Genomic DNA, 288,358 nt, shown 5'->3' with positions numbered 1-288,358 from the left:
TCACTGTCATGCGATTGTAGTTATAGTTCCAGTTATCTTTTAAAGAGATGTAAACTAAGAAAGCTTCTTGTAGGTTTACCCATGTAGTTGCCATTTCCAGTGCTTTTCATTCCTTTGTATAAATCTGTATTTCCATCTGGTGTCATTGTCCTTCTACCTGAAAGATTTCCTGTAATGTTTCTTATAGTGTGGATTGGCTGGTGGTGAATTCTTTTAGCATCTGTATTTCTAACAACGTCCTTTGTATTTGAAAGATGCTCTTGCTGGATGTAGAATTCTAGGCTGACAGTTTAATTCTTTGAGAATTTTAAAGATTTGCTCTATTGCCTTCCAGTTTGCATTTTTTCAGATGAGAAATATGTTTTCCCTCCTTTGTTCCTGTCTACATAATGTTTTACCCTTCTCTCTTTGCTTTGAAAGTTTTCTTTTTATCACTGTTTTTGAGCCATTTGATTATGTGCCTTGGTATAGTTTTTTTCCATGTTGTTTCTTGTGCTGGGGTTTTCTGAGCTTCTTAGATCTGTGGGTTTATAGTTTTCATCAAATAATTGTTCTGTCCACCCCTCCTCTCCTTCAGGGACTCCATTGTTAATAGACTTATTAGCCTGCTTGAAATTGTTTCACAGCTCACTAATGCTCTCTTTTTTTTTTTTTTTAAATTTATGGCTGTGTTGGGTCTTCGTTTCTATGCGAGGGCTTTCTCTAGTTGCGGCAAGTGGGGGCCACTCTTCATCACGGTGTGCGGGCCTCTCACTATCGCGGCCTCTCTTGTTGCGGAGCACAGGCTCCAGACACGCAGGCTCAGTAATTGTGGCTCACGGGCCTAGTTGCTCTGCGGCATGTGGGATCTTCCCAGACCAGGGCTTGAACCCGTGTCCCCTGCATTGGCAGGCAGATTCTCAACCACTGCGCCACCAGGGAAGCCCACTAATGCTCTCTTTATGTCTTTTTCAGTGTTTTTTTTTTTCCTCTGTATGTTTCATTTTGGACAGTTTTTTTTTATTGCTGTGTCCTCAAGTTCACTAATGTTTTATTTTTATTTATTTTTTTCTGAGTTGGAACTTTTTAATTTTTTTAACATCTTTATTGGAGTATAATTGCTTTACAATGGTGTGTTAGTTTCTGTTTTATAACAAAGTGAATCAGCTATACATATACATATATATATCCCCATATCCCCTCCCTTTTGCATTTCCCTCCCACCCTCCCCATCCCACCCCTCTAGGTGGTCACAAAGCACTGAGCTGATCTCCCTGTGCTATGTGGCTGCTTCCCGCTAGCTATCTGTTTTACATTTGGTAGTGTATATATGTCCATGCCACTCTCACTTCATCCCAGTTTACCCTTCCCCCTCCCTGTGTCCTCAAGTCCATTCTCTATGTCTGCATCTTTATTCCTGTCCTGCCCCTAGGTTCTTCAGAACCTTTTTTTTTTTTTTTAGATTCCGTATATATGTGTTAGCATACAGTATTTGTTTTTCTCTTTCTGACTTACTTCACTCTGTATGACACACTCTAGGTCCATCTGCCTCACTACAAATAACTCAATTTCGTTTCTTTTTATGGCTGAGTAATATTCCATTGTATATATGTGCCACATCTTCTTTATCCATCCTTCTGTCGATGGACACTTAGGTTGCTTCCATGTCCTGGCTATTGTAAATGGAGCTGCAGTGAACATTGTGGTACATGACTGTTTTTGAATTATGGTTTTCTCAGGGTATATGCCCAGTAGTGGGATTGCTGGGTCATATGGTAGTTCTATTTTTAATTTTTTTAAGGAACCTCCATACTGTTCTCCATAGTGGCTGTATCAATTTACATTCCCACCAGCAGTGCAAGAGGGTTCCCTTTTCTCCACACCCTCTCCAACGTTTATTGTTTGTAGATTGTTTGATGATGGCCATTCTGACTGGTGTGAGGTGATACCTCCTTGTAGTAATCTTTTATTTTGCAGTACTTAAACTGCCATTGATTCCATCCTTTTTCTTTTTTCCTGTAATTTCAGCCATTGTAATTTTCATTTCTAGAAGTTTGACTTGGGTCTTTTTCTATATCTTCTGTGCCTGTACTTAACTTTTTAAACATATGGAATATAATTATAATAAGTATTATGATGTCCTTGTTTGGAAATTCTAACATGTGTTTCATTTCTGACTCAGTTGCCATTGATTGATTCCCCCCCACCCCCAGCATTTTGAGTTGTATTTTCCTGCTTCTTTGCATCCTTGGTATTTAAAAAAATTTTTATTGGATGACAGATATTGTGATTTTACCTTGCTGGATGCCAGGTATTTTTACGTTCCTATAAAAATTCTTGCGTTTGGTTACAAATAACACAGTTAATTTATCTAAAAAATAGGTTGATCCTTTTGAGTCTTGCTTTTAAGATTTGTAAGGTGGAACCAAAGTCTTGTTTAGTATAGGGCTGATTATTCCCCACTACTAAGGCAAAACCCTTCTGAGTACAGCTGACCCTTGAACATCGCTGGTTTGAACCGTGAGGGTCCACTTACACATGGATTTTTTTTCGACAGTAAATACTACCTTACTACTTGAGCCATTCTTGGTTAAATCCTCCAGTGCAGAACCACGGATATGGAGGGCCGACTATAATTTGTACATGGATTTTTTTTTTTTTTTTTTTTTTTTTTTTTTTTTTGCGCGGTATGTGGGCTTCTCACTGTTGTGGCCTCTCCCGTTGCGGAGCACAGGCTCCGGACGCGCAGGCTCAGCGGCCATGGCTCACGGGCCCAGCTGCTCCGCGACATGTGGGATCTTCCCGGACTGGGGCACGAACCCGTGTCCCCTGCATCGGCAGGCAGACTCTCAACCACTGCGCCACCAGGGAAGCCCTGTACATGGATTTTTGACTGCACAGAGGGCGTCAGTGCCCCTAACCCCCACATTGTTCAGAGCTCAGCTATATTTGTAATGACTTTTGGTGTTATCTGGAATTAAGCCAAACTTCACAGATTAAAAGCACAGTCCTTCACAAGACTGCCATTACTTCAGATGCTAGCTGCAAGTTCAGGGGTCCCCAGACCTCCCACGGTTCTGACTAACTAGATACAAGTGTGGGAGATCCCACTAACCCGTCAGGGTTGATAATTTACTAGAATGATTCATAGAACTCAGCAAAGTACTATGCAGTTAACCCTTAAACAACAAGGCTTGAACTGCTCAGATCCACTTATACGTGGATTTTTTTCAATAAATGTGTACTACACAGTCCATGCTTAGTTGAATCCACAGATATAGAACTGCACTTCAGAGAGCTGAATGTAATATTATACATGGATTTCCAACTTTGCAGGGGTTGACGCCCCAACCCCCATGTTATTCGGGGTCAACTGTACTTATGATACAGTTTTATTATAACAAGGGAGATATAAATCAGGAGCAGCCGATAGAAGAGACACGTAGTGCAAGGTCTGGGAGGGTCCCAAACAAGAAGCTTCTTTGTCTTCAGGAACATGTCACTTTCCACATACATTGATGTGTAACAATACATATGGAATGAGCTCCTAGGCATCTGTGTCCTGAGTTTTTATTGGAGTTTCCCTACAAGGCCTGATTGATTGAATCACCAGCTGTGTGGTTGAACTCAGTCTCCAGCCCCGCTTCGGCACTCGGCAGAAGTCAGGCTGATATCACGTGCCTCAGAGCCCCAGCCTCTCATCACATGGTTGATGTTTCTGAAATGGCCAGCCGCCACCCCGAGTTATCCTTTTAGCATCAGTGTCATCAAACTGACATAGACTCTCAGAGTGTGCCAGGAATAACAAAGGCACTCATATCACTCAGGAAATTCCATGGGTTTAGAGGTTACCTCCCAGGAACCAGGGGCAGAGGTCAGCCAAATTCTTTATTATACAGTAATACTTTACCCAGTGCCCATGAATTATGAGCTTTTTCTATCTGGGTTTTGGGAATAGGCACTATTCTCAGACCTGTGTAACAGATATGCTCCCAATAATCATTTCAGGCTTTCTTTCACTAGCCTCAAGAAGTTTCCTCACACACATTTGCTAATTAGAACACTGCTATTCTGATGGGACCCTGTGTGAACCTTTGGAGTTCTCTCTCTGCAGTTTTCTCCTCTCTGTCCTGTGAACTCTAGCTACCTTGATTTTTTTCTCGATTTTCAGTTTTGTCTCCTCAACTCAGGAAGTCTGCCAGCCTCTTCCTGGGTTCCCGCTTCCTGCATCTGAGCTTGGAAACTCTCCTAAAGCATAAGCTGGGCAGTCATAGAGCTCATCTTGTTTGTTTCCTGTCTCTCAAGGACCACTGTCCTTCGTTGTCTGAAATTTGGTGTCTTGGCGATCATTGTTCCATGTGTTTTGTGTGAATTTTGGTCGTTTAAGGCAGAAGGCTAAATCCAGTCCCCTTTTCTCCATCTTGGCCAGAAGTGAAATTTTTTAAATTATATTTTAATCTATAAGATCTCTCTCTCTATTCTTCTATTCCAACCCCCATCCCTTTGTCCCTCCTTGGTAACTTTAGTTTTTAGTCACATTTTTGACAAGATAGTTTTTCTTTCAGATTGTAATCTATTTTGGAATGAAAAGGAGATATTTATCCTGTAATCAAGCAACAGCAGCCTAAGGTTTTTATGGCCTATCTCAATTCATTTTTACAAATATTTATTGGATTATCTACTGAAGCATCTCACTCTACATCATCACTTCCTCCCTATTTTACTGGGATTTACAACCTATTGATTTCAACACCTTTTCACTGTTTCTCACTCCTCCGGCTTTTCTGTTTATCTACGTTAAGATTCCATGGTTTAATCATTAAAATCACTTTTTTACATAATTCTAGTTCTTTTATCGCTTTTACCCTGTGTTGTGGTAGCCTGGCAAAATGTAAACCCTGATTAAATCTACCTCTTTGTTTAAAATTATTTTTTTCAATTTATGTATGGTAAAATCCACCTTTTTTGGAGTACATTCCAAGAGTTTTGACAGTGTATACAGTTATGTTACTACCACTGTCACAATCAAGATACAGAACAGTTCCATCACCAGAAAATTTGCTGGTGCACCTGTAATGTCTGGCAACCATTGAACCTTTGTCCCTATAGTTTTAGTTTTTTCAGACTGTCCTATAATGGAAATTATACAGCATGTAGCCTTCTTAATCTGGCTTCTTTTACTTATCATAATGCATTTGAGATTAATCTGTGTTGTTATATGTATTGTTGGGAAGGAAATAAAATCTTTTTCTTCTACTCATCTCAGGTTCTTCAGCTGGGGCCCTCTAAATTAGACTGGCCAAAGACTGATTAACAAGAGGCATATTTAGGGGTACTATATTCTGGTACCCTTCAGTATCAATAGGTCATTCATTTTTATTGCTGAGTAGTGTTGTATTGTATGTATGAACTACAGTTTATTCATTCACCTGTTGATGCATATCTGGGTTTCTAGTTTCTGGCGACTGGGAATAAAGCTGCTATAAATATCCATGTATTAAGTTTTGTGTGAATATTTAGTTTTCATTTCTGTGGGAGTGGGATAGTTGAGCCATATTGTATGTTTAACATTATAAGGAACTGAAATTGTTTTATAAAATGCCTGCAGTATTTTGCATTCATCAGGTATAAGGATCCTTTTTTTTTGGCCAGTACTCATTATTTCTCCTTTTTGGTTTTTAATTTTTGTCATTCTAATAGGAGTCTAGTGATTTTAATTTTTTTGATTTTAATTTGTATATTTCCTGTGATGAATGATTTAGAGCATCTTTCATTTGCTTATTTTGTCTTCTTTATATCTTTAGTGAATGTTCAGATTTTTTCAACTGTTCATATTTTAAAAATATGGTTGTTGTTTTCTTATTGTTGAGTTTTGAGAGTATTTCATCTATTCTGAATGTAAGTCCTTTGGTAGATTTGTATCATTTAAAAATATTTTCTCCCAGTCTGTAATTTATCTTTTCATTCTCTTAACAGTGTCTTTCACAGAACAAAAGTTTTTAATTTTGTTGAAGTCCAGTTTATTAATTTTTTTATGGAGTGTTCTTTTTATATCATATCTAAGAACTTATTGACTGAAACTTATATCACAAACATTTTCCTCCATGTTTTCTTCTAAAAAGTTTGTAGTTCGGGATTCCCTGGTGGCGCAGTGGTTGAGAGTCCACCTGCCGATGCAGGGGACATGGGTTCATGCCCCGGTCCGGGAAGATCCCACATGCCGTGGAGCGGCTAGGCCCATAAGCCATGGCCACTGACCCTGCACGTCCATTGCCTGTGCTCCGCAACGGGAGAGGCCTGCGTACCGCAAAAAAAAAAAAAAAAAAAGTTTGTAGTTTTAAGTTTTATATTTAGGTCAGTGATCCATTTTTAGTTAATCTTTATGATTGTTAGGCATTGTTTGAAGTTCTTTTTTTTTCCCACTTGTATGTCCAGTCATTTCAGTATCATTTGTCATTTACTTGCCTTTGCACCTTTATCAAAAGTCAGTTGATTATACCTGGTTGGATCTAATTCTTCCTTCATTCTTAACTTACATCCAAGCTTAAATATGAGTGAAGACAAAAAGAGTAGCATACTCACCGGTCTCATTTTAGATTCATGACCAATACCATTAAGGAAGCTCTTGGACCTACCTGGCAATCCTTCCTGGTCCATAATACATTCCTACTTCCCTAGATGACTATTTGCATGTGATCTCTTCTCAAATTTCCAGTGCCTCCTCTCCTTTCCTCAGTTTCAGCTGATGGCTTAGCCCAATTTCCCTGAGTGAATAGAAGCAATCAGAAGATAATTTTCACACAGTTCCATCCAGCAACTTACTAATATCTACACGTTTTCTTTTCTTAGCCTCCAGGACACCGTTCTTTCTTGGTTCTTCTCCTGCAGTCTTCTGACTTCCCCTTCCTATCATATTCTACATCTCAGTAAATGGCAGTTCCTGTCTTCAACTTGCCCAGGCCATGAAATTCAGAGTCATCTCTTTTTTTTTTTCACATTCCAGATCCAACCTAAGGGCAAATATTGTCCTTTTTCCCTTCAAGATATATTTAGAGTTTGATAACTTCTCACCATCTTTTGAACTGTTCACATCTTGGTTCAAGTTATCACTGTCTTTTGCCTGGATTATTTTTATTATGCTTATCTGATATCCTTTCTTCTATTCTTGTTCCCTTCCATCTATTCTTTACAGAGAAAGTCAGAGAGATCCGTCAAAATAGGTCAAAAGCCTTCTCAAAGTTAAGGCAAAGGTCCTTGTGGTGACCTGCCAGACCCTATGAAATCTAGCTGCGTGCTATCACTTTGATCTCAACTCCTACCATTCTTGCTCATTTTGCTTCAGCCACATTAGATGTGGAGTATATATGCGTGCATGTTTTACTCTACAGGTATTCATTTAGTCCCCAGGATGTTCCAGGCATTTGGGATGTAACAAGAACAAAACAAGTGAGCATCCTCACCCTATTGGAGCTTACCTTAGAGGGAGGAGATAGTTAAATAAATACAGAAAATGTTAGGTGGTGACAAAGCAGGGATAAACATTCAAATATTTGTTTAATATTGTATATAAAGGGTATGTGAAACTTTTTAGTCTGCTTCTTTGTAAGAGTTTACAGACTAATCAGAGAGTAGAATATACACAATGGGGCTTTCATTATACATTTTCTTATTATTTAAATGAATGAGATCTTTTAATTTTGACATTCTTTTTATTTATGCTCATTTTATAACTATAAATTAAATCCTGCCATTGATGAATTCTTTCTTCCACTTCAATCTGGTTTTGCCCAGGACTTTAGAAATTACCAGTATACATTGCCAGTAGTTCAAGGTTTGGTGGTTGATATGGAAGTTCGGAAAACCAGCATCAAAATTCCCAGCAACAGATACAATGAGGTAAGATTTCCCATGAATTTTTCATAATTGAATATCATAAATGAAGATGAGAAATACATGATTACATGTAAAGTTTTAGTTAATCGACAGTGAAATCAGTTCATAATATTATATGACTTAGATCAGTGATAGGGAATTCCATAACAGAAAGACAAAATGTTAAATTCGTGATTTATGTAGTCTTTGCTTGTGTCATGTGTTGTGTTTTGACCTTTTGATGCTGACAGTCAGTGACAGATTTGCTTTTTGAGGTATAAAATTAACTTTATAATATTTATTAGTGGTGGGATCTTTTATTTTTCCCTCTTTCTATAAGTATATGTTACTTTTAACTATACTTAATGTTTAATCATAGCTCACCTATAAGTCCCAAAATTATTTTTAAATAAGTTTTTGAAAGCAAATGTTTGCATTTTGAATTAAGCTGTATTTTGTAACTAAAATGAAATTGTGCATACTACACATAACAGAATTATGTAATAACTGTTCTTGCCTATTTGCCATGTGAAGTAGTACTTGAATTTAAAAATTTCTTAAAATGGGTTCTAAAGTGTTGGATAGTAATCATTGTGATTTAAAACAGAAAATCTAAAAATTAGTTTGATATAATGTTAAAATTTGTTGTTTTATTAGACAGGGTGATAACTCCACAGTTACTTCTTCCACCATATCTTGGTATAAAATAACTTCTTCCCTCCTTCTCTTTTTTCCTTTTCTTCCTTTCTTTTTTCCTTTCTCATTCAGCCATTTATTCACTTACTCATTTGTACATTCAATAAACATTTTATACTTGATATACACTTAAAATCACAGAAATGTCTTACTGGACTTTTAAGCTCAGGGCTCAGTATTATTATGTAGGAATGACCTATTTGAAGAAAACATTTACCCTGTGGCTTTCTGTCTGATGGCTTTTTTCAGGACACTAGAAAATAGTAGTTAGAATGTGTGCTTAATTTTTCCTGGGATACAGTTAGCTATTAGATAGTCCTACCTTGGAACCATGCTAAACTAGAGTCAAATCTTTAAAGAGAACTATTTTTATGTAATTTATGCCCTAAATAGTTTTTAAAGGAGGCTATGCTTTGAAAACTTGTTTTATTTCCCATATTTGAAATGTTACTATCTATTTCACAAACGTCTATTAAATATATTCCGTGATATGATACAAAGATGAATCAGACATTTTGCCTGCCTTCTGGGAGCTTATTGCCAGAAGTGAGATGATCAGGTGTCAGCTCCAAGTGGATAACATACATTGCTATCCTTGATGTTTACAAGATGGTACTTTGTGTTTGGTAATTAGATCTGTTTATACAAGTATATTTGTAAAAGCTTTGAGGCCCCCATAATTATTTCAGTACTTGACTGAGGACATTCATGACAACTGCCATTCATATTATCTGTCTTTATCTGAATTCTGCCTCCTAGGTTTATGGTTGTGCAGGTTCAGAAATCTTTATTCAAAAACAGTAACTATATTTCTTGTCATTTATTACATTTAATTTTCAATAAAGTTTACCAATTATATATCACTTATTTTTCTTACTTGATTTAGCAGACTGACTTCCCTTCTAATTCAATTTTTGTTTTAACTCAGTGTAATTTTATTTCTCATGATGTTGGACAGTTGAATTGTCTTGTGTCTAATAGTTGAAAAAGTAATTTCTTATACATTATTTCATTTAATCACCACAATAGTCCACTTTTCCTCTCATTCATTTTTCTTTATTTGTACCTTTAGTTTTTCTTATCACTCCCTGAACTATGTTTTCTTTTGTTTATAGCCTTTGCACAAGCTATTTTCTAATTGTTGCACTTCCCCTACTCTTCATTTGCATAACCCATACTCAATTTTCAGGTTTCAGTTTAAATGGCATTTTCTCAGATAGGCTTTCATTTTTCCACATATTTATTTCAGATAGGCTTTCATTTAATAACACACATTCTATATGTAATACTCACTATATTTGTAATTCCTTATTCAGTGTCTGTTTTCTCTACTAGACTTTTAGTTCCATGAGGGACTGTGTCTGTCTTGTTTACCACTGTATCATTAACAGTCTATCTAGTATAGAGTAATTGCACAAGAAATATATATTGAATGAAACAGAAATAAAATATAAACAACATAAAATGTAAAAACAAAATACAGATATATAAATAATATAAAAATAACTAAAAGATAAAGTAATATGGAAATAAGTGCTGAAACTTATCGGAAGTTTATTAAAGATTCAAAGAAGGGAGAGCTCTGATAAATGAAGCAGTCAGGAATTTGCTTTATGTCTAAATGAGCCTGAATCCCTAACAGCCAGAGCAGCACATTCCATGTAGATGTTTATAAACATTCATGTAAATGTAAATGAAGGAAAGATTTGAAATGGACAGTGAAGGATGTATAGGCACTATAAAGTGAAGGGTGGAAAATAAGTGAAAAGAGGGATAGATACCAGCCTAAACAAAAGGCAGGAAAGCACCAGGAATGGGCATGTCTGGTAGGGAGGATGGGAGATATCAACGTGCCTAGTGAAGAAGAGGCTAAAGGCGACTGGGAAATGAAGTTGTACAAAGAGACTGCTGGATATTCAGAGGTTTTCAGAAACCACACAAAGGAGTCTAGACTCTAATATGATAATTTGTAGAGATTTTACAGGTTCTAAAGCAGAAAAGTGAATTAACCAAAGTAGAATTTTAGAAAACTGAGTTTTGGCAGCTATATGTAAAATGTGGAGAGAGGAGGCCTCTAAGTGTCAACTGAAAAAAAAAAAGAAAAGCACAGCGTAAAAGTTGAGAATTATGTTTTATACAGTGGCCTTATTGAGGACTATAGCCCAGGATACAGCCTCTCAGATAGCTCTGAGGAGCTGTTCCAAAGAGGTAAGGGAGGAGCCAGGATATATAGGAGTTTTTGCTGGGAAAAAACAAAACAAAACATGTAGTTGAACATCAGAAGAGTACTGCTAATCATAAAAAAAACCAGACATCTCAAGTTAATGATTTTAGTGCTTTTCTATTTATGGGAAAATGCAAGAGTCAGGGCTCACTGAAATTATTCCTCAGACGGGCATCTTAACTCTCTAGGGCCAGTATCCTGTTTTTCTCCATCCTGATTTACCCTAAGGGTGCACTGTTGGTGGCAGGTGCAGTGGCTGATGACTTGATGATAGGCAACATTTGTTGTTTACCAGAATGGCAGGCAACATTCTTTGTTTACTGAAATGGCAGGCAACATTTTTTTCCATATAAGGAAAGACTTTAAGCTTAGAAAGCTAGAAGATAATATTTCTGAAGTAGTAATTTTAATAAATGAAGTAGTCATTGTATATAAATTTTTTTATCTCCTTCATCAAGGCCATGCAAGATCTCTGTTGGTCTAGGTAACGCTACTCATGTTCTTATGATGAGATTATTTTGATCATTGTGTTAACTAACATCTATTTAGGGTATATTATATATCAGGTACTATTCTAAGCATCTATGTATCTTCACACTATTTCTGTGAAATGAGTAGGGTAATTACCTTTTTACAGATGAGGAAATTAAGGCACAGAGCGAGCAAGTGTTGGAGCTAGAATCAAACCCAGACACTCTAATTCCAAACCCAGACACTCTAATTCTACTCTTAAACACTATACTAAACCGATTTTCATAGACATCAGTTTAATGATTACATCTGATTGTAGGGCTGACTATAGGGTCTTTACAGAGGTAAAGCCCTAATCCAGTATGACTTACAAGAAGGGGAAATTTGGACATAGATATGCATAAAGAGAAGGTGATATGAAGAGACATAGGGAGAAGATGGAAGTCAGGTCAAGTCCTTGACTCTGCAAGTCAAGGAGAGAGGTCTGGAACAAATCTTTCCTTTTACAGCCCTCAAATGGAACCAGCTCTGCTGACATCTTAATTTTGGACTTCTAGCCTCCAGAATTGTGAGACAATAAATTTCTATTGTTTAAGCCACCAGTTTGCAGTACTTTCTTATAGCAGCACTAGCACACTAACATAGCAGTCCACTGTAAATAGCTAAACATCAAGACAAAATATGTGGGGGGAAAATACAAAGGACAATGGGGCAGAGAAGGTGAGCCCTGTGATTACCCTACTTTACTGTCTGGAGTTTCCAGGCCATAGAGCAGTTAGGGGGGGATCCTAAACTGAGCCTAGAGGTCTCCCTGCATTGAAGACAGTGTAGGGAGGGCATGATGGCTAGAATTTACAAGACAGATTATGGAAATAAAAGAACTCTGGAGATCTGCAGGAGGTTCCTATTGTGTCTTCAGCTGATTACTAATCAGTGCATGTATGTGAGAAAAACACTGGAAAGGAGCAGGGAGAACAGTTCTCAGAGGTCCAGGAATAATTTGTATTCTTATGAGCTAGAGTAAGAAAGGGACAAATAATTCCTAAGGATCGAAGTTATCCATAAATTTGGGCTGCTCTGATCCTACCTAACAAGCTTAAAATAAAGCTTCAACAAGATCAAGGCACATACCTGTTAAGGAGAGACACAGAAAATATAAAAAAGACCCAAATCAAGCTTCAAGAAGCAAAAATGACAATGAGATGAAAAATACATTGGATGAGATTAATGGCAGATCAGACACTGCTGAAAAAATTTAATAAACTTTAAACAGCAATAGAACTACCCAAAACGAAACACAAAGAGAAAAGGCTGAAAAATTAAATGAACAGCACATGATTGAGATGCGGGAAGTGTTGGATGGCCTAACTCTGTAATTGAAGTCTCCAAAGGAGAGAAGTGGGTTGACAGAAAAGATATTTGAAGAATCAGTGATCAAAAATTTTATAAATTTAGGGGCTTCCCTGGTGGTGCAGTGATTGAGAGTCCACCTGCCAATGCAGGGGACACGGGTTCGTGCCCCAGTCCAGGAAGATCCCACATGCGGCGGAGCAGCTAGACCCGTGAGCTATGGCCACTGAGCCTGCGCGTCCAGAGCCTGCACTCCACAATGGGTGGGGCTGTGGCAGTGAGAGGCCTGTGTACTGCAAAAAAAAAAAAAAAAAAAAATTTATAAATTTAATGAGAAGTATAATCACATAGATTCAAAAAGCTCAATGAACTCCAGCTGCAGGAAACAGGATGAAAACTACATTAAGGAACATTATAATCATCATAATCAAATTGCTTAACCCCAGAGGTAAAGAGAAGAATCTTAAAAGCAGCGAGAGAAAAAAATCCACATTGTATACTGAGGAATGAGTATAAGAATGACAGCAGACTTCTCATCAAAACAGTTCAATCCGCAAGACAGTGTACAAAATCTTTAAAGTATACTGAAATAGATAACTGTTAACCTATATTTTATACCCAGTAAAAATATGTTTCAAAAATGCAAAGCAAAATGCTTTTTCAGAAATATAAGAGCTAAAAGAATGTATTACCAGCCACCTATTCCACAAGAAATGTTAAAGGAAGTCCTTCATGGAGAATACCAAATAATGGAAATCTGGAACCACACAAAGTAATGAAGAGCAGCGGAAATGATTAAATATATAGGTAAACATAAAAACTCTTTAAAAGATAATTGTTTAAAGCAAAACTAACAACAGTGTTTTGTGGAGTTTATAACGTACGTAGAAACAAAGGGTATTTCCAGGAAAGGGGAAATAGAAGTATACAGATGTAAAGTTTCTATATGACATGGGATGTGGCATAATATTACTTGAAAGTAGATTGATAAGTAAAGATGTAGAATAAAAATCTAAAAGCAACCACTAGAAAAATTTAAATGGAGAGGTATAGCTAATAAGCCAACAAAAAGAAACTGGAATTATATAAAGAAGGCTGAAGAAGAAGAAAAGGAGAACAAAGAGGAGATATAACAAATAGGATATAAGTGGCAAGATGCTAGATTTAAATCCAGCCATATCAATAATCACATTAACTATAAATGACCTAAGCACCCTCAATTAAAAAGGGGAAATTGTTAGACTGATAAACAAGAAAGATTCAGCTATATGCTGTGAATAAGAAAACCACTTGGAATATGAGGATACAGATAGTTTAAAAGTAAATGGATGGGAAAAGATATACTACAGTAATACTAATCAAAAGAAAGCTTGAGTGGATAGAGTAATATCAAAATGTATTTCAGAATAAACAATATTACCAGGGATAAGGAGACACATTTCATAACTATAAAGGGATCAATTCATCAAAAGGGTACAACAATCCTAAACATTTGTGCATCTAATAACAGTGCTTCAAAATGCATGAAGCAAGAACTATTAGAACTATAAGGACAAATATAGATAAATAGAACTACAAGGATGAAGTCACAAGTATATTATGAGATTTCAGTAACCCCCTGTATCAATAATTGATAGAAGAAGTAGACAGAAAATCATCAAGGATATAGAAAACTTGAATAAAATACACACTTCTCAATAACCAATGGGTCAAAGAAGAAACCTAAAGAAAAATTAGAAAATATTTTGAGCTGACTGAAAATGAAAACGTGGCATATCAGAATTTGTGGGATGCAGCTAAAGCGGTGATTAAAAAGAAATTGATAGCATTAAACTTCTATATTAGAGAAAAAAGACATCTCAAATCATTGACCTACTCTTCTACCTTAGGAAATTAGAAAAAGAAGAGCAAATGAAACACAAAGCAAACAGAAGAAAGGAAATAACAAAGACCAGCAGTTCACAAAATAGAAGGCAGAGGGCTTCCCTGGTGGCGCAGTGGTTGAGGGTCCGCCTGCCGATTCAGGGGACGCAGGTTCGTGCCCTGGTCTGGGAGGATCCCACATGCTGTGGAGCGGCTGGGCCCGTGGGCCACGGCCGCTGAGCCTGCGTGTCCGGAGCCTGTGCTCCTCAACGGGAGAGGCCGCAGTGGTGAGAGGCCCGCGTACCGCAAAAAAAAAAAAAAAAAAAAGAAAGAAAAAAAAGAAGGCAGAGAAACAATTTAAAAAATGAAACTAAAAGTTCTTGAGATCAATAAAATCAAATTTCTAATCAGATTGATTAGATAAATAGTGAAAACACACAGGGTACAAGAAAGGTGGTAGAGTAGGAGGACATGGAGCTCACTGCCCATCCCCCCCAACAAACACATCACCAATGCATCAACATGTGGAGCAGTTCTCACTGAAAACTAACTGGAAACCGGCCTAAAGATTCTTGTACAACCAAGGCTCTAAGACAGATGCACAAAATCGGGTAGGAAGGGAAGAGAAGTGATCAGGTCAACCTGTGTCCCTAGAAGGAGACACAGAAAAGGAGGGGGATTACATAGGCTCAGAGATCCTCCCTGGGGAGAGAGCTGTTCAGGCCACATATTGGGCACCCTAGCCTTGAGGTCTGACACTGAGAAGATGAGCACCTTAACTGGTTTGAAAACCAGTGGGACTAACAGGAGGGCTGTAAGACTCTGATTATGAAGTGCATGCAAACACTTGCTACTCCTGAAAAAAGGTGGAGGAAGGAGATTAAAGCTGCATAGAACTCTGGCTGGTTTCCCATAACCACTGCAGCATGCACCCCAGCCTGAGCTGAGTGCCCTTTCCATCCCCAGTTGCTCCATGACACAGTTCCACACTAGGGCAAGGGCTGCTGCAGCCAAGGGGAGTGCATGGTTGTGAAGGACAGAGCCAACGTGGACCCAGAAGGGCATCTGAGTGGGGTAGGGGCAGCCATTGCTGGTGTTTATGGAGGCAGTGCATCTGAAGCACTCTAGGACTCTGACTGGGACCAGGACTACCATAGCCCGCATTGCAACCCATGCTGAGCACCCACTTCAGCCCTTCTTGCTCTAGTACTGCTCCCCTCCGGAGCAAGGGAACTGGTGCTGGGAGTGGGAGATCACACACTTAGAGGGAACTGAGACAGCTTGGACCTGACCCTCAGGGATTCTGCTCCAGCAACCTGGGGCCTCACTGTACCCCAAATAGGGTGTTGATGGCCACCGAGCAGAGGAGAAGCCCCAGCCCACACCTGGCTCTCTTCCTAGCCACTCCACCTCCAACCCCACTTTGTACCAGGGTGATAGCTTCCAGCACAGCCTGGGGGAAGAGACGGTTTGTGCTTGTGTCAGATGCAGCACTCCTACCAAAGCCAGTCGGCACGTGCACTGTATAAGGACACTCATACAAGGACAGCCCTTCAAGACCAGAATAGATAACTGTGCCACCTAATTTCATAGACACAGAGAAAGTTAAGCAAAATGAGAAGACAGAGGAATTTGTTTCATTTGAAAGAACGAGAGAAAACTCCTGAAAAAATAACTAATGAAACAAATAATTTACCAGATCAAGAGTTCAAAGCATTAGTAATAAGAATGCTAACTGAATTAGGGAAAATAATAGATGAACACAGTAAGAATTTTAACAAGGAACTAGAAAATATTTAAAAGAACCAGTCAGAACTGAAGAGTACTATAACTGAAATGAAAATTGTTGACATAAAGTGTAGGAAGATTTTCTTAGATCTGTCTCCTAAGGCAAAAGAAATAAAAGCAAAAATAAATAAATGGGACCTAATTAAATGTAAAATTTTTTTTTACACCAAAGGAAACCATCAACAACATGAAAACACAACCTCTTGAATAGGAGAAAATATTTGCAAATGATATGACCGATAAGGGGTTAATGTCCAAACTATATACATAGTTCACACAACTCAATATCAAAAAAACAACCAACCTGATTTAAAAATGGTCAGAAGGGAATTCCCTGGCAGTCCAGTGGTTAGGAGTCAGTGCTCTCACTGCCGGGGCCCAGGTTTGATCCTTGATCGGGGAACTAAGATTCTGCAAGCTGCACGGCATGGCCAAAAAAAAAAGGTAAGAAGACATAAATAGACATTGTGTCAAAGAAAATATGCACATGGCCAAAGGCACATGAAAAGTTTCTCAACATTTCTAATCATCAGAGAAATGCAAATCAAAACCCCAGTGAGATAGCAACTCACACTTGTCAGAATGGCTATCATCAAAATGTCTATAAGCAGCTATACTCCAATAAATATTAATTTTTAAAAAAGCCTATAAATAACAAACGTTGGCAAAGCTGTGGAGAAAGGGGGATCCTAGTACACTGTTAGTGGGAATGTAAATTGGTACAGCTACTATGGAGAATATTATGGAGATTCCTCAAAAAAGTAAAGATAGAACTGCCATATGATTCAGCAGTTCCACTCCTGGATGTATATTCGAAGAAAACAAAAACAGTAATTTGAAAATATACATGTACCCCAATGTTCATAGCAGCATAATTTACAGTAGCCAAGATATAGAAGAAACCTAAGTGTCCATGAACAGATGGATGGATAAATAAGATGTGATACATAGATATATCTCTTTATCTATCTATCTGTCTATCTATGTAATGGAGTATTACTCGGCCATGAGAAAGAATGAAATTCTGCCATTTACAACAATATGGACGGACCGAGAGGGTATTATGCTTAGTGAAATACGTCAGACAGAGAAAGACAAATACTGTAATGCTATCACTTGTATGTGGAATCTAAAAAATAAAACAAACCAATGAATATAACCAAACAGAAACAGACTCACAGATATAGAGAATAAACTAGGAAGAGGGGAGTGGGGAGTGGCAAGATATGGGTAGGGGAGTAAGGAGGTACAAACTACTGTCTATAAAATAAATAAGACTAGAAGGATATATTGTACAGCACAGGGAAATATAGTCACTATTTTATAAACTTTAAATGCAGTATAATCTATACAAATATTGAATCACTGTTGCACACCTGAAACTAATATTGTAAATCACCTATACTTCAATTAAAAAATAGTAAAAACACAAATTAACATTATGAGATGTGAGAGAGAGGGATATCATTACAAGTCCTGTAAATAGTAAGAAGACAATAGGGCATATTATGAACACATTTATGCTAATACATGTCCAACTTGGACAAAATGGACAAATTCTTTGAACATCAACTTTCATACCTCTGTCAAGAAAAAATAGGTAGCTGGAATAGCCCTGCGTCCATTGAAAGAGTTGAATTTATTATTATAAACCTTTTCACAAAGAAAAGCCCAGGTCTAGATATGTTCACTGGTGACTTTTACAAAATGAAGGAAGAAATAACACCAGTTCTATACACTCTTAGAAAATAGATGAGGAGGGAATCTCTTTCGATGGGGCCTTCATTACACTAGTATCAAAACTAGAAAAAAAATTGGAAGAAATGAAAACTGCAGACCTATATCCCTCATAGGTGGTTGCATAAATACATAAGTTTTTAGTATATCCAATTCAGTAATACACAAAATAATAAGGTACTTCATGACTAAATGGGGCTTATTCCAAATATGCTAAATTGCTTTAACATTCAAAAATCAATCTGTAACTCAGCATATTAACAGGACAGAAAGGAAAAACACGTTAAAAGAAAAAGCTGCTGCAGAAAAAGCATTTGATGAACTCATACTTCCATTCAATCTCTCTCTCTCTCCCCCACACCCTCTCTCTCTCTCTCTATATATATATAGAGAGATATCTATCTATCTATGTGTGTGTATATATATATATATATATATATATATATATGTATCAGCAGTTTAAAAATAGAAGAGAACTTTTACAATCTAATAAAGAGAATTTATGAAAAACTTAAAATTAATATATCTAACAGTGACTTGATTGACTGGTTCTTCTTTAAGATTGGGAACAAGGAGATGATGTCTACTCTTATTTCTATTTAGCATTTCAGTGGATCTTCTAGCCAATGTAATAAGGCAATAAAACAAAATTAGAGGAATACAGATGAAAAAAAGAAGTAAGATTGTCTGTATTCACAGATAACATGATTGTGTAGGAAATTCTAAAGAATTTACAGAATAGTACTAGATGTGGTCCAATGAATTTATCAGAGTTGCAAAATCATTGTGTAAAAGTCAACTGTATTTCTGTATACTAACAATCAGAAATTGGAATTTAAAAACAATACAGTAGGGCTTCCCTGGTGGCACAGTGGTTAAGAATATGCCTGCTAATGCAGGGGACATGGGTTCGAGCCCTGGTCCGCGAAGATCCCACATGCCGTGGAGCAGCTAAGCCCGTGCGCCACAACTACTGAGCCTGTGCTCTAGAGCCTGCAAGCCACAACTACTGAACCCCGCAGGCCTAGAGCCCGTGCTCCGCAACAAGAGAAGCCACCGCAGTGAGAAGCCCACACACCGCAACAAAGAGTAGCCCCCGCTTGCCGCAACTAGAGAAAGCCCATGTGCAGCAAGACCCAACGCAGCCAAAGATAAATAAATAAATTGTTTTAAAAAACAATACTATTTTCATACACTGAAAACTACAGAATATTGCTAAGAGAAATTGAAGACCCAAATAAGTGAAGAGATATACTATATTTATGAATCAGAAGACTCAATATTGTTAAGATGTCATTTCTCCCGGAATTGATTCATAGCTTCAATACAGACCCAATCAAAATACCAGCAGGCTGTTTCAAAATAGAAACTGAGACACTGATTCTAAAATATATATGGAGATGCAAAAAATCTAGAATAGCTGAGACAACTTTGAAAAAGAACATAATTCAAAGACGTACACTACCTGATGTTAAGGCTTATTTTAAAGGTAGGTTAATCAAGACAGTATGGTTTTGGTATAATATGTATTTCTAGATTGGTGGAACAGAGTAGAATGATTTCAAGTGCTGTTTATATGGGTATATACACATACCAAAATTCATCAGATTGTACACTTTAAATATGTACTGAATATGTACATTTTGCCAATTATTTTAAATATAACTAAAAAATAACAAAAATTTTCAAGAAATGTAGTGGACATTCAAACTTTCATCATGTCACAGGGGGAATAGAGCCAAAGAGTTAACCTCATGTCAAAGTTTCAAGCAAAAAGGAACAAAATTGTATTAATTCTTTACTCAAAACCAGAGAGAAATAGAGAAATTTATATTGGTTGTGATATAATGCAAGAATCTGTGAAGTTGTATATCTATGTAATCCCCGTCTTGTATAATTTAGGCTGAATGGCCTCTTGAGATTCTTTTCCCTGTGTAATTCTAAAATCAGAGTTTTGGTTTATTTTAGTTCAAAGCTACACATATTCTTCAGAGAAATGTGAAGTTACAAAAGCATAATTTTAAAGGTTCATTGTAGCACAAATAAAAACAGATGGCCCTAAAATCTGCTTAAGGAATGTTTTATTTTCTGGCCCTCAAGGAATACATTTCTTTTCTCTTGGGATGGAGGAACTGATAGTCTTCTTTTCAAAAGAATGAAAGGAGTTGGTGAAAACTGCTCTGGAAAATAGTGCAGAGGAAGGAGGTGCTGTTCCATTGATTATTAGCATAGCTGTTCCCAGTGTTATACATGGAAGACAGTATTTAACCACAGGTTAAATGAAAATATAAGGATCCCCAAGAAGGAGCCCTGGCTGCTCTCCCTCCAGTGACTGCGCCAGGAGGTCACTGCTGAACACTGCATGTTCAGAGTAAGATTGTCTTCCCCTCCCTCCAGTGTCACTGCATGCCCATTGATAGGGGTGAACAGTGGCTTCAGAATGCTGTTTCTAGCCAAACCCCTGGCCTTCCCTATCTCCCAGCACTTACAAGCTTGCTGCCACTTTTGGCTTTCAGACTACCAGCTCTAATCTCATTGTGTTCAAGCACCACAAGAAACCCTGGACTCCTTCGGCATCCCTCATCTCCCACAATTTAACTTCTATCTCCGTACATCCCTCTTTCTGACTCCATATTTCACTCATTTTGAAAAACTCAAGGGCTCAGTCCCTGTAAGTTTTATTTGTCTCTATCCATTTCCTTGGTGAGCTATCCAGTCTCCTGGCCTTAAATACTGTCTCTATACTGATGTTGTCTTCCAAATATCTTTCTTCAGCCTGACTGTCTTCCCTGTTTTGTTAGACTTGAGGGTCTTTTAAAAAAATTAATTAATTAATTAACTTTGTCGGCTGTGCCACGTGGCTTGCAGGATCTTAGTTCCCTGACCAGGGATTAAACCCCAGCCACGGCAGTGGAAGCCTGGAATCCTAACCACTAGGCCACCAGGGAACTCCTCGACTTGAGTGTCTTCTTGCGCACTTGACATCTCTACTTACATAGGCATCTCAAGCTTAGCAAGTTCAATTCTGACCTCCTGATCTTCCCTCAAAACCTCCTCTTCTTGTAGTCTTCCCTAAGTTAATGGCAGTGCCATCCTTCCAGTTACCAGGCTTAAAACTTTGGAGTCATCTTTAAGGCTTCTTTCATATTCTGTGTCCAGTCTGTTAGGAAATTCTTCTGGCTCTACCTTCCAAATTTATCTGGAACCCAACCACCCCTCAATCCTTGGGCCAGTCTTGGTCTAAGTTAATCTTGGATTTGTGTAGTGGTCTCCTAACTGGTCTTTTTTTCCATTTTTTTTAACATCTTTATTAGAGTATAATTGCTTTACAATGGCGTGTTAGTTTCTGCTTTATAACAAAGTGAATCAGCTATACATATACATATATCCCCATATCTCCTCCCTCTTGGCGTCTCCCTCCCACCCTCCTTATCCCACGCCTCTAGGTGGTCACAAAGTACCAAGCTGATCTCCCTGTGCTATGTGGCTGGTTCCCACTAGCTATCTGTTTTACATTTGGTAGGGTATATATGTCAATGCCACTCTCTCACTTTGTCCCAGCTTGCCCTTCCCCCTCCCCATGTCCTCAAATACATTCTCTATGTCTGTGTCTTTATTCCTGTCCTGCCCCTAGGTTCTTCAGAAAGATTTTCTTTTTGATTCCATATATATGTGTTAGCATACAGTAGTTGTTTTTCTCTTTCTGACTTACTTCACTCTGTATGACAGTCTCTAGGTCCATCTACCTCACTATAAATAATTCAATTTTGTTTCTTTTTCCATTGTATATATGTGCCACGTCTTCTTTATCCATTCATCTGTCGATGGACACTTAGGTTGCTTCTGTGTCCTGGCTATTGCAAATAGTGCTGCAGTGAACATTGTGGTACATGACTCTTTTTGAATTATGGTTTTCTCAGGGTATATGCCCAGTAGGGGGACTGCTGGGTCATATGGTAGTTCTATTTTTAGTTTTTTAAGGAACCTCCATACGGTTCCACATAGTGGCTATATCAATTTACATTCCCACCAACAGTGCAAGAGGGTTCCCTTTTTTCCACACCCTCTCCAGCATTTATTGTTTGTAGATTTTTTGATGATGGCCATTTTGACTGGTGTGAGGTGATACCTCATTGTAGTTTTGTTTTTCTTTAATGATTAGTGATGTTGAACATCCTTTCATGTCTAACTGGTCTTCTTATTGGTAGCCTTTCCCCCATCAGTTTATTTTCAACACAGCAGCCCAAGTGATCCTGTTAAAATTAAGTCAAATCATGTCACTCCTCTGCTCAAAATTCTTCAAAGACCTTTCATACCAGTCAGAACTATCACTGAAGTCTTCTATAGCATTTGTACTTCTTAAACCATTACCTGTCTAACCTAACTTCTTACACCTCTCCTTTTTCAGTCACACTGTCCTTAATTAATGTTCCTTGAAACTGCCTGGCTTGCTAACATGCTACAACCACACAGCCATTGCACCAGCTATTCTAAATGCCTGTAAGGCTCTTCCTTACATATTCCCATGGCTTTTCCCTCACTTTTCAGTAAGACCTCTCCTAAGTATCCAATATTAAATCGCACTAGCCAGTACTCCTAGTCCTCCTTCATGCTTTATTTTTCTGTATAGCACTTATCAGTGTCTAACATTTAAAGTATTTTACTTATTTATTTAATTTTTTTCCTCCCCCTCTACACACAACAATCTAAGTTCTATGAGGGAAGATTTGTTTGTTCACACTGAATAAACCAAGTACTAACACAGTTCCTGGTACCCATTAGATGCTCATTGAGTATTTGGTACATGAATGAGTGAAGGTTCATGGTTCATGATATGTAGACCCATAGACCTGGAAGGTAGATGCCAGGTTCTAGACATAAGTGAACCTGAGCTAACTGGAAGGACAAATATTTATATCTTCCCTAAATATCTCCAGGGAAGGATATTCCTCCACTTGTCCCATTGTTATTCATTTCGGTGTTCCTTTCTCAGTTCTGTTTCTCTTCCTTTACTCATGCTTTTCTCTTTATCCAAAGTGTTCTTCCTCTGTACCTGATTTCAAAACCAATTCAAATGTTAAACCTTTTAGGAAACCTTCCTAGAATTCTTCCTAGACAGTATCACTCCTTCTTTCCTCTGTTCCCATCTTTTTTTTGGGGGGGCCGCCTTTTCAGATTATTCTAAGCTGTAATGATTTCTGTTTCCTCTAAGTTTGTATAATATATTAATATTTGTACATCTTTTACATTCTTTTTTAAAGTTTCTTTCTTTTTTTTTTTTTTTCCACCGTGAGGCTTGCAGGATCTTAGTTCTCCGACCAGGGATCGAACCTGGGCCCCGGCAGTGAAAGCATCAAGTCCTAACCACTAAACCACCAGGGAATTCCCCTAGAACTATATTTTTTTAATTGGTTTTTGTGATTGTGTGAATGGTTAGACTCTGGGGGTGGGAAACACAGGAAAATAAAGCTTATGTACTGCTTCACTTGGTATGTTAAAATGGTCCTTTTGATATAAGACCAAAATAGAATTTAGGTCAGTGCCTGGCTCATGGTTGGCACTTCATAGATGTTATCGATTTTGCACATACTGTTGTTACAGAAGTTGCTTCCTGCCTTTTATCAGTATGTCATTGCTACTAATTTGTGAGCTCTTAGGAAGGTCTGAATCCCATTATCTCATAAGATGTACTCAGTTGAATTATTTGCTGCTGACTTGAAGGTTGCTTTACAATTTTATAAGCAGTGTGGAGGAGATGAGCATACAAATTTTATTTAACAAACACTCGAGCTTATTATGCTCTTAGTGCTGTTCTAAGCACTTTATTAATATTTGTTTAGTCCTCATCACATGAAATAGTTACTTTTTAAAATTTATTTTTATGTATTTATTTTTGGCTGCATTTGGGTCTTCGTGGCTGCGTGCAGGCTTTTTCTAGTTGTGGCGGGCAGGGGCTACTCTTCGTTGCAGTGCATGAGCTTCTCATTGTGGTGGTTTCTCGCATTGCAGAGCACGGGCTCTAGGCGCTCAGGCTCAGTAGTTGTGGCTCACAGGCTCTAGAACACAGGCTCAGTAGTTGTGGTGCACGGGCCTAGTTGCTTCGTGGCATGTGGGATCTTCCCAGACCAGGGCTTGAAACCATGTCCCCTGTATTGGCAGGCAGATTCTTTTTTTCTTTTTTAATTAATTTATTTATTTTTGGCTGCTTTGGGTCTTTGTTGCTGCATGTGGGCTTTCTCTAGTTGCAGCGAGTGGGGGCTACTCTTCATTGTGGTGTGCAGGCTTCTCATTGCAGTGGCTTCTCTTGTTGCGGAGCACGGGCTCTAGGTGCACGGGCTTCAGTAGTTGTGGCATGTGGGCTCAGTAGTTGTGGCTCGCAGGCTCTAGAGCGCAGGCTCAGTAGTTGTGGTGCACGGGCTTAGTTGCTCCGCGGCATGTGGGAAGATCCCAGACCAGGGCTCGAACCCGTGTCCCCTGCATTGGCAGGCGGATTCTTAACCACTGCACCACCAGGGAAGCCCCCAGGCGGATTCTTAACCACTGCACTACCAGGGAATTCCCATGAAATAGTTACTTTTATTATCCCATTTTACAGAGGAAGAAATTGGGACACAGAGAAATCAAGTGACTTGCCCAGTGACATACAGCTAGTTAGTAGCAAAGCTGGGATTGAAATATAGGCAGTTTGGCTTGAATCTTTGCTATTAATCAGATCCAGGACTGAATGTGGATGATGCCATATAAGAAATGCAAAGAATGTGCTATGGCAGTTCAAAGAAGGGAGTGGTCACATTAGTGTCTGATAGGGAATTAAAGAAGGCTATATGCAGGAGTTGGTGTTTTTCCTAAGCCTTGATTTGGGGTCAGCTTTTTCAGGTGCTTGGATATGGGAGAAGAAAAGGGAGACTAAAAAATAGCATATGCTAAAGCTCAGAGATGGAAAATGGAAGTAATCCTGCTTGTAAGGATACAGTAGGAAGAGAGATAAGAAAGTTGGTTTGGGGTTAGAGCATAGGACGCTTGCGATTTGAATGGAGGACAAGGTGGGGAAGATGTGATATGATCAGAGCTGTGCTTTGTAAATGTGGGAACATTCTGTGTGGACTAAAAATTAATCAGTCAGTCTAAGAAAGAAAAGAAAAATTTTATTTGAGCCAAATTGAGGATTATAACCCAGAACGGCATCTCAGAAAGCTCTGAGAAATGATATGCCCATTAGAATTCAAAGCACAATTATAAGTTTTTTGAGACAGAGTGCTGTACACTAAGTGACATATTACTGACAGTTTACACAATCCAGATCTGCAAAAAATGGCCCCCTTACAAGATCCAGAAGCAATGTTATCTTTTAAGTGGTCTTGTTGGAGCTAGGAGAATGTTGCATTCATGGTTAAGCAGGTATTTCTGCCAGTGGGGAGGTTTGATGGATGCATAATGCCGATTCACAGTGCACAGTAGTAGAGGGGAGACAGGAAGCCAAAAGGCAGAGAGAATTTTTTATGTTTAAATTTTTCTTGTGTTGCCATAAACTATGAATTTTATTTCACATGTGGAATGAGTCAGTGCTGCTAGAGACTGACTATAGATAAAACAGTTATAAAGTTGTTATTATATCCAGAAAAGAGGTAATTGGTCTTGAACTGCAGTGACAATAGTGATAGGTCAAGAGATATTACAGAATTTGAATTGACAGAGCAGAGAAATGGCACAAATAAAATGGAAAATCCAGTATTTATATCATCATATAACAAGTGTAAGTTTATTTTATGTTCAGTAAGATCCTTTGAATATCTGGGAAATTCTCCTTTTGGTATAAATGAACATAGTTTTAAGAGAAAAAAATCTGTTCATTCATTTCTAAAAAAATACGAAGTTTTTAAAATCTCATTGGGCTTGAAATTGGCATCCAGGGAAATGATTTTCTTAGAGGCTAGCTAATTTATTCAGAATGTCTGAATCAAAAATATTTATTTATTAAAAAAAATTTTTTGGCCATGCCGTGCAGCTTGAGGGATCTTAGTTCCCCGACCAGGGATTGAACCAAGGCTTGCAAGTGAGAGCGCTGAGTCCTAACCACTGGACTGCCAGGGAATTCCTGAAAATATTTTTAATCTGTTCAATGTAGACAAAATTAGAAACTTTAGCCTAATGATTTGGAAGAAACGATGGATATGTTTTTTTAGAATTGCTGTATATGATTGTAGCCATTTCCCTCATGTGATAAAAGTGTAAATTGCAAATGAGAACCTAAATTAGTCTATCTATTGACTTCCCTAAGTAGGAATCTTCTAGCTGACTTACCTTATTTGCAAAAACTTATTTAAAAGTAATCTTTGGAAAACCCTGATAGAACTGGTTTGTTTTAATGGGTTGATAAAAGTTAGTGTGAGAGGAATATTTAATTATTGTTTGGATGCCTCTGGCGATACAGCTATATATCAAAATATTAACTTTGTAAGAGTTATAAACATAACAAAGTCAAACCAGGAGATGATGATATCTCAGAATTGTATCGATACAGTACCGAGAAATAAATTTACCAAGGAGGTAAAAGACTTGAAACCTGAAAACGATAAAACTTGTTGAAAGAACTTGAAGAAGACCTAAATAAATGGGAAGACATCTCATATTCATGTATTGGAAGACTTAATATTGTTAATATGTCAATACTACCAAAGTGATCTACAGATCCAGTGCAAGCCCTATCAGAATTCCAGTGGCCTTTTTTTTTTGTAGAAATGGAAAGCCAATATTCAAATTCATTTGGAATTGCAAGGGACTCTGAAGCCAAAATAATCTTGTGAAAGAACAAAATTGGAGCCTACACATTTCCCAATTTCGAAACTATTGCAAGGCTACAGTAATCAAAATAGTGCGGTATTGGCATGGAATAGAATTAAGGTCCCAGAAATAAATTCACACATTTATGTCCAGTTGATTTTGACAAGCATGCCAAGACTATTTAATGGTGAAAGAATAGTCTTCAACAAATGGTACTAGGACAACTGAATATCCATATATAAAAAGAATTAAGTTGTACCCTTACTTCAAACCATGAACGAAGTTTAACTCAAAATGGATCAATGACCTAAATATAAGAGCTAAATCCATAAAGCTCTTAGAAAAAAACATGAGGATAAGTTTTCATGACCTTTGATTTGGCAGTGGATTTTTAGATATGACACCAAAAGCACAAGCAAAAAAAGAAAAAAATACATAAATTGGACTTAATAAAAATTAAAACCTTTTGTGCATCCAAGGACATTAACAAGAAAGTGAAAAGACAACCAATACAGTGGGAGAAAATATTTGCAATCTATATATCTGATAAGGATCTGGTCTCTAGATCTAGAATATGTAAAGAACTTTTATAACTCAACACAAAAGACAAACAATCCAATTTAAAAACGAGCAAAGGACTTGAAGAGACATTTCTCCAAAGAAGATATACAAATGGCCAACAAGCACTTGAAAGATGGTTAATGTCATCAGTCACTAGGGAAATGCAAATCAAAACCACAATGAGGTACTCCTTCATACCTACTAGGATGGCTATAAAAAACAACAACAACAGTGGAAAATAACAAGTGTTGACAAGGCTGCAGAGAAATTAGAAACCTAGTACACTGTTGGTGGAAATTTTAAATGGTTCATGCACTATGAAAAACATTTTGGCAGCTCCTCAAAAAGTTAAACATAGAATTACCATATGACCCTGTAATTCTACCCCTAGTATATATTCCGAAGTATTGAAAACAGGTCCTCATAACAAGTACATGTACACACATTTTCATAGTAGCACTATTCACAATAGCCAAAAGGCCGACATAGCCCAAACATTCATGGATGGATGGTTAAACAAATTGTGGTGTATATGCACAATGAAATATTATTCAGCCATAAAAGGGAATGAAGTATTGATATATGCTATACCATGGATGAGCTCCCAAAACATTATGCTAAGTGAAAGAAGCCAGACACAGTAGTCACATATTATGTGGTTCCATTTATATGAAATATCCAGAATACAGACAGAATGCAGATTGGTGGTTGGAGGGGGGAGTGGGAAGAAACTGGTTAATGAGTGAGGGATTTTACTTTGGAATGAATGATGGAAGTGTTTTGGAACTAGATAAGGGTGGTGGTTGAAGAACGTTGTGAATGTACTAAATGCCACTGAGTTGTTCACTTTAAAATGGTTAATTTTATGTCGTGAATTTTATTTCAATACATTTTTTTGAGTATAGTGATACAAGAATATAAAAGGTATCAGAACACTCATCTGCTGTTTTTCACACTGCAGTTTATAATGTAAGAAGAAGAGGGGAGTAAAAGAAAATAAAAGTTTTAAACTAGAGTTTTCAAAAGATCAAAGCCATTTAAAAAGATTGAATTAGAAAGTTGAACAAATGATGACATGAAGGAAAAAATGGGAATAAAAACAAACAAATAAATTATCATTAGCCTGTTTCAACGAGAAGCCAGATTTTAGCATCAAGATGGTATAAGCTCAGATTTATTTACTAGATACAAAGTGGTGGCCGATGAGTTTTTCCAGGTTAGGTTCAGAATTATCACCTTAACTCTCTTTATAAGAACAAAGCAAAATATTAGTAAGTGATTTCATTGAAGATATCAAACATAAGTTAATAAAACTAAGAAATAATGGAGTTCATATATTTGTAGAGGAAAGCACTCCTTTGTATGGATGTAGAAAAAGAAGGCAAGATAGACTTAAATATGGGACATTCTTTTGACTTAAAATTTCAGTGTAGATATATTCTCAGAGAATCCAGTGGATAGGAGAAACTATTGTAATTAGCTAATCTAATTTTAGTTACTTGCGTTTAGTGCAGCAATAAAAAGACAGAAAATGAATGCAAAATGTCATGTGTTTGGGTTGTAATATAAATCACCTATAAACTACAGAGAGAATTCAACAAGTATGTGAATTTTTACTAATAGTGACTGATTTTTCACTTTGTTTTCATTATTTGGTAGCTCCTTTGTCACTTTAATTAAATAATAATATTCTCTTTTGTCTTTGAGAAGTTGTGGAGTGGTGCTATGTCAGACACACCAAAAAATGCCCATTCTTGGCAGAATAAGAAAGTTAGCCTTTCTTTGATTGCAGATGATGAAAGCCATGAACAAGTCCAATGAGCATGTCCTGGCAGGAGGTGCCTGCTTCAATGAGAAGGCAGACTCTCATCTCGTGTGTGTCCAGAATGATGATGGCAACTATCAGACCCAGGCTATCAGTATTCACAATCAACCCAGAAAGGGTGAGTGTTTGAGCTGATTGAGGTTATAAGAATGGAAGATTGTACTGGAACTGGAGAGTTGGATATGTCAGCCCCATAACACTCACTGTCAGAATAGGTGACCACAGTTTGATTAAATTAACCTTTCCAAGCTTATTCTTTAGGAGTATGTTGACTACCCAGACTTAGAGTTGCAAATGGGATCTCTGTTATTGAGGGGAGCATCTTGAAAATACTGCCTCAGGATACTGACAGAGCCAGCATTGATATTTGAAGGTAGAAGACTAGGCCCCATGGTGAGAATATGCTTAGGTGGATTTAGAGCTTTTTGAATGACCATACCCAAAGAACGTTAATTAAATTAATAGGTTGACAGGATTCTGAAGGAAGCCTTCCAGATTCGGTGGTACTCAGAATGTGGTCTCATCACTTAGAAGATTGTTAGAGATGAAGACTCCATACCCCATTTCTGCTAAGTCAGAATTTGTGTTTTAACACAATTGCTGTGTTATTCAAATACACATGAGAATTTAAGAAGCATTGCTCAATGTGCCATTTCCTAAAGTGTCTTATCAGCTTCTATGGTTTTTTAAAATATTCACATAAATAAATAAAAGTTTAGCTTATTATATTAGACTGAGAAATCCTATGTTAAACAAGTTTAAGCAGATTTCTTTACTGCAGGACTTTTCAGAGCCTTTAACAAACTGATGTGTATTGTGATTTTACAAAAGCAGGATAGTGCCTAGACCTTCCCAAATTTATTTGACCATGAATCTTTTTTCCCCTCAGAATATCTCCTAAAACTAGCTTTCTTTAGTATGCTTTATGAAATACTTCTCTAGTAGACATACTGTAGGTCATTGTCTTCAGTGTATTTTTTAAATCAGTTGTTTAGTAAAGGCGTAAAAGGTACTGAGCACATGTATATTCAAATATACTATCTAAAATAGGTTGGTGATAAATCCACTATGCTCCCTATTAGTCAAATCATGTCTATAATATTTGAATAAGTTCTGGATATCATTAACATAATTGGTGATAAAACTAGAAGGTCTTTAGAGGATGATTCAAGGCCTGTGAGATGTTTAGAAACTAGGTCAAAGGAAGACCTCTTGAATAAAGTATAAATGTTTAACCTGGAAAAGTACAGATTGAAAGAGGGTGAAAAATAGCTATCTCTATTTTTAAGGTTTTCTATTATGTGGAAACAATATTCAACTTACTCTCTATAGCTACAAAAGACCAAAACCAGCACCAGTGGGTGAAAGCTACAAGGATCTAGATTTGGGCTCAATTTGAGAGCACACTCTGTAACACTGAGAGCTATCCAGAAATAGAAATGGTTGCCTTGTGCTTTGTGGGCTCCCTGTCACTAGGAGTCTCTGACAAAGGCTGGATCACCTACCCATTAGAGATACTGTAGGGCCAATGGGTAGGAAGGTGGAATAGCTCAGTCCAGTTTAAGATGTGGAGAAATAAAAAGTGTAGTGCAGTTTTCATAAAGCTAAATGTAATTAAATATCCTTTCTTTCATGAAGAGGTGTTTGTCTTTTAAATAGGTGTTTGTTTTTTTAATAGCTCCACTTGGTAAATAAAATAGTTGGCAACCATATCTCCATATTCAAAATATATTTGATCTAAAAAAAGCAATGAATTAGATCAGGGGTCAGCAAACTTTTCCTGTGAATATGATAAATATTTTAGGCTTTGCAGGCCTGTGGTCTTTGTCGCCAACACTCTGGCATCATACTTCAAGAACAGCCATAGACAATATGTAAATGAATGGATATGGCTGTGTTCAAATAAAATTTTGTTTACAAAAACAAGCTGCAGACCAAGCCCTAGTCATGACCACTAAGATTTCTTTGCTTCTTGATTGAAGGAAGCACAAAACAGAATGGGAGAGTATATCTTAAAACCTCATTCTCTAAGCTATCATTAGTATTTGAATTATTGGTTACTTGTGTATTGTGGTGTATAGAGTCGGTGTTTTTTGTTTTCTGTATGATGATGGTTGGAGTCCCCAACCACCAAATATTTCATTATTATTTTCAACCCCTCCAACTCAGAGTCTTTCTTCATTAAACTATTTCTATTGCTATTTTAGTGACTGGTGCCAGTTTCTTTGTGTTCAGTGGCGCTCTGAAATCCTCTTCAGGATATCTTGCCAAGTCCAGTATTGTGGAAGGTAAAGAATGAGTTATTTACTGCATGTACATTAGTTCAGTCCTAACTGTACAACTGAAAAACAAGGGACATTAAAGGAAGCCTTGGGCTTCCCTTGTGGCACAGTGGTTGGGAGTCTGCCTGCTGATGCAGGGGACGTGGGTTCGTGCCCCGGTCCGGGAGGATCCCACACGCCGCGGAGCGGCTGGGCCCATGGGCCATGGCCTCTGGACCTGCGCGTCCGGGGCCTGTGCTCCGCAGCGGAAGGGGCCGCAGTGGTGAGGGGCCTGCGTACCGCAAAAAACAAAACAAAACAAAACAAACAAACAAAAAAGGAAGCCGTGTCACTTTTGCTGCAGACATTGTTTTTCTTTTTTGGATTGACGTCTAATTCCAGCTAGTCTCATTTTGACAGTGCTACCTGTCAACTCTAAACAAATGAATTAATCTGAGTACTTTCTTTTTTTTAAATAAATTTATGAATGTGTGTATTTATTTATTTATTTATTTATGGCTGCATTGGGTCTTCATTGCTGCATGTGGGCTTTCTCTCTAGTTGTGGCGAGCAGGGGCTACTCTTCCTTGCGGTGCGCGGGCTTCTCATTGCAGTGGCTTCTGTTGTTGCAGAGCACAGGCTCTAGGCACATGGGCTTCAGTAGTTTGTGGCACACGGCCTAAGTAGTTGTGGCTCGCGGGCTCTAGAGCACAGGCTCAGTAGTTGTGGCACAGGGCTTAGTTGCTCCGTGGCATGTGGTATCTTCCCGAACCAGGGCTCGAACCCGTGTCCCCTGCATCGGCAGGCAGACTCCCAACCACTGCACCACCAGGGAAGTCCTGCCATAGACTTCTGACTCCTATTATTTATTCAATAGCATCTCACTCTACAGCTAATTAAAACTGTCATAAGGTTGCCTAGCTCTCCAAAGAAGGGAGTAAGTGGTAGAGGTATCATGGGACACTGACATAAAAGTTAAGAGATGGCTTTTCAGAGCTCTGGAATAAGGTGCCCAAAGGGTCATAGTCTGAATTCAGATATATCACTGGTGTGAATCTGTAAATATGTAGATGAAGTTCAGCCCCAATTACCCACAAGAATGCTGCAATCACCATTTGGTGTACAGAATGGGAATCATTTGCTGCTGGTTTGCTATAATTGACGTGAAAAGTTAATTAAGTGAAATTTAATGAAAGGCTAATGAGCATATTGGTTATTTTCTTTAATTGATTTTTGTAATTTATTTTATTGAAGTTTAGTTGATTTATAATGTATTAATTTCTGCTGTACAGCAAAGTGATTCAGATATAATACACACACACACACACACACACACACACACACACATACATTCTTTTTCATATTCTTTTCCATTATGGTTTATCACAGGATATTTATTTTCTTTGTCAACTATTCTTCACTTTTTTTTGATCTAGTTTACTCTGGTTGTATAACAAATTAAACCAGAATTTAATGGCTCAAAACAACTATTTTATCATGCTCACTGATTCCTCTGGGTCTGCCCTTGACAGGGCAATGCAGGGTTGGCTTGACCCTGCTCAGTGATGTCTGGGGCCTCAGTTGGGATAGCTTGAAGGTTGGTAGTTACTTGATGGCCGGGAGCTAGAATTATCTGAAAGTTTTTTGACTCACAAGTCTGGGGCCTGTGCTGGGATGATTTAAAGACTAGGAGTAATGACCAGAGTCCTTATCATCGGACTCCTTAGCATGCTGCCTTGGGATAGTTGGACTTATTACATGGTGGCTCAGAACTCCCAAGCACAAGTGCTCCAGCACAAGGCAGCAGCCGCACTGGTTTTTATGACCCAGCCTTGAAAGTCACACAGTGTCATTTCCACCATCCTCTAGTGTTGGAAGTGGTCATAAGCCTGCTCGAAGGGAGAGAAGTTAGACTCCATTTCTTGATGGGGAAATGGAAAGGTAGCATTGTAGAAAAGCATGTGAGACGGGACATATAGTGGTCATCTTTGGAAAATATAGTCTGCACACACAATGACAGGTTTTCATTTCCACAGTAGCTCACTCCAGTACCCTAAGGGCAGTGTTTCCTGAGGGTAGATTCCATTGTGTTAACTGAAATACATAGATAATCTTATGTGTGTTAAAAGAGATTGACTTTGATCTCCTCTATTGGTAAACTTAATAAAACAGCAAGTGAAGAGCCAAGTATGCTATTATACTACATAGCAGAAACACTCTATTAAGAAATTAAGATATCTAGGAGCTAAGCAGTTCTTTGGTCTTAAATGACTGATTAATGCCTATGTGATCAAATATTGACTACCTTTGAAATTGTGTCTTTATAAGGTGATTAAAAAGCACACCTTCAATGTTGTCAAAATGATAAATTGAACTGACACAGATTCTTACAAATGCAAAGCAATGTATTTAAAAGTTATATTTATGTCTTTGGGTTGGGAATTTCTTAGGCCTTACACTTCAATGTGTGTGTGTGTGTGTGTGTGTGTGTCAATAGAGTAATTAGCTGCCTATTTATGAAATTTTTATTGAAGCTCTTTAGAAATTATCTTAGCTGAGAAAATTTTGTGTCAGCGAAGCAGGGTAATTGCTCAGCATGTGACAACTTTCTCCCTCAATTTCAGTATTTGCCTTTGACTCAGCTAGGTAGCAGCCCCAAAATAGTTATCATCTGTTGGCTACATGGTAGCCCATATAAGACACATGTGGTAGGTTTGCCTTATTGCTAGTCAATAAATGGATTTATTCCCCATCCCACTGCTGTTGTTTATTCAGTGATTTATTTTCAAACACTTACTGGCTTTCACTGTATGCAGTCTTAGTAAGGCGAGAGATGCAAACGAATAAATATGATCAGAGCATGATAGATGCATCAGTGGAAATACGAACAAAATCCTCTGTGTGTCCAAACGAGGGACTTGACCATGTGTAAGTTTTCCCTTTGAGCAGTCTCAGGACAAACTTTGTTGTGCCTGAAGTGAAATCAACAGGCAAGTGTTTGAAGCAGAATCCATCCATCTTGGCATTTGCTCCTCATAACACTTTCAATGAGTAAGAGGTTCAGCTCAAAGAACAAAACCTCTTTGTATCTGTCAGCTTCAGAAAACAGAACAGAGTTTTACATTTAATCCTAGAGGGATTTGCTAGATGCCAGGTACAGGGTTTCACCTGCCCTTCTACCTGGCTTTGCATTGTTTCCATCTGTATTGTCTTGGTGCTGATTCTCAGATGGCGTTATGGTCCAGATCACTGCAGAGAACATGGATGCCTTGAGGCAGGCGCTGCGGGAGATGAAGGACTTCACCGTCACCTGTGGCAAGGCAGATGCCGAGGATCCCCAGGAGCACATCCACATCCAGTGGGTGGATGACGACAAGAATGTCAACAAGGGGTAAATGCGGCAACCTTCCCCCCTTGTGGCATTTCGTTATGGGCTAGGCTCTGGGTTTGGTCTATACTGGTGTTTTATAACTTTACTGAAAGCCCTGCCTAAGAAGAAAGGACTGCTTTGTATCATAACATGGAATTTTAAATTTCTGGTTTCTTGGCTTAATTTCTGAAGGAGTTTCTGTGCATATTTTTGAAGGGAGGAGGAGGGAAGGAGTTGATGAAACAAAACAATCCCTTTAAAGTTTTTGAGATAATAGTAAAACCTAAGCCTTTTTTGGTTTACAAAACACTTTTGCGAGTTTTGTTTCATTTAACAACTAGTATTGTTATTTCTGTATTACAGATGAGTAAATAAACACCAAAAGGATAAATGACTCCATAAAGCTAGGAAGTGGCAGGGCTAGGACTGAAAACCACCTCCTTGGGCTTCAAATCCTATACTCTTCTCTAGTACATGGCAACTCTATTCTGATGGTTTAAGCCCAAACCTTGGAGTCATCTTTGACGCTTTTGTCTCACACCCTACCACCTAGTCCAACAGTAAATCCTGTTAGCTTTACTTTAAAATATTTCCAGAATCGTACTACTTCTCACTACCCCTGCTGCCATCATTTGGTCTGCATTATTGCAGTCCCCTCCTAATTGGTTTCATTGTTTCTAGTCTTGGCCTCCTCCTTCCCCCAGCCTAATCAATTTCCAGTACAGCAGCCAGAGCATTGTCACTTCTTTGCTCAAAACCCACCACTGGCTTCCAGTGTCATTCAGGGTAAAAGCCAAAGTCTTTTACGACATACAAGGCCTTACACAATCCCTCCGCCCACTTCTCAGAAGCAACACCTGGCTTCTTGCACGAATACATCAGCTGTGCTTCTGCCCTCAGACCTTTGTACCTTCTGTTTTCTCAACTTATACCCTGTTCCTATATAGCCACCCTCCGCCCACTTCTCAGAAGCAACACCTAGCTTCTTGCTCAAATACATCAGCTGTGCTTCTGCCCTCAGACCTTTGTACCTTCTGTTTTCTCAACTTATACCCTGTTCCTATATAGCCACGAGTTGCTTCCTCCCTGCTTCAAGTTTTTTCTAAAATGTCACTTTCTCAATAAGGCCTTCCCTGGCCAGCCTACTACATTATAAGCCTCTCATACACATTTCTTCCCTCCCCTGAATTATATTTAAGAGCAACTATAACTCTCTAACATATATTGTTATTTATTTATTTTATTATATTGCCCCTGGGATGTAAGCTCCATGAGGGCAGAAATTTTTGCTGGTTTATTTACTTCTGTGTCACCAGCACCTAAAACACTGTCCAGCACCAAGCAGTTCTTTTTTTAAAAAATTATTTATTTATTTTTGGCTGCGTTTGGGTCTTCGTTGCTGCGTGCAGGCTTTCTTTAGTTGTGGAGAGCAGGGGCCACTCTTCGCTGCCATGTGCGGGCTTTTCATTGCAGTGGCTTCTCTTGTTGCGGAGCATGGGCTCTAGGCACAGGCTTCAGTAGTTGTGGCACTCGGGCTCAACAGTTGTGGCTTGCAGGCTCTAGAGTGCAGGCTTAGTAGCTCCGCGGCATGTGGGATCTTCCCAGACCAGGGCTCGAACCCGTGTTCCCTGTATTGGCAGGCGGATTCCCAACCACTGCATCACCAGGGAAGTCCCCCAAGTAGGTTCTTTAAAAAACTGATTAATTGAATAAATATGTCATACTTCATTGTATTAAGCTTTCTCCCATTCATCCTTCAGGCAATAACTCTATGTGTGGGCTTCTGAAAATACAAAAATGAAGTCCACGTGGTCCTTGCTGACAGGTGACTTACTCTGGTTTTGAAGATAGTTATAAATAAGTCCACCAAAGTTCGGAAGATGCTCATAGAAAACTCTATAGGAGACAGTGAAGATAAAAAAGAAATGAGGAACTTGGTAGAGGTGGTCGGGCAGTATTCGGGAATGACTTCCTAGAGGAATGGCTGCTGCTTGAGCTGAGTCTGGTAAGATGAGTAGACATTTGCTGCATAGCTGTGGCAGAGTGGGCATTCCATTCTGAGGGACTAGCAGAAGCAAAGGCAGGTAGAGGGCATTTACAACAAGATTTTTTAAAAAATGGTTTTAAAACCTTTGTTATTGAACAAAAGGAAGCAATTTCTAAATCAATGAGTGTGTTTGCCTACTTTACAAATAACCCTTTATCTTCCCATACTTCCTGGAAAATTTCAAAATCAATTTGTGTTTAATTCTCTATTATATTTGGTTATTAGGTTGATGGTGTGAACTGATGAACAAGTGTCTATATTATCTGTCACAACAAATTCCATGGTTATTAGGACAAAAAAGTTGATAAACTGAAAATCTGATGCCTTAAGGTATTGGTAGCTAACAACAAGTAGGTTGCCCTTTCCTACAACACGTGCCAGTGGCAGTATCTTAGAACAAAGGACAAGAACTAGTCAGGGAAGACTCTTGAACCCAGGAGTTTAGTTTGCAGTGTGTAGACTGAATGTTTTCCAGCTTGTTCCACAGTGTCAGGGTAGCCTTTCTCAAAAGAGTGTTAATCAACTGAGGCTGCTCTATTTTTGACATTGTCTGATGAGTTAGAAGTTAAACTTAACAGTGGTTAAATAATTTTAATTCAGTCAAATGAAGCAAATCCCAATTTAGGTTAAATTTGACCTTTTGTACATAGAGATTCAAAAACATAAACAGGTTTGAAAATTGTTAGGAAAAGTTTGGAATCTTTGCGACAATTCTTTGGAATCCTCATTGGAAGGAGTATGTATCTCCACGTATTTATACTTGCTATATTTTGGAGAGGGCACGACCATAAAATGTGGCCTTTGAATTCAGGAATCTAGAAGTGATAAGGTAGCAATGAAAGGAGTTTGTTGTGATAGATAATATAGATACATGTTCATCAGTTCACACCAGCACTGTCATAATTAACATACTTGGTCAAATAATTCCTTTAATCAATAAATACTTATTAACCGCCTACATTCCAAGCAGTGTGTCAGACCTGGAAATGTAGCACACAGAGGTGAGTATATCGTATACCCTCCCTTTCGGAAGTTCATTTGTGAGGTAAATACGCAGACGTCTGGAGAGTATGATGTGATGAGTGTCGTCACAGTCAGGAGCGGAGTGCTGTGGCAGAGCCAGGGGAGAGCAGCATCGGTGGGGCTGTGCAGTCACTGAAGGGAGGAACACTGGAGGAAGAGAGCAGGCTTGAGTAAACAGTTTCTTTACATTAAATAACCAGCTCCTGGAATCAGGACTCCTCTGTCATATGTGTGTTCCCTGAATTATTTCAGTGCATAGGCCCTTCCCTGAGAGCTCGGTTCATGTACATTTTTGTGCAGTGGCTTCTTCTTTTATGATGTTTTACACATGTGTTCAGCAAGGCACCCAGTGTAATTAGTAAAAAGACTTGACAAGAGAAGTGGTTCTTCTAACTTTGAGCTGCTTACATCTCTTTCCTTTTGTCTCTGTTTTAGTGTCATAAGTCCCATAGATGGGAAGTCCATGGAGTCTATAACAAGTGTGAAGATATTCCATGGATCAGAGTATAAAGCAAATGGAAAAGTCATCAGATGGACAGAGGTAAGGAAATGAAACTTGGCATCCTTGACCTCCTTTGAAGACAACTTTTGCTCGGCCCAGAGACACATTCTGGGCTGATTCTGGAGGATAAGAAAAATAAATAAATAAAATCTCTCTGTTTACCTTCTATACTCCAATTCTCTCTGGTCTATCTTAGCTCACTAGGAAGAAATGCACAAAGTGCGGCCTGCAGCAGTCAGACATCTCCTCCCGATGAACTAGTTTTTAGAGATTTGTTCACATTGGAACTCAAGAAGGGTGTATCTCTGAAGGGTGCATACCATCTTTGCTGGATTCTTCAGAAAGCTGGGCTGGTTATGCTGCAGTTATAACTGTCTTGGATAACGCAGTCTTTAAAAAATAGACTTATCTCACCAATAAGAAAACTAAAGCTCAGAAACTAACTTGTCCAAGATTACATGGCGACTAAGTAATGGCTGAGTCCTGATTCAAACCCAGATCTGGCCAACTCCTAAGCTCTTTTCCACTTTATTGTTCCTTAACGTGAAAGCTGTGTTAGAGGCTAACTTGGGAATGAGAGGACAGGGCAGAAACCCTGTATATGTGTACATGTTAGACAAATCAGAAAGTTTATTTTCTGAGAGTAAACAGGTAGGTCCTGTGTCTCAACTTCTTTTGAACCTCATTTATACTTGTCTATAAAATAAAGTATTAAATTATAAGATCTCTAGGATTTCTGGCAGCTTTAAAAATCTTATTTTTTTTTTTAAATCTAAGAAGTTCTTTGACTTCTACCTTTTCCATTTTACACACAGGGTAACTGAGGCCAAGGGAGGAGGTTAAATGCCTTACCCAAGTTTACTAGCTGATTCCTGACAACACATAGACTAGAGGTTCTTCAGTTCTTGAGCTGTTGTTCCAAGTGGCTTATCTTTCATACCATGCTTGGTGTTTTCATATGCGGCTGAGTGGTTTTCTCTGCTTGCTTTGTAATGATCATCCCTTTGATATATTTTGAGTAGTGCAGGGTCTGGAACATGTAAATGTCTTTATTGCTTACAAAGTAGTTTGACCTGTTTCCTCCTTTTTGCTCCCTAGTAACCCACTGAGGTAGGGAGATGAGAAATGAGAAATTACATAATGAGTAAACAGTCTCAGAGAGGCCGGGTGACTTGTGACTTGCCTAATGCTGGTTGCTGGCAGAGCCAGGGCCAGAAGTCTCCTGAGTCCCACTCCAGAGCTTCCATCATTTCATGCTGCCATTCTCACTAGTGCATCGGGCGTAGGGCTTCAGAGTGGCCCCTTTGCAGTATTCTTAGTATAAGCCACTGCTTGAGCAGTAAGCTAGGGCGTGGTATATAGAAGCATTGTGTATTTACGTATCTGTATCTTTTACGTTTTGCTTTTATATCATTTAATTTTTATAATAACCAGAGAGAATAGGTGCTTCCCATTTTACAGAGGCAAGCCGGGCATTAAGAAGCTAAAGGACTTGCTCATGACCCTCCTCTATGTGACTAGGACTCAAGTCTCAGTTCCAAATCTGCTATGCTTCTGCTTGCGCCCAGTGCAGTGCTCAGTTCAAGGACACTGACACAGCTCTGGCCTCAGCAGTGGCAGAGCCATGTGGTGGGAAAAACTGTCTGTGATAAGAGGCAGATTCTGGTTTAGGCCCTGAGTGAGTCACCTCCCTTCTGTGAGTAATCAGTAATATGAAGGTGTTGGGTGACATGATCTATAAGGTCCGTTCTCTTAGAAAGTTGTCCACATATTAGGGATTCCTTTTACAAGTTTACAGTGCAAAATGTAAGCCATTCCTGGTTCTGCGTAGAACATACCATTATGAGCATGGCCATGGCTTTCAGGTAGATAGGCAGATAGCAGCTACCATTTTGTGGATGCAGAGACTGTGAGAGACAGAGGCTGTCTCTTAGATGTAAGATGTCAGTGCCCTACTTTTCTTGGCCCAAGGACCTCGTGGTGTCCGAGGTCTTCCTGCACATCTTAGGGAATCAGGTTGCTCATACACGTGAGTTGGTGTACTCATTTCTTCCTACATCTCCTAGGCACAAGTTTAAAAGTCTCTTTTTGTTTGGGGACCAGGTGTTCTTCCTAGAAAATGATGACCAGCACAGTTGCCTGAGTGATCCCGCAGATCACAGCCGACTGACCGAGCATGTTGCCAAGGCTTTTTGTCTTGCTCTGTGTCCCCACCTGAAGCTTCTGAAGGAAGATGGAATGACTAAACTGGGACTACGTGTGACACTTGACTCAGATCAGGTAAAGAGTCTCAGCCTTTGAAGCGGGCCTTGGGCAGTGTCTGTTTTCTGACATGTGAGTTTTCCTGCTGCAACCCAGAGAGTATAAGTCTCTGGACCTTGGGCCTGACCAGATATAGTATTTAGCCTTCCCTCTGTTGGTAATACAGCTGGATGTGCTGCTTGGTCAGACTCTCTGGACCATTGGAACTCTCTGGCTTCCTCCCCTGAATTCTTGCAAGGACTTTTCTTTTTAGTGTGGGCTAAGAAGTGTGTGTGAGGACCGGCCACCTCCGGTGTGAATGACATCAGGGCCAGCCTTTGAGACTCCCCAGCCCCGCCCTTTGGGAATCATTCTGCCTCCTTTAGAGAGCAGGTCCTAAGCTGTCCTATATCCTGTCGTTTTCTTAAACTACAGAAGACTTCTGCCGACTGGCCTCTGCAGCTCCCACCCCTTACTGGCAACATTTCCAAGCTAGTTAGTGGCTAGGACTTGAACTATTTCCCCATTGGGTTTCCTGTCAGTTCAGGTCTCCTGTGGCCGGGCTTCCCTCCCTGTCTTACTTATTAACCTTTTTGTATGCTGTTTGTAGCCACAATCCAGTCTTCGTGCACCCTGCCCCCACTTCCTTTCCCCAGTGTCTCTCTCCTGTGGCCTAGCACTCTAATCTCCCTACATTTCTTTTGGATTTTAGATCCATGTGACATGTCCCAGTGTTCCTGCTTTGATGCAGAGTTATGTCATTATCAGGGAAAATGTGAAAGGTTATATGTTTGGCTGCATTTCCTGACTAGTCATCAGTCAACAGATAGTTATTTTCTACTAAAGGTCTTGCCCAGTGCTGTACTAAGCATGTCAAGGTAATACAAATGAGGTATTACGGTTCTTTCTCAAATGGTACTGAAAATGTGGCTGGAGAATTACCGCACATAAAACAATTTAAGAACAAGCATTTTTCTGCTAAATGTGTAGGGCTGTCGAGGGCAGGGGCCTGTTTACATTCATCCTTGAATTCCTGTGTTTGTAGGTGTTCAGAAGATGGTGTGTGGAAGAATGGATGGAAGAACAAGTGTTCAGTTCCTGTTGTGTTAGGGAGTTTACCCAGTATATTTCTCGTTTTAATTTTCACAACCAAAGGTTTACGTATTACTGCTGACATTCCATACCTCTCTGTGTCCCATCCCCCCTTCCTGGGAAACTAAGACCTAACAGATTAAGTGTCTGGCCCAAGGTCTCACAGCTATCATGTGGTAGAGGCAGGATGAATGACAGGATGGTAAGTGACAATTCAGGGAAGAGAAGGAGAAGTTTGTGTCTACTGCCAGTTCTAGCCCTTGGCCAAGAAGGACATCTCCTTTCCTGCTCAGCCTCCTTGGCCCTCAGCCCTCTGGAGAGATCTTCTCTGTCCAGTAACCTCTCATCCCCTTCTTTCTGTGGTGTAGGTTGGCTACCAAGCAGGGAGCAATGGCCAGCCCCTTCCCTCGCAGTACATGAACGATCTGGACAGCGCTTTGGTGCCGGTGATCCATGGAGGGGCCTGCCAGCTCAGTGAGGGCCCCATCGTCATGGAACTCATCTTTTATATTCTGGAAAACATCGCATAGACAGAGAGGACTTCATTTTTTTCTGTTCAGACCTGTTGCAACAGCAGTCATACCCAAATCATTTGCACTTTAGAACTGGAAAATTAAGATTTTGTTAACACTATTAATGGGGGAGGGGGGGGGGGGGGTTTGGGGGACGGGGTGGGAAAGGGTGGGTGGGGGGACAGATGTTCCATAATTCTAAGTCTTCTATGCATTGTCCACCGAGAAGATCTGGGCAGCTTCTGTTACTGCACCACAGTTACGCTATCCTTGCAGCTAATCCCCTTCTGTTACTGTTTAGACAAGAGTTCTGCTCCTCTGTTTTAAGACTTACTTTTGGTCTTGTGCTCAGAAATGTTCAGATGGGTACAGCCATCACCAAGGGTGGGGTGGGAGGGCAGAGGGGAAATAAAAAATGAAGCATCAGTCTTGAACTCTTTGTATAGGATGGATATAAAAAGGACAGTTTCACGCTGATCTTGTCCCAGTTACATCACAGCAACTTCAAGTAGGAGTCACACTTAGATTTTTTGTTTTTACTAGATTATTTATTGAAGTGAATCAAAGACCCAAAGGATTATCTCTCTTCTATTCAAGGAAGGGCGACTCAGTGTAAATGAGGTCACCTGGATAGTAGAGCCAATTACAGGATCTCTCAAGATCTGCCAGAGTGGATGAGACACTGAATCGGGCCTTTCTGTGAAAGCTGACAGAATATACCCAAGACATTTTTAGTTATAATATACACTAGAGATATTTCATTTTATGCCATGCCATGCCCTGCCGCTTGCAGGATCTTAGTTCCCTGACCAGGGAATCGAACCTGGGCCCTGGCAGTGAAAGTGCAGAGTCCTAACCACTGGACCACCAGGGAATTCCCTACACCATAGGTATTTAAAAAAATATTTTATTGAGAAATAATTTAAACTTCCAGGAAAGTGGCAAGTTAAAAAGTCCACCACCACCACCACCTACGTATGCTTTACCCAGATTCAGCTATTGTTCACAGATTAACTCATTTGCTTTATCAGTGTTCCTTTCCTTTTCTCTCTCCATAAAAAATTGAGGCACTTGAGAGTAAGTTGCATACATCATAGCCCTTTATCCCTAAATACTTGAATGTTTGTTTCCTAAAAATTAGCACATTTTCTTACATAACCATAGGACAGTTCTCAACTTCAGTGTGATACTTTAACCTAGCATCTGTCCAATAATGTCCTTCACAGCATCTTTCCCCTCCAGTGAAGCTTCCAGCATGATAAGACAGACATGGTAAGTTGCTGTCATGACTCACCTTTATCTTTTATGTCATTGGTATTTTTGGTGAATAAGGTTCCCCCAACTCATTTCTTAATAGAAAATGCCTCATTTTGCATTCAGTTGGTATTTCCTCATAATTAGGTGAATTACACATTGTTGGCCAGAATCCTACCTAAGTGATGTTGTGTCCTTCTTAGGACACAACAGGGGTCACTTAAGTGACCCACATTAGGGGTTACTTAATGTCCTTCTGCCCCTCACTGATGGTAAATTTTCATCACCTGGTCAAGGTGTGGTCCAGTTTGTCCACTGTATATTTTCCCCCTTGGAACAAATAACCAATACGTGTAGAGATATTTGCAGATCATGCAGATATCTTGCTCACTGAAATTTCCCCTTACAAGTTAGCATTCTCTGATGTTTCCTGTCTGAATTGATCTTTTACTATAATGGCTACAAATGATTTCTCAATTCCAGCACTTCCTCTACCTTTATCAGTTGCACTTGATTATCTATAAGCAAAAGCCCTTCTTTCGTATTTATTCATGTAATTAGTTTTCATTATGGACTTGGGATTACTTTTTGAATGGTTCTGATTCATTATTTTGGTGCTCAAATGGTCTCAGCTTTGGCCAGAGAGAACCCCTTCAGGTGAGCTCCCACATCCTTGTGACATGCTCCTAACATTTTTCTGAACACTTCCTTTTCTGGCCTAACAAGATGCCCCAGGGCCATCTTGGGCTAACCCTGTCCCAGCCTTGGAATCAGCCTGTTTTTTTTTTTGTTTTTTTTTTTTAAGAGGAAGTGGTATTAGAAGCCAAGATTTGATTTAACAAATTATTTACCAAATAATATTTGGTTTACCAAATAATATATGTGATGCACTCTGATCATTTTCTCCTTCATTAAGAATTTATTTTGGTCACAGACCAAATAGATTTCACAACCCACAGTTTGAAAAACACTGCTCTAGGGCAACTCACTTCCTTGGCACTGGCATCTTCTAAACACCCAGGCCAAGCGAGAGGTTGGTCCCTCTTCAGTGAAAGCACAACTCCAAGAAGCCCCTGGAAGCTAGCGCGGGCCTCTGAGACAGTGAGAGGCTGCTCCTCAGTGGCTGGAGCTGGGCTTAGCACTTGGCAATTACAGGCTGTGGAACTACGTTTAGGGCAACAGCTGTTTTCTGAGGCCCAAGTGTGTCTAGCTAGGTATAGTTCTCTTCCGTGGTGGGGGAAATCAACCTTCTACATCTGCCTCTCCACAGCCTTCGCTGATGGTGGCTGCAGAGAGCTGGGATTGTGACCTTTCCCGTAGACTTGGAGCTTCTAAGGCAAGAAAAGAATGGGAGCCCACCGAACACCAGCTTGTAAGGACCGAGCCCTTGGACTGTCACCCCCCAAACCTGACAGGCACAGGATGCACTTGTTAATAACAGGGGTATTAATAACAGGGTTAATAATACTGGTAGTAGGTATTTGGGTGTAACATCTAGCTTGGTCTAAATATAAATCGGAGCTTCTGTAGGAGCTGGCTCCCTTGGTCCTGTCCTCCTAGAGAAGTTACCTTTCTTCCTGCCACCTAAATAGATCTTGCAGTTATCCATACCTTTTGGGATCAGTGCAAACTTTTAAATTCCCCTACTCTGGCCCTGCACAGTCAGGTCCATTCTCAATTGCATAAAATGTCCTTTATGTTTAGTAAAATCATCTTGTGGAATTGGGCATAAAATAGCCAAAGCTAGTTCACTGTTTTCCCTCGTTTCATTTTTGTTTTTATACACTGTATGTTGTATAGAACTGAAACATCACATTTCTAAATAAGGCAGATTCTTCTATAATGTAAACTTAGATTGAGATACAGAGATCCTTATAAAGAGGAACAGAAATTGCCATTCTGGTAACATTAAATTTTTAAAAACTAAATTCTTACCAAATGCTCGGCAGTGTAGTTTCTCCATTTCTTTTTATCACCTCTTATCTGAGCACCTACCAGACTCTAGGGCTACAGAAATATGCAACTTTGCCCTGTATAAGTTCCCATCTAGTGTCTTCCCTCATGCACAGTGTTTCCTGAATGCTGGTGAGCTCAGAATTTCCAGCTGAATTTACTTCTATCATAAATAGTCATCTGGGGAATAATTTATGCATTTAATGCACTTCAGACAACAAGCAAGCAATCTGCTTAACACTGTTTCTAGAGCAAGTTTGTGACGGTGGTTTCTATTTTAATAATAATGCTAAAATAATTTTAATAATGACAGTAATGGGATTTGGAGGATTGTAATGTAGCCAGAAGGGATAAGGAGCAGAATAGGAATGATAACGCCCATTTTAGAGTTTGGGAAGCTGAGGCCCAGAGAAGCGAAGAATCTGTGATGGAACTGGACCAGGTGCAAGCTACCTGCCTCTACCTTCTACCAGTCTCAGCTCCACAGTTTCATCTTAAAAGCAGTTGCCTTTACTTTTTTTTTTTTTTTTTTTGCGGTACGTGGGCCTCTCACCGTTGTGGCCTCTCCCGTTGCAGAGCACAGGCTCCGGACGCGCAGGCTCGGCGGCCATGGCTCACGGGCCCAGCCGCTCTGCAGCATGTGGGATCTTCCAGGACCGGGGCACGAACCCATGTCCCCTGCATCGGCAGGCGGACTCTCAACCACTGCGCCACCAGGGAAGCCCTGTAGCCTTTACTTAAGGGGCAAGATCTTTTAAGAGCTGCCCACATATATTTGGAAAACAAGCGCTCAAAAATTGGGAAGCAACAATGCAGGTTTCAGAATAGTGCTATAAGAAAGGAAAATAATAAACTAGTCTGCCCTTTAATTGTGAGCAAGACTTCCTGATTCTGAGATAAATTTCTTCCATATTTTGTTCAGTTCACTATTTCAAAAGAAAATGTGCCTTGCACTAAATTGAAAAGAAATTTTAAAATTTAAAAATGATTTGGGTTGTGGCTGGTTCTCGACTGCTCATAAGTCACTAATCTGCGATGCTGAGTTGCTGCATTTGGATAAATCTTAGGAGAAGATGAAGCTGGGCAGGCTCCTCCCATGCCAGTGACCCCTGCATGCTGTGGCTAAAACAAAGGCCTTTTAAGAACCTTAGTCTCTAAGTCCAGTGGGCGGCTTTGTCTTGCCTCTCTCAGCCTGGAAGTTCTGTTTTCCAAAAAGCAAAGGGCAGTTAAGCAGAATGAAATTGAACAGGTTATGATGGGAAATCTCTGAGCCACAGAAAACTTCCTATCAAATTTCTAGCAGAGGAGAGTTTAGAAATTCCTAGGGCTGGCAGAAGCTTCAAGCCCTCTTAGCACTGGTGAGTTGGGTGCAAACCCTGCGGGGAAGACTAGGTTGAGTCAGGAACCCTCTTTGCCACCCCTCTTTGCTCTAGGCCACCTTAGGAGGGCTAACAACCCTCCTTTTCATTCTAGATGGCTGCTTGTACGACATATAGATATGACTGCATTTAAGGGTTAAGGCTCACATCAGTGGAATTTTTGGTAGTTCACTCTGATAGGTAAGACTGGCCAGCAAGCTCTCAGAAAAGTTATTTGTTGTCCCTGCTCTGTTACCCACTGTAAGCTCTGCTCTTAAGGGCAGGGAAGCATGGTCCAGCTCCATCCCAGAAAAAGACACACACACAAAAGCTCAATCCCCGAGCTGTGCATTTGCAGTGCTATAGTGATCAGTAAGTTGAATGTATCTGCTTTACATAAAGCCTTAAAAAATTATCTTCAGGAATGCTTTGTTGAACTTAATGCTTCAAAAAAAGGGGGAAAAAAGATGCGGTATTAAAGTTTATTTCTAAGAGATGTAGAATATTGCAGTTTTGAACATTAAATCTGTTGCAACTATAAATCCCTCCATTATTTCCATCCATTCAGAAAAACAAAGCCAAAGGAGAATTTCTTGGGAAGAAACAAAGGGATTTCCCTAGGTGATGAGCTGAAGAGGCAAGGCTTCCCCTGCCCTGTCTCTAGAGGAAGCCATAGCAGCAGTTTCTGTCAATTAACAAATGTTACTGCCACTCTGGCTTTAAAAAGTGACAGGGAGCAGCAGGGCTTTTGTTTAGGACTTTCATGGTTACTTTGTGAGGAGAGTGTAAATCCCCTACAATGAGTTAATTAATTAGACCTAGTTTCTTAAATAAAATCAGCTACATAATATATATACACACATATATATAGTTTTTCTTTCCTAGTTAACATTCTTTCAGTCTTAGGTACATGGACCAAACCCAACACAGCCCTACCCTTACTTCCCACCACACAGTCCTGAACAAACTTCCACTGAGAGCTCTGAGAAGCAGGGAGGCTAGTGCAGCAGCTGTCAGGAACCAAGGCACAGGCACAGGCAGGGCAAACTGAGGGGGTAAACTGAGTTGTGTGGGATAGGCTGCCACTGGCCACCTGGAGTCACAGAACCCTGCCCCCACCCAAAGCAGGGGGTGTGGCGGGGTGTCCAGATCACACTCGAGTTTTCCCATCCCTTACAGTTCTATCTTTTAAAGGCACATCTAGAAATGGTGCAACTGGGGGCTGGGGCAAGCTGCAAGCAGTTGCTACCCAGGGGTTAAGGGGTGACAAGACTCCATGGCAGAGCAGTGAGGCTGTCCTTGCCCTCCCCCAGATGGAGGGGTAGGGGGAATCTTGGAATCCAGCCTGTTTGGGTGGAGGCCTGGGGAGGGGCCAGCAACAGGAAAGACTAGGGCCGTGGTCAATATGCAAGTACTTAACAGGTCTTTGGTGCTTGTGCAGCAGCATCTCCTTTATGTACAATGACCGCTATCGCCAGCAAAGCCGGGGGCGGGGGCGGGGGAAGCTGGAGAGGAATTGCTGGCCTGACTCCACTCCCTACGTTGACCCTCTGTTGCACAAGGGCACAAAGCTCAGGAAGTCTAAACTGCAGCGAATGTACAAGTAGATTTTAGAAAGGGTTTCCTGAAGACAGACCTGGGAAAGTTAACTTCCTTCCCCAGTTCTGCTGAAGATCACGAGACACTGAGCCTGAGCACTACCCAACCAACAGTTTTGCCTCTTGGTCTTCCTCACAGATGAGAAATTCCTAGGCTTTCTCCTTAGATATGAGTTGAGTACTGGAAGGGTCCCTGGAGGGCCCAGGCAGTGAGCAGGGGACAGAGGTTCTAAGGGCCCAGAGAGCTGCCCACCTCACAGGCCCCTGGGCTCCAGGACCAGCCAGTTCTCGGTGACCATCTGCACATCCTGGCCACTCAGAGGCTCCCGCAGCCTCACCTTCACCTCCAGCTTGCCCCCAGTGGGCTTCCTTCCGTCCAGGACCTGTGAGGACCACGGAGAGGGAGATGGTAACTGAGGGGAAAGGGGTGGGGAGCAGGGAGCTCCCTGTGCTCACAGGTGAGGAGAGAGAGGAGCTAAAAGCATCCTGCATCTCAACACCAGAGTCTCCATCTCAGGACAACCCCACCCTCCTGCTGTTTGATGGTGGTGGTTTTAGGTAAGTCTTATTAAAAAAGTCATATGTAAATCCAAATAAGCACCAATGCTCTGAAGTGGAAGTGAGAAACCTAGAGCTCTGCTTACTCAATTTTCCCCACAATCCCCTTGGCAACTCCTGGAAGAAATGCTCTGGCTTCAAGGTGCAGCCTGAAAAATCACTGAGCCCAAAACTTCAGTTCACAGATGGCCCAGAGAAGTGAATGATACCATCACACAGCCACTGTGCAGCAAGGTCAGGACGTGCTTGTCTTTCCAGCCGCCACGCTACTTCCCTCCTATGCAGGAGACGGGGCGGCTGGAGTTCAAAGCAGTGCTACAGAATTGTGAAGTCTAACCAACCTCACTGGGGCTGATACAGGCCCCACTTAAGAACTCCCCCTAACAGGCAGAGGCAATGTAGTGGGAAAAGCCCCAGCCTACGAAGGCATCAGCCAGGGTCTGGGCCTAGTTGTGCCAGAGAGGCTCTGTCCGAGCTTGTGGAACACCCTTCTCCTCTGGGAACCTTAGTTGCCTCATCATCAGGGGCAAGTTCTGGGAGTCCCTGTGAAATTCAGTGAGTTCAGGGAAGCTTAAGGAGCTGTCTGGGGCTGATTCCTAAACACGGACTAGCTGTGTTCTGGTGGGTCCCTCCTCAGGAAATATATTATCAACTTTATGTCCAGAGCTTGTTCTACTTCATCACGTTGCCAGACAACTGCCTCAACCATAACCTGCCCCCAGACACCTAGGAATCTGTGTGTGCCAAGTTGACAGCTGTGATCAGGCCCCTCAAAAGCCCCCTAGTCCACCATCCGTGGGAGCCTGAGTAGTGCAGAGCGTCTTGGAAGGACTGTAGCTACTTCCTCTCTGGGTGACGCTGTGAAGTTTTCTCAGACCCTCTGAATCTCTTCATTTGTGAAATGGGCATAGCACATACTCTATAGCACACTTATGGATATTTTTAAATTAATGGGCACAGAAAACCCACAACAGGGACTGATGTTCAGTGAACGTTGGCTCTTTTCTTGCCAAGTCCTCCGATTTGCCCACCCTACCTCCACAATCTCTCTGATCTCACACTCATTCTCCAGACGCTCCAGTTTCAGGTGGGCTGTGCCGACCAGCTTGTCACTTCTGAAGAAGGATCTGGAAAGCCAAGAGTCAGCAGAGGATTGGACTGGGCAGGGAAGGCAGAAATGAGCTGGCTAAACCCAGCACAAGAAAACTGAATAGTAGCAGGGGCAGCAGCAGCAACAGAAACCAATCCTTCCCCCCAGCCCACCTTGGCAGTGTGACTGACCAGAGCCCTCACCCTTTGTGGAAGATTTCAAACTTGATTCCTTTGCTTTGAATCACCCTCCTGAAGCCCCGGTGGTTTCGGTTGATGTTTAGTTTGAAGAGCTGATTAAATTCTGCAAGAGTGGGGAGAACACAGAGGAACTTGGCTCTCAGGGATTTCCTGACGAAGTGGAAACTGGCTCAGGGCTGGCCTCTCCTCGCAATCTTTCTGCCTGCAATTCGGAGTCACTGCCACCAGAGGGAGGTAGAGAGAGCATCGAGGTCCTGGCCTTGAAGTCCACTTGGACAGTTCTTGTTAGACACAGATCAAACCAAAATGGGAAAGGCTTGGAATTTGGAGTCAGGATTCCTGGATTCAAGTCCTGTTTCCACCATCTCCTTGCTGTGAGGCCCTAGGCAAGTCCCTCTACCTCTCTGAGCTTCAGTTTCCCCAATTACCTTAGAGAAGTAGTAGTAATACCTGCCTTTATCTCCTAAGCTGAGAAGACCAAGTAAGATAATAGATCTGAAAGCACTCTGGAAACACAAGTGCTGCACAGATATATCAGAGGGTGAGAGGGAGGAGAAAGCAGCCCTCACGTGGGTCCTCACCTGGAGAGTTTGTGTTTTTCACCACAGCTGTTTTGTTTTTTTGAGCCTGGTCCTAAAGCAGTGAGAAGAGAGGAGTCAGGACAGCTTGAAAAAACAGAGCTACAGGGCCAGGAACTCTGGGCTACATCAATGCTGAGGGAAGGGACCCACAGAGGGAATGGGCCCAAGGGTCTTCAAACCCCTCCCTATAGCCAGACTCCAGGGATGGGGAGAAATAGAGCACAGGGCCCTGGAAGGGAAGATGGGGTTCACAGGATCCTATTGCTACCTGAATCTCACCAAATTAGGATAGTGGAACTCAAACCGCACAAAGGCATCCAAGTCATCAGGGGTCACCCCTATGAAGGAGAAGCAGGAGTCAGGGTCAGAGGGAGTAGCCAGGAGTCCAGCACTTGATGCAGAGGGAGAGCCAGTGCCTCCTTAAGCAGCTAGGAGTGGAGAGTCTAGACAAGTGCCTCTTAGAGTAGGGGTGGCCCTAGGGCTACCTGGAGGGGCTGGGAGGTTCATTCCCCGGACAACAATCAGATGCATTTCTGTGCTGTTCAGTTCTGCGAAGATCCTAGAGCCACGAAGCAAGGAGAAAGAGCCCAAAGTGAAGGAGAGCAGTAGGAAAAGGTCCCCTCTTCCAGTGGCTGCCTACCCAGCAGGGTGGTGGCCAAGAGGAGAATGGGCCCAGGGAAGCAAAGCTTGTCTGAGTAGAAGCAGCAGAGCTGGCGTGCAGACCTCGGTCTGTGACCCCTAGTCCAGGGCTCTTTCCCCAGCCACCACACAGCTCTGAGTCCCTCCTCACAGACAGGCACCATGTCCTACTGCTCCCCAGCCCCAGGGCCTACTTCAGGGTCAAGCCTGGGAAGCTTCACTCAAGGGGCCTAAGTCTCCACCCCTGGCTCCCAGCTTCTTGCCCAGTCCCTGCCTGGAGCCACGGTCTCCCTTAGGCTTTGGCACCTCACAGTTTGGAATGTCTTCAGCTCAAAGTGGTGGCTGGGAGGGTCAAGGCCCTGGGCCTGGGCCAGCTGCAGGATCTCAAGCTGCTTCTTGCGGTCTTGAGCAAGATTCTCAAACCTGACAGGGACAGGTGTGCACATCAGCATGGCAGGGCTCATTTTCTGCTCCCCACCCCACAAGCTCCAGCCCCAGCCCCGCACTTACCGGGTAGTCTCGGCCACATTGCCCTGGTGCATAAACTGCTTGGAGAACAGCACACACTTCTGAAAATGGGGGCTCAGAGTGAATCCAGAGTCCAGAGCAGGACCCGTCTAGGTTGGCCTTCGAGGCCTGACTTCTGAAAGGTCCAACCTTCTATAGACTCACCCCTCTCCTCCAACACGTACCTCAAGTTCACTGCTCCCAAGTCCCATTGCACTTCTCTGAGTTTTTGCTGTTTCCTCTCCTGAGGATAGCCATTCCCCTAAATTCCCTTAGCAAACTCCTATTCTTCATTAAAACCTAACAGAAAGGGACTTCCCTGGTGGCGCAGTGGTTAAGAATCCGCCTGCCAATTCAGGGGACACGAGTTCGAGCCCTGGTCTGGGCAGATCCCACATGCCGCGGAGCAACTAAGCCTGTGCGCCACAACTACTGAGCCTGAGCTCTAGAGCCCACGAGCCACAACTATTGAGCCGGCGAGCCACAACTACTGAAGCCTGTGCTCCTAGAGCCCGTGTTCCACAACAAGAGAAGCCACGGCAATAAGAAGCCCGCACACAGCAATGAAGAGTAGCCCCAGCTTGCCGCAACTAGAGAAAGCCCACGCGCAGCAAAAAAGACCAAGGCAGCCAAAAATAAACTAATTAATAAATTAAAAAAAAAACCTAATAGAAATATCACTTTAGAAAGCAGACTTGCAGGCAGCCGTTCAGATAGATACACATACACCCAGTTATACATCTATGTATATCTTACATACATACATACACACACACACACACACACACACACACACACACACACACACACGCATATCTGTCTCCCCAAACACTTCTTCCTCCCATCTTCAAAGTAATTCCCCCTGCACTCTGTTTGAACTTCATAACCACCCTGGCAAGAGGGGCATTAATCATTCATTTTATAGATGAGGAAAATGTGGTTCAGAGAAGGGAAGTGCCTTACCCAAGATCACACAGCCAAGTAAGTAGAAGAGCTAGAATTTGAATCCTATCTTGCCTTTCACCAAGGGGAGGCTGTGGGCACTGAAAGGGGAGGACAGACAAGCAGTTTACTGACCTCATGTTGCTCCAGAAGCATTTTTTGTAGCTGGGCATACACCTCCTCAGCCTTCTGAGAGAGTCGCAGGTCCTCATGGTGGATCAGGATGAAGTCGCCCTCCTCATCCGTTAAGGGTGAAGGCACCTGCCCAGGTCACAAGGCCCCTCAGGGGCCTCAAGAGTTAGATTATTCCTCTACTGAGCCTAACAGACACAGGAATCCAAACGAAATGCTTCTCCAGCCTCTAGTAACCTCCAGTGATGGGAACTCATTGCCTGCCATCCTATCCCAGGCTGCTACAATGCTCTGCTTTCCTCTGGCCTTGCCCGTCCTGGTCAGCTCTCACCACAGGCAGCCCCCCTGGCCTCCCCTGGCCTCTCTTGGGGTCCTGGGACAGAGAGATGCATAAGCACAAGGCTTTCTCAGCTGTCACCACATCCTACTCAGGTCCCACCTCCTCCAAGCAGCCACCTTGTTCAGTCTGCATGTCCAGCCGGCCACCCACCTCTCTGCCTGAGAAGTCCTGCTGCTCATTAACCAGGCGACACTCACCTTGGAGAGGTCCACAGGTCGGCCAGCCCGCACCTGGATGATCTGAGCCTCAAGGGATTTGGCCACCCGCAGATGGGCTTTGGCCTGCTCCAGGTCCTGGCCACGCTTGGCCTGCAGGGCTGCCCGCTGGTATTGCAGTTTCCGTGCCTGCAGCAGGGCCACCTGTTCTTGCACTGGAGGGAGGGGACGCTGGTCAGAGCCATGCCTGCCTCTCACTAGAGCCTTCACTCCTCCATCCCTCTTCTCCCCAACTCACCAGCCGGACTCAGTGACTCCTTAGAACTCGAGGCTTTGGGCTCAGGCAGGGGCCGGAATGAAGGGACCAGAGGCTGTGCTGGCTTCTTGGCCACTGGGGCCTGGGCTGGGGGCTCATCCTGCAGGTGCCCAGGAGGCTGTCACAGGAGGCTGTTCCCCACCCCGGCCATGGCAGTTTCCAGACTCGGGCTCTCTTCCTAACACTGTACTACTTACTCACTGTGTGACCTGAAAGGAATGGCTTTCCCTCGTGGGCCCTAGAGAGTCTCAGAGCTAGAAGAAGCCTCAAAAGCTCTCTGAGCTAACCTCCCAACATGAGACAGCAGGGTAATGGGGATCAAACCTGGGCTCTGGAGTCAGAAACACCTTGGTCTGAATCCAGCTCTGCTAATTCCTAGCTGGGTGCCCTTGCCCAAGTTTTTTCTCTGTAAAGTAGAAGAAAGAATATCTACCTCGCTGGACACCAGTGTTTGGGTTCACCCCTCATCTGCTGTTTCCCCCCACCAACCCCTGGAGCCTCGGGCACTCAGCCAAACCTTGTCCTCGTCCTCGTCTTCCTCTGCGGGGGCTGCATCCTCCGAGGAGGCCAGTTTCTGGGCAGCTGCTAAAGTAGCTGCCACCACGTCCTCCTCGGTACCCACAGTGGGCTCCCAGCCAGGTATAGGGGGGAATCCTGTAGAAGAGAGACAACGGGGAGAGGGTTCGGGTAGCCCTGGGGAGGCACCCGATTGCTGCCGGTCCTGTGTGGGTCCTCCTGGGCACGGCTGGGATGGGTGCCTCCCCCAGAGCGGAGGCAGATCTGTGAGAAATCGTTTCCCCTTCCCCCCATCCTGCTCAGGGACCTCATAAGCCCCCAGGCCAAGCCCCACTCACCTGGAGGAACAGGCAGCTCAGCAAAGTCAACTTTCCGTCCTGCTCGGTGGGCTCGAATGGCATCTTGATATTGCTGCAGGGAAGGAAGGGAGGGGTTGATGGTGGGCAGCAGTCTGCAGGCTCCACTCAGGGAGAGACAGGAAGAGGACAAAGACAGCAGCCCCAGGAGGAAAAAGCACCCCTGAGGCAGCAAGAGCTCCAGAGAGAGACAGACAGATGAAGACTCAAAGACCAGGGAGCAGACAGACAGCAGCCAGCCAAGGAGGGAGGCTGCAGGCCCACCTTGGCAATACGCTCGTGCATCCGGGCCTTGCGCTCATCCCCACTGCCCCGAGCCTGGGTGCCTGCCTCACGGTACTTGTTCAGCCTCTGCTGCAGGGCGTCTAGCACTGTCTGTGGCTCAGCAGGGGCCACTTGAAAGGAGAAAGGAGACGGCCTCAGCTCTGCCTGCCTCCCCCCAGGCCCCTACTCCATAGTCTCATCATCCGGTCCTACCTGGGGTGGCCGGGATGTCAGGGGCCATCACTGGCTGCACTCGCTCTACTGCTGGGTGTACCTCTGCGGGTGCTGTGGAGGCCTTGGAAGCCTGTGGGAGGGGCTTCAGGTCTGGGGGACCCAGAGCAGAGGTGTAGATGTAGGTGTGGGTGGGGTGCCTGGTCAGCCCCAGCCCCAGCCTGAGCAGGCTCCCCCCGCCCATTCCCACACTGACCCTCAGGTGCTGGGGGCATGGCACTCAGGTCGACAGGCTGCCCCTTCTCCAGGGCCTCCAGGACGGCCCCAAATCTCTGCAGCAGGAAGAAAAGCAGGTGTGGGCATAAGCCAGGGAACCCCAAGGATCTGGGCTGAAAAACTCCCCCCCAGGCCAGTCTCACTGAAGCCCAGTCGAGCTGTGTGACCTTGAGCAGGTCACCGCCCCATCTGTGAAATGAGAGATTGGACACAGGACCTCTGAACCAGATGCCATACCTTCCCAATCCTCATGAGCTCTCGGGCACGATCTAGGTCTCCAGCCCGCTTGGCGTTCAGGGCAGCCACTTTGTACTCTCTCTGTCGGGCCAACAGCAAGGCCCGTGGGTCTGGGTCTGAATCAGGGGGCCCAGAAATACTAGGGCTGCCCAAGAGGCTTGTCTCAGGCTTGGAGGGGTTGTCTATGGAGAAACAAAAAGTCCACAGAGAGGACATGAAGGTCAAAGAAGAAGGTCACCAGTGCCTCCAGGTCTGGTTGGCCTGAGGACCTCTTAGGGAAGGTGTGACTGACAGCAAGGGAACAATGGCAGGATGGGGAGGCAGGCCTTGGGCTCTGACCTTGGGAACCAGGATGGGATCTGACTCTCTCCAGATACCTGGCTCCACGGAGGGGGGAGCTGGGGGTTCTGCTTCAGGGTTCCTGCTGGTTGTTTCCTGAGGGGCCAGGGGCCTCTTGCCCAAGGCCACTGGAGGTGGGATCTCATCCTCACTGATCTTCCTGCCTTTCCTCACAGCAGCCAGCTGGGACTCCAGAGTCTGAGGGAGAGAAGAACCAGAAACCTAGCCAGCCATCACGGCCTGGACCCTGCTCAAAGACAGGCCCAGGATCCTTCCCCTCTGCGAGGCTGGCGGGGAGGCTTCCCCTCCGCTGGCCCAAGCTCCTCCGGTGCCTCACCCTCTGCCCTCACCGCCCTCAGCCCCACGACTAGCCCTGCTCCCCAGTCGAGCCCAACCCACCTTCAGGCCGCGCTCACAGCGCCTGGCTTTGGCCGCTTCACCTGTCTCCTTGGCACTGGCCACCGCCTCCCGGTAGTTGTGGATCCGATCCTCCAGCAGAGCCTGCAGCCCCTGAGGCCCTGCAGCCTGTAGATACTTGAGTTCAGGGCCCCACCACTCCAGGGCCAGCCAGGCCCTTGCTGCTCCCTCCCTGCAAGGAAGCTGCCCCGGAAAACGAAGCTCTTGGATTCAAGGAGAAGGAAGAACCTAAAAGCCTCAAGGTGGGAGGCAAAGACTCACTGGAGAGGCCAGAGGCCGTGTCAGAGGCAAACACAGAGGCCCAGACAATCTGTGGAGGCCAGGAAATGGCTGCAGGGGGCGGTCTGGGAGAACAGAGAGGCCTTTGAGGCCGGCAACCACCAAGGAGTTTCTTGGGCTCAGCCTCTGCTTGGGGCAGCTGCTGAAGGAGGGCCCTGGAAAGAGTTCACAGTATTCCCAGGCAAGCCGTGCTCCGTGTGTGTTATACATGGACATGCAGGCACAAAGGACATGGACAAAGGCACGATGGACCCTCCAGAACCCACCTGAGCCTCTGGGACTGAAGCTGTTAGGAGAGCTGTCTGCACTGGAGGTTCAATGTTCTCCTGTTCCTTCTCAGAGCCACCTGGGCTGGCTGTCTCCTCGCCATCCAAGGGCCCAGCCTCCTCATCTGCACCCAGGACCTCCTGCAGCTCAGTCTGGGGAGACACAAGTCCCAGGAGCTGGGGAGCCTCATGACCAGACCCACGACAGGACCCGAGAATCAAGGACACTCTCCCCCAGCAGTATTTCCCAGTATCACTCACTGTGCCTGAAAGTCCCCTTTACCAAAACACTCCTTTAATCTGACCAGGGATAGGCTTGAAATCAGTGAAGCCTCCAAATCTGAAAATCCCCAAGTACAGAGCTCAGACCACACATCAAAGGGGACAGATCTCACACCACACAGTCAGGAAAAGGGCCCAGGAAGGGCAAGGCACTCAGTCAACATCAGCGCACACAGAGGGAAGCACCCCAGGCCTCCTCCGCAGGCTTGACCACAGAGCCCTCCAACACCAGCCCGGCAGACGCACCAGCAAGTCTGCATCGTCCTCCAGCCCTTCCTCCTCCTCCTCCTCCACATCCCGCAGGCAGTCTGCCGCCAACTTCTCGATGTGGGCCATAGGCAGTGGGGCTGGGGGAAGAGGGTCACAGCAACTCAGAGAAGATTCCCAAGGAGTAAAGGAGGGACTTCAATCCACTGAGCTGGCAGGCACACCCAGGTAGAAATCCTCCTTCCCCTCGACAGCCAAAGTCCCACCTCTGCTCTTCCTTTATGACCCAGTGCAGAAGACCCTCAGCAGGGAAACCTGTCCAGGCCCTCCAACAGGCAACAAGCTGCTCCCTTCTTGGCACTTTTGCTGTGGTAGTTATTCACAGACATATCCATCCATTCCCCCTAACCACACCTTTCACATATATAAAGATTTTTAACATTCATTTGAGCTTCACAGTAATTCTGCAAGACACGTAATACTGGGAACTCCTGGCGGTCCAGAGGTTAGGACTCTGCGCTTTCACTGCCGAGGGCCTGGGTTCAATCCCTGGTTGGGGAACTAAGATCCCACAAGCTGTGCAGTGTAGCCAAAAAAAAAAAAAAAAAAAAAAAAAGACAGGTAATACTATCCACATTTTATGTATAAGTAAACTGAGAACTTTATTAATTTTCCTAACATTGCAATCCTGGTAAATGGCAGAGCCAAGATTCAAACCCAGGCTCATCAAACCCAAAGCAGGTTTGGACTGAGAGAGAAGTGATGGCCATCGTTCTCCCCAACCAGTGAGCCCCTTCTTGGGTCCTCTCCTTGTCCTCAGCTCAGGAGCACACGGGATGGGAGATGGTTCTTTCTAAGGGTTCCTGGTTTAGACCCTCTGACCCTCCCAGGCTTCAGGTCTCTGTCCTCTTCCAAGCTGGGGAGGGAGATACCACTTATTCATTCATTTGACACAATTTCTGTGCACTCATTATGTGCCCAGTTCAGCCTGTGCTGAGCCCCTAGTCTATACCAGGCCCTGGCTAGGGCTAAGGATAGGGACCTGAGTCAGCCTGCGACTCAGACTGCTGACTGTCCACAAGGGAGAGGGCGCAGTCCAGAAAGGAGTGAGCTCCCCATCACACAGCCAAGTGAGCAGGGCAAGATGGCCTCTTGGTGGGAATGCTGCAGAAGGGACATGGATATCAGAAGGACCGGATGATCTGGCCGGCTCCCCACCCCCTGCAGAGCCCACCTGGCCCCAGCATCAAGTGCTCCAAACTCACCCTGCCCCTTGGGTGCTGGCTTCTTGCCTGTGGTCCCTGCTTCCCCAGTGAGGGCCAGCAGCTCAGCCTCCAGGTCCCCATCATCTTCAGTCTCCTCCATCCCCAGCAGCATGTCCTCAGGGCTGAACTCCATAAACAGCCCAAGCTGAGAGGAGACACACAACGAGGCAGAGGGTGGAGCCCAGCCCCAGAGCCAGCCTCCAGGAGCTCAGCGGCTCCTTCGCTGTCTGTGGGGCCTAATGTGCAGAAAGGGAAACTGAGGCCTGCAACATTACCCCGTGGGATGCTTATCTCCCTGGTGACTCTACAAAGAACCCAGTAAGACCACACTACCATTATGATTACTAGCAACACTAACAGCACTAGTTGCCGGGCAGGGTACGTAGCAGCACTCCATGTGACCATCTCAGTTACTTCTCATAATCCTGAGATACGTCCTATTTTCTTTTAAATTGTGGTAAAACACATGTAGTGTGAAAACCACCATCTTAACAGCTTTTAAGTGTAGAGTTCAGCGGCGTTAAGTACATCCACATTGTTATGCAGCAATCACCACCATCCGTCCACAGAACACTTATCTTGCAAAACTGAAACTCTGTAAACTCTGTACCCATTAAACAACTCCCCATTGCCCCCCCCCACCCCGTAACCACTATTCTACTCTTTGTCTCTATGACTTTGACTACTCTAAGGTAGGTCCTATTTTTATCTCCATTTTCAGATGAAACTGAGACAGCCTTGTAAGTGGCAGAGCTAGAATTTAAAATAAGGTCTTGTGTCTTGAGTCTATGCCCCTTATCCTACCACCTCCCTTACCTGCCTCTTTTAAGACAATAAAAATGGGCTAAGAAGTCTCAGAACTTGCACCCAGAAGAAATAAAGGGAGAAAATTAGAGACCCCATCAGTCCCCGACTTGGGCCACAGCCCAAGTCGTGGGCAGGCAAAGCTGTGGCCCTAAATGAGGAATCCATGAGCGCACTGAGACTCCATCAGAACACCCTAAACTCTGGCGGTTCTTGAACCCTCCAGGTCATTCACACGGAGGTGGCCACGGCAGGAGGAAGCCTGGGATGAAACACACGAGAGTTCAGGCCTCATCTCCCACAGGTGTGTGGCAGGGGCGGGTCAGAGGGTCTCTAAGGGTTCTGCCAACTCCAGGAGGCATGGCTCAAAGTCTCTAGACGAACAGGGAAACCACACACGTGACCCAGTTTGCCCGAGTTGTCAGAGACCCTCACGCTCAGACTGACCCAGAGGTGAAGGTGAAGGTAAAGGAGGCTGTATATCCGTACCTGCTTGGCAGCTGCCACACCCTGGTCACTGGCCTGAGGGCCCTTCCGAGGTCTTGGCCCTGGCATCTTGGCAGCCTGGACGCTCCTCTAATGGGGAGTCGCAGAGGCTCAGACTGGAGCAGCCTAGAAGCCCCGCCCCCAATGGGTGTGGTTAGTAAACTCCCAACTCAGAGAAAGAAGGCAATGCTTAACACCCAAGGCTGAAACTCCAGCCCTGGAAGTATAGCACTGAAGCAAGCACCATGGAAGATGAAAGGGACGTGGCCACCTGTTAATAGGCTTAAGGGGGGGAGTGTGGACACAATAAAAAGTTACCGAACTGACTGACAAATTCGTATTAAACCCAAGTGGCTGAGTGGTGAGTGGCTTAAGAAGGCAGGTTCAGGGAAGTAACTCTAGGTACAGGGTGGGTATAAGGCTGGGTAGGATTCAGAAAGGCTCTAAAACTGTGCTGTTAAACACAGTAGCCATATGTGGCTGTGTATGTTCAAATTTAATCAAGTTAAAAATCCTGTTCCTCAGCTAGTGGCTACCATCAGCCAGCACAAATAATGAACATTTTCATCACTGCAGAAAGTTCTATTGGACAGTTCTGCTCTAGAGAAATCTGACTCAGCATTCTGATTCACTCAGAGACCTCACAACCATTCATAGGACCTACTGTGCATCAGAGTGTCCTGGGCATTGGGAGCGCAAGAATGAATCTGACATGGTGTCAGTCCTCAAAGAACATTTACATGGTGGAGCGTCCCTTATCACTGGACAAAACCCACACAGGGCTGCGCCAGGGGCCATGGGTGCCCAGGGGCGGCCCCTTACCCAGCAGAGAGAAAAGGCTTCTTGGAGACGGTGGTGCCCATGCTGAGTTATGAAGGTTTTGGGGGGAAGGAAGGGGAATAGGATTCCAAACATAGGGAACAACCTGATAATGGTTCTGAGGTGACAACAGCTTGACCTGCACAGGAAAACTATCCTGGGATTAGTGGGGCATAAAGTGTGAGGCAAGAAATGGTACAAGCGAAGCTGAAAATGTGAGCAAGAGGCAAAAGAGAAAAACCTTTAAGCCTAAAGGAGTTTGGGCATGATTCTGAAGGCAATGGACGTGATGCGATCAGGTCGGCGATTCAGAAACATCCCTCTGGCTGCAGAAAGGAAGGAAGTAGGAGGGCGAACCCAGGCTGGAAGCCGTCTCGGCACCGAGCATCTTGCAACAGTCTCGGCGAAAGGGGAGAAGCTGAGACAGCGTGGGGGCGGCATTGGGGATGGAGAGAAGTGGACCGACTCCAGTTAGGGGGTAAAATCAACAGGGCTCGGAGGTTAACTAGATGTGCACTCACGGGAGGGGGCGCTCAGGATGACTCCAGGCGTCAGATTTCAGTGACTTGGGTGAACAGCTGGCGGTCAACTAAGCGGGTGACACGGAGTCAGCGGGTCAGTGAGACGCACCAAGTCTGCGGCTCCGGGGGCACCGGGCTGGGGGCAGCGGTGCTGTACCAGGCCCGGGCTCAGGCGAGAGAAGGGCAGGGAGTGCGCAGGGGAGGGGAAGCCGGGGACCCCACTCCCGAGCTGCAGGACGCGCCGCCCTGCCCTGCCCAGCCGCCTCCATCTCCCCCGCCGTCCCCTCCTCTTCCCTCGCCAGTGGGCGGGATCGCGGCATACCTCGAGGCGGATCCGAAACCGACCTGGGCCTTCTCCCGCCGGGGACCGCCCAGGCCTCCCGCGGCCCCTGGGCCGCCGAGGAAGCCGCGACAGGAAGCGCCCCGGCGGGAGGCGCCTCGCGCTCTAACACGTGACTCCACGACCGGTGCGGCGCGTATTACGCATGCGCAAGGCAAAGCGGGCGTGGCGCTCCAACAGGTGACTCCAAGGGTGAGGTTCTCAGCGCGCAGGCGCCTTCGGGCAGGTAACGCAAAGTTTTCACGGAGGGTTGTTGTACAGTTCAGGGTTGTCCGGCTGCTTGTGCAAACGCAGCAGGTTTGAACCCTGTCCTTGCCCATTTATTAATACAATTTACCCGCCAAGCTTCTCCCTCACTCCCACTCTGAGGCTGTTTGGGCGTAAGCTCACTTATCTAGCCTCAAGTCCTCGTCCCGCCCCTCGGCGTGGAGGTGAGGATGGTGCAGCCTCCGCCCTAGAGGAGCGGTTTCTCTGCTCACCATCTTCCGCAGTGCCCTGTGTAACTGAGTCTCTAAGAAAGAGAAATGGGGCTCACCATCTTCTTCTTATTCAGCACTTAAATGTACCTTTTCCAATCAGAAGGCGGGTTGAATACTTAAGATATGAAAGGCAGTGTTCATTGCACCTCTTTATAAAGTTACTTCAGACAGTTCTTACTGTCTTTTAACACCAAGTTCTTACTCCGCTATCCGGTAGGGCAATGCAATGCAATTGGAGGGTAGGGGGAAGGAATCTTCCATCTAAAACCTTGCAAATCACTTCCTCCTGCCTATTTCCTAAACTTTTATCTTCCAGTTTCCTTGGACAAAGAGCTTTTCCACCTCCTTATTGCTTTTTGGTGATTTCCTGAAGAAGAGACTGTCTTTACTATTTTAAAATGGAATGTTCAGGGAACTCCCTGGTGGTCCAGAGGTTAGGACTCTGTGCTCTCACTGCTGAGGCCCCGACTGCAGTTCTTGGTCTGGGAACTAAGAGGCTGCAAGCCATAAGGTAGAGCAGCCAAAAAAAAAAAAAAAAAAAAAGAATGTTGAAAAGAAATAAAATGGAAGTTTCACTCCCATATTTCTTCTCATTAAACTTTAAAATGTTTTATAATGAAACATTTAAGACATACAAAAATGTACAATATTTCACATTTGCTAGAATGCAAACTCCATAAAGGCAGGAGCTTTTGTTTGTTCTTTAACTTCAGTGTCTAGAGCAGTGCATGGTACACAGTAGGCACTAAATAAATAGTTACTATTTATTGTGTGAATTAACAAATACATGGGCACTTACGCAAGTTTAAGAAAAACCAGTACAATACTCTTGAAGCCCCCTCGCCACCTCTCATGTTACAACCCTTTCCCAAAGAGATATTCAATCTCCTGAATTTGGTGTTTATTATTCCTGAGCATTTCTACTATGTATGTGTACATCCTTAAGCAAACCATAGTATTTTTTTTTGCAAGCTTTGACATTATATCATTGTTATCACTGCAGATATTCTTCAACTCCTTTTTTTACTCGACCTTGTTTTTAGCTTCATCCATTGATACTTATTATTTTTCATTTCTGTATGTTATCTCACAGTATGAAAATAATTCACTTTTCCAATGGCTTGCCATTACAGTGCTATGAATATTCTTGTATATAATTCCTGGTGTTTACATGTGTTTCTCTAGGGTATATTCCTAGGAGTGAAATTGGGGGCTCATAGGATTTTATAGACTAAATATTTCCAAATTATCTCCAATGCAGTTGTTCTAGTTTACACTTACATCAATGGGGCATTTGGTTTCCAATTGTTCCATATCACCATGGAAAGATTTTTTTTTAATAGATGTGAAAGTGTTTTGACTTGCAGGCCTCTTTTACTATGTTTCCATTTTGGTGGTTATATTTCTTATTCTGTGGATGCCTTATTTACCCATTTTCCTTTTTCTTATTGTATAATGCTTTAAAATATTCTGATACTGATCCTTAGTCCATTACGAGCAGTTATAAATATATGTATCTATGTATTTTTTGAGCTATTTAATTTGTTGCAGATGTTATATTTCACTCATAAATGTCTTATGATTCTCTTTAGAACAAGGACATTCTCCTACACAACCACAATAATTTATCACACCCACAAAATTTAACATTTACATAATCCTATTACCTAATATGAATATAGTCCATAATAATGCTTATAACTGTTTTTACCTCTTAAATCCATGACCCAATCGAGGTTCTTACAGTCTACTTAGCTATTTAGCTCTCATTTCTCTAGTCTCCTTTAGTTTAGAATAGTTTCTCCATTTTTTTCTTCTTTTGTGATATGAATATTTTTGAAGAGGAATCATTGCTTTGTGAATATTTTTCCCTCAATTTTGATGTACCTGATAATTTTTCTCATCAGTAGATTGAGGTCAAACCTTTCTGGCAGGACTATGACATGGATGATATATTTTCTCAGTAGCTGACATGAGGTTTTTAGATGTCAGTTTGTTCTATTGTTGGTTTATCAGAATTAACTTGCAAAGTTATACCAAAAAACCCTACCAAGATTTTAATTGGAATTGATTTCTATTTAGAGATTAATTACATTTATTAGATTTATTCCTAGGTACCTTATATATTCTGTGCCATCTAAGTATTTTTTATTTAAAGATTTGTTTTTATGATAAATGGTATCTTTTTAAAAATTCCATTTTCTAGCTATTTGTTACTAGGGATTATTTATTACTGATATTATTTCCAGCAGTTCCTTTTTATGTGCTAAGTATATTACACTCACATTGTTCAAAAGTTAAGAGATACATAATGACATACACTGAATGTCTTCCTCTAACCCTGAAGGTAGCCATCCAGTTCTTTCCCAGAGGCAACCAATATAAGTAATTTCTTACTTACTCTCCTGGAACTATTTTATATAGATACCGTAATTGTGTGCTTGTATTTATATACATGGTATGTTACCATTAAATAAATGTCAGGGCTACTAACAGAAATAAAACCCAGAGAGAGGGCCTAGTGTAGGAAGGTTGGTTTCATTTTATAATTTGATGTTTGTAATGACTATAAAACTTGCCAAACACTCCAGAAAAAGCAAATGATTTAATGGAAAATTGCAAAATACATGACAGCCATTGCTGTTCAGTATACTTTGCTACAATGATTCCATGTGCTTAGGAAATGGAAACAGGGCTCTTTAAAAACAGCAGATCACAGTTCTTCCTTGTGAAGCCCTTCACTCTTTCAGTGCATATAAAACGTCATCCTGGCTGACGTTGAGCCGCACACGAAGGAGCAGGTCATTCCTGCTGGGCTCCACAAGGAGGAGGCGGCAGGAGCCTAGATGAGAGCACACCGCCATGGTCTCTGACATGGTGGGGTACGGGAGACCCTCCATCCTGCACAGTGCCACGTGTTGAGTGTATACCTAGAAACAAAAAACAAACCTGAGGTCAGCTGCCAGAAGGTAGTCCTGGGTCTGTATCCAATCATTATTTCTTCTTTTGGGACAATGAGACACTTCTTTTCCAGGACACTCAGTACCCCAGAAGGCATCAAGGGTGCCCCACTGGGGCACAAACACAGGGGCAGAATGTAGTACTGGCCTCGGAATCAGACAACAGCAGGTCTGAACCCTGGTTCTGCCAATTACCTAAATAAGAAACCCGAGCCAGTTATTTCACTTTTTGAGCTTCAGTTTTATCTATTAAATATACTACAATATCCCTCATGAGTTAATAGATATAATATGCTTAGTAACTGTCACAGTTATACAAACAGTCCTCATCTCCAGGGGCTGAGTGTTCCTACTGAGACTGTCATAATTCAAGTCAAATTTTGCTGTAAGGGCATTTTCCTTGGCAGAAACAGTGAGCAGGTGCCAAGGCATGTCCCTTGGAAAAGCTCAAAGGCCTAGAGAGAATACAGGTCACTCTCTGCAGAAGAGCGGTCTCAGGCTTTACAAAAACAAAAACGGGCAAAACATGACTAGCGACTAAATGTTTAAAAAAAGAATTTAGGGGCTTCCCTGGTGGTGCAGTGGTTGAGAGTCCGCCTGCCGATGCAGGGGGCACGGGTTCGTGCCCCGGTCCGGAAAGATCCCACATGCCGCGGAGCAGCTAGGCCCGTGAGCCATGGCCGCTGAGCCTGCGCGTCCGGAGCCTGTGCTCCTCAACGGGAGAGGCCACAACAGTGAGAGGCCCGCGTACCGCAAAAAAAAAAAAAAAAGAATTTAAAGAAGAAAAGCTTAAAGGAAATAAACAGCTGGAAGGAAAATGTTTTCCTGACATCTCTATTTGTCTAAAACATACTCATACACACAGATATACAAACTCCCAGGTATATACTTAAACACCTTTAATAAACCACTAAGGCCCAAGCCCTAATGATTCCTTTTACTTGATATAGTTGAACTTATTCTCAGAGTGTTTGGATTTATCTTTGTGATTTTTTTTAAACATCTTTATTGGAGTATAACTGCTTTACAATGGTGTGTTAGTTTCTGCTTTATAACAAAGTGAATCAGCTATACATATACATATATCCCCATATCTCCTCCTTCTTGCGTCTCCCTCCCACCCTCCCTATCCCACCCCTCTAGGTGGTCACAAAGCACCAAGCTGCTCTCCCTGTGCTATGCAGCTGCTTCCCACTAGCTATCTGTTTTACATTTGGTAGTGTATATATGTCAATGCTACTCTCTCACTTCGTCCCAGCTTACCCTTCCCCTCCCCGTGTCCTCAGGTCCATTCTCTACTTCTGCGTATTTATTCCTGTCCATTTGTTTTTTTTTAGATTCCATGTATATGTGTTAGCATACGGTATTTATTTTTGTCTTTCTGACTTACTTCACTCTGTATGACAGACTCTAGGTCCATCCACCTCACTACAAATAACTCAATTTCATTTCTTTATATGGCTGAGTAATATTCCATTATATGTATATGCCACATCTTCTTTATCCATTTGTCTGTCGATGGACACTTAGGTTGCTTCCATGTCCTGGATATTGTAAATGCAGCTGCAATGAACATTGTGGTACATGACTGTTTTTGAATTATGGTTTTCTCAGGGTATATGCCCAGTAGTGGGATTGCTGGGTCGTATGGTAATTCTATTTTTAGCTTTTTTTTTTTTTTTTTTTTTTGCGGTACGCGGGCCTCTCACTGTTGTGGCCTCTCCCGTTGCAGAGCACAGGCGCCACCAGGGAAGCCTCTTATTTATAGCTTTTTAAGGAACCCCCATACTGTTCTCCATAGTGGCTGTATCAATTTACATTCCCACCAAGAGTGCAAGAGGGCTCCCTTTTCTCCACACCCTCTCCAGCATTTATTGTTTATAGATTTTTTGATGATGGCCATTCTGACTGGTGTGAGGTGATACCTCATTGTAGTTTTGATTTGCATTTCTCTAATGATTAGTGATGTTAAGCGTTCTTTCATGTGTTTGTTGGCAATCTGTATATCTTCTTTGGAGAAATGTCTGTTTAGGTCTTCTGCCCATGTTTGGATTGGGTTGTTTGTTTTTGTGATATTGAGCTGCATGAGCTGCTTGTAAATTTCGGAGATTAATCCTTTGTCAGGTGCTTCACATGCAAATATTTTCTCCCATTCTGAGGGTTGTCTTTTCGTCTTGTATATGGTTTCCTTTGCTGTGCAAAAGCTTTTAAGTTTCATTAGGTCCTATTTGTTTATTTTTGTTTTTATTTCCATTTCTCTAGGAGGTGGGTCAAAAAGGATCTTGCTGTGATTTATGTCAGAGTGTTCTGCCTATGTTTTCCTCTAAGAGTTTTACAGTGTCTGGCCTTATATTTAGGTCTCTAATCCATTTTGAGTTTATTTTTGTATATGGTGTTAGGGAGTATTCTAATTTCATTCTTTTACACGTAGCTGTCCAGTTTTGCCAGCACCACTTATTAAAGAGGCTGTCTTTTCTCCGTCATATATTCTTGCCTCCTTTATCAAAAATAAGGTGACCATAGGTGCGTGGGTTTATCTCTGGGCTTTCTATCCTTTCCACTGATCTATATTTCTGTTTTTATGCCAGTACTGTACTGTCTTGATTACTGTAGCTTTGTAGTATAGTCTGAAGTCTGGGAGCCTGATTCCTCCAGCTCCGTTTTTATTTTTCAAGATTGCTTAGGCTATTCGGGGTCTTTTGTGTTTCCATACAGATTGTGAAATTTTTTGTCCTAGTTCTGTGAAAAATGCCAGTGGTAGTTTGATAGGGATTGCACTGAATCTGTAGATTGCTTTGGGTAGTACAGTCATTTTCACAATGTTGATTCTTCCAATTCAAGAACATGGTATATCTCTCCTTCTGTTTGTATCATCTTTAATTTCTTTCATCAGTGTCTTATAGTTTTCTGCATACATGTCTTTTGTCTCCTAAGGTAGGTTTATTCCTAGGTATTTTATTCTTTTTGTTGCAATGGTAAATGGGAGTGTTTCCTTAATTTCTCTTTCAGATTTTTCATCATTAGTGTATAGGAATGCAAGATATTTCTGTGCATTAATTTTGTATCCTGCTACTTTACCAAATTCATTGATTAGCTCTAGCAGTTTTCTGGTAGCATCTTTAGGATTCTCTATGTATAGTATGATGTCATCTGCAAACAGTGACAGCTTTACTTCTTTTCTGATTTAGATTCCTTTTATTTCTTTTTCGTCTTGGATTGCTGTGGCTAAAACTTCCAAAACTATGTTGAATAACAGTGGTGAGAGTGGGCAACCTTGTCTTTTTCCTGATCTTAGTGGAAATGGTTTCAGTTTTTCACCATTAAGAACAATGTTGGCTGTGGGTTTGTCATATATAGCCTTTATTAAGTTCAGGTTAAGTTCCCTCTTGCCTACTTTCTAGAGGGTTTCTATCATAAACAGGTGTTGAATTTTGTCAAAAGCTTTTTCTGCATCTATTGAGATGATCATATGGTTTTTCTCCTTCAATTTGTTAATATGGTTTATTACATTGATTGAGTTGCATATATTGAAGAATCCTTGCATTCCTGGGATAAGCCCCACTTGATCAGGGTACATGATACTTTTAATGTGCTGTTGTATTCTGTTTGCTAGTATTTTGTTGAGGATTTTTACATCTATGTTCATCAGTGATATTGGTCTGTAGTTTTCTTTCTTTGTGACATCTTTGTCTGGATTTGGTATCAGGGTGATGGTTGTGATTTGTTTTTAAACAAGGCTTGTTCTGAAAGCTTTGCCCCATACTACACCATAAGCTGTATCAGGGCAGCAACTTTTGTCTTGCTCATCTTTGAATCTCCCACTCCCAGAAAAGTATCTGGCACATAGTAAAGCCTCAATCTAATATGCAGAAACCATTTGCTAATGGTCTCTCCTCATGCAACTCAATTAAATATCACATAAAAATAGGTGCTGGTCTGATATTCTTTAGCATAATCAGGTTGGCACAAAATAGAGACAGACTATTACACAGTGGTTAAAATTCCCACATATTATATTTTAAAGGCACCAGACCAAAACAGGATTTTTTAAAAAGTAGATCAATCACCTGTTGAAATGTTGCTTCCTCCAGTCCTGATCGACGGAACTCTGCAAGGATGGCTCTCAGGAAGCTCTGTTCCAGAACGGAGGAATTCCTTAAAGAAAATGAGGAGATGTGAATTCTCCTAAGTGGCTGTACCACCAACCCAAGGAAAGTCAAATAAAACTTCTCTGTGTCTTTAGAGAAGAGAGAGAAAAAAACTTGGGACTATTTCCTCCTATATTCCTATATGATTTGGCAAGGATTTCCCTTCCCCTCAAAGTCTCAAAATGATATGAAAAATAACACTTTGGAAGTAAGGGAACACAGCAACTATATTGGACATGTACCAGCACCCCCATTTCATGGTTGAGTGTATCATTCAATGTGAGAGAAGTAGCTACTTCCTTCTTCTTGTTTCCACAGCACTTTACTTCATAAACACCTATAGTGTAACTCAATACATGGTAATTATTCTCCTATTATACTAGGATTACATTTCTGTCTCTTTGACTAGACTATGCCTCTTAAGAAAAGGGACAGCACTGTCAGTAAATGCAGGTTGTATGAGTAAAAGCTTTGAAAGGGAAGCATGCTTCCATGGCCCTCTCCAGTGGTCTTCCAAGGGAGGTTCAGGGTCAGGAAGCAGAAGCGTCTTACTTGATGGCAGTGATGTATGACGATGAAAACATCTCCTCTACTGCTTCCAGCAAGTGGGCTGTAGTGACCAGGCCAGGGGAGTCGGGCTTCTGGCAGGAGAACTCACAAATCTCTGTGGCACGCCTACAAATGTCCAGGCAGCGTCGTGCATCTCCAGAGAGGGCTGCTACCTACAAGAGGGAACATTTTATTCCTCGAGATCCCCTTGCCGTCTCAACCCAGAAGAAAAACCAACTGATTCTGTGTTCAGATAAAAAGGAAGGGCAGGGCTGGGAATGGACTTAAGCATGAAATTAAGTACTTGGCCCTGGCTGGGAAACTGGTGGGAGCTCAGATATAAATTATTATACCGTCTGGGACTTTTCCCCCAAGTCCACACCACACCTCTGTCTTGGCCTTACAGATAATTCCAGAATGGAAGAGACAGAAATTCTCAACTTTATTTAATATTAGAAAAATGAAGAAATCTAAAAGAAGAGACCTTTGGCCCAAGATCATTACTGAACCATCTGGAGACACAAGGGTCTTGTTCCTTGCATGAAGAGAAAAAGCCAAGAGGCTGAGGTGGAGCCTATTTTGGAGATAAAGCCACGGTCTGGGGCTTCCCTGGTGGCGCAGTGGTTGAGAGTCCGCCTGCCGATGCAGGAGACACGGGTTCGTGCCCCGGTCCGGGAAGATCCCACATGCTGCGGAGCGGCTAGGCCCGTGAGCCATGGCCGCTGAGCCTGCGCGTCCGGAGCCTGTGCTCCACAATGGGAGAGGCCACAACAGTGAGAGGCCTGCGTACCGGGGAAAAAAAAAAAAAAAGCCACAGCCTGAGCCTCCCTCACAGCATGTAATGAATTTTGGAAACTACCTGGTCAATGGCTAAATGAACCAGAATCAAGAGGGAAGGAAGCCATGAAGCTGGAGGACCCAGAGCAATCTGTGGTTAGATGAATTAGACCAACCCCCCAGGCCAATGGCTCTGCTTTTGTGCCTGCCTTCCTTTCCATGTGCACAGAGGCTGGGCTCCCTTTACGGGGAATCCTATACTCTCTCTCCAAGATGACATAGGAGGGCTCTTGCATTTTAAATTTAACTGCGGGAACTCCTGGAGTCACCATTGCCTGCAAGGATTTCTGTTTGTATATTCCCAGTGCTTGCCAGCAACCCCATCATTCGCCTGACAACCATCGCAGGCGATGACATCCTGCCTGATAGCGTCCCAAAGTAACTATTTTCTTCCAATTATAAAACATTAAGTTTAAAAAAGCAAAGCGTATAGGCATACACATACATGCATGCGCAGGCATACACACACCAAAAACTAAGACATTAAAAGGAGTCATTTCTGGGAAGTGGGATTATAGGAGATTTTATTTTTTTATTTTTTGACTCTTTTTTCAATTGGGGTATAGTTGCTTTACAATGTTGTGTTAGTTTCTGCTGTACAACGAAGTGAATACATGTATACATATATTCCCTCCCTCTTGGACCTCCCTCCCCCGCCATCCCACCCATCTAGGTCATCACAGAGCACCAAGCTGAGCTTCCTGCGCTATACAGCAGGTTCCCACTAGCTATCTGTTTTACACATGGTAGTGTATTTATGTCAATCCCAGTCTCCCAGTTCATCCCATCCTCCCCACCCCACCCCTCCCCCGTGTCCACATGTCCGCTCTGTACATCTGCATCTCTATTCCTGCCCTGCAAATAGGTTCATCTGTACCATTTTTCTAGGTTCCACATATATGCGTTAATATACAATATTTGTTTTTCTCTTTCTGACTTCACTCAGTATGACAGACAGGATTATAGGAGTTTTTAAATGTTTTGTGTCTATTTCTGTTTTCAGAATTCAAATATAAGACATTCAAAACAAAAATCACTTTTCCAATAACCCAAGACGGAAACATGAGCACCAGCGTACATTATTCCCTCCTTCTAATCTCCCATATTCAGCTGGTGAGGATGTCCTGGGGATGTTTCCGCCCTATCACTCCTTTCCTCTGTGTGAAGCAGCACCATACAGTGGTTAATAGCAGGGACTCAAGGGCTGCTCAGAGGCCTAGAATCAAAGTGGACAGGTGACCCTGGAAGACTAGAAAACACCCAAAGCACTTCCCACTCTGAGGGTACCTGTGAACCTTGGCGACCGTAAGCACTCTTTCTGACTGCTTCTGGGGTGAGGGAGACAAAAGAAAAAGCTGGGGCCACCCAACATGGAATCTAAGAAAAGACCTTGCATAAACTTGGGACCCAACCTCCAGTATGAGGGTGAGTGAAAGACTTATCATGCAGAAGGGATGGCAAGAAAAATGGCCTGTTGTGACCTTGGCGTTAGGTGGGTGTAGGGTGACAAAAACTCACCGAGTCTTTGCAACCACAAGCCCTCACATGGATTTGTACCCCAAATTTATGTTCTCCTAAAAACCTCAAGTAGAGAATTTTGTTTAAAAATGGTCCCAGTTGGTAGTGCCCCTCAGTAACTGACAGAAGCACAAACCAACTAAATGAATTCAACTTCAGCCCAGGCCTCAATCAACTCTCAGATAAAGCTCTTAAGAAACATGAGTATACAGTTAAAAAAAAAAAAAAAAATCAAGACACAAAACACAAGGAAACAAGGCCATACAGACATGTGAATCAGCAATCAACAGAAGTAAACCTACAAAGACTTCAGATATCGTAAGATAAACAATATAGGTATGTTTCTATGTTAAGAAATAAAAGAGAGGTTTGAAATTACAGGCAAGAGTTTTGGGTAAAAGCAGCAGCCAAGTTTGAAGTCTTCTGAAACCTTATTTAAAGACCAAAAGAACCCTAAATAAGAAAAGGAAGCAACTCGAGAGCAGTAAACAATATAATTCTGAAAGTTGGAAAGAAGTGGCAGGGTACTGGTTAACCTAGCAGACTGAGAAAGCCCATTCCTCAGCCCGCAGTGAGGAATCCAAGAACAAACCTAAGTTACACTAAAAATCTTCAAAATGCTCAGGAGTTAGTGATACTGGAACTGGAGGTAAAGGGGGAAGTTTGGCTAAAATAAAGAGGACTGGTTGAAAGTTAAGAAATGGATGCCCTAGATCAGGAGTCGGCAAACTATGGCCTACCACATGTTTTTGTAAATAAAGTTTTATTGTAACACAGCTATGTGCATTTGTTTACATATTATATAATACATGGCTGCTTTCACTACGCAAAGGCAGAGTTGAATAGTGGTGACAGACCATTATGGCCCAGAAAGCCTAAAACATTTACTACTGGCCCTTCACAGAAAGTTTGCTGACCCTTGCCCTAGACCTCTCCCCCATTTCATGCTGTTGGTGAACATCAGGGCCACTGAGGGAGGGTTTAGGGCTCTGTGAGAAAATTTTGTGCCTTGGTAATTTGTGCTGTTTCCATAAAACTCTTTGCCCCAGAGATTATCCCTCTTATGTACCATGGCAGGAGACCAGAAATTTACTCTCAAGCAAGGATAAACAAAAAAGTCTCTGGACAAGTAACACTAGGTATTGTTGCAGAGGAGGGGATGTCCCTTACTAAATATAGATGGTTACTATTTGCATGCTGAATTTGAAGACTTCCACCCTCCCTGACTCCAGCCCACCTCCCCTGATCCTAGAACACTGCCCTGCAGGCAGGACAGGGGAAGCCTACTCTTTGAAATCTGACTATCCCAGAAAATATGGGAATAAACTAAAGATATTGAAATTGGCCCAATCAGATTACCCCTCAGCGAAGCTCTCGATGAACAAGCCCCACTTATATACTCAGAGCTCCCAATCAGCTCTGTAATCTCCACCCTTAGACATCAGCGGACCACAATGGCAGCTGGGGAAAGTCTAACGATGCAGGATAGAGACCAAAACCAACAGACAAAGCATCTTAGAGGAAAAGGGAGAAAACAACCTCAAATAAGTAGGACGGTATATAAAAGGACCATTCAGAGGAAAAAAAAGAACTTTTAGAAATTGCATGATTGCAGAGGTGGAAAACTCTACCAACAGAAGGGTTAGATAGTAACTTTGAGGATCTCTCTCCTAGAAAGCAAAGCTTGGAGATAAACACCATATCTCGCTCACCTCTGACCCTAATACTTAATATAGTACCCAGCTTTGAACAGGTGTTACAGACGTGTGTTGCTGCTATAGGCATTCAGAGTTCACATCGTTTCCAGTAAGAAACTAGAAATACGTTTATAACTTTTTAAGTGCTGAAATACTGTGGATGTGTGGTGTCTTTCATTCAGCTCAAGGTGGACATTTAACCTGAGTTGTTCCTCAGCAGCCTCGGAGAAGTCTTAATGGAATCTCAATTGGCATTCTCCCAGTAAGCCTGGAGGGGGTAGGCATCCCACACTTCATATCTACCATGGAACATGCACCCTGCTAGGTACATTACAGACATGGTCTCATTTAATTCTCACAATGACCCTATGAGATAACTATTATTATTCCCATTTTTCAGAGAAGAAAACTGAAGCCCAGGAAGTTTTGAAGTAACTTTTCTGTAACCTTCCACATGCTTATTAAAGTATTAGAGCCAGAATTCAAACCAGGTTTGTCTACCTCACTCACTACGTTGCCCTTTTGATTATACAAAGCTCCCTGAATCAATTAATCTTCACTTGTATATAAGCCCACCATACTCAGAGCCTTCTAATTAGTTATACAATAAGAAGGTTAAGGAATTTTTCAGAATTTTGTTTCTATGTTTTGGTATTTGTTTTTACAGGACTTCCTAATTTTTTCTTCATCTCCAGAGCACCCAGCATAGGGCCTCACATGGGCAGGTACTCAGCAAAAACTGTCGGTGTGACTAGGAGCTCCCCAAAGGCGACTTACCTTCCTGGCTACCAACTGGATGGCATCATCCTCAAAGGCCTTTAAATGTTTGAGTCGGGACACCAGGATCTGTTGCAGTTGGCTGTGAGTATAGGGCTGGAAGGACATCCTGGTTAGACCCTGGGGAGTCAAGATGACAGAGGAACAAGTTCATGGATTTCCCACTCCAATAGTCCTGGTGGAAAGCCACCTGCAAGTCCCCAAACCTGATTTCCAAGTCCCATGTAACAATTTACACATTTCATCCCAGGACTACCACTGCTTCCAGCTCCTTTTGTTACTGACAATGGCCTGTGGGATCCTGTAGGGCAGTAGCTCTCGACTGTTTTTTCATTTAGCTTAAAAGAATCTTCTATTCTACTGGAATCATTTACAAGTAGATCTGAGCAGAGGTGCTCTCGTCAGAGTGGGTGGGACGATCTTCACCTCTACAACATGCACCAGCTTGGCTCCCGGTGTCACTCCTGCTGAACCACAAGGTCCACAAGGGCAGAGACTGTGTCTGCCCCATTCACAGCCATACTCTGTGCATCTAACACTGCCTGACAAGGGTAAGCACTTAAGTATTTTTTTAAATAATTAAACCTTTAGGGTTCTGTGCAGTTTAAGAGTGCAGAGGTAGCAGAACACCAAGAAGATAGGTTTGCAGAAAGCCATGCAATGGTGACATATTTAATTCCAACTTAGTAATTATAAGAATTTCAGAAATCACATTTCTTACTTTTCCTATTTATTTTAGATTCCTATGTTTTCATTTTTGGAGAAACCCTTGGCCCAGCTTATGGGTCTGTAAGAACAGCTTGAGAAGGGCCCTACCAGTCGGCTGGACACCCGGTTCATCATGATGCGCTCTGGCAGATCCATGGTGTTGGCAATGGTCAGGACCACAAGCCGGGCCTCCTTGTGAGTGGGCCAGTCAAAGAGATTGTACATTACGTCTTGTTTCTGAGTCCACAGAAGGTCGAGCTGCCAGGAGATGGAGAGAGACGCAGGGTCAACCACAGAGATGGAGCCGGGGCCCCAGAGGGAAGCCTGTTACCACTGCTTTAGCTTCAGGTGCTCTCAGGTCACACCACCAGCAAGGACATCAATGGACACATGCCTCTCACCACCAGAGAATGGGCCAAAGTGAAGGAAGAAGGGAGCCAGGACTTGCCGCCCGCCCAGTATTTGCTCCCGGAACATTGCAATCAAGTGCCACGCCACTTCCTCTCCAGTCCTTCCGTGGGCACCTCCTTACCTCATCCACAAGCAGCACAGTGGTTTCCTGAGAGGACCCTCGAGTGCGGAATCGCTTAGCCAGCAGTTCTGCGGCATGGTGAGCTGTTGCCCTGTGACCCGTCAGCTTCTGCATTGCGGTGGGGCGGGGTGGGTGGGGGAATGTGTGGTGAACTGTAAGGACTTTACTCCCCTGGGCTTAAAGTTAAATCTGCATATAGAGGAAGCTATTCAGCCTGAGGACTTCAGTATCCTACCCTCTGCCCTCCACTGGAAGGAGAAGAGAAGGCAGCAAGAGACAATAGTGTTTGAAATGCAAATGAGCCGCAGGCTGGCCCCAGAAGCCCCTTCAAAATCATTAGGGTATGACTCTGTAACTGGACGTTGCTTGTTCCAAGATAACGGCTAATGAATGAAAAAGTGAGATGCAAACTTTGGCCCACCTCTGACCCCTTTTCCGGTTTGCCACAATGCCCGCTGTGTACAAATGGTTTTCACCATGTTGGTAAGTACTAGCTTCCAGAAATTCCTATCCAGCTCCTAGACTTCAAGGTCCTTGAGGGTAGGAATTCTGCCTTCCTTGTCCTTGCTACCTCTACACAAAGGACAATGCTTGGCAAGTTGTGAACATGTAATATGCACAAAATTAAGTAAACCTTTCCCTTTTCATGTGCCACCCAGAAACTGTATTTTCCAAAAAGCCCAAACAGGGGAATCCCTGGCAGTCCAGTGGCTGAGACTCCGTGCTTTCACTGCCGAGGGCCTGGGTTTAATCCCTGGTCGGGGAACTAGGATTCTGCAAGCCGTGGGGCCAAAAAAACCCAAAGACCAAAAGACAAACCAAAGAAACCAAAACAAAAAGCCCAAACACCGTTGCTCACCTGCAAGATTTGCACATAGACTTGGTGGGGCTCTGTCAGCTTCATGCCATTGACCTCAATGTATTGAAAGGGAGGAACATCATTTGCTTGGGATGCCTGCTGCAGGCAGCGTATCACCTCGTGTACAGTGGCAGTCTTCCCTGTCCCAGGGACCCCGGAGATGTACATGCACCTGGGGCAAGAAGAGAAGACCCCGGGCTAGGTCTGTGGAGCTGCCTGACACTATCATCAGTTATGAATGAGTATGAGAATGTGTGCTGAAGGAAGGACAGAGGCCCCTGAAATGTGGAGGTGGGAGCAGTAAGGACCATCCGTGGAAGCTGATCAGAGCAGGACCTGTTTATATAGAACGATTCATTCTATAAGCAATGCTGTATGCCAAGTGCCCACCCAAAAAAGGCCAGTGTCATTTTCTCTGTAAGACAGAATTCTATAGAATTACTTTGACAACAAAAACTGCTTCAGAAGCTTAGGCTTCAGCAATGGCCTTGCCTGTTCTGACACCAGGGAAAGACCGCTTGGGTGAACTACAGCACCTGAGGTGGTACGCTAGCAGGGCCTTCTGCCCTGAGCATCCTGCTTCCTCAACATGACTCACCCTCCAGTATGGTCAAGGAGTTTGCTTTCCACAAAGTTGTATATGTCCTGGAATTCCTGTTCCCGACAGGGAAGAGATGCAGGTACAGCAGAAACATGCAGCCTAAAGTTGGTGGTAAATGAGAGAAAAGGAGGACTTTAGAAGCATTTTACTATCTACTCAATAATAAATGGAAAAGATTTATCTATAGTTTCTATTTGAAACCTTAATCTCACATCCAAGGGAATGCCTTCATTCTTAAACTTCTTCATTTGGCCTTTCTCTACCCAGACAAATCACCCAACTCAGTGCTTCTAACTAAGAGTACATATCACCTGGGGAGGTTCCTCAAATCACATGGGTGGACCTCATCCCACATGAGATTCTGATTCAGCTGATTTCTGGCAGGATCTAGGCTTATGTATTTTGAAAAAGTCCCCACGCAGTTCTAAAGGGTACCGCAACTGAGAAGCAGTGTCCTGACTCATCACCTTCCAACCCTGAGAAAGTGGTGGCAGTGGACTGCAGACTCCTCCCAGAGCCTGTCCACAGTAGCTCACCCAGACACTGCTTGAGGTTTCTTCTTTCTAGACACACACGTTCATCTTACTCTCTACCTTTATTATGTACACCAATGACTACAAAGCACTCCCAGCTCATCTGAATGAAAGCAGGGGCCCCCGAGCGGCGTCACCTCAGCCGGGCCTCCTCCAGCACATTGGCGGGCTCCTGGGCAGCCAGGTTTCGGCTGCGGATCCGGGGAGTGGCGTGACGTGGTGTTCTGGGCTCGGGCTGTATTCAAAAGACAGAACATTTAGATAATCAACAAGGACCTACTGCAGAGTAAAGGGAACTCTACTCAATATTCTGTAATAACCTATATGGTAGGGCTTCCCTGGTGGCGCAGTGGTTGAGAGTCCGCCTGTCAACGCAGGGGACACGGGTTCGTGCCCCAGTCTGGGAAGATCCCACATGCTGTGGAGTGGCTAGGCCCTGTGCTCCGCAATGGGAGAGGCCACAACAGTGAGAGGCCCGGGTACCGCAAAAAAAATAATAAAATAAAAAATAACCTATATGGTAAAAGAATCTGAAAAAGAATGGATATATGTATATGTATAACTGAATCACTTTGCTGTACACCTGAAACTAACACAACACTGTAAATCACCTATACTCCAAAATAAAAAAAGAGAGAGACAGAACATATTTCAGAAGGAAAAAACAAAGCAAAACTCCATCCAGGATGCATCAGCAAATCTGATTCGTGATGAGCTGATAAAAAGAAAAGAGGTAGTGAATTCCTCTTAGTTCCTTCCTGTATAAATTACCAAGATTCTCCCTTTCTCTCCTACATTACATATACATTTTGTTCATCGTCCAAACACAATTTCTTATTTCTAATTTACTATAGTATTAGGATTTGAAAACAATGTCAGTCTGAGGAAAGAATGAATAAAAGTATGGATTAAATACTTTTCAAAGTAAAATACTATCTTCAAAGAAAGGCAAATTATTAAAAAATCCTAAATACTCTGCCCAAATAGGGTACAGTAGCAGCATAAACTGGGTTTGATTCCTAAGATCCTCCTCTATTCTGCCCCCACGAGTTGCATTCACTGATTAAAATAAAAAAGCATCTTTAAAAAATATAAATAAAAAACATCTTCCTCTAGCCTTCTTTGAAAATATGGTCAATCTTTAGCTCAGAACTTCCACGATCCACTACACGGTACTGGAAGAAACCTCCCTAGATTTTTCCACTTTGAACCATAGGGTCATTCAGTTTAGGCCCACAGACCGATTTCACCATTCTCTTTTTTTCCTTGCTGCTGGCTCATTAGAGCAGGCCTGCTACCCAGTAGTATTCATGGTGTTTCCACAAAGCACTCCCTTTTGTGGGGGCATTTCACCTACCCACCCTCTGCTTGTAGCCAAGCTATAAAGTGATAGTCTCTACACCTCTTCCCAAACGCAGAACAGCATTTAGACCCTGTTAACAGCTTAACATCTATTAACTCTGGAGAAAACAGGAAAATAATAACAAACCTTGCTGAGAAGGTTTTTTTTTTTAAGAAAAAAAAGTGGACTTCTGACTCTTTTATTATGCTAAAGAGGCCCCTGCCCCGCCCCTAAATCCCTTCTTCTGGGTGGGACCCAGGAGATGCAATCAAACCAGATCATCCGGGTGAGCTATTCTACAAGACTGCCTCGTCCAAAGCCGATCTATTGGATTTCCTTCCCTAAAGGTCTTTTCTTTGACTTCAACCCAAGCCCAATCACATTTTTCTTGATATGGGAAAATGGAGATCAGCTTTAGAAAGGTCCCTAATTAGGCATTTCTAAATTGTTCTAAAGAACAAGATGCTCTACGAAAAATGTTTCCTAATATACTAATGCCCTCACAATAACACTAATAAGTTAATGGCCTTGAAAAGTCATGTGATAATGAAACCAATTTAACTTTGTTTAATCCAAACATTTCTCAAACATGTTTGAACACAGTAAGACCCTCTTTTCTTAATAGCTTTCAATGCTCTGCTAAAGTTCCACAGAAAGCAGAGAGACATCCATTTACCTCTTCCATGTTTCACACAATTCATTCCCAACACCTAGTAGTGCTCCCTATTCCTCAAGTGCATTGAGTGGCACAACAAAACCAATGACACGGCTCAGCAGCCCTGGATTCAATACCCACTGAGCACTGACTACACACAAAGCCCTCTGCCAGCTTTCAAGGGAAATGCAAAGATGAGGAGTCCGTTCTTACATTTCTTGTCCTTCCCTCAGGCAGTCTGGCTATTGGCCATTTGGTTCCGTATCTTAAAAGGAACTTGGACTCAAATTTTATCACTGTCTACTGGGTTCATTTTCAGTCCTAGGGTTCACGTAGAACCTTTCCTCCATGAATACACAGGGAACTTTACTCAATACTCTGTAATAACCTATATGGAAAAAGAATCTAAGAAAGAATGGATATATGTATATATATATATAACTGAACCACTTTGCTGTACACCTGAAACACAACATTGTAAATCAACTATACCCCAATATAAAATAAAAATTAAATTTAAAAAAAAAGAACCTTTCCTCCATGAATACTCCAAGTGGCATAGCTTTGAATATGACAGACCTATGCTCAAAACCCAGCTGTTATTAGTTGTGTGACCTCAGTCACCACAATTTCTAAATTACTAGAAATAAACCTAAAAGAACCTTACGGTTTTCTTTGGTGTCTTGGAGGGGGTCTGTAAGGGTGACTTCATGGAAGAGCGTAGGTTCCTGGACACACTGCTGGGTGTTCTCCTTGGAAAAGGGGGTGTGGAAGCCTCTTCCTCCTCACTGTCAGAGTCTGAAATCTCGGCTACCGGCAGAAACTCTTCATCTCCTTGGTCACTTTTACTATTACCTAAAAACCTGAATGGTAGGACACATTATTTTCTGATATTTGATGTCTGAAGTCTACATAAGAAGCTCCTAACAGATCAGTGTGGATTCGAGGTATTGCAGAGTCTCTCCTGCAATGGAGCAATTTCAGATGTGCTCCTCTTCTTGGGCTCTTGCTACCGGGAAGCTCTATTAAGGGCTTTATTTATATTATCTCATTAAACCCTGCACAACTTTGTGACTTGTTTATTATTATTCCCATTTTATAGATGAGGAATCCAAGGTTTAGAAATGTTAAGTAACCTTCCCAAGGTTACACAGATAGTAAATGACAAAGCCCAGGTTCAAATCCAAGTCTATCAGAATCAAAGTTCATGCCCTTAGGCATCACAATAACAGTCTTGCTGGGTGTGACGATTATGGGGCCCTGGGAGCCACCTAAGGCCAGGGCAGTGTTTCTTGCCTCTTTCAAACTATGACGTTTATGTGAAATTAACATAATTCCAGACATACTAGGTAAAGGAGAATTTCCATGGATTAGCAAACAACAAACAAGAAATAAAAAGAGGATTTAAGAAATAGGATTATAGATTTCACAAATGGCAGGATGTTTTTATGCCTGCCAAGCAGCAGTCTTACCTAAGCTGCTGCCTAATCCGATTCAAAGTCAAGAGAGAGCTCTTTCTGCGGATACGACAACGGGGAGTAGAGGTAGCTTCATCCTGAACTGGTTCTTTGGCCTCCCTGCAAGATACCACAGCAAGGTTATGGAAAGCAGTTTGGGGCACCGGGGATCAGCAGCAGGACTAGAAGATAGTCAGGTAGCCTGATTGGCTCCTATTCTTTCTGCAGCTACTTTGGAAGGAGCTAATCACACTGTGCTAAAAAGTTTGTAACTGAAGTTTGACTCAAACCCAGAGATTAAAGTTTGCCAAAAGCTTATCATTTAAATCAGACTCATCACCTCTCCCAACTAGAGATCAGAACATACTAATCCTAGGCAGAGTTTCTTATCCTTTTTTAATTTCTGACATATCAATGAATTTACTGTCCACTCAAGGTTAGCAGAAATGCAGCCATATTTTCAATACAAAGCATTTATCAAGCAAACTAGGTAAGCCAGGTGCTGCAGTTTCTGAGCAGGAAACATTGCCATTTCAGGCTCGTCACATTCCCTGTGCAGCCCATTATTTATAAACATCGCCCAATGTCAAACTGCAGAGTCTTTTCTAGATGCATTATCTTCTTGTACTGTATGTATTTGAAAATGGCTTCCAGTTTAAAAGAAAAAAACCCCAAAAACCTAAGAAAATCACTGTTAAAATGTGGCAAAGAGCCACAGCAAGTAATGAAATCCAGGACTGTGAAGCAGTTCAGGTTTGGGAAATTATCTTCTGGAGCCGTGATCCCCAAAGGACAGCTGGGTATATCAGAATCACCCAAAGAGCATCTCAAAATGCAGATTCCTGGGCCCAACGCTTGGAGGTTGATTTCCTACATCTAGGGAAAGGCTTAGAAATCTGTATTTTGGAAAAGCTGGTGATTCTGTGACACAGGCAGATTTATCAGCTGTGACCCACACTTTTCACATCATGTGAAGGATCTCGATTTGCTCTGTGGGAGGCAGGGAAGCATCCCCAGTTACCTCTTTTTGATGTTTTCTGGTTTCAGAATCACAGAAGGCACCACCAAGGATTTCTGTCCCCCCCTGACAGGAGTAAATGTTCTTTCTTCACTAGTCTCTGTCGTTTTCAAAGCTGGGACTCGAGTTCTCAGGATCATGCAACCATCAGGTGAAGCCTTCTTGTCATCCTCGGCCCAACACTGCTGAATCTCTCCAGCTTTCTCTGGGGTTTTCAGAGCTGCAGATGAGTTCTGAGGACCATCAGGCTGAGACCTCTTTGAAGGCGAGGTGATCTCAGAGAAGGCCACTTTCCGTTTCATTCTTCCAGGAGACTCCAACGAGGCCCATGAAGTCTGCTGGGAAATCCTAGTGTTATGTGTCCTAGGGAAACCTAAGTTCAAGAGAAATCACCATAGACAATGTGTGAATTTTATAACTAGCACTATATACACCCCTAATATCTTTATAGATAAACTCATTCACTGAGTGATACAAAGACATGAGTTATCCATATTTTGAATTATTCTATGCTTTCTTTTCCTGTGCCAGGTAGCTCTTATTATTTTTAGTCTCTCTCTTAAATTCTACGAGTAATTTTGCTAGCTAGAACCATAAGCCAACAGTTAAATGAGCTTTTATAGATAAATCTTCAGGTCAGGTTTTCTGTGAAGTAATCTACCAGAAGAGTGGTTCTCAACCAGGGTGACACTGTACATCCTCAGGCCCCATTCAACAACATCTGAAAAAATTAATACCAATGAGACTCTGTTGAGTAATACCAAGTCCTAGATTTTTCTTAACCCAGATTATATCTACCAACAGAGAGAAGATGGGTCCCCGGGGGTGGGGGTGGGGGGTAACCAACTGGGTTCTAAGAATACACAGAGCCACATTTGGATCTGCTCCTCTCTCACCACGACCAAAGGCACCAAGAACCTGGACATTCATTCACAGATAGCAATTGAGCTATTAAAAGATATGTGGGACTTCCCTGGTGGCTCAGTGGTTAAGAATCTGCCTGCCAATGCAGGGGACATGGGTTCGATCCCTGGTCTGGGGAGATCCCACATGCTGCGGAGCAACTAAGCCCGTGCACCACAACTACTGAGCCTGCGCTCTAGAGTTCACAAGCCACAACTACTGAGCCTGCACACCACAACTACTGAAGCCCACATGCTCTAGGGCCCTCATGCCGCAACTACTGAGCCTGCGAGCTGCAACTACTGAAGCCCACGTGCCTAGAGCCCTTGCTCTGCGACAAGGACGCCACCGCAATGAGAAGCTCGTGCACCACAATGAAGAGTCGCCCCTGCTCGCTGCAACTAGAGAAAGCCCGCATGCAGCAACGAAGACGCAACGCAGCCAAAAGTAACAGGGCAGATGATACACATAAACGTCTATAGTATGAAGTTTAAAAATTGTCCTAAAGCACCTAAGTGCTAATAAACATGGCTTTTGAGACAGACCTTGAAAGAAAGGCAAAATTTCAACAGAGTTGAAGGGGGAAGGAGGGGAATAAGTGGAGAGAATAAATGAGATTGATGTGAGCTAAGGCAACGAGGCAGGAAAGCACTGGGCAGAGGAGTTCACTTTAGTCACAGCACAGGGTGTGTGTGGAATAGCTGCAGACAAGGTAAGAAGTCATCTAGTACCTGTGTGGTAAATATGAGGGTAACTCATGTCTAGATTAATGTAAAAATGTCCCAAAGTCCTAGTCTCCCTCATGCCTCATTTCCCCATCTTTCTGTCAAAAACAATCCAAAATATTTTCATCATATCTGCCTCATCTAATTATGTAACTGTGTCAAGTTTAAATTTTTTACCCTAACTTTCAAGGTCCTACAAAATCAACAGTGAAAAAAACACTCAATTATTTCTAAATGGTGGTATTACAAATTATTTCTCTAGTAGTCTTCTGCATTTCCAAAATGGTTTATATGTTTATATTCAGCTCCTAAACATTTGTATTCTTGATAGCTCCTACTAAGGAGCTATCAAGAATGCAAATAACTTATACTCAATGAACTTGGCACATAAACAGAAAAATTAAGGACACATAATAGGATGAGGATGAGCTCTCAGAACAGCCATGGAGTAGCTTTCAGATATATCATTAGTGAAAAAAGTTAAAATGGAAAAGAATACATCCAGTATAATACCCTACTGGGTAAGAAAGAATGGGAAATAAAACTATAATAAAATAAAAATTATATGCATGTTTGTATATGACTGTGTGTATATATGTCTGTGTGTGTTTTGATTTATCTGTTGATATTTGCAAAAACCAAAGGAAAAATAAACCAGAAACTGATAAAATTGATTACCTACAAAAGATGAGGTAGAAACAGGGAGCAAGGGTAAAGAAAGGAATGGGGCTTATCTGAGTACACTTGTCTTAAATAGTTTTGACTCTTTAACTATGCTAATGTTTTAAATGTTTTGAAAATCAAAGATGGGAAAAGCCCTAGAATTAAACAGAAATGAAAGAACCTAACTGTATATCACCAATAAAATAACCATTGGTGGAAGAAAAAAATTTAATCAAAGTAACATTACTCCCTCAGTGGAATATATTCTAAAGGCATAAAAACTGCAAATCAATTTTGATTTGGAATTATGGAATGTGGGAAGGATGGAAAGAACCCCATAGTATAGATTAGAAGTATGAGTATGAAGTTAAGAGTTTTAACACTATATTATAACAAATATATATATATATATATATATATTTCTTAACTCCTCCACTAAGGATCTAAAAGCAATGTCACCTTAGTAGCTAAGCTCTTGAAGAATTAGCTAATTACAGGGCTTAACATCACTAATCATTAGAGAAATGTAACAATGACATACTACCTCACACCTATTAGCATAGCTACAATCAAAACCACAGAAAATAACAATATAAAACAACATAATAACAAGATCTAAATAGTTGGTGACAATGTGGGGAAATGGAACTCTTGTGTGTTACTGATAAGAATGTAAAATGATGCAGCTGCTATGGAAGAGTACAGTGGTTCCTCAAAAAATTAAACAGAAAGGAAATTTTACCCCAAATAGCCAAAGCAATCTTGAGAAAGAAAAACAAACCTGGAGGCATCACAATCCCTGATTTGAAACTATATTACAAAGCTACCGTAATCTAAACAGTATGGTTTTGGCACACACAGATCGATGGAACAAAATAGAAAGCCCAGAAACAAACTCACATATATATGACCAATTAATTTACAACAAAGGAGCCAAGAACATACAATAAGGAAAGGACAGACTCTTCATTAAATGATGCTGGAAAAATTGGACAGAAGAATTGAAACGTGCAGAAGAATGAAACTGGACTACTATCTTACATCATACACAAAAATTAATTCAAAATGGATTAAAGACTTGAATGTAAGGCTTGAAACCATACAACTCTTAGATGAAAACACAGGTGGTCATAAGCTCCTTGACATGGATCTTGATGATGATTTTTTGGATCTGACACCAAAAACAAAGGCAACGAAAGTAAAAACAAACAAGTGGGACTACACCAAACTAAAAAGCTTCTGGACATCAAGGAAACCACCAACAAAATGAAAAGGCAACCTACTGAATGGGAGAAAATATTTGCAAATCAAATATCTGATAAGGGGTTAATATCCAAAGTATATCAAGAACTCATACAATAGCAGGAAAACAAACAATGAGATTAAAAAATGGACAGAGGACCCGAATAGACATTATTCCCAGTGAAGCTATACAGATGGCCAATAGGTACATGAAAAGGTGCTCAATGTCACTAATCATCAGAGAAATGAAAATCAAGATGAAGTATCACCTCACACCTGTCAGAATGGCTATCATCAGAAAGAAAACAAATAACAAGTGTTGGCGAGGATATGGAGAAAAGGGAACCCTTATGCACTGTTGGTGGGAATGTAAATTGGTGCGGCCACTATGGATAACAGTATGGAGGATCCTCAAAAAGCTAAAAATAAAACTACCATATGAGGGACTTCCCTGGTGGCGCAGTGGTTAAGAATCCGCCTGCCAATGCAGGGGACACAGGGAGCCCTGGTCCAGGAAGATCCCACATGCTGCGGAACAACTAACCCTGTGCACCACAACTAATGAAGCCAGCGTGCTCTAGGGCCTGTGTGCTGCAACTACTGAAGCCCACACACCTAGAGCCTGTGTTCCGCAACAAGAGAAGCCACCGCAGTGAGAAGCCCATGCACCACAACAAAGAGTAACCCCCACTCACCGCAACTAGAAAAATCCACGCGCAGCAACGAAGACCCAATGCAGCCAAAAATAAATAAATAAATTTATTTAAAACAAACAAAAAACTACCATATGATCCAGCAATTCCACTTTTGCATACTTATCTGAAGTAAACAAAAACACTAACTTGAAAAGACAAATGCACCCCCATGTTCACTGTAGCATTATTTCCAATAGCCAAGATATGGAAACAACCTAAATGTGCATCAATGGATGAATGGATAAAGAAAATATGGTATGTGGGACTTCCTTGGTGGTCCAGTGGCTAAGATTCCGCACTCTCAATGCAGGGGGCCCGGGTTCAATCCCTGGTCAGGGAACTAGATCTCTCATGTCACAACTAAGAGTTAGCATGCCATAACTAAAGATCCCTCATGCTGCAACTAAAGATCCCACATGATGCAAATAAGATCCCATGTGTTGCAGCTAAGACCCACGGAGCCAATTAAATAAATAAATATTTTTAAAAAAAGAAATAAATGAAGCCAATCTTACATAAACTTTAAAAAAATAAAAGAAAATGTGGTATGTATATACAATGGAATATTACTCAGCCATAAAAAGGAAGGAAATCTTGTTATTTCTGACACAGATAGACCTTGAGGGCATTATGCTAAGTGAAATAAATCACACAGAGAAAGACAAATACCATAGGATTTCACTTATATATGGAATCTAAATTAAAAAACAAAAACAAAAATGAAAACCAAGCTCATAGATACAGAGAACAGATTGGTGGTCGTCAGAGGCAGTGGTTGAGGAATTGGGCAAAATGGGTTAAGGTAGCCAAAAGGTACAAACTTCCAGTTATAAAATAAATAAGTCATGGGGATGTAATGTACAGCATGGTGACTACAATTAATACTGTGTTGCATGTTTGAAAGTTGCTAAGAGAGTAAATCTTAAAAGTTCACATCACAAGACAAAAAACTGTAACTATGTATCATGACAGATGTTTCTTTTTTTTTAAATTGAAGTATAGTTGATTTACATTGTTGTGTTAGTTTCTGGTATATAGCAAAGTGATTCAGTTCTATATATATATATTCTTTTCCATTATGGTTTATCACAGGATGTTGAATATAGTTCCCTGTGCTGCCCAATAGAACCTCACTGTTTATCTATTTTATATATAGTACTTTGTATCTGCTAATCTCAAACTCCTAATTTACCCTTCCCCACCCCCTTTCCCCATTGGTAACCATAAGTTTGTTTTCTATGTCTGTGGATCTGTTTCTGTTTTGTAAATAATTTCATTTGTGTCATATTTTAGATTCCACATATAAGTGATGTTATATGGTAGTTGTCTTTCTCTGACTTACTTCACTTAGTATGATGATTTCTAGGTCCATCCATGTTGTTGCAAATGGCATTATTTCATTCTTTTTTATGGCTCAGTAGTATTCCTTTGTATACATATATAAACAAAAATGTCACATCTTTATCCATTCATCTGTCAATGGACATTTAGGTTGTTTCCATGTCTTGGCTATTGTAAATAGTGCTGCTATGAACACTGGGGTGCATGTATCTTTTCAAATTAGAGTTTTCTCCAGATATATACCCAGGAGTGGGATTGCTGGATCATATGGCAACTGTATTTTTAGTTTTTTAAAGAACCTCCATACTGTTTTCCATAGTAGCTGCACATATGGTGATGGATGTTAGTTAAACCTACTGTGGTAATCATCTCACAATATATACAAATATCAAATCATTATGTTGTATACATGAAACTAATATGTTATAATGCTAGATGTCAATTATATCTCAATTTTTTAAAAAAGGAAATTTTGACACATGCTACAACATGATGAATCTTGAGGACATTATACTAACTTTATTAAACCAGTCAGAAAAGAATAAATACTGTATGATTCCACTTATATGAGGTATTTGGAGAAGTCAAATTCAGAGACAAAAAGTAGAATGGTGGTTACCAGAGGATGGGGCATGAGGGAATGGGAAGTTATTGCTTAATGGTTGGAGAGATTGTTTCAGAAGATGATGGGGATGGTTATACAACAATGTGAATGTACTTAATGCCACTAAACTGTACATTTAAAAATGATTAAAATGGGGCTTCCCTGGTGGTGCAGTGGTTGAGAGTCTGCCTGCTGATGCAGGGGACATGGGTTCGTGCCCCGGTCCGGGAAGATCCCACATGCCGCAGAGCGGCTGTGCCCGTGAGCCATGGCCGCTGAGCCTGCACGTCTGGAGCCTGTGCTCCGCAACGGGAGAGGCCACAACAGTGAGAGGCCCACATACCGCAAAAAAAAAAAAAAAGAAAAAAAAGATTAAAATGGTAAATCTTATGTGATATATATTTCAAGAGATGTCCAATTAGTACTTGGCTCACTGCTGCACTAACTCAATACTATAGCATGAATTAATATTTTATCATTTTCCTTTAGCCTCAGTATTGCCCACTGTGACCCATTTTACACTTACTGCTGAGCTCCAGCCTCTTCCTTGCCCTTGGGGTGACAGGATGGGAAGGAGTTTGGCGAGATTTGGAGGTGGAGTGCCTTGATTCAATCCTTTTGACCACATGTTCTGCTGTGGTCCAAGAAGGGCTTTCTGTACTTTTAGTTTTGGCTTCCATGGACTTCTGGCATCTAGGGTTGCCTTCTTGTAGCTTATCCAACTGTGCAAATAGTTCTGGAGGTAGTGGTTTGAATTTTTTCTCATTCCAAGATAGTTTAACAAAGAATGTCTTCTCATTTTTCAGATCCATAGGTATCACTTCATCTGGGGCTAAAGCTACTACCTGAATTTAGGAAGTATGGATGATATAAAGAAATAAGGACCCAAAGAGTCAACGAAGGCTCTATGAGAGCTATGATTAAAGAGCATTTAAGTCTGCATTCTTACCTGGAACAATTACTTTTCTAAACAAAAGAGGCATGGACATGGCATAGCATATTTCCACAGAGTCCTCCTTGCTGATATCCATATCTCATGTTTTCTTTTCTAGTCCATTCTATTCACCCATGCCAAGTTTCCCCATAAAAACTTCTTTAAGCATGCCCCCCTGCTCAATAGTCTACAATGGCTACCCACTCTGCAAGATCAGATTACTTAAACTGATTTTCACTACCTTCTAAAATCTGACCCCACTTTACCTCCTGAGTGCTCAGTGCTCTTCAAAAGGGCTTCCCACCACTAGTCGAGCTTGGCTTGTCACAGTCCTGCTCATTCCCACCATTGTGCTCCTGCCTAAACATGCCCCCTACCTTTCCAAATCCACCCATCTTGCTGCTTCAACTTCTACATCTGCCTTTCACCTCTTCACTCATTTAACTCAGAGATAAATTATTCTGTGGCACATGATATGCTGGGCCCATAGAGTGGAAAAATCTGACTATAGTCATGCCAAGCCATGGTCTCCCTGCCCTACCAACCACCTGGTCACCATGTGACCACACTTCACATCCAGATCTAATCCAATTTTGGGGGCCTGAAGTAGCCTGAGAAATAACCCATATCCTAGTCTCCAAACCAGTGTCTCAATTCAGCCTACAACTCTTTAAACCTGATTTATCATAAAATCTCATAACACACATTTGCCTGGAGCAATTACACTCCTTGTACTGATTCACTCAAGGTGAAGTCCTCATTTAAGCAAGGATATTCAGCCTCAAAGTGCTTTATGCCTGCCACAATCACAGCTAAATATAATTTCCCACTGAGATACACCTGCTAAGTCCTGCTCATCCCCCAGGTCACAACCTAATGTCACTTCCTCCAGGAGGCTCCTAACACATGGTAAGTGCTCTCGATAAATATTTGTTGTTGAAAGGAAGTAGGCAGGCAAGCAGAGGAGGTGACAAACAGGAAAAATGCGTTTCCGTGAGGTAAATGAGAGCCAGTAATAAGCTTAGGAATCAGCCAGAAATAAGCTTCAAGATAGAACTGAGGATCAAGGCATCACCTACCTGCACGTGGCCAATGATGGTCTCGGCATTAATGTTGCTGTTACAGGCAGGGTAATCATACCAGAATATCTCTTGTGCATCAGGCTTCCGGCCCAGCAAATGCTGTTTACAGACAGGGACTTCACAGAATCGGATAAACCATTGTACTCGAGCACGTTTCTTGGAATAAGGTTCAGAATCTAGGGAGGGATAGATGGAAAAGGTAAGGTTAAAGATAATAAACATTATCTTAATCCTCACAGTAATCCCACAAGGTAGGTACTATGGCTGTCTCCCTTTTACTGGTGAAGTGATCACATTTCAGGGCCCTTAAATAATTTGTCAAAGGTCACAAGACGAACCAGCGGCAATCTGACTACACCCAGTACCCACGTTCTTCTCACTTTGCTCCACGTCCAAATGGTGCTATCGGTCATCACATAAATTGTATGAGGCATTTGAGAGGAGCAATTCTAATCACAGTTACTGAACAAATTTTGCAAATCAAAACAAAACTCCTAGCAAGACTCAGAGCATCAGCCACTGAGATGACTTCTGGCAAACATATGCTTGCAATCTTCAGCTTTATCATAATATACCATTAACATCACTCCATACCAGTGTTAGCTCCAAGTGAAAGGACATATACTCATTAGTGCCACCATCATCACTGCCTCTTCTCTTCCTTAGCTCTCTTCAGAGAAAGACTGAAGCCATCCAATGTAGCACAATACATGGTTCTAAAATCTATACACAAAGGCCCAAACCTCAAATACAAAAGCCCATCCTGCTGATGTGCTCTCCCTAGTGGATGTTAGTTTGATGAAGTTTTCCTCCATACTTGTTGACTATCCTCCCTATCTCTATAATGTAAAGTAACTTCATCCACTCTATCAGTTCCTTCTTTTAGGCATACAAACTGCCACAGGACTAGGACTAACTTCCACATACTCCTCTACTAGCTTTGGAAAGAAGCAGTTTTGTAATAGTTTAAATTACTATCCTTTTTCATCTTCCTTTCGGAGTTCCGCTCCATTCCCACTTTTCTGTGCTCTTCTCTGGTCTGTAGAGGGCTAACAGCTGAGAAAATCATCTGCGGCTGTGAGTGTGGCCTTGCAGGCACCAGTTCACACTACCTTCCCTTTTGCTCCTCTAGCCTTAAGGGTAGTACTGGCTTTCTGCACTTACTGATCTCTGGGAAACACCACTGTTTGCTTCTCCAGCCTTTTCAACACTTATACACAAGTCCCTCTGGGTAAATAAAACACCTAAAGTGTTTCTGTTTTTCTGACTGAACGTCAATCAAGTGATACACCTACCCAATCCAATTTACTGCCTCCCTAGTAAAAGTAACTTTGCATTTGCAAAGTTACTAACTTCCTCATGCCAAAATTTAAGGACACGTCTCTACTAGAGTGCAAATCACCTATTATTTCCTTTCCTCCTTCTTCCTAAATCCATCCTTTCTCTCCACTCCAACAATCCTGCCTTCATGGCTATTCTTACCCCCTCCTAAAAATAATGCAAAAGCTAAATTCTTGAGCCCTCCATTCCCATTTTTACCCAATATTGCTCTAGTGAGTAAGGACGTTCACTAGGTAGAAGAGGGTACAGCTGGTGCTTAAGTGAGCCCATAGGCACACCCTATATACTGCTATGAACAGAAGAATCGGTAACCACCCCTGTTCCCACCACGGAGCACTTCCCAATCATTAGTGACAAGGAATACTTTTCATTCCAGCCCCAAACTCACCGTCTTCAAACAACTCAACCAATTTAGCAACATACGGATTTTCATCATCATCCCCTTCAATCAACACAAACTGTCCAACCTGGAGGTCAATCTCAGGCAAACGACCTTCTATTTTCACACTCATTTCTCTAGGAAATAACAGAGAAACATGTTAGGAAATCTCTTAGGGTGGGCCAAGCTCTTCAGACCCCTGGGCACAGAGGAATATGCTCTGTAACTAGAAAAACCCCTGAATAGTTTCTCTCTTCTGACCAATCCTACTAGAAACCAATTTACCAGTAAAATCACAAGCAAGAGTAGATAACATGAATTGAATGAATTGTTTTAGCATGGGTGATTAATCCAGAGGCCTTAGGATGAACCCTAACTTCTCTCAGTTATTGACAAAGAACAACAAAGGCTTCCTAAGACATGAAAGCCGCCCAGTAAAAACATCAGATTGTTCAGAGATGTCTTGGGCTAAGAGGATGTAGTAACAACATCCATCCTACCCTGTTATCATGCAGAGTTATACAGAACCTATCTTAGATAGATATGACATTATCATACATATCAAATTTTATTAACCTGACATAATATCTTCCTGTATCACTAGCTGCTATATTTATGCTAACATCTTCTTCCATCAAACAAACCCACACCCCCTTACAATCAATTCATATTCACTGTCCCTCAATCCTCAACCTATAGTACCTAAAACACCCTGGATACAAGTTATTAACAGCTCAGCTTGAAGAAGCTATTAGTTCCAGTCCACCAAAGGACTCTATCACTCACTTGTAGGTTTGGTAGTGCAGTTTTCGATCCAATGGCTTGCCAGTCCATGAATAAGTTTGTCTGGTCCTCAGCCTTGTAGGACGGTAGGCCATGGCTCCTGTGTAAAAGTCACTAACTCTGAGTTAACATGACATGCTCTGATGGATTCTAGGGAACAGTCCCTGCTTTCAATGGGTCCAGCCTTCTTTTCTGCCCCTGCTACACTCCCACACATTTTAGACTTAGGAAAAAGAAAACTTTTTTGAGGAAAAAGTCAAGCTCTGTGAAGATCAAACACAGGCAATTCAATATCATCTGGTACTATGCCTTATCTCTTCCTATCCAGGGAAACAGAAAGGTCAATATGTAAAAAACTATAGATGTTTAGAAGTACTTACTAGGTACAAGACACAATGATAGATGTGAAACATCTAATAATGTGAAACTAAAAGACAGTGATACAGTAGTTGTAAGTATCTTTATAACATTTATAATCTAGGTAGGGATAAAATATAAACACACGAAAGGACAACTAACAGTGCAAAGAGCCAAGAGAAAGCCAGAGAGACTACTGCAAGGTAGAGGACCAGGCTTGTGACTGTTCAGGGAGGAACGATTTCTTAAAGGGGTTTTCTAAAATGAATGTTAAATAATGGGTAGCTATTGCTAAGATGGATGAAATAAGGGTTTCCAAGGGATGGAGGCAAAAACATGCAAGGGGCATTTGGGAGAATGGCAATGGATTTTATCAAATGTATCATTCCACTTACCTTAAAAACAAAACAAAACAAAACCCCAGGGTCACTAACCTGTACTGCTCTGGCAGTTGGAAGCGGTCTTTTTCTTTGCAGCTGATAGGTCCTAGATATTAATATTGTGAATAGCTGAAAAGAAACAACTATATTAAAGTACATGGGAAAAAAGACATTTTTACTGACAATTCTGAAATGAGAATGAAAACTCCAAACATATTTGACAATCCTCTTTACAATATGGAAGCTACAATCTATGAGTCCTAATAATAATGCCAACTCATTATCTTTTAAGTTATTAAGAAAACAATCCTTTCCTCTAAATTCAATGCTTTTCTTATAGAGCTAAAGTTTGACAAAACTGGGGTTTAAAAAAAATGTTTTTTTAATCCAGTCTGACAGAATTTCTCTGAATTACTGATAGAGGGACCAATAATTTCAGTCCATGTTGAAAACAACAGAATTAGAATAGCATTATTGACATCCTGATTAAATAATCTGGTTTCCTAAAGTCAGTAGCATTATGTCCTACATTCTACTTGGGAACATTCTGACCCATAAGATCTTCTGCTTTTAAAAAAGGTATTTTTTAATATAATTTGAGGAAACTAATTAGCAAAAAGAAGATACTGAGTCATTAGTAAATGCACAGCTTACAAATGATGCCTGAATGATTACTATTAAGAACATTTAGAGTATGATTCACAACACAGTATTATTAAAATCAATCTAATTTTAATTAAATACATTGTAGAAATGAACAGACAGCAGACTGATGAGTTAAAACAAGTAGGAGACTTGTGCTCAAGTAAAAATGCATTTGGACTCATTATATGTAATAATCTTTTGGCAAAAAGTTAGTAAAAGTGTTTGAATCTCAATAAATGTTCAAGGAAATATATTAACTCTAACTTACCTTCAATATACGTTCCTTTTAATGGAAGATGTAACATGGAACTATCAGTAAACTTGTAACTTTTCACCTTTCCGCGATGAAATCAGGCAAAATACGCTACTGAGATACAGACAAAAGATGCAAGTAAATAAGCTCCATCATTAAAAAAAACTGGAATATCACTGAGAGTGCTTTGTAGTAAAGTGGACTCTCCCAACACATTTTCTACAATTCTCGAATAATCTAACTGCAGGATAAATGCTCTGATTTGTCACAGTGTCTATGATATTTGATAACACTGGCACAAGGATTGCACTTTTTCAAACTAAAAGCTGGCATACAGAAGGACTATCTCCATACTCCTAAGGTACTCACGTATACCTAAGGTCATCAAATCCATGCTTTCAACGCCTTTAAATAGAAACCGTATTTTAGTTACTAAAGCATGCACCCTCTTTCAAAAACTAAGCCAAGATAAAATTTAACACTCCTTTTCTAGATCATGAGCTGTGTTCACTGAGACCAGTATAAGCATATATGCGTGCAAAGCTGGATGATTTACCAAAGGGTGAGGAGGCAGAGGTATCGGAAGGCTCTCTGGGCCTGGACCACATAACCTGCCTCAACTCAGCCTGTCACTATGCTCCAGGCCTGCTTTTCCAAACCTCAAACAGACCAAGGTTGTTAGTGCCCTCAGACTTACACAGTTGCTGTTCTCTCTTCCTGAATATCTTTGCAGGGATGGCTCAGGTCTCAGCTCCAGTGAAACTTCCTCAGATAGGCCTTCACTGATACCCAATGGAAAGTTACTCGCCACCCCCTTATACTACTGCCTAAGGTCATGTTCTATTGCACCAACCTATTATCAAAGCCATAAACATTATATTACTTTCTTATTTGTTGTACTTCCTACATCAGAATGTTAAATTCTAAAAGAGCAGGGATCTTGGGACCTTGTCTGTCTTGTTCATAACTGCGTCCCCAGGGCCTAGGTTAGGACTTCACACATAATAGCTGAACAAATTAATGAACGAACTGGGTTTTTTTGTTTTTTTAAATTTTTTGGCCGTGCCAAGCGGCACGTGGGATTTAGTTCCCCAACCAGGGATTGAAGCCACACCCCCTGCATTGGAAGCATGGAGTCTTAACCACTGGACCGCCAGGGACGTCCTGAATGAACTGTTTGTAAAAAAATCATTAGGACAATACCAAGTGTGGTAAGGATGTAGAGCAGCCAAAACTCTCATACACTGCTGGAGGACATGTAAATTGGTAAAACCACTTTGGAAATTTGGCAGTATATACTAAAGCTGAACATATGCATATCCTATGACCCAGTAATTCCAACAGAATATACCCAACAGAAAAACAAACATATCATCAAAAGACATGAACCAGAATGTTCAGAGCAGCACTATACAGCAATGAAATGAAACCACCAACCACAACTGCACACATGTGGGGAAAATCTCACAAAATAACAATGAGCTAAAGAAATGAGACGCCAAAAGAATACATACTATACTGATTCCATTTACACAAAGGTCAAAAACAGGTAAAAGTAACCTATGGTGTTAGAAGTCAGAATAGAAGGAAACCCTGGTGACTGAAAGGAAGCACAGTGGGGGAGTGGAGTGCTTCTGGGATGCTGGACATGTTGTTTCTTGAACTGGATGCTGGTTACACAGGTATGTTCTCTTCAAGAAAACTCACTGAGCTGTATATGACTTGTGCATTTTCTATATGCAGGTTGTTTTTCCATGCAAAGTTCAAAAAATTAATCAGGAGTCCTTCTGAAGAGGCAGCATAAGGAAATCATAGTATATATCAGGCCTCTTTGCACTGTTACGCCACTTTCCTACCCTCGACCCAGCACTGCATCTCATCCACTGTAAGCAAAAAGGTTCCCCAACAGCGGTGATGAATGGAGTGGAAAGGCAGGCCAGACTTGGCCTAGCAAAGGCTTTGGCTTCTAGGAGATACCCACTACAGGCTCCTAATGTTGCAGATACCAGAAATCTGGAACATGCACACTACCCAGTCCAGGAGCCACACCCAAGGAAAACAGATAAGGGAGTTGCAGTAAAAATAATGATAGCAGATATTTATTGATCCAATAAGACAGAGGTAGAACCAAAACTCTTGATATGTTTATCTCATTTAATCCTCACAATAATCCTAGAACAATGCTAGTCCATACTAAGTGCAAGGCAGGCACTCAGTAATAAATATTTGCTGAATAAAAGGTAGATGCTATTAGCACTTCAAGATGGTAAGTTGTCCCAGTGTTATACAGGATAGCACATGCTTAATTCAAACCCCGAGCAGCTGGATTCCAATGACTCTGCTCTTAAGCACTTACCTTAGAACACCTTGTGTGAAAGTAGATAATGTTAATACATGTCTAAGACAGCTTGCTTCTGGTATGCTTATTACAATAAACCAGGCTTCCCAGCCACTGACTGAAAGGTCAAATGGGCCTTAATTTCCTTACCCACAAAATGGGGATATTGGATTGGTGGAAAAGTTCATTCGGGAACTTCCATAAGATGTTACGGAAAACCCAAACGAACTTTTTGGCCAAACGAATAGAAACTTTCTTTTATTCAACCAATATTTATTTATTAATCATCCATTCTGTACCAGGCACTATTCTAGAATTACTGAGGATTAAGTGAGAAAATGCAAAATGGTCAATTCACTTCCCCAGTCCCTTGCATTTATGTGTAAGGGACAGTGATTCTTTTTTTTTTTTTAATAATTTGATGAATGTTATGAAACACATACAATTCACACAAAATTTTGCATTTAATTTCAGGGAATTCATAAACCTTCTAAAGTCCATATATCGCCCTTTGTTACATTAAAATCTGTTGCAGAGGGACTTGATAAACATGATCTCACACCAGAAACCTCCAATGGCATTCACAACCACCCAATACAGCAGGGAAGAGGGTACCACTTTTACAGATAACTAAAATCGAAAACTGCCATATCCGATCATTGCAATTTGCAGATAGTCCAAGATAAGAATCTCGCATCTCATGCCTCTAAGTCCAGTGCTTTTTCCAACTGTCAAAATAGAAGGCCCTTCTCTTCATTGGTGGCGCAGTGGTTGAGAGTCCGCCTGCCGATGCAGGGGACACGGGTTCGTGCCCCAGTCTGGGAAGATCCCACATGCCGCAGAGCGGCTGGGCCCATGAGCCATGGCCGCTAGGCCTGCGCGTCCGGAGCCTGTGCTCCGCAACGGGAGAGGCCACAACAGTGAGAGGTCCAAGTACCGCAAAAAAAAAAAAAAAAGAAGGCCCTTCTATCCCGGGGTTAGACTAGAGAAAGTAAAAGAGGTGCCATTACACTCTCCTCCTGGAAAGAAGGTGGATGAGAGCCCAGCAGTTAAGAGCAGCTCTTCTGGGGAAAAGAAGACCTGGGTAGGAGCTCAGGCCGCTTAGTCACAAAAAGGGACTTAGACAAGTCTCTTTCTCTCTGAGAGCAACTGCTACATCCGTAAAATCGGGTAATAACTTCTGCTGCTCCGCCTTCCCTGTGGTGCTTGCTACATAACACTACGCTGAAATGAGGAAAAGATGCGACTGCTTCACAAGGGCCATGCAGATGGAAGGTTCACATGGTTCAGATCATTACTGAGAGTCTCAGGGCGCTGAGGACAGGAGTGTTCACGCTTTTCTGTTGTTGGCTTTCGGTTTCCCCGCTACAAGGTCGCAGTCCCCCGGAGAAAAGCTGTTAGAAATCGCAATGTGGAAAGTAAAACGTTCCTAAAGGGTTTAGAACGTGCCTGGCACTTAATAATAGGCGCTTAGTACATATCTGCTGAATGGATTAATGGCTGAATGAGTCCACAGAGAACAATTCCTCAGTCCCGCGGCTCAGATCCCTCTCCAGCCCGTGGGACGCCACACTCACCGGGCGCCGCAGTTTGTTGGAGCTGGGCGCAAGCCCTCCGCTTCCCACCGTCCCCGCTTCAGGAGCTCGTGGAGCTGCAGCAAATCTACCTGCCCAGGGGCACTCCTCTTACAGCTACCAGCCGCGTACTGGAGCCGAAGCGAGGGCCTCCCGAGGAATGGACAGAAGGTGGAGAAAAAGAAATTTCCCGCCAACGCCGTAGCCCCGCCCCCAGGGTGTCTCCACGTTCCGTCGCAGCCAGCCCTTCCGCCCCGCCCATCTAAGGAGGGGACGCAGGACGTACATCCGTCAACGGTCAGAGGCCATCATTGATTCGGTATGCTACGCCGTTCGCGCAAGAAAGTGCCCGACTCTAAAACATTTCCGGGTTCAAGGTGGTCGCCCAAACTATTTAGTGAGACTTCCTCCATCCTTCTCCGTTCCACTCCGGTTTTTTAACCTGGATGTGACGTCCTAAAGAACCCGACGGAAATAGAACGGAAGGAGGTGTAAAATGGCGAACCGTACTGTAAAAGATGCGCACAGCATCCACGGCACCAACCCTCAGTATCTGGTGGAGAAGATCATTCGGACGCGCATTTATGAGTCCAAATACTGGAAAGAGGAGTGCTTTGGCCTTACAGGTGAGCAAGAGCGCGCCGATCCCCCCGCCCCAACCCCGGTCATCTTGTGGCCCAGTTCTCCAGACCAGTCCGATAGGACTGGCCCCTGGGGGTGAGACTAGAGGGGAATCATTGTCATTTAGAAAAATCTGAGCGCCTACTCTGTGCCTAGTCTTGTGTTGGGCTTTGGGAACACAGATGGATCTGATAGGACCTCATTCGGAAGGGTGTCACGTTGCGGTTCTTTGAGTCATTACATGTTTAATGATAACTTGCTGGGTTCCAAACAGCACAGAGACCCTGAAGGTCTTAAAGGAATGTCAGTATGCTTGAAACCAATTCATGATCTTCCTATACTCAAATCTGGACCATTTGCAGTATTTCCACATCCCAGTCCTAATATAAATATATGCTATTCAGAGAAATATTCCAGGTAGTCTTTGATCTTTGTTTAATTCTGGCTCCTCTTTTGGAGCTGTGTTACCCCAGCGAACCGTGGCTTTCTTTACTGTAAAACGAGCATAGTAATACTGAACTTAAAGGTCAAAGGGTTGTTCTAAGGATTAAATGAAATGTATAAAAAGTGTTTGGTATAATAAAAGGAATCCAAATCGGAAAAGAAGAAGTAAAGCTGTCACTGTTTGCAGATGACATGATACTATATAGAGAGAATCCTAAAGATGCTACCAGAAAATCAATGAATTTGGTAAAGTAGCAGGATACAAAATACACAGAAATCTTTTGCATTCCTATACACTAATGATGAAAAATCTGAAAGAGAAATTAAGGAAACACTCCCATTTACCACTGCAACAAAAAGAATAAAATACCTAGGAATAAACCTGCCTAAGGAGACAAAAGACCTGTATGCCGAAAATTATAAGCCACTGATGAAAGAAATTAAAGATGATACAAACAGATGGAGAGATATACCATGTTTTTGGATTGGAAGAATCAACATTGTGAAAATGACTATACTACCCAAAGCAATGTACAGATTCAATGCAATCCCTATCAAACTACCACTGGCATTTTTCACAGAACTAGAACAAAAAATTTCACAATTTGTATGGAAACACAAAAGACCCCAAATAGCCAAAGCAATCTTGAGAAAGAAAAATGGAGCTGGAGGAATCAGGCTCCCTACTTCAGACTATACTACAGAGCTACAGTAATCAAGACAGTATGGTACTGGCACAAAAACAGAAATATAGATCAATGGAACAGGATAGAAAGCCCAGAGATAAACCCACACACATATGGTCACCTTATTTTTGATAAAGGAGGCAAGAATATACAATGGAGAAAAGACTTCCTCTTCAATAAGTGGTGCTGGGAAAACTGGACAGCTACATGTAAAAGAATGAAATTAGAACACTCCCTAACACCATACACAAAAATAAACTTAAAATGGATTAAAGACCGAAATGTAAGGCCAGACACTATAAAACTCTTAGAGGAAAACATAGGCAGAACACTCTGTGACATAAATCACAGCAAGATCCTTTTTGACCCATCTCCTAGAGAAAGGGAAATAAAAACAAAAATAAATGGTACGTAATGAAACTTAAAAGCTTTTGCACAGCAAAGGAAAACATAAACAAGATGAAAAAAGTGTTTGGTATAGTTACAGCTATATGTTAATAAAAAGCACTCAGTAATCAGTGGTGGCGGTGGTGCTGTTACCATTGTTAACTACTGCTCTGCTGTTACTGCTCTGCCACCATCCTAGCTGTGTGTCCATGGACGAGTCATATTGTTTCTCTGAGTCGCCATTAAATTTTGGAGTCATGTAAGGTTTACTTTGGGGGCTTTTTCTCATTCCATAGTTTTCTTCTTGGATGATATCCGTACCACAGTTACCTCATATATATAGATGCCTTTAAATTTATCTCTGCAGCCCAAATCTCTCCCTGAGATCTAAGTCTCTGATTCCAAGGCATGCCAACTCCATATGTGCAAAAGTGAACTCATGATGTTTTTTCCCAACACTAGGTTATGTTCCCTTGTCATATATTTTCATTGCATTCTGCATCTTCTTTCAATTACTGATCACACTTTCAATATTTTTTTTTAATGCTTTCTGCCTTGCCTGACTGTAAACTCCATAAGAGTAGTCATTGGGTCCCTCTTCTTTATCCCTCTACCTGTATCTCTGCTACTTGGCACCTAACTATAAATTGCCAACTGTAATATGGAATGAATTAATATATAAATTATCCTAAGGGAACTTGGAGAAGTCTGATTTATAAAGTGATTTCCCATTAATAGTATCTAACCTTTATTTATTTATTTATTATCTGTGTGTCAGGTAGGTATTAGCATTTGTTTCTATTATCTCATTTGATTCTTACTATAGCCCTTAACTTTGTACCTTTATTATTCAAATTTGAACTGACAGGCTCAAAGAGAGGTGAAATGACTTGCCCTAGTTCACACAGCTAGTGTTTGATTTTTTTAAAAAAATATATTTATTTATTTGGCTGAGCCGGGTCTTAGTTGTGGCATGTGGGATCTTTAGTTGTGGCATGTGGGATCTAGTTCCCTGACCAGGGACTGATCCCGGGCCCCCTGCATTGGGAGTGCAGAGTCTTAACCACTGGACCACCAAGGAAGTCCCTAGTGTTTGATTTTTTTTTTTTATACAGCAGGTTCTTATTAGTTATCTATTTTATACATATTAGTGTATGTATGTCAATCCCAATCTCCCAATTCATCACACCACCACGTCGACCCCACCCCCCACCCCACCCTCTGCCGCTTTCCCCCCTTGGTGTCCATACGTTTGTTCTCTACATCTGTATCTCTATTTCTGCCTTGCAAATCAGTTCATCTGTACCATTTTTCTAGATTCCACATATATGCGTTAATATACGATACTTGTTTTTCTCTTTCTGACTTACTTCAGTCTGTATGACAGTCTCTGAGTCCATCCACGTCTCTACAAATGACCCAATTTTGTTCCTTTTTATGGCTGAGTAATACTCCATTATATATAGGTACCACATCTTCTTTATCCATTTGTTTGTTGATGGGCATTTAGGTTGCTTCCATGACCTGGCTATTGTAAATAGTGCTGTAGTGAACATTGGGGTGCATGTGTCTTTTTGAATTATGGTTTTCTCCAGATATATGCCGAGTAGTGGGATTGCTGGGTCATATGGTAATTCTACTTTTAGTTTTTTAAGGAAACGCCATACTGTTCTCCATAGTGGCTGTATCAATTTACATTCCCACCAACAGTGCCAGAGGGTTCTCTTTTCTCCACACCGTCTTCAGCATTTGTTTGTAGATTTTCTGATGATGCCCATTCTAACCAGTGTGAGGTAATACCTCATTGTAGTTTTGATTTTCATTTCTCTAATAATTAGTGATGTTGAGCATCTTTTCATGTGCTTCTTGCCCATTTTTATGTCTTCTTTGGAGAAATGTCTATTTAGGTCTTCTGCCCATTTTTGGATTGGGTTGTTTGTTTTTTTAATATTGAGCTGCAATGAGCTGTTGATATATTTTGGAGATTAATCCTTTGTCAATTGATTCGCTTGCAAATATTTTCTCCCATTCTGAGGGTGGTCTTTTCATCTTGTTTATGGTTTCCTTTGCTGTGCAAAAGCTTTTAAGTTTCATTAGGTCCCATTTGTTTATTTTTGTTTTTATTTCCATTACTCTAGGAGGTGGGTCAAAAAAGAGCTTGCTGTGATTTATGTCAAAGAGTGTTCTTCCTCTGTTTTCCTCTAAGAGTTTTATAGTGTCCAATCTTACATTTAGGTCTTTAATCCATTTTGAGTTTATTTTTATGTATGGTGTTAGGGAGTGTTGTAATTTCATTCTTTTACGTGTAGCTGTCCAGTTTCCCAGCACCACTTATTGAAGAGACTGTCTTTTTTCCATTGTATATTTTTGCCTCCTTTTGTCATAGATTAGTTGACCATAGGTGCGTGGGTTTATCTCTGTTCCATTGATCTGTATTTCCCTAGTGTTTGATTTTGACAACAGTATTGAAAGGTTATTATCCCCATTGTCTAGATGAAGTTCGCTCAAGGTTGTGTAGCTATTGAGGAATTATTTGTTGTTATTGTTTTGTTTCTTCTAACTCTTGATCTGGCTTTTTTTTCTCCTAACATGATGCCAAGCACGGACTCTGAAGTTAGACTGCTTGGATTAAAACCCAGGCCCTGCCACTTTCTGGCTGTGGACCTTGAGCACATCACTTAATCTTTCTTAGCCCTCATTTTCCTGGCTGAAAACAAGGGCAGTGCTAGAACTTACCTCCATGGCTTGTTGTGAAGATTAAATGAAATAATATGAAATGCTTAGCAGAGTACCTGTTATATAATAATCTTTCAGTGTATATTGACTGCTGCTATTATTATTAATTATTATTACACTCTTGTTCTCCTAATATTAAACTGTTAATTCAGGAGCACCAAACGTTGAACTAGCTTTAACTTCTCTCCACTTCAAACCTGGAAAAGCTTAGTCCTGATGTGTCTGAGATGCCACTCTGTTTTTGTTTCTTAGCTGAACTTGTTGTCGATAAAGCCATGGAGTTAAGATTTGTGGGTGGTGTCTATGGTGGCAACATAAAGCCAACTCCCTTTCTGTGTTTGACCTTGAAGATGCTTCAGATTCAACCTGAGAAGGATATCATTGTAGAGTTTATCAAAAATGAAGATTTCAAGTGAGTGAAATGTTTATTAGCTAATATAAAAACTTCAATTTCATGGTCCAGAATTTGGCTTTAGTTAAGAGGAGTGAAAACAGTGTTATCTCATTTCCACAGAGTTCCACTCTAGGATTTTGCTCTTGAGCCTCTTGAGTTTGTGTTTTGTCTGTTTTGATTATATTGACCTTCTCCTTCACTGTCTCAGTCTTGATGGCTTTTCCCAAAAAAACAGTATTTCACAAACTCACTGAGCATATACTAAGCAGAAGTGAGTGCCTAATATGTTGGTAGCAGTGAATGCTTAAGGATGAAGAAAACAACATAGTGTGGTAAAGAAGAGGGAAACTTTGGTGTTAAATGTAGGTTCATGTCCAGACCCTGTTACTTATTAACTGTGACCTTGGAGAAGTTACTTAATTTTCTAAATTTTACTTTATTTACCTATAAAATGAAACAGTAATAGCAACTCAGGATAGATGTGAGGATTAAGGAAGACAGAACAGTAAATCTCCCAACACAGTGCCTGTTGCAGGGTGTACGGCCCCAAAATATAAGCTGCTCTTATTATTTTATTATCCATTTTCAAGGAGCTCACAGACAAGTATAGGAGACAGACATAATAATAGATTATTATGTGCCACCCTCTATTCTAAAAAATTTAATATAATAATTTATTTAAACTTCACAAAACCCTGTAAAATTATTATCCCTATTATATAGGGGAGGAAACTGAGGCAGAGAGAGATTGGTTTCCCCAAGGTCAAATGCTGGTAAGTGGCAAAACTAGTTTCAGAGTCCATATCCTTTGCCACTCTATTTTGTTTGTCATATACAGAAACTGTTGAGTTTCAAATGCCTACTCTTTATCCAAGTGGAGATTTGAGTGGGTAGCTGGGATATAGGAGAAAGGGAGAAGAAAGGAATCTTACAAACATTAATGGCTAGAAAACAGCTAACTTTTATTAGGCACTTACTGTGTGCTAGCTATATGCTATGCTTAGCACCTTACATACATTTTTTACTTAATACACCAAGCCATCAAATTAGGGACTATCAGGTACATTTTATAAGGATTGAGAAAGCAAGTAAATTGCCCAGTGTTACACAGTTAGTAAATAATGGAATCAGAATTTGAACCCAGATGACTTTGACTTTTTTCCATAACCAGCATTCTGCTTCCTAGCAACAATTTATATATTCATGTCTATGTAAATTGGTTGTATTGTTAGTAAATAAATCTTATACTTTCGGTTGTTAAATTTAGTATCTCATTTGATTCTTAAAATAATCCCATGAAGTAAATAGGTTGTATCTTAGTTTTACAGATGATATAATAGACCCTGAAAGTTGAGCAGCATATCCTAAGTAACCACAGCCAGTAAGTGGTAGAATGAGAACTTGAACACAGGTCTCCATATTTTAGCTATCTTTCTACTGCCCCATGCTGCTTCTAAAAATTTAGCTTTCTCATCTGCCAAAGAGAAGAAAGAACTTGTTTATCCACTACTGTCATGAGAAAAGCCAGTTGTAAAACTCAGGAACTTTGTAGGATGGCCTGTTGTTTCACTGTCATCTATCTGTCAGGTATGTCCGCATGTTGGGAGCACTTTACATGAGGTTGACAGGCACTGCAATTGATTGCTACAAGTACTTGGAGCCTCTATACAACGACTATAGGAAAATCAAGAGCCAGAACCGAAATGGAGGTGAGTATGGTGCCAGGTGTCTAGACCTTCATCCCTGAGCCAGTTTTTATTTCACCAGTATCTCTAGTGTCACATTGTCACATACATTGTGAGTGTTGCTCTTAATCCAGATTGTTACTGCCTTCCGTCAGGTCCTCCTTCTCTCTCATGGGGAGTAGCACTCCATTAGACTACTAGCGTCCTTTCGACCTTACCCAGTCTGCCCGTCTGCCTGTCTTTCCAACTGCATCTCATGTTAATCCTTGCTTTGCATCATGTGCTCCATCCCATAAAGACCTAGCTCCTGAATGACCTTCACTGTAAAATCCTTCTCCAGACCTCCCAGGCAAGGTTAGTTTTCCATACATTACACCTTCACAGTTCTTTCTACTGGCCTCTCTTGTACGATACTTCACCCTGCAGTATATAGACTGTACTCATGCTTATGTAGGAATCCCACTGAAAAATAATAAGTGTATCCAGGAGGGGCAGCTCCATACCTTTTACAAAGAGACATATTTTGTGGTAAAATGGGATTCAGGGAATGCAGTCAGAACTTTTTCTCACTTAGTATCATAACAAAAGACTAGTAGCATTTGCCTTTACCCTCTACATATTACACTAAGGAGTAGAAGTTAAGAATTTGGTATTATTCTTTAAACTTTTATTAACTTATTCATTCATTGAATAAATACATATTAGGTGTCAATGTTATGGCAGGTACTATGCTATGTACTGAAAATAATATGGTGAACAAGATGGACATGGTCATGGCCATCATGAAATTACTTAGTTATGACTCTATTATGTTAAACTAAGACAGGAGTTTTAAACCTAGTGACAATTTGGGCCAGATATTTCTTCGTTGTGGGGAGCTGTCCAGTGCATTATAGGATGTTTAGCAGCGTCCCTGGCTTCTACCCACTAGAGCACCCCATAGTTGCAGGGGGCAACACCACTGAACTAAGAACCAAGAACCACTGAACTAAGGTAATGTTTACCATAGAAATTCTAAGAAGCTATTGCTCCACTTACCATATAAGATACATGATTCTTAAAAATAGCAAATCACTATGTTGTACACCTGGAACTAATATAATGTTGTAAGTCAATTATACATCAATTTAAAAAAAGTTTGCTGACCTGTGCAGGGGAAAAGATACATATTCTATATTCAGGAACTTAGTGGGTTCACATGAGAAATTGTACTTGAGTTATAAATTTTATTCATGAACATTACCCCATTACAATTCAGGACTCTTTGTGCTTGTTTTTTGTGTCTCTCCTGCTAATTGGGACAGCTTCATTCATCCCTTTATCCCCAGCTCCTAGAAGAGGCATGGCACATAAATGGCCTCAATAAAAGAGAGTTGAATGAATGAAGATAGGTGGTGATGACAAGAATATGAAAGGCTGTAGTTTGAGCCCAGGTTTGACAGTAGTCCCTTCAGTGTAACTGCCACACTGCAATAGCTTTATTAGTGAATGTGCAGGCAAAGGGAAGCTGCAGAGAATTCACACTTTCTATACCAAGTACCCTGTTAGATATCTTACATAAAGAATCTTACACTTCTTTTACTTTTTGGCTATTTAAATTTATTTCCTAGTTACTTGAGCTTATTATTTTTCTTTCAGAGTTTGAACTGATGCATGTGGATGAATTTATTGATGAACTACTGCACAGTGAGAGAGTCTGTGATATCATTCTGCCCCGGCTACAGGTAAGAGATAAAGGTCATACACACACAATACACAGTACACAATAAAATGTGTGTAAAGATCTCTTTACACGCATACATGATAAAACACCATGGAGCTCAGAATCTTCTTTTTTTTTTTAATTGAAGTATAGTTGATGTACAATATTATGTAAATTATAGGTATACAGTATAGTGATTTACAATTTTTAAGGGTTCTACTCCATTTATAGTTATTATAAAATATTGGCTATATTCCCTGCATTGTACAGTATATCCTTAGAGTTTATTGTATACCTAATAGTTTGTTCCTCTTAATTCCCTCTCCCCCCTTCCCTCTCCCCTCTGGTAACCACTGGTTTGTTCTCTGTATCTATGAGTCTGCTTCTTTGTTACATTTACTAGTTTGTTGTATTTTTTAGATTCTACATATAAGTGATATCATACAGTATTTGTCTTTCTCTGTCTGATTTATTTCACTTAGAATAATATCCTCCAATACTGCATAGCACAGGGAACTATGCTCAGTACTCTGTAATAACCTAAATGGGAAAAGAATTTGAAAAAGAATAGATACAAGTATATGTATAACTGAACCACTTCACTGTACAGCTGAATCATTTTACTGTACACTGTACTGTACTGTACTCCATTATGAAATAAAATTTTTTAAATAAATAAATAATTTTAAAATAATAATAATATCCCCCAAGTCCATCCATGTTGCTGCAAATGGCAAAATTCCATTCTTTTTTATGGCTGAGTAGTATTCCATTGTATATATATATATACTGCATTTTCTTTTTTGTTCCAAATATACATATATTATTATATTTCTTTATAAAAAATTAATGTAATTATGACAATATACTTTAGGTTTTTTAAAAAAGATTTTATTGGAGTATAGTTGATTTACAAGGTTGTATTAGTTTCAGGTGTAAAGTGAATCAGTTATACATATATCCACTCTTTTTTAGATTCTTTTCCCATATAGGTCATTACAGAGTATTGACTAGAGTTGCCTGTGCTATACAGTAGGTCCTTATTAGTTATCTATTTTATATATAATAGTGTGTATATGTCAATCCCAATCTCCCAATTTATTTCTCCCCCCTCTTCCCCCTCTGCTAACCATAAGTTTGTTTTCTGCATCTGTGACTGTTTTGTAAATCAGTTCATTTTTACCATTTTTTTAAGATTCCACATATAAGTGATACCATATATTTGTCTTTCTCTGTCTGACTTCACTCAGTATGACAATCTCTAGGTCCATCCATGTTGCTGCAAGTGGCATTATTTTGTTTTTTTTAATGGCTGAGTAATATTCCATTGCATATACGTACCACATCTTCTTTATTCATTCATCTGTTGATGGACACTTAGGTTGCTTCCATGCCTTGGCAATTGTAAATAATACTTCTGTGAACATTGGTGTGCATGTATCTTTTCAAATTAGTGGTTTTGGGTTTTTTTGGGTATTTACCCAGGAGTGGACTTGCTGAGTCATATGGCAGTTGTGTTTTTATTTTTTTTGAGAAACCTCCATAATGTTTTCCACAGTGGCCGCACCAATTTACATTCCCACCAATACTATATGAGGGTTCCCTTTTCTCCACATCCTCGCCAACATTTGTTATTTGCATTTTTTGTGATGATAGCCATTCTGACAAGTGTGAGGTGATATCTCATTGTGGTTTTTTTGATTTGCATTTCCCTGATGATTAGTCATGTTGAACATCTTTTCATGTGCCTGTTGGCCATCTGCATGTCACCTTTGGAAAAATATCTATTTAATTCTTCTGCCCATATTTTTTAATGGGGTTGTTTGCTTTTTTCTTATGGTCCTCCTAATTAGCAGTCTTCATGTCTATGAGAAAGATAGGAGATTGGGAGTGAGAAGAAAACAGAAAAAGTGATTGAAGGGTAGGGCTTTAAAAGTGAATAACACAAGAAAATTTTGTTCTTTAAAATGTTATATTATTAAGGAGATTGTAGTAGAGTAGGTTTTTAAGCTTTGTGAGCAGTTTTTCAAATTGATCTTCATATAAAAATCTAGGATATAAAACAGATGAAAGGAAGGTCAGGAATGGGAGACTGATCCACCTTAAATATCATCTTTATCGTCTTACCTCCCTTTCCTAGTGAGAAATAATTGTCCGTGAAGCATCTTTCAAGAATGAGTCTTACAGCATATGATTTTTAAAATAATATTGTAAAATACAAAGAGAAAACAGATATAGTAGGTAGCCTAAAGAGAAAGGGAATGGTCTATAGTGGAGAGTTGAAATTTATCCATGTTGTTGCACATTTCAATAGTTTTTTATTTCATTTGTTGCTGAATAGTATTCCATTGTATGGATATACCACAATTTGTTTACCCATTCATCTGTTTATGCAGAATTGCAGGGTACAAGGTCAATGTACAAAAATCGGTTGTATTTCTATACACTAGCTATAAACAACTGGAATTTGAAATTTTGCTAAAAAGGTACCATTTACAACAGCATCAAAAAATTTAAAATAGGGCTTCCCTGGTGGCGCAGTGATTGAGAGTCCACCTGCCGATGCAGGGGACACGGGTTCGTGCCCCAGTCCAGGAAGGTCCCACATGCCGCGGAGTGGCTAGGCCTGTGAGCCATGGCCGCTGAGCCTGCGCGTCCGGAGCCTGTGCTCCACAACGGGAGAGGCCACAACAGTGAGAGGCCCGTGTACGGGGTAAAAAAAAAAAAAAATTTTAAAATAATTAAGGATAATTTTGTCAAAAGATGTGTAAGACTTAAAACTATAAAACATTGCATTACTGATGGAAATGAAAGAAGACTTAAGTAAATGGAGATATATCATGTCCGTGGTATATTTTATACCATGACTTAGAATTGTTAAGTTGTCAATTCTCCCAAATTAATCTGTAGATTCAATTCAGTTCCAGTCAAAATCCAAATAAAATTTGATATAACTTGACAAACTGATTCTCAAATTTATGAATATGCAGAGGACCTAGAATATCTAAAACAACTTTGAAAAAGAACAAATTAGGAGGACAAACACTACCTGATTCCAAGACAGTGTTGTGTTGGCATAAAGCTAGACAAGTAAATAAATGGAACAAAGTAAAGGGACCAGAAATAAGTGTACATATATATGGTCAGTTGGTTTTCTACAGAGATGTTAGGGCAATACAATTGAGAAAGGATAATCTTTTCCACAAATGGTGCTAAAACAGTTGAATATCTGTATGGAAACCAATGAATCTCTACCCTTAGCTCATAAACTTGAAGGGGATAATAGTCTCATAAAAGCTAAGAGTATAACATAAAGAAGGAAAACATAGGTGAAAATCTTAGTGACCTTGGGTTTGACAAATTCCTATAATAAGACATAAAACCATGAATTATTTATTAAAAATTAATAAATTGGCCTTTATAAAAATTAAAAACTTGCCTTTCAAAAGACACTATTACAAAACTAAAAAGGCAGGCCACAGACTGGAAGAATATATTTGCGCAACATATATCCACCAAAGTTCTTGAATCTACACTATATAAAGGACTCTTGAACTGAATAACAACTCAGTGGACAAATGAACAAAAGATTCTAACAGACATTTTACCAAAGAAAATATATAGTTGGCCAATAGCACATAAAAAGTTGTTCCGTACCGTTAATCATTATGGAAATGCAAATTAAAGGCACAGTAATATACACTACATACCTAGTAGAATGTGACCTTGACCCTATCAGGTGTTGGCGAGGATGTGGAGGAACTGGAAGTCTCCATATCCTATTGGTGACAATATAAAATGGTACAACCTCTTTGGAAAAGTTTGCCAGTTTCTTAAGAAGTTAACCATACAATCCAGCTATTCCACTTCTAGGTATTTACTTGAGAAATGAAAGCTCATGTCCACACAAAGACATAAGCACAGATAATCATAACAGTTTTATTTGTAATGGCCAGAAACTGGAAACATCCCAAATGTCCATCAAGTGAATGGACACAAATTGTGATGTGTCCATACATTGGTACTACTCAGCAGCAAAAATGAACTATGGATGCACAACAGCGTGGATGAATCACAAAGTAATTGTGCTGAGTGAAAAAAGACAAAAAGCTGTATGTACTGTATAATTCCTTTCTAATAAATGTAAACTATAGTGACAAAAAGGAACAGTGGTTGCCTAGGTGCAGGGTAAGGGAGTGGGGAGGAAAGGGAATGAGAAATCACAAAGGAGCACAAGTAAACTGTTGGGTGGGGTGGATTTATCCATTATATTGATATAGTGGCTTACAGTTGTATACAGTACGACTCAACACTCATCAAATTGTATACTTTAAAAATGTACAGTTTATTGTGTATCGATTATACCTCAGTGAAACTATAAAATGTATTGCAAAAGTCATTGGAATACCTGTAGAGTAAGGGTCTTTTGCTCTTAGTGCTCTACTATTCTCTTATTCTGATGTCTATGTAAGAATCAGCAGCATTAATGAAAGGGTCGCAGAAACAGTGTTTAAGATGGGGGATGGGAGCAAATTCTTAAGTTTTAAGCAACCACAGAAACCCAAACTGGGAGGATCCAGAACTTCAGGTCTCTTTTTTGATCCTACTGCAGCTCAGTAATTTTGAAGCAATTTGCTGTATCCCACCTGCTTTTGAGGTGCTCATTTCCTTGCTAGATATAAACTAAAAGGAGTAATTTAAAGATCAAAGGTCACATAGTGTATGATTCTCTTTATACGGTATATTCAGACTAGGCAAATACATAGAGACAAAGCAGATTCGCGGTTACCAGGGGTTTCAGGGAAGGGGGAATGAGGAGTGATTACTTAATAGGTATGGGGTGTTTTTCTGGTGTGATGAGAAAGTTTTTAAACTAGTGAGAGGTGGTCATGGAATAGCATTGAATTTTATACTTTAAAATTGTTAATTGTGTATTATGTGAATTTCACCTCAATAAAAAACAGATCAAAGGGATCTGAAAAACTTCAAAGTAGAGAATAGAATGGATTACAGATACATAATAAATGGGTGAGGTAAATTTGCTCGAGGCAGCAAACCAGATGGATAAATGTAGTTGGTAGATGAGTGCTCACACTTAAATGCAATGAACCACTCCTCCTCCACAGTGACTCAGTTACAGAAAATCCTAGAAAATAATCCTGAAAATTATTTCTTCTTTTCCATATTGGCTACTGTAGACTGTGTAGTGAAAAGAATGACATTTAAAATCTGAAAACCTGATTTCAGGGCCCAATTCTCACATTTATTATCCTTAGCTGCTACTGTTATTTTTAGAAATACTGCAAGAAATGGAATATTCTGAAGTGCAGTCAGTTGTAACTAAGGGTTCCAAAGCTTGGTCATCTCTAAGCAAGCATATTGATGCAAATGAGGTAGTCTGCCTGGAGGCTAGAAGGAAAGACCACAAAGCAGGACCCTCACTGAGTAGAGAGAAATTGAAATATGACTGATACCTGTTATGTCACCAAGGGGTGTGTTCCGGTGTGGGCCTCTCTATGTCCTGGATGAAATGACCCTTAAGACCACCTTCTGCTTTGATTTCTGTTCCTATTAAGCAACTCATAGGGCATCAATTTAGCTTCTCATGTGCCCTGACATTAGCAAGGAGTTGCTCTGGAATGAATTCTAATTTTGTCAAACAAATACTGTAAGTTAATACACTGACTTCAGTCACTTCCAAGTCTGGTGAACATTAGGGATTCTAGATGCCCTGTCTGATGCAGTCCTAGATCCCAGACTGTGGTGATCCTTTCCAAGGAGCCCTTTTTCAAGGGATTGACTTCACTAAATGGCATCTTTGTCTCATTTCTCCTAATCTTCATAGAATTTTGTTAGTGATGAGTGAGAGCAAAATAGAGAACAAATGTTACTATTTATTTTAGGGCTATCCAATGATCTCTATGTCCTTGGCACAAAAGATGGTAAGGGGTCTTATGACCCAGTCCATTTGTCAGTTTTAAACTCACCTTTGCCTTTCAGGTCCTTAGTCACTCAGTAAGGACTACTAAGCCACATCTTAGAAGAAGTGGAACCAGGAAATGGATTGTTTATATCCTGAGCCTTGTTCAAAATGCATGACTGTAGACAGCTACCCTAAATCCTGGGTCTAGTCGAGAGTTGGTGCTACTTCAGAGCAGGACCCAAACCCCCAAACTGGGCTGAGTCTCAATGGATCTCTTGGGATAGATTCTGGTCTGAGCCTCTCCTGGCAGAACTACCAGCCAACAGTCTCAAACTATTGGCCCTTGTGTGTGAAGCCCATATTTTTTATTCAAGGCTATACCCATACTGATTGATATTCTAGTGACCTTAGAATATAAGATCACAGGGAGTAGAGGCAATAGAAAAGTGATGCTCTCTTCCACTTTGTATTTATCTCTTTACAGGGGAACTTAAAAAATATATATAGATTCCAGGTATGCGAAACTCCTTAGGAAAATCTTGAATTGTCTAGGATGTCTTTGAAATGAAATTGCCTCACCTGCTGCACCATAGGTTTTCTCTCACTCCCAGAAGCCCAGTGTTGCAGCTTCAGGACATAGAGGAGATAGCAAGCCCCCCCAACTCTGTGTTCTCTTTAGAAACGCTATGTGCTAGAGGAAGCTGAGCAACTGGAGCCTCGGGTTAGTGCTCTAGAAGAAGACATGGATGACGTGGAGTCCAGCGAAGAGGAGGAAGAAGAGGATGAGAAGGTCAGACACCTGGGAGCTTAAGGGTTGGAGGAGGGAAAGTTACAGGGAATGGGAATGGTCTTTTTTGTTTTGTTTTCAAACTTTAATTTTTAACTTTCTTCAACCAAAAAATACAATATGTAGTCATTATATAGGATTTATAGTTAAATAGACCTTGATCCATATCTCAGCTTTGCTGTTTACTAGCTGTATAATCTTGTGCAAATTACATAATCACCATTTTCTCTTCTATAAAGCAAGGATTATGAAACCTTTCTTTTAGGACTGTTGTGAGCATTAAATGAAATTATATAGTATATACATAAAGCCATTAGCTTTGGGACATAATTGCCTAATAAGTGGTAGCTATTAAATACTTCGGACAAAAACAATACTCTTCATAATTGAATGCATACTAAGGAGTAAGCCTAGTTTAGGGGGAAAAAACCACCTACTGCATGGTCATGTTCTTTCACTACTTGTTAAAATGCTGAAAAGTTGAAAACAAGCAAGCTGTCAGGGAGCAGTCAGGTAAACTATTATAGCAATTCAACAGACTATTAGGCCACCATTAAAAGTATTATGAGAAGTATATGATAGGGACTTCCCTGGCGGTCCAGTGGTTAAAACTCCACGCATCCATTGCAAGGGGTGCAGGTTCGATCCCTGGTCAGGGAACTAAGATCTGGCATAACGTGTGGTGTGGCCCAAAGAAAAAAGCATATGATAATGTGGAAATGATTGTGGTGATGTTAAAGAAAAAAAAAAGGATCTAAAACATTTGTGATTAAAATTATAAGAACATGTATAGAAAAAGGCTGGGGGAAATATAAGAAATTCTGGCCTATGGATACTGAGACAGTGTAGATGGAAGTGTAGCTCTGAGCTAGTAGGCTCCATCTAAGTTAAGTGCTAAAGGAAGCGCAATCATTCATGAATTGAAAGCCAGGCAAGGCTGAGGTGCTTATTCTGTGGTGAGAGGACCAAAAGTAGGCATTCTTTTTTTTTTTTTAATGGAAAATTTAATCATATACCAAAGTGGAGAGAATGTGTCTCCATCTACCCATCACCTAGCTTCAACAATGATCAACTCAGCTGTTTTGTTTCCTCCACATCTCTACCCAATTGTCCCTCACCAGTTACCTTGAAGCAGATCACAGCCATCATATATTTCATAATATTTCAGAAAAGACAAGGGCCCCTTTTTTAAGCAAAACTATGTACCATCATCACCCCCCAAATGAACAATGATGCCTTAATCTCATTAAATATTCAGTGTTCACATTTCCCCAGCTATCCTACATTTTTAACAGTCTGAACTAGTATTCAAAGAAGGTCCATAAATTGTAACTGGTTCATCTTGTAGTCTGTCAGTTCCATCCATTGTTAATTTTTCCTCTTGCAGATTTTAAATATATCAGGTCATAACATTCTGTACATATTCTCACAATCTGTATTTTTGTGATTGTGTCCCTGTGGTATCACTTATCGTGTTCATTTGTCCCTTGTATTTTCTGTAAACTAGTACTTGAGTCTAGAGGCTTTAATTGGATTTGGGGTTTTTATCCCCTTTGGAGTGGAGCAACACTACTTCATAGGTAATAGTGTGTACTGCCCCCAGGATGAGCAAAGTCTGGCTGTCGCTCTTTTTGTAATATTAGGAGCCACTGATGATCTTTGCCTAGATTCATTAGGGGTTGTAAAATGGTGATATTCTAATTATTTCTTCATCATTTGTTACCTGTAACACTGCTATAAAGAGAAACCTCCCAAATCAACATTTAGTTTTTCATAGGTACAGTTTATATAAGGTAAGATAAATTATTTCCCTTTATCAGTTTTTAAAATAATGAGTTGATTTGATAGTATCCTCCCAAGGAGGAAAGCTCTCTTGCCCTTGGTAACACTGTGAGTTCATGGATTTAAGCATATTTGGTGTGTTTTGGACCATTATTGTCCTTGTTGATGCTCAAATTGTCCCATCTTTGGCCAGTGGGGGCCCCTCAACTTGACTTGTGAGGCTTTTTGATACAATCATAGTAGTCTCAGCCCCTTGCTTTCTGATATATGTTCTAGTCATGTCTTGTTACCTTCTAGCCTGGACCTAGAATTAGCCAGTTTTCCAAGAAGCCCTTGGTTGCATTAATTGGGATATGATATTTAGAGACCACAGTCTGGGCTCATTGCTACAGCTGTGTTTCTAGGACTTTACAGTTAACAAAGCTAAGGGAAAATTTTTTTTAAGCTTCAAGTACACTATGAGTTTGTACTTATTAATCTTATCGATCTTACATCTGCATCTCTTTTCTTTCACGTTGGAAATCCCATCTTCTTAAGAAGCATACTTACTTACCTCTCACTACTCTTACATAGTCCCAGAATAATGGTACCAGCACTAAACAATAATGGATTAGAAACATTAAAAAAAATTTATTTGCTTGTTTTGTCCTTAGGGTTATCCATGTATTCAAATTACTGTTTTAAAGTCACTTGGAGGTGGAATTTGGGACGGAATGGGGAGGAGAGTGTAAACTGTGTTCCTAGATGGTTGTCTATAAGCCTGTGCTCATCACTGACCCATTCTAACTCTTTTCCAGTTGGAAAGAGTGCCGTCACCTGATCACCGCCGGAGAAGCTACCGAGACTTGGACAAGCCCCGGCGCTCTCCCACACTACGCTATCGAAGGAGTAGGAGTCGGTCTCCCAGAAGGTTAGGGCCCTAGTCATTGGCCTCTTCCAGGGAGACTTTAAGCACTGTAGCGTAGAAGTTTGGACTTCATGGAAGAAAAAATGCCAGCCTATGGATAATGTCTGCTTGTCAATGTATTAGTTGCTACAAAACAACCACTCACAAAACCTCAGTGGCAGACATTTATTTAGTTCACAGGTCTGTGGTCAGTGGTTTAAGCTGGGCTTAGATAGGAGGTTTTTTGAGTATAAACTATGGTCCCTCATCTGGTGCAATCAGTTGTCTTTTGGCTAGTATAGGACAGCCTTAGCTAGGATGACTGGAGCAGCTCATCTCTTCTCTATGTGTGTCACATTCTAGGCTAGGTTAGGCCTGTTCCCATGGCAGTGGCAGAATACAAGAGCAAACAAGCCCAACCATGCAAGTATCTTTCCAGTATCTGCTTGCATCACATGTACAAGTATCCCATTGGCCAAAGCAAGTCACGTGGCCAATCCCAGACTTGGAGTCAGAGGGTATTAAAGTTACATGACAAAGGACATGGATAACAGAGTTGGGTGAAGAATTGGGGTAATTTTTGCAATTTACGATATCCAGTGCACCTACTAAGGTTCTTCTTTCTCTTTTTTCTTTCCGTATAGGCGGAGTCGGTCTCCCAAAAGAAGGAGGTAGGCCTTTAGTGACTTGTGATGAAGGATAGGGATTTGGGGAGGGGGATGCTGTTGTTGTGTTTATACTGTCGGACAGATGTGGGAGTCTGACCAGTTATTTCCACAGCCCCTCCCCTCGCCGAGAAAGGCATCGGAGCAAGAGTCCAAGACGTCATCGCAGCAGGTCCCGAGACAGACGGCATAGATCCCGCTCCAAGTCTCCGGGTATAGCATTTGGGCCTTTTGCTATTGGTTGTCTTAAAGAAATGTAATAGGAGCAATTAGCCTCCTGCAGTACAGTAGTACCTTACTTTATTATTGTCTAGGAAAAAAGGAAGTGGATATAGAATTTGAAAATTAGACTTCACATCTTAACTGTCACTTACCAGCTTTGTTGATAGGAGGATGAGCTTCAGTTTTTTCATCTGAAATTATAGGAGTAAGACTTAACAGATTAGTGGTAAATACCCAATGTGATATTTTTGAAATTTAGCCATAAAGCCTTGTGAATACATATGAAGTGAGTTCAGTTCTCTGCTACCAACAGTGTCCCTATCATAGGCCAAAAAATATTAAGCCAATGAAAGGAATTGGGAGAAATGACAGTGGAGGAATAGGAGGGTAGAATCTCATTCAATAGCCTTTTCTTCCCCAGGTCATCACCGTAGTCACAGACACAGGAGCCACTCAAAGTCTCCTGAAAGGTATGGATTAACCTCTATTTTGACTTAAGAATTTCACTCTTTATTCAGAAATTAAAGTCCCAATTACAACTAAGGTGGACCTGAAATTTTCTTGTATTGATGGAGACACTCAGGAATTCTCCTTAATTACAGTACAAAGTTGGGCTGTTGCCCTGAAAATTACTAGAATTATATATACTGTGTTTTGTTTTTCCTTTGTAGGATTGCAGCTTTCGATAAAGGCATGAGCTTTAATCTCAGGAGACCTGGGGTTCAGTCCCAACTTTTAACACTTAACAGTTGAGTGACATTGGACAAGTCACTTTCATTTGATAAATTTTTATTAGAAACTTCTATATGCTGTACACTGTTAGGTGCACTCAATCTCTCAGAGGTCATTTCCTCAATGGTAAATTTTGGAGAATGCCTAACTTGGTGTTACTCTTAAACATAAAAACACCAAGTATATTTATGAATGTTGGGTATCATCTCTGTCCCCATCAGTGTTAGCATATCCCAGTCTTCCTCAAAAGTCCTTGCCCAGGTTCCCAAACAGCTGTTAAATTTAATGATTTGTATGTGTTGCCATTTCAGATCTAAGAAAAGCCACAAGAAGAGCCGGAGAGGGAATGAGTAACAGACTCAGTTTGGTTTTAGTCCAAGTGGCCTTCTGTGGAGATAAAGGCATCTGTCTATGTGCAAGAATGAAGATCTACTCCCCAGGCAGCTATGAGAATATTCTGGATTTTTTTTTTTTTTTTTACCAAAAGTTTCTTCACTTTTTCTTTTTTAAATGAAAGAGGTGCTGAGTTTTGTATCTTGTTTTGAATCATAATCCACATGTTTGTTTGAGTGATAATGCTTCCTAAGGGCTGCTTTTGACCTCTTTGTACAACCAACCTTGTTTGTACTCAAATTTATGAGGGTAGAATGGACTGGAACAGAAGGTATGAAACAAGGGGAGGATGTGGCCACCTGGTGACCCTCTTGTTATTAAATTTGACACACCCATTTCCTGTTTTTCTGTGGTTTAGTTTTGGTTTACACTGTGATTAGAACTGTTCTGAGAATCCTGAGATTTGTGCTGCTGCTTGCTGTACCGTTAAAAAACCAAGTCAGTAAAATATATTAGCTCCAAGTTTTATTTCTAGCAGCAGCAAGTGGTAATAAACATGAAAACTGACTGGTTAGCAGCAGCTTTATAAGAAAAGAATGAATTCAGTTTGTAAGGCTTCTTCTGGATCATTTAACAGTTGCACTGAATGTTCAACAAACAGTAAAACTTAACACTTTCTATATAGCGTTCTTCCACAGTGTTGTTTCTTCTTCCCCACAGCCTTGAATTCCAGATTAAGGTGCTCAGCGCCTTTATACTACGGGCATTGACATTATCAAATCTAGACAGTAGTAGTACGGCAACTAGGTTGAAAAAATTTGATGGAGAGAAAAGTATCTAATGCCACTCAGGGTTTTAACCTGAATTGCTGGACAACAGCACCATTCACATAACCAGAAAATACAGCAGGAAGAGACCAGGTTTTAGAGGGGTAGGTAAGGTAGTGAGGGTTGTGGTAGTAGTGAAAATGATGCATTCAGTTTAACTTGAAGTTTAATTTGAGACAGCTAAGGTATATCTAGATAAAGCCCATACATCGTAAATAAAAGCACAGTGATCCAACCCTGAATTGAGGTAATTGTGGAAGGTGTAGAATTGAATGCAGTGCCCAGGGAGATGTATGTATATGTAAGAAAAGCCAGTAATAGAATCATAGGCAACACCAACACTGTTGAGGAAGAAGTGCAAACACCGATTGAAAACTGAAATGAATCATTCAGAAAGGTAGAGGAAATAGAGTGGGTTTAGAAGCTAAGGACACAGAAGTAAAATAAGGACTGAATAGTGTCCACGGGTATTGATAATCAAGAGGGTGTTGGGGTCTTTGCTAGAAGAGTTTTGTCTACCTGTTCTTACCTTTCCTCCTTTAAAAAGGAAAAAATGATCAAATGATTTCCTGCAGCTCTGTCCTTGGCAAGAATTGTGAAGACCAGCTGCCTCACAGGATCCAGTTTCTTGGGAAGTCATATTTGGTCATAGGATAAACATCCTATTGCTTGCTGTTGAACTTAAGGACTTTTGCGTCAATATTAAAGCATTTTGGGATCATATTTGAGATTTCATGTTCTTCACTGATTGCTCTCCTGATAATATCTGAGCTAATGTTGTCCATAAGAGCTATTATGGTTCATCATACAACTATATATAGGACTGCCTTTAAAAATTAAATATAAGCACCTCTATTTGTATCTGCTATAGAGTCCTAGCAGTTATTTCTTTATCAAAGTGTTCTAAATGGAAAGAAATGTATGCTGGCTGAATGACCTTTGGACCAACCAAGTCATCATCCAGTATACTGTTAAAATAAAATTTTAAAAGTATACTTTATTATTAAACTATAAAAATTTAGAAACCCACCCCAAAACCCCAATAATTTTTTTTTTTTTTTTGCGGTACGCAGGCCTCTCACTGTGGTGGCCTCTCCCGTTGCAGAGCACAGGCTCCGGACGCACAGGCTCAGCGGCCATGGCTCATGGGCCCAGCCGCTCCACAGCATGTGGGATCTTCCCGGACCGGGGCACGAACCCGTGTCCCCTGCATCGGCAGGCGGACTCTCACCCACTGCGCCACCAGGGAAGCCCCCCAATAATTTTTAATACCAGAAATAAACCTCCCCAAGCATAAACTATAAACTTAAAGCATACTTAAGAGTGGGACGTGTCAAACCTCTCTCTAGAGATCATTTTGATAAATTACAGAATTGTAGAAGAGATGAATTTAGTACAGACTTTGCTGAAGGACCATTTCTGTCAACTATGTGCTAGCCTACTGGATGAGTGAGGCCTTGGAACTATATAGCTTTACAACTTTTGACTAGCCTATATTAAGAGACACATTTTACATCTTACCTCTGAACTCATACATATTCTGCACTAAAACAAATTTCAGGAAAAAATTCGTATTCCCTGTGCAAAATACATTCTGATATTTCTTATGCAGTATCAGTTTTACTATCGGGTGCAAACCACTAAATTGATTACACTTCCCACAATATGAATTACACTACTTTAAAAGCTTTGCCATAGGGCACAATGACCTGTTAATACTAAGGAATGAAGAGATATGTGTTCTCAGGGGCAAAGGAAATAATGGATTTGGTGAGAGGCTTCCAATATAACAACCCAACTTAAAGTTCATTCCTCTAGCCCCTTTCCATTATTTTTGGTAGACTGACCTAAGTTTAAATAAGCATTAATCAGAAAAGAATGATCACAGATGCTGGCCACTCCCAGCCAAAAGTTAACAAGTTTCCACAGACAAAAAAGATAAAATAATCTGTTTTTTAAAATGCAAGAATACAGGTTCAAAGAGATTAAAAGATAAGAGATGGAAATTAAGCATGGCAGAATTTAAGAAACAAAGATTTGAAAATTGGGAAACTGAAAGTCTTATTAGAAAACCCAATATACAAAATAGACAAGGCATAGAGAAAATAGGCTGGAGGGGGAAAAAATGGAAAATAATAAAAAGGTATAGAGATAATCAAGAAGACATGAAAAGAAATCCTGCATGTGTATAATTGACATTGCTGATAAACAAAATTGAGCAAATCAAACTTAAAAAATTCAAATAGAAGAAAAATCGCCTTGATTTAAAAGATAAAGAATTATATAGGCATCCAAGCAGAGAAATCAAGCCATGTATAGTGAGGGAAAAGATCAGGATGATCTCAGGTCTTCATTAAGGCAGAGAAGCAAAAGGCTCCAAAGGTCAGGAAAACAAAGTGTGCCAGGAACTTTACACCCAGCCAAAGTTGTCCTTAAAATATAAAGGGAATAGACATTCTCAAGTATGCAAGTGCTTAACAGCATACAACCACTTGGGAAAAAACTGCCTGATAATGAAATTTACTCAGCAAGAAATGAATCAAATTAAGGACTCAGGAAAAAAAGAAGCGGTAAAAGAAATGGTAGTAAACATTTTAGAAATTTTAAATTAAAAATGGGAAATTGGGCTTCCCTAGTGGCACAGTGGTTGAGAGTCCACCTGCCGATGCAGGGGACACGGGTTCGTGCCCCGGTCCAGGAAGATCCCACATGAGCCATGGCTGCTGAGCCTGCGCATCCAGAGCCTGTGCTCCGCAACAGGAGAGGCCACAACAGTGAGAGGCCCGCATACCGCAAAAAAAAAAAAAAAAAAGAAAATAAAAATGGGAAATTATAAGACAAATGAAATATCTGAACATTGTCTATATATGAATAATATAACCAGGAAGTAGGGGAACTCTTTTAAGTGTCCTGGTTTCATTTTTTATGACAGGAGTCATATACTATGTCTAAAACATACAAGAAGCTAGAAAAAAATTACTCCAGCCTCTTTAATGTTTTCTGTAATTGTCCTTAATTTTGAAGGAGTCTTTTAGAACTAGATTCTCTTGTAGAAAAAATTTTTAAGTTGAACATTTCTTCACTTTTACATTTTTTTGTTAAATCCAAGTAAAATTAATTTGCCAGACGTACTAAATATAGCATATAAACCCACTTTTGTAAAACTTTTCCTGTGTGTGTATCTGTATATATGTGTACATATATGTATATAATGTATATATTTTAAGAGATGGTTTGAAAAAATGAAGTTCACTAGATATTAATAGTATTAATTTCTGGTTTATGGGTTTTCGAGTGATCTTTATACTTTGTTCTTTTACTTAATGCTTTTTTTGGTAATAAACAAACAATAAAGTTAAATTATCCTTTACAAGGAAAAATTGAGTTGTTTGGAGTTTAGAGCTTTTTTTTTTTTTTTTTTTTTTTTTTTGCGGTACGCAGGACTCTCACTGTTGTGGCCTCTCCTGTTGCGGAGCACAGGCTCCGGGATGCGCAGGCTCAGCGGCCATGGCTCACGGGCCCAGTCGCTCCACGGCATGTGGGATCTTCCTGGACCGGGGCACGAGAACCCGTGTCCCCTGCATCGTCAGGCGGACTCTCAACCACTGCGCCACCAGGGAAGCCCCCTAGAGCTTTTTTTATAAGCTTACCAACACAGTTTACAGATTGTTTCTTGGAACTGCAAATTGGTAACCACTTTTTGGCAATACAGCAATTTGGCAATATGTAGCAGGAACCTTAGAACTTTTATCCTTTTTATCTAATAATCCCATTTATAAGAATTCACCATAATAGAATACAGTTGACCTTTGAATAACACAGGTTTGAACTGCATGAGTCCACTTGTATGCAGGGTTTTTTCCAATAAATATTACTATCCTACATGATCCAAAGTTGGCTGAATCTGCAGATGTGGAACCATGGATATGGAGGGCCAACTATGGTATTTGAGCATCCATAGATTTTCGTATCTGCCACAGATCCTGGAACCAATTCTCTGCGGATTCTGAGGGATGACTATAATCAAATACACACAAAAATAGCCTTATCCTATCATCATTTTACATATATTTTTATGTAGAGAAGAACTGGAAATAGCAAAAATGTCCATCTGTAGGGAACTGAATTAGTAAATTACATAGTATATCATTAGTATTCATATTTTTAAATAATCTTTAGTGGCAAGGGAAAATATTAATCTCTCCAAGTGATTAAACATTACACAAAACATCTCAAAGCAATGTGATCTTAAGTGTGTGTGTTCTCTGCAGAAGATTGATAATTTAATTTTATACTTTTCAATTGATCTACAATGAATTTGAATTCATAATCAAAAACTTAAGTTTGTAATTTATATGAAAAATTTGTAAACTTATGAAACTCAGCTACTACATAAATTATCAATACAAACTAAGAGTTTTCTATTTTTCAGCTTGGAACAGTTTTGCAGTTATTGAACACTGGCAATTACTGAAGGAGGAATAAATGAGATGCTAAAAATTACTATATAGAACACTGTTATACAAATAAAACCTAGGTTACTGGAGTTTATTGCCCCATAAATACCTTTTGCCAGGTGGTATACTGCCTTCCTTTGGGAAGGAAGACTGAACTGGGGGCAGTCTCTTGCTGCAGATTGGCAGATTGTTTTGTTTTGTTTTGTTTTTGGCCACGCCGCATGGCTTGTGGGATTTTAGTTCCCCGACCAGGGATCGAACCCAGGCCCTCGGCAATGAGAGCGCAGAGTCCCAACCACTGGACCACCAGGGAATTCCCAGATTGTTTTCTTTTTAATGAATATTTCAAATATATACAAAAGTAGAACAGTAAAATGAATACCCTATTCTCTAAGACCTGAAAGGAAATGAAATACGTAGAACACTGACTTTAAAAGAAAATCTTGAATTCTCCAAGTAACAGTTTAACAGAAAAGTATATGTTGGGCCAGGTTATCTCATTAACAAAACAAATAAGCTGAACTTCACCACTTAGTAGGATTCCGTGGGATGCTGACTGAAGCTTTTTTTTTTTTTAATTGAAGTATAATTGATCAACAACGCTGTGTTAGTTCCAGGTGCACAGCATAGTGATTCAATATTTCTCTACATTACAAAATGATCACCATGGGATGCTGAAGCTTTAATATGAAAAATTAACAGTAAACACACTTGATCTTAACATTTAACAAATGTCTTTCCAGGGCTATAAACACCACAGGAAAGTCTTCAACCTCCTGCAATAGATTTCAAGCATCTTCCTTCCATTTTGGAAAATATGGCAAAAGCCCAAGTGCTCTCATATTTAAGGAATGCATATCTGAGGAAGCAGAACAAAGATAACATACTGTTCTTAAAAGACATTTGTATTTACTTATTCTGCAGATTTCCAAATAAATCTATAGTATGATTTGGTCTAAAATCCCTGGCAAATCTCTGAGTTGTTTAGACAAGATGACCTCACCTCAATGTATAGTACCAAAAACAGCTACAAAATCTCCCACCAACAACACAAGTTTGAAATCCAACTATAATCACTGATCACAAGGCATTATTGGTAAACACCATCCTCACAAGTATACCTTCCAGGCAGTAGTACAGGACTCAGAATGGATAGTCTGGCACATGTTAGTTCCTCAGTAAATAAGAATTACCTTCCCTCCACTAAACTCTACTTCAAAAGATCTGATTCAATTCTATTTCCAACACATAACTGTGCTAACTTTAGAATTCATTTTGTTTTGCACCTCAGTTTTCCCAATGATAAAATGAGATAGCATCTGCTTCTATCAACCTCATATGGGTGTTGTGAAGATCCAATAAAATAACATGAAAAGATTCTTAGATCTTTTTCTAAAACTAAGTCTATGATTTAGAATACTCTATTCAATGAGAGTAAAACAAATCTCTGAATTGTTACATTATATTCCTATCATCTAAACAACCAGATGAATTAACAAAATTTGACTCTTGTCAAAAAGATTTATTAACTTAAAATAGAATTACTTCAAATACAGACAAAAGCAAATTTCTGTTCAAGTTGGAATATTTTCAATATACAAGAATGTAAAAGAAAAAAATTCTAAATCTTCATGTTGAAGTTTTATTTTATTATTTTTTTTCCTTTTAAAAAGTTTTTGGCACTACAAGGTTCTGTAAAGAATAGAAGTGACAAATTTAAAACACATGAAAGTCTTTCCTAATTCTTAAGAACAATATATATAAAGTCTGAAGCAACCAAAGTATGAATACAGCTAATAGAAAATAAAGAATGTAATTTTTAAATTCTCTCTTTATACAATTCATCAAGGTTAAACAAAACATAAAATTCCCTTAAAAATAGGGTAATAAAATAGATGAAATTTGTATCACTCAATTCGGTGATACTAGTAAAAACTATAGTTCATATTTATATACAAATAATACAGTCTTTAAAAACAGTCTTAGAATTTAAATAAGCTATCTAAACGTGTTAAAATTTTAAATCAGGACCTGATTTGTTTTGCTTTCCATTAAATGTCACTTTTTCTGCTGAATGTAACTGACATTGAGGTACGGATACCCTTGAGACAGCAGGATTGGCTGGTTGCTGTGCATCGGTAGAGCAGCTGAAAGAAAATGGACTCGCATTACTCCGACACGTTTCCTCTTGGTGGGTGGGGACAACGCTCTCTACACCGACGGGTGGCACATCTGTCTGTTGGACACAACACAGACAGGAAACTGAAAGGCTTGTGCCTATTTATCTGACAACCTCTTAGAATTAACTGTAGCTAGTTCTCTTTTTTTCTATTTATATAGTAAAGAAGAGATGAAGCATGTCAAAACATTTAGTGGGGGGAGAAGGAGGAGGAGGGAAGGAAAATGTGGGTATGTGAAAGAAAATAGAGGAGACAAGAGAGATGGAGGGGAGGAATTAAGGGGAAAAAATCCACCAGGGAAGAACTTCAGACTCTCCTCCTCCCCCAAAAGGGCTTGTATGACCAATAGTAATTTCCCTCAGCCCTAGTTCTTTGCTCAGAATAAACCAGCCATAGTTAAGGTTCTGCCATTCTATAATACAGCAATGCCGCACCAAGTACAATGGATAGTTTACGAAGGCTTAAGTGTATCAAGCCTGATAATCATACCAGGGGCTTCCCCTGAGAAGTTATTTTATTTAGTCAACATTCCCAGAGTGCCTTTCTTTACTTTCTTGAACTCCTAGTTTAACTGTATTAACTCTGACTCTAGTTTTCTTAACTCCTAAGTTAACGAAGTGCTGAAGGCCAGATTCAGACATTCCCTATTTGAACTGAGATACTGCTGAGGCAAGTAGGTTAGATAAAATGCTATTCATTACTTAGATCAAAGCCATTATTGGTACATTAGTACCAAGAGAATATAATCAATTCTAATGTCATTCAAGTCTTAGTTTTACTAAACAAATTTGACTGTCACTACTCAACTCAAAAACTTCTACTGGATCCCCACCACTTACTAAGTCCAAACTCCTTCATAATATGGCCTCAGCCTACCTCCTCTAGCCTCATCACCTATACATTTTTCCATTTACCTCATCTAGTCCTATTATTTTCTCTTTTCTCTTTTTTCCCTATAGGAAAAAAGTTTCAGTGAAAAAAGTTCAGTATAATATGGATCACTTTTTTCAGTGAAAAAAGTTTTCACTGAGGCAGAACTAGTGACTTTGCATGTATTATGGCCTCAGCTAAGAACACTCCTCCTCTCTAATCTCTACATGATCTCTAGGGAAAAAATCCCATATCTCTTTCAAGATCTAGTTTGAATGTCAAAATCTTGTGCAATTTGATCCCTGGTGTCTATATTCTGCTCTCTCTGCTAGGGCAAAGTTAACTGATTCCTCTAAGCTCCTATTCTTGTCTATTTCACAGGTCTGGCTTTCCTAATAAAATATGCATTAAGTGCAAGGGCTTTATTTAATTCTTGCTTGAGCAATAACCACCTAGCGCAGTCTGACACACAGTATGCTCTCTCAATAAATATTTACTGAATTCATAAATTTTCACTCCAAGAGCCTGGCCTTTACAAAGGCTCCTTGTCCCAGAACAAAACCCACCCAGCCTGTGACAAATACGTAAGCAATGGTACCTTGAGTATAGAAAGGTTTGTTGGGCTGAAATCTGGCATTTCCCTGATGCATGAAGTTCTGATGCAAACCATAAGGCCACGAAGCTGGGACAAGAGGGAAATGGGGTCGTGGTGCATGTTCCCAAGGAATTGGAGGATTTAGTCCTGGAAATCCTGGCTCTGCATTTCAACAATAAAGGAAAGACATATTTTAAAACATCACTTTGTTCATTCAAATATTCCTTCATTCCACAAAGATTTATTGAGTATCTACTACTGACCAAGAAATATGCTAAATGCAGAGGATACCAAAAAAAATTCTTTAAGGGATAAAAACACTGTAATTGTTCTCAAATTATTCATAAAGGAAACATTTAAGAAGACATACACAATAATATGTGGTAATTGCTATAACAGAGCGGTGGAAGGTGTCTAAAGTGAGGACTAACCCAATTGTTCAAGGACAGAGAAGGTTTTCCTAAAATGATGGACTAAATTGAGTGTTAAAGGACAAAGAACAAGTTATGCAAAATGGGACAAGGAGGACATTTTAGACAGAAGGAATAGTATGCTCAAAAGCCAGGAAGCCGGAAAATACAGCAAGTTTGGGAAGCTGCAAGACGACTGGCAATACAGAGACAGAGGTAAAGGAAGGCAGCGGTAAGAGAAAAGGCTGGACAGGTAGGTAGGATCTATATTTCAAAGAACCTTAGTACATCACTAAGGAGCTTAACATCTTATCCTAAAGGCAATGCCAACTACACCAGAATCAATTATATCTTGGCCTGGAAGGAGATCCTATTAGAAGCTGAGGCATTGTGGTGAAATAGCTGAAAACTTGGGCATTGGAGCCAAATAGGTCTAAGTTCAAATACCAGTTACAAAAATTACTAAGGTTTAATTATGAACCCCAGGTTGTTATGAGGATTAAATAAGATAACAAAAATAAAGTAGCTTACACAAATTATGTCATATTAAGCAGGAACTCAAAAAATATGAGTCCTATTCTTTCTATGGCAAACCACTCCCACCAATCTACTTCCCTTTAAGATCTATCTTTAAGTACGTCTTTCAAAGCACAGTAACCCCTGAATCTTCTGGATCATTTCTGGTGGCTTTTCTCATTCAGGATCACAATGTGGCAGGAAATAATCTAAAAGACACTATCCTTATTCACTAAACTTCCTAGCAGGAAGTTAGGAGGTACAGGATAGGGAGGAGTAGGGAGCAAGAAAACTGAAACCACACTCCTAGCCACACTCCTACCAAGCTCAGTCTTCTCAGGAGGTAACCAGGTAAACAAAGCAGCTGGTTCACTGCAAGTTCATAAAGCCAAGTTACAACTAAGAGCTAAAGCTGCAGAGCTCAGAGTTTACAAAAAATAAGACTGGGTATACAGTATTGAGGTCCTGACCAACTGAGAAATGTTTTAACATAAAAGGGTATCTTTTAGAATATCCTTCAATCTCTCTTGGCCATTTTTCCCAACCAAGTATTTTCATAATACAATTAAAGATAGTCTGAAAAATTATCATTAAAGATAATCTGAAAAATGGGGTAAAAACTACTCATACAACCTCCTACTCTAATACAACCACTAGTATCATTTTAATATATCCCCATCCGGTCTCTCCATTTTTAACATAATGTTAACTTTAGCTGTAATATTAACTAGGAGTTGTGCACCTATCCAACAAATAATATTTGCTGTGTAACACTTTATTACATAATAATAATACATTATACAAATAATGTATCTACATCAGGCACTATACTGGACACCAGGGAGACAATGACAGGCAAGAAACAATTCATAACCTCTAAAAGTTCAGTCTAATGCATTATGCAGACAAGTAGACAGGCGATTTCAACACAGGAAGACAAGTGTTATAATATGGATATTAAGGAAACATGAAGGAGAGAAATGATACCTAACACAACTGGAAGACAGGATCAACAGGAATTAAAGACTTCCTGAAGAAAGTGATCTAAATTTTAAAACGGAGGATGAGTAAGTTAGCCAAGCTTTGGAGCAAAGGAGAAGGAGGTGAGAGTGAGCAGGAGAGTTAATGGAGAGGATATTCCAGGCAGAGGGAACAACTTAGGTAAACAATCAGGGGTAAGAGTACGGTGTGTTTGTAGGATGTTAATTAATTAGTTCATTAAGGCTGAAACAGAGATCAAGGAGGCAGGGAGAAGAAGGAGTTAAAACTGAGTCGATATATCAAAAGGCAAAGCACTGGGCCTGTCTTCATGGTTATATAACTCAGTGACTATCAAGATGCATATCGTGGCATGCACACAATAAATATTTGTTGAATGAGAGAAGCAGAGGCCACATTAGAATGGCCATGTATGACATATATCCTTTGTTCCTGGAAATTTAAATGAGTTCCCACATTCTGGAATTTCTGCTCAGCAAAATATATTACCTGTATTATTCCAAAGAGGTCTCAGCGCTTTAAGAAATAATATATATTTGCTTAAAATTATCACTAAAATTATTTTGGAAATTGATAAAGGGAAAGAATCAAGCTTTTAGTCTGCATTTCCTATACAAACAATATTTCAGGATAACCAAGCAGTTAATAAGGAAAAGAATCACAGACAAAAATTACAGAAGAATCACAAAGAGTAAATAGAAAATACTGATAACTGTTAAATCTGGGTAATGGGGGGGTCATTATACTTTAATCTCTCCTTTTGTGTACATTTCAAATTTTCCCTAGTAAGAAAAAATCTACATATAAAACTAGATGAATGGAATTTATCAACTATTTTTAAATATGCAAAGATTAAAAAATGACTGGATGGTAATACACCAAAATATTTCTGAGCAGTTCTGTCTAGGAATTGAGATTATATATGATTTTCTTTTTCAAATGCTCTACAAAGAATATGTATTACTTAGATATCAGTTAAAAAAAACCCTATTCTTTCTTAAGCTACAAAGTGCTACTAATCTTTTTCTTTTTTAAAAATTGCTCCTTACTATAAGGGGACTTCCCTTGTGGTCCAGTGGTTAAGACTCCACGCTCCCAATGTAGGGGGCCCGGGTTCGATCCCTGGTCAGGGAACTAGATCCCGCATGCCGCAACTAAAAGAGCCCGCATGCTACAACTAAGACCTCACGTAGCCAGAGAAGTAAATAAATATTAAAAATAAAACAAACAAAAGAAGTTAATTTATGGGATTCCTGGTGGCGCAGTGGTTGAGAGTCCGCCTGCCGACGCAGGGGACACGGGTTTGTGCCCCGGTCCGGGAAGATCCCACATGCCGCAGAGCGGCTGGGCCTGTGAGCCATGGCCGCTGAGCCTGCGCAAGAGGCCACAACAGTGAGAGGCCCGCGTACCACCAAAACAGAAAAAAACAAAACAAAACAAACAAACAAAAAATTGCTCCTTACTAAAAGATAGTTAAGGGTCTAGGGCAAAGATTACAGGTTTTGAAGAAAGAAACTGGTTTAAATCTTGGATCACTATGATTATGATAGGATGATAGTTACTTAACCCTTCAATTCCCTCAACTGTAAAATGAATGCTAGTAATACCTACACCAAGCAAGACTGCAGCGAAAATTTAAAATAATAACAAAATAATAACTAAAATTTATGTTTATTACCTCATTTAATATTCACAACATCCCTATGAGTTAGGTGCTATTAATTCACCTATTTTACAGATGAAACCCATGCACAGATTACGCAACTGCCCAATGCCACATAATAAATGGCAGAGCCAGGATTCATATCCAGGCAGTCTGAATCCACAGCCTATACGCTTTGTCTAATGTTATACTGCCCCTGCACAAATACTGCTTGCCATCTTTTTACTCACATTTATTTCCCAGGTTCAACCAATAATACCAATCATCCAACCTTTCTACAGACAGACAGATACAAAAGAAGAAAAGGAAGGGTTACCCGAATTTCCCACTGTACCATTGTTCACCAGGGAATTTGGAGCCACAGTACGAGGCCAGTGTCCATCATGAGAGGAGCTAGGGATTGCCACAGGTCTGGCAGCAGGCTGTGCAAAGATGATGCTGGGATCGTTCAGGCCAATATTGCTGGGGGCGCTGCCTGGTGCAGAATGGATCACTGGGCCGTGAATAGGCCAGGATGGGGCAGGGATCTGGAGGGGGTGCATTGGCAACAATCCCATATTGTGCATGGGAGAATACTGAGCTGGTGGTGACTGAGGAAAGTTATACATAGGCATCTGGACCTGATGGGGGGGCTGGGCCCCCTGCTGAGGTGGGCCAAGCTTGGGTTGGGATCCTGGCTGAGATGGAGGCTGGGTAATGGCAGTGGATTGGGAAGAGTTCTGTGTAAATGGCTGGGGCTGAGGAGAATAAGATGGTGAATCAGACTGCAAAGAAAAAAAAAAAACATTTTAAAATTAATTTACAAACATCTTAATTTTATAAAAGCAGAGATTATCAAAATATAAAACTATAGAGTTATTTTACTAGAATATTATAAATAGAACTCTATGATATACATAGTAACAAATAATAACAGAACCTCATTTTATATGAAGGCAGAGTTTTTCCCAAAGTTCTCAAACCCTCTCTCACAGAGGTTTTATCTCGTAAACCTTTTCACTGCCCAAAGAAGAGAGCCCAGACATCATACCCATCATGTAGAACCCACAATTCCAATTTTAACTAGAAATTTACATCTAAATATCTCAGAGTCACTTTCATTCAGCTCCTCAACAAGCATTTACTGAGTGTCAATTAAGTATTGGGGGGACTTCCCTGGTGGTGCAGTGGTTAAGAGTCTACCTGCCAGTGCAGGGGACACGGGTTAGAGCCCTGGTCCAGGAAGATCCCACATGCCATGGAGCAACTAAGCCCATGAGCCACAACTACTGAGTCCGTGTGCCACAACTACTGAAGCCCACGCACCTAGAGCCCATGCTCCACAACAAGAGAAGCCACCGCAATGAGAAGCCCAAGCACCACAACGAAGAGTGGCCCCGGCTTGCCGCAAATAGAGAAAGCCTGCCGGCAGCAATGAAGACCCAATGCAGCCAAAAACTAAATAAATAAAAAAAGTAATTTTATAAAAAAGAAAAAAAAAGAATTAAAAAAATTATGTACTGGGCATTTTTCTAGGTATTAAAAATATAATACTAACATGTATGCCCTCATAAAGCTTAAAGTCAATGGGGGAAAAGAGGAGGAACAGATAAAGTTTACATAAGCAATCACAATACAGTATAATAATTACTATGATAAACACTGTATAATATACAATGAAATCCCAGAGCAGGAACACCTAAACCCACTTTGGGAGAAGGAGGGAAGATAAGATGAAGGAAAGTGGAAATCTTCCTGAAGGAAGTGACCTTTAAGCTGAGACTCAAGATAAATAGAAAACAGTCTGATAAAAGGGTAGAGATAAGGAAAAGGGAAGATTCAGTTAGAGGGAACAACATAATTAAAGGTTATAGGTACAAAAATACATGTCCTTTAAAAAAAAAGTAATTGGAATCTGAAATGGTTGCCTAGGCTAGGGAAGCAAATGGTTGTAAGCTATTTTTTACAGATAGAAACAACAGGACCTTGTGACTGACTGGATGTGGAGGCTGAGGGAGGAGTAGTAGTTCAGGAAACTAGATAGATAGCAGGATCATTCAATGAGATGGAGAACACAGGAGGAAGAGGCAAACCTGGGGAGTTGGAAAGAAATATAAGCTACATTCTAGACATGTTGAAGCTGCAGTGCTTTGTGAGACCTCCAAATAGCAATGTTCATTAGTCAGACTCTTACCCAAATCTCAGGCGAGAAAAAAGTGAGTGCTAGAAGCAGAAGATGAAAGTCAGGGGCACCACAGGAAAGTGATTAGAGCACAGGTTTTGGAGACAGAACCTAAGGATACAAGTTCTGGTTCCAAGTGCCTGTTGACCTCATGCAAGAAACTTAAATCTCAGCTTCTTCACCCATAAGGTATAAATAATAATAGAATCTACATCAGAGGTTTTTATGAAGATTAACTACAACAATATATGTCAAAAATATAAACACCAAATTCAGAATAGAAGATACATTTTAGTAGCAAGGAAGGGATGGTAGGAAGGCTTTAAGATGGGAACAGCATCCAAGAGGAATGCACAGGGGTTGTCAACTGTGGGTAATATTTTAACAAACCAAAAACAACAAAGCATTAAGAATTGTTAAAACCTGGTGGTAGTGCATGGATGTTTATTATTTTCTATAATTTTTCAACATTTTAAAAATATTTTTTAATAAGAAACAGGAAGAACGAATGCATATACAGCACACAGCACTCAACAAATATTAGTTAATATAACTGTTATTATATAACTTTTATGAAACTGTCAGGCCCATAGTAGTACATATTCAAATGTTTGAGGTAGGGTTAGTGGGCTCCTAAATGTTTTTCCAAGACAAGCCCTACTGCTGCTCTTCAAATTCTCTAAGAATTTTTTCTAAAATACAGATCACATCACATTTAGCATGTTTTAACAGATAACAGCTTTGAAGCTACACAGACCTGGGTTTGAATCTTTTAATTTTTCTTATTCTCAGCTTCCCAATTTGTAAAATTTGATCATACCAATACCTACCACTTCACATGTCCATTCAAAGGATTAAATGTGATAATACGTGTGAAGCACTAAAAGCATAGTGTCAGATTTAGAGTAAGCATTCAGTTAGTATTTAACTATTAATTTAAAAAGTGCAAGGTGAATACAGATTTAGACAAAGGTTAGAGCAACTCAGCAAAGTTAACAGACCTGTGAGTCTGAACACTAATTAAATACTCCATCTTTCACAGGATATATTTCACTAGGTATCCATATCAGCGATGAGAAGACACACAAAATTTCAAGCAAGTGAAGTGCCATGCATGTACTGCCCTAACAGTACTAAACCCTTAATACATCTCAATTTTGGGGTCTATTTTTAATTAATGGTACTCATATTCTTCCATTATGCAAAAGCTAAAACATCAAAGTTATCACCTAATTTTTTTTTTTTTTTTTTTTTTGCGGTACACAGGCCTCTCACTGCTGTGGCCTCTCCCGTTGCGGAGCACAGGCTCCGGATGCGCAGGCTCAGCGGCCATGGCTCACGGGCCTAGCAGCTCCGCGGCATGTGGGACCTTCCCGGACCGGGGCACAAACCCGTGTCCCATACATCGGCAGGCGTACTCTTAACCACTGTGCCACCAGGGAAGCCCTATCACCTCATTTTAATCCAACCAACAACCTTATTTGGTAGTTACCTTATTTTACAAATAAGAAATAGGTTCACTGAAGTTAAGTAGCTTGCCCATAGATATAAACCCAGATCTACATTACTCCAAAAGTAATGCTCATTCTAGCTGATGTGCCTAGCAAGGACACCTCTATAAAGCACTGTGTAATCTGGAAGATTGTATTTACCAATCTGAAAGATCCTATCACCTACCAAAATTAGTACTATCTTCCTGCCAAGACCAACCCATCTACAGGCAGAGTACTTACACATTCTGAGGACTGTCTAGTCCTTATGGACTGATCACCTTGTTGTTGGGCTGAACCAGCCACTTGTTGGGCATTTACAAGATTGCGGACCAGCTGGGCTGCTAAGAGAAGACATCAAAAAGAAATTCAACAGATAAAGAAAATAACAGAGAAACGACAATCAATAAACTCTCTTCTTCAGTACAACAGTCTCAAATCTGAGATTTTATAAACTTGGACTTTTAAACTTATGATTATGTTAGTGAATGACTTTTAACAACTCATTTTTTTTCTTGTTTGTTAAGCCATTTCTCAATCCTTAGAGCATTAAAAAAAAAAAATACACTGGTCCTGGAAACAAGAACAAGTGTCATATTGCTTTTCTAAAGGAGACAATATATTTATTTAAGAAAATAACTTCTGCAATAAGAATCTGAATAACTGGAAATCATCACTTATATTTTGTTTTTTTCTTTCAATAAACTCTCATTTGGGTTTCTAATTCATGAAATTCCTTGTGATACATAACAGGAACAGATCTCCCTCTCTCATAAAAGCAGTGGGAAGAGATATAATTTCTCCTATATGTTCCCCCCAAAATCTCTCTCTCTTTGATAGATTGTTAAGGTCCAAAATCATACAGCTATGTTTAGAATAGAGAATAATCAGGGTCCTTAGAATGACACCAACATAAATGACTTTATTTCCACCAGAAACTATTTTTGGCCTTTTTTATTTACCTGCCACACTGCTATTCCTCTGACGGGCCAGCTTGACCTCTGGGCATTCCCTTCGCACATGTCCTGCATCTCCACAGATAAAACATCTGAGGTCTCTGGGGTCTCTAAAGTCTCGAGTGTCGTGGAGGTCTCGGGGGTCAAGAAGGTCTCGGGAGTCTTTCTCCTCTTCATTCCCTTCCTTCTCTTCTTCACTGTCTTTCTTCTTTAGTCTAAACAGTAAACTGCTGATACCAATAATGTGGGGCTAGGGACTTATAAACTGAATGAACTACAGAACAAACTAAACTATACAAGAGTCTGACAATAAAGGGATTAATGTGCCCATCATTTCATGCATCATTTTGAAGGCAAGGTTCTCACATTTATAGTACACCTACTCATATGGCAGAAACTGGGTACTCTAGTAGTTTTATAATACAATATCAATTTTTAATATTTAGTATCAAATTTTAATCTTGTAACAATCCTTAGAGGTTGGTATTTACTATCTCCATTTTATAGAGGAAGACACTTGAGGTTTAGAGAAGGTAAGTGTCTTCTCTAAATTTAACAAAGAGCAGTGACGGAAACTAGGAGTTTACTCTGTCTGAAAAGTTCTAAGCTCTTTATATTAGGCAAGACTTGATGACTAAAGAAGGGATTATCCTGGCCTATTAACATAGTATATAGAATGTAGTAAAGTATATTTCATAGATGTATTTTCAGGGGGCACAGAGGATGTATATTCCTTAAGGTAAATATTATATAGGCATATCTCACAGCATATACCTCAAAGATTCAATTAATTATATTTTAATTATTGGTTTTCATAACTGTGAGGTCCTCAGCAAGAACCCCATATCTTGTTCTTTTATTCCCCTTCGATTCTAGCACAGTTTCCAGCACACAGTAGGTGTTAATAAATGCTTCTTCAGTTAAAAAAAAAAAACCTGAGTGAATTAATGAATAAATGAACAAATAAATATCATGAGACACCACTGTACCAGAAATAAATCCCACTCTTTCACAAAATGCCACTCAAACATATATTGACCTAAAGGTTCAACTGAAAGCCCTGAACTTTCTCAACTTAAACATATCTGAACACAGTCATAGCTTCAATTTGTCTCACATTTATTTTCCCTGCAATGTTGATACATAATCATTTGCCAACCTTCTCCTTTTAGGGCAGTCTTTCATGTAGTGGCCTATTTTTCCACACACACGGCAACATCGATCATTGGGAGCCAGTTCTCCATCTGTTAGTACTCTGGAATCAAAGAAGTACTCCTAGGGAGAAAATACAACTTTACTAGGAAAAAAATCACTAAAAACTTTTGAATCCAAATGGAAAGCAGACTAAGACGCAAAAGTGATTTTTTGAAAAAGGAAATAAATACCAACAAATATTTCACTGAACTAAAACCATGATATGAAAACAAGATTCAGAATTATCATCAATATCACAGCTGCTAACAGTGCTAACCACTACACAGCCACATTATTTGCTCATTCATCTGTAGCATCTTTGTGTAATATCTCAATGAAAGTAGATATTATTTCCATGCTCATTTTATAGATGAGGAAACTGAGGCTCAGAAAATTCAAGTCGTTTGCCCACAGAAAAACGCTGGTAAGTAGCAGATAAAGGATTTAAAGCTAAGTCTGCCTGATTACAAAGCTCATGTTTTCTGCCCCACCAGCCTACTTCCAGAAAGGAATCATTCTCTTTACAAGACCTCTATGTAAAGAAATCAATCCTCTGGTTTATTTAAAATATCACTGGATTTGCATTCAACATTTCAATAATATGTAACATTTACTATATAAAGTAGAATATACCTAAAAAGACTGTAGAGAACCAGTAAGAATTAAATCATTTTCCCAAGTCTTAGAAGAATCAGGCTCGTTTTTGCTTTATCCTACTACCTTGCTTATGCTTCTAAGCTTTACCTCAGTTTTGCACTATCACAGAGACTAGTTTTTCCTGATAGTACCCATATCTTTGGATGGCAAGAGAACATGTCCACTTAGCACTCTTTGATTTCTTCCTTAAATCTATCTAATGTCAGGGATAAAGTAATAAGAAACACACTGACTGGGATGGCTATTAAAAAAGAAAAAAGACAGTAACAAGTATTGGTGAGGATGTGGAAAAACTGCAACCCTCATATATTGCTGGTGGGAATATAAAATAGCACAGCTCTGTTAGGAAACAGTTTGGCAGCTCCTCAGAAAGTTAAACATAAACTTATCAAAATGACCCAGCAATTCTACTGTTATACATCCAAAAGAAATGAAAACATATATCCACACAAGATTTGGTACACAAATATTCACAGCAGCACTACTCATAATAGCCAAAAAGTAGAAACAATTCAAATTTCCAACAAACTGATAGGAATGAATAAATAAAACATAATATAACCATACAACTGAATATCATTCAACTATAAAAAAAAATGAAGTACTGATACACGTTACAACATGAATGAACCCTGAAAACATTCTGCTAAATGAAAGAAACCAGTCACAAAAGGCTACATATTCTTTGATTCCATTTTCATAAAATGTCCACAGTAGGCAAATCTACAGTTGTGAGACGAAAAAGGAATGAGGATTGACTGCTAATGAGGACAGGAGTTTCCTTGAGAGAGGACGAAACATTCTAAAACTAGATGTAGTGATGGTTGCACAATCCTGCAGATATACTGAAAACCAATGAATTGCTCACTTTATATAGATGAACTGTACAGTACATGAATTATTTCTCAGTAAAGTTCTATTTCTAAAAAAGGATGCAATATAATTCTATACATTTACTATTGATGAAACCAATGTAATTAATTAAAATCTTCATCATCATATTTTCTGACAGGACAAAATGAAGGCCTTTCTCAGTTCACCCAGTTGCTTATGGCTGAAACCTAGGAATCACCCTGAACTTATTCTCCTTAACGCATCACCTCTAATTAATCACCAGGTTGTATCCATTCTACTCCTGAATATCTATCTCTTTAGATATTCTTCTTTCTTCAGCCCACCGTCCTAGTTAATGTGGCCTAGACCTGGGGTCAGCAAACTTCTTCTGTAAAGAGCCAGAAAGTTAAAATTTTAGGTGCTGTGGTAAAATTGAAGGTATTATGTAGGTACTTATATAACAAAAGAGAAAGCAAATTTTCACAAATTTTTTTATTGAAGAATTTCAAAATATACTAACAATAATAGAGTGTAATTTTTTATATAAGTTTATTAATTAGAAAAAAAAGGATACTTTCTGGGGGAGCCATTTTGCTTAACTGGGGTTCAAAGTTAGTGTTCCCTATCATTAAAACAGAAGGCAAATGTTCATTTGTTAATGCTAATCTGCAATTATATTTTTTGTGTTTTTTTTTTTTTTTTTTTGCAGTACGCGGGCCTCTCACTGTTGTGGCCTCTCCCGTTGCGGAGCACAAGCTCTGGATGCGCAGGCTCAGTGGCCATGGCTCACGGGCTTAGCTGCTCCGCGGCATGTGGGATCTTCCCAGACTGGGGCACGAACCCGTGTCCCCTGCATCGGCAGGCAGACTCTCAACCACTGCGCCACCAGGGAAGCCCTGCAATTATATTTTTAAGTATTTCATCTTTGAAAATGTTTTTCACAGATGAAGAAGTTGAAGATTTAAGGTAAAGAGAATACAAATGGATCTAGAGTGCATATAGAAGGACTAGTCTCTGATAAAGAAGAGATATCTGGTGATTGGCCAGCAAAATGGCGGAGCAGAATGACATGAGCTCACCCCTTCTTACAAAAATACCAAAATCACAACCAACTGCTGAACAACCATCAACAAAAACATAAAATAAAAAACACACTGGAACCTACCGAAAAAGATACCCTACATAAAAAGACAAAGAAGAAACCACAACAAGATGGTAGGAGGGGTGCAATCACGGTAAAAATCAAATCCAATATCTGCTGGGTGGGCAACCCACAAACTGGAAATTAACTATACCACAGAAGTTCTCCCACAGGAATTAAAAGTCCTGAGCACCACATCAGGCTTCCTAGCCTGGGGGTCTGGTAATGGGAGGAGGAGCCCCCTGAGAATCTGTCTTTGAAAGCCAGTGGGGTTTGACTGCAGGAATTCCACAGGACTGGGGAAAACAGAAATTCCACTCTTGGAGGGCATACACAAGATCCCATGCCGGACCAGGACCCAGGGAAAAAGGCAGTGACCTCGTAAGAGACTGGGCCCGATCTACCTGCTAGTACTGGAGGGTCTCCGGAGGAGGTGGGGGGAAGCTGTGGCTCACTGAGGAGACAAAGACACTGGCAGCAGCAGTTCTGGTGAGCACGCATTGGCATGAGCCCTCCTGGAGACTCCATTTCCTCCCCAAGACCTAGCCCCACAAAACAGCCTGTAGGCTCAAGTGCTGGGACGCCTCAGGCCAAACAACCAACAGATGGGAATACAGCCCCACCCATCAACAGACAGGGTGCTTAAAGTCTTCCTGAGCACAGCCCTGCCCACTAGAGGGACAAGCCCCAGGCCCACCCACAACAGGGCAGGAACTAGACCCTCCCACCAGGAAATCTGCACAACCCTCTCAGACAGCCTCATCCACCAGAGGGCAAACAGCAGAAGCAAGAAGAACTACAATCCTGCAGCCTGCAGAACGGAAACTGCAATCACAGAAAGTCAAGACAAAATGAGACAGCAGAGGAGTATGCCCCAGATGAAGGAACAAGACAAAACCTCAGAAGAACAACTAAGTGAAGTGGAGATAGGCAATCTACCAGAAAAAGAATTCTGAGTAATGATAGTGAAGATGATCCAAGATCTTGAAAAAAGAATGGAGGCACAGACTGAGAAGATGCAAGAAATATTTAACAAAGACCTAGAAGAACTAAAGAACAAACAGAGATGAACAATACAATAATTGAAATGAAAAATGTAAAATATATAGGAATCAATAGCAGAGTAACTGAGGCAGAAGAACAGATAAGTGAGTTTGGAGACCGAATAGTGAAAATCACTGCCATGGAACAGAATAAAGAAAAAAGAATGAAAAGAAATGAACACAATCTAAGAGACCTCTGGGACAACATTAAATGCACCAACATTCACATTATGGGGTCCCAGAGGAAAACAGAGACAGAAAGGACTTGAGAAAATATTTGAAGAGATAATAGCTGAAAACTTCCCTAATATGGGAAAGGAAACAGTCACCCAAGTCCAGGAAGGGCAGAGAGCCCCAGGCAAGATAAACCCAAGGAGGAACACACCAAGACACATAGTAATCAAACTGACAAAAATTAAAGAAAAAGAAAAAATACGAAAAGCAACAAGGGAAAAGCAACAAATAACATACAAGGGAACTCCCATAAGGTTATCAGCTGATTTCTCAGCGGAAACTCTGCAGGCCAGAAGGGAGTGGCATGATATATTTAAAGTGATGAAAGGGAAGAACCTACAACCAAGAATACTCTACCCAGCAAGACTCTCATTCAAATTCAATGGAGAAATCAAAAGCTTTACAGACAAGAAACAGCCAACAGCATTCAGCACCACCAAACCAGCTTTGCAATGAATGCTAAAGGAGCTTCTCTAAGTGGAAAAGGCCACTACTAGAAACAAGTAAAGGTAGGAAATTATTTGCACACAAATATGATGTCAAAACCAGCAATTGTGCGAAGAAAAGAGCACAAATGCAGGACATTGGAAATGCATTTGAAATTAAGAGACCAGCAACTTAAAACAATCTTGTTTATATGTAAACTGCTAATTGAAATCTCATGGTAATTGCAAACCGAAAATCTACAACAGATACACACACACACACACACACACACACACACACACAAAGAATCCAAACACAACACTAAAGTTAGTCATCCAATCACAAGAGAAAAGAACAAAAGAGGAAGGGAAGAAACAAGACCTACAAAAACAAATCCAAAACAACTAAGAAAATGGCAATAGGAACATACATATCAGTAATTACCTTAAAGGTAAATGGATTAAATGCTCCAGCCGAAAGAAACAGACTGGCTGAATGGATACAAAAAAGAGACCCACTTCAGATCTAGGAACACATACAGACTGAAAGTGAGGGGATGGAAAAAGGTATTCCATGCAAATGTAAATCAAAAGAAAGCTGGAGTAGCAATATTCATATCAGCAAAAAAGGCTTTAAAATAAACACTGTTACAAGAGACAAAGGACACTACCTAATGATCAAAGGGTCAATCCAAGAAGAAAATATAACAATTATAAATATATATGCACCCAACATAGGAGCACTCCAATATATAAGGCAAATACTAACAGCCATAAAAGGAGAAATCAACAGTAACACAATAATAGTGGGGGACTTTAACACTCCACTTTCATCAATGGACAGATCATCCAGACAGAAGATCAATAAGGAAATACAGGCCTGAAATGACACATTAGACCAGACTGACTTAATTGATATTTACAGAGTATTCCATCCAAAAGCAGCAGAATATACATTCTTCTCAAGTGCACATGGAACATTCCCCAGGACTGATCACAAGCTGGGCCACAAAATGAGCTTCGGTAAATTTAAGAAAATTAAAGTCATATCAAGTGGGACTTCCCTGGTGGCACGGTGGTTAAGAATTCACCCGCCAATTTAGAAGACCTGGGTTTGATCCCTGGTCCGGGAAGATCCTACATGCCGCAGAGCAACTAAGCCTGTGTGCCACAACTACTGAGCCTGCACTCTAGCACCTACGAACCACAAATACTGAGCCCATGCACCACAACTACTGCAGCCTGCATCCCTAGACCCCGCGCGTTGCAACTACTGAGTCCACATGCTGCAACTACTGAAGCCCGTGTGCTCTAGGGTCCGTGTGCCACAACTACTGAAACCCACACGCCTAGAGCCCATGCTCCGCAACAAGGGAAGCCACCACGATGAGAAGCCTGCGCACCTCAACAAAGAGTAGCCCCTACTCACCACAACTAGAGAAAGCCTACATGCAGCAACAAAGACACAAGACAGCCAAAAATAAATAAAATAAAGTAGTTAATTAAAAAAAAATCACATCAAGCATCTTTTCTGACCATATGCTATGAGATTAGGAATCAACTATAAGAAAAAAACTGTAAGAAACACAAACTCGTGGAGGCTAAACAATATGCTACTAAACAACCAATGGATCACTGAAGAAATCGAAGAGTAAATAAAAAAATACCTAGAGTCAAATGAAAATGAAAGCACAATGATCCAAAACCTATGGAACAGGTAAAAGCAGTTCTAAGAGGGAAGTTTATAGCAACGCAATCTTACCTCAGGAAACAAGAAAAATCACAAATAAACAACCTAACCTTATATCTAAAGCAACCAGAGAAAAACAAACAAAACCCAAAGTTAGTAGAAGGGAAGGAACAACAAAGATCAGAGCAGAAATAAATGAAATAGAAAAGAAGAAAACAACAGAAAAGATCAATGAAACTAAATGCTGCTTCTTTGAAAAGATAAACAAAACTGATAAACCTTTAGCCAGACCCATCAAGAAAAAAAAGAAGAGGGCTCAAATCAATAAAATTAGAAATTAAAAAGGAGAAGTTACAACAGACACCACAGAAATACAAAGGACCATAAGAGACTACTACAAGCAACTATATGCCAATAAAATGGACAACCTGGAAGAAATGGACAAATTCTTAGAAAGGTACAATCCCCCAGGACTGAACCAAGAAGAAACAGAAAATATGAACAGACCAATCACAAGTACTGAAATTGAAACTGATTAAAAAACTCCCAACAGGGACTTCGCTGGTGGTCCAGTGGTTAAGAATCTTCCTTCCAAGGCAGGGGACGCAAGTTCGATTCCTGGTTGGGGAACTAAGATTCTACATGCCGCAGGGCAACTAAGCCCACACGCTGCAACTACAGGACCCACACGCTCTGGAGCCTGCGCGCCACAACTACAGAGCCCACGTGCCACAACTAGAGAGCCTGTGTGCTGCAACTACTGAGCCTGCATGCTCTGGAGCCCATGTGCCACAACTAGAGAGAAGCCCACGTGCCGCAATAGAGCTGGCACGCTGCAACAAAAGATCCCACGTGCCTCAACTAAGACCCGATGCAGCCAAAAATAAATAAATAAATATTAAAAAATAATGATAATAAAATAAAAAACTCCCAAAAAACCAAAGTCCAGGACCAGATGGCTTCACAGGCAAATCCTATCAAACAGAGAAAACACCTATCCTTCTGAAACTATTCCAAAAAATTGCAGAAGAAGGAATACTACCAAACTCATGCTATGAGGCCACCAACACCCTAAAACCAAAACCAGACAAATATACCACACACACAGAAAAAAAATTACAGGCCAATATCACTGATGAACATAGACACAAAAATCCTCAACAAAATATTAGCAATCCAAATCCAACAATACATTAAAAGGATCACACACCATGATCAAGTAGGATTTATTCCAGGGATGCAAGGATTTTTCAGTATATGCAAATCAATCAGTGTGATACACCACATCAACATATTGAAGAATAAAAACCATATGACCATCTCATAAGATGCAGAAAAAGCTTCTGACAAAATTCAACATCCATTTATGATAAAAACTTTCTAGAAAGTGGGCATAGAGGGAACATACCTCAACATAATAAAGTCCATATATGACAAACCTATAGCTAACATCATACTCAACCATGAAAAGCTGAAAGCATTTCCACTAAGATCAGGAACAAGACAAGGATATCCACTTTCGCCACTTGTATTCAACATAATTTTGGAAGTCCTAGCCATGACAATCAGAGAAGGAAAAGAAATAAAAGGAATCCAAATTGGAAAAGAAGTAAAACTGTCACTTTTGCAGATGACATGATACTACACATAGAAAACTCTAAAGATGCTACCGGAAAACTACTAGAGCTCATCAATGAATTCGGTAAAATTGCAGGATACAAAATTAATACACAGAAATCTCTTGCATTTCTATATACTAACAACAAAAGATCAGAAAGAGAAATTAAATAAACAATCCCACTTACCATTACATCAAAAAGAATAAAATACCTAGGAATAAACCTACCTATAGAGACAAAAGACCTGTCCTACGAAAACTATAAGACGCTGATGAAAGAAATCAAAGATGACACAAACAGATGGAGAGATATATCATGTTCTTAAATTGGAATAATCAATATTGTCAAAATGACTATACTACCCAAGGCAATCTGCAGATTCAATGCAATCTCTATCAAATTACCAATGGCATTTTTCACAGAACTAGAACAAAAAAATTTTAAACTTGCATGGAGACACAAAAGAACCTGAATGACCAAAGCAATCTTGAGAAAGAAAAACGGAGCTGGAGGAATCAGGATCCCTGACTTTGGACTATACTACAAAGGTACAGTCATCAAAAGAGTATGGTACTGGAACAAAAACAGAAATATAGATCAATGGAACAGGACAGAAAGCCCATAAATAAACCCACACACCTATGGTCAATTAATTGATTACAAAGGAGGCAAGACTACACGATGGAGGAAAGACAGTCTCTTCAATAAATGGTGCTGGGAAAACTGGACAGCTACATGTAAAGAAATGAGATTTGAACATTCCTTAATACCATATACAAAAATAAACTCAAAATGGATTAAAGATCTAAATGTAAGACCAGATACTATAAAACTCTTAGAGGAAAACATAGGCAGAACACTCTTTGACATAAATCACAGAAATACCTTTCCCAAGCCATCTCCTAGAGTAATGGAAATAAAAAAATAAACAAACAAATGGGACCTAATGAAACTCAAAAGCTTTTGCACAGCAAAGGAAACCAGAAACAAAATGAAAAGACAACCCACAGAATGGGCGAAAATATTGGCAAATGATGTGACCGACAAGGGATTAATCTCTAAAATTTTCAAACAGCTCATGCTGCTCAATATCAAAAAAACAAACAACCAAGGGGTTTCCCTGGTGGTGCAGTGGTTAAGAATCCGCCTGCCAATGCAGGGGACACAGTTTCGAGTCCTGGTCCGCGAAGATCCCACATGCTGTGGAGCAACTAAGCCTGTGCGCCGCAACTACTAAGCCTGAGCTCTAGAGCCCATGAGCCACAACTACTGAAGCCCGTACACTTAGAGCCCGTGCTCCGTGACAAGAGAAGCCACCGCAGTGAGAAGCCTGTGCACTGCCACGAACAGTTGCTCCCGCTCACTGCAACTAAAGAAAGTCCATGCACAGCACGAAGACCCAATGCAGCCAAAAATAAAATAAATTAAAAAAAAACCCAATCAAAAAATGGGCAGTAAAACTAAACAGACATTTCTTCAAGGAAGACATACAGATGGCCAAGAGGCACAAGAAAAGATGCTCAACATTGCTAATTATTAGAGAAATGCAAATCAAAACTACAATGAGGTATCACCTCACACCAGTCAGAATGGCTATCATCAAAAAACCCACAAACAATAAATGCTGCAGAAGGTGTAGAGAAAAGGGAACCCTCTTACATTGTTGGTGGGAATGTAAATTGGTACAGCCAGTATGAAGAACAGAATGGAGGTTCCTTAAGAAACTAAAAATAGAGTTACCATAACATCCAGCAATCCCAATCCTGGGCATATATCCAGAGAAAAACATAATTTGAAAAGATATATGCACCCCAATGTTCACTGCAGCACTATTTACAATAGCCAAGACACAGAAGCAACCTAAATGTCCATCAACGGATGAATGGATAAAGAAGATGTGGTACATATATATAATGGAATATTACTCAGCCATTAAAAAGAACAAAATAATGCCATCTGCAGCAATATGGATGGACCTTGAGATTATCATACGAAATGAAGCAAGTCAGACAGAGAAAGACAAATATCATATGACATTGCTTATATGCAGATTCTTTTAAAAATGATACAAATGAACTTATTTACAAAACAGAAATAGACTCACAGACTTAGACAACTTACGGTTACCGGGGAGGAAGGGTCGGGGGGAAGGATAGATTGGGTGTTTGGGATTGACATGTACACTTTGCTATATTTAAAATAGATAACCAACTGTATGTATCTGTACAAGGACCTACTACTGTATAACACGGGAACGTTGCTCAATATTCTGTAAAAACCTAAATGGGAAAAGAATTTGAAAAAGAACAGATACACGTATATGTATAACTGAATCACTTTGCTGTACACCCGAAACTAACAGAACACTGTTAATCAACTATGCTCCAAAATGAAATAAAATTTTTAAAAAAGAAGAGATATCTGAAGATGTAAGCAGATTTATAGATCTGGTAGCAGAAAGTTGAAGGAGTATCTATCTATCTAATATCATCTTTGTCTCAAAGGGAAAACATGTGAGCGTGAGAAAGGCAGAGTAGAAAGATGGGACAAAGCAAAATGGGTACTGAATTTTGAGTAAAATAAATAAAATCTGAAATAGTTTTATTGAATGCGAGACACAGGTAACTAAAGAAATGTAGTAAGAATCTCAGATAGTATTGAAAGTCCAGTTGAGGCTGATGAACATTAATTTATAGTTGTGCTATATAAATAAAACTGCCTAGCTTTAAGATTTTTTTCCATCAGTGCTTAGCCCAAGCATAGAGAGACGGTGGATGGCTGAGTTCATGTTAAGGTTAAACACATAATGGTGCAAAAGAAGGACAATGGTACAAAGGAATATAAGGTATATGCTGGAGGTACCAGGGAATCTGTTTAAATGGGGGAAAAAATGAAGACAGTAGATAGCTGATAGATTGGGAAAAAATGTGTCAATATGTCGGAGGACCTAGTGAATAGAAGCACAGTTGAAGTGGGAATGTTCGAGTGAGCAAGAAAGGTGAAAGAACAGAAAATATACTTGTCTTCATCTTCATTAGAATCTAAGGGGATGAAACACATCTACTTTGTATGCTGTTATAATCCCAGTACATAGCAGAGAAATAGGTAAATGGTAGAAATTCAGTAAATATGTGTTGAAAGAATAAACTTTACTATGGAAAATATAAGCATGAAAGACTATGTAACAAGGTTATTTTTCTACTATATCAGTTATAACACTGATATCAACCTAAATGTCCATCAAAGGAGAATAGTTAAACTGGTATATCCAAGCTATAAAATACCACATATTGACTTTATAACAGAATAAAGTAGATTAAAAGATGATTGGCAGATCCACAGGCCCTTTGTGACAGGCTCCAAACTGATGTTTGGTTCTTACACCAAATCACATTCAAGACCAAAGAGTCTGATATCTATGACGACTACTTATAACATACTGAATAATTAAGAGTTACTAAAATTTTGTATTCACAGACTAAATTAGCACATTTCCAATTTACCGAGGACACTACATTAGTATTTTACTAAAAAGTCTGACTGCACGAAACTGCTAGGTTCCTACCAAACATATGCACATACACACACGAATAGAGTTCCCACAATTTTCAGGTAAAATGCTTTATCAGTGCATCACCAGATTTGTTGTGATCTGACTGTGCTTTTCATTTACTGCTATTTTAATTAATATGTTAGTAAAATTACTGTTGTATTTTCCTTTTGTTAGACATTTTGTTCCTGCAAGAATTTTGTGTTGTTTCAAATTTCCTGTTATTTTATTTCCATTATAATTATTATCCCCCCCACCCCCTATTAGGCAGGACTATCAAAAATGTTCCACGGGGAAAAAGCTCTAGATTTTTTCTGCTTTTCTTACCCCACAACCCAAGAAAGAGTGATGAAACTGGACTGAACAAGATCAAGGATATTCATTATGCAAAAACAGAGACCTGGTTTCTCTTTTGAGATTTCTTCTCATTTCTTTCACTGTGAAACTATGACATCCTCCCATTAGAAACCAACCCAAAACCAGAGTAAGACCAAGAGGAATGGGGGACGCTACACCACCCATTTCAGGCAAAAAGAATCCTCTTAGTTCCATGCTAATTCAGCTTACCAAGGGCTACACCAAAATTACAAGCAGAAGCCTCAGCAAATAAAGTATTACTTCAGTGTTGACCTCTCTGTTTATATTTTCATCAAGATTTCTAGAGACAGAAGAGAGGCAGTAGGCAGAACCTCACATTCAAAATTAAAGGATCTTGAGTCTTGACTATCCACCTGCATTCGTTCAACAAATGTTTATTTGATGCATCCTATGTGCCAGAAATTATGACAGGCACTGGAAATACGATGGTGAACCTTACAGACATGGACCCTGTCCTCAGGGAGCTATATAGTCTAGTGGGGGATACAGAATTTAACAAATAGATTAAATAAATAAACAAAATTTACCAAATATATATCTCACTATAGACTATGATAAGTGCAATAAGAACAAATAGATCCGGCACAGCCAAATAAATAACACCAACTTGGAACAGGATTAGGTTTCTTGTACTACAAAAAAATTCTATAAGGAAAAAGAAAAGATTCAGAATTCAAATTATGTAAACTTACAGCTTCTCTGCCAATGAGTGGATAAAAGGGGGTACCAAAAAGTTTCCTTCCATTGATAAATGCTTTCATGATGAAATTGGTCACTATTGAAGAAAGAAGAAAAACAATAAAGATGCAGACCTTAATGTGTAAGAGCTTTAAAAGTAGGGGATTTCTATATTTAAAACTTACTTTTTCTAGAAACTCCAGCACCAAGGTTATGATTCAAATCAAAAGGGTCTAGAAAAGAAATATTTTATTTTTTATTTAAGAATTATGCTCGTTGTAACATAAATATAGTTAGTAGCCATAACTAGAGTTTAACTCTACGTAACTCAGACCATCAAAGTCAGAAAATTATTCTTTTATAATTATAGATTAAAGGATGGAAACTGATTAAAACCAAGAGGAAGAATCTTCCAAATTCTAATGTGTTTCAGTTTTCCCCTCAGTGTCACTGGCCAAATAAAACTCTGGCTTTTTGTTCTGTTTTGCTCTGTTTCATGTTGTTCCTGAATTAATATCAGCTGAATGATTACCTTCAATAGCAATGCATTTGGATGTCCACTGCTTCTCAAAAGTTGTCAATAGCTTTTTCTGCCGAATGCTAATTACATATTCTTTGAAATCAAATTCTTCAGTATAGAAGCGAAGCAGTCCCAACCAAAGCTCTCCTAATGTTTCTGTGTTCTTTCCAAGTGAAGGTAAACGTTTTTTCTACAGGTGAGAAAAAAGAAAGGAGAGAGACGTGTCTATACTTATCCAAAGTATGGACCCCCAAGTCCAAGTAAAATTATTAAATTAAATTATGCAAATCCTAACATGCATCTGTGAGCATTCCATAACATAAAAACTATGAAAAAATTACCAGTTCTTCTGTTTTATCAAAGAAAAAAGCATTCCATCCATCAACCATTCTCTGTGGAATCTGTTTTCCATCAAAGATCTGCATTAAAAAATCAATTCTACTATTAGATTTCAAGCCATCCAACCTAAAAGCCTAAATACCCTCATATCATTTTAGAATTTACGTATAATAGACATAGTGAAGCACTTATTCCAAAAGAAACAGTCAAGATGGTATAATCTGATGTCAAGTTATTAATGAATAAAATGTATCTGAAAGACCAAAGCTCGGAAAGGATATCTTAAGAACCTCAGACTCTCCAAACGATACATTTGATATTATCTATTTGGCTATCAAAACACATCCAGCCCAAGTTTAATGAAGTAAAGCTAAAGAAAAATCAGATGAAAACAGCATTTTCATCAAAGGATCACAGACACAGAAATACATAAGAGATAATACTTATTGATTGTACACCTTAAAGGAAATTGAAGAAGCTATTTGTTATGGGGAAGGGCTCTAGTACCTTTAATCAGTTATCTGTATCAGATGAGGTTGAAAAGGGCCAGGACACTGATTTTTTAAAACAGAAAATTAGGTAGCTTTCCTTGACATTTTGATAAAGATCGTGAAATCTTCATGATTAATTATGAGTAGTAATTCACTGTCCTAAGGAAAGGGGGGAAGGTAATGCTACTTTACTAGAAGAATTCCACAAGGTGACTGTACAGGCACAACTGACCTCTACAAGCAATTTTGAGACTTATTTTCTATAGGAGTTTTAAGAAAGAGATGCAATAAAGTAAAAAGTTGGAGTAAATTCAGAGTCAGCAGACCTCATTTCTAGTCTTAGTCCTGCCAAGTAGTGATTCTGGACAAGACAATTATCCTTCCAAATCCTCAGTTTTCCCAATGAAAATAAGAGATTAGCTTAATTAGGTCAGTTTTCTTCAAATTTTATTTTTCTTTTAAGCTGTAGAACCCCTTCCTAAAATGGAACCTTCCTGTAAGTTCAACATGTAAAACAGATAAAAACAGAGGTACTCTGATAAAAGCCTGAGTGGAGAAAACTATACGTTATCTTTTCCTTCCTCCACTCCTCACATATACACTATTGAGCTCCTAGAGCTTACCAAAACATACTTTAAAACCACTAGATAAGGTTGTCCCCATGGCTCCTTCATAGATTAAGATGCTATTATACAAGCTGCCTCTTTAGACCTTGATTACTTTAACAGAATCCTTACTTTTGAGAAACAACCAACATCCAAACCCAATTATGCTGGCTAATAACACAGTAAATGACCTGTGGGTTTTGGAGGGCATTTAATCACTGATTTGCCACCTGTTTTAATGAACTCTCATATTTCATAGTGCCTAACTCTCCACTCTGTTTCAGCCCTTAGAAGTACTAATACTAGCCTCTCTTTCTTTTGCACACACACAACACATTTACCTTCTCTTTCTGTTTCTCTCTTTTCTTTCTCTCAATAGCAATCATCCTCTACTCAAGCACTCAAGCCTTCTCTCTAAAACCTCACCAAACAAGTTTGTACAAGGAGTGACCCTGTACATTTCCATATTTATTTTCTTATTTTATTATGGTATTTTATATATATAATAAGCTATATATATATCTACTGCTATATTTAAATTGTAATTTTTTTAGTTGTGGTAAAACACACATAATGAAGTTTACCATCTTAAGTCATTTTTAAGAGTACAGCTCAGTGGCATTAAGTGCATTCACATTGTTGTGCTACCATCACCACCATCCATCCATGGAATTCTTCTCATCTTATACAAGTGAAACTCTGAACCTATTAAACAATAATTTCCCACTCCTCTCTCCCGCCAGCCCCTGGCAACCACCATTCTACTTTCTGTCTCTATGAATCTGACTACCCTAGGTACCTCCTATAAATGGAATCATATAGTATTTGTCCTTTTGTGACTCGTTTATTCCACTTAGCATAATGTCCTCAAGGTTCATCCATTCAGTTGCAATTTTTAAGCTGATATAAGCTAAGAAAACATAGTTCATAATATCAAGTGACACTAACACTCCCTAATCCTCTCTTAGTATTAATTTTTATGTGAAAATTTACTTTTACTTATGATGATTGCTGGAATACAGCAAAATTATTCTGCTTAGGAAAACTCCTTTTGACCTAAAGAACTCTGTATTGTTGATCATGAAAAACACTCTTAGCAGAGCCTTACTTATTACACCCAGTCACTTAAAGTTTAGGTTAAATTACAAATGGAGTCAAAGATCATCAGCTTCATTAAACATATCCTTACCCTTAAAAGTTGATCGATGCCAATGATCAATACTTAAATGATGCCAGAGCAATGGACAAGGGGTCCCATATGACAAGCAAAAAAGGCCAGAAGCAAAAATCCATATATCATCAGTTCATATGTATCACAAAGCCCCCCACAATCAGAGCTCATTATGATGGAAAACATCCCATGGACTGTCTCTCATTTCATCCATCACTGTCTGTTAAGCAGATAATGGAACAGTTCTTGAAGTTGGCTACAGCAATCCTACCTACATTTTTCCAATAATAATGTTAATAAAGCTGCTAATGATAATAATAATAATAAAATTAATAATAAGCGCAACCACCATTTATAAATTCCTACTTTAGCATCTACTACATTCAAAGGCATTTGATGTCTCTGTTCCTTATATCAACACGGAAATAATACTACTATTATTACATTTTTGCTGATGATAAAATTCAGACTAGTGGCAGTCAGGCAGCTTGTTGAAGGCCACATGTCAAAATTAGGATTCAGACCAGTTATCTCTGGCTCCAAAATCATGCTCTGACCGCTGTTTCCATTATATCATGCTGCCTCAATGGTTCCTCATCCATGGGTAACATAATGAGAGAACAGAGACAAACCACAATGAAAACAAAATTTGTGTTCCATTTGGGTTAATCACAGTATTCTATCAAAGTCACAGCAAATTATAGCAAATGGCTGCTATAATATTACTGGGCCAATTAAGCTTAAGATCCCCAAATTTAAAATTAGACTAATACAGAGAATTATCTTGGCCTTGGCAGGCCTAATTAATTCATGCAAGGTTTTAAATATCCTATAGCGAACAACCTTGTTAAAAAACAAACATCACTCAACATAGATTGAAGCAACTTAAATTTTTCTGTTAGGAAAGGATGTTTAAATTTTTTATTTCTCTCCCACTATTTGTTTAAAAGAGGGAAAGAAATGCTGTTAAAACCACATGCATTCATTAGAACTTTTAAAAACTTACTAAGGCCATCTGACACGCACATATGGCTTGCTATTTTGTGATACTCTTCTTTGCCATGACTATCAAAGTTTACGTGAAATCAGAATATGTGATTTTCCAAACAATTCTGATGCTTCTCAGCTACCTCAAAATAACCACCTACCTAAGAAATTAGAACCTGATCCACCCCAATGCTTGCAAATCCACTTTGTGCCAAGAATGAGGAGGAACAGATGGATGATTAAGAACTCCTTTGTATCTATTTTAGAGAGTATAAATTGACTACAAGAAGAGACTCTATGAGTCACCAAATCCGAGTAAATATGAGTATAATCTGTTTCTTTTGATGTACATTCTTATGCTTAATGCAATTTACATGACCTTACAGAGATAAGGAAGAATTTCCTTGTGTTTCTTTCTCAACCAAAATTCACAAAGTTGACCAAAGTATATACAGGAATAAATCAAACTTCATTGCCAAGCAGGAGGAGGGAGAATACTCTGAAAAGAAGAAACTTATGTATTTGCATCTGAGAGACTATAATATATAAGTTCATGAATGGCTACAAATTTCATTATCATTGGCAGCATTCTAAGACTGTGAAATACAAAAATGTTACAAAAGATATTCAATAGTTCTATTCATCTAGTAGTCTTTTGGTAGTCTATATTCTCCCATAATAAGCTTTTCAAAAAGGTTCATTATTCGATTAAACCATTAATGAAAGAAGAAAACTTAGGATATCCATGATGGAAACATCTTTCATGATCTCATGAACTGAGTAAAATCTACTATATTTAGAGTGTATACACCTACATAGAAACGCCTTTATAGTTTTCTTAAACATTTACCTCTTGTAGAACTGGGATAACAGGTGGTTTTCTCTGCTGCAGAAAGTACAGCACCATAAGGATATAAGCATATGAAGATAAACTTCCCCTGGAAGCATCTCCAATGTCACATCGCTAAAAAAACATAATGATTGAAAATAAAACTTCAGAATCTTATTCCATGCAGAAGTATTGACTACCTTAAGACACCATTTTTTAAACCTATCAAACCATCAAATACCCAAAAGTTCAATAACAAGCTGTTATAGAGGGTATGGGTAAACAGGTACTCATACATTAAAGAGTATACAGTAGCATAAATTTCATGAAGAATAATTTGGCAATATCAAAATTATAAAAGCACATCTCCCTTAATGTATCAATTCTATTCTAAGAATTTATCCTGCAAATATGCCAAGAAACATGTGAAATGACTATATAAAATTTCTATTGTAATACTATTTTAATAGCAAATATGAGAAAGAACTTAAAGCTCATCAGTAAAGTACAGGTTTAAAAAACTGATGACTATCCACACAATGGAATAGTATGTAGCCATTAAAAAGAAAAGGAAAGCTCTTAGTATACTAATAGGAAATAATCTCCAATATTTATTGCTCAGTTAAAAAAGCAAAGTACAAAACAGTGTTTTCAGCGTGTTTATACCTATAATAAAAAGAGGCAGGAAATTTGCTTGCACTGGAATAATATATCTCTGGAAGGATACAGAGGAATGTTTAACACTGTTTGCCTCTAAGAAGAGGCAACGGTTGGCTAGGAGACAGATGTGGAAGGAAGATTTTCTGCCATAAATCCCATTAAACCTTTTAATTTTTGAACCACGTGAATACGTTGGCTATTCAAAAAAGATTTTTTTTAATGAAAAAAAAAACCCTGGGGGCTTCCCTGATGGCGCAGGGGTTGAGAGTCCACCTGCCAATGCAGGGTACAAGGGTTCACGTCCCGGTCTGGGAAGATCCCACATGCTGCGGAGTGGCTGGGCCCGTGAGCCATCGCCACTGAGCCTGTGCGTCCGGAGCCTGTGCTCTGCAACAGGAGGGGCCACGGCAGTGAGAGGGCTGCGAACCGCAAAAAAAAAAAAAAAAAAAAACCCTGAAAGAATCCTCAGAGACTTCCCTTGAGTAAAGCTTTAGCTGATATTATATAAAGGGAGAGGAATGATTTTTCTGACATGAACCACTTGATTTTTTGTTTACATCTTTATTGGACTATAATTGCTTTACAATGGTGTGTTAGTTTCTGCTTTATAACAAAGTGAATCAGTTATACATATATATATGTTCCCATATCTCCTCCCTCTTGGCGTCTCCCTCTCACCCTCCCTATCCCACCCATCTAGGTGGTCACAAAGCACCGAGCTGATCTCCCTGTGCTATGTGGATGCTTCCCACTAGCTATCTATTTTACATTTGGTAGTGTATATATGTCCATGCCACTCTCACTTTGTCACAGCTTACCCTTCCCCCTCCCCATATCCTCAAGTCCATTCTCTAGTAGGTCTGTGTCTTTATTCCCCTCTTACCCCTAGGTTCTTCATGACATTTTTTTCCCATAGATTCCATATATACGGAACCACTTGATTTCATAACCCAAACTCAATGAGTAAGGAACTGTCATGTTGGAGTTATTCTGTGAGGTGAATGTAAAAGACTAGCTGTATCAAATGATTTGTAGTATGTGGCTGGATGCTTTCCTTTTCTAAGATGACTCTGTCCATAAAGACATGTATAGGAATATCTAAACAAATATGTCTCCCTTTTGGAAGAGTCGGCTTTATGAAATGAAAATGTAACCAAGTCACTCCCCTACTAAAACCCTTCCACCAACACATTCACAAAATTAACTATTTACTGAGCACCTACCATAAAGCAGGCACTACACTGAAATAAAGATACAGAGGCCTCAACCCTCATGGAGTTTACTCACTTAGCAAAACAACCAAGAAAACAGAATTCAGTATTTTAAGTGTTATAATAGGGGAAACATTAGGTTTTATTGGTATTGCTTTGTTTTCTTGGCCAGAAAAATTTACCACTAAACCCAAACACCAGATTTCCTAACCCAGAGCCTTTTAACTAGGATGGTATGCCAACTCCCATGCCTAGGGTTGGAAATCATTACTGCATTGAGAAATTATACTATAAGAAATTTACTAGAGTGTTACCTATGAGAGGAGAGCAAACACAGAAAAAAACTAAGATCACCCTACTCTGAAAGGTATAACTTTAAACCATTTAATATTGACAGTTTCTTCTTAAAAGCTCAGGTAAACAAAACTGAGAAAACATTTGTCACAAGTCTGACATCAGCATGTTTTACTTTAATATCATGAGTATTATAACAAAGCAGATCATTAGCTTTTTCATAAATACCTTAGCAAACACTTTCATAGTATATCCCAAGTACTGCACTCTAGGATCAATAGCTGCATATGTAGCTAGCATTCTTGTGTTATGCTGAGCCTGAAAAATAAATTACATATTTGAAAGCATTTCAAATTTATTAAAATTAAACTTACAGATCAGCTAAAAAGATAAACTCCACATAGAATATATATAAATGTTAAACTTAAAATACCTGTAAATGAGTCAAGCAAAAATTAACCTTCAATCTGAAGGAAATGTTAAGATGACTGATAAAATTTTTTTTTCCCTATACTAACCACATTCGTAAGTTTTAAACATAAAGGTACAGTCAGTGATCTGTAAACTTTTAAAATGACAACTGTAAACATACCTGGGTCTTTACAGACAGTGAAACTTACCAACGTATTATATAAACTGATATCGCCTTCTAAACCACTTCGTCTGTGTTCAAATTTTACTATAGGCACTTTGGCAGTAGTTATAGGCAAAATGTTTCTTAAACCTGATTTAAAAAAAAAAAACTTCACTAGGTTAAATAATTTTCATAAAACTAAAAAAAAATTTCTGTTGTTTTAAAGTTCATACCTGGATGTCTCTTAAGAATTTTCGCCAAATTTTCAATTATTTCCTTACAATTTAATTTCTAAAAAACAAAAGAAATAAATAATAAAGTCTGTCTGACTCAACTTGGTCTTGTGCAAATTCTATTTTAATCTAGACATTTAATATTAGCACTTAAAATCTCCAGCCAGAAGTCTATATAACCTTGCTAGTCAAAGAACATGGTCCATAGACCTGCAGTATCACCAACACCTGGAAACTCGATAGAAATGCAGAATCTCAGTCTCCACTCCAGTCTACTGAATCATAATCTGCATAGTAACAACATTCCCAGGTAATTCACATCCACATTAAAGTTTGAGAAGCACAAAAACAGGAGAATAATGTTTTCAAATACATGGATAAAAAACTAGAGATGGGTTTGGTGAAGGCAAAACAGTACAGTGATTAAGAACATAGGCTGTGAATTTAGACAAACCTGGATCCAAATCTTGAACTAAGTATTGACTAGCTGTGTGACTCTGATCAGATCCTTAACCCCTCTGAGCCTCATACTACTTATAAAATCAAGATAATCATCAATTCCTACTCTTTTATAAAGGAGCTGGATTACATGAGACACCTATGTAAAGCGTTCAGCAGCATACTTCATACAAAGTAGCACTTTAAGTCTGTCAGCTATTTACTATCATATGTTGATGAGGAAAAGAATAATCCTACTATTACAAGCACCTACTTCTTCAAAAAAACCCTCTTACCTCTGCAAATTTAAATGTGTTGGTTATTTAAAAACTAGACAGCAAAGCTGATATGGTAACGATAACCCTAATATAAGGAACAAGGAAGATAACGGCATAAATTAACTGGATTAAGTTCAATGCCCACATCTACTACTAAAACCACTTTTGCATATCCCCAACATGCTCTTTTTAGCTACAAGAGAGCAGTAGTCATTGCAGCTTAACCTGGGGATTTCAAGGGAATCTTTAGAATTAACACATAATACAAGAGGTTGTTTTTCTCTTTGTTATACAAAGATACAATTTATACTAAATTAAAAGTTTCCATTATGGCTCATCTGGAAGAAAATAATTTACTCATGTTCATTGTTTCAACTTTCCAGAGCGAATAGCACAGGTAATATATAGTATACAAACCCTTGGTGATGAAACACCTGATTATTAAATTTTACATAGAAGGGATCTAAAACCCTAACCTCCTTCCTGGGTAAAAACCACTTCCTATTCCCTCAATTCCTGCCCTTCAGAATGGAAAGGGGAAGCCTCTTTCCAAGGAGATGGCGTTGAGTAGAAGTGGGTTAAGGAGAACTAAAAAATTTATAACTTTTCATTTTCTTTATAGAACAAAAAGATATTAATTAACACCAGAAGCAATTTCTTAGGACCAGAAATAAGCATCTACCAGGTATCACTGCCATCTTTTCTTGGGTTCTAACAATTTAAAAAACACCTTTTGAAAAAACTATTTCAGAAATGCACAGGTACACTATTCTGCTGAATTATTTTATAATACAACAGAGGCTATACTGACACCACTAAAGATGCCAGAAGCTTGGCCTCACCCCAATCTTGCAAGCAGTCCCTGATTTTGAAACATAAATACCAACAGCTATGTTGTTAAAGAAACGAGCAACTACAGAGATACCCTCCTTTTCTAGTTGCTGCTAGGAAGGCCTGGGACACTTCTTCCCTGTCCATTCAGTCCCTTTCTTTACTAGAGCTCAGACAATCTCATTCCCACTGTTGAGGCCTGGTACACAAAAAAGGAAAACATAAGTACCCACTCTCACTGCTGAGACTGCTCTGGGGGAAGGTTTGCTCCTGGCATCTCATGGTGGAACTCAGAAAGCTTTCAATTTCAGAAAGTAGGGGTTAGGTTCTACAGTACTATTAGTACTATATTTCAACTACATTATGGGTTAAATAAATTACAGAGAAGCAGTGGGATACAATGGAAAGAGCATGAACTCTGGAGTCAGACAGACCTGGGTACGAATCCCGGCTCCAACATTTACTAGCTGTGTGAACTTGAGCAAGTCAGTTTATCTCTCAAAGCCTCAGTTTCCTCATCTGTAAAATGGGGGAAATTATCTACCTCGAAGGTGGTTGTAAGAGTGAAATGAGATAATGTATGTAAAAGTGTATACTGGGGGCTCAAATGTTAGTTCCCTTCCCCGCCCAAAATGAGCTTCTAAAAGCTAGCCTAGAACACATAATTTATAACAATGCTTCTATGGAAAAAAATGTATTTTGAGTACCCCCAAATTATAATCAACTTGTAGAACACAATCCATTTATAAATTAAATGTCCACCTTTATTTTCTATCTTTAGTGATACAGAGACATCACCTAATGGAAGAGATATGAAAAGACAGAGTAAGTGAGATCAATGTTTACTACCAAACTGAAGCAACAGTTTTTCATTGGCTCTAATGAAAAAATTTCCAACTCTATGGTACATTTTTTCCACAAATTCATTAAAAAGCACTTGTAACTATCTGTGACATGGTTTTTACATTATAAAATCACTGAAACAGTACATTTACTTACTTAAATACTTGAATGTCTTCTAAAATGATAATACTAGTGCTTTTACATTTCAAACACTGCTATTGCTAATATATTTATACAAAGAATGACACCTTACACTTTTATCAATTCTACATACAAAATTAAAAACACACTCATCACTAGAAGAAAATAAACTTCCACATCACTTTCCAAACACTAACTCTTACCTCTGCATTTTCGTGGCCTTCAAGGGTCATACAAATATCCAGATCACTATCACGAAATCCAAATCCATTCTTAGAAGAGCCAAATAAGCACAATCTTGCCTTTTCTAAGCAAAGGAAAACAAAAGTCAAAAGTTTTATAATTATCAGGAAAGAGGAGTCTTCTATTAACTACTAATGGCCTACCACAGGATAATCTTATCCAATTCCATGGCTTAAATTATCTACCATTAGCAGATACACTGAGAAATTCCAAAACACTCACCTAAAGCCCAGGTCTTCTCCCCAAAATTTCACACCCATGTATCTAACTGCTTTTCCCATTTTTCCACAGACATCATAAATTCAACAAGTCAAAACTAAACTAGCAACTTCACCTCAAACCTACTATTATTCAGAAATATACATGTGGTTCTTAACACCTCTCAACTTTCACATCCAAACACTTACCAAGTTTTTTACCTTCTTCCAACTTAATGACCTCATAAACTCATCTACTTTTATTCATTCTCAACATCAATACCAATAGTTAAGATCAGTATTTAGAGATTTATCTCTTGGAAATAAACTAGTTTCTTCAGGGCACAATTCAAGTAGTTTTACAAATATCATCTTAGTATATAGAATTAATTCTCCTCTAAAGTGAGGGATTAATCTATTTGATATAAATTATATATACAATTATTATATATATAGTTATATATATAAAATTAGGGTTATTCCTTCATGCTTATTAGTGTCACTCAATAAGCTGTGGCTTAACAAGATTGGATCATTCTCCCTATTAATTCTTGTAGCCTACATATTTAGATAACAAATTCTGTATTTTCAAACTTAATCCTCCTATTCAGTTCTGATGCCCTACTTGAAATCAATGACAACTGAGAGATATAAAAGAAGCTACATTCATCAGCAAATAAAAAGTGCATGGGTTTAATATAACAAGAACTTAGATTTGGTCAATACTTTATACACTAGCAAATATAATTAAAAATAGAATCCTGTAGCACAAAACAGATCATATTTTAAAGGTATAAGTTCATTCTGATTATAAATCAACTCTTCATCCTTTTCTAAAATATTTGGCCACAAAACTCTTGATTCTTTACCTCATGCCCAAAACCTGCCCCCTTCTGCTATTTTTTTGCCATCTCAATTAAATAGCACCACCCAACTAGTGAAGGAAAGATCCTGAAACCATCCTTGACTCCTTTCTTTTTGTCACATCTAACATGTAATGCATCAGCAAATCCTGTTGACTCTACATTCAAAATATATCCTCAATCTAATCACTTCTCACCTACTCTTCCAAATCACTATTATGTCTCATCTGAACTTATGCAACAGCTTCTTAAATGTTCTGCTTGCTTCTATTCTTATGGACCTGTACTCCATTCTCTCAGATCATGTCACTTATGTGTTAAAACCCTCCAGAAGCCTTCTCATTAGACATTCAAAATAAAATTCAAAGTCCTTCTACCAACACCTATAAGACTCTAATGATCTAAACTCTAGGTTAACTCTCTGATCTCACCTTTCTATTACAGTCTACCTCACACACTCCACTCAAGCCACACTAACTTTCAAGCATGTCAAATATAATTGCGTCATGGGGTATTGTACTTGCTGCTGCTTCTCTCTCGAATGTTCTCTCCTTGAATATTCATAATAATTTGCTCCTTTATATTATTAATGGCTCTGCTCAAATGTCACCTTATCACCTTATCACTATCGTTCTAACTTCTGTACGTTAACAGTGTTTATTATTTCCTGATATATTGTTTACTTGTCAGTTGACTATCTGTCACCCCTCTTAATATAAGCTTCATGAGAGCTGGTTTCACCTCTTTTGTTAGCACTGTATCCCCAGCACCTAGAATAGTACCTAACATATAACATGCAATAAACACTTTTTAAACAAATGAAACTCAGACCAGGTAACTATAATAACAATAGCAATCAACTTTGACATACAACATACCATCATACTCTTTTTGAATAAACTTTTCCAAGCCAATTAAAATTTGCTCCCTGTTGTGTTGTTCAGAAAAAGGTGGTGACAATTCATCTAAGTTAAAAAAAAGAAAAGGAAAAAGAAAAGTAAGGAGAATGAAATCTGAAAATGTCTTCAATTTTCTACCCTAAAAACTTTACTTTTCTTCATTATTTGTTGACTCTCTGACATTAAAATCATAAATGTTACTGCGGAAGGAAGGAGCAGAGAAAGAACAGAAAAATAACTTTACAGATCTATGTACATTTCACATGATCATTTTCCCTGTGAAACAGCTACAAGATATACTTTCTTCTACAAATTATTTAATTTTTTTTTCAGACAATCCACTCTCTCCCATATACATGCTGGTTTTTCCCCTCCTGTTAAGACTATTCTCATACTGTTACACAAGGTACCCAACTCAATCAAATCTAACAGTTCCCTCAAATGCTTGGTCAAGATTCATACCTTCCCTATAAGCTTCTTTGTCCAATCATGGCCTTTAATGACCTCTCCTTAATTGTATTTCCTTAGTTCTTCAAACCACTTGCCAGTTTAGTTTATACTGTCCTTCCAGTTTTCTAGTTATTTCATTTATAGTCATCTTATTTTTCCAAATAAGACCATACACTCCTTAAGAATAGTCTTTTTTTTTCTATCTCTTTTTCCAAATAAGACCATACATTCCTTAAGAATAATCTTTTTTTTTCTATCTCCTCCTCCAGACTCATACCCAAGAGTTAATATGGTAAGGAATTAAATTAATATTCAGCTTTTGAAAAACAAATGCATCATCAGTGGTTGCAAGCTGAATAGCTGATATACAGGTGATGAGGTCAGGGAATCTCAGGATGGAATGCAGTCTATAACAAAGAATCCAGCTACATTATAAATGTATAAGAAAACTTCACTCAAGGGAGTGGGGGGGTGGGAAGGCACTAATCTAACTTTGAAAATTAGTGGAGTCTGTAAGACTAAGGGTTAAAGGAACTGCACATAAGCACTGTACTCTAATTGATAAAGTTGCTTCCCATCAGGGTATAGGATAACAGTTCTGATAATGCTATACATGTGTACTTAAATGGAACAATTAAATAAATGGGTGGCACATGGTGGGAGCCAGGTTTCTCACTGTTGGAGTTGGACATTTACAGATAATCAGAAAGAGGAGGCTAGAAAGAGCCATGTGGTAATGTATTAGACTTGGAGACATCAGTACAAAGTCATGCTTAGCTTAATAAAGGTAAAATGGTCACATGGAATTATTTATAGATACGTGTATATACATGGATTAGTATACACACACAAATTTTCTTGCTCGGAGAGGACCTAGAAACAACAATACCCAGTAACACAACAAGCACTCTAACACCCAGATCTTGGTTTCTAACACCATCCTCCAATAAAGGAACCAGGGCTCTTTGGGAAAATGTCTAATTCTAGGACTGAGACAGAAATTTACATGATGATCCTGGAGTATCTTTCAGGGCCAGAAAGTAAGAAAGTGCTAAAATACAAAAGAACAAACTAACAACAACAACAAAAAGAAACCAAAAAACTCCACACACTGATGGGAATATATCAAAAGGTGACAGGAACCAAATGAAAGCACTCCCAACAGCCAAATTTGGAACAATTTGGGCAACAAAAATAGTAGTATTGGATTATAACCCAAAGTATAATACATCTATGAGTCCATACTGAGATAAATATATGACTCAATAAATAAAAACAAATGTAGTGAATTATATCTTAATAAATCTGTTAAAGAAGAATGTACCATGGTCCAGCCATTCAACTCCTAGGTATTTACCCAAGAGAAATTAAAACATATGTCCATACTCAGACATACATGAATGTACACAGTATATTTATTTATAACAGCCAAAATTTAGAAACAAACAAAATATTTATCAACGAGTGGTAAACAAAATGTAGTATAGCCACACAACAGAACACAACTCCGCAATAAAAAGAAATGAACCACTGATACACATCACAGCATAGATGAATCTCAAAAATAATTATGCCAAGTTAAAGAAGCCAGATGCCCTCATCAAAAAAAAAAAAAAAAAGTACATTCCATGTGATTCTATTTACCTAGAACTCTAGAAAAATTCAAAGTAATCTATAGTGACCAAAAGCAGATAAGTAGTTGCCTGGCAGGAGGTGAAGATAAGGAAGGGTAGAAGGGAGGGAATACAATGGAGAACTAATGTTATGACATCAGAAACTTTATCTTACCCCAGACACAGTAAGTACTTAAAAAATGTTTGCTGAGTGAAGGTTTATTCCAGGTACACCATAAATGTTTATTGAAAAATGGTATGTAAGGCTTTACCCAAATCTTTATAACCTTATCTGCCTCTATTACCTTTCTTATACTCTACCAAATTTAAGGCAATTATTCTCTCAAACAAATACTACACCCTATGCTTTTATGCATAATCTCTTGTATCTGAAAATGCAGTCCATCTCAAATGCCACATCATTAACTCCAATTCCTCTGACCCACTCCAGTTAAAATTAATTGTGCCTGACTGAACTGCATTTTGTTTACCACTGCTATAGAATGTAACACATTCTGCTTCCAATTATGGCAAGTTTCATACATGTCTTATACAACCATTTAGAGTAACACTGTGCAAGAAAATTGCAATGACGGTAATGTTCTCTATCCAGACTGCCCAACGCAGTAGCCACTAGCCACATGTAGCTACTCAATACCTGAGGTGTGACTAGTATAACTGAGTAATTTAATTTTTTATTTTATTTTAGCTAATTTAAATTTAAATAGACACATATATCTGGTGACCACCATATGTAGACAGCACAAATCCAGAGTCCAAGCTCCTTAAAAGCAACACGATGGACTCTGCATTCCCCTTGGCATTTACCACTGTGCCTTGCACACAGTAGGCATTTAATAAATATATGTGGTTGGGTCTCTAAACTATTTAAAAACCTCTACCCAAACAAAATGTAAGCAAACTATTTTCAAATAAGAAAATAAATATTCAAAATCTAAGAAATAATCTAGTCTTAGGAAGTAGTTCTAGTAATAAAAGACTTACCAAAACATCTTTTACATACTAAATCAAGTATTTCCCGAAATCGATTTGTCATTGGTGGTAGAGGCTTTAGATCAATTTTCCTGAAATCCTCTGGGCAATCATTTTTTGAATGGCCATCCTTTTTGCAGATGCTGCATACTATTGTTGGCGGCTATACAAAGGTTAAAAAAAAATCTAATAATCAAATAAACTATTGAGGGACTTTATTATCACTTATAAAGCAGTACAAAAAGAAACTTTTATGCAAGTCAGTCTGATAACCTGCACTTTCAAGAGGTTAAAAAGAAAAGCATGTTAATGAAATTCAGTATTAAATGTAAAAAGAAAAACACATTTTGAGCCAACTACTAATTTTCTTCTCCACTAAAATGATATTACCAAGGATTAGATTTACCTTAAGATGTAAAATAAAGGAAATACCAGGAGATACAAAAGGTATAGGTTAATTCAAACAGTGTGATCAGCTCCCAAAATGAAATGCATACATCACATTTTAACCTATTAAGGTCTTTAACAAAGTAGATTATAAAGAAATTTCAAGTGGCACCTTTCATTTCACTTGAAACATTTTCTATCTTCAGAGTCAGTCATTTATAGAACCACTGCTTGACTAGTTGGTTCAATTTCATTACATTAGCATGGTACTCAAGAAACTAAAGGGCTGAACTCTAAAAGTGACTCAGCTTCATACAAGGAACAACTCTTATGCAATAGCCACAAACAACTTTCAAACCCTGCAACACCATTTCAAATGTATTCTAACAGACTACCAGACAGGTGGCCAAAACAGTAAAAATTCATCCCAACTACTTGAAAAACAAAACTCATACGGTTAAGGAAGAGCACTACTCTTTTCTTTATCGTAATACGCCTAGGAACTTAGCTTCTTCCTCCAGGGTTAGCCTGGACATTTACCTAGCCAAATATATACAGAAACCTCTCTTTGTGTGAATGCTGTGCTGTGGGCTAATTAACAGTACCATAGAAATTTTTATCAGCTTTTTAAAGCTTGTAAAAAATGACATATTTATCATAAAATTCTAGAAAAGTGTTACAGATAACTAGAGAGAGAAATAAAATTGGAGAAATAGTTACCTTAAGATAAGGTTCCAGGAAAAAAAAGTATTAAGAAACGTAAACTGCAGTTATATTACTAAGAGGCTTTTCTAAATATCTGCCATTTATTTCATCTTTTTTAGTAGTCCATATGCCCTAAATACTACAACCTAAACAAAATGGGACAGAGTATCCTTACAAAGGATGAAGAAACACAGCTTAGTAATTAGCTTAAAAATTCTAAAGCTTGTCAATAAACAATTATCGATAAATCAATAAAACTTGATGACTTTTCAGGGGTATTTTTTGTATTCTACTTGATTTACACATTATCTACATAATCATTTTTTAACCTAGGTGCTGATACTATTTCAATTATGTACACTACACTCGAAGCAAAGTACCTTAGCTAAAACTTTTATTAAATTATTTTCTGTTACAAAGTAGCTTATTTTCTGCTCGCTCAGGTTTTTATTTTCTATAATTTATCAAGTTAAAGTTCAGACTATCCCACTTTAAAAGTGGAAAAGTTAAGACTCCTATAACTCATAAGGGATATGCCAAAATCCAAAGAGAAGCTCAGTGGCAGACACAGGATCTGAATTCATTTTTTTTTTTGCTTCCTGATCTTAGTTTTAACTCAACTATCTTTAGTTAAGTTTATATACCAACCTTTGACCCCCACCAAAAAAACTTTAAAACAGAATACTATTAAAGTTTACAGACACTGTATTCGTCTTTGTGGAAGTAAATATAATCATATGTAAAAAAAAATCAGCAAAATTTAAAATATATGCTGCCTTTACCAAACTCACTTTCATAAGATACCTGATGAATCCTTTCATATATGAGAAAGTTAAGCAAACCAACTAGTAATAGAGTGCTGAAACATTTCAGGTTTCATATACATTCTTAAAAGGCAACTACAGGGGCTTCCCTGGTGGCGCAGTGGTTGAGAGTCCGCCTGCCGATGCAGGGGACACGGGTTCGCGCCCCGGTCTGGGAAGATCCCACATGCCGCTGAGCCTGCACATCCGGAGCCTATGCTCCGCAATGCAAGAGGCCACAACAGTGAGAGACCCACATACCGCTAAAAAAAAAAAAAAAAAAAAAAAAAAAAAGGCAACTACAGGCAAAAATACAAAAAGTAAAAGAAACATATATACCAGAATACCATTCCAAAACAATAGTCTACCATCATAGAAGCCATCTTTACATTTCTGAATCTAAAAACTATAAATACAGAGTCATACAACAACCACAAAACCTTACAGATTGTTTACAAACTATATCCTACCTTGCCAGAGGTTAAAATAAACTTATCAAACACAAAATATAATTCCTGGGTGGGGTGGTTATCATCATCATTAAGGTCAGAAGTATCTTCTGTAGCTTTGCAGTTGCAAGAGGTAGCAGATGTGTCAGTGCATACAATGTGATGTGAACTTTCTGTTTCTAAATTTGACCTGCAGTCTGTACCAGCAGATTCATCTGGTTCAGGGGATTTACAATCAATGCAATTACACTGGGTGAGCTCCTTTTTAAAACAAGTTTCTGAAGGTACTAAAACATCGTGTTTCTTAATTGATTTTGGCTCTAATTCACTGCTTTCACTGGTGGAAAGAGATGAAGATTCCTGTCCATGTTCAGCCAAATCTAGTTCATTTATCAACAAATTATCATCTTCAGTAATACATCTCTGTGATGTACATTCCGTTTCTTCATATTTATCAGGCTGACCTCTTTCTGCACTTATTTTTTCTGTGCTTTCCCCAAGTAGAATGCAACAACTGGATGCCATATTTTCAGACTTCACTGGTTTCTTATTGCTTATTTTTCCCTTCTCTTTTTTCATGGAATCCACTGTAGATTTATTTCCACCCTTCCTCTGAGGACAGGCAAAATACCGATAAGCTGCCCTGAATCTCTCCACAACATATTCATAAACAAGCTGGCTGTTTAAGCTCCGTGCAACATTCCTCTTGATTGAAAATGGATCTAGTTAAAAAAAAAAAAAAATGTCAGTAGCTAAGTATCTATTAACAAACTACATTTCCAAGCTTATACAAACAGCTACATTGTCAGCAGAGTGCATTTTCCCAAAATTTTTCTAAGGTAAGCTCCCAATGAGAGTTCCTGCAAACTGAGTAGTGGAAATAAAATAGCAACATCTTGCCTTTGTTTCTGTCATAAAATTAAAAACTAAAAGAAAAAGAGAGAAAAGAATAAAATAAGGTAATTAATGAGAGGATGGCTGAGGAGGCCAACTCAGTAATTACAAAATTTCAATGATGAAATTGCGAGAAAAAGCTATGCCAATATGCTTCCCTATATTGTCTTTGAATGAAATTTTTCAAGCTCCAAGACGTAGTAATAATTTTCATCTCTTGTCACAATATTCTTCAGTTATATATACTCCTTGCAATTTAAACAAATAAAATATAGCCTAAAACTCTCCAGGCTTCAAGTTATACTGATTTTAAGATTTAACTTCAGTAATATCAGAAAATTAATGAGAGAAAGAAGGAGAAATAATAGGAAAAGTAGAAAAAAACCTAAGAAAGTAAAACTTAAACCAAAATTTAAACTCTGATACAGTCTAAAATGGCTATGCTGAAAAGGCTTGCGTCAACTGAATCCTCATTATTAAGAGCATAGAACAGAGTTCTGAACATGTTTCCGGGTTTTTGGATTTTATAAGCCTTAAATACAAATAGACCCCAGGAAAAAAGAACAGTGCCACCCAAAAGACGATACACATTTTCTCCACTACTGAAGATCATTAAGTGAAAGGATTAACAGGCCAGGCTTCAGATTGTTAAGACTGGGGCATCTGTTACTTTTTACTGTTATCTAAATCCATAGGCTTTTAAAAGCTTTACTTAGCCTCTTTCCCTTTTCTAGAAGAAAAAGAAAAAAAAAAAAAAAGAAAAAAAGGCAGAGAGAAATTATGATGGCTGCAGGCTTCAGAGCTCATTTATTTACCATATGTAAGCGAGTACAAGATGTGAGTATGTGTTTGAGTGTATGAGAATATTTGTAAGTCCAACTCACAGTAGAGAAGCCCTGCAGAGGATGGAGGGAAGAGAAGAATGTGTAGCCTAAACAGACTAAAATGATGGACAGAAATTCCATTTCCTATCTATAAAAAGTGAGCAAAATGTTGTGGAATTTAAATTTTTTATTAAGAATTTAGAAGCAATACTATTTATTTCTGTATCTCTAAAGATCTTAATATTCTTGGGATTTGATGTGAAACCTTATTTGTCAGCATCAATTGTTCTTTTTTCCTTTAGCTTAGCCATATTTAATAAATGAGGTACTTCACAAGACTATGAAAAACTGGATTTTAAGATTATACTTTAACATAATTTTATGACACAAATATATTTAAAAATATCTTACAGTATTCATATAACTATTCTATTTTTCTGTATTTTTGAAATTTTCCACAATTAAAAAATAAAGGCATGTATACAAGCTAATTACCCTAGCCATTATAATATTTACAGATTGGAAACTTTTAAGTAAGCATTAAAAGAATTTATCCACAATATATAGTGACAACCTAGTGGCATATAGTGCTACAAAGCCAAGGGATAAAATTTATAACACTACATTAGAAATAGATGATTAGTGGCACACACAAAATTCTCCAAATGAAATATAACATATCATCTCACCTTCAATGGCTATTCGCCTTTTAGGCCAGTTTTTGTTTTCTCTTGTTAAAATATCTTGTATCCGTACACATATGACGTATTCCTCCAAAGCAAAATCCAGTGTGTAAAATTTTAGCAGCTCTAACCATAACTGTCCCAGGGACACCTGATTTGGTGTTCCCAATGTTAAAGGAGACTGGAAAAGAAAAAATACCTTTCATTTAAGCTTCACAAAACTTTAGAATTGTTTAACTTTCAATTTAAAAAGACCTTAGAGATCACCTTTTCAAAAACTGAGGCATAAAAGAATAGGTTGCCAAAAAGCAATCTGTGGCACAGCTGGCAACAGAGTGTCCCAGATTACTGACTCCTAGAATTTTGTGTTCTTTCCACTAAACCAGTGATGCTCAACCTTGGCTGCACATTAGAATCACACTGAGAGCACTAAAATTCACCAACACCTGAGCTTGACACCACTCCCATCTCCCATACCTTTCCCAAGACTGTGATTTAATGGACTGAGATTTTTAAAGCTTCCTAAGTGATTGTCCCGTGCTGTGCAGCCAAGGTTGCTAACCACTGTATAACAACTACTAGAGCTCCTCCATTGCAGCAATTACTTTTAAAATCTATATAAATGCCCAGGGCTTTCAAAAGCTAATTCCTTCATTCAACAAACATTTTAGAACCCACTGTGTCCCTGGCATTGTTCTGGGGATATAAAAAAATAATGGGAGCTCCCACTTAAACCATGTATCACTCACTCTTCTAAGTGGCACATATACAACTAATATATACAACTATTAATTCTAACAGCTATGAAGTAGATACTATAGGGCAAGGATTTGACTCAGGATCACCTGGCTACTGGGTCTGTGATGCTAATCATTATAGCATACTGTGACTCAAACAAGGTGAGGTCCATTTCACAGACTATTAGGAGAGGAAGAGACCATTTAACAATTACAATGAAGGCTACATACTAAAATGGGTCTCTGAATCGGGGGCGGGGGTCTTAACAGAAAAGGTAATACCTGAATTCTAAAGCAATTAGCTAGATGAATGCCAGCTAAAAGTGACCACTAAGGCATATAAAGGCATAAAAATCATTCACTCATTCCATTCTACAACTATTCACTGAGTGCCTACTATGTGCCCAGGCACTTGGGATATATCCGTGAAAAAAAAAACAAAGATCCAGGGCTTCCCTGGTGGCGCAGTGGTTGAGAGTCCGCCTGCCAATGCACAGCACACGGGCTTGTGCCCCGGTCCAGGAGGATCCCACATGCCGCGGGGCGGCTGGGCCCGTGAGCTATGGCCGCTGAGCCTGCGCGTCTGGAGCCTGTGCTCTGCAACGGGAGAGGCCACAACAGTGAGAGGCCCACGTACCGCAAAAAAAAAAAACCCAAAAAACAAAGATCCTTGCCTTAGTGGTTCTTACATTCTAGGGGAAGAAGACAATAAGCAACGAACTTAATAAGTAAATTACACAGTAAGTTAGAAGAAGAAAAGTGCTGTGGAAATAAGAAAAAGTTGAGTAGGTTTAGTAAAGGGGATGGGATATGGAAGCAGATTTCAGTGTTAAATATAGTCAGGATAGGACTTGTTGAGAAGGTATGATCTGAAGAAGAGGAAAAAGGGTTCTAAGAACAGGAAACAGAGCAAACACACTAAAGTAGGAGTGTAAACAGCTTTAAAAAGAAGACTAGTGTGGCAGAGAGAGGAGAAGAAAAGAGGGAAACAAAGAGCTAACCAGTAAGAACTCTGGCTTTTATTCTAAATTAAATGAGGAGCCACTGAAGTATTTCAAGTGTGGGGAGGGAGAAGGGCATGATCTGACTTAAGTTCTAGAAGAGCCATTCTGATTGTTGTGTTCAGACTATAAAGGGGACAAGGGTAAATGCAGGGAAACTTATTATGAGTCTGTGGTAGTAGTCCAGGACAGAGATGATATGGCTAGGACCAGGATGGTAACAGGGTAAGTGGTCAAATTGTGGATATATTTTGAAGTAGAGATGACAGGATTTCCTGACAGACTTGGTATGGGGTATGAAAGAGAGAAGTAAAGGATGACTCCAAGGTTTTTGACTGAGCAACTGAAAGGATGAAGTGCCATCAACTGAGATGGGAAAACTGCATGTGGAGCAAAGGGATGACCCAGAGTTCAGTTTTAGACACATTAAGATTAAGACATCTATTAGACATCTTAGTAGAAACATTAGATAGCAGGTTGGAAATACAATTATAGAGTTTAGGAGAGAGGTTTGGCCTAACATTTAAACTTGGGAGTCATCATCATATAGATGGTACTTAAAATCCATGAGATTGGATGAGATCACCAAGGGAGTGTAGATACAGAAAAAAGGCAGGGATCAAGGACTGAACCTTAGAATACTCCAACATTAAAGAGATTGGAGAGGAAAGGAAGAACCAACAAACAGGCTGAGAAGGAATAATCAGGCATGGGTGTGGTATCCTGAAAGTCAAGTTAAGAAATTTTTTAGAGAAGGAAATAATCAACTGCAAATGTTGCTGATAAGTCAAAAAAGATAAAAATTGTGAAATAACTATTGGATTTAGCCATGTGGAGGATACTGACACTGGTAAAACAAGTTTTGGCAGATTGATGGGGGTCAAAGCCTGAGTAGAGTGAGTTAAAAGGAAACAGAGAAATTGGAAATAGTGTATATAAACAATTCTTTCAAGAAGTTTTCCTGCAAAAGGGAGCAAGGAAATAGCTGGGAGGGGAAATGGTGTCAAGATTTTTCTTTAAAGTGGGAGATGTAAAAGCATGTATGATTCAGTAAAGAATGAAAAATTGGTAACCTAGGATGGAAAGAGAAGAACTGCTAGAGCAATATTCCGGAATAGACAAGAAGGGATGAGACTAAACACACAAGTTAAGATAATGACTTTAGATAGCAACACAGGAACTTTTAATAAAGGTTATGAAAGCTGGCAGCAAGGCAGAGTATGTGAGTGCAGATAGTGGGAGATGGTGGTGGGAGTGGAAAGTTCTCTTTTGATTGCTTCAGTTTTCTCAGAGAAGTAATAATAAGCAAGATCATTAGCTGAGAGTATTGATGGTTTGAGAAAAGGGTAGAAGGTAGTCTAGGAAAGTGGAAGAACTGAACATGTGCTCGGGAACTACATATACTTCAGTATAGCTAGAGCAATGATTTCTGTAATGTTCACATTTTTGTAGTAATGTCTGTCTACTTCAGAAGACTACATGCTTCTGGAGGACATAATCCATGAATATACATCTTGGGTTCTCTAGCACTCAAGGTAATGCCTGGCACATAGCTGGTCCTTAATAAATGAAGTTTGAGTGATTAAATAAGCCAGCCACCCTCTATAGGAGCACAAGGCCTTTATTTCTTCACCAGTCTGGCAACATAATCCCCATATGCTAAAGCTTTGGTCACAGCCCAACTCCTGAAGGAAATTTTTCTTATCTAAATGAAAAAGATAAAAGAATTACCCTGATATGATTCAAACAATACAAGCCTTTCAAAATGAGGTATATATTTATTAGGGAATCTTGGTACTGAAAAACTAAACCAGATCAACCCCTCACTTTACAGATGAGGAAAATGAGGCCAAGAGGCTTACTCAAGGTCAGTCAGTCAATCTACTATTAAAATAGCTTCAAATGAAGGCATCACAAATTCTACAGATAGAAAAGCCAAAAACAAAAACAAAAAAAGCTTACTTTGCCATGTTTTTCCTTCATGGCATTACTTTGGTTGTCTGTTTCTGTCTTCTTGGTATCATCTTTTGGTTGGTCTGCCTTAGCTTTGTTTTCCTCAGCAATTGAGTTTTTCTCAGTTGCACTACTTGAATTATATTCCCACTTCACAAACTTCTCTTCTACTATGCCCTTCAGCTGAAAGTCATCCATCCTTTTTGGGTCAAAGCCTTCAATCTATATAAAAAGGCATTCCAAATTGGTAGTGGAAAGTTATTAAAAGAAAAAAAATGATGGACAAACAGACAAACCAGAATTCCAGCTTTAAATGTGTGAACAGAGCACTCTGCAAGAATGAACTACGTATATACATGTGCATACATGTTACAAACTGATGCTTACCCAACTTCCAAGTAAGCAAGGAAGAAGAGGGGGTTTTCTTTGTTGTAGAAAAAACATCACCATTAAAGCAAAACAGTAAGAAGGGATTCCGCCATCAGTTTGGGAGTCAATATAGCATAACTGCAAAATGAAGGGGAAAAAAAGTACCACCATTTAACTTTCTTTCTGTTCTCCTAAAAAATAAAAGTAGCTTTTGTCTTCCTACCATAATCATTGTTAAAAGTTCAAATAATGACAAATATAAGGAATGACCTGAAATCATACCACCCTGAAATAACTATTTATATATTGGTAACCATCTTTCCATTCATTTCCTTACTGCATATGAAGATACATACATATTTTAGTTAAATGGAATCATATCACACATAGTGCTTTTACTGTGAACATCTTTTTAAAATCTTATTTTCTTATCTTGCCTCTACTTCTGCCTCAATGTTAACGATCTTCTATGTACTCTTCCATGCCTTTTTCTATACTCAAATAACCATATACAAATATACATTCCTATTTTCTATATAAATACAGGGAGGATTTTATAGTTTTTGTCATGTTTTACCAAAATAGACATCTCTCTGTATATTACTCTTCTCCCTTAACAATGCACCAAGAAAGTCCCTCTTAGTCAATTAGTATATATCTAACACATCTTTTAAAATGGTTAAATTATAGCCTATGATCTGGATGGTTATTCAATAGTTCCCTCACCCAAGGACTTCCACATTTTGTTCCCAGTTTTGCCACTTTAAACAGTCCTGTAATATTTATCCTTATACATTTTCCTAAATACTGGTGCTCATTTCTATGAGCTATATTCCCAGGAATGTGTTTGCTAGATTTTAAAATGTGATATATTTAAATTCTAATAAATATTATAAGATTGTTTTCCAAAATCAGTACAGAAATTTCTCTTTTCATCAGTAACAAGAAGGTATACACATGCTTCCCAATACTAGGTGTTACAACCTTTTCTTCTTTAAATATTTATTTTATTTACTTATTTATTTGGTTGTGCTGGGTCTTCGTTGCGGCTCGCCTGCTCCTTAGTTGTGGCTCGCCTGCTCCTTAGTTGCAGCACATGTACTCCTTAGTTGCGGCCAGAGGGCTCCTTAGTTGTGGCATGTATGTGGAATCTAGTTTCCTGACCAGGGATCAAACACAGGCACCCTGCACTGGGAGCGCGGAGTCTTAACCACTGCGCCGCCAGGGAAGTCCCTATTTTTTTTATTTTTTCTTTTTAATTAAGTAAAGTTGATTTACAAAGTTGTGTTAGTTTCAGGTGTACAGGTGTTACCACTTTAAAAAAATTGTCAACAAGATGGGTGAGATATAATATCTAATAGTTACTTCAATTTGCATTTCCTTGATGCTAAAAGGTTATACAAATTTTCATGTATTTACTTACCATTTGGATTTGCTCTTTTCTGAACTATTAAATCTTTTGCCAGTTTTTCTATTTTCATCAATACATATCGATTTGTACATGTTCTTTTTTATGTTATAAATAATAACTCTTTATATCTGACATACGCATTTGAAAAATGTTATTTTTTCCTAATCTGCTTTGGCATCATTTATAGTACTTTTTATCATATAAAATGTATTGTTTATATAAATAGTTAAATATGCTTAATATCTTCTACGTTTCCTACCATGATAAAGATGTTTCTCCAATCCACAGGTTACATATACATACTCTTAAATTTTCTTCTAAAATTGTGAATTTTCATTTGAGTGCAATTTATTTTTGCATTTAGTGTGCTAAGGGTCCAACATTATTTTCTTCAAGAAAGGTACAGTTCTGACAGAACCATTTATTAAATAAACCATTGTTTTCTCACTGAAATCTTTTATTCTTTTCATAGATTAAAATCTCATTTACCCTAGGACCTACTTATGGGCTTTCTATTCTGTTCCACAGATCTACTTGTCTATTCCTATGCAATGGTATACACTTGACTAAAGCAGTTTTATAGTGGTAAAGTACCTCCTCCTTCACTAGTTTTCTTTTTCTGAATTATTTTGGCTTCTCTCAAACATTTATTCTTCCATACTAACTTTAAGATTACGTTATAATTTTTTTCCCCAAATTCTTGGTAATTCTAATTGAAATTATTGTACATTTGAAAATTAATTTAAGGGGACTTTACATTTTAGGGATACCATCTCCCTATCCAATAACTTGGTGTATTTGCATTTTCCAAAAATTTAGGAGTGGTCATCAATTACTCTTTCCCTCACCTCTTGCATCCATTACCTCTGCAAGTCCTACTTCCAAAACTTATCCCAAATCTGTCTACTTAGCTTCATATCCATTCTAACCTAGCACAGATCATTATCCTCTCTAGCTGATCTACCACAACAGCCTGTTCACTGGGTTCCCTATTTCTACTCTTTACCCCCAGAAGACCTTTTCCAAGCATAAATCACGTCAAGTCATATACTGCTTTTAAAACTTATCCAATGAAATTAAAATACAAGTTCCTTACCACTGGAAGTGCCTGTCTAACCTCATCCTCTACAACGTTCACTCTCACTCGCTTCATTCCAGTCACTCTTGCCTTTTTCTGCTCCTTAAGAGCTCATTCTCACCTTACAGGCTTTTTACTAGCTATCCCTTGGATTCTATTCCCTGAGACGATCAAGTGGCTGGTAACGCTGGTCAGAGTTTATATATCACATCCTCAAAGAGACTTCCCTGCCCATCCAGTGAAATGTCACTCTCTTATCACATCACCTCATTTTAATGGCACTAAATTCTACCAGATATTGTGTTATTTATATATTTTTTTACTGTCTGATTCTTCCAAAAGTATGTAAGCTTCATGATAGCAGGACTCAGTACATCTTGTTAGATGTTTCCAACACCTAAGAACAGTATTTAGAACACAGGAAGCATTTAACAAATGTTTGCTCAATAAATAAATTTGTTCAGATTTTGTTTTCACCATTCAATAACACAATTTTCTTCCTGTACCCTTATTAAATTTATGTTAGTATTTTATAATTTGTGTCACTGTCATGAAGATAATATTTTTCCCTGCTTCTATTCTATAAGATTATTTTTATGACAGAGAAAAGCTACTGATTTTTGTATGTTTATACTGTATTTAGTCATCACAAATTCTAGCAGTTTTTAACTAGGGTTTTCTAGGTATACAATCATATCATTAGCAAAGAGAACATCTTATTGTTTTTCTAATTTTTTTAAAAATTTCTAATGTTTTTTCTAATTTTCTAATTTACATTCATTACTTCGTTTTCTTTCCTTGCTGCATTTTTTAAATCTCCAAAACAATGTATAACATAATTGATGAACATCTCTGTAATATTCCTTATTTTAACACATATGGCTTGAGTAATTCACTTTTTTTTTTTTTTTGCGGTACGCAGGCCTCTCACTGTCATGGCCTCTCCCGTTGCGGAGCACAGGTTCCGGAAGCGCAGGCTTAGCGGCCATGGCTCACGGGCCCAGCCGCTCCACGGCATGTGGGATCTTCCCAGACCGGGGCACGAACTCGCGCCCCCTGCATCAGCAGGCGGACTCTCAACCACTGCGCCACCAGGGAATCCCACTTGCGTATATATATATATATATGTTGTGTTTTTTATTTAATTTTACTTTTGGCTGCATTGGGTCTTCGTTGCTGCACATGGGCTTTCTCTAGTTGCAGCAAGCAGGGGCTACTCTTCGTTGCGGTGCGCAGGCTTCTCATTGCAGTGACTTCTCTTGTTGAGGAGCACGGGCTCCAGGCGCACAGGCTTCAGTAGCTGTGGTGCGTGGGCTTAGTTGCTCCACAGCATGTGGGATCTTCCCAGACCAGGGATCGAACCCGTGTCCCCTGCATTAGCAGGCGGATTCTTAACCACTGTACCACGAGGGAAGTCCCCACTTTCTTATATTTTATTTAGACTTTTGCATTTATTTGAGTAAGATCAGCCTGTAATTGGACTGTTATTATTTTCCTTACATAATAAAGACATAGCATAATCACTAAAGCCTTAGTAAATTTAAGAATATAATTTGAAATAAAAAAGGATTAAAAAACACTGATAAAAAGAGCTTAGGACTTCCCTGGTGGCGCAGTGGTTAAGAATCCGCCTGCCAATGCAGGGGACAGGGGTTCGATCCCTGGTCTGGGAAGATCCCACATGCCATGGAGCAACTAAGCCCACGCGCCACAACTACTGAAGCCTGCGCACCTAGAGCCTGCGCTCCGCAGCAAGACAAGCCACCACAGTGAGAAGCCCATGCACCGCAACGAAAATAGTAGCCCCCACTCGCCACAACTAGAGAAAGCCCACACGCAGCAACGAAGACCCAAAACGGCCAAAAATAAATACATTTATTTAAATAAATAAATAAATTTGAAAGAGAGCTCAAAATATTCCACTAGAATAAATTCTCATTTATCCAGGGTATTAGGACAAAGGGTATGCTGCCTAATGAATAAGTCAAGTTAACCAGAAACTTCTTTGCAACTAAAAGGAGCTGCTCATGTAAGCTGTTAACACTATCAGACATCTCACAGAGGAAAAACACTGAGGTAGTTTAACAGAGAGCTCTTAAAACAGAGATCTCATAGCCAAGACATGGAAATAACCTAAACGTCTATAGACAGATAAATGGATAAAGGAAATGTGCTATATACACACAATGAAACATTATTTAGCCTTAAAAAAGAAGGAAATTCTGCCATTTGCGACAATACAGATAGACCTAGAGGACATTATTTATGCTAAGTGAAATAAGACAGGCACAGAAAGACAAATGTTATATCTCACTTATATGTGGAATCTAAAATAGTCAAACTAATTAGAAGCGAAGAGATTGGTGGCTACCGGAGGCTGGGGTAGAGGGAAATGGGAAGATTGTTGGTCAAGGGGTATAAAATTTCAGTTACACAAGATGAATAAGTTATGGTGATCTAATGTACAGCGTGGTGACTATAGTTAACCATACTGTACCATATACTTGAAATTTGTTAAGTTAGATCTCAAGTGTTTTCTCACTACACACACAAAAACCGTAACTAAAATGGTAACTGTGTGAGGTAACAGATATGTTAATTAGCTTGACTGGTGATTATTTCACAATGTATACATATATCAAATCACCAAGTTGTATACCTTAAATATATACAGTAAAAAATAAAAATAAAGTAAAACCCCCAGGAATCTCTTTTAGATGTCAGATATTGCTAAAATTAATTCTTATGTTAACTACAAAAAGTGGCTCTGAGTCAGGAAACGTGACTATATTGGACTGATAAGGCTAAGAGTTTTGCTGCCCAGAGTATTAATAGGCTTTCCCAGAAAACAATTTCTTATTAGTAGAATGCTAAGAATATAGCTACTTAAGAATGGAGACAGCCAGAGAACAATCAACAGCAATCTCATGATATCAATTACAAGAATAAATTATATTCATATACTACAATTTTTCTGAACCCTCAAATCATGGAAAATCTGTGCTTTACTAAATAACATACAATGTGGATTAAAACTTCAAGATAAATAAAGCTGTTGGAAAAAAATATTTGAGAGGAATTATTTGAGAGAAATCATTTCTAGGTTTCTTACAATAAACTCAGAAAATGAAAATCACTGGGAAAAGCTCTTTGCAACTAACACAGCTGCCAAAAATGAGACACATCGCTCTGTTGGAAACAGAAAGGAACCACTCTGCAACCAGCTTTGTAACACGTTTTTTAGTGTCCTTCACTGATTGGTATGTTTAGAATCAATATAAATTTGAGTAACCTTTTCAAAGAGACCACTTTAGGAAACAAAGTTTATAGGCCACTTTTTTTTTCCCAAATGAAAATAAGCTGAATACCATTTATAGTCTTCTAACACAGTCTAATTACTTAAAAGAACAAAAGAAGTGTGTGAGAAAACTAAGACTATTTATGACCACTAAAAAAGTTATGGCATAATTAAATAGCACCATCCCAGAGGCAGCTATTTATTCCTTCATTCCTTATGAAGCCACTAACCTTCCTGGAGTTGATAAACTTAGTTTCCTGAGTAATGGCTAGTCCTTGTCTACCAGTCTCATCCCATACTCTGAGCAACTTTAGTTACTAGGGTTGTCACACCAGTCCTATCCCTGCTGACTTATCGTTGTTTAAATAATCTCACTTGCCAATTGAACAAAAAAGATTTGTGTAGCATTTTAGAATTCAAAGTATATTCTCATTCATTATCTCATATCACTTTTGAAATAATCTCTCCAGATAGAAAAATTGAAGCTCAGATGGATGAAGTGCCTTGCTCAAATTGATATAAATATCTAGTATAAAAATTAGAGTTGGAATTGGTTTATTCCATTTCACAGCACTAAATTTCTGTAGTATGCCAGGCATTATGCTAGGCACAGCATATAATGAGATAAATAAGAGGAGGTTCACCCTCCCTCAGACTGGTTCACTGCTCCCAGTCACTTCCAAGGATTAACAATCTTTCTGAAGAACTGGGCCATGTATTCAACAAATATTTATTAAATGCCTACTCTGCACTGGCACAGTAACATAAGAAGCACGAGGACCAGCCGTGAATAAATAAAACAGACTAAACTTCCTATCCTTGCAGTTTATAATTTCATGGAAGAAAACAGATCACAAACAAATATATGAATATGTATGGAAGGTGGCAGTAAGTGCTATGAACAAAATAAAGCAGGGTAAAGGCAAGAGAGAGTGATGGAGGCAATGCTATTTTATACAGGGTGGTCCAGGAGACTCTGGTAAGATGAAATTTGAGCAGAAACTTGAAAAAAAGTAAAAGAGTGAACCATTCTGGATATGTGGGGTAAGAACATTTTAGATGAAGGGAATAGCAAACACAAAGGTGTTAGGTATGAAGACACCCCAACTTAGGCTTTCTGACTGTTCCATACTTTTCAAGCTGTTCCTTACTCAGACAGCTGGTTCTGTCCCAACTATGGGGAGAATCAAAAGGCGAGACAAAATATTTCTAAAAGAATCCTCTGGCTGTTTTTGTTCTCAAGTTATCACTCCACCACTACCCCACTAACTCATCTTCTTTGTATAAGACAGAGAATTTACTCATCATTAGTCTAACAAGTAATGAATACTGCACTGATGAATACTATATACAAAAACTAAAATCTCTCTCTCTCTAGTCATTTGGACTGATATTTACCACTCCTCGCCACCTCCAAGGGGTAACCTGGAGCACAGGGGGAACCACAGCCTTTAATAATATGTGAATTCTAATTTAGGAAACTTAGATAACAAATTCTTAGCAGTTGGCCATTCAGAAATTGCTGCAGGGGGGATTTCCCTGGTGGCGCAGTGGTTAAGAATCCGCCTGCCAATGCAGGGGACAGGGGTTCAAGCCCTGGTCCGGGAAGATCCCACATGCCACGGAACAACTAAGCCCGTGCACCACAACTACTGAGCCTGAGCTCTATAGCCCGTGAGCCACAACTACTGAACCCATGCGCCTAGAGCCTGTGCTCCGCAACAAGAGAAGCCACCGCAATGAGAAGCCCGCTCACCACAATGAAGAGTAGCCCCCGCTCGCCGCAACTAAAGAAGGCCCGTGCACAGCAACAAAAGACCCAATGCGGCCAAAAATAAATAAATAAATTCATTAAAAAAAAGAAAGAAAGAAATTGCTGCAGGTTACCAATAATTTAGAGGAAAGAGAATAATGTTCTAAGACAGAGACTGGGAAAAAAATATGCTAACAAAAGAATCTTAACTTGCATAACAATATCTTACAACCTTACAACCTTAACTTACAATTACAATTAAGAGTGAAAACTTGAGTCTCAAATACTAAGATGTGAAAGAGAATATTTCTACACTGAATAAAAGAGAATAAAGTACAATAATTAAACATTCTAAAGTATATTAATAAACTCTACATGCCTATGAAACTATTTTCACGTCCATTATCAGAACCTGCCACACCACTTTCTGTCCACAAATAACTATTTTGTCCCCATATTATTATGATTTATGTTACATGTTAGTGCAAGAAAAAGCCTCAGTTATCTTAAATGTTAGGTACTTTTTTCCTCTGTTCCACTTACCTTAGCCCAATAGCGAAAGGCTAACACCAAGGGAGTAAAGACAGGTTCCATTTTGCCAAGAGCAGCAAGTAAGTCAGTAGTGAGGCATGCCATATCATTTCCTGCACTCACTCTACAAAGTAAACCACTGTGAATGAGAAAGAAACAAATTTTCACTGTACTAATACCTTAAAAACCAGAATACTTCAAATCCTGTGGCTATCCTTTCCAGTCACCACAATTAACACCTAAGAATTCATAATAAAAACAAATGTTTTAACAAACTTAGAGCTAACAGAAAACTATATATCATTTCCATCACTAGAGTTCCATACAAATTAAAGATGTTTTAACTATCCATTTATACTTCAGAAATAAATTTTAACCTCACTTAGTATTTAATATTTAAGTTCATGAAAAATTAATTTCAAAAGCAGCATTAAGATGCACCAAAATTTGATTTATGTGAGGGGAAAGACATTGATATCATCAATGTCAAATAGTACAACATACCTTCCTAGTCCATTCTTTTTACCTTGCACATGATAAAAACAAAAAATGAAATACTGGGGCTTCCCTGGTGGCACAGTGGTTGAGAGTCCACCTGCCGATGCAGGGGACAAGGGTTCGTGCCCCAGTCCGGGAGGATCCCGCATGCCGCAGAGCGGCTGGGCTCGTGGGCCATGGCTGCTGAGCCTGCACATCCGGAGCCTGTGCTCCGCAACGGGAGAGGCCGCAACAGTGAGAGGCCCGCGTACCACAAAAAAAAAAAAAAAAATGAAATACTGAATTGACTAGCTATACTTCTTGACTCTAATTTTTCCTATCCAAGCTTTCATGACTTTATTGATATGCTATTTTCAGATTAGAGATCAGAAAGAATTTATCTATTAATCCACAAGTAATGCTTATATGTAAGTGAATATAGGAGCTACATTAAACGGAGTGACAGAATTGTAGAAGAAACATTTTTGTGGCAGGGAAAAGAATGTGACTGAGGTTGCCGCAGAGGCAATTTGACACAATGTAGTAGGAAAAACACTAGAAGTCAGAATACCTCTATTCCAATTCTGATTTTCCCCTGAATAATTTGAATTTGGACAAATCACTTAATCACTCCAGGTCTCAATTTTCTAATTTAGACAATAAGGAAGTTGAACTAGATCTCCAAAGATTCTTCTAGCTTTGAATAAAAAAACAGAGTAATCTTAAAATGTAAGAAATAATAATTAATAATCAATAAAAGAATATATTATTTCCATATTGTTTCCATCTCTCCCACACTGGTTTCAAATACAATTATTTCAGTTTCCTTTGTCAAAGGCATGTTGCTCTCTCAGTCCTATAAATATCTGAATAGAAAGCGAAGATCAATCTTCAATGACTCCTTGAATTTCAGTGAACTAAAAACTAGATTCTAATAGACAGACCCTTGAGAAGACAGTCTATTTCTTATTTATGTTTGAAATAAGCAAAGCAGTACCTAACATATAGTAAATGCTCAATACTGTTGGGTGAATAAACAAATGAAAAGTTTTGCATTAGAATGTTTTATTTTTAACTCTCTAATAACTCCATTTCTTGTTCACATGCTTTTAGCAGGCTTGCTAATTTTAATAAATAGAAACTAGCTTAGTCAAATTAATCCAAGAAGAAATCTAAAACAAAACTCTTCTCTCTTACAGATATCCACTGCATACTTGGTTGTTGTTAATTTTTTTTAAAAAAACTTTATTTTCTCTTCATTGTTACCGACCTTTTCCGATCTTTGCACACCACAACAGGAACTTTAGCGTGAAAATCAGATTCCACATCTACATATAATACTAATAAAGAAAAAAAATAAAACATGTAAGCTAATGTCAACATCTCTCAAATGTCTGCTCTATGGTAAACATTAAGTAATCGTTTCCTTCTAAAAATCACTCTCACTGCTTCTGTGGGACAATCCACTCTTCTCGTTTTAAGCATCAACCCAACAGAATCTCTTACCTCTCTTGGTGTCATTTGCTGTATTATCACAAACCACAGACAGTCAGAGTCCCAAATACTGTCCGAACATTATAATTACCTTAAGAAGAAAGGTTTTAACATCCCTAAAAGTTTGAATATTTCCAAGTAAATATACAATCTAGTCAAAGTTGTTAAACCTTCATAGATATAGCAAACAGAGGACACCACTTACTTCCGAAGGCTATTTCCACAGGAGTCACAAAAGGAGAACCTACAATGCTTTGACAATATAGTTCTTTTAAATTATCCATGGCAGTAAAAGGCTAACTCTACTGGCCCTATTTCCTGTTAATATACGAAGAGTCTGCCAAAGCTCTTAAGGAAGGACTAACAGGTGAAGTACACTTCCACTCTGAAGTCTTTCTCTACATCTCCAAGGTAGGCCCCATGCCATAAAATACCTAATCTAAACAAAAATAGATGGATTAACATTATCTCATTTGAAGTTCAGAAAAAATCTCTTAGTAGTACCTGTTGGAATTATTAATCTATTCAAAACAAATGTGCTGAAAAGCTTCATGTCAGGAATTACATTATGCATGATGGATATGACAATGAATAGATACAAAGAGCTCAATTAGGGATTTGGAAAACAAATATATAAACAAATAAATCCTGCAGATAACAGGACAGAGGTCTTTAAAGAGTACAGAGGGCATAAAGGAGGGAATAATCAATTTTACATTCAGACTGAATTTTAGAAACCTATGTTATATGACTTAAGATGATCTATTCATGTATTTTAGTGGAAAACATATTTAAAATATTTTTGCTACGTTGATAGTGTCTAGTGAGTCTAAAGAGGTAAAAGCGCTTATCTATATTATGCTTTAGAGTTTTTGTGCAATGAGAGTCAACTATTTATTACAGAAGAAAACTTCCTTTACAGGTTAAACTGGACCAAAATCATCCCTTAAATATTAATATCCCAGGAAAATGGCCAAAAAGCTGATAAATAACAGAGAGCTGATAGGGCAGACAGAGAGAAGAAAAGAACTTTAGAACTGACACTAGAGCCAATGAGAGGGTATGGCTAAAATCAATAAACTATCTCTTCTAAGCCAAAATGGAAATATTTTTGACAGGTAATTATGATTCATAAAATATAAGATGACAATAGTAATAATAATAACAATCACAGCAGCAGAAATTTAATAAGAAGGTACTGTAAACCAGGTACTTTTCTAAGCTATGGCTTAACCCATTTCATCCTCATAAACAACCCTCTCATCAAACAGATACTACATTATTGCCATTTTATAGATGAGAAAACTGAAGCATTAACACTTAAGTAATTTGTCAAAGGACACACAACCAGTAAGTGGTACAACTAACTAAAATTTGCATCTGGAAAGTCTGGCTCCAGATTCTGAGCTCCTAAGCATTTACTTTATATAACAAGAAAAGCAGTAAATAAAACCAAGAAAATAATATTCCAGACTCTACTACATGACCTGGGACCTGCTTTGAGAAAGCTGTAATTTTTAAAATTTTTATTTAAAAAGTATTGTTACCTATATGAATGTCCTTTTTACATAAAAATCAATCCAGACAGATGAGCCACATATGAAAGAGTTAGTAGGTATAATCTGGTTGATGTACTATAAATGATTAACATTGTTTTAAGTGGGGAAAAAACATATTTATTCAATGCATACACACATTTTTTCCCCAAGTCTCTCCCTAAATCTTCCTTCATCAACAATCTCCTAATGATTACAGGTTTTCTGTCTCATTTTACACAAGAAGCATTCATAATACTCAAAGGCAACATTTTGAAATTACCCAAAAGGCAATCGTTTTTAATATATCAATTTTAAATATGATACTTTTGATCTGACATGTAAATGTTCTAGTACACCTATTAAATACATATGCAATACAATGACGCAAATATGCTAGTAGTTTTACTTTAACTTGGTTAGGCATACATAAACAACACAATGCATATATCTTTAAAGAACTTTCTTTAGAAAAACAACTTTAAAAAGAAACTCACCACTTTTTTTTAAAATCCCAAGCACTTGTATCAGAAGATCTGGATGATTCATCTAAAAGAAGTTTCAAATTAATAAATACACTAACTTCAAAGTTCAAGTTTCAGAACTTTAGAGAATACAAGTAAAATCATGCTCTGTATTTTAAAATAATGAAAACAGAATAGTGTTCTACTTTTATGTTTAGAAATCTTGTTCATGGATGAAGTAAAATCTAATAAATCATATAGTGCTATTATTCCAGCAACACTACTAGAATTAGTGAGTTCTTAGAGTGAGAAAAGATTCTTCAATTTCATATCAAAACAAATGAAAAAAGAAATCAGTTTACCAAATGATTTCTAAAGAGAAGTTGTTGAGATAAGAAATTTAAGGGATATTGACAACTGGCAGCATGGCCAAAAGGCTTAGATTAAAGTACTACTTTAAATAACAAGCATGTCAAATATTTAGCTTAAATGTGTACTTTGCTGCTATTTAAAAAGCATTTAATAATCATACCTTACTTGTAAGTTAACGACTATATCAGACTAGAAATTAAAACATCAAATTTTCACCCAAATCAAACCTCCTTGAGCATAAACTTATTATTCAAAAAGTTAAAAACACATCAAATATCAACTGATTATTTTAAATGTTTGATATGTCAGGAAATAAGCAATGTTAGCAATGCTAAACAATATTGGTATTTTGCTAATGGTCCTAGCCACTACTTATTAAAAGTACCTATAATGTGGGGCTTCCCTGGTGGCGCAGTGGTTGAGGGTCCGCCTGCCGATGCAGGGGACACGGGTTCGTGCCCCGGTCCGGGAAGATCCCACATGCCGCGAAGCGGCTAGGCCCGTGAGCCATGGCCCCTGAGCCTGCGCGTCCGGAGCCTGTGCTCCGCAACAGGAGAGGCCATGACAGTGAGAGGCCCGCGTAATGCCAAAAAAAAAAAAAAACAGTACCTATAATGTACCAGGCACTATACAAAACATACTTGGTATATATATCACCTTATTTAATATTGAAGTTATTATTCCTATTTTGGAAATTAGAAACTGAGGCTCAAGAAGGTCAAGTAACTTGCTCATTGCAGCCAAGATTTGAACATCTACAGATGTATGATTTCAAAATTCTTTCCTCTTTCTATACTGCTTACCATAAGCAATAACTGTTCAACACGTTCAAATACAAGCATTTTCCTTTTTTTGACCACCTTCCTCTTCTTTTTTTTTTTTCTCCCTTATTTTCTTTAATTCCACCTATGCCTGACACCTAAAAAGTACTTTCCAAAAGCACTGTTAAATCATGATGGTAACATTCTACAAGCCAGAGTTTTATATTCTCCTATATCTTCTCTAAAAAGATAACCAATAAACAATACCAAGTACTAATTAAGAACCATACAGAAAAGGGTCTTGTCTAATTACTTACCTTGGGAGGAAATTTTATATCTATATTAACATCACTACTTTTCAGAGCAAACTTAGTCAGAGACGAGCCATACAACCTAAGTGAACACTCTGGAAATGAAGGAAAAATATCATAGCATGAAACAGCATGCAAATATGAGAACTTTAAAAAACAGTGATAGGAAAACTGCATATATTTCAATTCTGTGTCTTCCAATTCTAATACAGCAATTATAGAAGAATAATATCCTTTTCTAACTGATCTACAAAATAGTAAAAATGTTTCTCAGTTATAGGGTTCAGGAAGAGAGAAATAACTCATTCAAGTTCAGTGTTTAAACAAAATTTTAGTAGTAATTCATTTAGGAATAACTAGAAGTATGTTTCACATTTAATATGTAACAGTAAAGAATGTACTAACCTAGCTATAGCTACTGTCACAAACTACGTATTTTTTTAGATATTTATATTTACTTAAGAAATAGCTCTTTAAATGAGGAAGGGATCACAGACATTCAGCCAATGCTCTTTAAAAACACAAAGTGAAGCCAAGTCAATTGATACTGCAGACCTAAAACCAAAAAAAACTCTGGCTTTCAAGAGTTCACAGAACAAAATAAATAGGAATAATAACATGCTACCTACATCTTTTGCAAACTATCAAATATGTTATTTCAAAAATCATAATACAGGGCTTCCCTGGTGGCACAGTGGCTGGGAGTCCGCCTGCTGATGCAGGGGACGCGGGTTCGTGCCCCGGTCCGGGAAGATCCCACATGCCGCGGAGTGGCTGGGCCCGTGAGCCATGGCCGCTGAGCCTGTGCGTCCGGAGCCTGTGCTCCGCAACGGGAGAAGCCACGACAGTGAGAGGCCCACGTACCGCAAAAAACAAAAACAAAAACAAAAATCATAATACGGTAAATTTTTAAATGATCTCAGCAGAGGGCAAGTTGAAAAATAACATAATTGGGACTGATCATGGGATGTTTAGTATGTTAGGAAGTGTTAAGTTTGTACTCAGTTGAATTTATAAAAGTCAACTTTTCAAGTTCACAAAATGTCTGAAAGTCATCCAAGTCATTAAAATCATAAATATTTCACTTCTATTCTTATAATAATAAGTAAATTATTCCTATGTATAATTTAAATTAGTATCAATGTGTTTTAGATAGAAAACTACATTATAGAAATAATAAAGAAAAATTAAAATTTCAAATTCTTTCTTATAAATCTCACAATGGCTTGATATAAAATTATAATTTATCAACTGTCTAAAATCCCTTTGGTGGTAAGAAACAAGTCTTACTTAATATCCATTTACTTAAATTCAGTATTAATGCAAAAAAATGATGAGGGCTAAGCAAATAATCTATACATAAATGTCTACCATAAACCTGACCCAACTCCCCCTTGTGCCAAAAACGTAAGCTTTCTGTAAAGAAAGATCAAGAGTCAAAAAAAGAAATAAAAGTATAAATTTTACCTCTAACTTCCTTAAAGTAAATTAATTTTCCCCACTATCAAGCAATAGGAATTTTATTCAGTAACTAGTTCAACTGTATATACTGAAATAAATATGACTAAAATGTCCATTCAGAAGTCAATGATACTGAAAATTTAATATAAAATATAATATTCAAGCACTAAGCAATTAATCTTGCATCTGACATTTTAAAAATCTTTTTTTCTTATTACAAAATTTATGCTGTGCCGTAATTCTCCATTTTCCTTTTCTGAAATATCTCCCCCCCAAAAGTCATTTACAAATAATTAATCTACTGTTAAGATGGAGAAAAAAAGAGAAAGAAAAACATTAAGAATTTACCCTAAGTTCAAGAGGAAGCAAGAGGAAGAGTTGTGTCATTTTAAAAATTAAGTATAAAATGAAGCTGTACCTGGTAAAAATGCTGTTATAACCTTTGACATTTCCTCCACAATTTCCTGACGAACTCTGAGGTCATCATCTGTTATTCCTTGTTCTTTTGATAATTCAATAACTGCAACACTTAAAGCAGCCAAGTGGGCAAGGGAAGGAGGTGGCAGAGAACGAAGCTCACTTTCTTCCTGTTTTTCCTATTAGTGTGACGTTTAACAACAACAATATAAAAAAAGATTTCTATTTTAATGTCCTCGTATTTAGGAGAGAAGGACATAATCAACATACATGCACCTTCTATTGCCAGATTTAAGAAACCTAGGATACGGAACTGAACAAAAGAGACAGAGATCCCTGCCTTTGTGAAGCAGGATTGAAAGAATGAGAGGTGCTGTGGGGGAGGTTGCTATTAAACATTTAAAAAATAAAACCTGTTTTACTTTACTGTGTGCATAAATTCTGAAATGCTACATCAAAGCCAAGATTCCATAAGTAACAACATTTAGCTGATCATTTTGCTGCAGCCAAGAGACGTTGTCTTAGTTATAGCAGAAGGTCTTGAATGTCTCTGATTGGCATGTACAGTACCAGATTAAATGGTCACAGGAAAACATCCTAAACAATATCGCCATGTATTTGATACACTGCCTCCCATTTAAAACTGATTTCGCTGTTATTTTATACAAAACTAGGCAAAATGTTAAAAAAAAAAACAAAACCTCTATTCTGCTAAAAGTTTGAAAGCCAATTTAAAGCAAGGAGCTGAAGAGGGACTATATTATATATGCACAATGATTTTTAAAATTAATTGATTACTCTGATTTTAAAAACTACATGCTAACTGCAAAAGCTACATGAATTATAAGAAAAGAAGAAAATCACCCACCAGCTCACATCCTACTATTCCATACATTTTTCAACATAACAGACTATACCATTTCTTTAATATTATAACAAAAACATTTTCTATTATCACATTTCAGTCAAAAAACAATCTCTTATTTTTTTTGAGATATGGAGCTCCCAAAAGAATAATCAAAAGTAGTTTATTTTTCCCGCTCCCCCACTCAATATAGTAAAACAAAGACTTTGGTCTATTCCTAATTCTATTCTTTGTTACCATATTCAGTCTTAATGTAAATCAAGTTTACCTATGGTACAGAATAATCAAACACAGGAAGTAAGACAACCTTGTTTTTATAAGTTTCTGAAATCATTTCTGCAACCTTAACTATAAACTACATCTTAGATGAGCATCTAAGTTTTCAGGACTACTTTCTTTTTAGGATTTACCCAAGGTATTAACAGCAATATACTTAATGAAAAAATGATACAAAATTAACATGCAACAAAATTATCTTTATTTCTAGATTGAAAATAAGAGGATAAAAGACAGTGAACACTCTTCTATCTATGCTATCCCGCATACTGCAATAAGAGCCTGCACGCTGCGACTAAAGATCCCGCATGCTGCAACAATCCTGCTTGCCACAACTAAGACCCGGCGCAGCCAAATAAATAAAAATAAATTTTTTTTTTGAAAAATAAGCCTATTCTACCTCCTTTAGGATACTGTTCCATCAAACATTCTCATTTATATCCTCATATCATTGATCATCCTGTCAACCTGATATCTTCATATATCCTCTGTCATAAATATGATCAATTAAATCCCTACGCTTCTGTAACTTACATTCTAATTAGAGAAAATAGACAACAGATAAATAAATATATATTATGATGTCAGGTAGTGTTATTAAGAAAAATAAAACAGGGTAAGAGGCTACAGACTGTTGGAAAGACGGTATTATTTTAGAATAGAGTAGACAGACAAAGCCGCTAAAACAGGTGAAGAGACCTGAAAGTGAAGAAGAGAGACATTTAAATTTCTGGAGGAAGAGCATTCAAGACACAGAAAACAGTAAATGTGAAAACTCAGAGGCAAAAAAGTACCTAATCTTATTTAAAGAGAGCAATATTTCTGAGGCTGAGTAACAAAGTGGTGACTGTGAAACATGATGAAACTGAAAAGTTAACTAGAAGCCAAATATTGTATAACCTCATGAAACTTGATAAGGGCTGAGAATTTTATTTTAAGTTGCGAAGGTACTGATGGGCTATAAATAGGAAGGAACATCATATACTTTATTTATTTATTTTTATTTTTGTGGTACGTGGGCCTCTCACTGTTGTGGCCTCTCCCATTGTGGAGCACAGGCTCTGGACACGCAGGCTCAGCGGCCATGGCTCACGGGCCCAGCCGCTCCGCGGCATGTGGGATCTTCCCGGACCAGGGGACGAACCCATGTCCCCTGCATCAGAAGGAGGACTCTCAACCACTGCGCCACCAGGGAAGCCCTATCATATATTTTAAAAGAACAATTCTGGCTACTGAATGAAGAAGACTGGGTGTGGGGGGGCAGGGCAAGAAGTGAGATAAATTGGAAATAGTCCAGGTGAGAGATAGAAAACCCTTAAGCGTCTAAAAACAAATGTTAAAACTAATGAACAAAAAATTAAATACAAAGAAAACATATTAAAAGCAGCAAGGGAAAAACAACAAGTAACACACAAGGGAATCCCCATAAGGTTAACAGCTGATCTTTCAGCAGAAACTCTGCAAGCCAGAAGGGACTGGCAGGACATATTTAAAGTGATGAAGGAGAAAAACCTACAACCAAGATTACTCTACCCAGCAAGGATCTCATTCAGATTTCATGGAGAAATTAAAACCTTTACAGACAAGCAAAAGCTGAGAGAGTTCAGCACCACCAAACCAGCTTTACAACAAATGCTAAAGGATCTTCTCTAGGCAAGAAACACAAGAGAAGGAAAAGACCTATAATAACAAACTCAAAACAATTAAGAAAATGGGAATAGGAACATACATATCAATAATTACCTTAAATGTAAATGGATTAAATGCTCCCACCAAAAGACACTGACTGGCTGAATGGATACAAAAACAAGACCCATATATATGCTGTCTACAAGAGACCCACTTCAGACCTAGACACATACAGATTGAAAGTGAGGGGATGGAAAAGATATTCCATGCAAATGGAAACCAAAAGAAAGCTGGAGTAGCAATTCTCATATCAGACAAAATAGACTTCAAAATAAAGACTATTAGAAGAGACAAAGAAATACACTACATAATGATCAAGGGGTCGATCCAAGAAGAAGATATAACAATTGTAAATATTTATGCACCCAACATAGGAGCACCTCAATATATAAGGCAAATACTAACAGCCACAAAAGGGGAAATTGACAGTAACACATTCATAGTAGGGGACTTTAACACCCCATTTTCACCAATGGACAGATCATCCAAAATGAAAATAAATAAGGAAACACAAGCTTTAAATGATACATTAAATGAGATGAACTTAATTGATATTTATAGGACATTCCATCCAAAAACAACAGAATACACATTTTTCTCAAGTGCTCATGGAACATTCTCCAGGATAGATCATATCTCGGGTCACAAATCAAGCCTTTGTGAAGTTTTAGCCACAACAATCAGGGAAGAAAAGGAAATAAAAGGAATCCAAATCGGAAAAAAAGAAGTAAAGCTGTCACTGTTTGTAGATGACATGATACTATACATAGAGAATCCTAAAGATGTACCAGAAAACTACTAGAGCTAATCAATGCATCTGGTAAAGTAGCAGGATACAAAATTAATGCACAGAAATCTCTGGTATTCCTATACACTAACGATGAAAAATCTGAAAGTGAAATCAAGAAAACACTCCCATTTACCACTGCAACAAAAAGAATAAAATACCTAGGAATAAACCTACCTAAGGAGACAAAAGACCTGTATGTAGAAAATTATAAGACACTGATGAAAGAAATTAAAGATGATACAAATAGATGGAGAGATATACCATGTTCTTGGATTGGAGGAATCAACATCGTGAAAATGACTCTACTACCCAAAGCAATCTACAGATTCAATGCAATCCCTATCAAACTACCACTGGCATTTTTCACAGAACTAGAACAAAAAATTTCACAATGTGTATGGAAACACAAAAGACCCCGAATAGCCAAAGCAACCTTGAGAACGAAAAACGGAGCCAAAGGAATCAGGCTCCCTGACTTCAGACTATACTACAAAGCTACAGTAATCAAGACAGTATGGTACTGGCACAAAAACAGAAAGATAGATCAATGGAACAGGATAGAAAGCCCAGAAATAAAGCCACGCACATATGGTAACCTTATCTTTGATAAAGGGGACAGGAATATACAGTGGAGAAAGGACAGCCTCTTCAATAAGTGGTGCTGGGAAAACTGGACAGGTACATGTAGAAGTATGAGATTAGATCACTCCCTAACACCATACACAAAAATAAACTCAAAATGGATTAAAGACCTAAATGTAAGGCCAGAAACTATCAAACTCTTAGAGGAAAACATAGGCAGAACACTCTATGACATAAATCACAGCAAGATCCTTTTTGACCCACCTCCTAGAGAAATGTAAATAAAAACAAAAATAAACAAATGGGACCTAATGAAACTTCAAAGCTTTTGCACAGCAAAGGAAACCATAAACAAGACCAAAACACAACCCTCAGAATGGGAGAAAATATTTGCAAATGATGCAACTGACAAAGGATTAATCTCCAAAATTTACAAGCAGCTCAATAACAAAAAAACAAACAACCCAATCCAAAAATGGGCAGAAGACCTAAATACACATTTCTCCAAAGAGGATATACAGACTGCCAACAAACACATGAAAGAATGCTCAACATCATTAATCATTAGAGAAATGCAAATCAAAACTACAATGAGATATCATCTCACACCAGTCAGAATGGCCATCATCAAAAAATCTAGAAACAATAAATGCTGGAGAGGGTGTGGAGAAAAGGGAACACTCTTGCACTGCTGGTGGGAATGTGAATTGGTACAGCCACTATGGAGAACAGTATGGAGGTTCCTTAAAAAACTACAAATAGAACTACCATATGACCCAGCAATCCCACTACTGGGCATATACCCTGAGAAAACCATAACCCAAAAAGAGTCATGTACCAAAATGTTCATTGCAGCTCTATTTACAATAGCCAGGAGATGGAAACAACCTAAATGTCCATCATCGGATGAATGGATAAAGAAGATGTGGCACATATATACAATGGAATATTACTTAACCATAAAAAGAAACAAAATTCAGCTATTTGTAATGAGGTGGATGGACTTAGAGTCTGTCATACAGAGTGAAGTAAGTCAGAAAGAGAAAGACAAATACTGTATGCTAACACATATATATGGAATTTAAGAAAAAAAAAGTCATGAAGAACCTAGGGTTAAGACAGGAATAAAGACACAGACCTACTAGAGAATGGACTTGAGAATATGGGGAGGGGGAAGGGTAAGCTGTGACAAAGTGAGAGAGTGGCATGGACATATATACACTACCAAACATAAAACAGATAGCTTAGTGGGAAGCAGCCGCATAGCACAGGGTGATCAGCTCAGTGCTTTGTGACCACCTAGAGGGGTGGGATAGGAAGGGTGGGAGGGAGGGAGACGCAAGAGGGAAGAGATATGGGAACATATGTATATGTATAACTGATTCACTTTGTTATAAAGCAGAAACTAACACACCATTGTAAAGCAATTATACTCCAATAAAGATGTAAAAAAAAACACAAAAAACTAATGAACAAATTCAGCAAACTAGCAAGATACAAATCAGCACACAAAAATCATTTGCATTTCTATACACTAACAATGAACAACCTGAAATAAAATAATTCCCCTTAAAATAGCATCAAAAAGAATAAAAGATTTAAGAATTAACCAAGAAGATGAAAGAGGTACAGTGAAAAAGACAAAACATGGCTTAAAGAAATTAAAGAAGACATGAATAAAGAGAAAGATATTCCATGTTCATGGATTGGCAGACTTAATATTGTTAAGATGTCAACAGTACCCAAAGCAATCTACATATTCAATGCAATCCCTATCAATATCCTAATGACTTTTTCTTTTGCAGAAATAGGAAAAAAGATCCTAAAATTCACCTGGACTCTCAAGGGACCCCAAATAGCCAAAACAATCTTGAACAAGAGGAACAAAGCTAGGAGACTAACATTTCCTGATTTCAAAACTTACTACAAAGCCACAGTAACCAAAACAGTATGGCAGTGGCATAAATATAGACACAGAGGCCAATAAAGTAAAATAAGAGAGCCCAGAAATAGATGTTCATATATAAGGTCAAATGATTTTTAATAAAAATGTCAAGAACATTCAATGGGAAAGAACTTCCTTTTCAAAACATGGTGCTAGGAAAGCTGGATATCCACATGTAATATGGAGCCTCGTCTTACACCACATACAAAAATTAACTCAAAATGGATCAAAGATCTAAACATAAGAGCAAAATTATAAAAGTCTTAGAAGAAAACAAAAGAGAAAAGCTTCATGACTTTGGATTTGGAAATGATTTTTTGGATATTAAACAAAAACACAGGAAACAAAAGAAAAAACAGACAAATTGGACTTCACGAAAATTAAAAACTTTTGTGTATCAAACAACACTACTAATAGTGTAAAAAGGCAACTCATAAATGGAATAAAAATTTGCAAGTCATGTGTATGATACAGAATTAATATCCAGAACATACGAAGAACTCTTAAACTCAACTACAAGAAAATAACCCAATTCAAAAGTGGTCACAGGACTTGAATACACATTTCTCCAAAGAAGATATATGAATGGACAATAAGCACATGAAAAGGTGCTCAACATCACTAATCATTAGGAAAATGCAAATCAAAAGCACAATGATATACGACTAAGATGATTATCATCAAAACAAAAACAACAGAAAAAACAACAACAAGATTTTGTGGATATGAAGAAATTGAACCCTTGTGTACCACTGGTGGGAATGTAAAATGGTACAGCCCCTGCAGAAAACAGCATGGCAGGTCCTCAGAAAATTAAACATAAATTTACCATTTGACTCAGCAATTCCACTTCTGGGTATATACACAAAAGAAATGAAAGTAAAGATTCAAACAAGTATTTCTACACCCATGTTCACAATAGCAAAAAGTAGAAACAACCCAGACATCCATCCATGGATGAATGGACACACAAAACATGGTATATACTACATAGAATGGAATATTATTCAACATTAAAAAGGAAAGAAATTCTGACACGTACTGTACTACAATATGGTTGAAGCTTAAAGACGTTACGCTAAGTGAAATAAGCAGAATAGGACAAATATATAATTCCACTTACATGCGGCACCTACAATAGTCAAATACAGAGACAGAAAGTAGAGCGGTGGTTACCAGGAGCAAGGGTGAGAGAGAAATGAGGAGTTATTGTTTAATGGATACAGGGTTTCAATATAAGTTAATGAAAAAGTTCTAGAAATGGATATTGCAGATCATTGTACAATAATGTGAATGTACTTAATGTCACTGAACTGTACACTTAAAGATGGTTAAAATGGTAAATATTATGTCATATATATTTTACCACAATAAAAAAATTGTTTTAAACCTTCAATGGCACCAATAGGATAATGCACCACCTTCTTAACATGGAATATACAGCAATTTAGTTTCAGCATGCCTTTTTAGGCCCTCCTCCAACCATTCCCTTCCCGTAACATCTGGGGCAGATATCCATAGTTAAATAGTCAGCAGCTTCCAAAGACTATATGTGATATTGGGTCTCCACATCATTACTCACATCATGACACTCTTTCTTGTATCCATCTGGTGAAACTCTAATCCCTGAAGTTGTAATTTAAAGGTCAAATATTCAGTGAAGGCTTCTTAATGTCTTTCCCTTTCCAACATAATGAAATGCTCCCTTTAATTCATGATTAATAACATGCTATGCATTCCATCACTTTACTTTCTGAGGTAATCACTTATTCTCCTCCTTTTAAACACTGCCTCATCTACTGGCTTGTGTTTTCAACAAGTAAGCACTCGCTACCTCTATAATAACAGCAACAACAACCACCATTTATTGAGTACCCACTATGGGCTTGGCATTGTGCCAGGGGCTTTAGAGCTATTATGTCACTTAAGTCTTAAAATACACCTCCTTAGGGAGCTATCATCAAAATCATTTTATAGGGGGCAGAGTCAAGATGGCATACTAGGAGAGCACGGATTCACATCTCCTCATAACTAGGGCACTTACCAGGCACCACGTGCGACCACATACACCTAAGGGAACAGGGGGAACCCCCAGCGACTGGGTAGGATGTGGGGCATGGGGGGAGTGATGGGGGAGGAGAAGTGGAGGTGGGATGGGACTGGTGCCCCTGAGGGGCAGCTGGCGGAGGGGAAGGGATCCCATGCCAGAAGGAGGATATTGGGGAACCACTGGGAGGGCAGAGGATCAAAAGGGAACATGGTCAGTCAGGTTTCCCCTGCCCACTTGAGCCCCCAGGAAACTGCTGAGACTCTGGGCCTGATCCTCTGCACACTGAGGCCCCCTCCAGCAGAGCGGGTCCTGAGGGAGTGGGAGGGAGGGAAGGGGGAGCAAAAGTAAAGGCCGGACCTCTGGGATGAGCACCCCTGAGGGGTGGCTGGGGGAGGGGAGGAGCTCCTACACCCAGAGGGAACCACCCATGGTTAGGGGTCCAGCGGCAACAGTGGAGACCCTGGGGAAGATGGTGGGGAGGAGCATGAAGGAACGGAAGAGAACTGGGCCAGCACTTTCCCCGTCCACTTAGGCACCCCAGGCCTAAACCTCTGCCCTGGAAGCCTCCCTCCTGCCGCTCAGAGCCCAAGCCCTGCCCCTACACCCCCATCCAGGTCCCTACCTCTACATTCGGAGACACCCTGCAATGCGCTGGGCCTAAACCCCACCCATACACCCTCACTCAGGGCCCTACCTCCAAACTCCGGAACTCCACACTCCAGAGGCCCTCCTTTCCAGGTGCTGCCCCTCTCCTTCAATGCCCAGATCCTAAGCAGAGGTACTGGGCCACGCTTGAACAGAGCCCTGCATAAGCCCCGTTCAAGCATCACCCCCGCCACCCGCCTAGGTCCCTGCCTCAGTTCCACCCCCACCTAAACTCTGCCCCCATAGCCAAGGCTTTTTTTTTTTCTTTTTTCCTCTTTTAGATTGGGGTTCTGTTTTACCTTGTTGATTCACTGTTCTTGATTCTTCTATATTTTTATATTTCCTAATAAATCTTTTATTTTTCAAATTTTATTTTATTCTTTATATTTTGTTATTGTTCTCCCCTTTTGGCTAGTTCCCCGCTCTTTATTTTCTTTTTCTTTTTTCTGCTGTGGTTTTATTTTACCTTGTTGCAGTTGTTTCAATTAGTTTTATTTTTTCCTAATGTATTTTTTATCTTTCTAATTTTATTTTTTTATTCTTTGATATTGTACTGCCTTTTTTTTTTTTTTTTTTCTTTTTTAACCACACCACAAAGCTTGGAAGATCTTGGTTCCAAGGCCAGAGGTCAGGCCCAAGTTCCGGTGGTGGGAGCTCTGAGACCAAACCACTGGACTAAGAGTGAACCTCAGACCTCAGGGAATATTAATCAGAGTGAGACCTCCCGTAGGTCCTCATCTCACCACCAAGGTCCAGCTCTACCCAACTGCCTGAAAACACCAGTGCTGGACGTTTCAGGCCAAACAACCAGGAAGACAGGAATACGGCACCACCCATCAAAAAGAGGAAAAAAAAAATTTAACGACAGAAAAATACGTTACACATGAAGGAGCAAGGTAAAAACCTACAAGACCAAATAAATGAAAATGAAATAGGCAACCTACCTGAAAAAGAATTAAGAGTAATGATAGTAAAGATGATCTAAAATCTCAGAAACAGAATGGAGAAATACAAGAAACATTTAACAAGGATCTAGAAGAAGTAATGAGGAAACAAACAGTGATGAACAACACAATCACTGAAATTAAAAATACTCTAGGGCTTCCCTGGTGGCGCAGTGGTTGGGGGTCTGCCTGCTGATGCAGGGGACGCGGGTTCGTGCCCTGGTCCGGGAGGATTCCACGTGCCGCGAAGCGGCTGGGCCCGTGAGCCATGGCCGCTGAGTCTGCGCATCCGGAGCCTGTGCTCCGCAACGGGAGAGGCCACAACAGTGAGAGGCCCGCGTACCGCAAAAAAGAAAAACAAAAAATACTCTAGAAGGAATCAATAGCAGAATAACTGAGGCAGAAGAACGGATAAGTGACCTGGAAGATAAAATGGTGGAAATAACTGCCAGAGAGCAGAATGAAGAAAAAACAATGAAAAGAATTGAGGACAATCTCAGAGATCTCTGGTACAACACTGAACACACCAACATTCGAATTATAGGGGTCCCAGAAGAAGAAGAGAAAAAGAAAGGGGCTCAGAAAATATCTGAAGAGATTATAGTCAAAAACTTCCTCAACAAGGGAAAGGAAATAGTCAATCAAGTGCAGGAAACACAGAGAGTACCATACAGGATAAACCCAAAGAGAAACACGCCAAGACACATATTAATGAAACTATCAAAAATTAAATACAAAGAAAAAATATTAAAAACATCAAGGGAAAAGCAACAAATAACATACAAGGAAATCCCCATAAGGTTAAGAGCTGATTTTTCAGCAGAAACTCTGCAAGCCAGAAGGGAGTGTCAGAACATATTTAAAGTGATGAAAGGGAAAAACCTACAACCAAGATTACTCTACCCAGCAAGGATCTCATTCAGCTTCGATGGAAAAATTAACACCTTTACAGATAAACAAAAGTTAAGAGAATTCAACACTACCAAACCAGCTTTAAAACAAATGCTAAAGGAACTTCTCTAGGCAGGAAACACAAGAGAAGGAAAAGACTTACAATAACAAACCCAAAACAATTAAGAAAATGGTAATAGGAACATACATATTGATAATTACCTTAAATGTAAATGATTTAAATGCTCCCACCAAAAGACATAGACTGGCTGAATGGATACAAAAACAAGACCCGTATATATACTGTCTACAAGAGACCCACTTCAGACCTAGGGACACATACAGACTGAAAGTGAGGGGATGGAAAAAGATATTCCATACAAATGGAATTCAAAAGAAGGCTGGAGTAGCAATCCTCACACCAGACAAAATAGACTTTAAAATAAAGACTATTACAAGAGACAAAGAAGGACACAACATAATGATCAACGGATCAATCCAAGAAGAAGATATAACAATTGTAAATATTTATGCACCCAACATAGGAGCACCTCAATACATAAGGCAAATGCTAACAGCCATAAAATGGGAAATCGACAGTAACACAATCATAGTAGGGGACTTGAACACCCCACTTTCACCAATGGACAGATCATCCAAAATGAAAATGAATAAGGAAACACAAGCTTTAAATGACACATGAAACAAAATGGGCTTAATTGATATTTATAGGACATTCCATCCAAAAACAACACTTTCTTCTCAAGTGCTCAGGGAACATTCTCCAGGATAAACCATATTTTGGATCATAAATCAAGCCTTTGTAAACTTAAGAAAATTGAAATCATATCAAGTATCTTTTCTGACCACAATGCTATAAGACTAGATATCAATTACGGGGAAAAAAATGTAAAAAATACAAACACATGGAGGCTAAACAGTACACTACTAAATAACCTAGAGATCACTGAAGAAATCAGAGGAAACCAAAAAATACCTAGAAACAAATAACAGTGAAAACACAACAACCAAAAACCTACGGGATGAAGCAAAAGCAGTCCTAAGAGGGAAGTTTATAGCTATACAATCCTACCTCAAGAAACAAGACATATCGCAAACAAACAATCTAACCTTACACCTAAAGCAATTAGAGAAAGACGAACAAAAAAACCCCAAAGTTAGCAGAAGGAAAGAAATCATAGAGATCAGATCAGAAATAAATGAAAAAGAAATGAAGGAAACAATAGCAAATATCAATAAAACTAAAAGCTGGTTCTTTGAGAAGATAAACAAAATTAATAAACCATTAGCCAAACTCATCAAGAAAAAAAAGGGAGAGGACTCAAATCAATAGAATTAGCAATGAAAACTGAGAAGTAACAACTAACACTGCAGAAATACAAAGGATCATGAGAGATTACTACAAGCAACCATATGCCAATAAAATGGACAACCTGGAAGAAATGGACAAATTCTTAGAAAAGCACAACGTCCCGAGACTGAACCAGGAAGAAATAGAAAATATAAACAGACCAATCACAAGCACTGAAATTGAGATTGTGATTAAAAATAGTCCAACTAACAAAAGCCAGGGACGAGATGGATTCACAGGCGATTTCTATCAAACATTCAGAGAAGAGCTAACACCCATTCTTCTCAAACTTTTCCAAAATATAGCAGAGGGAGGAACACTCCACAACTCATTCTACGAGGCCACCATCACCCTGATAACAAAACCAGACAAAGACGTCACAAAGAAAGAAAACTACAGGCCAATATCACTGATGAACATAAATGCAAAAATCCTCAACAAAATACTAGCAAACAAAATCCAACAGCACATTAAAAGGATCATTCACTATGATCAAGTGGGGTTTATCCCAGGAATGCAAGGATTCATCAGTATACGCAAATCGATCAATGTGATAAACCATATAAACAAATTGAAGGAGAAAAACCATTTGATCGTCTCAATAGATGCAGAAAAAGCTTTCGACAAAATTCACACCCATTTATGATAAAAGCCCTCCAGAGAGTAGGCATACAGGGAATTTAACATAATAAAGGCCATATATGACAAACCCACAGCCAACATCATTCTCAATGGTGAAAAACTGAAACCATTTCCACTATCAGGAAGGAGACAAGGTTGCCAACTCTCACCATTATTATTCAACATAGTTTTGGAAGTTTTAGCCACAGCAATCAGAGAAGTAAAAGAAATAAAAGGAATCCAAATCGGAAAAGAAGTAAAACTGTCACTGTTTGCAGATGACATGATACTATACACAGAGAATCCTAAAGATGCTACCAGAAAACTACTCAGGCTAATCAATGAATTTGGTAAAGCAGCAGGATACAAAATTAATGTACAGAACTCTCTTGTATTCCTATACACTAATGATGAAACATCTGAAAGAGAAATTAAGGAAACACTCCCATTTACCACTGCAACAAAAAGAACAAAATACCTAGGAATAAACCTACCTAAGGAGACAAAAGACCTGTAAACAGAAAACTGTAAGACAGTGATGAAAGACATTAAAGATGATACAAACAGATGGAGAGATATACCATGTTCTTGGATTGGAAGAATCAACATTGTGAAATGACTATACTACCCAAAGCAATCTACAGATTCAATGCAATCCCTATCAAACTACCACTGGCATTTTTCACAGAACTAGAACAAAAAACTGTACTATTTGTATGGAAATACAAAAGACCCTGAATAGCCAAAGCAATCTTGAAAAATAAAAACGGAGCTGGAGGAATCAGGCTCCCAGACTTCAGACTATACTACAAAGCTACAGTAATCAAGACAGTATGGTACTGGCACAGAAAAAGAAATATAGATCAATGGAACAGGAGAGAAAGCCCAGAGATAAACCCACGCACATATGGTCGCCTTATCTTTGATAAAGGAGGCAAGAGTACACGATGGAGAAAAGACAGCCTCTTCAATAAGTGGTGCTGGGGAAAATGGACAGCTACATGTAAAAGAATGAAATTAGAACACTCCCTAACACCATACACAAAAATAAACTCAAAATGTATTAAAGACCTAAATGTAAAACCAGACACTATAAAACTCTTAGAGGAAAACATAGGCAGAACACTCTATGACATAAATCATAGCAAGATCCTTTTTGACCTACCTCCTAGAGAAATGGAAATAAAAACAAAAATAAATGGGACCTAATGAAACTTAAAAGCTTTTGCACAGCAAAGGAAACCATAAACAAGACCAAAAGACAACCCTCAGAATGGGAGAAATTATTTGCAAACGAAGCAACTGACAAAGGATTAATATCCAAAATATACAAGCAGCTCATGCAGCTCAATATCAAGAAAACAAACAACCCCATCCAAAAATGGGCAGAAGACCTAAACAGACATTTCTCCAAAGAAGATATACAGATTGCCAACAAACACATGTAAAGATGCTCAACATCACTAATCATTAGAGAAATGCAAATCAAAACTACAATGAGGTATCACCTCACACCGGTCAAAATGGCCATCATCAAAAAATCTACAGACAATAAATACTGCAAAGGGTGTGGAGAAAAGGGAACCCTCTTGCACTTTGGTGGGAATGTAAATTGATACAGCCACTATGGAGAACAGTATGGACGTTCCTAAAAAACTACAAATAGAACTACCATACGACCCAGCAATCCCACTACTACACATATACCCTGAGAAAACCGTAATTCAAAAAGAGTAATGTACCACAATATTCATTTCAGCACTATTTACAACAGCCAGGACATGGAAGCAACCTAAGTGTCCATGGACAGATGAATGGATAAAGAAAGTGTGGCACATATATACAATGGAATATTACTCAGCCACAAAAAGAAACGAAACTGAGTTATTTGTAGTGAGGTGGATGGACCTAGAGTTGGTCATACAGAGTGAAGTAAGTCAGAAAGAGAAAAACAAATACCATATGCTAACACATACATATGGAATCTAAAAAAAAAAAATGGTTCTGATGAACCTAGGGACAAGACAGGAATAAAGACACAGACATAGAGAATGGACTTGAGGACACAGGGAGGGGGAAGGATAAGCTGGGATGAAGTGAGAGAGTAACACTGACACAGATACACTACCAAATGTAAAATAGATAGCTAGTGGGAAGCAGCTACATAGAACGGAGATCTCCTTGGTGCTTTGCGACCACCTAGAGGGGTGGGATAAGGAGGGTGGGACGGAGACACAAGAGGTAGGGGATATGGGGATATACATATGCATATAGCTGATTCACTGTGTTATACAGCAGAAACTAACACAACATTGCAAAGCAATTATACCCAATAAAGATCTTAAAGGAAAAAAGAAAAAATAATCATTTTATAGATAAGAAAACTGAGGCTCAGGGATGTTAAATATCTTTCTAGAATCACACAGTGGAAATGAGAATTAAATCTAGGTCTAACTCCCATGTCTGTGCACTTTCCACTTCCAATGTAATAATTAGTCAACAAATATTATGGAGCATCTAAGTGTCAGGCACTGTGCTAGGCAATGGAGATACAACAGGGAAAAAAGAATGCATATAATCCCTGCCCTCATGGAGTTTACAGTCAAGAGAGAGATAAGGATTAATTACACAATTACTGAAATTAATAAAAATTAAAGCTGTGAACCATGATGGGAGTTCTACTATGCCATATCTAAAAAAAAAAAGATCCTGTGTGACACTCCAGCAATCTTCCTTACTCTTTTTTCACAACAAAGCTTACTGAAGGTTGAGTCCATACACCATTCCTTTAACCTGTTCCCTCAAAACTATATCATTAGCTCTAAAACAGAAACTGCTCTTACAGGATTATCAAAACCTCCTTATTGCCAAGTCAAACATTTTTACGTTCTTAGATTATTTTTATCTATATTATCAGACACTTTGGACTATCTTTTTAAAACTCTCCTTATTTTTGGCTTCTGTGATATCTTTCTCCATTTTTCCTATTTTTCTGATCATTTTCCAGTCTATTGGTTGCTCCTCCACTATTTCCCTTAAATGTTTGTGTTGTTTGATCTTCTCTCCTTCTCACTCCCTTGGGTGATCTCACCTAAATCTATGACTTAGATATGCTGAAGATTACCAAATATGATTCTCCAGCTCCTAATATAAATTCCAGATCTTTATATTCAACTGATGGGTGAACATCTCTTCTTGAAATGTCCTACAAGTGTATCAAACTGAGTATGTTCTAAAACATTTTTCTTTTAGTATTTCCTCTAAGTTAATGGCATCAGAATCTATAATAACATCTCAAATCAGATACCTTATGATCATTTTAGACATCCTAGGCCTCTACTTCCACAATTCTATATCCTACATTGCTCTTAAAACTCTAACCTCAAGTCCATTCGCACTAACTACTACTTCATATCAAATGTTCCTCATTGCCTGACTAGACTATCATGAAAGACTAACTGGTGGGACGTCCCTGGAGGTCCAGTGGTTAAGATTCCACGCTTCCAATGCAGCGGGCACGGGTTTGATCCTGGTCGGGGAACTAAGATCCCACATGCCACAAGGCACGGCAAAAAAAAAAAAAAACTAACTGGTCTCCCCAACCTAGATCCTTCAAAGGCTTATTTCACACTTATTCGAGGATGAGTAATGTTGCAAAAATACGTGTCATTATGCTCCATAAACCTCAAAATAAAATCCAAACACTCCAACATAGTATACATATTCATTCATGATCAGGCTTTTGCCCAACTCTCCAACATCATATATTTCATCCCTCCCTTTGCCAGTTTTCTTCAGTTATGCTAAGCTACTAGTTCTTCCCTGAACACAGTCTGCCATTTCTTGCTTCAGTAACTCTGCACATGCTGGTTTCTCTTCTGTAAAGATGTATTCTCACTTCTTTACCTGGCTAACTTTTTTTTTTTTTTTTGGCTGCCTTGGATCTTCATTGCTGCACATGGGCTTTCTCTAGTTGCGATGCGCAGGCTTCTTGTTGTCATGGCTTCTCTTCTTGTGCAGCATGGGCTCTAAGCACAGGCTTTAGTAGCTGTGGTATGCGGGCTCAGCAGCTGTGGCCCATAGGCTCTAGAGCGCAGGCTCCGTAGTTGCGGTGCACAGGCTTAGCTGCTCCGTGGCATGTGGGATCTTCTTGGACCAGGGCTCGAACCCGCGTCCCTTGCATTGGCAGGTGGATTATTAACCACTGTGCCACCATGGAAGCCCCCTGGCTAACATTTTTAAGAACTAGGATCAGATTCTCTATTCACCATCTCTATTAAGCCTTCTCTGACTCACTACACAAACTTTATTACATAAGTCCCAATTCGCTGTCACAGCATATTCTAAAAACCATCTACTATCACACTTACCACACTCTTTCAACCCTTTGCTTATATGCCCGGTTCCCAATACCTGTGAACTCCCTACATCCACATGTTATAATGCTTTATTTTTTTAGATCGCCATACTATCAGTGCCTAAGACAGAAGCTTAAGGTACACAATAAATTATTTATAAATCAAAAATTTGTACCAGTCTTTTAACTGGAAAAACATAGCTCATTTATCTTTTTGAATAGGTGTAAGATAAATTTTGATTGAGCTTTCTTTTTCATCTGCTTTTGCTGACACCCTCAGCCCACCACCCTACCCCACACACCTGCCCATTCTTTAGGATGGAGACTTTTTCATTATCTTATTTAATCTTTCCTCCTATATTAGTTTGGAAGCTTTACTCTACCGCCCATCTTTTACTGCTTACCTAGGTATTTCAACATGTATACTTAACGTAAAAATAACTAAAAAATAAGCCAGTATCTTTATTCTCTTCCCAAACCTGAAATTTTTTAAAAGCTTTAACACTGATAACTCTCTCCGAACGCATATCCTATTATTGTTGAGTACTTGAGTTCTAGCCTGCATTTTTGTCCCTGACAAATTGAATGCTGTTGTTATTGTCGCTGCTACTGTTATTTTATTCAACCAATATGCCTTTAATTCTCTGTTCCTTCTCACATCTCTCATGTTTTCCTGAGGATCATTTCCTTTAATCTAAAATACATCCTTTAGAATTTCCTTTACTGAGGGTCTTTCGGAGGTTAACTCTCTTATTTCATTTGTCCATCAATATATTCTGCTCTCAGTGGTGTTAGGAAAGTTGGACAGCTGCATGTAAATCAATGAAGTTAGAATACACCCTCACACCATACACAAAAGTAAACTCAAAATGGCTTAAAGACTTAAACATAAGACATGACACCGGGCTTCCCTGGTGGTGCAGTGGTTGAGAGTCCACCTGCTGATGCAGGGGACACGGGTTCGTGCCCCGGTCCAGGAAGATCCCACGTGCCGCGGAGCGGCTGGGCCCGTGAGCCATGGCCGCTGGGCCTGCGCGTCCGGAGCCTGTGCTCCGCAACGGGAGAGGCCACAACAGTGAGAGGCCGGTGTACCACAAAAAAAAGAAAAAAGACATGACACCATAAAACTCTTAGACGAGAACATAAGCAAAACATTCTCTGACATAAATCATACCAATGTTTTCTTAGGTCAGTCTCCCAAAGCAAAAGAAATAAAAGCAAAAATAAACAAGTGGAATCTAATCAAACTTATAAGCTTTTGTACAGCAAAGGAAGCCATAAACAAAACGAAAAGATAACCTATGGACTGGGAGAAAATATTTGCACATTATGTGACCAACAAGGGCTTAATTCCAAAATAAACAAAGAGTTCATACAATTCAACAATGACAAAAAACAACCCAATCGAAAAATGGGCAGACCAAAATAGACATTTCTCCAAAGACACAGAAATGACCAACAGGCACACAAAAAGATGCTCAACATCACTACTTATTAGAGAAATACATATCAAAATTATGATGTACCACCTCACACCAGTCAGAATGGCCATCATGAAAAAGTCTACAAATAATAAATGTTGGAGAGGCTGAGGAGAAAAGGGAACCCTTCCCACTGCTGGTAGGAATGTAACTTGGTACAACCATTATGGAGAAAAGTATGGAGGTTCCTTAAAAAACTACAAACAGAACTACAAACAGAATATGATCCAGCAATCCCACTACTGGGTATATATCCAGAGAAAACTCTAATTCAAAGAAATACATGCAGCTCCGTTTTTCTTTCTCAAGATTGCTTTAGCTATTCAGGGGCTCTTGTGTTTCCATACAAATTGTGAAAATTTTGGTTTTAGTTCTGTGAAAAATGCCATTGGAGTTTGATAGGGATTGCATTGAATCTGTACATTGCTTTCGGAACTATAGTCAGTTTCACAATGTTGATTCTTCCAATTCAAGAACATGGTATATTTCTCCATCTGTTTGTATCATCTTTAATTTCTTTCATCAGTGTCTTATAGTTTTCTGCATACAGGTCTTTTGTCTCCTAAGATAGATTTATTCCTAGGTATTTTATTCTTTTCATTGCAACGGTAAGTGGGAGTGTTTCCTTAATTTCTCTCTCAGATTTTTCATCATTAGTGTATAGGAATGCAAGAGATTTCTGTACATTAATTTTGTATCCTGCTACTTTACCAAATTCATTGATTAGCTCTAGAAGTTTTCTAGTAGCATCTTTAAGATTCTCTATGTATAGTATCATGTCAACTGCCAACTGACAGTTTTACTTCCTCTTTTCCGATTTGGATTCCTTTTATTTCTTTTACTTCTCTGATTGCTGTGGCTAAAAATTCCAAAACTATGTTGAATAATAGTGGTGAGAGTGGGCAACCTTGTCTCGTTCCTGATCTTAGTGGAAATGATTTCAGTTTTTCACCACTGAGAATGATGCTGGCTGTGGGTTTGTCATATATTTGGCTTTTTATTATGTTAAGTTCCCTCTATGACTACTTTCTGGAGAGTTTTTATCATAAATGGGTGTTGAATTTTGTCGAAAGCTTTTTCTGCATCTATTGAGACGATCACATTTTTTCTCCTTCAATTTGTTAATATGGTTTATCACATTGATTGATTTACGTATATTGATGAATCCTTGTATTCCTTGGATAAACCCCACTTGATCATAGTATATGATCCCTTTAATGTGCTGCTGGATTCTGTTTGCTAGTATTTTGTTCAGGATTTGGAGGAGCCAGGCTCCCTGACTTCAGACTATACTACGAAGCTACAGTAATCACGACAGTATGTTACTGGCACAAAAACAGAAATACAGATCAATGGAACACGATACAAAGCCCAGAGATAAACCCATGCACATATGGTCACCTTATCTTTGATAAAGGAGGCAAGAATATAAAATGGAGAAAAGACAGCCTCTTCAATAAGTGGTGCTGGGAAAACTGGACAGCTACATGTAAAAGAATGAAATTAGAACACTCCCTAACACCATACACAAAAATAAACTCAAAATGTATTAAAGACCTAAATGTAAAACCAGACACTATAAGACTCTTAGAGGAAAACATAGGCAGAACACTCTATGACATAAATCATAGCAAGATCCTTTTTGACCTACCTCCTAGAGAAATGGAAGTAAAAACAAAAATAAACAAATGGGACCTAATGAAACTTAAAAGCTTTTGCACAGCAAAGGAAACCACAAACAAGACAAAAAGACAACCCTCAGAATAGGAGAAAATATTTGAAAACGAAGCAACTGACAAAGGATTAATATCCAAAATATACAAGCAGCTCATGCAGCTCAATATCAAGAAAACAAACAACCCAATCCAAAAATGGGCAGAAGACCTAAATACACATTTCTCCTGTATAAGACCTAAATACACATTTCTCCTGTATACAATCTGTATAAGAAGATATACAGATTGTCAACAAACACATGAAAGGATGCTCAACATCACTAATCATTAGAGAAATGCAAGTCAAAACTACAATGAGGTATCACCTCACACCAGTCAGAATGGCCATCATCAAAAAATCTAAAAACAATAAATGCTGGAGAGGGTGTGGAGAAAAGGGAACCCTCTTGCACTGTTGTTGGCAATGTAAATTGATACAGCCACTATGGAGAACAGTATGGAGGTTCCTTAAAAAACTACAAATAGAACTACCATATGATCTAGCAATCCCACTACTGGGCATATACCCTGTGAAAACCGTAATTCAAAAAGAGACATGTACCACAATGTTCACTGCAGCACTATTTAAGATAGCCAGGACATGGATACAACCTAAGTGTCCAGCAACAGATGAATGGATAAAGAAGATGTGGCACATATATACAATGGAATAATATTCAGCCATAAAAAGAAACGAAACTGAGTTATTTGTAGTGAGGTAGATGGACCTAGAGTCTGTCACACAGAGCGAAGTAAGTCAGAAAGAGAAAAACAAGTATCATATGCTAACACATATATACGGAATCTAAAGATAAAAAGAAATTGGTTCTGGTGAACCTAGGGGCAGGAATGGAATAAAGACACACGTAGAGAATGGACTTGAGGACATGGGGTGGGGGAAGGATAAGCTGGGGAGAAGTGAGAGAGTAGCACTGACATATATACACTACCAAATGTAAAATAGCTAGCTAGTGGGAGGCAGCTGCATAGCACAGGGAGATCAGCTTGGTGCTTTGCGACCACCTAGAGAGGTCGGATAGGGAGGGTGGGAGGTAGGAGGAGCAAGAGGGAGGTGATATGGGGATATATGTATCCCCGTATCAGGGGATACATATACATATATGTATACATATAGCTGATTCACTTTGTTATACAGCAGAAATGAACACATCATTGTAAAGCACTTATACCCCAAGAAAAATGTTAAAAAATAAAATAAAATAAAATACCTGGCAAATTTTTTAAAAAATCACACACACACAAAGGAGAGTGGGTGGTTTGGAGACTGCTTGGGAGAAAACCATTTGTCTTTCCTACTCAATCCCTTTAATATGTCAGACTCACCATTAAGTTATAGGTTCTATTTCACAAATAAATCAGATACTGCCATCCTTATCTGCCTCCCACTTCACTTTTCAAACAGTTTCTGAACTCAGAGCTCATGTCTTAGTTATTCACCTAATAAGTATTAATTTAGTGATTAAAAAAAAAAGATGTGGCACAATATACAATGGAATATTACTCAGCCATAAAAAGAAACGAAATTGAGTTATTTGTAGTGAGGTGGATGGACCTAGAGACTGTCACACAGAGTAAAGTAAGTCAGAAAGAGAAAGACAAATACCATTTGCTAACACATACATACGGAATCTAAAAAAAAAAAAAAAAAATGGTTCTGAAGAACCTAGGGGCAGGACAGGAATAAAGATGTAGACATGGAGAATGGACTTGAGGACATGGGGAGTGGGAAGGGTAAGCTGCGATGAAGTGAGAGAGTGGCGTGGACATATATACACTACCAAATGTAAAATAAATAGCTAGTGGGAAGCAGCCACATAGCACAAGGAGATCAGTTAGGTGCTTTGTGTCCAGCTAGAGGGGTTAGACAGGGAGGGTGGGAGGGAGACACAAGAGGGAGGAGATATGGGGATGTATGTATATGTATAGCTGATTCACTTTGTTATACAGCAGAAAGTAACACACCATTGTAAAGCAATTATACTCCAATAAAGATGTTAACATGCACCCTATGTTCATAGTAGCACTAGTCAGTGTAGCCAAGACATGGAAACAACCTAAATGTCCATCAACAGGATAAAGAAGACATGATACATATATACAATGGAATACTACTCAGCGATAAAAAAGAATGAAACAATGCCATTTGCAGCAACATGGATGAACCTAGGGATTATCATACTAAGTGAAGTAAGTCAGAAAGAATAAGACAAATACCATATAATATCACTTATATGGGGAATCCAAAATATGACACAAATGAACTTATTTTTGAAACAGAAACAGACTCACAGACAGAAACAGATTTGTGGTTGCCAAAGGGGATGGGGGAGAGGGAGGGATGGATTGGGAGTTTGGGATTAGCAGATGCAAATTATTATATATAGAATGGCTTAACAACAAGGTCCTACTGTATAGCACAGGGAACTATATTCAATGTCTGGATAAACCATAATGGAAAAAAATATTAAAAAGAATGTATATATATATATGTATAACTGAATCACTCTGCTATACAGCAGAAATTTTAATGTTGTAAATCAACTATACTTGAATAAAATAAATATAAAAAATAAATAAGTGTGTGTGCGTGTGTGTGTGTGTGTACATATATATATATATATTCTGTATTGGTTATTGTTAGATAATTTCACTGAATATAGAAATAAAGGTTGACAGGAGGTTTTCCTCTCTCCAGAACTCTTAAGATATTATTCAACTGTCTTCTGGCTTCTATTGCTACTACTGATAAGTCAGCCACATTCCCAACTTCCACACCTTTATGAATGACCTTACCTTTTTTTTCTGGCTGCTTTTCAAAAAGCAACTTTACTGAGATATAATTTATATAAAACAAATTGCACATATTTAAGGTTTACAATTTGGTTCATTTTTGACATACGTATATAATAAAACCATCGCCACCATCAAGATAATAAACATATCAATCACTCGCAAAATTCCCTCATATCCCTTTGTAATCACTCCCTCCCTCTTCCACACCAATACTCAGGCAACCACCAACCTGCTGTCTATGACAATAGCTTAGACTGCATTTTCTAGAATTTCATATGCATGGAATCGCACACTATATAGTCATTTTTGTCTGGCTTTTTACACTCAGGATACTTATTTTGAGATTCATCTATGTTGTACTGTTCATTCCTTTTTATACCAAATAGTATAACAAGGTATGGATATACCACAATTTGTATATCTGTTCATCTCTTTGGCTATTACACATAAAACTGCTTTGAATATTCATATACAAGTAAATGTAGAGACATATACTTTCACTTATCTTGGATAAATCCATAGGAATTGAATGACTGAATCATATATTAGGCGTATGTTTAACTTTTTAAAAACTGCCAAAATGTTTTCAAAGTGGATGTATTATCATATGATCCAATAATTCCACTTCTGGGTATTTATCCAAAAGAAATGAAAACACTAACGGGAAAAGAAATCTGCACCTCCATGTTCAATGCAACATTGTTTACAATAGCCCAGACATGGAAACAACCTAAGTGTCCACTGATGGATGAATGAATAAAGAAAATGTGGTCCATATATATAACTGAATATTATTCAGCCATAAAAATAAAGAAAATCTTGCCATGTGCCACAACATGGATGGACCCTAAGGGCATATTGCTAAATGAAATAAGTCTGACAGAGAAAGACAAATATTGTATGATCTCACACGTGGAATCTAAAAACAACAACAAAACCTGAACTCATACAGAGAACAGATTGGTGGTTGCCGGAGACAACCGAGTGAAATGGGTGAAAGTAGTCAAAAGGTACAAAGCCCACATGCCCTGTATTGTATATTGAAAAGTTGCTGAGGGCTTCCCTGGTGGCGCAGTGGTTGAGAGTCCGCCTGCCGATGCAGGGGACACAGGTTCGTGCCCCGGTCTGGGAGGATCCCACGTGCCGTGGAGCGGCTGGGCCCGTGAGCCATGGCCACTGAGCCTGCGCGTCCGGAGCCTCTGCTCCGCAACGGGAGAGGCCGCAGCAGTGAGGGGCCCACATACCGCAAAAAAAAAAAAAAAAAGAAAAGAAAAGTTGCTGAGAGTAAATCTTAAAAGTTCTCACCTCAAGAAAAATAAATTGTTATGTGTGGTGGTGGATATTAACTAGATTTACTGTGGTGATCATTTCACAAAATATACATATATTGAATCATTATGTTGTACACCTGAAACTAATATAATGTTATATGTCAACCAACTCTCAATTAAAAATAATTTAAAAATAAACCTTTAGGGACTTCCCTGGTGGTCCAGTGGCTACGAATCCACCTTCCAATGCAGAGGACGCGCGTTCGATCCCTGGTCGGGGAACTAAGATCCCACGTGCCACAGGGCAACTAAGCCCACGGGCCGCAACTACTAAGCCCGTGTGCTCTAGAGCCCACATGCCACGAGAGAGCCTGCATGCCTCAGCTACTGAGCCCATGAGCTCTGGAGCCCATATGCCACAACTAGAGAAGCCCACACACCGCAACGAAAACACCGTGCATGCCACAAAGGTCCCACGTGCCGCAACTAAGACCCAATGCAGCCAAATAAATTTTTAAAAAATTTTTTAATTAAAAAAGAAAAAAATCTTTAAAAAGAAAGGAGGGGCCTTCCCTGGTGGCTCAGTGGATAAGATTCCGTGTTCCCAATGCTGGGGGCCCAGGTTCGATCCCTGGTCAGGGAACTAGATCCCACATGTATGCCACAACTAAAGAGCCAGCGAGCCACAACTAAGGAGCCAGTGAGCCACAACTAAGACCCAGTGCAACCACATAAATAAATATTTTTTTAAGTTTAAAAAAATAAATAAAATAAAAAGAAAGTGGATGTAATATTTCACATTTCCACTAGCCCTGTTTTAGACTTGGCATTCATTCACATCCTTGACAACGCTTGGCATAGTCAATCTTTTCAATTTTAGCTGTTCTAGTAAGTGTAGTGATTTCCCTAATGACGAATAATGTTGAGCATCTTTTCATGTGTTTGACATCTGTATGTCTTCTTTAAAAAAGTGTTGGCTCTAACCTTTGGCCCATATTTTTATTTGGTTGTTTACAGTAGTCACCCCTTATCCTTGGAGGATATGTTACAACGCCTCCAGTGGAGGCCTGAAACCACAGATAGCACCAAACCCTGTAAATACTATTTTCTTCCTCTACGTACTTACCTATGATAAAGTTTTATTTATAAATTAGGCACATTAAGAGACTACCCAAATGGCCTGCATCACTACTCTTGCACTTTGGGGCCATTATTAAATAAAATAAGGATTACTCAAACACAAGCACTGTGATACCACCAACAGCCAATCTGATAACCAAGATGGCTACTAAGTGATTAACAGGCAGGTAGTATACACAGCATGGATATGCTAAACAAAGGGATGTTTCATATCCCAGGCAGGATGAAGCTGAACAACATGAGATTTCACCACACTATTCAGAATCGCATGTAGTTTAAAACTGTAAGTTGTTTATTTATGGAATTTTCCATTTGATATTTTCAGACATGGCTGACCAAGGGTAACTGAAACCACAGAAAGCAAAACCACGAATAAGGGGGGAATTACTATACTTATTATTGAGTTTTGAAAGTTTTTTATATCTCCTATATACAAATCACTTACCAGATATGATTTGCAAATATTTTTTCCCAGTCTGCAGCTAATATTGTTATTCTTTAAAAAATATCTTTCAAAAAGCATAAGTTTATAATTTTGAGGAAGTCCCATTAATCATTTTTTTCCTCTGGTATCATACCTAAGAAATTTTGCCTAATCCAAGGTCATAAAGATTTTATCTCATTTTTTATTCTGTAAACTTTATACTTTTAGGTTTTACATTTAGGTCTGTAATGCAGTTTTGAGTTATTTTTTTACATAGTGCAAGGTATGGATCAAAGGTCTTTCTTTGTACATGGATATCTAACTTTTCATATGTTTAAAAGATTATCATTTCTCCACTGAATTACCTCTGAATGTCTGTCAAAATTCAGTTGTTCATAGAACTGTAGTCTTATTTCGAGACTCACTATTCTGCTCCACTGATCTACTTGTCTACTTGATGCCAATATCACACTTTGATTATTGTAGCTTTATAAGTCTGGAAATCAGGTGTTGTTAGTCCTCCAACTTTGGTCTTTTTCAAAGTTGTTTTAGATTTTCTAGGGTCTTTGCATTTACAGATGAATTTTAGCTTTTCTCTTCTTTTTTATCTTTTTTATTGAAGTATAGTTGATTTACAATGTTTCAGGTGTACAACAAAGTGATTCAGTTATACAGACAGATTCTTTTGCAGATTCTTTTCCATTATAGCTTTTTTTAAAGATTTATTTATTATTTGTTTGTTTTTGGCTGCGTCGGGTCTTAGTTGCGGCATGCGGGATCTTTGTTGAGGTATGCGGGCTTCTCGAAGTTGTGGTATGCGGGTTTTCTCTTCTCTAGTTGTGGCACGCAGGCTCCAGGGCATGTGGGCTCTGTAGTTTTGCAGCACGCAGGCTCTCTAAGTTGAGGCGCATGAGCTCATTAGTTGTGGCGCGTGAGCTTAGTTGCCCCGTGGCATGTGGGAACCTAGTTCCCTAACCAGGGATCGAACCCACATCCCCTGCATTGCAGGAAGATTCTTTACCACTGGACCACCAGGGAAGTCCCTCCAGATGAATTTTAGAATCAGCTTTTCAATTTGGGATTTTGGTCAGTTTAGAAAGAAATTTAACAATATCAATTCTTCCAACATATAAAAAAGGTTTATTTCTGCATTTCTTTAGCTCTTCTTTAATTTCTCTCAGGAATGTTCTGTAATTTCTGTACACAAGTTTTGTGTATTTTTGATGCTATTATAAATAGCAGTTTTTTTAAATTTCAATTTTATACTGTTTACTGTTAGTATATAAAAATATAATTGATTTTTGCACATTGAGCTTGTATTCTGCAACCTTGCTAAACTCACTCATTAATTCTAATGAATAAGTCTTTTCTAGACTTCTATATAAACAATCATATTACCTACAAATATAGTTTCACTTCTTCTTTTCCAGTTTCGATAGCTTGCCTTTCTTTCTCTTGCCTGACTACACTGGCTAGAAGCCCTAATAAAATGCTGAATAAAAGTGGTAAGAGTGAACATATCTATCTTTTTTTTCCAATTTTTTTTTTGTGATAAAATATACATAACATAAAACTTACTATCTTAACAATTTTTACAAGTACAACTCAGTGGAATTAAGGACATTCATTCGTTGTGCAACTATCACCATCATTCATCAGCAGAATTCTTTTCATCTTGTAAAACTGAAACTGTACACCCATTAAGGATAGCTCCCCATTCCTCCATCTCTCCAGTCCCTGACAACCACCATTCTACTTTCTATCTCTATGATTCTGACTACTCTAAGTACCTCATATAAGTGGAATCATACAGTATTTGTCTTTTTATGACTGGCTTATTTCACTTAGCTTTAATTTACTCAAGGTTCTTCCATGTTGTAACATATCAGAATTGCCTTTCCTTTTTTTTTTTAAGATTATGTTTTTCTATGTGGACCATTTTCAAAGCCTGTATTGAATTTGTTACAATATTGCTTTTGTTTTACATATTGGTTTTTTGGCCAGGAAGCATGTCCCATCTTAGCTCCCCGACCAGGGGTCGAACCCACATCCCCTGCATTGGAAGGCAAAGTCTTAACCACTGGACCACCAGGGAAGTCTCTGCCTTGCTTTTTTTTTTTTTCTTTTAAATATTTATTTTGGCTGCACCAGGTCTTAGTTACAGCACACGGGATCTTTGTTGTGGCATGCTTAGTTGCGGCACACATGATCTTTTTTAGTTGTGGCATGCGGGCTCTTAGTTGCAGCATGCAGACTTCTTAGTTGCACCATGCAGACTCTTACTTGCGGCATGCATGTGGGATCTAGTTCCCCGGCCAGGGATCGCACCTGGGCCCCCTGCATTGGGAGCACAGAGTCTTACCCACTGGACCACCAAGGAAGTCCTCCCTGCCTTGCTTTTTAAGGCAGTATAATATTTCACTGTATGTATATGTGACATTTTATTTATCCATTCATCTGTTGATGGACAACTGAGCTGCTTCTATGTTTAAGCTATTGTGAATAATGCTACGATGAACATGGCCATACAAATATCACTTCAAGACCCTGTTTTCAATTCTTCTGAGTATATACTCAAAAGTGTAATTGCTGGATCACATGGTAATTCCATTTTTAACTTTTTGAGGAACTGCAACAGTTTCCCACAGCAGCTATACCATTTTCATGCCTGTCTTTTTTCCTAATCTTAGGGAGACAACATTCAGTCTTTCACCATTAAGTATAACATTAGCTGTGACTTCTTCATAGATGTTCTTTATCATGTTGAGGAAGCTCCCTTCTATTCCTAGTCTGCTGAGATTTTTTTTTTTTTTTTTTTTTGCGGTACGCTGGCCTCTCACTGTTGTGGCCTCTCCCGTTGCGGAGCACAGGCTCCGGACGCGCAGGCTCAGCGGCCATGGCTCACGGGCCCAGCCGCTCCGCGGCATGTGGGATCTTCCCAGACCAGGGCACGAACTCGTGTCCCCTGCATCGGCAGGTGGACTCTCAACCACTGCGCCACCAGGGAAGCCCTGCTGAGATTTTTTAATCAGGACTTTTAAATGCTTTTTCAGCATCTACTAAGATGATCATATAGTTTTCTTTTTCGGTTTGTTAGTATGATGAATTACATTGATTCATTTTCTAATGTTAAACCAACAATGCACTCCTGTAATAAATTCCTATTTGGTCATGATGTATTTCTTCCTTAAATATACTGTTGGATTCAATTTTCTAAAATAATGTTCAGAATTTCTGCATTTATGTTAATGAGGGATATTGCTCTGAAGTTTTCTTTCATTGTAATGTCCTTACCTGGTTTTGGTATTAGAGTAATGTGCGCCTCATAGACTGGGTTGGGAAGCATTCTTCCTCTTCAGTGTTCTGGAAGAGTTTGTGTAGAACTGGTACATACATATCAATTATCCCAGAGCTCAATGATCCTCTTTTCTTTCTTTTTCCCAAGTTCTTTTTTCTTTCTGTTTCATTTTGGATAGTTTCCATTGCTTTATCTTCAAGTTCACTAACCTTTTTTTTTTAATATAAATTTATTTATTTTGTTTATTTTTGGCTGCATTGGGTTGTCATTGCTGCACACGGGCTTTCCCTAGTTGTGGCGAGCGGGAGCTACTCTTCATTGCAGTGCATGGGCTTCTCATTTCGGTGGCTTCTCTTGTTGCAGAGCACAGGCTCTAGGCACGTGGGCTTCAGTAGTTGTGGCACGTGGGCTAGCAGTTGTGGCTCATGCGTTCTAGAGCACAGGCTCAGCAGTTGTGGCGCATGGGCTTAGTTGCTCCGCAGCATGTGGGATGCTTCCGGACCAGGGCTCGAACCTGTGTCCCCTGCACTGACAGGCAAATTCTTAACCACTGTGCCACCAGGGAAGCCCCTCACTAACCTTTTCTTTTGCAATGTCTGATCTGCCATTAGTCCTACGCACTGTATTTTTCATCTTAGACATTGTAGTTTTCACTTCTATAAGTTCAATTTGAATCTTCTCTATTTTTGGGAACATCAGGAATATAGTTATATTAACTGCCTTAATGTCCTTCTCTACTAATTCTACTGGGTCAGTTCAAGGTCAGTTTTGACTGGCTGATCTTTCTTCTCTTCATGGTTTGTATTTTCCTGCTTCCATGTATGCCTGATAATCTTTGACTGAATGGCAGACAATGTGAACTTTTTGGCAGCGATGGATATTTTGTATTTCACTATAAATATTCTCAAGCTTTGTTCAATAATGACATGAAATACTTAGAAATAGTTTATTCATTTGGATCTTGCCTTTAGAACTTTTTAGTTGGGGCCAGACCACATTTAGTTTAGGGTTAAATATTCCCCATTAGTAAAACAAGACCTTTCTGAGTACTCTACCCAATACCCCACAAAGTATGAGGCTTTTCAGTCTGGATAGTTGGAAGACACTATTCCCAGCTCTGTGTGAGTACCAAGCACCGTTTTAATCCCCTCAGATGGTTCTTTCTCTGGCTTCAGGAAGCTTTTCCACATGCATGCACCACAGTATTGTGCTGAATACTCTGAGGGGACTGTCCATAGATCTCTGGGTTTCTCTCTGTATAGCTTTCTCATTTTTGTTATTCTGTCCTACAAACTCTAGCCACGCTGTACTCCCTGGACTCGTCCATCTCCTCAACCCTGGGAATCCACTGCATTCTACTCCCTATAATACCATCTAGAAACTCTCTCAAATTGGAGTAATCATTGAGCTCACCTCATTTGTTTTCCATTCACTGTTGGTCTTTCATTGCCTAAAGAAGACATTATTAGTGATTTTTGTCTTTTTTTGTTTTGTTGGTTATTTTGAGGAGAAGGTAAATCCAGGCCCTGTTATTCCAACTTCACCAAAAGTCCAGTAGAGCTGCTTTTAAGGTTAGTTTTGGTTTTTTGTAATATTCTAAAATTCCCTATAATGTACATAATATATAATGGCTTTCTTTTTAAGTCTGTTTGGAATTCCCTGAGCTTCCTGCAGCTAATGATCAGCAACTTTGAACATTTCTTGAAATTTCTCAGTTATTATCTCCTAAACTACCACTTTGGCTCTGTTCTATTAAGTCTTCTGAAATGTTAATTAAATCAAAATAATAGGCTGATAAAATTTGAATGATTTCTTTTCCTTCTAAGTTCCTGAATTTTTTCAATGCATTCATTATTTTCAATAAAAATGTGCTGAGCACCTACTATGTGTCAGACACTGTACTAAGCAACACAGAAACAAAAATAAATAAGAAATTAAACCTGTCCTCTACAATATTTGGATACTGAAGCCTGGAAGAAGAGAGAAGGCAGACATTTATAACACAGTGTATAAGGTTTTCTGATCAAGCCACTGTGGGAACACCAAGAAAGTGTACCTATAACACAGACTTGTTGGGAAGGTCAAGTAAAAGAGTATTTCTCAGGGAAGATATCTTAGAGATAAGTAAGAACTTATATAGAATTAACATTATAACTTTGAAAAGAAAAAATTAAATAGCTAACATACTAATGAATTTTAAAAAGAAAATAGTCTACTTATACTATGTCTATACGAAATGTTCTAATAAAAATCACTGAAAACTTATGAATTCCCAAAGGCTAAACCTTAAAAGGCCCTGCATGATCTGGGCTTCTCCAGCTTCATCTCATATCATTTTCCTCCTGGCTCTCTGCTCCAATCATGCTCTTTCAGCTCCTCATATGCCATGTCCTTTCATAACTTAGAGACCTTCATACTGCTTTTTTGTGTAAAATGCTCTCATCTCACCCTTCTATGCCACTCAACCTCTACTTCAAGGTTCAACAAATGTCACTTTCTCAAAGAAACTACCCCTCCTCTAAATTAAGTAAAATATCCTTGTACACTTACTTAGCACCACAATTGCCCCTTTAATAAAACTCATCTTACTTAAATCCTTATTCAATGTATGCCTTCACCAATACTTTAGAAACTCTGAGGACAAGAACCATGACTATCTTATTCACCACTCCCTAGACCTAACACATAAGAACTCAATAAATATTGGTTGGACTAACTGATTGTACCTTTAAACTTAGGAATCAACGTACTTTAGGATATGCAAACTGGTCTCTGAGAAGGTTCCCCTCCTGATCACCTAAGATAAGAAAGGCAATCACAGCTTTCAACGCTATCATTTCAGTTACTACTATATGACTAGAAAAATACTTGATTTTTACTTTCATTAATAAAAAATATTTGATATAGTTTTACCACTCAATAAATAAATAAAATATTTTGTAAAAAGACTTACCAAAATGTTTTTCTTATGTCGTTTCTCTTTTATATGTTTATGAGCTCCCTGGATGTTTTCAATGTGAATTAAGCAAAGTTTGCACAGATATCGGCAATTGGTATATTCTGGTGAGCGCTAAAAAAAAAAGTTGAAAACATTTTTTCAGAAAACAAAAAAAAAGTAAAATTTTTACTATATATGTGAAGGATACAACTATGTAAATATATGAGACAAAAATAAGCAGTGAATGAATACTTTTTAATAAACAATTCAGTACTCATATACCCAAGAGATAGCTGTCCTTTTCAAAATAGTCATCATAGGAGATAATATACTAATTTCAAATGATATCATGATAATCCTAAATATGTCTGATACTTATCTAATATAGTCTTCAGAATCCAATGTAAGATAAGAAAGGCAGTATTATTATTTAGTCTTATTCCAACACTGTCTCAAAAACTGGTTTAAAAATTTCAGTCTTTTTGATTACCATAAAAAATAAAATTCACCCGAAATTGGGAATTTCAGAAGAATGAATTGCAAATATGGAAGACAATTCTAAAATCTGAGTTTTGAAAACACTCTACTCAATTACAATCACATGGGAATAAATGGATAACCTCTTGAGTTAACTACTCTGAAGGGAAAAACAATTATGACACATGAAAAGTATCAGTCACAATACTGAAATCATACTTTATATATATATTCTTGAAATAAGAAAAAATTAGTAATCCCAAAGTACCTGTTATATGCTAGGCACTATGCTAGATGTTTGACATATAATTTGTCATTTTAACTCCCCTAATAATCCAATTAGATTGGTATTATCTTCATTTTATAGATGTGATAAAAAAAAGCTCATAGAGCTTGCAACTTTCACAAGGATACAACAATATTACGTGGTAGATGCTGAACTTAATTTCATGTATATCTGAATCCAAAGCCAAGACTCCACCCATAAGATGATACAAAAAAAATTTACAGAAACACAATACGAGGAACCAAGATGGCGGAGTAGAAGGATGTGCTCTCACTCCCTGTTGTAAGAACACCAGAATCACAACTAGCTACTGGACAGCCATCGACAGGAAGACACTGGAACTCACCAAAAAAGATACCCCACATCCAAAGACAAAGGAGAAGCCACAATGAGACGGTAGGAGGGGTGCAATCACAGTAAAATCAAATCCCATAACTGCTGGGTGGGTGACTCACAGACTGGACAACACTTATACCACAGAAGTCCACCCACTACAGTGAAGGTTCTGAGCCCCACATCAGGCTTCCCAACCTGGGGGTCCGGCAACGGGAGGAAGAATTCCTAGAGAATCAGACTTTGAAGGCTAGTGGGAGCTGACTGCAGGACTTCAACAGGACTGGGAGAAACAGAGACTCCACTCTTGGAGGGCACACACTAAGTAGTGTGCACGTCGGGACTCAGGGGAAGGAGCAGTGACCCCATAGAGACTGAACCAGACCCACCTGCTAGTGTTGGAGCGTCTCCTGCAGAGGCAGGGGGTGGCTGTGCCTCGCCGTGGGTACAAGGACACTGGCAGCATAACTTCTGGGAAATACTCCTTGGCATGAGCCTTCCCAGAGTCTGTCATTGGCCCCACCAAAGAGCCCAGGTAGGCTCCAGTGCTGGGTTGCCTCAGGCCAAACAACCAACAGGGAGCAAACCCAGCCCCACCCATCAACAGTCAAGCGGATTAAAGCTTTACTGAGCTCTGCCCACCAGAGCAACAGTCTGCTCTACCCACCACCAGTCCCTGCCATCAGGAAACTTACACAAGCCTCTTAGATAGCCTCATCCACCAGAGGGCAGACAGCAGAAGCAAGAAGAACTACAATCCTGCAGCCTGTGGAACGAAAACCACATTCACAGAAAGACAGACAAGATGAAAAGGCAGAGGGCTATGTACCAGATGAAGGAACAAGATAAAACCACAGAAAAACAACTAAATGAAGTGGAGATAGGCAACCTTCCAGAAAAAGAATTCAGAATAACGACAGAAGATGATCCAGGACCTTGGAAAAAGAATGGAAGCAAAGATCGAGAAGATGCAAATGTTTAACAAAGACCTAGAAGAATTAAAGAACAAACAAACAGAGATGAGCAATAGAATGCCTGAAATGAATACTACACTAGAAGGAATCAATAGCAGAATAACTGAGGCAGAAGAATGGATAAGTGACCTGGAAGACAGAACGGTGGAATTCAATGCTGTGGAACAGAATAAAGAAAAAAGAATGAAAAGAAATGAAGACAGCTTAAGAGACCTCTGGGACAACATTAAATGCAACAACATTCGCATTACAGGGGTCCCAGAAGGAGAAGAGAGAGAGAAAGGACCAGAGAAAATACCTGAAGAAATTATAGTCGAAAACTTCCCTAACATGGGAAAAGAAATAGCCACCCAAGTCCAGGAAGCGCAGTGAGTCCCATACAGGATAAACCCAAGGAGAAACACACAGAGACACACAGTAATCAAACTGGCAAAAATTAAAGACAAAGAAAAATTATTGAAAGCAGCAAGGGAAAACGATAAATAACATACAAGGGAACTCCCATAACGTTAACAGCTGATTTCTCAGCAGAAACTCTACAAGCCAGAAAGGAGTGGCATGATATACTTAAAGTGATGAAAGGGAAGAAACTACAACAAGATTACTCTACCCAGCAAGGATCTCATTCAGATTTGATGGAGAAATCAAAAGCTTTAAAGACAAGCAAAAGCTAAGAGAATTCAGCACCACCAAACCAGCTCTACAACAAATGCTAAAGGAATTTCTCTAAGTGGGAAACACAAGAGAAGAAAAGGACCTACAAAAACAAACCCAAAACAATTAAGAAAATGGTCACGGGAACATACATATCGATAATTACCTTAAACATGAATGGATTAAATGCTCCAACCAAAAGACACAGACTTGCTGAATGGATACAAAAACAAGACCCATATATATGTTGTCTACAAGAAACCCACTTCAGACCTAGGGACACATACAGACTGGAAGTGAGGGGACGGAAAAAGATATTCCATGCAAATGGAAATTAAAAGAAAGCTGGAGCAGCAATACTCATATCAGATAAAATAGACTTTAAAATAAAGAATGTTACAACAGACAAGGAAGGACACTACATAACGATCAAGGGATCAATCCAAGAAGAAGATAAAACAGTTATAAATATATATGCACTCAACATAGGAGCACCTCAATACATAAGGCAACCGCTAACATCTATAAAAGAGAAAATCGACAGTAACACAATAATAGTGGGGGACTTTAACACCTCACTTACACCAATGGACAGATCATCCAAAATGAAAATAAATAAGGAAACAGAAGCTTTAAATGACACTAAAGACCAAACAGATTTAACTGATATTTATAGGACGTTCCATCCAAAAACAACAGATTACACTTTCTTCTCAAGTGCACACGGAACATTCTCCAGGATAGAACACATCTTGGGTCACAAATCAAGCCTCAGTAAATTTAAGAAAATAGAAATCATATCAAGCATCTTTTCTGACCACAACGCTATGAGATTAGAAATGAATTACGGAGAAAAAAACGTAAAAAACACAAACACATGAAGGCTAAGCAATACGTTACTAAATAACCAAGAGATCACTGAAGAAATCAAAGAGGAAATCAAAAAATACCTAGAGACAAATGACAATGAAAACATGACGATCCAAAACCTATGGGATGCAGCAAAAGCAGTTCTAAGAGGGAAGTTTATAGCTATACAAGCCTACATCAAGAAATAAGAAAAATCTCAAATGAACAATCTAACCTTACACCTAAAGGAACTAGAGAAAGAAGAACAAACAAAACCCAAAGTTAGCAGAAGGAAAGAAACCATAAAGATCAGAGCAGAAATATATGAAATAGAAACAAAGAAAACAATAGCAAAGATCAATAAAAGTAAAAGCTGGTTCTTTGAGAAGATAAACAAAATTGATAAACCATTAGCCAGACTCATCAAGAAAAAAAGGGAGAGGACTCAAATCGATAAAATTAGAAATGAAAAAGAAGTTACAACAGACACCACAGAAATACAAAGCATCCTAAGGGACTACTACAAGCAACTCTATGCCAACAAAATGGACAACCTGGAAGAAATGGACAAATTCTCAGAAAGGTATAACCTTCCAAGACTGAACCAGGAAGAAATAGAATATATGAACAGACCAATCACAAGTAACGAAATTGAAACTGTGATTAAAAATCTTCCAACAAACAGAAGTCCAGGACCAGATGGCTTCACAGGTGAATTCTATCAAACATTTAGAGAAGAGCTAACACCCATCCTTCTCAAACTCTTCCAAAAAATTGCAGAGGAAGGAACTCATTCTATGAGGCCACCATCACCCCGAAACCAAAATCAGACAAAGATACTAAAAAATAAAGAAAATTACAGACCAATATCACTGATGAATATAGATGCAAAAATCCTCAACAAAATACTAGCAAACAGAATCCAACAACACATTAAAATAATCATACACCATGATCAAGTGGGATTTATCCCAGGGATGCAAGGATTCTTTAATATACGCAAATCAATCGATGTGATAGACCATATTAACACACTGAAGAATAAAAACTATATGATCATCTCAAAAGATGCAGAAAAAGCTTTTGACAAAATTCAACACCCATTTATGATAAAAACTCTCCAGAAAGTGGGCATAGAGGGAACTTACCTCAATATAATAAAGGCCATATAAAACAAACACACAGCAAACATCATTATGAATGGTGAAAAACTGAAAGCATTCCCTCTAGGATCAGGAACAAGACAAGGATGTCCACTCTCACCACTATTATTCAACATAGTTTTGGAAGTCCTAGCCATGGCAATCAGAGAAGAAAAAGAAATAAAAGGAATCCCAATTAGAAAAGAAGAAATAAAACTGTCACTGTTTGCAGATGACATGATACTACACATAGAGAATTCTAAAGTTGCCACCAGAAAACTACTAGAGCTAATCAATGAATTTGGTAAAGTAGCAGGATACAAAATTAATGCACAGAAATCTCTTGCATTCCTATACACTAATGATGAAAAATCTGAAAGAGAAATTAAGGAAATACTCCTATTTACCACTGCAACAAAAAGAATAAAATATCTAGCAATAAACCTACCTAGGGAGACAAAAGACCTGTATGCAGAAAATTATAAGACACTGATGAAAGAAATTAAAGATGATACCAACAGATGGAGAGATAAATCATGTTCTTGAATTAGAAGAATCAATATTGTGAAAATGACTATGGTACCCAAAGCAATCTACAGATTCAATGCAATCCCTATCAAATTAACAATGGCATTTTTTACAGAGCTAGAACAAAAAATCTTAAAATTTGTATGGAGACACAAAAGACCCCGAATAGCCAAAGCAGTCTTGAAAAATAAAAACGGAGCTGGAGGAATCAGACTCCCTGACTTCAGACTATACTACAAAGCTACAGTAATCAAGACAATATGGGACTGGCACAAAAACAGAAACATAGATCAATGGAACAATATAGAAAGCCCAGAGGTAAACCCACGCACCTATGGTCAACTAATCTATGACAAAGGAGGCAAGGATATACAATGGAGAAAAGACAGCCCTTCAATAACTGGTGCTGGTAAAACTGGACAGCTACATGTAAAAGAATGAAATTAGAACACTCCCTAACACCATACACAAAAATAAACCCAAAATGGATTCGAGACCTAAATGTAAGACTGGACACTATAAAACTCTTAGAGGAAAACACAGGAAGAACACTCTGACATAAATCACAGCAAGATCCTTTTTGACCCACCTCCTAGAGAAATGTAAATAAAAACAAAAATAAACAAATGGGGCCTAATGAAACTTCAAAGCTTTTGCACAGCAAAGGAAACCATAAACAAGACCAAAAGACAACCCTCAGAATGGGAGAAAATATTTGCAAACAAATCAACGGACAAAGGATTAATCTCCAAAATATATAAACAGCTCATGCAGCTCAATATTAAAGAAACAAACAACACAATCCAAAAATGGGCAGAAGACCTAAACAGACATTTCTCCAAAGAAGACATACAGATGGCCAAGAAGCACATGAAAAGCTGCTCAACATCACTAAGTATTAGAGAAATGCAAACCAAAACTACAATGAGGTATCACCTAATACCAGTTAGAATGGGCATCATCAGAAAATCTACAAACAACAAATGCTGTAGAGGGTGTGAATAAAAGGGAAACCTCTTGCACTGTTGTTGGCAATGTAAATTGATACAGCCACTATGGAGAACAGTAGGGAGGTTCCTTAAAAAACTAAAAATAGAATTACCATATGATCCAGCAATCCCACTACTGGGCATATACCCAGAGAAAAGCATAATTCAAAAAGACACATGCAGGGCTTCCCTGGTGGCGCAGTGGTTGAGAGTCTGCCTGCTGATGCAGGGGACACGGGTTCATGCCCTGGTCTAGGAAGATCCCACATGCCGCAGAGCGGCTAGGCCCATGAGCCATGGCCACTGAGCCTGCACATCCGGAGCCTGTGCTCTGCAACGGGAGAGGCCACAACAGTGAGAGGCCCGCATACCACAAAAAAAAAAAAAAAAAAAAGACACATGCACGCCAATGTTCATTGCAGCACTATTTACAATAGCCAGGTCATGGAAGCAACCTAAATGCCCATCAACAGACGAATGGATAAAGAAGTTCTGGTACATATATACAATGGAATATTACTCAGCCATAAAAAGGAACGAAATTGAATCATTCGTTGAGACATGGATGGATCTAGAGACGGTCTACAGAGTGAAGTAAGTCAGAAAGAGAAAAACAAATATCGTATATTAACGCATGTATGTGGAACCTAGAAAAATGGTACAGATGAACCAGTTTGCAGGGCAGAAGTTGAGACACAGATGTAGAGGACAAATGTATGGACACCAAGGGGGGAAAGCCACGGGGGTGCGGGGATGGTGGTGTGCTGAATTGGGCGATTGGGATTGACATGTATACACTGATGTGTATAAAACTGATGACTAATAAGAACCTGCTGTATAAAAAAAATAAAATTAAAAAATTTTTAAAAACACAATAAATACATGTTGAATTTTAAAATATTGTTTCTAGTGTCTTACATTGAAATTGCAGCAATGCTTAATTTTTATCTCAGATTGACTTTCAATAGGCTGCAACTCCTGACAAAAAGATTCTCACTTCAGAATATAACATAATTTCCTTTAAATAGGAAACTTGCCCCAAATTTAGAAACAGTCCTGCCACAGACTAAAAATAAATACAGTCTTCATTTATAGAGTATCTATTAACCTTACAACATCTGTATGAGGATTCCCCATTTTACTAGCAAAGCAACTAAATCCCTAGAAGTAAATAATTTGCCCAAGGCAACAAGCAAATAAGAAAATTCAGCTCAATCTAGTCATTTCAATTCTTTAGTTTAAAACTATTTCAAATCTGTCCTTATTGCAGAATGAATTAAGCCCTCACAGACTTCTTTCTCTCAGTTTCCAACCACAGCTACTTCTTAATTCACCAAGTATTTTCTGAGCTCATACTATGTCAAACATTTTTCTAGGAGGTGAGGATGATAATGTAAACAAAACAAATGAAAATCCTTGTCTTCATGAATTGACATTCTACTGTAGGAAGACAGGTAATAAATAAACAAATGTACAAAGAAATAAATAAATAGGAATGTGGGGGAGGTGTTATCTCCTTTTTAATAATAGTCATCACTTATTAATAAAATGTCTTGAGGTGAAAGACTGAGCTGTGTGGATATATGAAAAGACATTCCAAGCAGAGATAAATGTGAATGCTAAAGCCCTGAGGAAGGAATGTGCCTAATCTGTTTGCAAAATCACAAAAAGGCTACTATGACTGGAAAAGAGAGGTAAAGGGGGTCAGATGACAAGACTCCTCATAAGGACTCCAAGTTTTATTCTAAGTGTGAGGGGAAGGTATTGAAAGCTTCTGAGCAAAGAATTACAAGATCTAATTTCAAAGGGATCACTTGCCTTCTATATTAAGAATAGAAACAAGATGAGTCTAATGCCATTATGATCATACTACAATAATCCAGATGATGTTGGTTGGCTTGGTTCAAGGTAAGAGTGGTGTAAGTGGCAAGAAGCGTTGGATTCAGGAGTTGAAAGCATAAACACAGAATTCCTAAAGCCATGCATATTGATGAAGTCACTACAGCAGTCATGAGAGCACTCATTAGACAACTTTTTCAATCGTAAAATGTGAGCAGACAACGACTGCGTCTGGAATCTTTTAGTAAGAAAAGCTTGGTGTAACACTGAATGGGGAGCCAGAGGCCTGAAATGACATCTCAATTGATCTCGTTTAAATCTCTAACTCTTGAGCCTGCTTCTATACCCATAAAATGAAATAATAAAAACTGCCCTACTTGGTAAAATAATTCAATTCTACAAGTAGCTAATCTTTATTTTGTGCTTAGCACATACCAGGCACTGTGTTAAGAACTTTACTTGTATTATCTAATTTAATCATCATAGCCCAATAAGCGAGGTATCATTATTTTTATCGAATCCATTTAAATGATAAAGAAACTGAGATCTGGGGCTTCCCTGGTGGCACAGTGGTTAAGAATCTGCCTTCCAGTGCAGGGGACATGGGTTCGATCCCTGGTCCGGGAAGATCCCACATCCGCAGATCAATTAAGCCTGTGTGCCACAACTACTGAGCTTGTGCTCTAGAGCCCGTGAGCCACAACTATTGAGCCCATGTGCCACAACTACTGAAGCCCGCACGCCTAGAGCCCATGCTCTGCAACAAGAGAAGCCACCGCAATGAGAAGCCCATGCACTGCAACGAAGAGTAGCCCCCACTCGCCACAACTAGAGAAAGCCTGTGCACAGCCACAAAGACCCAACGCAGCCATAAATAAATAAATAAATAAAAAGAAACTGAGGTTTAAAGAGGTTAAATAACTTATCCAATATCATCTAACCAGTAAGTGACAGTGCTAGACCTAGTGACTCCAAAAGCCCATACACTTAACCACTAAGCAAACTGTTACCTTTAATTACTGACCAACTACTATGTGCAAGGCACTGTATTAGGCACAACAGTAAATAAGACAAGAAAGTCCTCAGTATCATGAAGCTTCTAGTTTCACAGAAGGGACACATGAAAAATGTTTAAAAATTCCTTTATTATAGTCAAAATATTTATTTTGCCATTAAACAAATATATCGATAAGCCTCCTTTAAAGTTTCTGTAGACCAACTAGAATAAAGATTTGTCTCCTGAACAACCAACAGATAAAAGAAAAAATTAAAGGGGAAATAAAAACGTTTCTTGAGACAAATAAAAATGGAAAAACAACATATCAGAACTTGTGGGATACAGCAAAAGCAGTTCTAAGAGGGAATTTCATAGCAATAAATGTTTACATTAAGAAGCAAGGAAGATCCCAAATAAACAACCTAACTCTACCATAAGCAACTAGAAAAAGAACTGATCCCAAAATCAGCAGAAGAAAGGAAATAATCAAAATCAGAGCAGAAATAAATGAATTAGAGATCAGACTCACAGTTATAGAGAACAAACTAGTGATTACCAGTGGGGAGAGGGAAGGGAGGAGGGGCAATAGAGGGGTAGGGGATAGAGAGGTACAAACTATTATGTATATAATAAGCTACAAGGACATACTGTACCAACACGGGGAATATAACCAATATTTTTTAATAACTATAAATGGGGTATAACCTTTAAAAATTATGAATCACTATATCGCACACCTGAAACTTATATGACATACAATACTATTCAGCCATAAAAAATGAGAAAATCCTACCATTTGCAATGACATAGATGGACCCTGAAGGCATTATGCTAAGTAAAATAAGTGAGACAGAGAATGACAAATACTGTACGATCACTTATATGAGGAATCTTAAAAAAAAAAAAAAAAAACCCTCATAGGAAGAGAAATCAGACTTGTGGTTACCAGAGGAAGGGAGGGGAAAATTGGAGGAATATGGACAAAAGGTACCAGCTTCCAGTTATAAGATAAGTAAGTACTAGGAATGTAATGAACACTGCTGAATGATATATAAGAAAGTTGTTAAGAGAGTAAATCCTAAAAGTTCTCATCCCAAGAATATTTATTCCTTTTTTTCTTTCTTTTCATTTTATCTATACGAGAAGATGTTAGCTGAACCTACTGTGGTAATCATTTCACAATATATGTAAATCAAACCATCATGCTATACACCTTAAATTTATACAGTCACGTATATCAATTATTTTTCAATAAAACTGGAAAAAAGTAAAAGTAGTAACCTGGGGGCTTCCCTGGTGGTGCAGTGGTTGAGAGTCCACCTGCTGATGCAGGGGACACGGGTCCATGCCCCGGTCCGGGAAGATCCCACATGCCGCGAAGCGGCTGGGCTTGTGAGCCATGGCTGCTAAGCCTGTGCGTCCAGAGCCTGTGCTCCGCAAAGGGAGAGGCCACAACAGTGAGAGGCCCACGTACCGCAAAAAAAAAAAAAAAAAAAAAAAAGTAGTAACTTGAAATTAAAAAAAAAAAAAGATTCCTGGGCATGGAGATTCTAAGTATTTCCTAGTCAATATTTAACACTTGCTATAGGGAAATTTACTCTTCTGATCTAACAGTTTGGACTTATTCCTTCTTTAGTACACGTTAAAAATCTACATCTTTACTCCTCAATGAGATAATCTGTAAGTACACTGCGAACCAAATACTTGATGCAATCAAAAGCAAGTTGGTAAGAATATTCTTAATGAGTATTTTAAAATTGGTAAAGAAAAACTTTAATTAACAATATACTGGATTGACAAGAGGTTTGGGATGGCATGAAAACCAAAAAGGAGCCACAAGAAAAAGAAACTATAGATATCTATGCTGGTATTGGCACACACTGATTTTACATCATTGCTAATCTAAATTCAACAACAAAATGTTTTCCATGCTTCCAAGTTTTCTTTCACCCCAGGCCATTCTTTCCTACTACTATCAAATATCCATTCCACCCCAACTTCTTCCTTCTCCCAAGAACTGACTTTTCCTGCTTCATATACTACATATCTTCCCAACCAGTCCCCTGCTTATATTCCCTGAAAATACATTTTTCACATTCCCTTTATACATGTCATACAATTTACCTACACTAGCCATTCCCTAACCCAACTCCTAGCCATTCCTTCAGACTCAGTTCCAATGTCACCTACTTATAAAGCATTCCCCAAACTGATGCCTCTATACCCCAACTCAAGTTGGTTACTCCTTTGTCTAAGATCCTATTTTCAAACAATATTGTTATTACTATTATTATTTGCTTACACGTCTTTCTCTAAGAGAAACTCCTAGAAAGGCAGTATGGCGGTTTTTAAAAAACCACACATGCCCCAATTCAACTTTTTATCACCAGATCATGGCACATGAAAGGTACTCAATATTTATCTTGATAATGCACAGATCCAGACTAATTTCAAACTTAGGAAAGGGAAAGTGAGAGGAAAGACAGAACTATGTAAAACAGCAAATTGCAGGCTTCCCTGGTGGTGCAGTGGTTAAGAATCCGCCTGCTAATGCAGGGGACACAGGTTCCAGCCCTGGTCCGGGAAGATCCCACATGCCGTATGCCACAACTAATGAGGCTGCGTTCTAGAGCCTGCAAGCCACAACTACTGAGCCCACGTGCCACAACTACTGGAGCCCATTCACCTAGAGCCCATGCTCCTCAATAAGAGAAGCCACTGCAATGAGAAACCCTTGCGCCACAATGAAGAGTGGCCCCCGCTCGCCGCAACTAGAGAAAGCCCATGTGCAGCAATAAAGACTCAACGCAGCCAAAAATAAATAAATTTATAAAAAAAAATAAAATAGCAAATTGCAAAAAAGACTTCCTTTTAACTAGGATCTTGTGAGACTAACTATATAATCCAAACTCTATCCTACATTATGGGCCTCTACTCCTTGATATTCCTTCCTACTTTCACAGGGTGACTACTGTCATAAATTCTATTAATGACTCAGGATTGCCTTCTTCAATTTAAATATAATCTTGTTTTTCTAAGCTATACAAAATCATACCATTTCTTTCTTTCCTTCCTTATTTATCAAGAATGATGACCTATTTCCCTGTATGCATACTAACAAATATCCCAAGTATCTATTTAAGAACAGACTGATTTATGATTCTTTCCTTCAATATCTAGCAGTGTTTTTACTGTTAAGGCTGGGAATCTGTATTTCTAGGTTAAGAAATTAATTAGTACTCAGCAACAAGATACCTATGGCTAGAACAGTTCCTAATACATAGGAGATATTCAGTAAATATGGGAGAAAAAAAGAGGAAAGAGAAAACCGAGGGGGAAAGGAGGAAGTCTGGTACATCCTGTAGTATTTGCTAATTTATTTGTCACTCCAAATAGACCGTTAACTTCTAATCGGCAGAAACTGTGCCATTTTCACCAACATATATCCCCAGTGCCTAGCACAGTATCTAGAACATAACAAGCTCTCAGTATCTATTTGATAAGCGAGTAAATCAGGGGTCAGCAAACTTCTTGTAAAGGGACAAAGTTATATTTCAGTAAATATTTTATGCTTTGGTAAACAGTAGATATTTTATGCTTTGTGGTCCACATACTCTCCGTAGCAACTTCTCAAAACTCAACTCTGCCATGGTAGCAAGAAAGCAGCTATAGATAATAAGGATGGCATGGTTGTGTTCCAAGAAAACTCTGTTTATAAAAACATGAGGTATTTTACCACAATTAAAAAAAACAAAAACAAGGTGATAGGCCACAGTTTGTCGAGTCTGGGATGAATGAGTGAAGTCAGACTCACAGATGTAAGGATTTGCTGAACAAATGGAGGGAAAGAAGAAAGAGAGGGAGAGAAGAGGAAAGGAAATAGGGAAGGAAGGAAAGATGCATGATATCTCCACCTAAGGAATATAATAAGAAAAATAAAAAGAGCTGTACTTGGGAAAGAAAAGTTATGAAACATGCATTTTCCTCCAAATAACTAAAACACATAGTATACTTTTTCAAGTCGAAAGATGTGATCTCTTTCTAAGCGTTCTTCTGCTTGTTTCAAGCCTAGCCTCTGCTCAGGTGTCAATGTAGATTCATCTATCACAGTGGCATTTTCTAAATAGTCCATCTCTGAAGAATTTTCTTTATTAGATTCATCGTTCTTCATTTTACCTAGAAAAGGAAGCAATCACTTAGTTACCATCATCAGAATTGGTAAATTAAAATTTTTTTAATGAAAAACAGACATTCAATTTATACACATACAGAAAAAATATTCTTCCTTTATGTTTTCCTTCGTTGTGCACGTTGGTATACCTATGTAAGATAAAAGTAAAAGATATACATGATATCAAAATTCACAAAGAAAAATCTACTTCATGGGTCAAATGCCTATCTTCTTCCAACGAATCTATATCAAAAAAGACAAATATGACTGAGACTCACTATACAAGGGTAACATAACATAACCATTTTGTCGAATCTCTGAAGTAAATATGATATAAAGCTACTTTAAGTCCCAAAGATGACTCAATGAACCGAAGTCACTTCAGTGACTTTATCAATATACAAAAGAAGCTAAAAGAACATATATACTCCAGACCACAGACTCACATGAGGCTCCTTCTTTGCTTTCACTGAACTCATGGATATCTCTACCACACCAATATTTTTTCTTTGCTTCTCTGCCTCCTAACTAGATTGTGATCTCTTTAAGGCACAGACTATGTGCTTTCTTTTCAATCTTTGCATTTCCAGCACCTACCAATATATACTTAGAATAATAGTAGGTTCCACCACCAGTGTGATTTTTTTAAATATAAATTGAATCATGTTACTCTCTTGCTTAAAATACTTAACAGGCTCTCATGGAGTTCAGAATAAAGTTTAAACTCTTTAACATATAACACACAGTGCTTGCCCTCTTGAAGGCAGTCAACAGTTTAAATACAATAATCCCAAGTTGTAGTAAGTGCTATAAAGGAAAAAAACAAGTAACTGAGAGGGAAACAAACTTTAGATATGGGGGTCAGGGAAGGCTTTTCTGAGACTTTAAGCCAAGACCTCAAAAAAAGAGAGCTAAGTTGTCTATATCTCTAATCTTATATCCTGCCCTAACACTTTTCACTTCATTCATACCAAATGTGCTAGAATGGATCAGTGCTACTCCAAGTATCAATGCCTGTACATGTTCTGTTCCCTCCACCATCAAGGCCCTTCCTACTTCAACTAGTTATGTTTACCTGTCCTGCAAAATTCAGTTTAAGCATCAACTGTTTCAGAAGACAGTCTGGGACTTCCCTGATAGTGCAGTAGTTAAGAATCCGCCTGCCAAGGCAGGGGACAAGGGTTCGCTCTCTGGTTTGGGAAGATCCTACATGCCGCAGAGCAACTAAGCCCATGTGCCACAACTACTGAGCCTGCACTCTAGAGCCCACGAGCCACAACTACTGAGCCCACGTGCCACAATTACTGAAGCCCATGTGCCTAGAGCCTGTGCTCCACAACAAGGGAAGCCACTGCAATGAGAAGCCCACACACCAAAACAAAGAGTAGTCCCCGCTTTCTGCAACTAGAGAAAGCCTGCGCGTAGCAACGAAGATCCAACGCAGCCAAAAATAAAATAATTTTGAAAAAAGAAGACAGTCTGATATTCTTTATATTCTCATAGCACCCGCTATTATCTCACATTTTCACAGCAATGTAATTTGTATTTATTTATCTACCTCTTACAATTAGATAATGAATTCCTTGATGCTAATGACCAGATCTTATTCAACTTTGTACCTTCAGATTTTAATACAATGCCTAGACCAGAGATGACACTTAATAATAGTGTGTTGAATAAAGAAATTGATTTGGACGTATCTAAAAGCACTTCTAAAAGTAAATGCTCATAGATAATAAATAAACCTCTCCTCTCTGCCCTCAAAAGCCACTCTACATGCCATCTACAAGAACCCTGAAATTCACTTCTCTCTTGATAGCACTAATTTTTCTAAATAAAAATAGTGTGCCTCTCTCTGGAGGTGATGTGTCTCCTACCACAAGAGGAGCATAACAGGAATATTATTCAGCAATGAAAAAGAATGATGTACTGCTACATGCTACAACATGGATGAATCTTAAAACATACTAAATGAAAAAAGCCAGACACAAAAGGCCACATGTTGTATGATTTCACTCATATAAAATAGGCAAGTCTATAGAGACAGAAACTAAATTAGTGGTTGGCAGTGCCTAGGAGGAGAGGGTAATGAGTAGTGACTGCTAATGGGTATGGAGTTTATTTTGGGGGTGGTGAAAATATTCATGATTTAGACAGTGGTAATGTCTACACAACTTTGTAAATACACTAAAAAACACTAAATTGTATATTTTTAAATGGCAAATTTTATGGCATGTGAATTATATCTCAATAAAACTAATATAAAAAGGTAAATAAAAAATTTAAATATGACAGATGATAGTAAGAACTATGGAGAAAAATTAAAAAGGTAAAAAGAATAAGGAGTGCCAGAGGTGGAGGTGAGGTTTGTAAATTTTAGATAAGTGATCCAGCAAAAGGCTCACTGAGAAGGTGAAGGAGGTAAGAGAGCTAGCCATATGGACATCTGGGGGAAGAGTATTCCAGGCAAAGGAAAAAGCAAATGCAAGAGCCATCAGGTGGACATTTGCCTTCACATTTGAGGAACTGCAAGGATATCATGCAGTTGGAACAGAGAGAAATGATGAGAAGTAGATAAATGAGGGCAGAGAAGTGGGGGGAGGGGGAGTGCCGAAGATCACAAAGGTCACAGCAAGGACACTAGCTTTTACTCTGATATATGGGAAACCACTGAAACATGATGAACAGCAGTAACATGATCTGAATAATTTTAACAGGATCATTCTGGCTGCTATGTTGAAGACACAAGGAAGGATGGTATAAGTGAAAGTAAGAAGATGAGTTAGGTTCTGCTGCTCAAAAGCATGATCCTGACCAGCAGCATCAGCTTCATTCCGGAGCTTGTTAGAAATCCAGTATCTCAGACTCTAGATTTTCTAAATCAAAAATCTCAGAGAATGGAGCCCAAGAATCTGAATTTTAATACAATTCCCAATTGATTCACTTTAATTGCACATTAAAGTTTGAGAAGCCCAGATCTAGTATATTCTCCCTTCAAATATTCACCAGGCTCACTCTCTCACCTCTTACCTTCAAGTGTTTGCTCTAATGTCACCTTCTCAGTGACAATTTAAATTTGAAACACCACCACCAGACACAGCAGCATCATTCCTTATGACCTTTCCTGTTTTATTTTTCTTATAAGATTTATCACTATCTAACTTATTATATACTTTTGTTGTTTACTATGTTTGTTGTCTGTCTCCTCCCACTAGAATATTAACTCTGTAAGTAAGTACAGTGTTATCTGTTCAGTTCATTGTTATATTCCTAGCAACTAGATCAGTACCTGCACATAGCGGAGATCACCCAAAATATTTACTGAATGTACAAACGGCAAAAGGAAAAATGGTGGAAGTGCTAGGTGGGAGCTAAAGTTGGACCTAATGGAGATTAATCCATTAATCTTTTGGCCACACTACACCGTTTGTGGGATTTTAGTTCCCGACCAGGGATTGAACCTGGGCCCTCAGCAGTGAGAGCCTGGAGTCCTAACCACCGGGCCACCAGGGAATTCCCATATAAATCATTTTTGGGTTTTTTCGGTTTTTCTTTTTGTGGGCCACACCATGTGGCACGTGGGATCTTAGTTCCCCAACCAGGGATCGAACCTGAGCCCCCATGTTGAAAGCGCCAGAGTCCTAACCACTGGACTGCCATGAAGTCCCTCATTCTTATTAGTTTGTTAAAACAAGTTTCCTGAAAGGACCTCTATTTGGTCTACTAGCTTCCTTAAGCTATTTCAACTTGTTCTCCATGTTAACAAATAACAAAACTGCATTTAATCGGAGAAATAATAATAATAAAGGATATTAATTGCCATTGCCTGCCTACTGTGTCAGGGACTACATGAAACTCTATTGAATTATTTCACTTAATCTTTATAACAAAGGCAGCACCATCTCCACATTTTAAAAAATGAGGAAACTTAGACATGTTTTAAAGGATAAGCAGCTTATCCAAGATTACAAAGTTATTAGGTGGGGAAGATAAGATTCAAAACCTATGAAATTTTACTCCAGAGCTCACAGTCTTAACCACCTCACTCTGTCACCTTATTTTGTCACCTTTTTAAGAAAATAATCTTTAAATCATATTTTTCACTAATTCAAGTGACCAGACCCCTGTAGCTGATCTTATGCACCAGTATTTCCCAACTTCAATCAATCACATACCGTCATGTTTAGATCTGCCATATCTAAACACTAGCAGTACTATTATTTATTTGATATTGTCTTTAAATTGACTTACTTTTTTGGGCCTTGTCCTAACATACCTATGAAATTATTAACATTTTTTCTTACATACAAAGGTACCTCTATTAAATTAAAAAAAGGGTTTGTCAATAAACCATCATCTGTGTACCACCAGAAATAAAAAGAAGCTATTTCTGAACTCTTTGTCAGTATTTCTCCAAGTGTGGTAAATAATGATTTAGAAATAGCTTTTTCTGTTTATACATCAAGAAAAGGTTTTATTCTTTTAGCCATAGAAACATCAGGAAAAAAGACTGCCAAGAAAAATTCATTAATTTAAACAGACATGGATAATATTTATAAACAATTAAGTAACGCTAAGATCAAGATCTCATAAGAAAATGAATTTTACAATGATAATTCTCAAGTAAATTGCAACAGTGTCCTATTGAATCTGTTTCCAGTTTTGCTCCTGTCAAAGAATTTGCTGAAAAGATAAACATATATATTTGTGTATATATATATATGATCACAGTGCTACCTTGGTTAAAACTCTTCAGTGGCTTCTCAAAACACTCATAATAAAGTCCAAACTGTTTATCATATCCTAAAAGGCCCTTTACTTTCCAATTGTGTGCCTTTTCAGCTACATCTTTTGCCACATTCCCCCGCAAGTCCCTGTTGCAGTCATACTAAATCTCAGTCACAATTGCAGTCTCACATTTATATCATGCATTTTCTCAATCCAAAGTCTAAATACCTCAATTAAATCATGTACTTTCTCGATTCTAAGTTTTTGGCACTGAACTAAATTACCATCTTACTTATCTGTATCACCCTCACCTAACTAGAAGCTTCCTTGAGGTCTGGCGCTGTGTTTTTTTGGTTTTTCACTGTAAACACATGCGTAACATATAATGGGAACTCAATATATACATGTTTGGCGAATGAATGAGCAATGTATTACCAGGACCATTTAAAAGAAGAGTGAGAGAGAGAGAGAGAGACAGACAGACAGAAAGTGCGTGTGTGTGTGTGTGTGTGTGTGTGTGTGTGTGTGTGTGTGTACACATCAACTATAGGAGCCACTAAATTTGTATCTGCACAGGCTTTGTACCTCCCATAATAAATGTTTTCAACCTAAGACCCATATTACTAATGTCCTTTTTGTAGTTAAAGTAGTTAAAATCAAACTAAGGATAATCTAAAGAACATTAATATTAAAAAATCTCTCCAAAAATGTGACTTGTGGAATAATCTAATTTGTACTTACTCAAATCATCCGATATGTCTTCAGTTCCTGAAGCACTATCATCAGAATCACCAGTATTATCTGTACATGTTTGTTGCTTCTGAGATTGTTGTGAGTTTTCCAGAGCAGATTTTTCTCCCTCTGCAACATCAATATTCATTTTGTCCAGAGAAGTAAAGGAGCTTGGAATTTTTTTTCCAATCTGCTGTAATTCTGTCTGTCTCATGTTTTCTTTCAACAGTAAACTGGGTACCTTCTCAGCTTCTGCTGGTAAGCTGGGCACCTTTTCTGATTTCATCTGAGAACCAGGTGCTTTTTCTGCTCTCCTCTGTGAATTAAGTGTCTTTTCTGCTGCTGCTGCCTGTGAGCTGGGTGCCTTTTCTGTTTTCACTGGTGAATTAAGTGACTTTGGTGATTTTTCTGTTTTTGCCTGTAAACTGGGTGCCCTTTCTACTTTTGCCTGTGAAACAGGTACCTTTTCGGCTTTCACCGGTGAATTCGGTGATTTTTTTGCTTTGCAGTGACTTTGATCTCGAAGGACTAACCCCAAATCTTTAGGGCCTGGAACACTGGCAGCATTTACTTTACATGATTTAACTTCTGTTTTTTCTATACAAATATCATTTTGCTTATTTTTTTTACTACTATTCCTATTTGGAGAGTTGGTCCCAATTTCTTTTATGGATTTATCATTTCTAGCTTTCAAAGTTTGATTAGTTATAAATTTAACTGCTTTGCTTTCTTCAGAAAGAGCCCAAGCATTCTTCTTTGGTTCATGATTTTCATTTTCAGAGGTCTTAGACTCTTCCATTATTTAAAAACCTGCTTCTTTCCAACTGTGATATTGTAAAGTGGCAGATCTCCAGTAGTCTGAATTGCTTCAAATCCAGTTTAGGCAAGCAAACTATTGGATTAAAAAAAAAAATCTGTTATTTAAAATGCAAAACCCATTTCTAAAAAATTGGTTAGACATAAAAAAAACTTTTATAATTTATTCTCAAAACTGAATAGCGGGGCTTCCCTGGTGGCCCAGTGGTTAAGAATCTGCCTGACTATGCAGGGAACAAGGGTTCGAGCCCTGGTCCGGGAAGATCCCACATGTCGCGGAGCAACTAAGCCTATGCACCACAACTACCAAGCTTGCATTCTAGAGCCCACGCGCCGTAACTACTGAAGCCCGCGCACCTAGAGCCCATGCTCTGCAACAAGAGAAGCCACCGCAATAAGAAGCCCACGCACCGCAACGAAGAGTAGCCCCCGCTCACCGCAACTAGAGGAAGCCGCACAGCAACGAAGACCCAACGCAGCCAAAAATAAATAAAAATAAAGTAAAAAGCTGAAGAGTAAAAAATAAAAATTTTTAAACTCTGAAAACTATATGAGGAGTTAAAATCCACTTAGTAAATAACAGTGAAACGCCCATTAAGGAGGTTCTAATGTAGTTCTAGCACTATGACATCAAAACAAGGGAACTTCAGAAGTAAAATGCTGTTTTACATTACTCAATAAGAATTTCAACTAAAAGGGAAATAAAACCTGCAACTGATGTACCACAATTAACATAAAAGGAAATGGAACAAAAATAACACAAGAATTCCAATCTATATGCAACACAGGGAATCAGCTTATAGAAGACTAAGTGGTAAAAATAACAGAAGAACTGCAATCTATATGCAACACAGGGAATCAGTTTATAGAAGACTACGTGGTAAGGTCTTTCCCACATGACTTTCCTACTAAATACTACCTATTTATACCACTAACCTACTTCTAACTTGATGCTCTAAACATGGGGAACCAACATCAACAGACTTTCTCCAGCTCTGAAGTACAAAGCAGTTTAAATAAACTCTTCTGAGGTAAGAAAATTTTAAAAAACCAACAGGATCCCAGAGTTTAGAAGTTATAGTAATATTCTGTATGATGATACATGTCATTATACATTTGTCAAAACCCACAGAATGGATATCCCTAAGAGTGAACCCTAAGGTAAACTATGGACTTTGGATGATAATGACGTGTTAATGGTGCATCCACTGTAACAAATGTACCACTCTGGTGCAGGGATGTTGACAGTGAGAGAGGCTATTCCTGTGTGGGGGAAGGGAGTTACATGGGTACTCCGTACTTTCTGCCCAACTTTGCTGTGAAACTAAAACTGCTCTTAAAGAATAATAATGTTTAGAAAAAAGATAATAGAAAGAAAAAAAATCAGAATCCGTTTTGTTCTAAAACATAATAGGAACTATTACACTTCTACCACAGAGCACAAACTATAAACAAATGAAAACACTACATTTTGTTAAGTAATTTCTATACTAGAAATAGCTTGTATACTACATATTATGGAAATCAGGTTATTTCCGAAATATTAGCAGTAATAAACCAAGCTTACAATGTTGATTACCTTTAAGGCAATAGTTCTCAAATTTTATCATTCATTAGAATCACCTGGAAGGTCCCATTCCCAGAGTTTCTGATTCAACAGGTCTGGGATTTGGGCCTGAGAATTTGCATTTCTCACAAGTTCCCAGGTGATTCTCATATGGCTAGACTGGAAAAGACACTTGAAAAATCAATGCTCTAAGGAATGTTTCTGAAAGTAGAAGTGAAGGAAAACCAAACTCTTCTGTATAATCTTATACACACGATTATAAGCTCCAAGAGGTAAGAAACCATTTCTCATTTTGCTTACCATTATATCTTCAATGCCTATTACAGTGCCTAGTTCAAAGTAGACACTCAATAAATTTGTTAAATGGATTAATAAAAACCTAACTTATTTTTAATTATTCACACTTTAAAAACAAAATATAATAGATCCAAAAGATATTTAATTGCTTCATACTTTATATTGTCTACAATGTAACTAGAAAATATCTCGCTTCCCAATCCATCCCCTAGCCTCCTACCACCCAGGGTGGCCTGGATAAGTATGCCTCTTTCTATGGACTTTGTTCTTACCTTTCTCATAGTACTTAGCACTTAACACATTTCATGTGTTTACCTCCTATTTAGACTACAGGAATTTTTTTCCCAATGTGCTTCTTATAAAACAAATACACTTACACAGTTGAAAAAATGGCAAGGCAAAACAGCATTCTCCTACCAACTACCAATCTCCTCAGAAGCAACTACTGTCAACTCTTTTAGCTGTTTCTTCTGAGATTTATCTCCATATTTCTAAATTACACGCTTAAGCTGGTACTACCTATTTTGTTTTAGATTTAGATATTATCTACTGACTTCCTACAGACAGAATTGTACACACACTTATGTTCCCATCCCACCACCATCCTCCCAGGATGACTATAATATGATATGCCAATATTATTTATGGCTGAGCCAAATACGCCATTGCACAGAGTTTGCTACATATCTATCAAAATTCATTTTCCCCTTTTTCCTAGGCACGTAGCTAAACTACATTTCCCAACCTTCTCTGCAGTTAGGTGTGTCCTTAGGATCAAGTTCTTACCTCCTCCATGCTCCCCCCTTCTCACTGGATAAAATTCTCAGTCATCCATCTTCAATCACATAGCCAACAATTAAATTTCAATCCAGACCAGTAGGTCTTAAACTTTTGTGCACAGGAATCAGCTAGTTCCTAAGTGCAGATTCTGATTCAGTAGATTTGGAGTGAGGACTAACATTCTGCATTTAGTCTAACGAGCCCAGGTAAAGTCCACACTGTTAGCCCTTGGCCATACTTTTGACTGGACAAAAATCATCAATGGAACTTGGGACTCCTGAATGACCACACACATTAAACTATTCATCTGGATCTGGTGACTACTCACCTAGTAACTATTACATGAGACAGAAATAAAACTGTTTCTTGGGTCACTATACTATTAGATCTCTTTATCACAGGAGCCTAGGCTTTTGACTTCAGCAACATATATACTATAGTCACATTTCTCTTTTGGTATACTTTTCAGTTTTACCTGGAAGTGTCTCACTTCTCTTAAGTTTTTTATATATCTGTCAATAATTCATTGACAGAACTGTAAATCTTTTCTCAATGTCTTCAAATACATCAAGCAAACCATGTGTTTGTTTTTATTGTCATTTTTCTCCCCTTGGACATCCCATCTGCCACCTTCTGATTACTACTAGACTTCCACCACACTTGTCACCCTGAGACTTTCCTTTTGCTATCATCCTACCAATTCCCATCTACTCTGTCATGCTGATTGACTCTTCTATTTTCCTCTTCCATAAGTTACTCCCTCTTTTTTGGTGTAGCATATCCTCCAGTAGCTTTCTAAGAAAGAAAACAAGAAAGGCATTGGAGAAAATAATTATGCCCTACTTCTGACATTTCATTTCATGTAGAGAGACAACCATTATCATAACATTCCTGCTTTCTTTCCACTCCATTCATTCCTTTCCTAGGGAGATGGGGTAACTTATTTCATCATTGAGTTTAGAAAAATGATCTGGGCAAAAGTAAGCACCTTCCCCTCTCCTTCCTCTTTGCATCCAGCTGTTCTCAGGAAAGAAAATTCCATTCTCTCATTCATACTCTAACATTACAGTTGCAAGCCCCACACAGGGCCTGTCACTGTTCAGCTCTGCCTATGCCTGAGTGGTTAAATCTGTCTATTTCTGGCAGTGAGTATTAGCAAGCCACTTGAAAATATAAGTCCCATTCTCCAATATGAATCTTATCCATAATAAAAATAATATTCTGGTCTCCATATGCTTCCTTTATCTCTCCCAGTTTGTTCAGAATTCAGGAAGGGAAAGAGAGTGCTATTTATTGGGCTCCCTTAAGCCCCAATAGTAGGTAAGTTTTATAAGACTTTGCATGCCTGAAATGTCTTTATTCTTTCTTCATATTTTGTTTAATTAGGTTTGAACTTCTAAGTTAAAAATCATTCACTCGGGCTTCCCTGGTGGCGCAGTGGTTGAGAGTCCGCCTGCCGATGCAGAGGACACGGGTTCGTGCCCCGGTCCGGGAAGGTCCCACGTGCCGCGGAGCGGCTGGGCCCGTGAGCCATGGCCGCTGAGCCTGCGTGTCCGGAGCCTGTGCTCCGCAACGGGAGAGGCCACAACAGTGAGAGGCCCGTGTATAAAAAAAAAAAAAAAAAAAAAGAAAAAAAAAAAAAATCATTCACTCAAAATCTTACAGGTATTGTTTCAACAATTTCTAGTTTCTAGTGTTACTACTGAGAAAATTATGCCATTCTTATTCTCCATCTCTTTTACTGAACTGTTTTTTTTTTCTTTATGGAAACTTTTAGGATATTCTCTTTGCCTCAGTGTTCTGTAATTTACAGGTGATAAGTCCTAGTATAGATATTTCTTTATTCATTTTGCTGTACACTCAGCTGGCTCTTTTAATCTCTAACTCAAGTCCTTCACTTCTGGAAATTTTTTCCATATTATATCTTCCATAACTTCCTCCCTTTCATCTTCTCTGCTCTTTTTCTAGCGCTCCTATTAATTGAACTTTAGGCCTCTTACACTGATCCTCCAATTATCTTTTCTCTCCATTTCCCATCTCTTTTTTGTCCTTCCTGGGTGACTTACTCAAATTCTTCCAACCCTTCTATATTTGGAGGGGGGACATGGAGAAAACCTTTCGTATTTTCACTTCTAAGAACTAATTCTCTGATTACTCCTTTTCATAGCACTCTGATCTTCATCTCTTATTTCTGAAAACACTAACAATTGTTCTGGAACTTTTTTCTGCTCCCTGTATTGTCTGGTTCCTGAGTTCCTCATGTGCCTTCCTTCTTCTCTACCATGCATACTAGCATACGCATAATAAGAGTTTCAGAAGGAAAAGATAGACGGGGAAAGAAAAAATACTTAAAGACGGAATTCCCTAGTGGTTCAGTGGTTAGGACTCGCCGTGCTTTCACTGCCGTGAGCCCAGGTTCAACCCCTGGTTGGGGAACTAAGATCCCACAAGCCGTGCGGCGTGGCCAAAAAAAAAAAAAAATTGAAGAAATAATAGCCAAAAACTTCCCAAATCTGATAGAGACACAACTACACACATCCAAGAAACTCTATGAACTCCAAGCTGAATAAACTCATAGGAATCCACACCAAGACACATAACTGTTAAATTGTTAAAGGCAGAAGAAATTTTGAAAGCAACAAGAGAGAAGGAACTTCTCATACATGAAGAATCCACAATAAAATTAACAGCTGATTTCCCATCAGAAATCATGGAGGCCAGAAGGCAATGGAATGCCATATTTAAAATCCCAGATGAAAAACACTGTCAACCAAATATTCACTAACCATGCAGAAAAACTATCCTTTATTAATGACAGAGAAAGTATGACACTTCCAGATAGACAAAAGCTAAGAAATTTCATTAGCAGACTTGTAGACTAGCACTACAAGAGATGCTAAAGGGAGTTCTTAAGGCTGAAATGAAAAGAAATTCGGCAGTAACTCAAAGCCATAAGAAATAAAGGACACTGGTAAAGGTAACTTAGCACAGATAAACATAAAAGCCAATATTATTGTACTGCTGGTTTGTAACTCTTCTTTTTCTCCTACATGATTTAAAAGGCAAATACATAAGAAGACAATTATAAACCTATGTTAATGGGCACACAATGTATAAAGATGTAATCTGTGACAATAACAATGAGAAAGAACAGAGACATATAGGATCAGAGCGTGTGTATACTATTGAAACTAAACTGGCCTTACTCAAACTAGGCTGTTATAAATTTAAGATATTAGTTGTGCTGTTATCTGCAAGGCAACCACTAAGAAAATAATGTTTAAAAATACAAAAAAGGAAAAAAGGGAATTAAAATAGCACACTATAAAAAAGTCAACTGAATACATAAAAAGGCAGTAATAGAGAAATTGAGGAACAAAAAGCACGAGACATACAGAAAAGAAAAAACTAAAGAGCAGGAGTAAATCCTTCCTTATCAATAACTACTTTAAATGTATTGGATTGGCCAAAAAGTTCCTTTGGTTTTTAAGTAAAAATAAAAGTCACATTTTTCATTTTCACCAAGAACTTCATGAGCAATGTATGCACTCTTTTGTTCCACTACCTTCTGCCATTTTTCAGGCAACTTCATAATTCCATCTTCCCAAAACTCTATCTTTTTGACCAAAGAACTGTTCCAGGTGCCTTTTACAGTCTTCCAGGGAATTGATATTTTTTCCAATAAGAGAATTTTGTAAAAACTGAAATAAATGGAAATCTGAAGGTGCAATGTCTGGTGAATACGGTGGATGAATCACAACTTCCCAGCCAAGCTGTAACAGTTTCTACCTGGTCATCAAAGAAACATGCACTCTTGCGGTAACCTGATGGAAGATTAGGCATTTTCTGTTGACTAATTCCGGATGCTTTTCATCAAGTGCTGCTTTCAGTTGGTCTAACTGCGAGCAGTACTTGTTGGAATTAATCGTTTGGTTTTCTGGAAGGAGCTCATAATAGAGGACTCGCTTCCAATCCCACCATATACACAACATCATCTTCTTTGGTGTGGTTGGTGGTGATTTACTTCGCTTGCCTCACGATCTCTTCTGTTCCACATCATTGTACAGTATCCACTTTTCATCGCCCATCACAAATTGTTTTAAAAACAAAGTTTTCGTTACACTTAAGTAGAAAATCACATGCAGAAATATGGTCAAGAAGGTTTTTCTCACTTAACTGATGTGGAAGCCAAACATCAAAGCGATTAACATAACCAAGCTGGTGCAAATGATTTTCAGTGCTTGATTTGGATATTTTGAGTATGTCGGCTATCTCCCGTGTGGTATAATGTTGATTGTTTTCAGTTCATGTCTCGATTTGATCACTATCAACTTCAAATGGTTTACCGGGCCATGGAGCATTGTCCAGTGAGAAATCTCCAGCACAAAACTTTGCAAACCATTTCTGATACATTCGATCAGTCACAGCACCTTCTCCATACACTGCACAAATCATCTTTTTTTTGCATTTCAGTTGTGTTTTTACCTTTCTTGAAATAATAAAGCATTATATGCCAAAAATGTTGCTTTTTCCTTCCACCTTCAACATTAAAATGGCTATACAAAAATTCACCAATTTTGATAAGTTTTTAAAAGGCACACTAATATGACAGCTGTCACAATACAATCTAACAAAATTGTTTCAAATGAAGTTAAAGACAACGAAGAACCACTAGAGCCATCTTATGGAAAAAAACAAACGAATTTTTTCGCCAATTAAAAAATGAATTAGACTCTCCAAGTAAAGGCAGAGTTTGGAAAACTGGATTAAAAAATATATGATCCATCTATCATACTACCTACAAGAGATTCACTTTAGATACAAAGAAGCAAAGAGGTTGAAAATACAGGCTGGAAAAAGATATCAAGAGAGAACTGAGTTGGCTATATAATTGTCAGAAAAAAATATACTTTAAGTCAAAAACGGTTACAAGAGACAAAGAAAAGCATTATACACTGATAAAAAGTTTAGTCCAACAAGAATATATCACAATTATAAACATACATATACCTAATAACAGAGCCCCAAAAATAGGAGAGAAAAATTAACGAAATTGAAAAGAGAAATAGATAATTCTATAATAATAGCTGGATCCCTATCAAATTACCCATGACATTTTTCACCGAACTAGAACAAATAATCCTAAAATTCATATGGAACGATAAAAGACCTAGAACTGCCAAAGCAATCCTGAAGAAAAAGAACAAAGCAGGAGGCATAACCATCCCAGACTTCAGGCAATACTACAAAGCTACAGTAATCAAAACAGCATGGCATTGACACAACAACAGACATATGGATCAATGGAACAGAACAGAGAACCCAGAAATAAACCCACACACCTATGGTCAATTAACTGTCAACAAAGGAGGCAAGAATATACAATGAGAAAAGGACAGTCTCTTCAGCAACTGGTGTTGGGAAAGTTGGACAGCCATGTTTAAATCAATGAAGTTAGAACACACCCTCTCACCATACACAAAAATAAACTCAAAATGGTTTAAAGACTTAAACATTAGACATCACATCATAAAACTCCTAAAAGAAAACATAGGTAAAAAATTCTCTGACATAAATTGTACCAATGTTTTCTTAGGTCAGTCTCCCATGGCAATAGAAATAAAAACAAAAATAAACAAATGGGACCTAATCAAATTTACAAGCTTTTGCACAGCAAAGGAAATCATAAACAAAACAAAAGACAACCTACAGAATGGGAGAAAATATTTGCAAACCATGAGACTGACAAGAGCTTAATTTCCAAAATATACAAACAGCTCATACAACTCAACAACAAAAACAACCCAATCGAAAAATGGACAGAATATCTAAAGAGACATTTCTCCCAAGAAGACATACAGATGGCCAAGAGGCACATGAAAAGATGCTCAACATCACTAATTGTTAGATCAATGCAAATCAAAACTACAGTGAAGTACCACTTCACACCAGTCCAAATGGCCATCATCAAAAAGTCCACAAATAACATATGCTGGGGTGGGTATGGAGAAAAGGGAACCCTCCTACACTGTTGGTGGGAATATAAGTTGGTGCAGCCACAATGGAAAACACTATGGAGGTTCCTCAGAGAACTAAAAACAGAGCTACCATAAGATCCAGCAATCCCACTCTGGGGCATATATCCGGACAAAACTATAATTCAAAAAGATACATGAACCCTATGTTCATAGCAGCACTATTCACAATAGCCAAGACATGGAAACAACCTTAATGACCATCAACAGATGAATGGATAAAGAAGATGTGGTACATATATACAATGGAATATTACTCAGCCATAAAAAAGAACATAATGCCATTTGCAGCAACAGGGATGGACCCAGAGATTGTCATACTGAGTGAAGTAAGTCAGACACAGAAAGACATCTATCATATGATATCACTTATATGTGGAATCTAAAAAAAAGGAGTACAAATGAATTTATTTACAAAGCAGAAGTAGAGTCACAAACGTAGAAAACAAACTTATGGTTACCAGGAGATAAGGGGGGAAGGGATAAGTTGGGAGACTGGGACTGACATATACACACTACTATATATAAAATACATAACTAATAAGAACCTGCTGTATAGCACAGGGAACTCTACTCAATACTCTGTAATGGCCTATATGGGAAAAGAATCTTAAAAAAAAAAAGAGTGGATATATGTATAACTGATTCACTTTGCTGTACACCTGAAACTAACAGAACATTGTAAATCAACTCTACTCCAATAAAAATTTTAAAAAAACAAAAAAAGATGTGGTACATATATACACTGGAATACTACTCAGCCATAAAAAAGAACAAAATAATGCCGTTTGCAGCAACATGGACGCAACTAGAGATTATCATACTAAGTGAAGTAAGTCAGAAAGAGAAAGACAAATACCATATGATACCACTTATATGTGGAATCTAAAGTATGACACAATGAACCTATCTATGAAGCAGAAACAGACACACAGACATAGAGAACAGACTTGTGGTTGCCAAGGGGGAGGGAGTGGGGAGGGGGGATGGACTGGGGTTTGGGGTTAGTAGATGCAAACTAGTACATACAGAATGAGTGGAAAACAAGGTCCTACTGTATAGCACAGAAAACTATATCCAAAATCCTGAGATAAACCACAATGGAAAAGAATATTAAACAGAATGTATACATATATTATATACATTATATATAATATATATATATGAGTCACTTTGCTGTATGGCAGAAATTAACACAACACTGTAAATCAACTATATTTCAATTAAATAAATAAATAAATAAAATAGTTGGAGACTTCAATACCTTTCTTTCAATAACAGAGCAACCAGACAGAAAACCAATAAGGAAATAGAGGACTTGAATAACGTTATACACCAATGAGACCTAACAGATAAATCCAGAAGACTCAACCCAACCTCAGCAGAATACATATTCCTCTCAAGTACACATGGAACATTCTCAAGGATAGACTATTATGTTAGGCCACAAAACAAGTCTTAATAAATTTAAAAAGACTGAAATCATACAAATTACCTTTTCTTATCACAGTAGACTGAAATTGGAAATCAAATCAATAACAGGAAAAAAACTGGAAAATTCATAAATATATGAAAATTAAACAATGCACGCAAACCAACGGGTCAAAGAAGAAATCACAAGGGCAATCGGAAAATACCTTGAGACAAATGAAAACAATGTTTTTTGTTTTTTGTTTTTTTTGCGGTACGCGGGCCTCTCACTGTTGTGGCCTCTCCCGTTGCGCAGCACAGGCTCCAGACGCGCAGGCTCAGCGGCCATGGCTCACAGGCCCAGCCGCTCCGCGGGATGTGGGATCTTTCCGGACCAGGTCATGAACCTGTGTCCCCTGCATTGGCAGGCGGACTCTCAACCACTGTGCCACCAGGGAAGCCCAAACAATGTATTTTTTTAAGCAACGTATTATTTTACCACAATTTTTTAAATGGAGATAAAAGGATATTTGATATAATTTTTTAAAATAAGGATTATAAAAGAATACTATGAACAACTGTACATCAACAAATTGGATAACCTAGGTGGAATGGACAAATTCCTACAAACACACAAATTACCAAAACTGAGTCAAGAGCAAATGTAAAATATGAATACACCTACAACAAGTAAGTAGACTGAATCAGTAATCAAAAACCCCTCAACAAAAAAAGCTCACAATCAGAAGGCTATACTGGAGAAGCTTACTCAACATGTAAAGAATCAATACCAATCCTTCTCAAACACTTCCAAAAATTGAAAAGGAGGGAACACTTCCTAACTCATTCTATGAGGCCAGCATTACTCTGACCCTCTGAATATATATGCAAAAAATCATCAACAAAGTACTAGCAAACCAAATTCAGCAGCATATTAAAAGGGTTATACACCATGACCACATGAGATTTATCTTCAGAATGTAAGGGTGATTGAATTATCAATGTGATAAACCACATTAATAGACTGAAGGAAAAGAAAAATACGTGATCATCTCAACTGATGCAGAAGAAAGCATTTGACAAAATCCAGCACCTTTTCATGATATAAACACTCAAACTAGTAACACAAAGGAACTTCCTCAACGTAATAAAGGCCATCTACAAAAAAAAAAAAAACCACCCAAAACGAAAACAAAACGAAAAACACACAGCTAACATCATACTCATTAGTGAAAGACTTAAAAAAATTTCCCCTAAGACCCACAATAAGATAAAGATGTCTGCTTTTGCCACTTCTATTTAACACAGTACTAGAAGTTCTAGCCAGAGCAATTAGCCAAGTAAAAGAAATAAAAGGCAACCAAACTGGAAAAGAAAAAGTAAAACTATGTTTGCAGATGACATGATATTAAATGTAACAAAATCCCAAGAATACACACAAAAAAACAGAGCTAATAAACAAATTCAACAAGTTGCAGGATACAGAATCAACACACAGATTTCTTAACAGTAGCAAACAATCCATAAATGAAATTACAAAAATGATTCCACTTACAATAGAATCAAAAAGAATACAATACTTTAAGAATAAATTTAGGGGCTTCCCTGGTGGCGCAGTGGTTGAGAGCCCACCTGTCGATGCAGGGGACGCAGGTTCGTGCCCCGGTCCAGGAGGATCCCACACATCGCGGAGCGGCTGGGCCCGTGAGCCATGGCTGCTGAGCCTGCGCGTCCGGAGCCTGTGCTCCGCAACGGGAGAGGCCACAACAGTGAGAGGTCCGCGTACCGCAAAAAAAAAAAAAAGTAATAAAGAATAAATTTAACAAAGGAAGCAAAAAAATTTTTACCCTGAAAACATTACACTACAAAACATTACTGAAAGAAATTAAATAAATAAATGCAGTGACATCCCATGTTCATAGATTCCTTCCAGTCTACTTTCCCTACCTACCTCTTTCTTGCTCTTCCCTTTTCAGACCTTGGTCACTCACTGCCTATGGGTAACTAAGGAATCAGGAAGTATTTTAAGTTCATGTGACCTACAGCCGAAGGGAGTAGAACATTCGAAAACACATCTTTTACAATGTTTATCATTCACCTTAAAAGAATTAAATACTCCACTCCTTGCTTATTGTTATCAACATCAAGAGTCCTCAAAACTATTTAGTCTGCTTTCCCAGTGCTGCCAAAAGCTGGAGACTGGGCAGAATTCATAAACTGCAGCCCACTGTGCACTCACCCACTTGTTTCCTTCACTTAAGTCATTGCCAGTGACTTATATTGTTAACAATACTACCCAAAGTGATCTACAGACTCAGTGCAATCACTATCAAAATCACAATGGCATTTTTTGCAGAAACAAAAACCCATCCTAAAAGTCATATGGAATTTCAAAGGACTCTAAATAGGCAAAAAAATCTAAAAAAAGGAAAACATTAGTTGGAAGAATAACACTTTCTTATTTCAAAACTTACTACACACATCTACAATAACCAAAACGGTCTGGTAATGGCATAAGGAAAGACATGTATCAATGGAACAGAATACAGAGCCCATAAATAAACCCTTACATACGTGGTCATTCGATCTGACAACAGTGCTAAGAGCACTGAATGGAGGAAAGGACAGTCTTTTCAATAAACGGTGCTGGAAAACTGAACACGCCTGTTCAGAAGAATGGAGCTGGACCCTGACCTTACACCAGTTGCAAAAATTAACTCAAAATGGATCAAATAAGACAAGACACTAATTGTAAAAGCAGCAGACAGGAAAAAAACTCAAATGACCATTTGAGCCTTTTGAAAAATTATAGAAAAACTGTCATAAAACAATAAAATATATTACCATACAGATGTAAACTAGACTGAGGAACTCTCTATTCTGTTATGGAGTGATAGTGAAGATATACTGTTAAGTGAAAAAAAGTAATATACACAGGCACGTGTAGTAAGCTAATTTTTTGTAAGAAAGAAGAGAATATATATACCTATATTTTCAGAAATAAACAATACAAGGATAAAAACAAAAGAACAAAGACCTAAATTTAATATCTATACTAAAACTATACCTTATACTCTACACAAACACACACGTAAATATAACTGCATAAAAACTATAAATCTTCATGACCTCGGATTTGGCAACAGTTTCTTAAATATGACATCAAAAGCACAGATGACAAAAGAAAAAAATAGATAAATTGGTCTTCATCAAAATTTAAAATTACATCCTTGACATCCATCTTGACAATGATTTTTTTGGATTTGATACCAAAAGCAAAGGCAACCAAAGCAAAAAAACAAAAAACCAAGTGGGAATCCTCATGCAACTGCTGGTGGGAATAAAATGATGCAGTTGATGCAGAAAACAGTTTGGAAGTTCCTCAAAAAGTTAAACATGGAATTGCCATATGATCTAGCAATTCTACTCGTAGGCATATATCCAAAAGACTGAAAATAGGGACTCAAACAGATATTTGTACACCATGTTCACTGCAGCATTATTCACAACAGCCAGAAGGTAGACGCAATGAAGCATCTATCAACAGATGAATGGATAAACAAAATGTGGGATACACACAATGGAATATTACTTGGCCATTTAAAGGACGAAACTCTGACACATGCTACAACATGGATGAACCTTGAGGACATCATGCTAAATGAAATCAGTCACTCACAAAACGGCAGATATTGTATGATTCAATTATATAAGATATTGAGAATTGGTAAATTCACAGGGAAAGTAGAACAGAAGTTATCAGGGGCTAGTGGGAAAGGGGAATGGGAAGTCATTGCTTAATAGGTACAGAGTTTCTGTTTGGGATGATAAAAATAGTTTTGGAAATAAATAGTGGCAATGGTTACACAACATTGTGAATGTACTAATGCCACTGAATTGTACACTTAAAAAGGTTAAAACGATAAATTTAATGTGATGTATACTTTACCAGAATAAAAAAAATTTTAACTCAAAATATTTAATCGAAATAATGTGTATTAAGCTTATATAAAATATCACAAACCTCAAATTTTAAATGTCAATCATATTCTAAAATAGCTAAAGGTTTAAAAAACATAACTTTTTATATGGGTAAATCAACTGACAGTTTTTATGATGAAAGGCAAGTAGAATTGTGCCCTCTTCTCTCAAATTCAGTTTTGTAAATAAATGGGATTTCCAAACTAAATTACCTAGATCCTCATCTAAAGCCCAATTAGCTAGGTTTTCCGGATTAATCAAGCCTTTTCCTTCTGTGTTCATCTGGTAAAGCTTTTTTGGCCACTGGTCAAAGAAGTTTAGTTTAAGTCATGCTTCTTTTCACAAGCAATTTGTTGATTAATACAGCCTGAGGTTGCCAATTGTTTTTTGGGCTTTTTTCTAATGAGATATGGAGATCATCTGGATCCCCTAATTATCCAAGCCACACTTTCCTCTTTTTCCTTATAAACAAATAATCAAGAACAAGCTCTATCTATATGAAGAGTTCTGTGATGCAAGATTCACTAGAAAGTTCTTGATTCTTCCAACATCAGGCAGCTCTTTGGTATTTATGTATAACAAAGTAGCTAACACTTTTTAAGTGTTACTTGTTTGTTGGGGAGACAAAGTTTGTCCCACAGGTCCAAAAATTGTGATATGTAACTGTGCTGGTCCTACAACTCTTGTGCTACTAACACCATATTCATTTTGAAATTTCATATACTGTATCCCTTGGAATGGGCCAGGTTATGCTGCAATAACAACCTCTACAACTCAGTGTTTATCACAACATACATTGATTTAACAACTCATGCAAAATCCTCTGTGAATTAAGGTGACTCTCTAAGGCAGCTGTCCTTTATGCATTGGCTCAGCATTCCAAGCTGCTTTAATCTTACGTTACCTCCCATATTAGCAAAACAGAGGGAGAAGGCATAGCACTGCTCACCTTTGCTCACATTTCATTTACCAAAAAAAGCCACATGGCTGCACCTAACTTCAAGGCAATAAGGAACACAACCCTCAGAATGCCTCAAAATAAAGGAGCAGTAACAAGGCTTATCACATTAGTACAAGGTGAAATAAGGCAGTCTCTTTGTCTCGACCCATGTTACTATTTCCCTCCAATCTCTTTGTTCAGGGCTAATTTCATGGTCATGTGATCTGTGCAGTTACAGAGGGCTCCATGCTCAGAAAGATGCTGTGCTTGGTTTAAAGCTCTCCTGTCACCAACTTGAAATTCTTAATAATTTTATCTTTGAATCTGTGTTTTGTAGTGAAGTCTAATAGGACAATGGAACATGCACAGGAGCAGGAGATATATGCAAAATGTATACCTTGCCATTCGTTTCCACCTCATTCTCATATAGATTTGGTGATGTCCCGTGAACACAGAATATCGGTGGAGCCATGATGTGTGGGGAGTTCAGCAAGACTCAATGTGAATATTAAGTAAGCATGTTGTCTACAACTAAGTAAGCAAGGGTACTAACAGCCCAAGAAGCCACACTTTGTTTGAATCATAACTTGCTTCAAACACAGAGGAAAGGCAACGGAATTCTAAGAAACATGTATGATCAAAAAGCCTATCATGTCTTTTCTTACTCATGTTACTTCCCTGTATTAACCAACCACTTATGCTGAAAGTGACAACACAGAAGGAAAGGGAAAGATAGAGCAAGCCACAGTTCCTTTTCCTTTCAGTCCTGCCAAATCAAAGGTAAAGACTGTTGGTAGAATGTGCAAGTATAAGAAATGAAATAAAAACAGCGAGTAAGTTTTGTGCAGTGTTTTCCCTGTTCTGGTAAGAATGAAATATATATGTACAAGCTATGAAATTTGAGCAATTCCACGTAAGAGTTAAATAATCATATATTTGCATTTAAATCTGGCATTGCAAAATACAAAGTTGAACAGTAAAATTCATGCTTATTTAACAATTTTAATGTTCTTTATTTACAATGACATTAAAAAGGAAATAAAACGAGCTGAGAGTAAGATCAAAGAAGAAGGAAAAAACCTTGATGTTTTAGTAACTTTAACAGCACTTTTTTTTCCTGCGTTTTGAACTAGGGACCCTGCATTTTTATTTTGCACTAGGCCCTGCAAATTATGTAGCTGTGCTTTTATTTGCTCAGGTAAAAAAATATAAATCTGGAATTAGTTTTAACAAAGATTAATTTTCAACATTCACATATAAGGTGCTCAGTTAAAAGCTGGAGATACAAAGATAAATAATAGGCTCATGTCTAAAAGGGGAGATAGTCATATAAACAAATAATGACAATATTATGTGACACATGCTAAGGAAACCCTGAGGAAAGAGCCGAAGAAAAAGGCTTCTACATGGAGATAATATTGAGCTGAGAAAGAATTTCTCACTTAAGAGAAGGAGTAAGACAAGATTTGTATGTACTAGACAAAATATACTTCTAAAACTCTGACAGGTTTTTTAGGATGTAAAATAGCATGCATAACGATGAATACAGGAGATGAACTGGGAATGTAAATTGGTACACATATTTGCACACCAACTCAAGTTTAGACTTTAACAAAGAGAAGCCATAGATGATAAGCAGAAGAGTAACACAATTTCTGCTTTAGATTAACTTCTGCAGAACAGGAAGACAGAGAAGAGAGGAAAAGGAGATGTCACAGAAGTAAACAAGAATAGTTATCAATAATAGTAAAAAGTATTAAAAGGTTATTTAGGGGCTTCCCTGGTGGCGCAGTGGTTGAGTCTGCCTGCCGATGCAGGGGACAAGGGTTCATGCTCCAGTCCAGGAAGATCCCACATGCCGCGGAGCGGCTGGGCCCGTGAGCCATGGCCACTGGGCCTGCGCATCCCGAGCCTGTGCTCTGCACCGGGAGAGGCCACAGCAGTGAGGGGCCCGCGTACCACAAAAAAAAAAAAAAAAAAAAAAAAAAGGTTATTTAGGGCCTTAACACAAGCAATTTTAGTGGGATTGCGGAGAGGGAAAAGTTGTGTTAAAGTTAAATGGGTTTCTTCCCAGAAGATGCTTCAATATCCTAATAAGCACTGTAAATCTCTAAGAGTGAGATCTAATTTGCAACATTTCCCAGATTTATTTGACTAAAGAAACATTTTTTGCCAGGACCACCTATCAGCATCTCAAAGGACTGTGAGGAACACAAGTTTTATAACATTGTTCTATGAAACAGAAGTCCAACACTGACTGAGAAAGGCAGAGGGCAGTAGAGGGCTTAAGGCCAGGGTAAAACAATACTAAATGTGAGAAACAGGAAAGAAATCTGACTAAAATACTGCCCAACTGTGTTAAAGACCTAACTACATATATAACACACCAGTCTACTAGTTTATACAATTTACAGATATTTAAGTTCATACTGGGTAGGGGACTGACAGAATGAATATTTCAATAGAGTAAGCAAACACAACAGTAATGGTACTGGTGAGGGGGAAGGATAAAGCCCAAAAGAGGTTATATACAAAGAGATTAGGGATAGATGAGAAAACTAAAGAAATGAGAAAGATGCACATACAGATATTAAGGAGATTTTGGTCAGAAGTAGAACCATTTTGGAACCATATGAGTAGGTGTGTCAAGGAAGGTAGAGTTGAATACCACTGGAATACAGAAATTAAGGAAAAATAAAGATGTTAGGTAACCTTCAGTATTATGCTTCCAACTGCCTGATATGACATCAAAAATTATACCAAAGTATCAGTGAACATAAGGGAGTGACATAGAGGTTCCTAGATTGAAATAACAAAGTCAGGTAAGAAACAGCCAGTAGGGCACCAGTCTTTTTTTTTTCTTTGAATTTTTTAATTTAATTTTATTTATTTTTTTATACAGCAGGTTCTATTAGTCATCGATTTTATACCCATCAGTGTATACATGTCAATCCCAATCACCCAATTCATCACACCACCAACCCCACCACCCTGCCACCTTTCCCCCTTGGCAGTATGACACCAGTCTTAAAAGAAGAAGAATTTTAGAGGAGTATAGAAGAATAGACAGACACTATATAGAAAAACATGGGTCTGGTTTTCTGGCTTTGAGGAAGGAGGTGTGAAGGGAACAAGCTACAAACCCCCTAGAGGATTCAGAATAATGGCTCTCAATCATTTTTCTAACCCATCTGAGAAACAGAATACACAGCCAACAGAAATAAAGAGGAACACAAGAATGGGAGGTGGGAGAGGCTAGCTGTGAGTGGTTTAAAAGACCTTCCAAAGTGATTATGAAACACCTTCCTAAGGAGGTGTACCTCTCATATAATGAAAATTACTGGTTTAAAACTGGTACTATCACAGAAAGCTTAAATACAAGTTCCAAACACTAACTACTTTTTACCTGTATGACAGAATTCAAGACACTGTCTCATACCATAAGTTCCTACAAAAAGTCCTGGAGCCCTTACAAATTTTTCAATTTAAAAAAAAGATTTGTTTAAATAGACATTTCTCCAAAGAACACATTCAGATGGCCAAGAAGCACATGAAAAGCTGCTCAACATCACTAATTATTAGAGAAATGCAAATCACAACTACAATGAGGTATCACCTCACACTAGTTAGAATGGGCAGCATCAGAAAATCTACAAACAACAAATGCTAGAGGGTGTGGAGAAAAGGGAACCCTCTTGCACTGTTGGTGGGAATGTAAATTGATACAGCCACTATGGAGAACAGTATGGAGGTTCCTTAAAAAACTAAAAATAGAATTACCATATGACCCAGCAATCCCACTACTGGGCATATACCCAGAGAAAACCGTAATTCAAAAAGACACACGCACCCCAATGTTCACTGCAGCACTATTTACAACAGCCAGGTCACAGAAGCAACCTAAATGCCCATCGACAGATGAATAGATAAAGAAAATGTGGTACATATACAAAATGGAATATTATTCAGCCATAAAAAGGAATGAAATTGGATCATTTGTAGAGACGTGGATGGATCTAGAGACTCATACAGAATAAGTCAGAAAAAGAAAAACAAATATCATATATTAATGCATATATGTGGAACCTAGAAAAATGGTACAGGTGAACCAGTTTGCATGGCAGAAATAGACACACAGATGTAGAGAACAAATGTATGGACAACAAGGGGGGAAAGTGGTGGTGGGGGATGGTGGTGTCATAAATTGGGAGACTGGGATTGACATATATACTCTAATATGCATAAAATGTATAACTAATAAGAACCTGCTGTATAAAAAAATTAAATAAAATTTAAAAATTTTTTAAAAACAGGTTTGTTTTGAAGATACAGTATCAGCTAATATATTCATTCATTCATTCATTTATCTTTGCACACCTGTAAAGTTAACAGTCTTGCAGTATTTCCACTTTATATATTAATGAGGCACCCTGAGTATATGACTTGCCTAAAATGACACAAATGGGATTGTTTTATGACAAAAAAGAAGAGACATATTTTTTGGTTCAATACTTAGGCACTAAGATATGTCCTTAGCCTAAACCAGCAGTTCTCAAACTTTCTGACCTCAGGATGCATTTATACTCCTAAAAATTACCAAGAATCCCAAGAACTTCTGTTTATGTAAGTTATAGCTATTAACACTTACATCATTAGATATTAAAACTGAGAAATTTTTCAAATACAAAATACACTATTAACTCATTCTATGAGGCCAGTATTGCCTTAATACCAAAACCAGACAAAAACATTACGAGAAAACTATACACCAATGTGTCTTACGAATACAGATGCAAAATCCTCAACAAAATACTAGCAAACCAAATCCAGCAACAAAAAGTTATACACCAGGATCAAGTGTATTCTATACCAGGAATGCAAGGTTGGTTCAATATGAAAATCAATCAATGTAATACACCATATTAATAAAATAAAGGACAAAAACCACACAGTCATCTCGAGTGACACACAAAAAAGCATTTGATAAAATCTAACACCCTTTTACAATAAAAACACTCAACAAATTAGGAATCAAAAGAAACTTTCCTCAATCTGACAAAAAACCCACATGTGACATCATACTTAATGGTGAAATGTTTTCTCCCTTAAGAACAGAAACAAGGATATGTTGTCTTCACGTTTTTTTTAACATTTATCTATTTATTTATTTATTCATTTTGGCCACGTGGCTTGCAGGATCTTAGTTCCCTGACCAGGGATTGAACACAGGCCACAGAAGTGAAAGCACCGAGTCCTAACCACTGGACCTCCAGGGAATTCCCTGTTGTCTTCACTTCTCTTCGACACTGTACCAGCCAGGGCAATTAGGCAAGAAAAAGAAATAAAAAGCATCCAGACTGGAAAAGAAAAAGTAAAACTATCTATATTTGCAGATGACATGATCCCATATGTAGAAAATCCTAAGGAATCCTCAAAAAACCTGTTAGAGCTAATGAATTAGTCCTGCAAGATTACTATCCAAGACCAATATACAAAAATCAATTGTATTTCTACATACTAGCAATGAACAGTCCAGAAGTGAAGTCAAGAAAACAATTCCAGGGCTTCCCTGGTGGCGCAGTGGTTGAGAGTCCACCTGCCGATGCAGGGGACATGGGTTCGTGCCCTGGTCCAGGAAGATCCCACATGCCGCGGAGCAGCTAGGCCCATGAGCCATGGCCGCTGAGCCTGCGCGTCCGGAGCCTGCGCTCCGCAACAGGAGAGGCCACAACAGTGAGAGGCCCGCGTACCGCAAAAAAAAAAAAAAAAAAAAAAAATTCTATTTACAATTGGTACTGTAAATTATACCTCAAAGAAAAAGAAAAAGAAGAATACACTATTACACATTCCAATACCATCAAAGTAATAACAAAAGAAGTACAAGATTTTCTTCAAAAATTGACAAGTGGATACTAAAATGCACACGGAAATGCAAGGGACTCAGAACAGCCAAAAACAATCTTGAAAAGGAAAAGTTAAGTTGGAGAACTCACAACTTCAACTTCGATTTCCCAATTTCAAAACTTCTACAAAGCTACAGTAATCAAGACTGGGTGGTGGGACTTCCCCGGTGGTGCAGTGGTTAAGAATCCTCCTGCCAATGCAGGGGACACGGGTTCGAGCCCTGGTCCGGGAAGAGCCCACATGCCGCGGAGCAAATAAGCCCGTGTGCCACAGCTACTGAGCCTGCGGTCTAGAGCCCACGAGCCACAACTACTGAGCCCATGTGCCACAACTACTGAAGCCGTCACGCCTAGAGCCTGTGCTCCCCAACAAGAGATGCCACCGCAACGAGAAGCCCGTGCACCACAAGGAAGAGGAGCCCCCACTCGCCACAAATAGAGAAAGCCCGCGCACAGCAACAAAGACCCAACGCAGCCAAAAATAAATAAATAAATAAAAGGAAAAAAGACTGGGTGGTACTGGCATAAGGACAGACATACAAATCAACGGAGAATCCAGAATCAATTGAGAAGCCAGAAACAAACAGAGACTTTTATGGTCTATTGATTTTCAACAATGATACCAAGATCATTCAACAAGGGAAAGAATAGTCTTGTCAATAAATGGTGCTAGGATAACTGGATAGCCACATGCAAAAGAATGAAGTTGGACCTCTGCCTCACACCACATTCAAAAATTAACTAAAAATGGATCAAAAACCTAAATGTAAAAGCTAAAACTATAAAACTGGTAGGAAAAAAACACAGGTGTAGATCTTTGTAATTTTGGCTTATATCTCTTGGATATGACTCCCAAAGCGCAAGAAGAAATAGATAAATAGGACTTTATCAAAATCTAAAACTTGGGTGCTTAAAAAAACATACTCAAGAAAATGAAAAGAATTAAATGGCAGTTCCTCAAAAACTAAACATAGATTTACCACATGATCCAGCAATTCCACTTCTGGGTACATTTCCAAAGAACAGAAAGCAGGGACTCAAACAGATATTTGTACACCCACATCCACAGCAGCAGTATTCACAATAGCCAAAAGGCAGAAGCAACCTAAGTGTCTATCAACGGATGAATGGATAAACAAAATATGGTATATAAATACAACAGAACATTATTCAGCCTTAAAAAAGAAGCAAATTCCGACACATGCTAAAACGTGGAAGAACCCTGAAGAAACTGTGCTAAATAAAGTAAGTCACAAAAGAACAAATATTATATGACTCTAATTACATACAGTAGTCAAATTCATAGAAACAGAAAGTAGAATGATGGTTGCTAGGGGCTGAGGGGAGGAGGGAATGAAGAGTTACTGCTTAAGGGCACAGAGTGTTAGTTTAGGAAAAAGGAAAAAGTTCTGGACATGGATGGTGGTGATGGTTGCACAACACTGTGAATATACACTTAAAAATGGTTAACATGGTAAATTTTATGTTATATTTTGCCAAATTTTTTAAATTTAAAAAAAGAAAATGAAAAGATAACCCACAAAATGGGAGAACATTTTTGCATATCATTTATCTGATAAGGGTCTAGTACGCAGAATATATAAAGAACTCTTACAACTCAACAATAAAAATAATCTAATTTTTTTTTAATGAACAAAGGATTTAAATAGACATTTCTCCAAATAAGATATACAAATAGGCAACAGACACATGAAGAGATGCTTAACATCATTAGTCATTAGGGAAGTGCAAATCAAAACCACAATGAGATACCACTTCACCAGCTAGGACGGCAATAATTTGAAAGATGGACAATAACAAGTGTTGGTGAGGATGTGGAGAAATTAGAACCCTCATACATTACTAGCGAAAATATAAGATGGTGCAGCCTCTCAGGAAAATAGTTTGGCAGTTCCTCCATAAAGTTAAACATGAATGTATCAAAACACTCAGCAATTCCACTCCTGGGTATATATCCAAGAGAAATGAAAACATACATCCTCACAAAAACTTTTACATGAATGTTCAAAGAAACATTATTCATAATAGCCAAAAAGTGGAAATAACCCAAATGTCTATCAAATGATGAATGGATAAACAAAATGTGGTATCTCTATAGAATACATTCCACAGAATGTAGTATTATTCAGCCATAAAAAGGAATGAAGTGCTAATACATGATGTATTATGGACGAACCTTGAAAACATTATGCTTAGTGAAAGAAGCCAGGCACAAAAAGCCACATGTTATATGACTCTATTCACGTGAAATATCCAGAATAGGCAATTCCAAAGACAGAATGAGACAGAAAGCAGTTTAGTGGCTGCCAAAAGCTGGGGGGGGGGGGGGGGATGCAGGGTGATTGCTAATGGGCACAGGGTTTCTTTTGGTAAGATGAAAATGTTCTGGAATTAAACAGTAGTGATGGTTACATAACCTTACGAATATACACTGAACTGCATGCTTTTTTTTTTTTTTGGTCACGTAACGCAGCATATGGGATCTTAGTTCCCCAACCAGGGATCAAACCCATGTCCCCTGCATTGGAAGCGCGGAGTCTTAACCGCCAGACTGCCAGGGAAGTCCCTGAACTGCATGTTTTAAAAAGGTGAGTTTTATGGTACTGTAAATTATATCTCAAAGAAAAAGAAAAAAAGAATACACTATTACACATTCCAATACCATCAAAGTAATAATGTTTTCACATTTATCTATCACTCTACATTCCAGATGAGAAAATGAAAGGGGAAAAGGTAAATATCTTCTTAATATTACTATGAAAACAGTTACGACTCAAAGACCCCCAAAAGGTCCCCAAACATAGTTTGAATACCGCTGACCTAAACTAACCCTCAGCACAAGACTGGAGCTATTTATAGTTAATGACCAATCAATTTTAATGTTAATTAAATTATTTAAACTACAGTGTACAGCTGAGACTGACAAAATGCAATCAGATTTCATTATCATCTTAATTCATACTTTATGTTCTTAACAAAACATTTTTTGACAACCTATGCGACTATACTGAATTTAACATCCTCTGCATACTAAATTTTGACAACCTAAGCTTAAGGTGCAACATAGTATAGTGGTTAAGAGCTCTAACTCTAGACTCAGACACCCTGAGTTCAAATCCTGGCTCAGCAGCAAACTAGCTCTGAGATCTTATCCAAGGTATTTAGTCTTTCTGCAGCTACTTTCCTCACCTATAAATACTGGTAATATAAAAGGAGTTGTTGCGAGGGCCGATGAATACTTCTAAGATCTTTAGCAATAAATGAATACATAGTAACTATGCAGTAAGTTACCTATTATCATTGTAAATCAAATACCCATTTAAAACAACCAGATTATTGTGTGTCTTACAAAATACCTAATTTTTGAAAATACAGATTGCTTTGTATAAAGATCAGTAGGACTTTGCTCATCTTTACTAATGAACACCGAGCTTGTATGAATCCTGCCTCTGCTTTCCAGCCCACATTCCCCAATGCCCTATGTTATTGCTTTCCAGTGGTAAACTAGAAAGCAGTCAGCTAACCCAAGCCAAGGAGTGAAAACACTTCCTGTGTAACCATAACAAGGTGATTTCTCCCAGAGTTATTTTTACCTCAAAAGACTCCTCTAAGAAATTAAACATTCTTAGACAATAAGACTTGGATCACAGGATCCTCAAAGAACCAGTCTGGAATACAGCAACTAGAGAGAGGAGAAGAGAGCAGCATACAAAAGATGGCTTGACTATCCAATGAAAACAAGGGTAAATCTATTGATGGAGAAGCCAAGGAGAAAGAAATACTAAAATAGGAATCAAAAAACATAATTTTAATTACAGCTCAACCACTATCCCACTTGGTGATCTCACTTTACACGATAAAAATCCAAAGGTCTTCATTTAACATACACAATAATCTTCACAATCTGCCAGGTACTTCAAACCATTTCTCTCACCACTCTATCCATAACTCCTCAATTCATACCACACTGAATTTCTCACTCTCCCCTAAACACCAAGCCCTATTACAACTTACCACCTTCACACACATTATTCCTTTACTTTGCAATGGCCTCCAGTCTATCCCCTTCTCCACCTGGAAAACTCCTACTCATCCCTCAAGAGCCGGCTTCTTCCCTCCGAACTCCCATAATCTAGTGTGTTGCAATTTATCTGTACATATTATATGACTGAGTTCCCTGAAGCAAGAGGTTGTCTTCAATAATTTTATATCTCTAAAACCTAGCAATGTCTAGCATAAAGTACAAATGCAAATGTTTGAAGAAACAAATGATTAAATGATGAATGAACAAGCAACCTTAGGCAGTTTCTCCTATAAAATTGGAAGAACACTTGATACATCTGAGAAGCAACATGACATATATAATAGGAAGAACGCACAGAGCTGCTTTCAATCTTTCTAACTCTATGCTCTTATGCAAATTAACCTGAGTCAGAGATTCCTCATTTATAAAACAGTTTTCATAGGGTTGTTACACTGAACAAGTGAAAAAAATACATAAACATGTCTAGCACAATGACTGAAACAAAACAGGTAAATCTTAGTGTAAAAAAATTCTAATTTACTTAGTTCAGTGTAATTAATCTTAATTCCTCTAAGAAGAAAAAAGTCTATATATCCTGCTTTACTCCCCTTGCCTATTTGTCTTTCTAGAACTGTTCTTTTTTAGAACATATTTCTATCTGCAGTAACAATCAACTGAATTCAAGCACTTGTAGTTTATGTTAGGAAGTAACACATCTCACTGAATTTGTTATATCAAAATGGTCTCTTTTTTTAAGGATAAACAAAATTTACTGGCATCAGCATTTACAGGTAAGTCTTATTTATAGTTTCTCTGAAACCAGAAACTTTCTGCAGAAATAAAATTCATACACCTTTGTCTATGCAAAGATCCTGATTTGACATTATATGAAGAACACAACATAATTAATCCTGCTTATTGTGCATGTCAAGGTTAACTTTGAGGTCAAAAAGAGTCATCCAATTACTCTTACTAAAATGACTCTACTCTGAGAACTAATAAAAATTCTCTTTAAACAGCTTTTTATTAATCAGACATTTACAATTACAAATAAAAATTTTTATTTTAAAAGGTCTGAAATTATAATGTAGACACTATACTGTTCCAGCTACATTAACTAAAACTAAATGTAATTCTAGATGTGATTTAGGATTTACAATATTGAACTAAACTTATGTGCATCATAACATCTTGTTAGTTTATCTGTATTACTAACAACTTGACCTAGAACAATGAAAAGACTTTAATTTCCTTTTTGTATTTAGATATTTGCTAGACTTAAAACATTAAATGTCAATAACTTTCACTTCCACTTCTGTATTATTTCAAGGAAGCTTTATTTTTTCATTTTCCACACAAGTCAAATGAAAAATTACAACCAGCAGGAAAATTTATCTAAAATAGCTCTTTTTTTAAAAAGTAACTATTTTGTTTGTACTAAATATCATCTTTTTAAAGCATAAAACAACTTAAAATTCTTATCTTCCCCAAAGTATACGGTTTTTAAGAAGCACTCTTTAAAATTTGTTTATAAAAGGATCATAATACACTAGACACTAGTGAATTCATTAATTATCTTAAGCACAGTTTTCTAAAAGAATATTTCAAAACTTTATAAGTTGTGACTAATCAGTACTAGGATGCAATATAGTGCAGCAATTTCTAAGGAGACATACAGCGTTCTGAGCCTAAAACAAATTTCAGCGTACATTTTACTCATATACAGAACACGCTGATAGTAACAACAACAAAAAAAACTTTAAAAAAAAACCATCCTACAATTCACCACCTTGATACGGCATTCTCTCTAAATTATCATAACCAGTTGCAATTATCCAATTTTATTAGCTAATAGTTCTCATTATTTTAAAAACAGAAAAAGGATATGTTCCGTTTCACCAAGTGTTACACATTTCGCTACTACAAGACTGGATGGGGGGGCGATCTTTGGAAACAAAAGGTAACCTGATCCGCTCCAGCTAATTATTAAATGCATGCCAACAATACACAATTCGAATTGCACTTCTGGACACTAAGGAGATCACAAAAGGGAGTAAAACGTCAAATGTGTAAGGAACTACTTTTGTATGAAAAATATATCGAAACGAAGAAACATGGTATACCGAAACTAAGACCTCGCGCAAGGTACAAAATTCATCTGATTAAAAATCTGATAATCTTCTAAAAAGAAAGTATTTAATCAACGTTGTTAAAATAACAGTAATTCACCACATTCAGGTACGACTTGAAATCCCGATGATGTCTTTCTTTCAGGTCTAAATATCTCATTCTTTTGCAATCCGTATACCAGAAGGACCTGAAACCTCTCGCGGAGGCGTACAACACACTCGGCGAGTGCTGTCTGTTTACAAATACGAATCTCAGTTTCCCACGTCAAAAGCGTTCATTACCACCATTCGACCGGGGGGCGGGGGAGAGAGAAGGCGGGCGAGCAAGAAGCGATATCCTCACAGACATCTCTACGTTCTCTCCTCACGACAAGGGCGAGCCCGGAAAAAAATGTTTATTATGTATTATATGCGTGTTTGTGTATTTACATGTTATATACGTACGTCTATATCTAAGCAGGGGTGAAAGAAAAGGCACACATGACAAGGAATCATACTGGACCCCAGAAAATGTTCACTCCTATCCCGTTAACTCAAAATCCGCTGCCCGGGTCTACAGGTTTCACCTCAGGGGCCGAGCGTCCCAGCCTCGCTGTGGAGTTCGGCCCCAAAGCTCCCCGATGCCCTCCTCAGGAAGCCCAGGCCGCCGCCCCTACCTCCCTTATCTCTGCCTCCCCTGGGACACCCGAAGCGCATTCCGGCAAAGAAAGAAGTGTCAGGCCCCAAGAGGACGGCTGACACGGGCTCGGGCCGGGCCGCGACACCTGCGAGCCGCAGCACCTGAGGGCGAAGAGGGGGCCGCCCGGCCTGCCCCGAGCACACCCCCTTGGGCGCCGGGTGCTGCGCCGCGGCCGGAACCTCCGTACCTGCGAGGCCCGCGAGCTACAGGCGCGCGCGGCGCCTCCTCATCTCAGTGGCTCCCGCTCCGCCTCCGCCTCCCGCTGCCGCCGTCACTGCCGCCGCCGCTGGAGGCCAGGACACGACGAGCTCAGGGAACCACCGCCATGTCCGCCGCGCCGCGAACTGCATTGTGGGGGGGAAGGGATGGGGAGGGGGAGGAGAGAGGGGGAGAGAAAGAGGAGGACCCGCTGAGGGGAGGGGGCCGAGGGAGAAGGGGAGCCGGGGGAGAGGGGGAGGGGAGAGAGGGACGGAGCCCCGAAGGGAGTCCTGACCCGGGCAGGGGTAGGGAATAGATGCGCAGGAAACCCCGGAGAAGAGGCGCAGAGGGAAGAGTTTGGGGGTGCCCCCTCCCTCCGTTCTGGGGTCCCCTGGGCACTGGTTAAACCGGGGCGGGGGGTAGTAAACACCAATGGGGGTGGGGCTACGTTCGGGGCCTTGTGGTAGAGACGGGAAACAATGGGGAGGAGGGAAACAACGCCGAGGTGAGAGGACAGCGCACTCACACTCACGCTGAGGGAAGGGGCGAGCGCGCGAGGACACTCTTTAGCCCGCGGGGAGGGGGCGGGGCCCTATAGCGTTGGGGGAAGGTTGAAGTCACAACGGGCTCGCAGGGAGGGGCGGGGCCACCGAGCGAGGGTCGCGAAGTCCATCTCCCCCGCTGGGCCCCCCTGGGGAGCGGCGCGAGGACGCTGGCGTGCTTGAGGAGGCCGGGGTCGCGGGCACTGCCGCGCCGCTCAGGTTGGCTTCCTGGGCTGTGGACCTCCCTACGGAGGCCCCCAAGCGGGAAGAGGGCCCGAAAGCCGTCCCCCAGTGGAAGGAAGCCCCGGCCTTGGACGTGCACCTCTGAGCCTGGCTTACGGAACTGACTCGGCCCGCGCCTCCGCGGACCCTTGGCGGCTAGAGCGGGCTTCTGAACACCAGCGAGTAGGTAGACAGAGGAATCCTCCCGGGTCGCCCCACCATTCCCCGCCTATTCACTTTGCCACCAGCCCACCGAAGCTGGAATCCTTTTCTTTTAAACTGCAGCCAATTCTGGAGTTAAGGAACTCGAGAGAAATCACAAGAGTATCCCACCCTCCACCCCGGTAAAAGATTTAAGAAATCATTTATTTAGTTTCACGTGAGTTTGGAATCAACTACCATCCATGAGCCTTCTCCCCCTCTTGCTTTTAATGTAGGTTCCTCCACATGGTAATTAAAAGTCCCGATCGGAAAGGATAGTTTGGTTAATTTTTTTTAAGATCCCAGCCTTGGAGATTATTCAACCACCCTCTAACCTCAAAGCTGGACAAGTCACACAACTACAGTTCTTGCATTTGACACATGCTGAGGCAGGAAAAGGATATGATAGGTTGGACATGGGGGAAAATGCAAAATCTTAAGTCTTTACAAGATGCTGCCTTATAAAATTTCTCATGATGTGACTCAGAGGCTGGGGCCTGTAAAAGTTTACAGAAGGCCTCTCTGCAGAATCCGTCTTCTTTGCACCCCAGAACTGGATATTTCTTATTTGTGTATTTATGCCTACATGAATCTGAAGCTTGGTGAGAAGAGACCACTAAATGCTAGTCATTGAGCTAGGGAGTTCACATATTTTACCATTTAATTCTTATAACAGGGAATTCCCTGCTGGTCCAGTGGTTAGAGCTCCACGCTTCCACTGCAAGGGGCTCGGGTTCCATCCCTGGTCAGGGAACTGGGATCCCAAAAGCGGTGTGGCAAAAAAAAAATTAAAACAATCCCACGAGGTCCGTGCTACTGCTCTCATTTATAAATGAGAAAATTAGAGCTCTGAGAATTAAGTATCAATACATTTTACTCCACCCGTCTCATGCCAGGGCGCTCCAGTGTAGTGCGTACAGTAGTGGATTTCAAGTCAAAAGAGCTCTACCTGGCTTCAGCACTTATCAGTTGTTTGATTTTGGCCAAATACACCCTCTGAGTTTCTTTATCTGTAAGTTTTCAACGGCAGAATACCTACTTGACAGAGAGGATGTAAGGAAAGTAGCAGGTCCCAAATTTAAAGCCTGTAGAGACATTAAGATGATACTAACATCTTAGTTGCAGAGGAGAGCATGTTAAATTCCACTTGGGTGAGGGTTTAATGGAAGAGGTAGAAGCTGAACCTTGGAGGTTTGCCTACTATGTGCCGGACACAAGTCTGTGATTCGGAGAACATCATTTTGTCTAGAGTGTACAGAAGATAATGAGTCTGAAAACAAAGGCTGGGGCCAGACTGAGAATCCCAGTGCCTCTCTGCTCTTATCCCTTCCAGCTAACGCTCTTCTACCACCTTTCCTATTCCTCAAGATCCAGCTCAACTCCTACCTCCTTTATTAAATCATCTTGATCACCACCCCTGCACACATCACTGAATGTAATTCCTCCATTCTCTGAATCCCTACACATTACTTTTATGAGTCTGACTCCAATAAATTATCAACTTGAGTGCAAATACTTAGCATGTGTATTCCTTATAATGCCTATGTACTCGTTGAATGGAATTTTGGCAACTATACTCTTGGTTATCATCACAATAGAACACACGTATAGAGCAAGTATTTCTACGCAAAAAACAAGGGAACTTAGGGTATAAGAGACTTAATTAGTGGCCAGGGTCATACAGTAAGTCACAGGCAGGCCTAGAATACCAGTTCTGTGTTCTTTCCATTGAATCACCAACATCTTAATGAGAAATTAAATGGTAAATATCTGACGGCTCTGTATAAATACATTAAGGACTTGTATCTGATACTGCTCTGTATATATATACTAAGGACTTATATCTGATACTTGCAAGGAAGACCTCAAGATTGTGGTTAAGTCTCCAAATTTAGCCTTCCAGTTCAGAAGTTCGGGGAGCTCAATTTCACCCAAACTCAGGTGAAAATTACTTACAGCAAAAATCTTATTTCATCATATGTAATGAGGAATATAATTGCCCAATGGATCAATATTCATATTCTATTCTCTTCCTCGGTGATAGGAAAACCCAATCCAAAAATCATCATATTGGATGAAAAGGTGATTTGGTGAGTAAATTAAATCAGAACAAGAAAGGTACCTTAGAGATAAGTCTGCTGAAACCAAGATCTACTGGTAAATCATAAAGGGAACAAATCATAAAGGGCCATGTATGTTATTCAAAAAAACAGGTTTTATCCTGTAGTTAATGGGGAGTTACTGAACATTCATAAGTAAGGGAGAGATATGATCAGATCTGCTAAAGTTTTTTTTCTGAGGCTCCTTTTTTTTCTATATACCTGATTTCTTCAAGGAGAGAGACTTCAGTGGTTGGTAACCTTTTACAGACCCTGACTGATGATAAGCTCCAGTCAAAAAGAGTCCCATAATGTGGTCCTAACCATGTCTTCTTCACCTGTGTATTCCCAGCACCCAGAACAATTCTGATGCTCAGAAAGTACCTAGAAATTGTTTGTTGACACTCTAAGTTGTCTGTAAAGCAGATGATAAGTTCAAAGTTTAAAATTATTGTGATTCTTAAAAATAGCATGCATGCGGGCTTCCCTGGTGGTGCAGTGGTTGAGAGTCTGCCTGCCGATGCAGGGGACGCGGGTTCGTGCCCCGGTCCGGGAAGATCCCCCATGCCGTGGAGCGGCTGGGCGCGTAAGCCATGGCCGCTGAGCCTGCGCGTCCGAAGCCTGTGCTCCGCAATGGGAGAAGCCACAACAGTGAAAGGCCCGCGTACCGCTAAAAAAAAAAAAAGAAAGAAAATAGCATGCAATACCAGAGCCTCAAAGATAGTGTAAAGGATCGATTTCTTTTTGTCTTTTAGCATTCTTAACATTAAATAAGCTAAAATATGTTTAAATGCCTATTTCGTAGTAAACATTCAACAAAAATTGATTCCCTTTCTCCTTAAAATCAAGTTTCTTCTCAGCTGCCCCAGTTTGGATTTAACGTGCCCACAGACTCACACTAGCACATGTGAGTACTTGCTACCCATTGATTCCATTTAATTTGTTCTGAGGATTCATTGTGTGGAATTTTTAACTACAGCCATACCCTTTAGTGTACTTCCTTGAAGTGTTAAAAACGGTCTGTTGGGGCTTCCTTGGTGGCGCAGTGGTTGAGAGTCCGCCTGCCGATGCAGAGGGCACAGGTTTGTGCCCCGGTCTGGGAAAGGTTCCACATGCCGCGGAGCGGCTGGGCGCGTGAGCCATGGCCGCTGAGCCTGCGCGTCCGGAGCCTGTGCTCCGCAATGGGAGAGGCCACAATAGTGAGAGGCCCGCGTACCGCCAAAAAAAAAAAGGTCTGGTTTTTTTTTTCAAAGAGGCTTTTTCTTTAATGTGCATAAGATCTGAGAGTTAGAAAAGACATTAGAGTTCATATAGTTGGATATATCAAGAACATAGATACAGGCCAGGAAATGATGCTATAATTGTAGCCTAGGACCACATTATAAGAGCCACATATGCCATTTTAAAAAATGGCCTTTTTCCTGGAGTTAATGTCACAGAACATTTGCAAGCAAGGCAGAGAGATGATCAGACCTGCTTTCTACAGCAAAATTTACATGCTATGCAGCCCAGGCCCCAGGCACAGAAACTTGTTTTTTTGTTTTGTTATTTTTATTTTTATTTTTTAACCATACAAGCTAGTTGTATTTTATCAACAGGATGCCACAAAGGACCACAATAAAACCAGACTGAAAAGGCTAGATCCAAGATGGTGGGCAAAGTAGGCTAAAGGTCACTGCTTTCCTTGCCTTGATTTATCTCTGTGTTTCCATACCAACCCCTGAGAGCTGAAATACACTTGCCCTGATTTATCTCTGTGTTTGTTTCAAAATACCTCCTGGTATTGGCAGAGATGCTTTGCAGCTGTATTTTAAGAGATACGTGCTTTGAGAGATATACAATGGTCAACTGCTCCTAACCAGCTTTGACTTGATCACAGGAATGTTCCTGCTCAGATGAAACCTGGAGGTATCTGAAAGTTACCTTCACTTCATTACGATGCTAAGATCTCCACCCAAAGTGGGGATTTGTACTCTTCTAGGGACAGTTGGTGCATGAAAAGGAACATGAAAGACTGTGCATGCCCCGGCTGCCCATGAAAATCTCTGCTCCTTTCCTAGAGCTCTGTTGACCTGTTTGCTTAAAATTCCCTTACTCCTCTCCCTTTGGGGAGAGGTGCTTTTAGAGCATGAGCTCCCCTTCTCCATTCTCTGGCCATTGAATAAAAGCCTGTCTTGCTTGTACCAAACTCAGTTTCATTATTGGCAGTGTGAAGCTGAGAGAGAAAGAACTCCCTGATAGAGCCAGGGGATCTTCAGTTCAGCTAGGGCCCCAAGAAGGGGGCCTCGAATCTAATTTGGTAACACAATTTCTGTTTGAATATTTGTACTTAATAGAGAGCTCATTTCTCCCCACATTTATCTATGCTAGATGTTAGAAGTTCTTCCTTTACTGAGCTGAAATCTTTCTACTATAATGTCTTTTTTTTTTGGTAATTCTTACCTCAAGAGTAACACCATGTCTCTTTTTCTTCATGTATAAAAACAAGGATGTGAACTAGATGAACTAGGGCAGGAAAAGTGTCTAAAGGTCTTTAATTCTGACATGAACTCCCTTTAAGTCAGCTATTTTACTTTCTCTAAATCAAATCTTCTCCCCCCTTTTTCTCCAAAACAAAAATAAGATCCAACTCCATTCTAACAATTTGCTTATGACCAATTCTAGTGTGTTAGGACAATCTGCACTCTGATTCATTGTTGTATCCTATAAAATGTCATGCATTCTGTCCAGAAGTAAATCTTCACATATATGGTCAAATGATTTTTGATAATGGTGCTGATACCATTCAATGGGAAAAAGTCTTTTTGACTGGGAAAATGGTGCATGGATAGTCACATTGCAAAAGAATGAAGTTGGACCCTTACCTAACACCATATGAAAAAATTAACTCAAAATGGATCTGAGACCTAAGTGTAAGACCTAAAATAATAAAACTGTTAGATAAAAATATAGGGCAAAACCTTCACAACATTGGATTTGGCAATGACTTCTTGGATATGACACTAAAGGCACAGGCAACAAACAAAATATGGACAAATTGGACTTCAAGAAAATTAAATTTTTGTGCACAAAAGACAGTATCAACAGAGTAAAAAGGCAACCCACAGAATGGGAGAAAATGTTTGCAAATCATATATCTGATAAGGAATTAATATCTACAATATAGAGAGAACTAAAACTCAACAACAAAAAACCAAACAACCTGATTCAAAAACAGGCAAAGGACCTGAATACACATTTCTCTGAAGAAGATATACAAATGACCGGTATGCACATGAAAAGATGTTCAACATTGCCAATCATTAGGGAAATGCAAATCAAACCTATAACGAGATACCATTGTATCTCACACCCATTAAGATGGCTACTATCATAAAACAAAAAACAAAAAAACTAGAAAATAACAAGTGTTGGTGAGTATGTAGAGATATTAGAACCCTGTGCACTGATGGTTGGAATGTAAAAAGATATACCTGCTGTGGAAAACAGTATAGTGGTTCCTCAAAAAATTAAAAATAGAATTACCATATAGGAACTTCCCTGGTGTGCAGTGGTTAAGACTCCGCCTGCCAATGCAGGAGACATGGGTTCAAGCCCTGGTCTGGGAAGATCCCACATGCCATGGAGCAACTAAGCCCATGTGCCACAACTACTGAGGCTGTGCTCTAGAGCCCGCGAGCCACAACTACTGAGCCCGTGTGCCACGGCTACTAAAGCCTGCGTGCCTAGAGCCCATGCTCCACAACAAGAGAAGCCACTGCAATGAGAAGCCCGCACTTTGCAACAAAGAGTAGCTCCCGCTTGCCACAACTAGAGAAAGCCCGCATGCAGCAACGAGGAACCAATGCAGCCAAAAATAAATTAATTAATTAAAAAAAAAAAAAAGACTCCATGCTCGCAATGCAGGGGGCCCAGGTTCAATCCCTGGTCAGGGAACTAGATCCCACATGCATGCCGCAACCATGGAGCTGACAAGCTGCAACTAGGGAGCCCACCTTCCACAACTAAGACCAGCACAACCAAAAAAAAAATTCTAGAAACACTGACTCCTTCTTTTAAAACAAACAAACAAAAAGAATTACCATATAATTCAGCAATTACACTTCGGGACATATACTCCAAAGACTTGAAAACTGGGTACCAAAGAGGTATTTTACACCCATATTCATAGCAGCATTATTCACAATAGCTAAACAGTGAAAGCAATCCAAGTATTCATTGACAGATGAATGGATAAGCAAATGTGGTATATACATGTAATGGAATATTATTCAGCCTTAAAAAGAAAGGAAATGCATACCTAGGAATAAACCTACCTAAAGAGGAAAAGACATATACTCAGAAAACTATAAAACACTGATGAAAGAAATCAAAGATGACATAAACAGATGGAGAAATATACCATGTTCTTGGATTGGAAGAATCAATATTGAGACAATGACTATACTATGCAAAGCAATCTACAGATTTAATGCAATCCCTATCAAATTACCAATGGCATTCTTCACAGAATTAGAACAAAAAATTTAACAATTTGTATGGAAACACCAACAAAGCCAAACACCCAAATAGCCAAAGCAATCTTGAGAAAGAAAAACGGAGCTGGAAGAATCAACCTCCCTGACTTCAAACTATACTACAAAGCTACAGTAATCAAAACAGTATGGTACTGGCACAAAACCAGAAATATAGATTAATGGTACAGGATAGAAAGCCCAGAGATAAACCCACACACATACGATCACCTAATTTATGACAAAGGAGGCAAGAATATACAATGGAGAAAAGACTGCCTCTTCAATAAGTGGTGCTGGGAAAACTGGATAGCCACATGTAAAAGAATGAAATTAGAACATTTCCTAACACCATACACAAAAATAAACTCAAAATGGATTAAAGACCTAAATGTAAGACCAGACACTATAAAACTCTTAGAGGAAAAAGTAGGAAAAACACTCTTTGACATAAACCACAGCAAGATCTTTTTTGACCGACCTCCTAGAGTAATGAAAATAAAAACAAAAATAAATAAATGGGACCTAATTAAACTTAAAAGCTTTTGCACAGCAAAGGAAACCATAAACAAGATGAAAAGACAACCCTCAGAATGAGAGAAAATATTTGCAAACGAAGCAACAGACAAAGGATTAATCTCCAAAATATACAAACAGCTCACGCAGCTCAATATCAAAAAAACAACCCAATCCAAAAATGGGCAGAAGACCTAAATAGACATTTCACCAAAGAAGACATACGGAGAAGCCAGTAGGAGCCTGTGATGTCGTGCCGTTGTCTGAAGATTCTTCAATCACTATGTCAAGTGACACAGATGTTTCTCTTTCTTCATTTGATGAAGATCAGGGATCTAAACTTATCCTAAAAGCTAGAGAGGCACCATTTGTCCCCATTGGAATGGCAGGTTTTGCAGCAATCTTTGCATATGGATTATATAAATTGAAGAGCAGGGGCAATACTAAAATGTCTGTTCACTTGATCCACATGCGCGTGGCAGCCCAAGGCTTTGTTGTGGGAGCAATGACTCTTGGTATGGGCTATTCCATGTATCAAGAATTCTGGGCAGAACCTAAACCTTAGAAGAGGAGATGCTGTCTTGGTCTTGGTGGTGCTTGCTTTAGTTAGACATCTCATATTGGGGTTATATGTTTATGTTGAAAATAAATTCTATGGGTCGGACAATAACATGATAATATGAATATTGGCTTCCTTTCTTGCAGGCTTGATTTGCCTAGTGACTAGTTCAATAGCTAGGTCATTCAGGGGAGTCAGATTAGCACAAAAACATGTCACTTTTAAATGCACTTGATAGTGGTACAGTGTCCACCTTCTTAAACTCTTCTGATAAAATTAGTTGTAAAGAGGACAACATGTCAAACCTGAAAATGCTCCCAGTTGCTGCAGAATATCATATGCTTTTGATGTAATGTAGGAATCCTATTTACCCCAGTTAATTTAACTCTTTCTGACTGCCTTGTGGACTGAGTACTGTTTTTAAGGTCTGGTTGGCTCTTGAAGAACCCTTTCAGAACAGTGCATGGAATACAACATTATAAACCTCCCAGCAACTATGTGTGTGTTTTTAAATCAAAACTAAAGAGCTGGTAACAGTTGCTTTGAAGTAGTATCTGTTTCAGAATCATAGTTGTAAACATGAGAATAACTTAACTGTAGATCCCCGTTTAGCTGTTTTGTAATTGCAGAATTATAGTTTGCTGCTGTTATCTTAGAATAATTTTTAAATGGCATTTTGAAATAGAAGTGTGTATTTTAAGTGCTAATGCAAAGGTAAATGAAAAATACTTTTTAAATGTGTGCAGTCTGTTTATTTTCTCTGAAAGAATCATAAATGTTAAACTAAATAAATTGCCTGTAATGGAAGTGATTTATGAGCAAGCTGGTTTGGTCAGACATTATACAAACTTTGGTATACTACAGAATGCTTTGTTGTACTTGTGAGATTCTCTTGTCTAACCTGAATTTACATTCCATGGTGATAACATGGTAAATGTAGTGTTATTAAAGTAAGTGAACACACACACACACAAAAAAAGAAGACATACAGATGGCCAAGAGGCACATGAAAAGATGCTTGGCATCACTAATTATTAGAGAAATGCAAATCACAACTACAATGAGCTATCACCTCACACCAGTCAGAATGGCCATCATCAAAAAATCTAGAAACAATAAATGCTGGAGAAGGTGTGGAGAAAAGGGAACCCTCTTACACTGTTGGTGGGAATGTAAATTGATACACCGACTGTGGAGAACAGTATGGAGGTTCCTTAAAAAACTAAAAATAGAACTACCATATGACCCAGCCATCCTACTACTGGGCATATACCCTGAGAAAACCATAATTCAAAGAGTCATGTACCCCAATGTTCACTGCAGCACTATTTACAATAGCCAAGACATGGAAACAACCTAAATGTCCATCGACAGATGAATGGATAATTACTCAGCCATAAAAAGGAATGAAATTGGGCCATTTGTAGAGATTTAAATGGACCTAGAGTCTGTCATACAGAGTGAAATAAGCCAGAAAGAGAAAAACAAATATCATATATTAAGGCATATATGTGGAATCTAGAAAAATGGTACAGATGAACCTATTTGCAGGGCAAGAATAGAGGCATAGACGTAGAGAACGTACATGTGAACATGGGGGGGAAGGGAAGGGTGGGACAAATTGGGAGATTAGGATTGTCATATATACACTACCATGCATAAAATATATAGCTAGCGGGAACGTCCTATAAGGCACAGGAAGTTCAGCTCGGTGCTCTATGATGACCTAGATGGGTGGGATGGTGGGAGGGGGGACAGGAGGTCCAAGAGGGAGGGGATATATGTATACATATAGCTGATTCACTTCATTGTAGAGCAGAAACTAACACAATATTGTACTCCAATATTGTACTTTTAAATTATACTCCAATTTAAAAAAAAAAAAGGGAAATTCTACATATGCTACAACATGGATGAACCTTAATGACACTGTGCTAAATGAAATAAGCCAGTCACAAAAAGACAAATACTGTGTGATTCTACTTACATAACGTACTTAGAATAGACAAAATCGTAGAAAGTAGAATGGTGGTTGCCAGGGACTGGGGAGAGGGGAGAATGAGGAATTACTGTTTAATAAGTATAGCGTTTCAATTTTGCAGATGAAAGAAGTTCTGGAGATGAATGGTGGTGATGGTTGCACAACAATATGAATGTATTTAATGCTACTGAACTGTACACTTAAAAATGGTAAAGATAAGGCTTCCCTGGTGGCGCAGTGGTTGAGAGTCTGCCTGCCGATGCAGGGGACATGGGTTCTTGACCCGGTCTGGGAGGATCCCACATGCCGCGGAGCGGCTGGGCCCGTGAGCCATGGCCGCTGATCCTGCGCGTCTGAAGCCTGTGCTCCACAACGGGAGAGGCCACAACAGTAACAGGTCTGCGTACCGCAAAAAAAAAAGGTAAAGGTAGTACATTTTATGTTTTGTGTATTTTACCAGAACATTAAAAAATTGTTAAAAAAAAAATGACATGCACTCTGATGAGTTCTGGAGCTGCAAAGCTCTTTTCCCTCAAGGGGCTCTCAGAAATGTAAACAGGTACTGATAGAACATGATAATTGCCATAATAAGTTTATGTATGAGAACACAAATAAAGGATAACTAATTTTGTCTGGGAGAGAATAATCTTTTGTTAGGAAAGAATGATCAACAAAAGTTTGGATAATAAATATTCTTGAAATATCCTTGAAGGGTGAGTGAAACAGCCATCTAAAGGAGAGGAGGAGCATTCAAGATGTAGAGTAGGAAAAGGGCAGGACATGTTTCAGGAATCTGCAAGAATCTGGAATACTGGAGGGCAGGGTACAGGAGATGATACTGGAGAGATGGGCAGGGGCAGATCATGAGGCCTGCAATACCATGCTAAGCCCCTGGCCTTAACCTGAAAGGTAGTCCTTAAAGGGTTTCAACCAGGAGAATGATGTAGTCATATTTCAATGTTAAAAAAATTGATTAGCAGTGGGTAGATAAGAATAGAGGAGCCAAAACTGAAGGCAGGGAAAACAGTAAGGGGATATTGTAGAAAATCAGGTGAGGGATTATGAAAGCTTGAAATAAGCAGAAGCAGTAGGAATAGAAAAAAGGGACAGATCAGAGAGATGTTACAGTGATAGGATAACGAGACTTAAACGACTTATTAACTGTGTTGTGAATGGCAGAGATAAAAGTTCTCATGTAGAAGAGGTTATTCTTATCCAGGGAGGTTTCACTAGTGCCAACTCTGAACAACCAGTCGTGACTGCTGGTATGCAGTTTAGTAGAGGAGCCTAAAACTCAATCTAGGCGCAATAAGAAAGAATGATGAATTGGTAATTTCTGCCATGGATGCTGAATGGGAGAACACTAGCACATGACAGATATTTAACATTCCTATTCTCAGAGGAAACATTAAGATATACTATGTGTTTTAAGGAATGTATATGGTGTGTTTCCATTTTTTTAAATTCAAGAACAGAAAATTAATTTTTGTTGATGGAAGACAGAATAGTTGTAGTCTCTGGGTGGGGATGTAGATACAGACTGGAAAGTGGTACAGGGGAGTCTTTTAGAGTATTAGAAATTTTCTAGAGCTTGATCTGGGTGGTGGTCACACATGTATACATCTGTGAACAACCATTGAGTTGTGCACTTAAGTTTTGTGCTTCTTGCTATATGAATCTTATATATCAATTTAAAAAAGTGAAAAAAGTTAATATGTGTTTAAGGAATGGCAAGTAGTCTGATGTAGCATAGGGTAAGGAAGAAAGAAAAAGGTTAGCAGATTACTGGGATATAAAAGTTGGAGAAGTAGAATGGCAATAGATTGTGAAGGGTTTCGGGAGCCATATTAAAGAGTTTTGACTTGTTCCTACAGCTGTTGGAGAGTATCTAAAGTTTTAGATAATCCCATATCTCTGTTTTGGCTGTGCAGAGTCTACTTTGGAGAGAAAAAGGTGAAGAACAGTTTCTCTGACCCAGCTAGGATCTCAGACCCAGTATCTTCTTAGCTAAAGTTTATCAATTTTATATCCATCCTTGGAAATCACGAAAGGGAGGGGAATTCAATAATTACCTGTGAAAGTACTTGGCAAGTGACTTTAATTCAAACTTTAAATAATAAACCTAACATAACCACATTGCAAAAATCTCAAACCTAAAGAAAAGTGGCATAAACTATGGATAATCCTACTACAGTACTATTAGCATTTTGGTATACTGGACTTCCTACCAGTCTTTCTCCTTTTTTAAAAAAAAAAAACAGTTCACTCTTCAGGATACGGTAGCTGGCCTATGCTGATAGCAGAGTACCAGGGACTAGGTCAGATATGGAGAAGCATAACTAAAAGTAGTCTCTGACCATATTTTGGCAGGAGCAAGACAGAATCTAAAAGAAAACCAAATCAGAAATATGCGTCTAAAATGAGACACAGACCTACTAGAGAAAGGACTTGAGGATATGGGGAGGGGGAAGGGAAGTTGTGACAAAGTGAAAGAGTGGCATGGACATATATACACTACCAAACTAGCTAGTGGGAAGCAGCTGCATAGCACAGGGAGATCAACTAGATGCTTTGTGACCACCTAGAGGGGTGGGATAGGGAGGGTGGGAGGGAGGGAGGGAGATGCAAGAAGGAAGAGATATGGGAACATATGTATATGTATAACTGATTCACTTTGTTATAAAGCAGAAACTAACACAACATTGTAAAGCAATTATACTCCAATAAAGATGTATAAAAAAACCAATAAAATGAGGAGGCAAGGGGCAAGAGTGCAAAGGGTGGAAAGGTTCAAGTGCTAGCCGCTGTAGGAGGGCAGTATGTATACAGAAGTCCCTTTTACTGGGTGCCTACTGCATATTGTGAGCTGAATGTAGTTGCTTACAGTGTTGGACTGGATAGTTGTAATCTTAATGATTTTGTCTTATTTTCATTTAACCTTAAATCATATGCATTTCTCATGTTGTTATATAGTTTTCATAACCACTTGCATTTTAAGTTTTATTTTTAATAAAAGAATTTTAGGGGCTTCCCTGGTGGCGCAGTGGTTGAGAGTCTGCCTGCCGATGCAGGGGACTCGGGTTCGTGCCCTGGTCCGGGAGGATCCCACATGCCGCGAAGCGGCTGGGCGCGTGAGCCATGGCCGCTGGGCCTGCGCGTCCGGAGCCTGTGCTCTGCGGCGGGACAGGCCACAGCGGTGAGAGGCCCGCGTACCGCAAAAAAAAAAAAAAAAAAAAAAAAGAATTTTAAATTAATATTTTAAAATAAAAGTTTCATTTTATTCTTTTTAACAATTTTGCTTTTTTTCCTTTAACATTTTTTTACAACTTCTAAATCTTTTGTAAAATTATTTTTGACTAAGTGACTTATGTTTGTAAATATTTAGTCCCCTGTTTTCTTAAACTTTTAAAACTAAATTTTTATTTTTTCTGATTATAATAGAATTACATGCCCTTTGCAGAAAATCTGGAAAATTTAGGAAAACATAAAGAAGAAAATAACAATAACAATAGACCATACCCCACTGTCTTAAGACAATCAATCTAAACAACTTTTTGGCATATTTCCTTTCAGTCTTTTTTTTTATAATGCATTTTAGCATAGTTGAGATCACACTTTGCACATAATATATTTTTACTTAATATTTTATCATAAGTATTTCTCCCCATCATTAAGAATTCTTTGTAAATACAGTTTTAGCAACTGCAAAATATTATATAAGAGAAGGCGCCAGAGTTTGCTTAACCGGTCCCATATTGTTAGGCATTTAAGTTACTCCTAATTTTTTTCTATTCTAAATAATGCTTTTTGCATAAATGTATAAAGCACTATAAGATTATTTCCTCAGAGAAAATTCTCAGATGTGGGATTTCTATATCAAGTAGTGTGAAATTTTTAAAGGTTCCTGATGTGTACTGCCAAATTGATTTAAGAGGTTTGTCCTAAATTCCACTTCCACTATTATATGGGAAAGAAAACCAACCAAATATTTTCAAGCTTTAAAAATGATAGGCTTCTCAGAATCTCTGAGCAAAGGCTATAGTATCTACAGATATATTTTCCTTCAAAAAAAAATACTGACTGGAAACATAGACGTGCCAGATTTGGGGAGAGGGGAGACCTGCCACACTTCACTTACTTTGATGTCTCTGAGAAACACACCTTCTAAATAGCTAAGTACCCCCACCTTGCAAGACAACAATATTTTAGAGAGAGATTTCGTTAAGGTTAGACAACATCAATGGAAAATTTTGCTGTGTCGCCAAAGTTCCCCGGAGAATATGACCCAAGATCACGCACCGCTTTGGAGCGTAGGCTGTCAAAGGGATCCTTGGAGGGATCACCAGTTCATCTTATATGCAGCTCTGAGTTTTCTTATTTAGACAGCCCTTGGTCCAGTTCCAGAATCCTTGCCCTGCCTTAGATCTCTCCCAACACTCCTCCAGGGGCCCTCCAGACTTCTACAACCTTGAGAGGAGCCTCAAGGTTCCCCCTTGTCTCTCTGACCCATGAAGGCTTACTTGCTGTAGCTCTCCTCTGCACATTTTCACTCCCTTTTCTCCTCTTGTTCTCCCTAGTCTTTCTTCTTTTCCTCCTCTCTCCTCACTTTCACTCTCCTGAGTCTTTTAAGTTTCTCTCTAAGCTTCTCTTTTAATGCTATCTTCTCCTTCTCCCTCTCCCAGTTTTCTCAAACTTTCAACCCTTTCCTCCTCTTCAACAGGGACACAGCTGACCTTCACTAGGAGCCGCCTCTCTCTGTTTTGTCCTCAGACTTCTCTCCCCCAGACTTTTCTATTCTCTCCAAATGGCACACACATCCTCAATTTTGCAGGAGTTTCTCCCAGCATTTTTCACACATAAGACAGCTTTCGTAACCCTGTTACCAAGGAATACTCTTAGAAGAGCACTGTTACCCCTCTAACCCAAACATGACTTCCTTCCTTATCATAAAGTCCAAGAAAAGATCACTTGTATTATGCCCATGTTTTCCTCTCTATCCAAATTAGGATACACAAGAACACAGGTTTATAAGCCTACTTATAGTTACAATGTTTGAAATCTGAGCTGTCCTCAAAAATCTGGGACATAATGTTGCTATAAATTCCACCTATCCAGAATCCAGCTCTCAAGCAGTTTCACACGCAAGAAGAACTCTGAACATCCTCAGAGTTGTCAGGAAGTTTGTGTTCTATATATTACACTCAGACTAAAAATGAAGCGTTCTCCTCTTTTCGTCCACTCTGGAAAACAGAATTTTGACTACATATCGAGTTAGGTCTAGCCTTCTAGACTGCTATCTATAGGTCGTACATAGAGTGATTCTTTAACTGGAGATTTTATGAAGGTCACAAAAGGGTTCACTGAGAAAGACTGAGCCCACGCTCTGAAATGAGAATGTACAGTTTACCACCCATTGACTTACACGTAAATCTGTATAAAGATCTTCAAAGGTGGTTTATTAGGTTCTGGTTTAAACTTTCAGTTCTTTCTTTCTAAAAAACTTAGGGAAAGCTCTTAACCAATATGAATTCCTCAGATCCAATTTGGACTTTACTTTTTGCACTATGCAATTTCTGTAAATTCTCTTCTGCCTGGAGCCCTTAATCTAGATCTCCATGGATGTATTTTCTCAAGGTTCACTTTAGGTATAGTCTTAATCGATCATAGTTCTGTGGAAGTTTGCTTCCTCTAATAAGCCTGCAAAACTCTCTCTTCTTATTTCTGATTGTCCCCTGAAATGTTACTCTTTGTGAATTAGTATGGCTCTGCCTAGCTCTAGATAAAATCTTAACTTTTTATCACATGTCTTGTCTGTGTTGCATTTTCTGCCCACTTTTGCCCTCCCCTACAGTGAAGGGAGTATTTTAAGCTTTTTTTGTTTCCAGAGAGAGCAACTTGCTGGTTGGAGGATTCAAGTTTAAAATGGACCCCCAGAGAAACATGTGTGGCTTGAGACATCCTGTGTAATCCAATAAATATCCACCCTACCCCCAACCCACATTTGCTGGCTAAAGCAAATGTGAGAGTCAGAGAGGGGGAGGAGTTATGTTCAAGCATTTTTATGTACAGTCTTGTGCAGTCTGCACATGCTGGAGAGTTCATGCACTTTTGTCCCAGAAGTGACTTTCAACTCTTACTTTACATGCAGTTCCAACGAGTTTGGATATCTAGTTTCCATAACTATAGAAGATCAAAATCAACAACTAGTGGGTGGGAGTTGGGGGTGAAGAATAAGTTAGTAGTGATTAAGACCACAGATTCTGGAGTCAAACTGCAGGTTTGAATTTTGGCCCTGCCATCTCCTAGCTGTATGACTTTGAATAAGGTACTTCACCTTTTTTGCCTCAATTTCCTCATCTGCAAAGTGGGAATAATAATAGTACCTATTTCATACAGTTGTCATAAGGATTGAGTTAATATATACAAGGTGACTGCAACAGTAAGTACTATATAAGTATCAAGTAGAGTGGGTACATGTAACAGTTCTTATGAAAAGTAAAAGAAATAACTTTTTTAAAATACCTAACATAGACCCTGGAACATAAAAGATTTCTAGTGTCCTTGCTGTTTGGTAAACATGCCTTAGGCTTGCATGCTACTAAACCTTTGCAACATGGTGCTTCCTTGGCCTGATAAGCTCTATTGCCTTTCTTTGCTGGCAAACTGTTCATTCTTCTTCACCCAGCTTAAATGCATCCTTCCCTCTGTATTCTCCCTTGGCTTCTTTGGAGAAAATGAGTCACTCCCTCTTCTTTAATTCTGTAACACTTACTGCTATCACCCTGCTTGATCATGTAGTGTTGTAATTATTTATTTATGAATCTTCTCCCTCACCAGACTTTATGGTCCTCCTCCATGGCTGGAGCCACATCTTATTTTCATAGCTGTCACAGTACTTTGTCCCTCAATAAATGTTTTGATGAATGTAGGAATAATAATATCAAACACACAGTGCTTAGTTCTAGGCTCTGTTCTAATGCTTTATATATATTAACTTAATCTTTAATCTTGACAACAATCCTATGTAGTAGTATTATTGTCTCTAACTTAAAGATAAGGTAAATGACACAAAAGCATTTATGTAATTTGTCTAGGTCACCTCAGCTACTAATTGTCAAAGCCAGGATTCAAATCTAAGTAGTTGGTATCAGAAACCAGGCTTTTAACCAACCCAATACAAATGCCTTCCAGAGACCAAGAGAACAAACAACTGCACACAAACTTGGCTTTCCCAAAGGTCTCACTTCCTCAGGTAAATGAGCCATTCATCCAACAAATATTCACATAGTGCTTTCTATGTGTACACCACCATGTTAAACACTGATCTCTAATGGCTCCCCGCTTTCTCCCATCACCCCTCCACCCAATCGCTACAACCTCCCCCCAAACTCCACTGCTCTGTGAACTTCTTTCAGTTTCTTTAATGTGTTGTGCTCTTGCTCAGCTCTGGAACCTCCACTGCCGGTTTGCCCCTCTAACTCATGCTTATCCTTCAGTTCTCAGCTTAAATTATTTCTTTCTGCAAGCCTTACATTATCTCCCTCAAGTAAGTTATGTGCCCCTGCTCTGGGCTCCCGTGGCACTGTACACTTTCCTTATCATAGTATTTGTCATACTTACTGTTCTTGCCCATTTACTTGTTTGCCTTCTGCACTAGACTATAAGCTCTGTGAGAGCAAGGACTGAATCTTATCTGGGTTATCACTGAATCTGCAGCACCTAACTTGATGACCATCACATAGTAGGTGCTTGATAAATATTTGTTGAATGACTTGGCTGAAGGATGAGCATGATGAAATCTCTATGCTTAAGAAGTCTAGTTGGTGGGGGGAAAAAGTTCTTGTGGGGATACAGAAAATAAAAATAGTGTATTATGATAAATGCTATAATAGGGACACAGAGGGGAAGATTTCTAACTCTATCTGGAGTAAAGTGGGAAGGGGGCAGTTCAGCAGAGTCTTAAAGGGTAAGTGAGAGTTTATGAAAAGGAAAGAAAGAGGTCATAAGCAAGAACTATACTAGGAATTGCTTGGTTGCCTAAGTGGCTAAACCATTTTTCTGTGTGTCTAAAAAGAACATTAATCTAAACTTAATCCTACAACTGATTAATCTAATCTAATCTAATCTAATCTGAGTTTGGAGGCAATATGCAATAACTCAAAAGGCAATATGATGAAATAATTTTATTCTTTAAGTACCTCTTCTGTGAATTCCCATGAAAATCTCTTCTTACCTCTATCATCATATTTGTCGTGCTGCACAGCCATTGTCAGAATGGTTCTACCCCACCTGATGAGCTATTTAAGGCCTGGGGTTAAAGTACTTTAAAGTCTGGTTCAATTCTGTATATCCCTGGTACCTAGAACAAAACCAGTCCCAGCGAGAGGATCTATGAGTACTCCAACATGACCATAAAGTCTTAAATGAGCTGACCTCCAGCAGTCTCTCAGCTTTGTCTCACGTCCCATACTGTATGCTCCAGTCAATATGCAATTTTTAGTTTCCTGAATAACATTTGGTTCCTAAAGCCTGTGGGCCTTTCCACGTGCCAATGCCATTCCAACTGTCTCTTCCTGCTCATATCCCCAGCTCATCATCCAGCTCTTTTTTGTTTTTTTAGCAAGTCAATTTTAGAAGTTATTTAATGAATAATTTGCATATGTATTCTCATGTAGAAATGAGTACAGGTTTCACATTTGAATTTATCAATTCATAGAGTCTAATATTAACATTATCTAACTGTTTGGTACATTTTAAAATCACTAATCGTATATCTTAAGTTGAAATTGAGCTATAAAATAATACATATGATTTTTAAGTATGAAAACTTTACTACAAGGAAAATAGCACATATATTTTACAATACATCCAGCTAACTCTTATTTATTTATTTATTTATCTGGTTGTGCCAGGTCTTAGTTGCAGCACACGGGATCTTCGTTGCCGCGTGTGGGATCTTTATTTGTGGCATGCAAAATCTTTTTTCTTTTAGTTGCGGCATGCGAAGTCTAATTCCCTGACCAGGGATCGATCCTGGGCCCCCTGCATTGGGAGTCTTAACTGCTGGACCACCAGGGAAGTCCCTGCATGTATCCTTTAGAACTAGTATTTCTGGGTTTTTTGGATTGTTTTTGGACTGTTT

General features: G+C 39.0%; 5 protein-coding genes and 1 pseudogene across 28 annotated transcripts in view; 3 read left to right on the top strand and 3 right to left on the bottom strand.

Annotated features, from left to right (window-relative positions):
- The window catches only part of ZFYVE9 (zinc finger FYVE-type containing 9), a 227,644-nt gene extending 184,717 nt beyond the window's left edge, over nucleotides 1–42,927 (top strand). For 4 of the 7 annotated variants that reach the window (XM_027108551.1, XM_027108555.1, XM_027108552.1 and 1 more), the window contains 7 exons: nucleotides 7,771–7,875; nucleotides 29,115–29,265; nucleotides 31,355–31,435; nucleotides 34,637–34,799; nucleotides 38,284–38,389; nucleotides 40,454–40,630; nucleotides 42,052–42,672. In XM_027108551.1, coding sequence (XP_026964352.1) covers nucleotides 7,771–7,875; nucleotides 29,115–29,265; nucleotides 31,355–31,435; nucleotides 34,637–34,799; nucleotides 38,284–38,389; nucleotides 40,454–40,630; nucleotides 42,052–42,213 — 945 coding nt within the window. In that variant the 3' untranslated portion in view covers nucleotides 42,214–42,672. Of the gene's footprint in view, nucleotides 1–7,770; nucleotides 7,876–29,114; nucleotides 29,266–31,354; nucleotides 31,436–34,636; nucleotides 34,800–38,283; nucleotides 38,390–40,453; nucleotides 40,631–41,636 lie in introns of all 7 variants that reach the window. The other 3 variants (XM_027108556.1, XM_027108553.1, XM_027108554.1) reach the window with 3 other exon arrangements.
- Nucleotides 42,928–47,228: 4,301 nt separating this feature from the next.
- Nucleotides 47,229–61,998, bottom strand: CC2D1B (coiled-coil and C2 domain containing 1B). 6 transcript variants are annotated; one of them, XM_027108544.1, is made up of 25 exons: nucleotides 61,646–61,762; nucleotides 61,324–61,391; nucleotides 59,987–60,109; nucleotides 58,694–58,838; nucleotides 57,468–57,568; nucleotides 56,940–57,092; nucleotides 56,377–56,502; nucleotides 56,016–56,175; nucleotides 55,639–55,820; nucleotides 55,382–55,457; nucleotides 55,168–55,278; nucleotides 54,955–55,085; nucleotides 54,673–54,745; nucleotides 54,336–54,472; nucleotides 53,801–53,918; nucleotides 53,545–53,717; nucleotides 53,011–53,136; nucleotides 51,937–51,995; nucleotides 51,733–51,849; nucleotides 51,273–51,346; nucleotides 51,067–51,125; nucleotides 50,788–50,839; nucleotides 50,210–50,309; nucleotides 49,953–50,043; nucleotides 47,229–48,741 (listed from the first exon to the last, which is right to left on the bottom strand). In XM_027108544.1, the coding sequence occupies exons 3-25, from the start codon at nucleotides 60,050–60,052 to the stop codon at nucleotides 48,613–48,615; spliced, it is 2,559 nt and encodes an 852-aa protein (XP_026964345.1). In that variant the 5' UTR covers nucleotides 60,053–60,109; nucleotides 61,324–61,391; nucleotides 61,646–61,762; the 3' UTR covers nucleotides 47,229–48,612. The 6 variants fall into 6 exon arrangements, with proteins under 6 accessions (XP_026964345.1, XP_026964348.1, XP_026964346.1 ...); XM_027108547.1 differs by lacking the exon at nucleotides 57,468–57,568 and having other exon boundaries at nucleotides 61,646–61,756; XM_027108545.1 differs by lacking the exon at nucleotides 61,324–61,391 and having other exon boundaries at nucleotides 61,646–61,746.
- A 2,666-nt stretch (nucleotides 61,999–64,664) lies between these two features.
- On the bottom strand, nucleotides 64,665–98,846 carry ORC1 (origin recognition complex subunit 1). Of its 4 annotated transcripts, none has more exons than XM_027108539.1 (19): nucleotides 98,576–98,846; nucleotides 94,676–94,774; nucleotides 93,817–93,891; nucleotides 93,029–93,139; nucleotides 92,252–92,379; nucleotides 90,520–90,698; nucleotides 89,033–89,351; nucleotides 82,337–82,706; nucleotides 81,331–81,435; nucleotides 80,526–80,721; nucleotides 77,999–78,096; nucleotides 77,326–77,427; nucleotides 76,728–76,899; nucleotides 75,869–75,976; nucleotides 75,445–75,594; nucleotides 74,629–74,748; nucleotides 69,803–69,972; nucleotides 69,170–69,257; nucleotides 64,665–65,072 (listed from the first exon to the last, which is right to left on the bottom strand). In XM_027108539.1, the coding sequence occupies exons 4-19, from the start codon at nucleotides 93,118–93,120 to the stop codon at nucleotides 64,881–64,883; spliced, it is 2,589 nt and encodes an 862-aa protein (XP_026964340.1). In that variant the 5' UTR covers nucleotides 93,121–93,139; nucleotides 93,817–93,891; nucleotides 94,676–94,774; nucleotides 98,576–98,846; the 3' UTR covers nucleotides 64,665–64,880. The 4 variants fall into 4 exon arrangements, with proteins under 4 accessions (XP_026964340.1, XP_026964338.1, XP_026964339.1 ...); XM_027108537.1 differs by having other exon boundaries at nucleotides 93,029–93,125; nucleotides 98,576–98,844; XM_027108538.1 differs by having other exon boundaries at nucleotides 93,029–93,125; nucleotides 94,676–94,771; nucleotides 98,576–98,844.
- A 93-nt stretch (nucleotides 98,847–98,939) lies between these two features.
- Nucleotides 98,940–120,245, top strand: PRPF38A (pre-mRNA processing factor 38A). Its single transcript, XM_027108542.1, has 10 exons — nucleotides 98,940–99,198; nucleotides 103,699–103,858; nucleotides 105,428–105,549; nucleotides 107,164–107,249; nucleotides 113,830–113,940; nucleotides 116,517–116,629; nucleotides 117,250–117,276; nucleotides 117,386–117,483; nucleotides 117,914–117,962; nucleotides 118,536–120,245. The coding sequence occupies exons 1-10, from the start codon at nucleotides 99,069–99,071 to the stop codon at nucleotides 118,576–118,578; spliced, it is 939 nt and encodes a 312-aa protein (XP_026964343.1). The 5' UTR covers nucleotides 98,940–99,068; the 3' UTR covers nucleotides 118,579–120,245.
- A 5,101-nt stretch (nucleotides 120,246–125,346) lies between these two features.
- Nucleotides 125,347–269,151, bottom strand: TUT4 (terminal uridylyl transferase 4). 9 transcript variants are annotated; one of them, XM_027108532.1, is made up of 30 exons: nucleotides 268,572–268,849; nucleotides 239,812–240,694; nucleotides 234,184–234,347; nucleotides 221,119–221,235; nucleotides 188,997–189,174; nucleotides 187,124–187,212; nucleotides 185,707–185,758; nucleotides 183,451–183,520; nucleotides 181,716–181,842; nucleotides 173,651–173,770; nucleotides 173,273–173,485; nucleotides 169,579–169,753; nucleotides 167,193–167,893; nucleotides 164,840–164,990; nucleotides 161,751–161,837; nucleotides 159,773–159,876; nucleotides 157,039–157,096; nucleotides 156,852–156,955; nucleotides 156,460–156,549; nucleotides 154,088–154,201; nucleotides 149,986–150,063; nucleotides 149,657–149,834; nucleotides 149,310–149,357; nucleotides 149,139–149,221; nucleotides 136,841–136,956; nucleotides 135,688–135,911; nucleotides 134,969–135,069; nucleotides 131,391–131,838; nucleotides 127,490–127,648; nucleotides 125,347–126,077 (listed from the first exon to the last, which is right to left on the bottom strand). In XM_027108532.1, exons 2-30 carry the CDS (start codon nucleotides 240,599–240,601, stop codon nucleotides 126,010–126,012), a joined length of 5,007 nt encoding a protein of 1,668 aa, XP_026964333.1. In that variant the 5' UTR covers nucleotides 240,602–240,694; nucleotides 268,572–268,849; the 3' UTR covers nucleotides 125,347–126,009. The 9 variants fall into 9 exon arrangements, with proteins under 9 accessions (XP_026964333.1, XP_026964332.1, XP_026964334.1 ...); XM_027108531.1 differs by having other exon boundaries at nucleotides 125,742–125,988; nucleotides 131,409–131,838; nucleotides 268,572–269,151; XM_027108533.1 differs by having other exon boundaries at nucleotides 125,742–126,077; nucleotides 135,688–135,908; nucleotides 268,572–269,149.
- Nucleotides 269,152–276,938: 7,787 nt separating this feature from the next.
- LOC113622384 (HIG1 domain family member 1A, mitochondrial pseudogene) lies at nucleotides 276,939–277,326 on the top strand (annotated as a pseudogene). The gene has a single exon (XR_003433500.1). The product of XR_003433500.1 is annotated as an HIG1 domain family member 1A, mitochondrial pseudogene (transcript).
- The last annotated feature ends 11,032 nt before the right edge of the window (nucleotides 277,327–288,358 follow it).

The sequence above is a fragment of the Aethalodelphis obliquidens genome, unplaced genomic scaffold, assembly GCF_003676395.1.
Source record: "Aethalodelphis obliquidens isolate GAN/ISIS:26980383/991018 unplaced genomic scaffold, ASM367639v1 scaffold9, whole genome shotgun sequence".
In the NCBI taxonomy this organism is placed as follows: Eukaryota; Metazoa; Chordata; class Mammalia; order Artiodactyla; family Delphinidae; genus Aethalodelphis; species Aethalodelphis obliquidens.
This window is presented reverse-complemented; position numbering and strand designations above follow the sequence as displayed.

What these genes read in the sequence shown, in the direction of transcription:
- CC2D1B (XM_027108543.1), bottom strand. Translation starts at nt 61,983, where the DNA reads ATGGGCAAGGACAGGGTTCAAACCTGCTGCGTTTGCACAAGCAGCCGG. An exon ending in GCTGTGAGCGCGGCCTGAAG is followed by an intron (nt 56,176 to 56,376) that starts GTGGGTTGGGCT and finishes TCTCTCCCTCAG; the next exon opens with ACTCTGGAGTCCCAGCTGGC. An exon ending in TGAGCTGCCTGTTCCTCCAG is followed by an intron (nt 54,473 to 54,672) that starts GTGAGTGGGGCT and finishes TCTCTTCTACAG; the next exon opens with GATTCCCCCCTATACCTGGC.
- ORC1 (XM_027108539.1), bottom strand. Translation starts at nt 93,120, where the DNA reads ATGGCCTACCGTCCTACAAGGCTGAGGACCAGACAAACTTATTCATGG. An exon ending in TCTATGTGCAAATCTTGCAG is followed by an intron (nt 75,977 to 76,727) that starts GTGAGCAACGGT and finishes ACCGCAATGCAG; the next exon opens with AAGCTGACGGGTCACAGGGC. An exon ending in CTGTGCTGCTTGTGGATGAG is followed by an intron (nt 75,595 to 75,868) that starts GTAAGGAGGTGC and finishes ATCTCCTGGCAG; the next exon opens with CTCGACCTTCTGTGGACTCA.
- PRPF38A (XM_027108542.1), top strand. Translation starts at nt 99,069, where the DNA reads ATGGCGAACCGTACTGTAAAAGATGCGCACAGCATCCACGGCACCAAC. An exon ending in GGAGTGCTTTGGCCTTACAG is followed by an intron (nt 99,199 to 103,698) that starts GTGAGCAAGAGC and finishes TTTGTTTCTTAG; the next exon opens with CTGAACTTGTTGTCGATAAA. An exon ending in CGGTCTCCCAAAAGAAGGAG is followed by an intron (nt 117,277 to 117,385) that starts GTAGGCCTTTAG and finishes TTATTTCCACAG; the next exon opens with CCCCTCCCCTCGCCGAGAAA.
- TUT4 (XM_027108527.1), bottom strand. Translation starts at nt 240,601, where the DNA reads ATGGAAGAGTCTAAGACCTCTGAAAATGAAAATCATGAACCAAAGAAG. An exon ending in AAGGCGAATAGCCATTGAAG is followed by an intron (nt 167,894 to 169,578) that starts GTGAGATGATAT and finishes TTTTTTAACTAG; the next exon opens with ATCCATTTTCAATCAAGAGG. An exon ending in AATTCTTAAGAGACATCCAG is followed by an intron (nt 156,956 to 157,038) that starts GTATGAACTTTA and finishes TTTTTAAATCAG; the next exon opens with GTTTAAGAAACATTTTGCCT.